The following is a 288,358-nucleotide window of genomic DNA, read 5'->3' on the forward strand; positions in this document are numbered from 1 at the left end:
CAATGCAACTTCAAGGTCACATGTTCTCCCAGGGAGCTGCGGGGAGGATAGTGGGAAGTGACAGCTCAAACCTGCTTCAAAACCTAGACTACCGAAGTCTTACAGGGAAATTCACATTTTCTTTACTTCCAGGAAGTTACCACACACTTAAGAAACTGTGACTTCCACACTGATTCCCAACCTAGTCAATTATTTGTAGACTTATCAGAAAACTTGTACTAGGTAGTTGTTTTGTCTATGGTTTCTTAAAATATAATTTAGTTAAATGGTTTAAAAATGAGAGTGACATTTGTATACATAGTCACAGTTTAGGAGAAAGGTAGGTGACTTGAATTTCTGAATTTGGAATGAAGAAAGGTGTTAAATGGCTTTGTTTAAAAAACAAAAAAAGGCACAAAGGTATAAATGATACCCTTGTTAACAACAAGCATGAAAGTGATATAGAGATACCAGTGTTTTAAGACCAATGCCAATAGATTGATTTTTTAACAAAATCATCTTAGTTCATTAAATTATATTTCACAGCCGCTATGATGTGTCTAGCACTGATCCCAAACACATCCAGCAATTCACTAGGTTTTCCACTTTGAGGCATTCCAGACACTGCCAGCTGATGTACGTGGATGTCCGGCTCCCCAGAGACGGCTGCACACACAGCTTCTCCAAGACCACCTTCCTGGTAGTGATCCTCCACTGTGATTATCCGGCCACCTGTGGCTTTTGCGCTGGAGATAATGGTGGCAGTGTCCAGGGGTTTAATGGTAAACGGGTCAATGATTCGGACAGAAATACCTTGTTGGAAAAGGGCATCTGCAGCTGCTAAGGCTTCATGCAGGGTAATGCCAGCTCCAATCACTGTGACTTTGTCATTAACACTGCTTCGGATAACCTTGGCCTGTCCAATCTCGAAATTTTCTTGTGGGGTGTAAATAACTGCAGTTTCTGGTCCTCCGGTGCGAATGAAGCACATTCCTTTGGAACTGGCAGCCAGGTAAACAGCATGCTCCGTGGAGACAGCATCGCATGGATAGAAAACCGTGCAATTGGGAACGCTTCGGAACATAGCTAGATCTTCCAGGGCCAGCTTGGGGGGTCCAAATTCACCCACTGATACCCCACAGTGGGAACCAATAAGATTGATATTGGTTTGAGATATGGCTCCCATCCGGATCTGATCAAAGGCTCTTGTGAGAAAGGCAGCTAAGGTACTAACAAAAGCAATAGTTCGACCCCGGGCAGCACAGCCCAGTGCCACACTGACCATGTTCTGTTCTGCAGTAAAACACTCAATGAAACGCTCAGGGTGTTCCTTCTTGAATATCTCAGAAAAGGTGGAGTTCTTTGGATCACCATCCAGGACAACAACTCTTTCGTTTGCACGGCCCAGTTTAATTAGAGCCAAACCATAAGCTTGCTGAGTAGCTATCTTGTTGCCAACTTTATAACCAGGCGGACAGGTGATTTTTATATTCGTGATGATGCTGATCTGAGTGGAGCCTCCAGCAGGTGGGTTGGGTATCGGATTCTTGTTAGTCTGTATCTGACTCTCAATTAGTCTGATGACCTCATCTGCTCTTTCTTTAGGCATTGGCTTTCCATGCCAATTTTCTGCATCCTCAACGTCTGGAATCCCCCGGCCCTTGAACGTCTTCGCAATTATGGCAGTGGGCTTTGTCTTCACTTGAGCTGCCTGGCAAAACGCGAGGCACAAGGCCTCCACATCGTGGCCGTCCACTAGGTAAGTATTCCACCCAAAGGCTTCACAGCGACTCTGATAGGTATCCATGCAGTGCGCAAGGGGCGCCACACCACTCTGCCCCAAGCGGTTCACGTCAAAGACTGCCACCAGATTGCCCAAATTGTAATGGGATGCAAAGGCCAGAGCTTCTCAGACAGAGCCTTCTGAGGACTCGCCATCGCCCAAGAGGCAGAACACCCGGTAGCTGGCCCTGTCCAAGTACTTGCCAGTAAAAGCCATTCCGCACGCGGCCCCCAGTCCTTGGCCCAGCGACCCGGTTGCCACATCCACGAATGACAGTCTGGGGGTGGGATGTCCCTCTAAGTCGCAGTTAATGGTCCGCAGATTCAGCAGGTCGGGCTCACTAATGCCTCCCGCCTCTACCCAGGCGGCATAGAGGAGTGGGGCCGCATGGCCCTTGGAGAGGATGAACCTGTCGTTGTCCGGGTGTCTTGGCTCCATCTGCCTGTACTTCATGGTGTGAAAAAATAGCACCGACATGATCTCAGCAGCACTGCAGCACGAAGTGGGGTGGCCAGAGCCAGAGGCACATGTGGCTCTGATGGAATGGATGCGCAGGCGGTTGGCCACGTCCTGCAGCACCTGTGCAGTGGCTGTGTCCAGCACGGCATCAGAGGCCATGGCAGAGCCCCCTCAGTTCCCTGCTGAGCCAACAACTCCAGCCCCTGCAGTTTTGTCACGTGACAGTGACGCCCTGGCCCCGCCTCCACTGGAAACAACTCTGAGGTTCCCTCACAGAATAGTGCACACTGGCCCCGCCTCCCAGGAAGCGAGCTGGGTGGTGCTGTTGCCGCCTGGCCAACCTCCCCAAAAACAGTGCTGCAGCTTCATCACTGTGGAAGAACACCCTGGCCCTGCCTCCCTAAGGTAGCTTCTGACTTTGGTATTTGCCCTGCTCCACGGTCTCCTTCTGATTAATGGGTTTTTAATACTTATCTTGTCACCCACATGTTCAACATTATTGAAAATAATTAAATGTCTCTATACCTTTGCTCACGCTGTAAGCATTCTTCTTTCCATGTATTATGGGAAATTTAGTTGAGGCCATGCTTCTTTTTCATGCCTTGACCCAATCTCCAAGACATCTTCACTGTTCTATAGCAGTGCTTTCATGCAAATGATCCAAAGTCTCTTTTGGTCCAAACTGTATGGCAACTCTATGTCAACAAGACTTTCCAGAGCAATTGAAGATTTTGACTCTGATTTCAGATAGAAATACAATGACTAATTTGACCAAAAGTTATGGGGAAGATCAAATCTACACATGTGGAATGGGGCATCTGGAACCACAATTTCTTGAATATACCATCAAATACTGTTACTGCTAATAATTTTTAGATAAAATTAACTTGTTTTAGTTACAAAACTAAACCTGTGCCGTTAAACACTTCTAGCAAGCAGGGGTTATAGCTTATTATAAAAAGAAAACTGGGGAGTTCCCGATGTGGTGCAGCAGAAACGAATCCGACTAGGAACCATGAGGTTGCAAGGTTGATGCCTGGCCTTGCGCAGTGGGTTAAAGATCCAGCGTTGCCTTGAGCTGTAGTGTAGGTTGCAGACTCAGCTCAGATCTGGTGTTGCTGTGGCTCTAGTGTAGGCTGGCAGCAACAGGTCGGATTAGACCCCTAGCCTGGGAACCTCCATATGCCACAAGTGCACCCTAAAAAGGACAAAAAAAGACAAAAGAGAGAAAGAAAGAAACCTGGGAGTTCTCATTGTGGCTTAGGGGAAACAAACCCAACTAAGATCCATGAGGATGTGGTTTCGATCCCTGGCCTTACTCAGTGGGTTAAGGATCTGAAGTTGCCCTGAGCTGTGGTGTAGGTTGCAAACACAGCTCAGATCCCGCATTGCTGTGGCTGTGCTGTAGGTCCGCAGTTGCATCTAGGATTTGACCCCTAGCCTGGGAACTTCCATATGCCTTGGGTGTGGCCCTAAAAAAAAAGCCAAAAATAAAAAAAACCTAAAACAGGAGTTGCCATTGTGGTTCAGTGGTTAATGAATCGGACTAGGAACCATGAGGTTTTGGGTTTGATCCCTGGCCTTGCTCAGTCGTTAAGGATCTGGCATTGCCATGAGCTGTGGTGTAGGTTGCAGACGTGGCTTGGACCCCCGAGTTGCTGTGGCTCTGGCGTAGGCTGGCAGCTACAGCTCTGATTGGACCCCTAGCCTGGGAATCTCCATATGCCAAGGGAGCGGCCCTAGAAAAGACAAAAAGACCAAAAAAAAAAAAAAAAAAAAAAGCCCTAAAACACAATGACAATGCTATGTCCTCTCCCATGCTGCTGTGTTAAAGAACTTGATTCTTGAGCAGTGATGCTTAGCATCATTGACTTCACACTGGATCAACTTACAATCATCACACTGGAAATAAAAAAACAAGCAAAAATGCCTAAGCTTCACCCCAAACAAACTGAATTTTAATCTATGACTAGACTCTGGGAGGCTATAGCTTTAATGCAACCTTTGATTCTGTAGAATGAAAATCAAATGGATTTGGCATTGCTAAGAGAGCTCTAAAATGGAGGCCCCAGGCCACTGAGGAAGTGATTTCAGATGGAATCTGAACTTTTGCCCATTTACTGTCTTAACTCAGGCATCCAGAATATCTGCCCAATGTTCCAGAAACTCATCTTCTTGGACTCTTACCCTAAATAACTCTTCTAGCCTATCCTTAAGGACAAATATCCTTTCCTTGAAGGAGGGCCAGTCATGATTCATTCCAGACAACTTTAACAACCTTGTGGCTTTTGCCTTTTTGAGCCCCAACTCTTTCTTCCCCCTGAGTATTCTTTTAGTTTTACCCCAACCTCTAACTCCAGAATTGCAGTTCCTAAGACCCCCCAAATAAAGCTCTTTGTTCTCAGCAGCCTTGATACAGATTATTACTTGATGATTCTAATGTTTAATCAAAATTAAGAACCAATAATCTGCAGATAGACCCAGATCAGTGGTTCTCAACCTTGGTTGTAGTTTAGAATCATCAGAGGAGTTAAAAAAATAAAACTCATGTCCAGGCAGTCCAAAACAGTTAAATCAGAATTTCTGGGTAATGGATCTAGGTGTCAGTAATTTTTAAAACTCTCCAGATGATTTCAATGTTCAATAGGGTTGTAAACAACTAACTCATGGGGTCTTGCTCTCTTCATATATCTCTTACATTGTATCTCAGGAAAAAAAATTTTTTTTTAACTTATTTACTACTTAAATTAATTCTACCATTTTTATTTTTAAGACTATGTATTGGAAAAAAACCATAATGGTATGACGCTGACAAGACTTTAAGACTTGCCAAAGGAATGCTGGATTTGCAAAAATCCTTAGAAGCTCATCTTGTATTACTCTGCATTCCCTTTGCAAATTAATGCTTGCTTATCTTTTAAGACAAATATAGGAAGAGAAAATAGAAATATACTAGACTAGGACTGGGAGTAAAGATGGAAATTAGAGAAAAAAAAATATTCCCAGCATCATAATATCTAACTACTAGGGGCTGAAAGTAAAGCAGTTAATATAAATGTGGCTAACTCACTGTTATTTTGGCTGACAAGAGCTCTGATAAACATAGTAGTATAAAATGGTCTATGAGGCTGTGTTTACCAAAAATGGGGGGAGAAGGGAGAAATAAGGACTACTCAACATTTCTTTTAGAGTTCCCAAATTCTTCCATTCATTTAAAGTATTGCACAACTATCTCCCAAGTGTTAAAGTTCTTAACATTAGTAAAGGTCAAGTTGTTAAAAAAAAAAAATGTCAAGTCTTGGAAATTTAACACCCTCGATACTGAATGTGGATTTCCCTCTGTTGTTCTGTGAGACCGTGTGGACTTTTTTGACTACATAGAAAAGAATGTTTTGTAAATTATCTGTAAAATATTATAAATTGTTCTGAGTTTTTTTAAAGGGAGAAATGGAAATTCATGTATAAATTATTAATATTTCTCGTAGACATTGTAGTCTTTTTGTTTGTTTGTTTTGGTCTTTTTAGGGCCGAACCCGCGGCATTTGGAGGTTCCCAGGTTAAGGGACAAATGAGAGCTTTGGCTGCTGGCCTACACCACAGCCACAGCAATGCTGGATCCTTTATCCACTGAGCGAGGCCAGGGATCGAACTCTCGTCCTCATGGATGCTAGTCAGGTTTGTTTCCGCCGAGCCACAACAGGAACTCCTGGTCTTTTAAATATAATTTTTAAGTAAGCAATTGAAAATAACCAAATAAGTATAAAGTATGCATAGATTGATAATGCAAATCACACAGTGTGGCTGTGAAACTTCATCAAATAAATCAAAGGCATGATACCATATTCTATTTTTCCCATTTAGAAGAGGCTATTGTTGACAAAAGGCCAGCCAGCCGCAAATTTTTAGCCAACATGCCGAAAATTTAGCTGTCTTAGAGAAATGTCCATTACTCCTTTTAGAAGTTATTTTAGAAGGCAGTCAAAAGATTTCTGTAAACAGGAAGAAATTTTTCATTCATTAATTTTTGCTTATCCACCTAAAGCACAGATTGGTGAACTCAAGCACCTACTGTATTAGGGAGTTAACGTGGGTAAATTAATGTAGGCTTTAATGTGAGAGGATTGCAAGGGATTGTGACAAACTGGAAACCTAAAGGTATTCAAAACCGAAAGATATTCAAAATTGAAAAAACTGGGAGTTCCCATGTCTCTCAGTGGCTTCAGGATCTGATGTTATCATTGCTGTGACTTGGGTCACTGCTGCGGCTTGGGTTCCACCCCTGGCCCCAAATTCCTCATGCCTTGGGTGCTGGGGGAGGGAGGGTTTGAAAATTTTGTTGGGGGAAAAACTATATCTCAGCTGCCAATCTTTACCCCAATTTAAAATCAGTTATAAATAAATATTTTGTTTTATGTTAAATTTTTCACTATAATTGTTTTTTATACTATGAGAAATTATTTACTGTAATGTGTACTTGAAATGAAAATAAAACCTACTAATATGACTAATATAAATAGCTTTGGAGGGAAACATAAATAGTAGCAATTTCTGAAGAAACAAAGCACACCACCTTACTCAGGAGGTCTGTACCAATTTATGGAAATACACATTTCTACTATGCGAGGGTGAGTTATATTTAGATTGGGTGCCCAGAAGTTTCACTTATCTCTTACATGACTTGTTGAGTTTTGTTAAATGGAATGTTATAAAATAAAGACACAAATTATGAATTCATCCTTTTTCTTCCTTGTTTGAATTTGGTTAGTCCAGAGGGCTGAGTGTGGAACAAGCAAGGATAACATTCTTGTGTAGGGAAGCATGTTCCTAGCAGGAGGAAATGTGCTGTGTGTTCTACTTTACTGCTTTGAAATTTATGGCTGATGCTATTACTGATGGTCCTATTTTTTCCATAGTTTATGGAGTCCTTAGTGTTCTGTGGAGGAGAAGGGTAGACAGTAACATAACATATTAAGGAAGGAAGGCCTACCTCTTAATGTGCTTCTCAGATGAATAAGTCCTGGGAATGTAAGGCACAGCATGGTAACTACAGTTCAATACTCAGTATCATATGTTTGAAAGTTGCTAAGAGGTTTCAAAAGTTCTTACCACACACAAACAAACTGTAACTATGTGAGGTGATGAATATGTTAACTAACTTACTGTGGTAATCATTTTGCAATATATATGTGTATCAAATCATGACATTTTTAAACCTCAAACTTATACACTAGTATATTCATTATATCTCAGTAAACCTCGTGGGAGGAAATAAAGTGCTTCCCTGCTAAGTCCATTATTTCTTTTAAAAAAATATTTTTATTAAAGTATAGTTGATTTATAATGCTGAGCCAACTTTTGCTATACAGCAAAGTGACCCAGTTATATATATATGTATATGTATATAGATATGTGTATATAGATATATACACATATCTATATACATATATATATACACATATAGACACACACACACACACATTCTTTTTCTCTTATTATCTTCCATCATATTGTATCCTGAGAGTCTAGATATAGTTCCCTGTGCTGTATAGGGCCTCATTTCTTATCCACTCTAAATGTCATAGTTTGCATCTACCAATCCCAAACTCCCCATTCATCTCACTCCCTCCCCCCTCCCCAGCAATCACATATCTGTTCTCTGTGTCTGCAAGTCTGTTTCTGTTTTGTAGATAGGTTCATTTGTGCCATATTTTCAATTCCACATATAAGTGATATCATATGGTATTTGTCTTTCTCTTTCTGACTTACTTCACTTGAAATGAGACTCTCTAGTTGCATCGATGTTATGGTAAATGCCATTATATCATTTCTTTTTTTATGGCTGAGTAGTATTCCATTGTGTATATGTACTGCATCTTCATAATCTTTCATCTGTCAATGGACATTTAGGTTTTTTCCACTATGTCTTGGCTATTGTGAATAGTACTGCTGTGAACATAGGGGTGCACATAGCTTTTTGAATTGCAGTTTTGTCTGAATATATTCCCAGGAGTGGGATTGCTGGATCATATGGTAGTTCTATATTTAGTTTTCTTAGGAACCTCCATGCTCTTTTCCATAGTGGCTGCACCAATTTACATTCCCACCAACAGTGAAGAAGGGTTCCCTTTTCTCCACACCCTCTCCAGCATTTGTTATTTGTAGACTTATTAATGATGGCCATTTTGACTCATGTGTGGTTCTTCATTGTAGTTTTGATTTGCATACCTCTAATAATTAGTGATGTTGAGCATTTTTTCATGTGCCCACTGGCCATCTGTATGTCTTCTTTGGAAAAATGTCTATTTGGATCTACTGCCCATTTTTCATTTGGGTTTTTGTTATTGTTGTTGTTGAGTTGTATGAGTTGTTTTTATTTTTGGAGATTAAGCTCATTATCAATTGCATCATTTGCAAAAATTTTCTCCCATTGTGTATGTTCTTTTCTTTTGTTTAATGGTTTCCTTTGCAGTGAAGTCTGCTTCCACTGACTGATTTCTCTCCTGACAATAGTTACATTGTTCTGCTTTTTGAAATAGCTGGTCTTTTTTTGTTTGTTTGTTTTAATTAAATGATGGACATCATTTGGGAGTGCTCTGTTTTTTATTTTGTTAAATTAAATTTGCTCTATTTTATTTTGTTAAAAGCCCAATAAGAGCATTGGCCTTCATTGCAGCCGACAGCTTGATGCTTTAAAATTTTTTAAGTTTGTTAAGGTGGGATAGAAAGTATGCTTCATTCCGGCATTAATACAAAAACATAATCTCTTCAGGGTCTCCATGGTAGGTCCTGGGTGTCCAACAAGTACCCTCCACACTGGCCGGTGAAGATTCAATCCTGTCAGTCAGCTCTAGGAGCTCTGGGGACTGTTTCATTTACTATCTCCAAGTTGTCCTCTGCCTGGCCTAGCAGAGGCCTCCAGGAGACTACCCTGCTCAATGTGAGACAACCCTTCCTGCAATACTCTCTGCAAAGCACCTCCAGGAAGGACATCAAGAAGATGGCATGGCACGCCTTATTTTTCTTCTTTAGGGAATCCCAGTCTTGTGCTGACTGTTTTCCAGTGCATGACCACTGTTGCTTGCTTGGTGTAGTGCATCTAGTTTTGTAGTTGTTTATGGCTAGAGGGTAAGTCCCATTCTAGTTACTCTGTTATGGCCTCAAAACATTTTGAAATGTTTTGTTACCTTAACACTTCACAGGGGGCATATTCCCTCTGAGCTACATCCCATACCATTCTCAACTGTTGTTCACACACTTCCATTACCACTCTGAGCCCAGAAGACGTTGGAGTTTGGGATTCTTTACTACATCAGTTACAGCTAACCTTTTTGGTGTCATTTAAAAATAAGTCCCCCAAAGTACAGTATAATGAAATCTTAATTGCTAAGAACTATTTAAAAAAACCCTCATTTTTATAGTTAGTTGAATTTTCTAGAGAGATTTAGTACTGCTCTGTGAAGCACAAAAATTGTGCATTTGAATGATCTTAAATTAGCTTCTCTAAGACACATCAAATACCCGCCTTTCTTCTTCTAAAGGGCATGTGAAACTTTAATCTTTTCTTTGGTAACTAATGGTCATCATTATAAACACTGGCTATTCTCTATTGAAATTCAATCAAATCAATCAAAATAGCTATTGAGAATGATGCCTGAGGCAGGTTATTCCAGCATCTTCAGAATAATGTTCAGGATAAATGTTCAATTTTTATTACTGTACTATAGCATAATTTTCAGGTTATAGGGCTGTGATAACAAAATGACCCTCCCTCCCCAAAGGGAAAAATGGAAGTGGTTCAAGCAAGGTTTAAGTTCATTTCTTCTTAATGTGAATGGTCAGAAGATAATGAAAGGTCCAGACTTGCCAGGAAGTTCTGCTCAACAGGGTCTTTCTGTCTTGTTGCCCTCTGGTTCCTCAAGTGTGGCCTCATCTGCAAAGTTGAAGCTGGAATCTATCCTATCCTTTTTTTTTTTTTTTTTTTTTGGCTTGTTAGGGCCACACCTACTGCAAATATAAGTTCCCAGGCTAGGGATCAAATTGGAGCTGTAGCTGCTGGCCTACACCACAGTCACAGCAACGCCAGATCCTTCACCCAGAGTGAGGTCAGAGATCAAATCCACATCCTCATGGACACTTCTTGGGTTTGTTACTGAAACCATGTACCAGACCCTAAATCTTTGTGTTCTGAAGGAAAAGGCCTTTCCTTTAGCCTCCCATGCCTCCCTCAGTCTCAAAAGGCTGACTCAAGAATTCATGACTAGGAAATGTTGTTACAGCTAAAAACTAGTTACAACAGTCTCCATCATGTTATGCCCCGACTTGGTCCACTAATTACTAGTTTTTACTTTCTAGTTAGAGTTACATCTTACCTAGTGTCTGGCTTTCCACAAATGAGCTCTTCCTTGCTTAATTGCTTTCTTTTACTAATGGCTAATTTCCAGTTGGAGTTCTACTGCACCTAGTGTTTTCTTTGGTAATTGAAACACTCCCTACCACCCCTTCCCTGTAAGCAATCTTCATTCCAGAGTGAAGGTCAAGGAACAATAACCCTGAAGATAACCAGAAACCATCACCAGACTGACTGAGGCCGGATTTGCCTACTCTGAAATGATCTATGGATGAAGAATAATGCAGACACCTTAATCAATAGCCCTGTCTTCCAAGCTAAACCTATAAAACCCCTTGCTCTCCCCTCTCAAGTCAGGACATAGTTTTTTGTCTTTTGTTTTTTTTTTCGTCTTTTTGCCATTTGTTGGGCCGCTGCCACGGCATATGGACGTTCACAGGCTAGGGGTCAAATCGGAGCTGTAGCCACCCGCACATGCCACAGCCACAGCAACACGGGATCTGAGCCGCGTCTGCAACCCACACCACAGCTCACGGCAACGTGGGATCCTTAACCCACTGAGCAAGGCCAGGGTTCAAACCTACAACCTCATGGTTCCCAGTCAGATTCGCCAACCACTGAGCCACAACAGAAATTCCAGGACATAGTTTTGAGGCACCAGCCTGCTGTGTCCTCCCATGCCTGGCAAAGCAATAAAGCTGTTCTCTCCCTCAAAAATCTGTCTCCGAGACTTAATTGGCGCCAGTGTACAGGGAGTACATTTTCAGCTACATTACCACTGAACCACAATGGGAAATCCTATCCTGTCTTCTAGAAGGAATAAAAATGACGGAAGGGACATCATCCACTTATTGTTCAGGAGGTGACCCAGAAATCGTAAATTTCACATCTCATATTCCACTGGTGAGGCTTACTTGTCTGGTCACACCCAACATTACGGGAGACTGGGAAATGTAGCAGCATGCCCATTGCTCTGTTAAAATTTAGGGTCAGGGCTCATAAAATTAAGACAAAAGGAAGAACTAATACTGGTAGTTCATAATTTCCACTGCATAGGATTTTAATATTACCTTCTGGTTCTGTATATCATCTTGCAACACTCTTACTTACAGTGTTTTCAAGTTCAAAATAGTTCATCTTCAGAACAATTTTTCATATGCTTAAAAATCAGAGCAAATTTTTTATTAAATAGTGATAATTTATTCATTTCTTTATTGCATACTTGATGGACTCAAGGCTTACATAATGCTCTACAAATGCAATAAAGATGGTTCTTGCCATCCAGATACTGAGCTTTAACAGGGAGAGCACTGGTGATTACAGAAAATGCCCCTTAATGCTAAGCATGACAGCAGGGCAGTGAGGCAAACACCACTCTCAGCCAGTAACCAGGGAGGGTATCACTGAAGAGGTCATCTTGGACCTAGGTTTTGTAGGATGGCCATGATTTTGATTAGTGTCAGTATTATGAGAAGTCAAAGCAAAGCTATGAAAGCAGAAAAAGATAATTTCTAATCTAACAGGAAGGGAAGATTCAGGCTGAGGGCAATGAGGGGAAGGCAGGAAGCCAGATCTTGCAAAGGCCTTGAAACAGAGCCTGGTATGATATTTCTGAGTTTTGTTTTGATCTCTTGCTTTTGGGCTGAGGGTGAAGTGAAATGGAAAGGTCTTTATCCTCTGAAGGTCTTGATCATGGCAGTATTTGGGAAAATTCTTTGGATAGTGTTAGGACAAATAAAATGGAGGTGGGGAAGGCAAAGCTTTGCAGAACTTGGATAATAAAAACCAGGTGGATGGACCCAGTGAGATTCTCATACTAAGGGAAGTAAGTCAGGCAGAGAAAAACAAATACTATATGAGATCACTTATGTGTGGAATATAAAACATGACACAAATCAACATATCAATGAAACATAAACAGACTCACAGACATAAAGAACAGACTTGTGGTTGACATGGGGGAGGGATAGATTGGGAGTTTAGGATTAATATATACACACTACTATATATAAAATATATAGTCAACAAGGTCCTACTGTATAGTACATGGAACAATATTCAATATCCTATGATAAACCATAATGGAAAAGAAAACGAAAAAGAATATATATATATATATGTGTAACCGAATCAATCACTTTACTATACAGTAGAAATTAACATATTATAAATGAACTTTAATTCCACCAAATTTTTTTCTAAAAGACTTACCTAGGGATTTCTGTGTCTTGTTAACTCCATAAAAAATATAATTCTGAACATCAATGTGAGCAAGTAGAATTTTGACAAGATTGAGAACAAGAAGTGGAGAGAGAAGTAGATCTGCTGTAACAAAGGACCACTCACTGGGGGTGTGGATGGGGGCTAACACAACAGTAATATGTTGTCTCACAGCCCTGAAGGCTGGAGATGCAAGATCATGGTGTCCACCAGATCGTCCTTCTGAGGCCATGAGGATGGGTGTCCACCCCAGCCCCTGTCCTGGATTTGCAGGTGGCTGTCTTCTCCATGGTCCCCTCCCTCCATAGGTGTCTGAGTCCAAATCTCCCCTTTGCATAATGACACAAGTTTTGCTGCCTTAGGGCCCATCTTAATGACCTACTTTAATCTGATTACTTCTGAAAGGCTATCTTCAAACGATGCCACACTCTGAGGTAGGGGTTAGGACTCCAGGACATATTTGGGGGAAACAGTTAAAACCATAACATGTCTTATGGTCGTTAATATTTACATGGTGTCTCCTTCATGCATGGAATGTCCAGATTTCTCCCTTCTTTCTTCCCCCCTCTCTCCATCATTTCTTTCTTTCCTTTGTTATTTTTTTATTTTTAATTTTTTTTTCTTTTTGGGGAAGCACCTGTGGCACGTGGAGGTTCCCAGGCTAGGGGGTTGAATTGGAGCTACAGCTGCCGGCCTATGCCACAGCCACAGCAATGCCAGACTGCTGATCCGAGCTACCTCTTCGACCTACACTCACAGCAATGCCGGATCCTTAACCCACTGAGCAGGGCCAGGGATGAAATCTGCATCCTCATGGATACTAGTCAGGTTTGTTATCCCTGAGCCATGACAGGAACTCTATTCTTTTTTTAAAAAAAAATTTATTAAAGTATAGTTGATTTACAATATTGTGCCAATTTCTGCTGTACAGCATAGTGACCCAGTCATATATATATATGTACATTCTTTGTCTCATACTATCTTCCATCGTGTTCTATCCTGAGACAGTGGATAGAGTTCCCTGTGCTGTACAGTAGGACCTCATTGCTTATCCATTCTAAATGTAACGGTTTGCATCTACCAACCCAAATTTCCCATCCATCCCTTTGCTCCCTTGGCAACCATAAGTCTGTTCTCTGTGTGAGTCTGTTTCTATTTTGTAGATAGGTTCATTTGTGCCATATTTCATTTTATTTTGTTTTTGTGTGTGTTTTTAGGGCCACACCTGTAGCACATGGAGGTTCCCGGCTAGGGGTTGAATCAGAGCTGTAGCCGCCGGCCTACGCCACAGCCACAGCAACTCAGGATCCGAGCCATGTCTGCGACTTACACCACAGCTCACGGCAACGCCAGATCCTTAACCCACTGAGCAAGGCAGGGGATTGAACCTGCAACCTCATGGTTACTACTCGGGTTCGTTAACCACTGAGCCACGATGGGAACTCCTGTGCCATATTTTAGATTCCACATATATGTGATATCACATGGTATTTGTCTCTCTCCGACTTACTTCAGTTAGTGTGAGAATTTCTAGATGCGTCCATGTTACTGGCAAATGCCATTATTTCGTTCTTTTCATATTTCTTCTTTTCATCAGGGCACTAGTACTCCTGGATTAGGGGCCTAACCTTTCCCAGTAATGACCTCATCTAAACTAGTTACATCTGCAAGGATCCTGTTTCCCAATTAAGTCACATTCTGAGTTGTGACAGTCTAGGACTTGCACACTTACACCTTGAGCTTGGTCACCAGCCTTTATGCTTTTGCTTGCACTAACACATCTCTAGTGACACCACAGTCTTTGACCACTTTAATCATCAAATTCAGCTTAAAAACAGGGTGAAAGTTATTTCCCTCCTGCTCCCCACCTCAATGCTGTTAAATTAACCATTTATCCTTCCTGCTGTTTTCCATGCTGTCTTCTTTCCTCCTTTTGTTCTAAGTGGGACTTACTATGCAAACTGTCTTAACACTCCCTTTTTTTACCTAACATGTCTACATTTCTACACACGGATTTGAATCAGTTTTTAAAATAGCAGCAGGAGCTCCCTGGTGGCTCAGTTGATTAAGGATCTGGCATTGTCATTGCTGTGACAAGGGTTTGATGCCTTGCCTGGAAACTTCTGCACAACCTGGCCAAAAAAAATGAAAACGGCAGCAAAATAACGGCCTTTGTACCGAACTAGTGGATGTGGCCACCAGGTGGCATTAGCGCACAAGCAGTGTCATTGGGAGGGCCCACACAGACGTGCAGGGGTGGAAAGGCAGCCCTGACACCTCCACCTTCCAAAGGCAGGGAGAGAGAGAGTCTGGGGGGGAGACCCCGGGGGCAGAGAATGGTGAAGAGCTGCGGTGGCTTAGGGGCTTTTACAGTGCAGGGTCGGTCTTCCCCGTGGCTAGCAGGTTTTGGGTGAGGTTTCCCTGGGCAGGAAAGCAGGGGGACTCAGCTGGCTAAACATCTGATCTTTGGAGCTGAATTTCAAACAACTGGATTTGGGAGCCAATCAGGTTTTTGAGTTATTGGGTCCTGCCTGCTGTGAGGAAGAAAAGAAGATGCAATTTTGTAGGGGCCACCTTTAGTTCATCTGTGTAACAACTAGCTCCCTATTGAAACACATTTTATTAGTTTCTCCCCAGCAAAAAATTGTCACAGACAGGTCAGAAGAAAAATGACTAACCAATTTACATCCTATATGACAAAAGGCTACTTTTATTAATGTAATCAGGATTCTTGGCAAGTAGGATAAAATGGTAAAGTAGCTCAAGGTCATCCAATCAACCCTGAGAAGTGACAGACACTGGAAGGAACTGGCTGTTATAAGTGAGATGACAACTGTGCCCTGGGGGGAAAGATGGGAGCTGGTGAGGGACATGGGAGGCCGTGGCCTGGGAGGGTCTGGAGAAGCTGTAACTTAGCTCTTGCCTCCCTTACCTCACTTAGGAATGGGGAGACCCCTGGCCTCCCAGGGGTGTGAGGCACTGGCAAAGGAGACAGAAGCCAGCTAAGTAAGGAAACGATGAAGACAGGTGCAGGGTGACAGGTGCCTCCTGATCCCCTGTCAGCACAGGTCCTCTGGGCCCTGACGCCTCTCCTTGAGGTTTGACCCTCCTTGTTCTCCAACTGTCCAAAGAGGACACAGTTGAGGATGTGACTTTCAGAACTTCCTCAATACACAGTGCAGGGCAAGAGAACTGACTCCCCAGTGAAATGTGATCCTGAGGTTCCAGGAAAATACTCCTCAAAGAGAAAGTTAAAATGAATTAAAGCAGGAGTGTGGTGCAGTGGACTAATGACCTGGCGTTGCCACAGCTGTGGCTCACATTCAATCCTTGGCCTGAGAACTGCCATATGCCACTGATGCAACTGAAAAAGATAAAATAAAATAGAATAAAATAAAATAAATAAATGTGAACAGCACATGCCACCGTAAGTAGATTTATTGAAATGGATGAGCCAATATATTTTAAATGAGCATAACATGTATTCAAAAGAGTTGAAGAAAAAGGTAACAAAATGACAAGAAATTATTTTAGAAAACAAGTGATACATGATATGCTAAAAGGTTGGGAGAATAGAATTATCAAAATCCAGATAAGAGAAATCCCCATGGGGAACTGAGGGGCCATAGGGTACCAGGACACTTAAGAAAATACTAATACCTAGACACACTACAGTAAAACTGCAGAAAAGCAAAGAAAAACTATGAAAAGATTCCACACAAAAAAGTAAACCATCCCAAAGGAACAAAAATTAGACCAACATGAGACTCCTCAACAGTATTAACTGGATTCAAGAACAATGGTGTAATAAATTTGTGCTTAAATTTTTTTTTTGCATACTTCTTGCTAAGAAGTATAGCCTACAAGCACAAAGGTGGATAAATCACAATGTCACGCACTAAGAAAAATTACAGAATTTTTAAAGAAATTACAGAAATTAAGTAACCACCAGCCAGGTTAAGAATACTGCTGGCCCGGAAGAATCATGCGTGTCTGACACAGTTCCTACTGACAGAAAAGGCTTCCCCGCCCCTCCGGCGGGTTTTCCAGACTTTGGTGCAGCTAGAAACCCACTTTCGACTGAGCGCTCAGGCCTCGCCACATCCTAGCTGCGGCCGAGCGACCCAGGGGCTGCGGCCTCACCCGGTCTCCGCGGCCTCGCCCCGGCGCACAGCGGGCAGCCTCTCAGTGAACACCCCGTCCAGGGATCCCTTCCCGGTACCGTTATTCATGGTAAAAGCCACACGGCCTGAGCCGGACACTGAAGGGCTGGGCGGGGAGGAGCCCTGGAGTGCTGAGCGACTTCTGCGGGTCAAAAAGAGGGGCCAGAGCGCGTCAGCCCCGCTAGCCCACCACGTGCACCTCCGGCCCACAAAGCCCCGGCCTCGTTTCCAGGGACGCTTTAGGGGAGCGTGCTCATCCTCCCACTTCCGGTCGGCCAGGCGGCTTCTTCCGCCCCACGAGTGTTCTGCTCGAGTCGCCAGATAAGCGACCGCCGCTCGGGGAGGGAAGGTGCTGGCGCGCGGAGTCCGAGGCCAGCCCGCGAGGACGTCGCCATGGTGGGTACCGCCGGTCCCCGGAGGCTGCGGTGGGCGACAGGCAGCTGCTTGCGGGGAGGGAATAAGAGTGCTGCCCCGCGGGCTGGGTGCAGGGCCGGGCCCCATCGCCCCGGTGGGACGGCGGCAGGGTAGGAATGCGGCGGGGTCCTGGGCGGCGTTGACACAGGGGGCGGCGGGTCTGGGTGCCCCTCCTTGCCCCCGTACGGACACTTGGTTACTGTTACATCAGGAGGAGTGGGTGCAAGAGCGCTTCTGCCGCACGTATACGTGTAAAGGTCAGGTGCGCCGGGAGGTACCTTATCCATTATTCTTGCTAAGACAAAACCTCCCAGGAGCTCCCTGGGACGCAGCGGGTTAAGGATGCAGTGTTGTGACTGCTGTGGCTCGGGTTCGATCCCTGGCCAGGGAACCTCCACTTGCTTCTGGCGCCTTCAGAAACCAGAACAAAACGAAACCTAGCTGCTTCGGAAACCCTCTGTGTGGTGCTTGTACCTGTACCCTCTGGGAGCCCCTTAGAGGTGTACAATATACAAAATCTGCCTGTTGGTCTTCATCCTCCCCTCCTGGGTTGGATGTAACTCACTTATTCCAAAACTGCTATTTCTTGCTCTTTTCATTTGTGTTTAAAAACAATTCTGGATTAGGAACATGAATTGTAATTTCTCAGTTTTAAATTAGTTGCACATAAAATAAAAAGTTTATAATCTGGTAAAAAGTTATGATCTCAGTGTTTTTCTCTCTCTCTCTCTCTTTTTTTTCCTCCTTTTCATCGTATTTTTATTTTTTTTTATTATTTTTTTTTTGTCTTTTGTCTTTTTGTTGTTGTTGTTGCTATTTCTTGGGCCGCTCCCGCGGCATACGGAGGTTCCCAGGCTAGGGGTCGAATCGGAGCTGTAGCCACCGGCCTACGCCAGAGCCACAGCAACGCGGGATCCGAGCCGCGTCTGCAACCTACACCACAGCTCACGGCAACGCTGGATCGTGAACCCACTGAGCAAGGGCAGGGACCGAACCCTCAACCTCATGGTTCCTAGTCGGATTCGTTAACCACTGCACCACGACAGGAACTCCTTCATCGTATTTTTATCTTCATGTCTGCCTGAAGCTGTTTTTTCTTTGGAGTATACACGCTTGTGTAAGTTCAGGCTCTGTACTTATTAGTGTGTGCAATTGCCAGCTCTTTGTAGTTTTCTTTCCTTTTCAGAGTGGAACATTTAATAATGCAGTTATGTGTGAGTGATTGGGAAGTTGACTGGCATTTGATTGTAGTTGTCCTTGACCATCAGAACTTTACCTCTATCAAGCTGTGTAGTAGGAATATATTGCCTTGTCATAAGTCTAGAAAGCAGTATGAATCTGTTCTCATTGGCATATTTCCTGTCTTGTCATTTTTCTGGTATATCAACAGTGGCTCTGCAGCATCCTTTCTTGAAATTTTTTTTTTTTTTTGTCTTTTAGGGCTGGCATATGGAGGTTCCCAGGTCAAACTGGAGCTACTGCTGGCCTATGCTACAGCCATAGCAACGTAGGATCTGAGCTGCCTCTGCAATCCACACCACAGCTCACGGCAACACCAGATCCTTAACCCACTGAGCAAGGCCAGGGATCAAATTTGTGTCCTCATGGATGCCAGTCAGATTCATTTCCCCTGAGCCATGATGGGCACTACTGATCCTCTCTTGAATTTAATCTCAGCTTGGCACTGGAGGTTTTCCATTTAGACTTTTGTATCAGTTATTATGAACTTTCCTACAGCTCAGAATGTGGGCAGTGAGTCTTTGCCATATTATGGTCTTGGTGAAGTTACCTAACCCCTGAAAGATTCAGTTATTCTTGTTGAGGTACATAGTGCTCATCTCAGAGAACTGTGAAAATTAAATGTAACCCAGTTAGCCTAGTGTCAGATACTTTAGTGAATGTTAGTTGTTGTAATTAACTTTAGTAACAGTGTCGCTGAAAATACCGCCTCTGTACACCTGGCACCAGTTAAGTCTCCAAGACAGAGTTTTGAGGAAGAGAAAGAACAGCTTTATTGCTTTGCCAGGCAAGGAAGGACACAGCAGGCTGGTGCCTCAAAACTATGTCCTGACTTGAGAGGGGAGAGCAAGGGGTTTTATAGGTTTAGCTTGGAAGACAGGGCTATTGATTAAGGTGTCTGCATTATTCTTCATCCATAGATCATTTCAGAGTAGGCAAATCCGGCCTCAGTCAGTCTGGTGATGGTTTCTGGTTATCTTCAGGGTTATTGTTCCTTGACCTTCACTCTGGAATGAAGATTGCTTACAGGGAAGGGGTGGTAGGGAGTGTTTCAATTACCAAAGAAAACACTAGGTGCAGTAGAACTCCAACTGGAAATTAGCCATTAGTAAAAGAAAGCAATTAAGCAAGGAAGAGCTCATTTGTGGAAAGCCAGACACTAGGTAAGATGTAACTCTAACTAGAAAGTAAAAACTAGTAATTAGTGGACCAAGTCGGGGCATAACATGATGGAGACTGTTGTAACTAGTTTTTAGCTGTAACAACATTTCCTAGTCATGAATTCTTGAGTCAGCCTTTTGAGACCGAGGGAGGCATGGGAGGCTAAAGGAAAGGCCTTTTCCTTCAGAACACAAAGATTTAGGGTTTGGTACATGGTTTCAGTAGGACCCTTGGTCATTTGTGTTTCTTTTTTGGAAAAAATGTCTTAATGTCTCTTCAGGTCCTTTGCCCAGTTTTTAATCAGATTGTTTTTTGTTGTTACTGAGTTGTGTGAATTCCTTGTATGTTTTGGATACTAACTCCTTATCAGATACGTGATTTTGCGGTTATTTCCCCCAACTGCTGTAGGTCTCTTTTCATTTTTGTTTATTATTTCTTTTTCTTGTATAGAAGCTTTTTCCATTGATGTAGTCCCATTTGTTTATTTTTGCTTTTTTGCTTGTGCTTTTGGTGTCAGATCCAAGCAATCATTGCCAAGGTCAATGTGAGGGATCTTCCCCTGTGTTTTCTTCTAGAGTTTTTCAGTTTAGGCTTTACATTTAGTCTTTAATTTATTTTGAGTTAATTTTTGCAAGTCCTGTAAATTAGGGGACCTATTTCATTCTTTTGCTTGTGAATATCCAGTGTCCCAGCCCCATTTATTGAAAAGTCTTTTCCCCCTTGAGTACTCTTGGCTCCCTTGTCAAATATTTGTCGTATATACCTGGGTTTATTTCTGGATTCTTGGTTCTGTTCCGTTTGTCTGTGTTTCTGCTTTTATGCCTAGGAGTGTAATGAATATTAAAGAGATTACCTTCTAGTGAAAATCTGTTCCTGAAAGTTAATAAAACTAAAGAAAAACATTAATGAAAATCTACCTAATATAGCAAACTGTTTTGAGATAACGTTACATGACATGGTTAAAAATAAACAGTAAAATATGATTGTCCATGAAAAGTGTATTACTTTCCTATTACTGCTGTGAAAAGCTAATACACATTTATGGCTTAACACAACACAGATTCATTCTCTTTCATTTCTGGAGATCAGAAGTCCAGAAGTGAGTCTTAACTGAGCTAAAATTAAGGTGTTGGCGGGGCAGTCTTCCTTCAGGAGGTGCTGGTGGAGGTCCTTTCTCCAGCTGCCAGAGGCCATCTGCCTTCCTTGGCTCTGGCCCCTTCTTCACCTTCCAAACCAGCAGGGCAATATCTCAGATCTGCCTTAGGAGAAGCCACGCCTCTTTCTCCTGACAGTGGTCCTCTGCCTCCCTCCTAAAGAGACCCTTGTGTTATGTTGAACGCATGTGGATAATCTAAGATAACCTCCCCATCTCTAGGTCTTCAATGACATCTGTGAAGTGCCTTTTGCCATGTGTGGTGACACATTCCCAGGTGTGGGGATGGGTGGGAGGGCAGTATTTTCCCTACAACCAAAGTAAGTCTTCCTGCACCTCTTTCCTGACTCCCTGATTCAGCTGAGAAACAACCACTGTTAGAACAGTTTCTTAGATAACCATTCAGACACTTTATATGAATGTACCGGTGTATGGATGTCTTCAAACCCACCTTTTTATAGAGAGAGCTTGCTACATCCACCCCATGCCCTCTGCTGCTTTTTCCTGCCTGATCTTAGCAGTCTGTGTGAGTACATGCAGATTTAACAACTCTCTTGCTTGCGTGGACTGTAATTTAATTACCAGCTCTTTGATGGACACTTAGGCTCCTTTCATTATTTTGCTACTAGGAATACTTTTGCATTGATTATTCTTATTTATCGTGTGTGTATATTTGTAAACTAAATTAATGAAAGTAGGATTCCTTAATCAAAAGATACATAGTTTTTATTGGCATTCCGTTGGGCTCGGTGGTAATGAACCTGACTAGTATAAGGAGCAGGTTCAATCCCTGCTCTCAGTGTTCACATGAGCTGCTCTGTAGGTTGCAGACACAGCTCAGATCTGGGGTTCCTGTGGCTGTGATGTAGCCTGGCAGCTACAGCTCTGATTTGGCCCCTAGCCTGGAAACATCCATATGCCACAGGTACAGCCCTAAAAAGAAGAAAAATTCAGGGGGGGAAGATATGCAGTTTTTATCTTGATAAGAACTATCAAATTGCCTTACAGAAGATTATACCAACTTACATCCCCCTTATTAATGGGACTGCTAGCTCACCTACACCCTCCCTACTGCATTGTCAATAAATAATTTTTAAAAATCTTTTTTATGCATTAAAATTGTAGTTTATCAAAGTTTTTTTTTCTAGGGCCGCAGCCATGGCATGTGGAGGTGCTAGGCTAGGGGTAGAATCGGAGCTGTAGCCACTGGCCTACGCCAGAGCCAATAGCAACTCGGGAGCCATGTCTGCAACCTACACCACAGCTCACGGCAACGCTGGATCTTTAGGATCCTTAACCCACTGAACGAGGCCAGGGATCGAACCCGCAACCTCATGGTTCCTAGTCAGATTTGTTAACCATTGGAGCCATGATGGGAGCTCCTCAAAGTTTTAACATTTCTTTTAAGGTAGAGCACACATCTTTTCAAAACTTTAAAAACATTTTTATATACTTGTTCTGTGACTTGTTGTGTTCTTTTTCCTGTTTTAGTTTCAGGTTACTAATCTCTCATTGATTTCATAATGGTGCCTGTTACACTGTAGGTGCTTTTTAAATATCTGTTCCTCTGAGCTTAGCCCCAGGCCATTTTCTTATTCTGCTGAAGGAACTCTTAGCTTCTGTGTGGCTCTAAAGCACTCCCTTTAACTCCAGGTTATCCCAAGTTTGTACCTTCAGCCTAGACCTTTTTCCTAAATGCCAGACTCATAAATTTACTTACTTTACACCTCTACCCAGCTCTCTTAAACTGCTGTCTACAAGTGAGTTCTTGATGCCCGTCCATGAGGGCATTTCTGTCTTAGTAAATGGGAGATCTAACCATGTGGTTGCTTTGTTACAAACCTGAGGGTTCTACCTGATTCTTTCCTTTCTCTCACCATCTGTATTCAGTCCTATCATTGTCTTCAAGGTACATTTCAAACCTTGTCATTTCTCTCCATCCTTGCTGTCACCACCCTTATGCCACTCAACTGTCATCTTTTCTTAGGGACCTGAGCACTTCAGTAGTCTTGCTTCTTCTGACTCTGCCTCCTTCCAGACTGTTCTTTATACAGCAGCTCACATTATCCTTGAAAAAATGGCTGGATCTCAGGTCACTTCCTCAGGGATCTTTTCCTTATTTCCCTAAGCTGGCTGTACCTATTATGTGGTGGCCATCTTCGGGCCAGCACTTACTAAGGTATATAGCCATTCATGAGAGAGCTAGATGGTACGTTACATAGTTACTCATGAGATAACTAGCTTGACTGTAAGGAAGTCCACAAGTGGTTTTGATTCTAGAACCTCACTGCCTCTCCAGTACATGGCAATTAGATGTGCTCATTAAGTTTGTGGGTTTTTTTTGTTTTGTTTTGTTTTTTGGTCAGGGAACATTAGTACTAGGTAGAGGTGTAAAGAGTGGTAGCAGAGAATGGGAGAAGATACTGATGGGTATGTCAGTAATAACAAAATTAAGCTTGATGTTAGGCTTTTGTGTGAAAGATTAAGTCTGCATAAGAGAATTTTTACGATATTTTCTTAATGTTAAGGAGAGTATTATTTATGAGCCTCTTAAAATTATTTTTATATATTTCACACTGTTTTAAATAACTTTAAATTTTTTATTCATAGTAGTTCAGTGTGCAGTTTACACTGGGTGCTTAATAAAATATTCATTTAGAAGAGTTTCCAACTTTCTTTTATTTCTTTCACACCATTTTTTCCAACCCAGTACGAGTTTGTAGTCTCCAGGGAGCTGCACTGGAGGAGATGAGCACAAGTGTGACATGTGAAGTGCTAAGTGAGAAGTGCTACTGGGAGAAGGTTACTAACATCTGAACTGATTACGTATTGTGGGCAGCTTCAAGGGGGAGGTGAACATGAAGGGGAGGTGGTCCTTGAAAATCAAATGGGGTTCAGCAGGGCTTATGTGGGGAACTGTTAGTTTCCTTTCTGGGTACTTTGAGTAGGTGTTTGTCATTGCACTTGTCCTTGCATCATATTTATCTATAAAGGGAAATGTCCTTAAAAATGGGGCAGATTCTCTTAATTAATTCATTACATTCCCATCATGTATTTGATGTTAAATGACTTAGTGTATAAGATTCCAGAATTTATTTTGGTGTTTAAGGGTATTGGAGTTTAAGGTATTATATACTGTAAGCTTTCTAATTCATATACCTTTGTGTACCTTGAGTGTGTTTGGTGAAATTATCATTCTTATAGGTTTCCAGTTATATTGGGCGGTCTAAATGATGTGTCTGTTTCTAGTGGAGCCTACATTCTCTGATGACTTCGATTAGTCTTTTAGGAAAAGTTCCTTTTTATTATTTATAATTTTAAAAGAAATATTTGAAGCATATTGCTTCTGAAGTACTTCTGTTGCTGTTTTGTTTGAATAAACTACTTGTGTGCTTTTTTGTGGTTCTCAAGTATGAATCCAAAGAGTAGTTTATAATGAATTTTCCGAAGTAATCACTACAGATGGTATGTCAGAGAGAGATTTATTTATTTGCTTACTTATTTTCATGGCCATGCCTGTGGCATGTGGAAGTTCCTGGGCCAGGGATGAATCCGAGCCGCAGCTACAGCAATGTGCAATCCTTAACCTACTATACCACAGCAGGAACTCCCAGAGAGATTTTTAATATTAATTAGTTTTCTTAACTGGAATATTTCTGTGGTGCCAGAAACTTTTCAAAAGTTTCTATTGTTCAGAATAGTCTACTAGTTATGCATATGAAATGTATTTTTGCTATCTCTTTGAAAGTTAAACTTGGTGAATTTTGAAACATAAAATATTTTTCATTGAAAATATACATTCAGTCTCCCCCTGTTTTGTTACATGTTTACATTCTGTACTCTTTTATGAATTACCAGATGTTTCACAAAATAAATATGGAAATCCCTGAATGTTGGAGATTGTTTTTTAATTAAGAAGCATTTTGTTCATTTTTTAAAAAGTTAACATAGTGAAACATATAAAATTGTTTTGCAGTTTAATATCTTCTGGTACCTATTTTTGTGCCTTATTGTATGTTCATAACTTGCCTTGAGGCAACCTTTTCATGAATAAATTATTACAAAGAATCATAGTCATCACTCATGACTTCTTCATGAGTCAGAAGTTCAGTTTCCTTGTATTTCTTTGTACTAAGTCTTAGAGTTTCTTTAACTGAGATCTTCTAAAGCTGTCCACTTTTATGCTCCAAGAGTATCAAACTACTTCTTGTTCTAAAGAAAGCTCTTAAATCTTTAAAGGAAAATTTTTATAGACTTGGACATACTGGTAAAACAATGTTACACAGCTCTGTAACTTAAGTTTTACAGCTTCAGAGACCTGTTTTTTTCCCCCCCTTGAGATTTTTGTGACCTTTGTTTCACTTTTTTTTAAAAAGCATCATATGGCCTCTATGGAATAAAGATATCTTTTCAAGGATAGCTTTGCTTTAATTTTTGGTCTTGCATTAGTTACCTCTTTAACAAGCTCTCTCACAGTTTATCGATCTAAAGTGGCAGAGTTTATTGTCTCATAGTTTTTGTGGTCATGGGTTGCACATACCTATCCTGATCCTCCACTTAAAGCTCTCCCACCCAGCTGCAGTCCAGGTGAGGTTGTGGTTTCATCTCAGGGCATGACTGGGGAGGGTCTACTTGCTAGCTCCTGGTCCTTGGTAGGAGTCAGCTCCTCAGGGACTGCTACTTCCCCCATAGGGCAACTCGCTACAAGCACCTGGTGTCCATATCAGAGTCAGCCAGACGAGGGCAGTAGAGCAGGCAGGACAGAGCCAGAGTCCTGCCATAGTCCAGTCTAGGGATTGACACTATGCTGCTTTTGCTAAGTACTAGTTTATCAGGTGAGCTGCTAGGTCAGCCCATGCCCTAAGTGAGAGGTTATACGTGGATGTGAATATTAGGTGGGGAGGAGGCTCACTGGGGGCCATTGTCAAGACAGCCTTCCTCAAGTTCTGAGAGCTTGTCCTTGGTTTATGTTTGCTCGGTGACTTTCATGCAGAGAGCTCCCTCATCACACCCTTCTCCTTCCTTACCTCCACGTGCAGAGACTCACAAATAATGCACATACTCTTTTGTGGTGGTTTCACTCTTTATTTTCCTATACCCGATACCAGCTTCCAGAGCGTCCCAGACTTGGGGTTCTCTGGCCAGGTTTATCAAGAAGTGAGCAGTAAAAGCTTATTGATTATTGAGTCAACATTTGTTAGGGAAATGAATACATGTGTGAGTTAGGTGGTCATTTTAATTTATTCTGCTGGGAGACTTTTACAAAGGAAGTGACTTTGAGCCGTGTCTTATCAAAGAACAAGTAAGGAAAGGGATTTTGCAGGAAGAGGTAACAAGTGCAGTTTCCAGAAGTGATAAAAAAGAAAGGTGTGTTCTGGAAATGGTGATTAAAAAGATTGCCTGCCATGTCAGTAAGCAGGGGGTGTCGCAGCCATCAAGCCACCATGTTACAGTCACCCAGATTGTGAGCCTGGAGGGGACTCAGGATGTGAAAGCACAGGACACTGGCCCCAGATAGCTGAGATGCATATAAAAGGAATGATTTCAGTGAGCCCAGATCTTGCACCTTCCCATACATAGAAAAATGCTAAATTCCATACCTTGAAAGGTCTGGGTTTCTTTAATTATCAGTAATCTTTTGATGTTCCTGGTCTTTGTTGCGAAACCTCCTATATATATCCTGCTCTCCCTCCCCTGGGCCCCTGCCCTTTCTGAATAATTTTTCAGCATTATCTGAGATGCTGTGTCCCAGGCTTGAAGTCCTCAGAATGTCTGCGGAGTGAAACATAACTCTCAGCTTTTAGGTTGTGGTCGACAGAAGAATGGGATGAAGGGACTTGTGAAGAATGGGAAATAATACTGGAGGAGTAGGTTAGGGTGTGTTTACCATGTTAAGGATTTAGGACCTAAATGAGCCAGTGGAGCTCTGAGTGAGGAGAAGAGCTTTATTAATTAGTGTACTATAGGGAGGAGCTCTATGACCTCCAGTAAAGAGGGACTAGCAGTGAGAATCTAAAGGCCATCCTAGTCATGAAAGATCCTCAGGCTGAGTGAAGATAGTAACAGTAGTTTTGCAGAGAATATTTTAGAAGCACTTGACTCTTTTGAAGATTAGGTGTGTTAGAGTCCCAGATTCCTGTAATAATCTCTTTCTTTTCATGTATTTTATCTGAGAATAAAGATTATATACTTACTAATCTCTTATATGTAATGTAGAAGGAAAAGGTTGTGCCTTCTGATTTTCTTTTTCTTTTTTTTTCTTTTTTTCTTTTTTATTTTTTTTTTTGCACCCACAGCATATGGAAGTTTCTAGGCTAGGGGTCGAATCAGAGCTGTAGCTGCCAGCCTGTACCACAGCCACAACAACTTGGGATCTAAACCACGTCAGCGACCTACACCACAGCTCACAGCAATGCCGAATCCTTAACCCACTAAGCAGGGCCCGCGATCTAACTTGCATCATCCTAGATACTAGTCGGGTTCATTACTGCTGAGCCACAGTGGGAACTCCTGCCTTCTGCCTTCTGATTTTTCTTTCTCCTTCTCACTGGTTGGAGTGCAGACCTGCTGTTAAGCCATTTAAAGCTATGTGGGTAAATATGAGGTTACAGCCTAAAGATAGTGGATAACAAATGACAGGGGCTCTGTATGGAACGGAGCCCCGACGTCTCCTTTTTATATGATCTGGGTTAAGCCATTATTATTTTGGCTTTCTGTTACAGGGAGACAAACAAAATTCTTAAATAATATAGATCAGATATAAGATACAGAATTAGGTAGGAATAAAAAATATCCGATATGCCAGACAACTAGTTTAGAGGACCTAGTTAACTAGCATAAGGCTCAAATGGGACAATCACTTGTTTCTTTTTGAGGTGGCTTCTGTTACCTCCTCTGTTCTTGACTTCCTGTGAGCCCAGCTTTGGTTTTCTTTATTCACTGCCCACTCCACTCCCTATGACGCTTCCAGAGTCAAGTGCCCTGTAACACCCTGTGTGCCTTCTGCCCTACCTCAGCTTTGGTAGCTGTGCCACGAATTTTCAGCTGTGAGTCTCCTTACCATCTGTGTCCTCTGTATCTGCTCTGTAAATGGAACACTTGAGCTGGGTTTATGGACCCTCTCTGTGCCTTTATTTTCTTACATCATTGGAGAATAGTTCTGAATATAGTTGACCCTTGAATAATGTAGAGGTTAGGGGCTCTGACCAGCCGCAAGGTCTTTATAAAGTCTGCATGTAATTTATAGTCAGCCCTCCATGTATGCACTTCCTTTGTAAACGTGGATCCTATAGGACTGTAGTATTTCCTAAGAATAAACATCTGCATTTAAGTGGACCCTTACATTTCAAACCTGTATTGTTCAAGGATCAGCTCTGTGTCGTTTCTGTTAGGACCATGGAAACAAAGACTTTGAATTAATATGTCTGGCCTACCTGCTGGTTCCTGGTGTAGTATTTCTGGTTCAGTATTTCTGTTACAGTACTATTTTAAATTTTTGTTTCTAAAGAAAACTTTTTGACAGAAGTTATTTATGTATCTGACTATGTGTATCCTATGTTTTCTACATTTTAGCCTAAAGCACCAAAGGGAAAGAATGTGGGACAGGAAAAAAAAGTCATCCATCCATATAGTAGAAAAGCAGCTCAGATTACGAGAGAGGCCCACAGGCAAGACAAAAAGGAAAAGTAAGTATCTTTTCATTGTTTGTATTATTTGTTGGTGAAAAGCCCTTTGATATGTTTACCCTTAATCAGTATTCCAGTTCCCTTCCTCTGATAAATACTTACTTATGTTTTGTGCAGTAAGATAAAACAGTGAACAGGGATTCAGCTCTTAGAGTGTCCCTAAAGCTGACCCTTAAATATAAAGGGTTGTGATAAGTGCAGTGAAGAAAAAGTAAAAAGGATTGTGGATGGAGAGTAAGGATGAGGTTCAGCTTTTTATGCGGGAAGTCTTGGAAGCTTCTGTAAAGACGTTCTGACTGAGCAGAGCTAAATGGGCTGAGGGAGTACACAGTGCAGCCCTCTGCAGGCACTCAGGCTTCAGTGCCAACTGGATGGAGAAGACAGGTGCAGCATAGGCAGCCTCACGTGCTGGGTCTGGTGTCAGGACATGTTAGGGATGTGGATACAAATTTGGGAGCATCAGCATCTGGCTGGGACTAGAGGTCATGAGACTGGATTCATCGCCTAACAAGTAAATGAAAGTAGGAGAAAAGTGCTGAGGATTGAGTGCAGAGGTCTCCACCTCATAGAGGCTGGAGAAAGAGAGCCTCCAGCAGATGAGACTGAGGAGGGAAAACAGAGACTAGTGATCAGGGCCCAGAGCTGATTTAGTCATGTGGAGATCATTTAGTAAAGTAGAGATCACTATTTTTTTTTCTTGAATTGTTTTCTTAGTTGTTGCTCTGAGAATTGCAGCTAACATCTGAGAACCTGCAACAATCTAGTTCAGATTAAAGTCAATTTCAGTAGTATACAAAGAATTCGCTCCACCATAGCTTCATTCTGACCCCCTTTTTTGTACCATTGTCAGACAAATTAGATCTTTATACCTTGTAAGCTTGTAAACACAGTTTCATAATTATTGTTTTTATGCAGTTGTCTTAAATTAGAAGAGAAGTGTCTCAAAAATATGTTTATATTTTCTTTTATGTTAACCTGTGTAATTATCTTTTTTTTTTTTTTTTTTAATTAAACTGGTACTCCTGTTGTTTCATGTGGATTCAAATTGCTATCTACAGTCCTTTCATTTCAGCTAGGACGACTCCGTTTAGTATTTCTCGTAGGGCAGGTCTGAAAGCAGCAGATTCCTCTTATTTCTGTTTATCGGAGAATGTCTTTAAATTTTCCTTCATTTCAGCAGGACCGCTTTGTTTTGAAGTTTCCATGTGTATAGAATTTTTGGTTCACAGTCTTCCTATTCAGCCCTTGGGCTGTGTCGTCCCCTGGCCTTTGGCCTCCATGGTTCTGAAACGTCAGGTGAAGTCTTGCTGAGACCCTTGTATGTGATGAGCCACTTTTCTCCGGATGCTTTCAAGGTGTCCACCCTGCCTTTTGATAGTTTGACAATGATATGCCTAGGCTTGGATCTCTGAGTTCGCCCTACAGGAAGCTTGTTAAGCTTGGGTGTGTACGTTAATGTTTTTTCATCAGATTGGGAAGTTTTGGGCCAATATTTTTTCAAATATCTTTTCTGTCCTTTCTCTTCTCTCCTGTGACTCCTGTTATTTGTATGTTGATATGTTTGATGGTATCCCTACAGGTCTCTGAGAATTCCAGTTTTCCTTCTTTGTTTTTACTTTCTCTTGCTCAGATTGGATGCTTTCAACTGACATGTTCTTCTTTCGTTGTCTTTGTCCAGTAGGTCCACCCCTCTGCACTTTCTCAGGAACAGTTTGTATTTTATGCATATTTTTAGCCCCTGAGTATGGCACATACTTTCCTGTTTCATTGTTTGTCTCCTAATTTTTTGTTCAGAACTGGACATTTAAAATAATCCTTGTGACAACCCTGTCAATCAGACATTCCTTTCCCCTACTGTTGTTTTGTTGTTGCTGTCTGCTTTGTGACTTTGTCTAAATTTGTAAAGTTTGTTGTGTGTGGACTTTGAAATTTCTGCTAAGTGGTCAGCTAATGTTTGGACAGGGATTTCTTTAAATCCTTTAACTAGCCAGTCAGCCTATTGAGGGGCTCTGTTAATCTGTTGGATGTGCTTTCAGGGCTCCAGGAGGCAGTTTACAGACTTCATCCTCGTTTACACAGAGCCTCAGGGTTATCCAGCAGTGGAAAAGTAGGACCTGCTCAGATCTGCCTTTGGCATGAACCCAGTCCTGAGTGTAAACATGGCATTCTAGATTTCCCAGAAGTGTGCCGAAGCTGGCTTTTCTTTTTTTCCTTCTTTTTTTTTTTAAGGGCTGTACCCACAGCATGTGGTGGTTCCCAGGCTTAGGGTCGAATTGGAGCTAAAGCTGCTGGCCTTTACCACAGTCACAACAACGTAGAATCCAAGCCGCATCTGTGACCTACAACACAGCTCATAGCAATGCTGAATCCTTAACCCAATGGATGAAGCCAGGGATCGAACCTGCATCCTCATGGATGCTAGTTGGATTCATTTCCGCTGCGTCATGACGGGAACTCCTGGAATTGGCTTTTCAAAGCCCTCTGTCAACCTTCTGTTCTTTAGTTTTCCTTGTAAAATATTTGGCCAGATTTCTGATCACCCCCAGCTGGTAATATCACTCAGGCAGCTGCTGGTTAGACAGTTTCTGCTGATTGTTTTCAAGAAACAACCTGGGAAGCGGGCTGCTTCCACATAGAGAGCTCAGAGCCAGATTAAATAAAGACAAAGTAACTCTGAGAATAGAGCTTTTCAGTGTGCTGCTGGTGGTGTTGAATGGTGACAGTTCTCAGGATGGAGCTTCAGGGGAAATCCATACCTACTCTGTTCTGTGGCTGCTAGGTGGATCAGGCCTTTACAGCCACCTTAAGTGGCTAGTTCGTTGGTTACGAACAAGTGTCCAGTAATGTTGATGCTGTTGCTGCTGTTTCAGGCCCTGATCTATAGTGTTCTTTAATTTATGTTGTCTTTTTCCCTTGAATATTACTGTTTTTAAAGGAGAAATTTTTGCTCTCTATTAAAACCACATAGATACTGTTCCCTGAGTGGTTTGAACTTGAGGCATGCTTACTTATTGTTGGTGGAAAGATTTGGCAAAGTTGGAAGGCTTAACAATATAAACTAATATTAAACTAGGACTTCTCCTCTGGAAAGGATCCAGAGGAAATGAGGGGAAAAATAACTTGCTTACCATTTGATTAAAGATTATTTAATTCTGTGTATATGAACTACCTAAAAATTACCTTACATAGTATCAGTGGGTATGCATGCTGTATTTTAGGAAATAATGCTTTATTAATTTTTTCAACTTGTTTTTTTTTTTGTTTGTTTGTTTGTTTGTTTGTTTTTTAGGGCTGCACCTGCAGCATATGGAGGTTCCCAGGTTTGGGATCAAATTGGAGCTGTAGCTGCTGACCTACACCTCAGCCATAGCAACATAGGACCCTAGCCGCGTCTGCGACCCTCACCACTGCTCATGGCAACGCCTGATCCTTAACCCACTGAGCAAGGCCAGGAATCGAACTTGCATCCTCATGGATACTAGTATGTCAGATCCATGTTAACCACTGAGCCACAACGGAAATTCCAGGAAATAATGCTTTAGAATATGATTAAGTACTTTGGCTCACTGTACATACTTGTGATGTGTGTATGTTTTCAAGGATAAATCAAACATTGATTTAATGTTGATTTCCAGTCAACATTATAGAAGAATTATGGAAGGACAAAATAGAACAAAATGCTAAATCCCATGTATAAAACTTGTCCTAAAGAAGTTCTACTGTTGACTGAGGCTCTATTTTAATAGTACAGAGTTGAATGATATCTTATTTTTTTTCCTGCTTGGGTGAAATTCTAAAGAGATTGAACTCTATCTTTTGTCTTATTTATTTTAAAGAAGTAACCACCATAACAGTCATGGCCCCAGGAGCAAGCAAATGTGTAGTTTTAGTAGTAGTGTCTAATATTTTATGAAGTGGCTTATGCCTGTCATAAATACCAGTTTTTTGAGTAGCAGAATTAGTGACCATGACTCCTGCATAACTAAATGGGAGCATGGTCACAAATAGCATCTTGAAATGCTGACCATCTCCCTGTCCTAGGGCAGTGCTTGTGGCAAGACAGGATGGTGACACATATTTTCAGAGATGTTTGGTGAGGATACTCAGATTGTTGGGGCAGCTCTAGGCAAGATGATGGAGAAGGTGCCAACAGGACATAGTGTGAATGTCAGTTGCCTGGGCTTCTTCAAAATAAACCGCAGTTCTCAGCCACTGCTTTACTTCCCCACGGCTATACAAAAGGTTATACCACAGCTCAGCAGCATGAGACAAACGGCCTCTGGGCCAGGACTCTCAGTGCCACTTACCTAGTGCTTCTGGCTCTGGGTCTCAGAGGCTCCAGGTAGGGTGTTGGCTGGGTCAGCGAGGGAGCCTGGTAGGGAGGGTGCTGGCTTCCACACTACCCACATGACCAACAGACCTCAGTCGTGGCCAAGGGTTGGCTGGAGAGTGTGGTTCATAGCCTGGGAGCATCTCCGCTGGCTGTTTACCACATGGTGGCAGGGCCCCCCCCTCCACCCCCCCACCTTGCCCCCAACCTCCCAGCAGAGGTGGAGACAGTGAGAGCGGCGACCAGGATGGGAGACATCATATATAATGTCATTTCCCAACAATACCATCGTTTTGCACTTTTTTATTTGTTAGAAGTGGTTCATTAGGTCCACCTCCACTCAGGGAGGACTGGGATGTGACCATCAGACCAGCAGGAGTCAGCAGTGGGGACCATCTTAGATGTTACTGTCTTTGGGTAGAGCTGCCTGCCAAAGGTGCTTGCCTTTCTGGAAAAGTGGTGGGGGGGGTGGGGGCGGTCAGGCAGCCTGCAGTGCTTGGTCTCTATTGACACAGAACTCTGGATTCTTGGTACCACTTTGACCACAGGTAGAGGGAACCAGCCTGTCCTGCTCTCAGAGATGGGCTCTGGTTACCCGGGGCACTGCAGAGGTAGACAGCAGCGTGGAGTAAGAAACGGGCTTCACCTTCACCTTTGAGTGCCCCAATTCTGGACTGTGTGAGGTACCACTTCTTTTCCTACCCAGAGAGGCTAGTGTGGCTTAAAAACCAGTGCTTTCCAGTGACACAGATTATAGGCAACAACGAGTTACTCTGTATCATGACCTTAACTTATTTTGTGACATCTCCGCATAGCAACATCTCCTGTACTGCCCTACCTTTTCCCACTGGGTATGGAGCCAAGAACTCTAGATACCAGATGAAAATGATTTAACTTGGAAGATTAACAGAGATTCTGAGCATTATGGGTAAGAACCTAGGAAACAACTGTTTGAGAATTAATCTCAAATCTCTCCTTTTCTTCACCTCAGCTTAGCTCAGGCCCCAGTGAGTTCAGTCAGAACTGCAGCAAACTTGCCTTCTAACTAGACTTCCCCTGCAGGGTGATTCCAGAGGAGTGAATTCTTTTCAGAGCCATTCCCTACCTTTCTATGAACTGGTCTTTATTTTTTTAAATCAACATTGAGGTAGAACTAACATACAGCAAAACAGACATATTTTGTGTGCAGCATTTGGGTTTTGACAGTTCACCGTGTGACCACCTGAGATCAGCATCAAGTGGTTTCCATCCTCCCGTCAGTTCTTAGCCCCCCATCCCGAGCTTTGAGCACCAGTAGATTTGGTCTTTATTTTTAAAATGAGATTTGTCTTTCGTAATGGTTTGTGTAAATGGAGTCATATCGTGTGTAAATTTTTTCTTTCTTTCTTTCTTTTTTTTGTGAGGGGGTGCTGTCCTCACGGTATTTGGAAGTTCCCAGGCCAGGGGTCAGATCAGAGCTGCAGCTGCCAGCCTACACCACAGCCACAGCAACACCAGATCAAAGCTGCATCTGCCAACTACACTGCAGCTTTTGGCAACACCGGATGCTTAACCTGCTGAGCAAGGCCAAGGATCAAACCCACATCCTCATGGATACTAGTTGGGTTCTTAACCCATTGAGCCACAATAGGAACTCCTATATGTAAATTTTTGTGCCAGCTTTTTCCAATTAGCATAATATTTGTGAAGTTTACCCACATTATTGCATATTTTAGTTGTCTTTCCCTTTTATTTTGTGTAGATATGTGTTAGTGTTTATCCATGTACCTGCTGATGGTCATTTGGATTGTTGATGGTTTGGGGCTCTTTCCCGGGTCTTCAAACTAATGGCCATCCACTCATTTTTCTAAGAACAATTTGTTTTATTGGAAAGCAGCCATGCCCATTCCTTCCTTCTTATTTGCAGCTGCTTTGAGAGTGCCATGGCAAAGGAGTAGTTAGGACAGGGACCAGCAGTGTGGCCCCCGAGCCCAGCATTTTCCTCTCTGTCCATTTAAGCACAAATTACCAATCCCTGCTACTAACATTAAGTAAAGCTACCATGAACATTCATGTACAGGTGTTTTTATAGGTATAGCTTTCCATTTTTCTTTCAGTTCTTAAAACTGGAATTGGGTATATGAAGAAATTGAGTTTTTAAGAAATGAGATCATATGGTACATAGGATATGAAATTGCCTTATCTTGTGATAGTTCCATTTTATTTTTTCACCTCTAATGTGTAAAAAAGTTGCATTCACTCCATTTCTTCTCAAGCATGTTGTATTATCAGTTTTAAAATATTTAGCCCATCTAGTGATATCTCACTGTGGTTTTAATCTGCATTTCTCAATGACTGATGATGTTAGATATATTTTTATGTGCTTATTGGTCACATTTTTATTTTTGATTTGATGAAAAATCTGTTAGTCTTTTCCCTTTTGGTTTTGAATTGTTATTAAGTAGTAAGAACTGTTTGTATATTCATAATGTGAGTCTTTTGTTAGTCATTTGTGTTGTGGATATTTTCTCCCATTGCTCCATTCTCATTCTCCAGTTTTCTAGTTGTTCAGAGTGGGTGGGGTGGATCTGGTCTGCTTTGCTCCTGGCTGTTTTCTTTGTTGCTTTGTTCCTCATTGCCTAATGCCTTGCAGAAGCTCACTATCCAGAGTCCTTCCCTGAAGGAATTAGAATGTGGACCGGCAAGGATGAGGGTGTGTATCACCTTGACCTTATTTGAGAATAAATGAGGTCTTTATTATAATTCTTACCCAATTTATGAAAAGTAAGCATTCTTTTCTGCCCTTGTTGGTGTTTCAAAGAAGACAGTGATACATGTTGGTCTTGGTGGCCCTGTGTTCTAGAAGGTCTCTACTCCTGTCACAAGTTTCTGCGTTGCAAAGTCCAGCCACAATGCCATGGGTATTTTCAATCCAATTGGTTCTATAGGTATCCTTTAGTCACAGAGAAGAAAAAAGTTTCTGATAACATTTTGTTCCAGCGATTTAAAAGGGAAGCACAAGGAGCTGTGCCTCAGCAGGTTGAAAACCTGGCTGGTGTCCCTGAGGATATGGGTTCAATCCCTGGCCTTGCTTAGTGGGTTAAGGATCTGGTGTTGCTACAAGCTGCTGTGTAAGTTCCAGATGTGGCTGGGATCCTGTGTTGCTGGGGCTGTGGCAGAGGCCTCAGCTGCAGCTCTGGCTGGACCCCGGCCTGGGAACTTCCATATGCTCAGGTGTGGCCATAAAAATAAAGAAGGGGGGGGCGGGGGAGCACAGTGTTTAGTGTTTTGTCATTAACAAAATTAATTTCCTGTGCATAAAAGAATGATCTTTGGGAGTTCCTGTCGTGGCGCAGTGGTTAACGAATCTGACTAGGAACCATGAGGTTGTGGGTTCAGTCCCTGCCCTTGCTCAGTGGGTTAAGGATCCGGCGTTGCCGTGAGCTGTGGTGTAGGTTGCAGACGCGGCTCGGATCCTGCGTTGCTGTGGCTCTGGCGTAGGCCGGTGGCTACAGCTCCGATTCGACCCCTAGCCTGGGAACCTCCGTATGCCGCGGGAGCAGCCCAAGAAATAGCAAAAAGACAAAAAAAAAAAAAGAATGATCTTTGAATTAAGGTTCTTTGGGTAGTTTTTTTTCTTGTTGTTTTTGACAGAACTTTAAAACTAGCTGCAAGATTTCTAACACATATACACTTTTTCTCCCAAGATTGAAAAATGAAAAGGCACTGCGTCTCAACCTTATTGGTAAGTGGATTTTCTTTGACATTCTGTCCAGAGTATAGTGACTTCTTCTATTTTCTCTTGATCCTCTCAGTGAAGAGTTTCTATTTTTATCTAAGTGAATTTTCTTTACCAGACTTGATTAAAGCAAAGTAAAATAAATCATTAAACTCTTAGAATAAAAAGTGTTAATAATATCTGGCTCAGTTTTCTAGACACTGTTTAGTATCTACCTACTTAACTGTCTTCATCCATTCCTCTCTCTCAAGTTTAATTTCTAGCATGAGAATTATGATGGATTTTGGAAACTGATTTATATTTAATGTCATGAATATATACACCCTCAGTCTGTATTTCAGTGTCATAATTTTTGTATTTGTGTTTGTGTTTGGTCAAATTCATTATTGTTAAGTTTGTACTGACAAGTCAAGATTTCAAGATTTCGAAAGTGGATATTCAGCTTTATTATTAAAATGAAAGGTATTCATTCTTAACTCTAATGCTTTATCAGGAGATAGGTTATCAGTAAATCTCGGTAGGGCCATTTCTTGATGTGTAACATTGATAAATCTCATCCAAGGTGACATCCCAATGGTCAGGTTCACTTGTAAGGAGGTAGCCTGTTACTCTTTGATAACAAGTGCTGGTCCCGCTGCACCTTAGCTGGCAGATTTCATATGTGTATGGTATTTACTGACTGTGAGGCCCTGAACAAGTCACTTAACCTTTCTTATCAGTCAGTGGGCGTAATCATGGCACTAATCTTCAGGATTGTAGAGGTCTTGGCATCATACCTGCTGCTTATTACCTATCCAGCAAATATCACCCTCTTATTAATCTAATCAAACTCATTCTGTTACTTTGGGCAAGTTCTATCCTTTGCTTTATAAATACTTAGAAGTTCATGTTCTGTTAAGGTATTCTTTCTAAAACTATTTTTTGTATCTTTATTAGATAAGAAATATATGCAGAAAAGTAACCCTCCTACCTGTTTCTTGTCTCCAAATTAAAATGTGACAATTTAACTTCTGACAGACTGGTTTAGTTAGCTCTGAGCCCACACAGAACTTCATATTTAACTTTGAAATGAATTTTGGCCCTGTTTTAAACACATTGATGTTGAAAATTCTAATGAACACCTCTGCTTAAATGATGACTCGTAGTGGTAAACTATCTTGGTACTTGTTGCAGGTGAAAAACTGCAGTGGTTTCAAAATCATCTCGATCCCCAAAAAGTACGATATTCAAAGAGAGCCGCTTGCAACTTAATTGAAAGGTAAATGCCGGGCATATTATGAGCAGAGGGTCAGTAAGAGGGATTCCTTCTTACTGACTGTGGTTCTTCAAGAGGCAGCGTTTTTATTCTGAATTTACAGATGGCAAATGGTCTTCGTTACCAGAAGAGACCTTGGATTCCTGTACTAGCTTAGCCATTTTAGTAGGTTTGTTCCAGGCTGGGCCTCAGAGTGTGTTTTGTTTCTTTCTTTTTTTTTTTTTTCTTTTTCTTTTTCTTTTTAGGGATGCACCTGCAGCATATGGAAATTCCCAGGCTGGGGATCAAATGAGAGGTGCAGCTGCCAGCAACGCCACAGCCACAGCAACCCAGGATCCAGGCTTCGTCTGCGACCTATACCACACCTCATGACAACACCAGATCCTTAACCCACTGAGCAAGGCCAGGGCTTGAACCCACATCCTCACGGATACTAGTTGGGTTCATAACCTGCTGAGACACAGCAGGAACTCCCTCTCAGAGCGGTCGGTATTAAGCCAGTTTCTTGGCTTCCTGGAGAAACGTCCTCTAAATTGACATCTGGAGACAGGGTTAGCAGGTTGAAGTGAAGTAGTGTGTACAGCCTCTAGGCAGAGGGAGCAAACTCTGAAAGACCCAGGGGGAGAGCAGTGTATTTGTGATGCCACACATTTAATAGGACTGAAGTCATAGGCTCAAGGAAGGGACTGTGGTCACCGGATAAGTAGCCAGCTCCTGAAAGATCTCAGAGGGCAGTGTGCAAGTGTGGGCTGTATTGAGGACAATGGGAGGTGTGGGAGACTGACAGCACGCCCTGGGGTGGTCACACTTAGACTTCAGAAAGACCGCTGCAATGAGAATGAGAGAAGGATGAAGGGCAGGCCAAGGTGGGCACTGTCCTGTGAAGGATGTAGACTAACTGACCCCGATGTCCTGTTTTCCAGGTATCTGAGTCGGTTCAACGACGAGCTGGAGCAGATAGAGCTGCATAATGACGTCAGGGCCAGGCAGGGGAGGCGGCATTGCGCGCGAGAGGCGGCCATCAGGCAGACGGTGCAGCGCGAGCGACAGCAATTCCAGGGCTATGGCTTCGGTGTGTCTCCTGGTCCCCTCTAGTCACAGTTGGGGCCCTTTCAGGGTTTAGCATTACTCACTGTTTGCTTGACTTTGATTTTCTTCCTTTTGAGTATTTGGAATAATTTTTGAATTCTCTTTTTTTTTTCCCCTGGGTGCCCCAAACCCTCACTTCTGACAGTGACATCACCTTCTGTGACTGACGTTCCCATTGGCATACACTGCATTTGTTTTGTTTTGGTGTCACTACTTGCCCACCTCCAGCTATGTGGTGTTTCTGTAGCATATGTGCTGCGTCCTTCTGGTCCTGTAATTCTGCAGTAACAAGCCATTCCTGAGATACAGTAGAAGTCAGGCTTGCTCTCCACCTTATACCATTTCCTAAAGACCACTGTGTCCCAACACTGAAGGTCCACGCCTGGTGGGAGAGTGAGGGCCTGCACAGTGTGCAGACAGGAGACCGCCCAGCGGCTACATGTGGCCTAAGGGTGGTGTTGGCTGGGCTATTAGTTGTCAGTATGAAAACATCCGCTGATCTCATGGGGAGCTGTAGATTTCTGGCTTCTCTTAAAGTGTCATGTCTGGCACTGTCACATGTCACCTGCTAGAGCAGCATGGCAGCTGTCCCTGCAGTCCTGAGTGCACTGCCTCAAGCTTACTGCTTCCTTTACATTCCCTGCCTGGCCTCTGTAGGCCATAGTGTTCTGTGGATTTGCTTGGAAAGTAAGTACATGAAATGTCTCATAGCAGAAGTAGATTTTTAAACTTTAATAGTATCAGCAGTAAAGTATAGGACCTTTAAGGACCTACCGTGGGGTTATAGTTGTGCAGGTCCAGCCTATCCTTGGTGATGTTGTGGGCCGGGAAGAGGGACGCCCCCACAGGCGTTTTCCCCTGCAGCCAGTGTCGTGTTGGTCCCATCCTGGCAGTTCTCACTGTGCTTGCAGGGTGTGCAACAGCCACCAGGAGAAAAATGGGATTTGGCACTTACAGGTTCTGGCTGGCAGAATGGGCCCTGGGGCCCTGCCTCAGCTACAGTCCCCGGTGGGTACCTAGGATTTCACACTTCACTCTTTATAAGGCACCAGGAGGGTGGATGGGGTCACTCTGGTGGTCAGTTAATAGGTCACCCCAGCTTTATGCTGGGTGGACCCCCTGGGAGGGGCAGTTGTTTTCTCAACATCTGGTTGTTTAGCTCGAGCCATGTCAGAGGCTGGCAGCAGGCTCAGAGATGGACATCTTCCCAGTGGATGTCCTGGCGGTTCTCACCCACTGGTGATACTAGGAACCTGAGTGGATGGTGGTTCCTCTTGGTCAGTCCTGAGAAGTGATTTCTTAACTGAAAAAGCAGCAGAAGATCTGGAGAACTGGCTGGATCTGCCTTAAGTCCTTATGGCTTTTACTGTGTGACAGGGCAGACTCTTTCCTGCTCACTCCTGGCCTTGGGTCTTTGGTTTAAAAATAGAGGTAACTTACTTATCTACCTCCTTCCCAGGTTATTTCAAGTCAGGTGAGGTTTAGTGTCTCAGGTGCCTAATGTTGGACCTTGTATATGAAGTTAAGGAGGAGTCAGCCTGAGTTTGTCTGTGCTTGGCGTCTCCATCTCCTTTTCCATTTTATTTGGAGCCCCTTAAATAGGCTCTTGTAGCCACCACTGGACACCAGACCTTGTCACTGACTGCCTGTAAGCTGCTAAGACAGAGGGTGACTGCGGCCAGCTTTCCTGCAGCATTGGGTACAGACGCCCTGAGCCTTCCCTGTTCCTGGTTTCTCCCAGCTCACTGCCCTGACTCCATTTCCCATCTCCTCATAAACCATCAGTTCAGGGCCCTGTCCTTGGGCCTTCTCTCTTTTCTTTCTCTCTCTCTCTTTTTTTTTTTTTTTTTTTAACTATCTTAGGGCTGCGCTCGTGGAATATGGAGGTTCCTAGGCTAGGGGTCGAATCAGAACTGTAGCTGCCAGCCTAGGCCACAGCCACAGCAATGCCAGATCCAAGCTGCATCTGCGACCTACACCACAGATCATGGCAATGCCGGATCCTTAACCCACTGAGGAAGGCCAGGGATGGAACCGGCATCCTCATGGATCCTAGTTGTGTTTGTTACCACTGAGCCACGAAGGGAACCTCACCCTCCTCTCTTTTCTATTTATACCCATTCCCAAATTGATATCATTCAGTCCTGTGACTTTAAATACCATCTAAGTGCTCATAACTTCCAAACATATTGTCCACTCTGACTCATGACTGTTACTCCAGACTTGCACCATCAAACCTGAGTTTCTCAGAAACTCTGCTCCAATGACTCCCGGGCATTGCCACCTCCACGTGTCCCAAAGCAAAGCCCAGTTTCCCATGAGAATCATGTCTGAGTCAGTGATGTTATCGTGAGCTGTCGCTCATGCCAGACCCTGCAGACATTCTCATCCCACATCCAGCTCCTCAGTGAGGTGTGCTCAGTGTCTGAGCCTTCGCAGGCCATCTCAGTCCCAGCGTGCCATCCTGTCAGCCTCCCGGTGGCCTCTGCTCAGCCTGTTCATCCTTTAGCTGCCCGGTTAATTCAAGTGATTGACAGAGCACCTCCTAGGCAGCTTCTGCTGATGGGGCCACTCTTGAGCTCGCACCTCCTGTTCTTCCAGTCGCCCCCAGGACTTGCACCAGACTTGGAGGTTGTCTGGTGAAGAAAGCTTTGTGAACTCCAGCAAGCTTACAGCGCCTAGGAACACTTAGGCAACTTATCCCAAGTGCAGTTTTGATGAGGGGATAAAAGGGTCAAAGAGGACCAGACTCTAATATCCCATACCCCATGGAGGTATAACTGGTTCTGACTCACTTGATTAGGATATAAAACTTTTTTGTGCTTAATTTATACCTTTTAAACATCTGGCTTCTCATACTCTTATTTTCCAAAGCTGTTGTAAAAGTCAGCGTACAGTTGTGTCAAACATTTTTGTTTTATCTTTTTCATTAATTGATACTGGATTTTAATTAATACTTTATCACAGTAGCCAATATTTCACAGCATTGTTCCATTTTTTGCTCTACCTGCCTCTTTTGTTCCATCAGGAAGGATGGTCATGAGTATCTTTGTTTTTGGGTTTTTTTTTTTTTTTGTCTTTTTAGGGCCGTACCCACGGCACATGTTGGTTCCCAGGCTAGGGGTCTAATCAGAGCTGTTGCTGCCGGCCTATGCCAGAGCCACAGCAATGCCAGATCTAAGCCGTGTCTGCAACCTACACTATAGCTAATGGCAACACCAGATCCTTAACTCACTGAGCAAGGCCAGGGATTGAACCCACAACCTCATGGTTCCTGGTCGGATTCATTTCCTCTGCGCCACAATGGGAACTCCTATGATAAACTTTCTAATCTTGGTAAGGCACTATTGTATATCTGGTTTTTATTAAAAATGGCTTCAAACTTTATTGGACTTTAGTAAGCATATATTGGTTATAGTTTATTTTTAAAATTTTTTAACATTTTTAATAATATTTCTTAATGTTAAATAATCCGTGCATTCCTCAGATAAAACTCTACTTTGCCAAAGTGAATTATATGCTCAAAAAAATTATACTTTTCACCGAGAAAATATGTAAAAAAACTAGCATGGTTTTTAGGGGATTGATAGTTAGAATTTGCCAGGTACCTTTGTGGTTTAAAAGGATAAACCATTATTTTGTGGATAGGTTTATTTTATCTCACAGATTCTGTGCTGGAATATATCATTTAATAGTGTTCTTTTTTAATAATCTTAAACGAAGTTCTTTATACTTGCAAAATTTACTTTTCATTAGCATTATAATCGTGCTTTGAAATTTTGTATTGCTTTGGATGTTCTCGCTGACTGTCAGTTATTTGTTGTTTCTTTCTTTTTTTTTTTCTTTTTTAGAGCTGCACCCAAAGCATGTGGAGGTTCCCAGGCTAGGGGTCAAATTGGAGCTGTTGCTGCTGGCCACAGCCACAGCAACGTCAGATCTGAGCTGAGTCTGTGACCTGCACCACAGCTCATGGCAACACTGGATCCTTAAGACACTGAGAAAGGCCAGGGATCAAACCTGTGTCCTCATGGATTCTGGTCAGATTAGTTTCCGCTGAGCCACAATGGGAATGCCAGTCTCTTGAGATAATAAATAGGGAAACTATAAATATAATAGAAAACATTTCATAATAGATATAAATTATTTTCTTTCCCAGAGATTCCAGACATCTTAAATGCAAGTAATCTGAAGATTTTCAGGTGAGTGTCCCTTTTATTGTTCTTTCAAACTGTGTGTAAAGTACATGAGACCCAGTCTCTTCCTCCAGCTGCCGACTTGATGGCCCAGAGTCCCACCCATGCTGTTAGCAGCTCCTGCTTCTGGAGAAGATGGTTAGTGGGAAATGGTACCAAGAGAGGCACTGGATCTGAAGAGTGGGTTGGCCCAGTGGTCTCCCTAGTGGTACCTGTGACCAGAGAGAGCAGTCAGTAGATTTCAGGTTCTTTGTCTTTAGAAAATAATTTTTATTAATCACTTTGGTCTTAGCTAGATTGTGTTGATCAGTCTGAAATTTTCTTGAAATTAGATGGATCTTTTAGCTAGATTGTGTTGATCAGTCTGAAATTTTCTTGAAATTAGATGGATTTTAGTCCATATTATTTGAAACCGTTAAGCTTATTTTATATATTTATATATCTGAATTTATAGAAAATATTTAATAGATTAGCTCTAATAGAATTTGTTGATCATATTAAGAAATAGTTCACTTTTTAGCCCATGTACTTGTATTTATCATGTAAATGCATGGAACTTAAGAGTCTTTTTATACTTTAAATTTTTTTTGCTTGTATTAATCAGAGACACAAATGTTCTCTTTGTTCCTAAAACAGTGTATATACTACCTCTCCAAAGAAAGCCAGAACTGAGAAGTTGTTAGCGTAGACTGTTGTTATTGCTGGTTATAGTTCACGTCTCAAAATGGGCTTCACATTGTTCCTTAAGTAACTGAACTCAAGATTGTCACAGAAGTGTGACATTGAAAAAGTAAAAGTTTTCTGTTACAACCATAAACACTTTGATAACTGGGGCTTAGCTGTGCTTCCATTGTGTGTGTAAAAGACTGTCCAGGATGGCAGAGTTCCTGCCTCTGAGCCCCGGGGTACCCTGTGTCCTGGTGAAGGGAGTGTGTGGTGAGGGAGAAGGAACAGAGCAGGCCTCCTTGTAGCCTCTGCCGGGTGTTTCCTGTATCGTGCTGGAGATGTCGAGTCAGTGGAGGTCTGTGCAGTAGCTTGGTGAGGAAATGCAGTCAGTGTTGGCAAGGCAAACCTTGGCCGTGTGGACATGTCTCCTCCTCATGCATTGGGGTCTGCTGTAAACTCAGAAAATTTTCATCTCTGAGGTTTGAATACTGCCTTTATTGCTTCCCTCCTTCCCCCACACCACCCCTCACGCTCTCTTTTGTCTAGGGAATGGGATTTTGATCTGAAGAAGTTGCCAAATATTAAAATGAGGAAGATTTGTGCTAATGATGCAGTGCCTAAGAAGTGCAAGCGGAGAACGGATCCAGCCATAGACAGAGACTTGGGGGAGCTGGAACTGAAAGATGAGTCCAGTGACAGTGACACGGACCAGGAGATGACCGCAGTGGAGTGATTGTCCTTCCTTAAGCTGCAGATGATTGGAGAACCTCATGTTACACTTGAATCGATTATGGAAAATAGTTGTCTAGATACAAGAATTCCTTATTAGCTCATTCTCTTAAATGACAAGAATCCGTTTGCAGTTTCAAAAACAGTATTATGATTTTTACTTAAAAATGAGCATTGCTTTTCTTATACATTAGGATGTTGGACTAGGTAGGAGTGATCTCTCTGAATCTCTGAGCTGGATGAACAGTATGAATGACAAACGTGTTGTACTTTTCCCCTCACATTTGCTTGGAATAACCTAATCTCACACTTAGGGCCTGGCAGCAGCTACTGAAGGTTACTGTGGATACCTCTTGAGCAGTGGTGATGGCAGAATTGCCTTTTAGTAGTGAGGTTTCATTATTCTTCCTCTTACATTAATCTGTTTTCTTTCCTTGTGAAGGGGAATATGTGATATAGAATTTATATACACATATGGGTTGTACATTGCTTTTATTTATTGCCTTTGAGCCAGAGTTAGTTAAATGGTTAAAAACAAAATAAAACAGGAGTCCTTGTTATGTAGAGCTCCTGTGCTTAAACTGTTATCTTGATAAAGGGGATAAATGGTTTCAGGTTAGCTCTTTTGATTTCTATATTATTTTTTCTTTCTCATTGTGAAAAATGATAGGTTGTTTTTTGTGGAAACAGCAAGATTATAGAAAAGTAGTTATTTCAGTTGTGTTATTTTTTTCTTCTAAAAGATAAATTAAATTGACATATAGCTCAGTATTTCCAGTATCATGAAAAAACATGAATGTGCAGAATGTTCCTCACAGAACTTGAGAAATGCAAGTATCTTTTAGTCTTTTTATAAAGAATGCAATGGAAGTGTATTTGAGTATTTTCAAGGAAAAAAAAGTTTTATGAGGTAACTGAGTATCACTAAGCCTTACTAACAGTTTTTTACTTCAGAAAATTAAAAATAAAACATTTCTATAATTTCACTTTGTTAAGTTGTCTAATTATTTAGTTTTCAGTAATTTACTGATTGATTGATTTGGCTACAGTAAGCCATGAAAAAGTATGGTTTTATGGTTACGTAGTTAGTTCCTGTCTCTTCAATCATCGGAAAAGTCCTTTTTGGGGGAAAGGATTCATTTTTATTTTCAAAACGGCTATAAAAACTGAGACATAAATTATGGTAAAGAGAATAAGAACTGGTCTGATATTTAAAAAAGCATTGCTGTTAGATGATTAACTTGTGAAAATGGCAGATCATTCTCCCTCTCAGACATTTGTTTCTAGCTTTCCCTGTGCTATCAAAGCAAAAAATGGAGCAAGCTATACTGCTTGGAACTAGAACAGGTAAATATTTGTTGAATGAATGAATTTAGGGCCATAATTGTCATGTTACTCCTGGCTTGACCAAAGTAGCCTAAGAGATGATTTGTCTTGAGAGTAAAGCTCTTAAATGACCCCTAGTCATCTGTAGAATGTGTTCTTTTGCAGTGATGCTTATCAGGCCCCTTTTCTGTCGGTAGTGCACCATGCTTTGTTCAGTCCATGGCCATGGAGCAGAGTGAAAGTGACCTTTTGTTGACACTTGTGTGTACATTAGTGGCCGGCAAATAGTAAAAGGGCAAATAGTAGATGCTTTAGACATTTCAGGCCAAGTGCAGTCCTGTTGCATTTGTGTGTGTGTGTGTAAAAGAGACCACCCTTTAAAAATACAAAAGCCGTCTTGGCCTTCCCCACTAGACTACAAGCTAGATTTGGCCTGCTGGGCCTGGTTTGCCAACCCTGGTCTGCACCTAGGGACTAGGGGTACCTTTCTGAGCTCAGCTGTGTAACTCCTGTTTCTGTGGTCACTGTCCCTAATGTCTGGTCACCTCCTTGCCTTGCTGACATAGATCTCCCTGTAGGTCTCTTCACCTCAAGGAGATGTTTCTACTCCTAGGGTCCTCATGCTTCAGGGGCAGGAGGTTGAATGGGTGTCGCCTTGGCTCAGTGCCACTTCCAGATCATATCTCCATAATCCTTTGAAGCTATTGTTGTCCCCATTTCCTTACTTCCTATTGCAAATACTACAGTCCATTTACTTCTGTTTCAGCCATTTTCGTGATTCCTGCAGTCTTGTGGATGATAGATCTCACTCTGTGACCTTGAGACCTCCCAGCCGTTCTCTAACCCATCAGTGCTCACACCAGGATCTCCTGTGACTTGGGCATTCCTTGTCCCTTGTCCCCCCCCACCCCCTCAACCCTGCTGAAGCTCTGCATTGGCTCCTGTCTTCAGCTTGGATTCAGAGCTCCTAGCTGCCACCTTGTGTGTGCTTTCAGTTCACCTTTCAAAACTAAACCAGCCAAGGTTGAGTGTTGCAACAGGTTAATGATCTGGCTTGTCGCTGTGGAGGCTCAGGTTCCAGTGCAGTGGATTAAGGATGCAGTATTGCTGCAGCTGCTGCATAAGTTGGATTCTATTCCTGGCTTGGGGACATACATATGCCTTGGATGTGGCCAAAAAAGTGGAAAAAAAAAATAAACGAAGCAAGCTCATTTACTGTCTGTCTCCTTCGAACCTGCTGGCTCAGCCCAGCTGGGGAATAACAGATAGTCTGTTTCCCCACTCCGTCTGCAGGTCTCCAGGGGATTCTCAGAATTGCTGAGGATGTCCACTGTCCCTAAAAAACTCACTTTCCAACTTTGAGATAATTATTTTACAACTTTCCAGTGGACTTTAGTACTTGTCTCCTCAGCACTAGGTTGTTGACTTTTTATACATCACTGAGAAAATGGAAACTATTGATAGATGTGGAAGCTTTTGTCCTTCAAAGGCAAATACTCATATTCTGAATCCCACTCCGTGTTAGCTTCTCAGACACCTTGATTCTCCCCAAGTTCTTCACCTGATTTCTGAAGCCAGAGGAGCCTGTGCCTCATCCTTGATTCTTCCCCTGCTCTTTTCCACCCTAGCCCCCCCCTCCCACCCCCATCTCATTCAGTTAGTATTTTTGCTTCAGTTTTTGAGATGGAGACTGGGCAGCCCCTGCCAGGCCCTCTCCACTGCTCACTGGCACCTAAGCCCAAATCAGGCTTGTACTACATGCAGTCACTTCTGACTGACCTCCTGCCACCGTTCTTGTCCTTTAAATCCACTCTTGAGAGTTGCTTGTGAAATTTTTAGGTTTTTTTTAAGTTTTATTGAAGTTGGTTGTGTTTATATAATTGGTTTACAAGGTTGTGATCATTTCTTTTGTACAACAGCAATTCAATTATACATGTACACACATCCTGAATTTTTAAAAATGTACACTAAAATGTGCTACTTCTTTGTCCAATATTTTTGTAATATGTCATCACATTTTTTAATGGTTTATTTGATGGGGCGTAGTTTTACTTCTGACCACTTTTTTTTTTTAAGGTTTTATTTTTTTTAAAAGAAGTTGTAGATTCACATCCAAGTGGAGCAGAGATGGAGCTCTCCTGACACCCCACAGCACAGCCTCCCCCGTTACTGACATGCCCCCCACAAGCAGCACATTTGCTGCTGTTGGTAAACCTGCACTGTTATCCCATGGGCGTGGAATGAAATCATGGTGGCACCAAGGCCAGAGAAGCCTGGGAGGATCTGATTCCTGACTGCTCCTTCAACCTCAGTGTGCCTCCACGGGCCCTTGGCTGGCTTCCTTTCAGACACACTGGCCTTCCATCCCTTCCAGAGTGGCCAGGTGTCCCATCTGAGCTGGCACCCCAATCACCTGTATGTCCACTGACCCAGGCTCGGGAGCAGCTGACCTGAGCTTCAGCAGAGTGCTATGCAGTCCTTGTGCAGAACCACACGGGCCGTTATCCTCTGGGAGGACCGGCGAGATGGTCCCTGTCCTCCAGTTTTAGATGAGGTGGGAGACCTTCCACCTCTGCCTGGAGAGCTGCTCAGTTGGCATCTTGGGGTCGACTCCCGGCCCCAGGCACCCACCCTTGGTTGTGGTGCTGTCTCGTGGCTCCTTTCCATTTTCCCTCAGACAAGACACTCTGGGAGTTGGGCCTCCATTGCTCTTTCTTCTGCCATCTCTCAATAAGTGATGGACTGTCTTCCTTACTACTGATTCTTGCTGGGCATTTCTTGTCTAGCACTTTGCTGCCCTCCTTGCCATCTCCCTGAGTTAAGAGTCTGCCCCACCCCTTATCACCTTGGTCTCTGTGCAGCTTCCACTTTGAGGTCATTAGTGAGTGCAGAGGCTGCTTCCTGTTGTAGGCGTTTCGTAATTCAGGAGGTGGGACAAGACCACAGATCTGGGCAGAATGAGCTTACGCAGAGTCAGGAAAGGCCTGTAGGCACCCTGACTTCACGCTTAGGAGCTGGGGCTCTGGAGTGGGGGTGTTTTCTTTACTAATCACTAGACCTCTTAGATTAGAAACAAATTTCCAAAGTCTGTCTTGTGGAGTTCCCATTGTGGTGCAGTGGAAACGAATCTGACTAGTACTCATGAGAATTCGGGTTTGATCCCTGGCTTTGCTCAGTGGGTTAAGGATCCGGCATTGCGGTGAGCTGTGGGATAGGTCACAGACAGGCTCGGATCTGGCCAGCAACTGTAGCTCTGATCTGACCCTAGCCTGGGAACTTCCATATGCAGTGGGTATGGCCCTAAAAAGAAAAAAAAAAAAAAAAAAAAAAAACAAAAAAAACCCAAAAAACCTAGAAAGACAAAGAGCCGCAAAGTCTTAGTATTTTATTATCTCTGGATAGAAAAATGCTGTTATAGTCTTTCATCTAGCCAAGCCTTATTTATGAGAAAAATCCTCTAGATTACATTATGATTTTTCGTAAAGTTTTTTTTGTTTGTTTGTTTGTTTTAAACTGGGGTTTGGAACTGTATAGATTACTTGCATTGGTTTTCCCTTGTTTACTGCACTTATTTACTCCTTTCTAAAATGTCACGAGTTAATAATCAGCCCGTGTTGGCCTTTAAATAATTATATGTTAGACCTTACTTAAAAACCCAGACCATTGTAAACAATCTTAGGAACCCAAGGCCGTTTGTTGCAGATATAAATCTGCAGAATCCAGGTAAGTTAGGCAAAAAGTATAGAAACCACAACAACGGTTTGGGTCACCTGTTTAATATACAAAGTCTTTTCACAGAGAATTATTTTCTTTTCCTTAACTTGTTTTAGTACACATTATTCACAAAACAGGAAATTGTTAATGCCAGAGAATTAGGTAAAACCAAAAAAAGTACAAATGTTCAATCCCCAAAATTGTACACAGTTAAAATAATGCTTCCTTGTTTGCTTTAATGCATTTCAGTTGGGCTTTCTTCAGATGTGGAGGAAACACTGCAGCCCAAAATAACAGTACTTCCTTTCAACTGTATTGATATGTAAAATAGCACCTTTGGGCTGACTTAAGGAAAGATAATTGGTTTTCATTTTTCTTAACCAGAGTGTCAGTCCTACACAGTTATCCTAGAGCAACTACAGTGATGATTGTGATAAATTTTAAGAGTTCCACTTTGTTCTAGAATGTACACTGGCCTGGCGAGGAAAGGTAGCTGTGTCAGGCAGATGGGACAGCCCCCCACCTCACTCTGTGACAGTTAGAATACTTAGTGATGTCATTGCTCTAATGAGCCACTTTTGCAGCCAAAAGATAGATCTTTTAGGGCTACCAAGGACCTCTGCAAAAAGGGTAGGTGGAACTCTGGCCTTCTCTCTGGGGCTGTAATCACGTGTAACAGCACTCACAGTAAGGTCTAACCCCAGGAATTCTGGAAGACTCCTTTGTTTTCCCCATTGCTATATATCCCTGGTCAATGGGAACATTTTTGTTTTGATTTTGACATTTTTGTTTTGTTCATGTTTGTATTAAAAGCTTAATTGCCTTTTGTGTATCACTTAAAGTACTGAATTTCATTTCTTTACAGTTTGATCTTATACAATAAAAGTAAAGGTTCTTTGAAAAGTTAACAGCATACATGTCTTGATAATTTCATGATTATAAAAGCCAAGGTTTTAGTAGAATTGGAATTTTATTCTTCAGTTTAAGTCCTTTGTTTCAGTTCCATTTTATTTCATACATAAACAGGTAAACATGCTTCAAAAAATTGCCACTCTGGAAAGTGATTTTTCTTTTTGATGGGCATATCCAGTCCACAAAAGTGTTGCCACAAAGCCAAACCGATCCATTGAAGGGGCAAATGTGCCATTGCTACTCAGTATAAAAGAGGATAATCAACATTAAGTTTTCAGTGCACACAGCTATTTCAGATTGTTTGAACCATAAACAGGGAAAACTTGAAAGATTTCAATTCAGGAGTTCAGGGTTTTTAAAAAGTCAGAATAGCAGAAAAATGTTGACTTTTAAACCGGGTAGGGAGCTATATTATCATCTCATTTTAAGAGAGTCAAAGCCTATTCAAGTTAATTTTGAGAATTTAGATAAGGTTTTAAAACACTATGCCATCTTTCATCATTAACACATTAATGCTTATCTTTACTTTTCATTCTAGAATTTCTTAGTGTTTGTTTTACCCCTTAATAAATGAGGCCTGTTTTAGCCAGTCGCTGTAAAATGAGCTTGCTAAAAGGTTTATATAAAATTTAAATTTTTTTTTTTTGGTGTAATTCAGGTAAATAATCCTTTTCCTTCCAGAGCAAACAAAAGAGAAATCAACAATTTCTTTGTTTGCTGGTGAATAGATTTGTTCCCTCAGGAGTATTTGTAAATCACTGTTGCCATCACTAAACCTCAGGGAAAATGGATTACTAAAATGCTTGGGAAAATTATCAGAGAAAATGAATCACGGTTAGTCCTCTGGCTGAGGTGCCATAAGGCTTTGCTGTCCGTGAGTGTATTAAACTTTGAAAGTGGAAATTTAAGAAGTTAATACAAAGTTCAGTTTGTTTAAGGTCCGTTATGTTATTTTTATCACATGCCACGTCCTTATTTGTGCAAAAGTTTTGGTCCAGTTTAGTTGCCTCAGCTTTGCTTTTCCTGCACCTTCATTCCATACTCCCACAGTTAGTTGTGAGAAAGATGGGCTTTAAACCTTTTGTTTCCTGCCTGCCTGAACACCTTGGCGTCCGGCATGTACACTCAGGAACACACACACACCCAAAGTTGGCGCTGTTGACCTCTTTATTTCTGGAAACAGGGACAGTTTGGACTCAGTGCCAGCCACTAGTGACATAACATCTTTCTCCTCCATAAAGGTGACTTTCTCCTTCCTTTTTCCTGGAATAACCTGCGAGGACACGCACGCGCCGACCATTACAAAGTGCATCACTGTGGTTTGTACACTGAGGGGCTCATACTGTGTTCCTGTGTCTTCCTGTTTGCCTTTCCACAGTAATAAACAGGATAGGTAGCAAAAACATCACCTCGCTTACGTAAGACATCTCTGACAGGCCACTCTATTTATAACTGTTAATCTAGCTCACTGCAGTATCTTTCATGATTTGGCTTTACATGAATATGCAAAGAATACGGTAATCGGCTGAACTGTCAAACCTGAGCAACTCAATGTATTACTTGTCACGGAACCCGTTGAATATTTTTGCTTCCCAGCTGAGTAAAGGAAATACTGCCAGCTTTTTAAGATACTGTCTAAATGCTTGGTCATAACTACTCATGTACATGTCAAGTTGAAACCTCATATGGGTTTAAAAGAAGAAAAAAGTACATTTGACTTAAATAACAAAAAATATTTAATTCTTATTTTCCCCTATCATAAGTGTTTCGTAGTAGCAAACAAATTCATTTCAGAACTTTGCCACAGTCAGGCTGCTTGTGTCAGCCTTTCTGTTTTTTTCCCCTTTAGAAAAATGGTAATTTCATCTAACTCTTCAACCACGATATTTAATTTGATTGAGTGCTTTGTAAAATAACATCTATGATACTTTGAATAAAAGAATGAATTAAGCTGCTGTTTTGAAATACTCAACTTTTAAATGAAGCAGAGGCTCTGTCCCTGATTTGGGGGCTGTGCTATCCAACACGGTTAATTCCAACTGAGATACACTGTAGGGATAAAACATACTGGGTTTTGGAAAGCTGGTTCATATAAAAGATAGAAGATATCTCAATAATTTGTTATATTGATGACATTGAAATTATAACTTGGGTATATAGTGTTAAATAAATATGGTATCAAAATTCATTTGACCTCTTTTTCTAACGGGCTACTAAGAAATTTTTAATTGCATACGTGGCCCACATTTGTGACTTACATTTTATTTCTGTAGGACAACGCTGTTTGAGGGTGACCAGGTAGAGCACAGGATTTCCATGGGTATTTAACAGAGCTAATTAAACTCAAAAATCTCTGAAAATCTACCCTTTATGATTTAAACAGAATTCCAAGTCTTAATATCTTCAAATGTGCATTGCATCTATTTTAAAAAACATGCATCTCTCAAAACAACTGGACTCCACTATAGCCATAAAAACCTGTTGGCTGACAAATATAAATATCAAAATAGGCATTTGCCAGCTTTGCTTCTGATGTGCCTTGGGGAGAATGCAGACAATTTCAAGCATAAAACCAAGTATGAATTTCCAGATGAGCTAGTTAACATTATGAGGCCCTAGAAGAAATACACGTTGCAATGGGAGTCTGTGTTCTTGAATTTTCCCTGCTACTGTGAAGACACGGATCTGTCCATCTGTCCTCATTGCCTGAAAGTGTCCCTTCTCCACAGGTTCTCAATTGTCTCAGATCATTCTCCAGCAAACCTTCCCCATTTCCTCTTCACACTGAGACTCTGCTTCCTGGGATCCCTGGTCCTGCGGTATTTCTCCTCCTTTCCTTTTTGAGCAAAGTTAAGACAGACTAGTCAAAGAGGCAAGAAGATGAGGAGGGCACTAACATTGCTTCTGGCAGATATAGTGTCTGGGGGCCAGGCTGCACTCCACTGACCAGGCTCCAGGCTGGCCCATCACACGGGGATGACCTCAGGGGGCCCACCCTCTGCAGGGGGCAGTGCACCAGTGGCCGTCTGGGCTGCAGGCACTGCCCCTGCGGCCTTGGCGTCCGAGCTCGCCTGGCACGGGCAGCTCCTGTCCGGCCTCTTGGCGGTGTCTGGGCAGTTCTGCACAAAAATCACACGATTGTAGGCCTTGAGCCTGCGCCAGAGCTGGACGTAGACTTTGCACTGAACATACATGAAGACCAGGCCCCCTGTGAAGCCAATGGCCACCACCACCAGCTTGGTCCAAAACGGCCACTCAAGGACACCTTGGAAACAGAAGAGAGACCATTATCCTAAGTTGTCATCCATGAATCAGGTCATTTCTTCCTATGGTTCCTTCAAAAGACCACACCTGCCTGCTGGCTTCATAGGTAAGGAATCTCTCATAATAGCTGGTAAGATTTATAACCTGAGTTGCTTATTTGCCTTAAAATTCTCGAGGTATTGTTAAAATAGCACACAGGGAAAAGTTCTCTGACCTGCCTCTGCTGGGACATTCCCCTTTGTACTTACCATGACTGCCAGGTGCTACATCAACACTTTGATACTTACTTCCACATTTATTCCTTACAGCTGAATCTTTAAGGAAGGCTAATGCACATACTGAGGGAAAGAAGCAGACTTAAAAAAATACTTTTGGGAACTCCCTGGTGGCCTGGTGTTTAAGGATCCACTGTTGTCACTGCTGTGGCACAGATTTGATTCCTGGCCAGGGAACCTCCATGTGCCATGGGAGCAGCCAAAAAATAAAATGATGAAACTAAAATAAAACAATATAAAATAAAACAAAACTCTTTTAGGAAGGTAAAGTAATAGTGTACCCATATATGGGGTTGTAACACTACAAGGCCTCCTGCCTACCTTCATTACCTTTAAAATTTAAGGAAAAAAAAAAAAAAAAAAAAAGAAGCTGGGACATCTCACCAGAGAAAGGATTCCTGATTCTAGACCCACATAAGACCTAGGATCTTAGTCGTCACCCATTTTATTCATCTTATATTTTGTTACTGAGAACCATCCCTTTTTAGGGCTGCACCTTCAGCCAGGGGAAGTTCCCAGGCTAGGGGTCCAATCTCAGCTGCAGCTGCCGGCCTACACCATAGCTCATGGCAACGCTTAATGGATCCTTAATCCACTGAGGCCAGGGATCAAACCCACATCCTCATGGATATTAGTCAGGTTCTTAACATGATAAGCCACAACAGAAACTCCACCATCCCTTTCTTAGACATCAATATTTTCTCTTAATCTCTGCCACCATAACTAGAAATGGGCTTTCTTTCACAGCTTTTATTCATTTAAATTTTTATTATTTTTTCCTTTTTATGGCCACACCTGCAGCATATGGAAGTTCCCAGGCTAGGAGTCAAATCAGAGCTGCTGCTGCCAGCCTACAGCACAGCCATAGCAGTGCTAGATCCAAGCTGCATCTGTGACCTACATCACAGCTTATAGCAATGCCGAATCCTTGAGACCAGGGATTAAACCTGTATCCTCACAGAGACTGTTGAATACTTAACCTGCTGAGCCACAACAGGAACTCTCCACAAACAGCTTTTAAAAGCATCACAGGAGAGCTGCTTTGTAAGCACGCAGCATTTAGGCAGTCATAATCATGAACGTTCAACATGAGGTCCGGGGCCCACCTCTCCGGACATCAGGGTGGAGAGCGGAGCCTGGGGGTGGTCTGCGTTCATGTGAGAGGCTCTCAAGGAAGGAAACAGCTGTGAAGAGACTGCTGTGCAGGGGAAATTGTGCTTTTGCTTTGCTTGTATTCACTTCTGAGGGAATAGTGGTAAGAGATGTCCTGCTTACGTTTTGTGAGAGTGATCTTCACTTTATGTTTCTGGAAGCAAAATAAACCCTATGCTCTGTCTGCTTCCTATTGAAGGACTTGCCAGCTCCTGTCCTGTCTGTTCTGAGTGGGGGTTCTCTTCTGGGCATGGCTGTGTCCCCATCACTGGGAAAAGTCAGATGCTGGCTGTCATGCCCAATGTTGGGTGGGGGCTGTGATGCTGCTTGGCCAATGTCCTACAGCATGAGGGACGGGCTTCTGGCTAGGAGTCACCCAGTCCCCAAGTGGTCTGAGTGCCAGGATTAAGAAGTCTGTGGCCAGTCACTTCAGCTCCTTCATTGGGTCATTTGCAGAAAAGGTTCAGTAGACAAATTCGACACCTGAGAGTTCTCTCAGTCTAGAGGGATTTTTGCTCTCAGCAACTGAACTGAGCAGTAGTTTCTCCTTGTTTGGAGAGGTCTCATCCACAGGCAGGCTGGAGATGGGTGCTTTGCCACGCATCCTTAGGGAAACCTCCATGAATCACATGAATCTCATGAATCACATGGGTCTCGTGTTGTGGTAGCTGAACTGCACCATCGACGGCTCCCTGGAGAGACTCACTTCCTGAGCCTTCGCTGGGACACCTCCTCTGTTGGCGTTTCTCATCTTTACTTTTGCATGTCCCTGTCCCACATGACCTGCCTCCAGTGCTGTCCCCTTGGAAACAAACCTCTTCACCCCTCCAGCTTCACATTATTTCCTATTCGGGTGGCATGAATCTGCTCCTTAATGAAGTCACTGCCATTCTGCAGTGCTGGGACCTTGACAGGCGCAGACTTTGAGTCTGGTTGGTTTGTTCCTTGCTCGGCAGACATCTCAAGGGTAAATGAAAGCTTTCCTAGCCTAACTCCCACACTGTGCCTCCATCTGTTCCACAGAGCCAGAATTCACAACCTCTCTTCACTTGTAAGTGAAGTGCCCCCTGCACCCAGTCCAGTTCACTGGAGAAGCTGAAGACATCCCTCTTACTCCACTTCTCCTTCCAGAAGTAGTGACCAGGACCTGTGACTCCCCTGAGGGCCTGGGCTGAGAGTAACTGGCGCCATTGCCTCCACCAGTTCTTAGAGACTTGGAGCCTGTGCTTTGTTTCACAAGGTGTCCCTGAACCCATTTCTTCTGCTTGGGTTGCTCTTCCTTTATGTACTTTTGGACTGTCCAAGCCTCCATGGTTCCCTGAAGCCAAGTTCAGAGTGCAGAGAACCCCTCCTCCACCCAAAACCAGTTGAGCACAAAGCCCCTGCCCAGACAACCACCTTCTTTCAGACACAGCCTCACCTTCCTCTTTGCCTTGGACTCAGTAGGCAGGGCTTTGTTTTCTTTAGAAATTATTATTGAGCAGTTGTCAGATTTTACATTGGAAAACTCACCAGAAGGATGTCTTGGGAGGAGATGCCAAAATGGGGCTAAATGGGTGTTTCCAGGGTCTTCTCCCTGTGAGATGCATTTGTTTCCTTTGACTAACCCAGTATGTTGTCTTCAAACTCGCATTGACCAGTTGTGCTAACCCAGTAAGGTGAGGTGACAAAGGAAGCCCAGGACATGCTCCCAGTGGGTCCTCACATGGGTATGTCTGAAGCTGGAGGCTGAACTTGGGAAGGCCAAGGGCATATGGCTGCCCCTACTTGCCACTTCAAAAGAGGAATTTGGAAAACCCAGCTTCAGGCAATTCAACCGTCTTTTCTCCGAAGCCCAAGAATCTCTCTCTGCTGCTGCCTCTGTTATTGGGATCTTCCTTCAGGAGTTCCTGGAGGATTGGGGGTAAGTTCCATGCTCCCTACCCCCTAAGCATTGATGGGAGATGCTTCCGAGGCTCGGAAACCCTGGGCCGGAATGGGAGGAACAGATGTCAACCATCATGTTCTAAGGAACTGGGACCCTCCTAACAGATACGTTGAGTTGATTCATTGATTTGCTCTCCGTGTTGTGATGCCAGTCCCTCAAGGGTGGGCAATGAAGCCTCAAGCCAACTCAGTGTAGAGTCGTTAAAACACTCCTTCCAAGCCTCCTATTTGTAACTGCATGTGTGTGATGCAGCAACCTCCTTGCCACCCGAAGCAACTGGCATGCTAGTAGGTCTTCCAAGAAAGGCTTCTTCAGGGTCTGCCGGTTTGGCCTGTGATGAGGTATTGAAGGGCTCACAAGCCAGAGTTAGATCTGAGTGAGAATGCTAGTTTCCATCTGCCTGAACGTCCTGTGCTTCCAGAAGCACAGAAATCGGGGCACAAGCCGTGAAGATATGTTCAGAGAGTGAATAAAAGCACTTTGGAAAAAGAAAAGCAGCTGGACTGTCCACTTCCTCACAGGATTTTAGGAGTCTGCATATAGGTGAGATCTTTCTAGCCAGCTGGGGAGGGAAACTAGGAAGTGCAGGTAGAAGTCACTGTGTTCATAGATAGGGCTGGGCTTCAGTGAGAAGGTAAACATGAATGAAAGTGTAAAATCTGCGATTTTAAATTACATAAAAAGTCTCCTAGGAGTTCCCATTGTGGTGCAGTGGAAATGAATCCGCTTAGTATCATGAGGACTCCGGTTCAATCCCTGGCCTTGCTCAGCGTATCGGGCATCCAGTGTTACCATGAGCTGTGGTGTAGGTTACAGACACAGCTTGGATCTGGCGTCACTGTAGCTGTGGTGTAGGCTGGCAGCTACAGCTTTGATTCAACCCCTAGCCTGGAAACTTCCATATGCCAAAGGTGCAGCCCTTAAAAAGCAAAAAAAAAAAAAAAAAAAAAAAAGTCTCCCAGACCTTCTTCATGGCAGCCTCCACCCCCTCAGGAACATGAGACTAGAATTATTCATTAACAGGACCTGCACCAACCAGCAATCACTTCCTCGGCTGTCACTCCCAGAAACCCCTCTTTCCCTAGCTCAGAAATACCCACACCCTAAATGATTCAGACCTGTATTCAATTTCTTTGCGGATCAAACCTCATTGGAATTTCCCTTAACATGGCTAACAGCTTCTCAGGGGCTATTTCTTTCAAGAAAGAAATGGTTTTGCACAGGATAATAGCCCATTTTCACATATTTGTCACCTTTTCCTTAACTAGTCTTAACAGTACTATTCAAGGTTAGCAAACACGGATGATACATGTTCAGTATTTGTATTAACACAATGTTTCCATTTAGCTGATGCAAGGTCAAGTTTATGAGATTTTCAAAAAATGAATCATGGAAACTTTGGAGGGTATTCAGCCCAAGTTATTCAACAAGTGAGAAAAGTGAGCTTCAGAGTGATTCATTATTTGATTCTAGACAACAAACCTGAGACCAAGGCATTATGGACAATGGGCCTCCTGACCACCAGCCCCAGTCGGTGCTTGCCACTTTGGGGATTGTTAACAATGAGAGCACATACAAATATGTGAAAAAGGAATGCTTAAACAACAGTGCTGAAAGGGAAAACACAAGATGCATTTCAGGGAAATGATCTTTAAAAAGTTCTCTAAGCCAGCAGGAGCTCCTCAGCCCTGGATGTGCTTAGAGGCTTGAGAAGGAATCAGACATGAGCAAAATCAGTTTGCTCTGTTAGTCCCTTGTTCACATGCATGCAGACTGTCTTGGGGCAGCCTTCACACCTGCATCTGCAGGGTCTTTAATAGACGGCATGAGTTCTTTCATTTTCTCAGTGTGTATTTTTGCGGATTTCTTGCCAGCACACAGGTATGACCCTGAAGCATTCTTCTAGAATGTGTAAAGATAAGGCAAGAGGAGAAACTGTGCCCTCCAATTAGAGTTGGCAACATGGGTAATCTCGGGTGCATGTGTTTGTTTTGTTTTTTGTCATCGTAGGAAATAGAAAGAGTGGGATCTGGAGCACGGCACACAGTTAATCTAAAAGGACTCTCTCCTTAGTGTCCTTATTGCAGCTCAGAAGATGTTGCTGTTTTATATTCAACCTCCACTCTGGTTAAAGAAGGGCAATTTGTTCCTCCTCAAATGTTTCTGATAGTTTTCAAGATGGATTTAAAATATTTTGACTTTTAACTTCTGCAGTTATTTTCCCCAAAAACTTTAAAAGTTAATTCAGGATCAGCTCTCAGTTGCAGCACCAAAGGAGGATTAAATACTGACAACCCACACAAATGCCCACACTCCCCAAAAGTGCACACTTCAGGGAGTCAGGCATTAAATACAAGTTGAACATAAGTAGAGAGCGACTTTTCCAAAAAACCTTTTACAACAGCCACCATGGTCCCATTTGAAATGACCCAAGTCAGGAGCTGTCCCATTGGCAGGTGACTTTGCAAGAAAAGCCACAACACTGCTTCCTGATAAAGATCTTACTTCTTATTCAAAAGCGCTGAAGACCAAAGATGAAAGGTTTCCCATTTTCACTTGCTTTTAAGAAACTAAAAATATTTTTTTAAAGTATAATCGTAGAAAATCAACTGTATATACTGTGTGTGTACACATACACATATAGTATGTATATTTATAGAGAGATACAGATACAGATATTAAGAAGCTGGGCTTTGATTATCATTCAAACTTTCCTGTTGGGAAATATGACTGAGGACCCTGAGGGACTATCCGTTGGAACCTAGAATCCTGCATCCACCCAGAACTGAGAAAGGAAAAAGTACTTTGAAGAAAAATTCTAAAAGAAAAGGAAAAAGTGGAAAAGCTTGTATATGAGGCATTCATCTTCACCGCGTGTTCCCCCTGTATTGACTGCCTTGCTGGGTCCCTGGATGTGCTGGTGACCGAGAGGACATGGCCAGCTGCCCTGAGCTCAGTCTAACAATTAAATGAGCAATATATATAATAAAGTGTTGAAAGTCTCCAGGGGTAGACTGAGTGTAAGGGGTAGTTAAATCTTTGGGGATAAAACCCAGGCCTTGTAGTGGTGTGGAAACTGTACAGGTAGTTCCGTGGCAATGGAAGTGGAGTGGGGGTGGGGCAGTAGGTGTGGATATGAGGGGATGGGGTGTTCGCAGCAGTTAGAGGGTATCAGCCACCCACGTGTTGCTGGGCTCCACCCTTAGAATTGTGGATTCTGAGGTCTAGGGTGGGGGGAGCCCAGGAATTGCACATCTAACACGTGCCCAGGTGGTGCTGCTGCTGTAGGCCTGGGACTACATTTTGAGCACCATTGAGATGGTAACCATTGTTCTAGATCAGGGAGCTGAACTGGGTTTCCAGGAGGGAGTGATGTTTCAGATAAAATGAGCATGCTGAGTGGGATTGGGGGTGTGTGTGATAACAAGTGAGTGTGTGAGCGAGGGTGCTGGGTGGACTGAGGAGCTGGGAGGAGATGCTTCATGGAGAGAGAGGCTGAGCAGGGTATGGAGGCAGATCTGGAGTTGAACAAATGTCCAGAATAGTTGGCTATGGCCAGGTTGTGGGATCAGCCTGGTCCTACTACAGAGTCTGGATGTATTTTAAGAGTCATGAATAAAAAGGGGAGTTCCCATTGTGTCACAGTGGTTAACGAATCCAACTAGGAACTACGAGGTTGCGGGTTCGATCCCTGGCCTTGCTCAGTGGGTTAAGGATCCGGTGTTGCCATGAGCTATGGTGTAGGTCGCAGATGCGGCTTGGATCCCGAGTTGCTGTGGCTCTGGCATAGGCTGGCAGCTACAGCTCTGATTAGACCCCTAGCCTTGGAATCTCCATATGCCATGAGTGAAGCCCTAGAAAAGACAAAACGAACAAACAAACAAATAAAAGAGTCGTGAATAAAAAGGGATAGAATTTGTTCAGGTTTGTGTTTTAGAAATTTTCTCTGATTCCATTTATGGATACTGGTTGGATGTGGGCAAGACTGGAGAAGTCCTTGTTGAGGGGCAGGTGCAGCCTCTGAGGAAAACAGATGATGGTGGCAGTGGGGAGGGAGGGAGATGAGCCAGTTCCAGAGGCGAGTCGGGTGGACTAAGTAAATAGGGACCTGGTACTTCATGTAAGGTAGAGGTGAGGGTGAGGGAGAGACCAGGAAGGAAAGCTGGGTTGGATTTGGTTACTGGGGGTTACCTATGCCTTTCCCACAGGTGTCACAATGGGAAGTAGTGATAGGTTATGGGTTTGGATGCTGAGTTTGGAAGTTCAGAAGATGGCTAGATGTATGAATGGAGTGAGGTAGGAGCTAGAGATAAATTGGGTTGGGGAGAATGTTACCAACACAAAAATGACTTCTGAAGACAGAAGGCTATCCAGGAGGACGAGAGAGGGAGATGGAAAGAGGTTCTGGAGAGACTGGTGGCTGAGGCTGACACAGTCATGTTCTCCATTTAGGAATAATACTGCTTTTCACTCACAGGTATCAGAAGTGGGATGAGCAAAAGGGTTAAGAGAGGCTCTGAGCTGTCGGCACATGAAGATATGAGATGCTTCCCCTGTTCTATGTGGGAGGGGTGCCCTCATCTCCTTTTCCTCCCCTGTGCTGCAGGAGGGCAGAGGGCCCTGCAGGCTGGGATGTCCAGCCTAGCAGGGTGGCTAGCAGGGGAGGCCAAGGCCTCTCTGGAACATTAAACCGGACAGGGAGATGGAGTTTGGCTTCAGGTCTGTTCTGGGCTGTGGGGAAATACTGGGTCTAAGGTTGTAGGCTGGGGTGGTAAGGTGGGCAAGGTGGTGGAACCACTCTTTGTTCCTGCAGACACACGCAATTTCGATATTTGGGGCACACTTTCTAACAGCCTGGGTTAGTACCTGTAACTACAGGGACATGGGCTTAAAAAAATTAAAAATGTTTCTACCCTGAAGGAACTTAGTATGAATGTGGATAGACACTTTAAAATCTAGCACCATGGGAATCCCTATTGTAGCTTAGTGGCAATGAATCTGACTGGCATCCATGAGGATGTAGGTTCGATCCCTGGCCTCGATCAGTGGGTTAAGGATCTGGTGTTGCCATTGCTGTGAGCTGTGATATAGTTCACAGATGCAGCTCAGATCTGGCGTTGGTGTGGCTGTGGTGTGGGCCAGCAACTATAGCTCTGATTTGACCCCTAATCTGGGAACCTCCATATGCTGTGGGTGGGGCCCTAAAAAGATTAATAAAATAAAATCCAGCATCTTGGGAACAATGCATAATGTAGTTATAAACAATGTAGTTTGGTATAAACTGCATATAGATGAGTTAATATGGATGCAAAAAAATACCCACTACTCCACCCCCTATTTTTCTGTCCATGGTACTTTCATTCCTTTTCAGAAGAGGACAGAGGGGGCTACACACCCCAGCTACACAAGCTACATGCCCTGGAGGTGAGTGGGGGGAGACGTCTGGAGTCTTGGTCCATTAGAGCCCAGCCCCATTATGCTGAGAACCACCACCCATGGCAGGAGAGGGGGGAGCCCTCTCCCCCGAGTTTTATGAATCTGGACAAAGAAACAGAAGAAAACAGCATCTCCTTTAAAATTCTTTTCCTGCTTCCTTCTTTCCCTTGCTGCCTTCTCATCTTTTCCTTTCTTTCATTTTCTTTTTTTAATGGAAGCACAAGCTTACAGTGTTATTATCTGAACAATGTTTCTCTCCAAATTCACCACTAGTTTCATGTATAATATTTATCTTTTCCCCAGGGGGCACTAGGGGAGACTCCCCACTGTTTTCCTCGCTATGACTTAGGCTCAAGCTGAAGCTGGTAGAACTTGATGAGAAACAGGGCTGGGTACTCTTGGAAGTGAAGATAAACAAGTTAGTTTCGCCTCTGGTTTGAATCCATCTAAAATGTCAGAATATGCCACAATGGTTTGAAAACAACTTTCTTTGCAGCCTTGACACTGCACTTCGCTTAGCATGTTGGAAAGGTCAGACAGTAGTGTTGACCCACTCTGTGAAATTACAGTGTGCTGGGAGTTCCTGTTGTGGCACAGTGGTAACGAACCTGACTATGTCCATGAGGTTCAATCCCTAGCCTGGATCAGTGGGTTAAGGATCCTGCATTGCCATGAGCTATGATATAGGTTGAAGATGTGTTTTTGGATCCTGAGTTGCTGTGGCTGTGGTACAGGCAAGCAGCTGCTGCTCTGATTGAACCCTTAGCCTGGGAACTTCCATATGCCTTGGGTGCAGCTCTTAAAAAAAAAAAAAAAAGACAAAAAAAGAAATTACAGAGAGCTAAGTGAATAAACTATAACAAGTCCCTGCTAACTGCTATCTTATTCATGTTTTAAAAGAAACTGGGACTAGGATGAATTGCATCCAATGAGAATTTTTATAGCTGTTTTTTTCACCTCAATCAGCTCCTGAAAACCAGAAATGTGTTCTATCTGTATATTTCACCCCACTACATTCTACTTGATAAATCTTGTCTCCAAGCTTGGGTCCCCATATGCTCCATGCTTTACAACCAGAGTGTTAATCAATGACATAATTGGAGGGTTCAGATAGTGGCCAGGGCTGGGTTTTGCTTGTGCATCCTACCTGCACTGGGAAATAGCTTGTCTGCCCATCTTTGGGTATCATCCTAGGACCCACGAGAAGAGGGAGGGGACACACTCTTACCGTTATCATTGCCTTGCTTGATTTCCTCCGCTGTCCTGTCTATCAACACGTACAAAGACCAAACCACACAGGTGATGGCGATGACGTGGAAGGTGACAGAGCAGAATATTTTCCTTCTTTCGCTGGTGGTCATCTGCAGTTTTTCCCACTGCAATCACAAGTGAATCACACAAAACTGAAATTCCAAATAGGAAATTCTGCTCCCCATTCATATCTCAGACATAGGTGATGGCTGGCAGGAAAACGTGAAATATTTGCAATTTTAGATGACACTATAATATTTAAATAAGTCTCCCTGTTTGGAAAGATCTGAAATCAAACTGTGGAGTCATACACAACTGAGATATATATTACAACAAAAACAAAAATATTCCCCCATTCTCCAAATGAATTAAATTGGTCCTTTCTGGTTTGCTAGCATATAAATTCCTGGTCTGTAACAGGAAGGGGACAGTTTTAACACTGTGCAGCTTTTGGAAAATGCTTCTGCTCAGGTTTCTGCAGTCACTTCTCTGTGGACCCAGGTTAGAAGTGGTGACAGGTAATCTCTTCCAGGAGTCTGACATAACCCAGAACCCCCAAATGGTGTTGCATTCTTGAGTGTGCAAGTTATAACAAGCATTTAGGTGACTGAATGATGTCTGTGGGAGAAAGTCAACATTTGTTCACATATCTCCTAGAGGACAGGTCCTCTGGGTGATGGGAGAAAACCAGCTGAAGCCCCAAAGAGCAGTTGTACTTTTCTGCTGCCACCACTATTAACAACCTCTGTCCCTGAGTTATGTTCCTCAGGAAGTTGAAGTCTGTTCTCTCAGTCTGTGGGATGGGGGGGGCACAGTTTTTATAGTGGGAACTCTAGGATTACATGGGGAGATGTGTCCGTTATTTACTTGGAAGAAACAGACTCTCAAACACAATTTGAATGCCTTGACAGCTAGAGTATCACTTCCTTCTGGTATTAGGATTTGGTCTTTTTTTTTTTTTGCATATTTTTATATGAAAATCAAATCGCTACAGTCTTATTAGATCATGGATTATTTCAGTAGTCTGTGATTCTTTACATTCTTTTTAAAAATTCTTGAAATAGAGTTGATTTACATTGTTGTGTTAGTTTGGGGTGTACAGTGAAGTGATACAGTTACACACACACACACACACACACACACACACACTTTTTTGGATTCTTTTCCACTATAGATTATTACAACATATCGAATATAATTCTCTGTGCTATACAGTAGGTCTCTGTTGTTTATTTTATATAGTAGTGTGTATCTGTTAATCACAAACTCCTAATTTATCCCTTCCCTTTCTCTTTTTGTAAGCTTAAGTTTGTCTTCTATGTCTGTGAGTCTATTTGCTCTTGCTAAAGCAAACTCCTTAGAGCCTCAGAAGAACCCTGTCCTTCCCCATCCCACACCACGTGTATGATTCCATGTATAACTAACTGGACAGAAGAGAGCACATGTCATGCTCCATAAAGTCCTGGCTCTGCCACTCATGTGCCGGGGAAATAGAGCCCTGTCCGTCTGAGCCATCACTTCCTGGGACTCTGCTCCTCGCAATTCCTGACGGAATCAAATAGAAACATCCTAAGTTCCCTTCCTGTTTGGCCATGAAGGTCCTGTAATTTCCTTTGTAAGAGAGCACGATATTTAATGTCTGATCATGACTCTCCAGAAAGTGTCTTAAACATTTTAGAGAGATAAACACCATTCGTTCCTCTCCTTTTACCGGCCCATCAGTCATCACAGAGTTTTCCTTATAGGGTCTGTTAGAGTCAATTAACCATTCATACCTCATCTTATACTTTCTTTTTCATCAAAATGTGTCTTATATATTATTCTAGGTAAATAACAGAGAGATCTTAGTAATGTGGCTGGGGGCGGGGACCAGATGTGTCAATCTGGAATCCATTATAATTAATCAGTACTGAATGGAGATTTCAGGATGTGGATCTGGGCTTCTACCAAAGCTTCATGGAGTTTTCTTCTCAGCACAGTAAGGATCTGGCCTTGTCACTGCTGTGGCTCAGGTGATTTCTGTGATGAGGGTTTGCTCCCTGGCCTGGGAACTTCCGCATGCTGCAGGCACAGCCAAAAACCAGAGCAAACCAAAACAAAACATCCCTTCACCTCATTTGTGTGAGGGATTGATTTTTAAAATTTCATTGTTATTGATTGTAATGTTAACCTGAATAATCTATGTGATTATGGAATAGAATATTATCACTCGTCAACAGCATTTTGTCATTTAGTACCTTTTCCTCAATCACCTCAATATATAATATAATCAGATAAAAAGTGCAGGATGGTGGAGAAGAGGCTTTTTATGTATCAAGTAACAAAATGTTCATACCAACTCAACCCTCGGTTGTAAGGCTGGCTTTAGGGGGGGAAAAAACCCTTAAACAGTGGATCTTCTTCAATCTAAATAGTGTTTCGATGAAGTGGCTGAAACATTCTTCAAAATATGAGCTTCAAATAGAAAAGTATCAGTGGGTCTGACAGGGATAAAGCAAATCATTTGTAAGGACTCCTTTAGTTGCAGACAATAGAAGCTCTCAAGTTGCCACTTCCTAATCTCAGCAGCATCTTAAGGAGTCTAAAGGCCCCATCAAACCTCGCTTCTTTCCCGCCTACATCCTCACAGGGACTCCTCAGGACTTCACCAGGCTGCGCGCAGCCAGCGCGAGGCCACAGCGCCCCCTCCCGGACTATTTCATCACTGCGCCTGGGGCAGCCACAGAAATCTAGACATTTTACAAAATGTACATCCACATCTTTGCATCTTCAGGTTTATATACAAAGTTTGAATACATGTGGAAAGCCCCCGCAGTTAGAAGCAGATAGCTAAGACAAAGATTAGAACTGTTATTTTAACAAAGATGTCAGGAAAGGGCAAATGCACATTTGTTACTTGGGATGCTGATGCTGAAGTCCAATACCAGTTCACGAAGGATTTTGTGATCGAAAAGCGCTAGGCTGCACCGATGCCCACAGCCTCGGGGTCCCCTGCCAATAGGCAATTTCCTTGCTTCCTTCTGCACAACCTCCAGGTCTTTCCCCAGCTCCTGGGGCGGAACTTCTAACCACTTCCGGTTTAGCACCTACTGCCCCATTCAAAGGCAGCTTTAAACTCTTTAAAACTTAAATATGCCCCAGTTTAGCTTTTCATATTAGAAATGAAATATTTGGGCCACTCATCATACTTACTGAACCAGCGACTCTTTGGAGGAGGGGACGGGGGACCTGTGCACCCTGATTGGTGTCTCACCTGGTCCCCAGGTGATGCTGATGCAGGCTTAGTCCTGAGAATCGCCTGCCTGATGAGTGTTGCTGAGCAGAGCCGCGAGGCAACCGGCTCAGAAACAGCACTTGTCATTCCCTATCTTAAACTAGTCAGTAGTCCAGGGAAGGACATCCACCAGTTTGGTTACCTGGCTGTGATGGAAATATTTCTGATTGAGGGAAAAATAATGTTAATGAATTTTTTTGAAATAAAATCACTTGGATCTTGAAATAAAGTCTTTTGTACTTAGCTTTTTTTTTCTTTTTTCTTTTTAGTGCCGGCACCTGCAGCATATGAAGGTTTCCAGGCTAGGGGTCTAATCGGAACCACAGCCGTGCCAGATATGAGCCGAGTCTGCAACCTACACCACACGGCAATGCTGGATCCTTAACCCACTGAGAGAGGCCAGGGATTGAATCCACAACCTCATGATTCCTAGTTGGATTCGTTTCCACTGCACAAGGACAGGAACTCCTGTACTTAGCTTCCTAATCACTAAAATAAACTGTATCTTTTTTTATTTCACTTTTCCAATTAGCGTTTAGATACCTGAAAGCATATTAAAATCATACCTCATTAGTCACAATTTCAAATATTTTGTGAGAGGACCAAACTAGAGACTCAAAATTTATGAGGAGTAACTCTTGAGGCCTTAAGGAGTCCCTGAGTTCACAGATACGCGGATGGGACTCATTTCCTCCTAGAAATGTATTAAAAAAACACTGGAGGAAAAACGTAACCTCATCAAGCTTTTAGTGATATTTACTACTTCTAATGATAGGTAGGGAGCAAAGAAGCAAAGGTTGGGATGTGGATGGTGGCCAATTGTTAAGTTCACAGACAAGATAAGAGGCTCACCTCAGACATGGGTCAGAAAGCACATACAACGCAAGCTGGTCCCTCAACAGCATTACAAATAGCCTTGTACAAGGATCACCTGGCTTTCTCATCAAGGGACAAAACCTCAAATGTTACATCCATAAATGCTTTGTGAGGCTATTGCAAACTCCTGGAAAAACTCTTTTTTCCCCCCATAGTTCTCTCTCCCATTTTTTGTCATCAATAATAATGACAAGGCATCTTTTGTGCATGGTGCCATGTGAAGGGATATCACACATTTCTGGTTGAATGCAGCTCCTCTGCTTCTCTTGCTCACAGCATGAGGAAAAAGCCTCACACTGCAGCAGAGGCTGGGAGCCACATCCTGGAAACTTGAATGTACCAACAGTGAGGGTGTCTCCCGCTGACAGATAAGGGTGAGATTGTCAGTGCCCATCATGGAATGGTGGGAGCACATGCTGATTCAGAGGTGAGGCAGCAATCACGGACACCCAGGTTAGGAAAGACAACACTGAAAGCAAGTGCCAGTCTTTTTCCACCAAGAAGAGGGATGCATGGGATTAATGACTTCATTTTCTATTAGTGAAGCAAATGGCATCCTTTGGCATCCAGAACTGCTGAGCGATGGGCACTACCTGCTCATGGAGGAGAATAACAGTATAGATTATTCAGCTCTGAGAGTCCTTCTAAGTAGTTTTCAGCCTTGGCTATGGAACAGGATCGTCTGGGGAGCTAGTTCCTAGCACACACACCGGGCCTGGCTGACTCTATCACCAAGAGTGCACTGTCTGTGGTCCAAGCATACCTGCTAGACATGAGGGTCTGCCACTAGGAGCTGCATGGCCTGGGCTGGGCTAGTTTAATTCCTTCTACTTCCTTATCTGTAAAACAAGGATAAGAACAGTACCTACAGCAGCCATAATAGAGAACAGTATGGAGGTCCCTCGACTACTATATGCCCCAACAATCCTACTCCTGGGCAAACTTCCAGAGAAAAAGCATAATTTTAAAAGATACAGGCACCCCAAGTTCATTGCAGCACTTCACAAAAGCCAAGACTTGGAAACAATCTTAATGTTCATCAATAGAAGATTGGATAAAGAAGATGTGGTATATGCAAACAATGGAATATTACTCAGCCATAAAAAAGGAATGAAATAATGCCATTTGCAGCAACATGGATGGACCTAGAAATTATCATAATAAGTGAAATTAGTTGGACAGTGAAAGACAAATATCATAAGAGATCACTAATATGTGGAATCTAAAAAAAAATGATGCAAATGAACACACAAAACAGAACAGAGTCACAGACATAGAAAACATAGAAACCAAAGGAGAAGTGGGGAGAGAGATAAACTAGGAGTTTTGGATTAACATACACACACTAATGTATATGAAATAGATAAACAACAAGGACCTACTGTATAGCACAGGGAATAATACTCAATTATCTTCCAATAAACTCTAATGGAAAAGAAACTGAAAAGAGTTTATATATAAGCATAATTGAATTACTTTTCTGTACACCTGATAATAACACAACATTGTCAATCAACCATACTTCAATAACAAAAAAGAACAGTACCTACATTACAGGGTCTAGTTTAAGTGAGTTAATGCACATAAGTATCAGGCACTTAGAAGAATTCAGTAGATGAGTATTACAACTTGGACCTGGCAGCACCATAGCCCATTAGATTCGGGTTGGTCTTATCATGTGATACCAGCACTGAAGGAGGAGGCTGAGTTGGGATATGGTCATTTTGCAGAATTAAGGCGGCTGAAGCCCACCCCATCTATTTTCCAAGTACAAATAGATTTTTTAAAATATTGACTCTAATAGCAGAGAAATGTGATCTGTTTTTATTAACTCTTTATACCAAGAAAGGCAAGTAGATGAAACACTGCATCTCCTGGGAAGACCCTCTTACTGTCCAAAGTAGCTTCTTCATTGTGCTGCTGAGAATACAGTGCAGGATGCAATAGATGTCCTGGAAATTTTCATTCTTTTCGTCTGCAAATTCAATCAAAAATTCTGTTAAAGCCACCCAAAGAAATATCATTCTGGGTGACGGTTTTCACAGATTAAAGGGACTCCGACATTCCAAACAAACTGCAGCATGGAGGTGAGTGTGTGGTTATAAACTGCATCTTTCCTGAGTAATGTGATGCATGAGAGGGGGCCTGGTAGAAAGGTGCCTGGGCTGTTCTTCTATCTTAGTGACTGCCAACCCTGAGCAGCTGCTTGGGAATAGGGTAACCCGAAGAAATGGCCCTTCTTCCTCAAAGGTAATCCCCCTGGATGTCTATACACAAGGACTCTTAATGTTTGCTTTTTTTAAAAAAAATGCATTTTGAGGCCAATGGATCCAATAGGCCTTCACCCAGAGATCTCACATCATTCTCCCATATTTACAAGAGTACATGGAACAGTCCTGTTGAGTTGAAAGGTAGAGGTATTATAATGGGACCAATCACACTTCTACCAGAAATCCAGGCATTACTGAAATATCATTGCAAAGCTTGAGGAAAAGGTGCATCTATTTAAAGCAACAGTAGTAAACATAGATTGGGAGTTCCCATTGTGGCTCAGTGGTTTAAGAGCCCAGCATAATCTCTGTGAGGATACGGGTTTGATCTGTGGCCTCCAGTGGGTTAAGTCATTGCCATAGCTGCAGCATAGGTAGCAGATGTGGCTTGGATCCTGCATTGCTGTGGCTGTGGTATGGGACGGTAGCTGCAGCTCCAATTCAACCCCTCGCCTGTGAACTTCCATATGCCATAGGTGTGGCCATAAAAAGGAAAAAAAAAAAAAGGTAGACATAGCTTGTACTGTTGTGCAGGTCACATTCCTTTCCATTGGGAGGGATAAGTTAATGAGAATTGTAACCAGCTCACTGCTGGGCAGAGGTGCCAGCTACTGGATGAGAAGCTCTTCAAATGCCAGTAGACTCAGAAGCCAAGGGAGCATAAGATGTTGTGAAGAGTGGGGGCGGCGGGAGAGAGAAGGGAGTCTGGTGTTGGGTGACAATCAGGTGGCACAGTCTGGAAGCCTCCTGCTCAGAAAGGCCCTGGGGCTAAGTGACAGGATCCAGACTCTGGGGTCAGGCATCTGCATAGAGTCCAGTCGGGGACCCTCACGGTCTACCTTGGGGTGAGGACCCTACCTCCTCAGCCTTGGTTTCCAGGTAGGTATGACTGGAATTCTGAATCTCTCCTTGTATAGGGTTGTCATTAGAATTAATGAGATAATAATATTCATACACAGTTAGTAAGCCCTCAAGTAAACTGGGGTCCCTTGCTGGTTTATGAAATGAAGTTTCATCTGGTTCACATGTGTTTGATTAGGTTCATAGTAGGCTTTCTTGAATGATACTTATTTTTTTAATTCCTTGAAATGCAACACACTGCTTGCCTTGGTCCCAACCCTGACTTTGGTTTACCCCCTGCCCACTCTGCTCATCTGTGTCACCTCCTTGGTGCCCTTGGACAACTGACTGTGTGGCTCTTGAAGTGCTGGCATCGGTAGGCCAAGTTTTTCAGAGAGATGGAAGCCAAGATGTGCTAAGCACATCCAGAGTTTTAAGATCTTGAAAAGAGCTGTTGATCTTAGCAGCCAACATCAGAGGTGGCAGAAGGTCCAGCAGATATGAAAAAGATGCCCAGAAGGAAGCAGTATTGATTTGCTGGAAGTCACTGTATTGATTTTCTGGAAGGAGTTTATTAGGAAGCTGCTGTGTGAGAATATTAATCTTACAGGTATAAAGAGTCTGAAAATATTGTGGACAGTAAATCCAAGGTTTCTAAAATATTTGTATGAAACAGCCAATTTGATCAGGATTTGAAGTGTCTCTCTATAAAATGTACATATAATACATATTAAATGTACATCTAAATACATATGAATCTGATGTTATTTGAAATGACATTCCTCTCTCCCTCCCTTCCTTCCTTCCTTCTTCCTTCCTTCCTCCTGGCTGCACCTGCTGCATGTGGAAGTTCAGGGCCAGGGATTGAACCTGCACACCAATGACCAGAGCCACAGCAGTGAAAATGCCAGATCTTTAAACTGCTGCACCACAAAGGATTTTTCCTGAAGTGATTTTTTCTAACAAACCTTTTCCTGATTTCTTGGTATTTCCTTTCAAGGAGTTCACAAGTGATGGGATTTCCTGAATGTTTTTTTTTTTTTTTTTTTGAGCAGGGCATTCATAATGCAGAAAATTTGCTGAGTGAAATCATCCACTAGAGGGTGTGATAATATCACACATGCAGCGGATTTAAGTGGAAACTAAAGAAATGGACAAATGTTTATTTTAATGATCTCTCTTGAGGTTCTCAGGTAGAGTGACTGGATTTGCTGCTGCAACATTTAAAAGGCGAATTCTTAGACTTTGTCCAGATCCATATCTGGGGAGGATATGCATTCCTTAGAGGCACTCCAAGTGATTCTTTTATCTGCTGAAGTCTGAGAATAACTTTCCTGAGGGGTGGAAATTCCGAGAAATACTTTAGAGAGGAGCTGTAATTTCTAATACTTTTTCACAAGAGTGAAAATATTCCCACCCACCCCCAAAATCTGGGTTGATTAACATGTTGCTGTGTAAGAACACAAATTACTTAAAGAATTAATAGATGCATTTAAACAAAGTTACTTTAAAACATTTAAGCAATACTTGATATTTTCACCTGAAGGCTATGGTGAAACATATAGCACATCCTGGAAGCCGTTTCAGTGTTACTGCTTCCGCCACTGCGAACCTGTGGGGAAATCTATGGCACTGTGTCCAGGGGATGCTTAACTAGGGGCTGAAACTCCACAAAGAAAATAGGGAGAAAGGCTAGACTATGTCTCATGAGACAAACTCCACCTCCTTCCCACAGAGTCAAGCCCTGGCCTGGGGCTCTGGGACTCGCCCTGCCATCCACTGTGTTCCCTCCAGACCCATTTCTTTTGGGGGAGTACCAGCAATGCCCTTGGGGTCGGCACAGCCTATGTGACAACTTTGTGCCTAAGTCATCACAGCCTTGCATAGTACCTGTGAACCAAGTGGAGTCAGGAACTGGGATATTGGATACTTACAAAGACCCAGTTTTGAAGTTGGGGTTAACAGATACACACAACTGTAGATAAAACAAATAAACAACAAGGACCTACTGCAGAGCACAGCACAGGGGAACTCTACTCAGTATCTTGTCATAACCTACAATGGAAAAGAGTCTGAAAAAGAATTTATATATATATATATATATATATATATATATATATATATAAACTGAATCACTGCTGTATACCTGAAACATTGTAAATCAACCATATTTCAATAAAAATATGTATTATTTATGGTATAAGTAGATATAAACATGTATATATATGTTTACATATTTATATGTATTTGCATGTATAAATATATACATGTATTTATATGTATGTGTATATATAATATAAATATATATTATATCTGACCCAATTTTACCTCCCTCATATTCTAGCTGAAGAAACTGAGGCCCAGAGAGGCCTCAGTAATTTGTGTTCTTACACAGCTGAATTGATTTGCCCCGGGTAATTCAGTGAGTTATTAGTAGATTCTTTTTCTAGCTTTTCTGGGAAATAGATTTTTTTCTTTCAGAATCTAATTATTGAAGCATCACAAATTATTAGAATTTATTCTAGGTGCCAGGGAAAAAGGTAGCCAAGACTCCCATTTTTATGAAGTTTACATTAGTGTCACAGCTGTGGAAGGTTTTGTGTTTGTTGGTACAGGGGACTATATAACTGCTCATTGATCAGCTATCACAGGCTTTAGCTTTATATGTGCTCCTATCCTTTCCCCAGCTGTCTTTTAGTATGTGTGAGTGTGTGTGTGTGTGTGTGTGTGTGTGTGTGTGTGTGTGTGTGTGTGTACTTATTTTTCTAAAATATTCCTTTAGGTGGCAGCAAAGAAAAAGAAAACTTTTTCCATGGAATTGCTACTGTACAGTAGCACAAGCTCAATTCTACTGACAGCCACTGTCAATACTTATTTTCATGAGTCAAAAAAAAAAAAAAAAATCCCGCATTCAATTTCCAACCTGCTTTAACAGAAGTGCCACATCTGAACATTGCATATAATGTGACCTGGCTGAGGTTTTTTTGTTGTTGTTTCTGTCACTGTTGTTTTAACTCTCAGAGTATTTTAGCTATGTATTTATTTGAAATACATCAGGGAAATAAATATATAGTCTATGCCAGCTCCCATGGCAGCCAATGAAGCTTCAGATCTCAATGTTGATTCAGATTTTGGATATAATAATACAAATAGACTACAAATAACACAAATAGTATTTGAGTTAATATATTTTAAAAGCAGTTTTATCAGTAGTTGGACCTCAAGCATAATTAAGTGCCTCAATATACCACCTTTGAAATAGTATTTGGCATTTTTGAGACTTAACTTTTGCTGAGAATTTTGTCCTAAAACTGGAGGCTTCCTAATTAAAGAGAAGAGTTCGCCAGGTTTTCCAGGGTATGGTCACAGCTTGGAGATGTGGGTTCAGCTCCAGACCAACACAACAAAGTGAACATAGAAATACAGCGAGTCAGGCAAGTTTTCTTGTTCCCCAGTGCATGTAATACTATGTTTCTACTATACTGTAGTCTGTTAGGTGTGCAATAACATTATGTCTAAAAACAATGTATATACCTTAATTTAAAACACTGTATTACTAAAACTAAACAATGCTAACCTCATCTGAGCCTTCAGTGAGTTTTTATCTTTTTGCAAGGGTAACATCAAAGGTCACTGATCACAGATCTCCACAGAAATGTAATAGTAATGGAAAAGTGTGAAATATTATGAAAATTTCCAAAATGTGACACAGATAAAGGAAGCAAGCAAATGCTGTTTGAAAAATGATGCCCTTAGATTGGCTTGATGCAGGGTTGTCACAGTTCCTCAGTTTGTAAATAAAGAATGCAATATCTGTGAAGCACAATAAAACAATTTGCCTATATATAAGTTCCCTAATTGTATGTAAAATGTTGTGTTTCCTATTTCTGGGGATAATTCTGTCATTTGCATTGGATTCTCAAAGAGGTCTGAGCCACTTTCCAGATTAAAATCCCTTGCTTTTTTTTTGTCTTTTGTATTTTTAGGGCTGCACCCACGGCATATAGAGGTTCCCAAGCTAGTCTAATCAGAGTAGCTGCTAGCCTACACCAGATCCTTAACCCCCTAAGTGAGGCCAGGAATTGAACCTGCAACCTCATAGTTCCCAGTTGGATTCTTTTCCACTGCGCCACAATGAGAACTCCAAAAGCCATTGCTTTAACCTGCTTTCTCTTGAACTGGTTATAGTCCTAAGTATATCCACTGACAAAATAAGGAAGCCCTGGACCAGGCAAAGCAGGACTACATAGATTCCCTTCAATCTGGAAATGAAACTTGTAATTGGGGGACTAGACAGGTTTGGAAAACAAAGACCAGCTCTGCAACCGCAACTGGCCAGATCTCATTTGCAGAACCTAGAATGGGCTCCAACCCCAAATGCTGCTTACCAACCTCCTGGGTGGCAGGAAAGAACATGCGATGGATGCTTTTGTCGTCATGGAAATGCTAGTGTTCCATATTTTGCTGTATAAGAAAGGAAACTGCATTCCATCCTACCCCAAATCTAGTTTTCCTCCTTTTATGAAGATGTTGCTTTGGACCAGGGAAAGCATATGATTGGCTAAGTTCACCCAAACCCATTTCAGTTCTGAGAGCACCAGAATGGTTTGTTCAGATCTTTGCCAAGGCATCTGTTTCATGAAATGATCCCTTAGGTCTGACTCCTGTCTGTGTGGAATTTCTTGAGACACATGTGAAAATTTCTCACATCCCAGAACAGACTCTGTTTTTCCTCCTGAAGCTTAAGAGTGAGAAGTGTATACGAAAAGAGCTCTTACTCCAAAATTCTTATTTAATAGTCTGTCATTTTTTTCCCCTGTATTTTTGAAAGTCTAATAAAAATGAGTTGGCCTTGCTTCATTCTCTATGTTCTTCATTCCCAGTTATTAAAATTCTGAAAAGAAACGCCTTTCTCCACAGCAGGCTGATTGTCAGTTTCTCTAGTACCATTCCATCCTTACAAAGGGATATAAATTAAATGGTAAGACAATCTAATTCTGATAATTTGTTCTTATAAAACCAATGAGGTGAAGTTCAGTTACCCACGTTGACAATGGAACAGGAAGGTTTAATATTCCCTTTTAAATGTCCCCTTTCTACTGAAGATTATAAAAGCCTCTTGGTACCTGACCTGACTGTGATAAAAGGGGAAAGAGTTACAGGGTGAGCTTGGGGCTGGGTGACAATTTAGAGGGGCCTGGGATGCATTTGTCTGAGGAAACTGCAAGACTCAGTGTGAGCTGAGGTGGAGGGGTGTGTGTGGGGCAATGGTGATGTAGGGAGATGGCGGGAGCAGGTGAAAAGGAGCCCTGAGAACTAGCCCAAAGCCTAAGGATATGGAGCAAGGGATTGACATGGATAGTTAACATGTGAGGATAAGTAGGAAATGTTCAAAAGACATTTCTTCATGAACTAGTTGTAGTGAAAAGCAAGACCACGGGGACGTGAGCCTGGACAGACCTCTTTGGCCCTGGGAGGGTATGGGGAATGGGGGAATGGAGAGATTCGGGGAGTGGTGGGGAAAAGGTGGATGGAGCCTCTGGCCTCAGGATGGGTTCCTCTCCTGCTACTGGATGCATCAAGCCTTGCATGTATTTGGGGACAAAAGCCTATGAAGGGGCTGATTCTGGAGATCAGACTTAGATAATCAGAAGTGGGACAGGTTGAAAAGGCGGAGTATACAGATGCAGAGAAAGTAGGCTTGCAGGGACTTGCAGAGAGCAGGAGGGAGCTGAGTTGTCCCTGACCACAGATTGGAAGTTTGGGCTAAATATCAGCAAAGTTCCAAGGGAGGGGTTAGAAAGGACTTCAGGGTTTAGGGGGCGGAGTTAGCAGGGCTATCTGGTAGCTGGGCTGAGGATGAAACGGAGAGGGTGAGGACTTGAGAGCCCCGGTGAAGGGGGTGGACCCATGTGCTGTCATTTGGGTTCTGCGCACTATGATTTCTCCTTTGGAGACACTCTGATACTCCAGAGGGTGAACTGCCTTAACTCCTTGTCTTCAGACTAAGCACATGTTTATAACTGCATCGAACCCTTCTCACTTTCTGTCCTCTTACTGAAGAGAACAAAGTGTCCTTCCATCAAGTTAATCACTCCTCCTGACCCTTTACCCTTTGATTGTATCTCTTCATTTAATTAACTAACTTTTATTTATTTTGGCTGCACCTGTGGCATGTGGAAGTTCCCTGGCCAGGGACTGAACCCTTGCCACAGCAGTTGACCTAAGCCACAGAAGTAACAATGCTGAATCCTTTAACCACTAGAGCACTGGGGAACTCCCATCTTTTCATTTCTTTTTAACTTCTCTCTCTCTCTCTCTGCATACCCTTTCCCTTCAATATGGAAACCAGATTTTATTTTATAGAACTTATTTATTTATTTATTTATTTACCTTTTGTCTTTTTAGGGCCACACCTGAGGCATATGGAGGTTCCCAGGCTAGGGGTCTAATCATAGCTGTAGCTGCCAGCCTATGCCAGAGCCACAGCAACATGGGATCCGAGCTATGTCTGTGACCTACACCACAGCTCACGGCAATGCAGGATCCTTAATCCACTGAGCAAGGCCAGGGATAGAACCTGAAACCTCGTGGTTCCTAGTTGGATTCATTAACCACTGAGCCACGATGGGAACTCTGACTTCATTTTTTATTTATTTTTCTTTTTTTGGCTGAACCCATGGCATATGGAAGTTCGTAGGCTAGGGATTGCATTTGAGCTGCAGCTTGGACATATGGCTCAGCTGTGGCAACACCGTATCCTTTAGTCCACTGTGCTAAGCCGTGATCAAAATCAAGTGGAGCCTTCAGTTCTGGAAGCAAATGGCTCTTCTCATCTCACTGGCATGGACCACGGTACGATTCTTCCTTATGTTTGCTTTATGATTTTACTTGCTTTCTTTTACTGCAACCTCCTTAACCACTCACCTGAGGTTGTGCAGTGTGTTTGGGTAAGGACCATGAGCAGGCTCAGGTCTTTGTGCAAGGTGGTGAAGTGCTAATAATTCCTGAGGCTGTAACAGGAGATGGCTGAGCTGAGCAACTGGAAAACCTCTGCAGACCAAATGACCCATGAATGCCTGATCTGTCAAATCACAGTAACAGAAAGAAAATAGGGCCAGTGCTCCCATAGTGGGTATGATCATTTGTACTATTTTATATGGATAAAACTCTAACTTATTGGAATAAGAGTGGCAGCTGAAAGGAGCTGATGTGTGACTTATCAAATAAACATGCAATGTGAAATGCTCTGAGCCAATATGACCCATGCAGAAACTTCATTTGCAGCCATATTTGTGTCTCAAAAGATTTGTGAATTGTGAAAGGCAACGTGGCTACCTTTTTTTTTTGCTTTTTTTAGGGCCGCACCTGAAGCACATGGAAGTTCCCAGACTCAGGGTCGAATTGGAGCTGCAGCTGCCAGCAACGCCACAGCCACAGCAACACAGGATCTGAGCCCTGTCTGCCACCTATACCACAGCTCATGACAATGCCAGTTCCTTAACCTACTGAGTGAGGCCAGGGATTGAACCGCATCGTCATGGCTACTAGTTGGGTTTGTTACTGCTGAGCCAAAATGGGAACTCCCATAGTTATCTTTGATGTGGTCAGCTTTTGAGCAAAAATGTAAGGAGTGGGAAGTCTTTTAAATATTTAAAAAATGAACTGGAAACCCAGACCAATAGTACTGGATGGTGACTAAGAATTAATTCTAAATATCTAACATAAATAACCTGTGAGTTGTATTGCCAAGGTTAGGTTCAAACATAAAGTCTTCAAATTGTTAAACCTTGGTAAGAATCTTAACCTAACTCAACTTTTCTTACTAATCATGAGCAAGAAGAGTAAAACAGTCCCTACCATCCTTTCCTGAGATTTTCCTTTAAACCACCCACTGGGGAGCCCAGATGTCTGGGGGCCTTTCTCCCATGCTGTAGTGGCTTCTCAGGGAATTGTGCAGTTATGCCAATTACATGGAAGGAACTCTCAAAACTGGGCCTTGCCTTTTTTTTTTCTTTTCAGGGCAGCATATGGAAGTTCTCAGGCTAGGGGTCAAATCCTATGCCACATCTTCAGCAATGCCAGATCCCAGCTACATCTGGCACTTATGCCACAGCTTGCAACAACACTGGAATCAAACCCTCATCCTCACGGAAACAATATCAGGTTCTTAACCTGCTGAGCCACAGTGGAAACTCTGTGGGCACTGCCTCTTAAAAAGGGGGAAATATACAACAGGTGGGTGATACTAAAGCCAGAAAATACTTTGTTTTTTACATGATTTAATTTCACAAACCATGAAAAAGACGTTGATTGCAATCAATTTGCATAGAAATTAGTTAAAATCTGCCGACATTGTTACTACAGCTCCAGAAATGTAACTGCCTGTAGTAAACAACCTCATGTCTCCTGGAAATTCAGAAATAGTACACAAATGCTAGGGGATTATTTTAACTTAATGCCTTAAGATACACATTATCTCTCAAGTCATATTCCTTCACTGTAATGACATGATATCTTATAAAAAAGTAATAGCTTTGTGCATGCAAGGGAGTATTTGACCCTGTGTTTTACGAGAAATGATTGTGATTTAGGGTTTGCAATGTTGGAAATGGTTTTCTAGAAGGGAGAATGCAGTGAAGTGGGTTGCCTTGACAACATGGGCTAGTTGCATCAAGAAATCCATGGCGACGCAGGACCTGCTGGTATGTCAAGATTGCAAACTATCCACCAAATTAGGTTAAGAGAAAACTAATCCCACTGCAAGATAGTGTTACCTGACCTATGAAATATTAGTTCTCAGTTCTTATCATGAGCCTTGTTGAAACAGATGAAAAATCTATGTGGACAAGACAGCTGGTAGAAGTGGGAGGAAAACAGAAAGAACAGGGTTCTTCTGAAAGTGTCTCCTGCTCTCCCCCACACATCAGCACTTCAACGTGGCTCCAGAAGCCCCTGCGTGGTCTCTGAAAGTGGGTTCTGCTAAGGAAGTGGGTCCTGCCTTGATTCTGTTCATTTCCCCGGCAGTTTCTCTCCCACAGAGATTCTCTGCAGGGAACATCCCTTGTTCATAACACACGTTCTTACATAGGTGCAATCAGGAGTGTGGCGACAGAGCTGGTTATCAGCGGAAGAAGAAACAAAGCCTGTTACCATGTGTGCCCTTCAGTCCAGTGGTCTTGGGGCTGAGGAGAGATGTGTCTACAAAGCATTAAGCCTCAAGGATAAAGCCTGTTCTGAAAACAAGCCTGTTTCCTTCCCACAGCAAGTGCGCCTTTGTGGCTCTGCTCTAAGGTCACTTTGTGGCTCTGCTTCTAAAATTGCCATAGAGCAGTTTAGAATGAGGAGCTTGGGGTTTCCTTTCATAAAGGTTATTTTTTTTTCCTCTCTCTTCTTTTTCTTTTTAGGGCTGCACATATGGCATATGGAAGTTCCCAAGCTAGAAGTTGAATCCAAGCTGCGGCTGCCAGCCTACACCACAGTCACAGCAACGTGGGGATCTGAGCCACATCTGTGACCTACATCACAGCTCACAGCAGCGCTGGATCCTTAACCCACTGAGCAAGGCCAGGGATCGAACATGCCTCCTCATGGTCATTATGTCATGTTCTTAACCTGCTGAGACACAACAGGAAATCCTCAACAAAGTTTATTTTAAAGGTAAGCAGAGCTATACTTTTCTCCGGCCAAACTGCAGTGTGCATTCGCTGCTATTATTGGAGATGGGCCATGCGTGAAGAGGTTGTACCAAGTGGCTGGTTGCCCTTCCTGTGTGTATCTCCTGGCTTTAGGACCAGGGGGACACATCTTGGGAGAGGAAAGATAGCCTCTGTGGTAACAAGGTTGACTCTCTAGACCAAACTTCTATGAGTTCAGAGGGTACCAATGGGCAGACATGGGCAGTGCCCACCAGTGGGGCCAAGGTCACCTCTCAGGGTGCCACAGAACATGAAGGCTAAGAACAAAGGCAATTTGTTCCAAGTGGCATCTCTTCCTTCCCACCCCAGCATAACAGGCAGGACACCTAACAGGTGGACCCACCACCTACATTAAAGGACAATGTTATTAAGGAGGCTTTATGTCTCTTGGTGGCAAACCTATGCGTCATCTACTCAGTGCCAAAGGATGAATGCAAACACTGGTTTTTAGATGCATCTTTAGAAGTGACATGTGAATGGGACTAGCATCAGCAATGACTCACTGGCCAGATCCCTCGTGGAAAAATAGGCATGCTGTTTGGCAGGATGCCAAGTGAGTAGAGTAGTCCTGGTCAGCATCTCTCTCTCTTTTTTTTTTTAATTGTTTTATTTTGTATTTTTGTATATATTTTGCTTATTACAAAGTATTTCCTATTTTTTAAATTTTTTTAAGTAATCAAATTTTTTTATAAGGGTTTAGTTGATTTACAGTGTTGTGTCAATTTCTGCTGTATGGCACAGCGACCTAATCATACCTATATACACATTCTTTTTCTCATATTATCTTCCATCATGTTCTGTCCCAAGAGACTGGATATAGTCCCCCCTGCTGCATAGTAGGACCTCATTGCTTATCCACAAATGGTCAGTGCTACTGCCCTGCACTTCCCAACCATATCCTAGACAGCATCAGACTCAGTCCTAAATATCAGGACTTCTCAATCAAGAATACAGAGAATACGAATAGTAGGTGGTAATTTGTGTTCTTAGCCAAGTCTTTTAACCTAACCAACCAGCACACTATCCAGCACGGCTTTGATACAAACACTCATAGGACCACAGGGAACAGGAATTTCCCCCAGGAGGATAACATTCATCTTTCTTCTGGTAGGTAGGCCACCTGTCCTTTGGTCTCCTTACTCTTACCCACCTGGGTCCAAATCAGAGGCAACTATTTGGGGGAAATATGTTTATCTCTGTGGTCACTTTGAAGAAAGCCCCTCATTTTATTTTATTTTATTATTTTTTTTTTCTTTTCAGGGCTGCACCTGTGGCCTATGGAAGTTCATGGGCTAGGGGTAGAATTGCACCTGCACCTGCATGCCTACAACACAGCCACAGCAACACCAGATCTGTGCCGCATCTGCCACCTATGCCACAGACTGTGGCAATGCAAGATCATTAACCCACTGAGTGAGGCCAGGGATTGAATCCACATCGTCAGAGACAACATCAGGTCCTTAACTACTGAGCCACAATGAGAACTCCATAATATTCCCATCCTTATTGCACCATCTCTTCAACATGTACTGTGGAGAAAGTCACCATAATTCTCCTGACAATGGAATTCATCAGCAGCCCATTGAAAGCCTCCAGAATTTAGTTTTTGTTTTTATTTATTCTTGGTCTTCTAAGTTCCTACAGTAGCAAACATTTATCTAAGTCTTTATTCCTTTGTGCTGGATAATTGTCCCTTTCATTTTTCAGAAGCACTCTCGCATTATTTCTTTGATAAGCTCCTTTGCACTTTTGTCTATTCTCAGTATCTACACATTTCCTTAATCTAATTCTAGGCTCCTTTTACTATGACTTGTTTTACTTCTTTGTTCCTTTTATTTTAGTTTCTGGAATATTTGTTCAAATTTCAAGTCTTTCATTGAATGTTTTTTATTAGTTACTTGATTTCTAAAGGTTTTCTTTTTACTTTTTGTTAAGTGATGGGTGCCTAAAAACATAAATATACAACTTAACCAATTAATCTTCCTTTGTCAAGATCTGATCGCAGGGTTATGGCAGCTTCTTGAAAAATACCGGAAAAGTCATTCTTTCCTTTCCCACTGGACTTGTTCGAATTACACTGGCATTGTATAAATTATAAGGGCTGACACCCTCCAGTTTCCACAAACATCACAATGCTTCATGAATGAGATAAATGATGGCCACAAGGGGAAGGAATTCTTAAGTTGTCATGACTTTGGCTTGACTGTTTCTTTTTATTTTTTTATTAAAGTGTAGTTGATTGATTGATTGATTGATTGATTTGTCTTTCGTCTTTTTTAGGGCTGCGCTCATGGCATATGGAGGGTCCCAGGCTAGGGGTCTAATCGGAGCTACAGCCGCTGGCTTATACCACAGCCACAGCAAAGCCAGATCTGAGCCACGTCTGAGATCTACACCACAGCAAATGGCAATGCCGGATCTCTTAACCCACTGAGCAAGGCTAGGGACTGAACCCGTATCCTCATGGTTCCTAGTCAGATTCGTTTCCACTGAGCCACAATGGGAATTCCAAAGTGTAGTTGATGTGGAATGTTGCATTAGTTTCAGGTGTATAGCAAAGCAGTTCAGATATATATATATATCTTTTCAAATTATGGTTTTCTCTGGATATATGCCCGGGGTGGGATTGTTGGATCAAGAGTAGCTCTATTTTTAGTTTTTTAAGTCTCCATACTGTCCAGCTGGATTGTCTCTTTGAGCTAAACTCAAGAGAGTTTAAGTTGAGAGCTTAATTTTTGCCATTTTCTCCAAGTCAACTGCTAACTCCCTGTGATTCAGAAATTGGAACAAGGAGATGCCCCCAAAGGGAAGATGGGAAATATGGGCTATGAGAAAAGGTGGGGGGTTATTTTTCTTACAGAAACAGATTAATCCCTGAGCTGGGTCTCTCTCTTTCTTTTTTTTTTAGGGCCCCACCTGCAGCATATGGAAGTTCCCAGGCTAGAGGTCAAATTGGAGCTACAGCTGCTGGCCTCCACCACAGCCACAACAATGTGAGATCCTAGCCATGTCTATGACCTACATTACAGCTCACAGCAACACTGAATCTCCAACCCACTGAGCAAAGCCAGGGATTGAACCCACATCCTCATGGATACCAGTCAGATTCATTTCTGCTGAGCCACAACGGGAGCTCTAGCTCGGGCTCTTTTGCCTCAAGTCCACCCATTAAAGGTGTCTGCAATGCTGTAACACGAGGCCTTGAACACAGATCTCCCTTAAAACCTATGTGTCTGAGTCAGAAGAGCAGTGCCAGCCATTCCCTCTCTGGCCAGAGCAGCTGGAGGAAGAGACTATCAGGCTGTTGGGAGCCTCTTCTAGGTAAAGTACCCAGTTGCACAACCTGGTCACAAGGAACAATGGTCCAAGGAAGACAAGAGACTTCCAGCCACCTTTCTTGAGCATCATGAGGTCTGCTGCTCATGGCTGCTTAGTGCCACAAGACTCAGAGAAGAAGCCTCTGAATTCCAAGCCCCCTAGGACAAGTGTCTGCAGCAGGGGTGGTCTGGCTTGAAGCTCTCAGTGACGTCTGTCACTGAGTTTTTCCATTGCTGTTTCTTCTATTTGGCACCATGATTCTTGAACCAAACCACTGGTACTAGCTCATTGGCCTGAGGGTCAAAGTCTACATCCACCTTCCAACACCCTGAGCTATGTGGCTCCAGCCTTGGCTCTGCTGACCCTGGGGGCGGCCACCGTCTGATCAGGGGGCAGTCCTGAGTCACCCTGCAGTGTCTCTGTTTACCCCATGTCCTCTTACCTCTTTGATATTTTTGAATTCTAAGTAAAATGACATAAAAAATGAAGGCGTGTCTTCCCACTGTACAGCACAGGGAACTGTGCGTGACTGGGTCACTTTGCTGTACAACAGAACTTGATGAAACATTGTAAATCAACTATACTTTAATAAAAAAAAAATCTTGAATAGAAAAGAAAAAAAATTACCTTGGAAACTGGTTACAACTTCAAAATACATTCCAACCTAGAAAGTTTAAGTCCATAAAAAAATACTGAGAAGTTAAATTTCAGTCATTCAAAACTGACATATACTAATCGTTAATACTTATGCTCATCATGTTCCAGATCTGGTGCTAAGGGCTTTATGTGTATTATCTGATTCAGGCCCCCCACCAGCCATAGAAGGGGGTACACTTTTATTATCTCCATTTCACACACCAGGAGATACAGGCATGGAAAAATTCAGTAACTTGCCCAAAGCGCCAAAGCTGCAGTGACTCTTTTCAAGGTGCAAACGCTGGCAGGCTGATTCCAGAGCTCAAATTTAATCATTACCCAGTCAGATTCACATTCACAGGCAGAGAAAATAAAAACAACCTCACCATCAGATCACAGTATATAAGAAGGCTTTAAAAGAAATATTTCAATGCATCTATAAAAATGATTAATAACCATGTCAGGTGTTCGTCTGCAAATAACTGCCCAGACACTTACTGCCACCTTTTAGAAAGGAAATATCAAATAAACTTTGATTAGATATGCCAGGCAACAGAAATTATTTTATTTAACATTTTTTTATGAACTCCTGAAAAGTATGCAGCTTTTCTCTCTTAACCTTGCTCCCATTATTAACTTCTCAGCGAATTCTATTTTTTTTTTAACATTTTTAGAGCTGCACTCACAGCATATGGAAGTTCCCAGGCCAGGGGTGGAATCGGAGCTGCAGCTGCTGGCCTACACCACAGCCACAGCAACACCAGATCCAAGCCATGTCTGTGATGTACACCATAGCTCACAGCAACACCTGATCCCCATCCCAACCCACTGATCGAACCTGCATCCTCACAGGTACTAGTCAGATTTGTTTATGCTGCAGCAGAACAGGAACTCCCTCAGCAAATTCTTGATCTATAAAGTAAGTTGCGAACTGGAACTAACATAACTCTTCATGAAAGATGATACACCCTAGATCACTGAATTGCAAGTTAATTGGTGTGTGTGTCTGTGCCCATGGAACCATCCAGTACTTAGAAGTAGTTTTGAGAATCGGCCTTAGTGGATCCAATGCCACATACTGATTTAGTAAGAGCGGAAAATGGAAATGATGCAGAGCTGGGGAAAATAACACCACACTTTGTGTAACTTTGTTGCTGACAAAGCATTGCTACTGGCATCATTTTACTCCTTGATACAGCTTGAAAAACTGGCAAAGTATATATGACTACCACCCTTCTACCTTGCTCCTTTTCCCCTAGGTCCCGTCTCAGGCCACAGGGCTCACCTAAAGCCACAGAGAGGCTATGCTGGGGGCTGATGACTGCTGTTCCACGCACACAGCTGATGTTCCTTTCATTGCATAGCACTCTGGTCCATTGGCACGTAGTTGCAAAAAGAGATGGTTGTTTCTACGCAGCAGAGGTCAAAGTCTCTTGGTCTGTGTGCTGAATCTATCCTTTCAGATTCGGATCTATTTTGCTTTGCCTGAATAGCTTTTGAGTTTAGTTAGTGACTATTTTTTTCTATTTTATTTTATTTTTTATTAGAGTAGAGTTGATTTACAGTGTTGTGTCAATTTATGCTGTACAGCATAGTGACCCAGTCATAAATACACATATGTATGCGTGTATGTATGTGTGTGTATGTATGTGTGCTATATATATATATATATATATATATATATATATACACACACACACACACACATTCTTTTACTCATACTATCTTCCCTCATGCTCTTTCTCAAGAGATTGGACTTCAATGCTATCCATTATAAATGTAATAGTTTGCATCTACTAACTCCAAACTTCCCATCCATCCCACTCCCTTCCCTCTACCCTCTGGCAACCACAAGTCTCTCCCTAGAAACAGATTATAGACAGGCAGGGTGACTATTATTTTAAAAAATCAGAAGAGGTTAAACTAAATCTAGAACTTTGGCTTCATTTTAAGAAGCAGTGAATTTGCTACAACTAGAGCTGAGTAGCCACCACTGCGTGGAAAGGAGGTATATCTACCCTAGAACGCCGCAGTCTCCGCCACTCCTTATCACATCCTTGGACCATGCTGTCAGCCATTTACCCTCATAAAACCAGGCTGCTTCACTTTTTTATCTTACCTGCCTGCTCCTGACAGAAAGTGAATTCTCTGTAGGGCTGAGCAGCCCTCCACAGACATGGGGTACTTATTCTCAGCTGCCTTGGACAGTGTTATCTTTGTGTACTTTCCCACCTTGGTTCCTCACTCCCCCCAACAATCTTTTCACCTTCAATTTTCTTTTTTGTTTGTTTTTTAAAGTTTTATCAACGCATAGTTGATTGACAATGATGTGATAATTTCTTCTGTACAAAAAAGTGATTCAGTCACACATATACACACATCCATTCTTTTTCAAATTCTTTTCCCATATCGTTTATCACAGAATATTGTGTAGATTTACCTGTGCTATAAAGCAGGTGTTCATTGGGCAGTCATTCCATATACCTCAGTGTGCATATGCCAATCCCAAACCTCCAGTCCATTACTCCCCTACTTGTCCCCTTAGGTAACTATAAGTTTGTTTTCGAAGTCTGTGAATTTGTTTATCACTGTCTCTTTATTAAATTGTTCTGCTAATGGAACAGAGAAGTGGCTATGGAACTGAGGAAATTTTTACCTAAAAAGTTTCATGTGCTGCCTTTCAATTGTATTTTAATGGTTGGAATTATATTAACCCTGCCCAAAGTTACTAAAATTATCTCCCATTCTGTTTTTAAGTCTATTTCGAAATATTTCAACTAATTCATTTACAAATTTCCCAGGGCCATCCCTCCCAGACAAGCATGAACATTCTATGACATCAGAGGACTTTGCTTGTTCAACCCTATAATCTCAGCACCAGGGACAGTGACTGGCACAGAGTAGATGCTCAGTAAATATCTGATGACCTAATGAATGAAAGTGGGAATAGTGAATCAGAACTGGATGTCCCTGGGCCAGCTCAGTGTGGTCCTTCAGACTGGGCTAGCTTTTATCTATGATTTGTCTGATATATGTAGAGTCCAGTAGGAGGCTTCCATTCTCTTAAGAGATAAGGCATGTCCTAGAGGCAGAAAAGATCTAGCTCGAAAATTTGTTGGTTTGTTTTTTTCATAGAAATACTTCATGAGAATAGCAACTTTTGCATTAAACTAGCTCCCCACCTACAGAAACACTAGCCTTAAAGAAAACAGAATATCTTCCTTAGACTCAACTAAGTTGCTCTGCTTAGCCCTTCAGTCTACACTGGTTTTCTTGGCTGTGCCATGGAGAAGATGGCTTTCAGTCCAGCCTCTTTTTTTAGGGTCAGAAGTCTTACATATGTCCCTGGGCTGCAGAGCAGCTCACTGTCAAGAACCACTTGAACTCCATCAAAAAATGGGCAGAAGATCTAAACAGACAGTTCTCCAATGAAGACATACAGATGGCCAAAAAACACATGAGAAGACGTTCAACATCAGTCAATATTAGAGAAATGCAAATCAAAATGACTATGAGGTATCACCTTGCACCAGCCAGAATGGCCGTCATCAAAGAGTCTACAAACAATAAATGTTGGAGAAGGTGTGGAGAAAAGGAACCCTCTTACACTGTTGATGGAAATGTAAATTGGTGCAACCATTATGGAAAACGTTATGGAGATTCCTCAAAATACTAACAGTAGGATTACCATTTGATCCAGCAATCCCACTCCTGAGCATCTATTCAGAGAATATCATGACTCTAAAAGATATATGTATTCCAATGTTCATTGCAACACTATATGCAATAGCCAAGACATGTAAGCAGCCTAAATGCCCACCAACAAAGGAGTGGATAAAGAAGATGTGGTTTGTATATACAATGGAATATTACTCAATCATAAAAAGGAATGAAATAATGGCATTTTCAGCAACATGGATGAACCTAGAAATAATCATGCTAGATGAAGTTAGACAGTGAGACACATCTTATGCTATCATTTATATGTGGAATCTAAAAAAAAGGGTACAGTGAACTTTGCAGAACAGATACTGACTCACAGACTTTGAAAAAACTTATGATTACCAAAGAAGACAGGTTGGGGGTGGGTGGGTTTGGGGTTGGGGATGGATGTACTGTAAAATTGGGTTATGATGATGATTATTATTGTACATCTAAAAATATAATAAAGTTTGTTGAATTTTTTTTAAAGAACCACTAGAATTTGCTTGACTTTTTAAATTTTTTTATTTTTATTTTTTAAGCTTTTAATGACCTGCTTAACAATTTATAAGAGAAAATAGTGGCCTGGACAGTACAGCTTCTGATCAGCTCCCAGGATGCCTTGGACACTCAGCCACTCTCACACTTCCCTTTCCTCTCTTTGCTTCTTTCCTCCGCATCTTCCTCCTCCCTTCCTTCTCTCCTTTCCTCTTCCCTGCCTTCCTTTATTGGTGCTTCTCTGCGGCTTTCTTTTTTGAATGGGAAGAGACAGTGTCCTGTTTTTCCCATCATGGTTTTCTTTAAGGGTTATAAGATTGAGAAAGCACACACATCACTCTTCAGGACTTGACCTTGGACTCTGTTCCTCAGTGCCCTGTCCTGTACAACCTAAGTACTGCCCTTGTGAGGGATTCTCTACATGTGTTTTCCTTTTTCTTCTGAACATTTAAAATTCATTTGAATGTGAGCCCCTTCCCTCCCTTCTTTCTTCCTCTCTCCCTCTTTCTTTCCCTTTCTTTCCTTCCTCCCTCCCTCCTTCCTTCTTTCTTCTCTTTCTTCCTTCCTCTCGTGCTCTCCTTCTCCCTTCCTTCCTCCCTCCCTCTTTCCCTCTATCTCTTCCTCCCTCCCTTCTTTCCTTTCTTCCCTCCTTCCTTTCTTCCTCCCTCCCTTCCTTCCTCCCTTTCTTCTTTTCTCTCCCTCTCTCCTTCTCCCTTGCTGCCATGCTTCCTCACTCTTTCCCTCTCTCTCTTCCTCCCTCCCTCCTTCTCTTCCTCCCTTCCTTCCTCCCATCCTTTCTTCCTCCTTCTCTCCCTTCCATCTTTCCTCCCCCTCTCTCCTTCTCCCTTCTTTTCTTCCTTCCATCCCTCTCTTTCTCCTTCCTTCCTTCCATCCTTCCTGTGGATTCCTCAGTTTCCTTTTGGTGAAATCACATAATTTTAAATTGGAAGAAATTTAAAAGGTAATCCCATCCAGACTTCTCATTTCATAGCTGAAGAAACTGTGGCAAAGCTCAGAGGGATTAAGTTTCAGATCTAGACTTAAAATCTGATGTTCTGACTCAAAGTTCTTTCCTTTACTATTTGAATTGATTATTTGTCCTTTTTAATTCATGACTCTCCTTATATTTCCCTTAAAAGAGGATGCAGAAGGATGAATCACTCCTGGGCTGTGGGTGTCTCTGTGTTTAGGGAGTGTCCTGAGATCCTGGAGGGAGGGTCTCATGAGGAAGCCCCACCGTCCTCCCTCTGAGAACCTCTTCTCAGCTTCCTGTTTCTTCTTTCTCTTCCTAGGGGAGAATAGACTGCACATCTCTGCCCATCACTCACTCCCCACCAGAGAGAATGGTGTGGAAAATAAGGGATTGGCTGCCCGACCTTTTTGCTCCTTTCCCCACATTTTATACTGTCTCATGCTCTGCACCTTGCAAGGGCAGTTCTGCCTGGCCGGCCTGTCAAAATCCATCAGCCCAAGGCTGGAAGATATCACCCCAGAAGAGAATTAACTCCTCACCAGTCCCCTCCTTCCAGTTTCCTATTCTTCTCTAACCAGTACCACCAGGCGTTGATCAGCCCAGGTTATGTGAGGCATGGAGAACAAGAGAAAAGACAGTCATTTTGCTATGTGTTTATAGCTATTGTGAAAACAGTCTTTTGCTGTGATGTCTCATAAGTAAAGACCAAATGTGGTGGCCTGCTCCCTCTGAGCTACCTTTCCTGTTCCAGAAAGTTCTCCATCCCCATATGACCACCACCGATCATGCCTTTCAAATTAATTACAGAATACTGTAAATTATTCATGCCTCCCTATTCTCCTTGCTGGGGACTCTATGCTGAGAGCAGGGTTTTCTGTCTTGGCACAACTGAACAGAACTGGCGCAATGTGGGCACTCCTGCGATCTGAGTAAATATGTGACCTGGGCACCATTGGTGCCTGCTCAGAACATGTTCCAGAACACAGGGCTGCTGGTGCAGGTCCAGTCTGCCTGGAGGGAAAGCTGTGTGTGCATGTATGTGTGTGTGCTTGTGTGCTTCATAAAAGATCTCCTGCCCAGAGAAGATTATTTTAATCAATTCTCTAATACTGACCTCAGGTGACGACACAGCTGTTTTTTTTTTTTTTTTCCTTTGGTCTTTTTAGGGTTGCGCGCATACCATATGGAGGTGCCCAGGCTAGGGCTGCGTTTACGCCACAGCAACTTGGGATCAGAGTCGTGTCTGTGACCTACACCACAGCTCAAGGCAATTCTGGATCCTTAATCCACTGAGTAAGGCTAGGGATTGAACCTGTCTCCTCATGGATACTAGTCAGATTAATTTCCACTGAGCCATGATGGGAATTCCTGTTTTTTGTTTGTTTGTTTGTTTTTTAAATTAAAATTTCTCTTTTTTGTTTTTAGGGCTGCACCTGCAGCATATGGAAGTTCCCAGGCTAGGGGTTGAATTGGAGCTGCTGCTACAGTGCTACACTACAGCCACAGCAATGCCAGATGGGAGCCGAATGTGCAACATAATTGCAGTGTGGTGGCGCAATGCTGGCTCCTTAACCCACTGAGCGAGGTCAGGGATAGAACCTGCATCCTCATAGTGACTAGACCCCCTGAGCCACAATGGGAACTCCCTGTTTTTGAAATTTTAAAGATCAGTCAACTTCCTAGTGTTTCCTCAAAAGACAAAAGGATGGGGTCATATGATAACTCCCGGTCACCCATTAGAAAATACGTGAGATGCCTGTATTTTCTTTTCTTTTCTTTTTTTTTTTTTGCCTTTTCGGGGCACATTCGCGGCATATGGAAGTTCCCAGGCTAGGGGTCTAATTGGGGCTGTAGCTGCCAGCCTACACCATAGCCATAGCAATGCAGGATCCTAGCCCACATCTTCAACCTACACCACAGCTCACACCAACGCCGGATACTTAACCCACCAAGTGAGGCCAGGGATCGAACCGGCAACCTCATGGTTCCTAGTCAGATTTGTTTCTGCTGTGCCATGACAGGAACTCCAGAATCCTGTATTTTCCATGTCATGCTTATCTAACGTGGACATGTTAGTATTGTCATCTACTCACTCTGGAATATCATTTTAGTATCAATTGCAGTTCAGGTGACAGCATGGATATAAGGCAATAAAACAAATAGAACGACAACAACAACAAATAAGAAACATGTTTCCGTGGGAAAGACAGGGCTCCAATTGAATTGAAATACTTTAATTTTAGTGATCTTTTTGTTATTTTGCAGTTTATTCACTCTCTCTCTTCCCACAGCCATCAGCTAGGAGACCAGCAGGTGTCCCCTTCTCACTGAAGGTCAGGGAAGTGCTGGAATACCACCACAGGGCAGTGAGAAATCCTTGCGTACCCGACTGTTTGGAGAATGTGAGTTTGAAAACAAAACCACTTCCTAAGAGTATTCTAAATCACTGAGGGTTCATGTAGTAATGGAATAGAAATTCAGCAAGAAGATGAGAGAACAAGTGTGCACTGTAGATCATGAGTATGGATGTTTTGCAAGAAGTACAAAGCAAGCTTTGTTTGGCCTCATACTAAGGCAAGGATTTTCATTGCTTCAAGGCTTACATATTTGGGGAAAAATGAACAGCAAACCTTCTCCCCAGAACTGGGCTCTGATGATAGGGGAATAGCCTGGAGACATTAAAGCTTGCTGGAGGCTTTCTTATCATCTAATCCCAAGTGATTTTCATAAAACTGAGAATTAAAAAGGATGCTGTGGAGAACTCCAAGAATTCTAGAATGATGCCAGCTTGACCATGCCCACTAAAACTCTCACCAATGATCAAAAAGGATCTTGCAGAAATTCATCTAGAACTGACTCCAGCCTTTCATGGACCCAAGTCTATAACTTTGGAGTTCGTTGCTGTTTAAAGCAGAAATGCAGTCGCTGTGTAACATGTTGGATTGAGCCACTGAGGAGCAGAGGAGAGAAGGAGCTGCTCTGAAAAGAGGGAAGAAAGAGAAAAAAACAAAGAGCAGCTAAAAGGGCTTTCGAAACACAGTCGCTGGTGGGCGAAGTGGAGGTAAACACCCTTAGATGTGTTTCAGGCTATCGTGCCTGTTCATTTTCATCGTTATATAAAAATCAATTCAGTTTTAGGAGAGTATACTGGGTAAAAAAAAAAAAATCCATGTTTTAAAAAGGAAGATTAAAACATTTAATTTAGAAAGACTTCTTTCTAAGTGGAAATATTTCCACTGGATAGTTTAAATAAAAACTGAAATTTTAATGCCTAAAGGACGAGCTTCCAAGGGCTTCCCAGGGAGTGAGGTATGGTGAGCACAGACTGGAGAGTCAGGGAGCTTGGGTGTGAGACAGAAGTGTCTCCTTTTCCTCATCTGTCAAATGGGTTGCATGTGCCTACGTACAATGGGGCTGTAATGAGCATTAAATTAAGTGATAGATACTAAATACCTGGTACAGAGTTGAAACTGTAGCATATGGTGGTTGCATTAGTGAAATTGTAAATCACCGTTAAAGGGAAGTAAATGATGCAGTTCGTATTTCTTTTATGCATGATGATGTGTGAGTATTCAAAGGGTGCTGGAAACTGCTAGCTATGAATCTGACTGCACTCCTGCCCCGTCCAATTTTAAGGCTACAAACTGCAGGAGCCCCAGGTCAGCAGAAGCTCAATACTCCCTTGGCAGAGCTGATTTGCTATGGTAACTTGCATTGGCTCTCAGCTCTTCTGAAAGATGCATGTCTGAGCAACTTAAGAAAAGGAAGGCATTAACATAGCAGTTGCTAAATACAGTTTTTCAGAGGGAACCCTCCTACACTGTTGGTGAGAACCTAGGCTGGTGAAGCCACTCTGGAGAACAGTTTGGAGATTCCTTAAAAAACTAAATATAGAAGTACCATATGGTCCAGCAATCCCACTCCTGGGCATCTATTTGGAGAAAAGCATAACTCAAAATGATATAGGCACCCCAGTGTTCACTGCAGCACTATTTACAATAGGCAAGACATGGAAGCAACCTAAATGGCCATCAACAGAGGAATGGATAAAGAAGTTGGGGTGCATATATACAATTGAATATTGCTCAGCCATAAAAAAAAATCATGAAACAATGCTGTTTGTAGCAACATGGATGGACCTAGAGATTATCACACTAAATCAGAGAGAGAAAGACAAATACCATATGAAATCACTAATATGTGGAATCTAATTAAAAAAATGATATAACAGAACTTATAAAACAGAAACAGACTGAAAAATTTCAAAACCAAATTTATGTTTACCAAAGGGGAAACATTGTATGTGAGGGATAAATTAGGGGTTGAGATTGATATTTAAACACTACCATGTAGTAGATGGTTAACAATGACCTACTGCACAGCACAGGGAAAATAGATGGGTAACAATGACCTACTGTATAGCACAGGGAAACCTATGCAAAACTGTATAATAACCTATATGGGAAGAGAATCTGAAAAGGAATGGATATGTGTATATGTATAACTGATTTACTGTTCTGCATGCTTGAAATTAACACAACTTTGTCAGTCAACTATATCCCAATAAAATAAAAAAATACAGTTTTTCATTTTTTAAAAACAGGCATTTCAACTAAAGCATTGTAATGCACTATGGTGGAAATGCAGAAACATCAAAATGATTGTTCCTTTTTATTAGGCATAATAAGTTCATGTAGAACTTAATATATTTAATGAATTTTCCAATATTTAACTGTTTCGGGTTTTTGTTTGTTTTGACATGCCTGTGTCTTTAGGAAGTTCCCAGGTCAGGGATTGAACCTGAGCCACAGCAGTGACAACACTGGATCCTTAATCTGCTGAACAACCAGGGAACTCCAGTATTCAACTGTATTTTTTTTTCTGATTTTTAGGGCAGCACCTGCAGCATATGGAGGTTCCCAGGCCAGAGGTCGAATTGGAGGTGCAGGTGCCGGCCAACACCACAGCCACAGCAACATGGGATCCGAGCTGAGTCTGTGATCTACACCACAGCTCACGGCGACACTGGATCCTTAACCCACTGAGTGAGGCCAGGAATCAAACCCAAATCCCCATGGGTCCTAGTTGGGTTTTTTAACCACTGAGCCACGAAGGGAACTCCTCAACTGTTTTTGATGTACAAAAATGACAAGAAATATGGTTCATTCTAATTGTTACTAAAGCAAAAGTAACTGAATTGAGTGTCTGCCTCACTTCATTTGTAAAAACACAAGGAATAAAAGGTTGCAGAGAGGGGCATAGTTTCTATGCTGTATTTGTGCAATGGATTGTCAATGGAAAACCACATAGAGAGTCCTGTCCTGCACAGAAGGACACCCAGTGTCAGGGGCATTTGGTGGCCTCATCACTAGCTTCTTGTGCAAGAGGTTTTCCCCCTCCAGGAAGGACTGCAATCTGAGCCCCGGGTAATTCTGCAGCTTCAGAAAAGATTTGTTTATGGGTCAGAACGAAGATGGTATGTGGTTCCAGACAGAATGGGATCCTGGCTGGGCTTTCTATATATTTTTTTTCTTTTATGCCCTCCCTATTTCTTGTGGCATATGGAGTTCCCTGACCAGGAATTAGGTCTGAGCTGCACTGTGACCTATGCTACAGCTGCAGCAATGCAAGACCCTTAACCTACTGTGTTGGTTGGGGATGGAACCTGTGTCCTGGAGCTGCTGAGACGCTGCTGAGCCCATTGGGTTACAGTGGGAACTCCGTGTACTTCCTTTATTTCCAACTTTTTGACTTTTCTGGGCCCTAAGAACTCTATCTGATTCTTGGAAACTCAGTAAATTAATGAGACTTTTATTGAATGTTATAAAAGGAGCTGAGCTACCCACTTAAAGATGATAAAAACTGCTTTTTCTCAAAGAAGCCCTTGATTTTATTTAGACTTTAAAGATTTTCTTCTGGAAACGTTAGGATTCCTTGATGAATTCACTAACAGGAGATTCTGGTGTCATAATAGTAGCAATGAACAAAGTAAGGTTTTAATGATATCTTCAGCGGCTATTAAGCCTCTTGGTTCATCAGACAATGAAGATTTGCACCTTTCTACTTTAAGAAACCATTTCATCTCAACAGAATCTCCTATCTCCACTGACTAAGTATAGAATTCAGGATCATTAGATAAATTAATTGTTTCATGGGGTTAGGCTTTAGAATGTTATAAACTATAATAGAATTACTGAGTTGAGAACAATTAATTGGATGTACTTTGAATATATCCTATCTAAGTGTTGTACCTGTCATTCTTAATGACCATTTAAAAATGACCAAAAGAAAACTGTTGATGAATCTTAGTGCTGTGAAAATAAACCATCTAGAACCATTTAAAAATGCCTGGTGTCTGTATAGTGCATACCATCTCAGAATCTGAAAAGTCATTTTGGATGCTGACATTTAAATATTGTCCCATTGGTTTATTTTTGCTTTTATTTCTGTTGCTTTGGGAGATTGACCTGAGAAAATATTCATAAGGTTGATGTCAGAGAATGTTTTGCCTATGTTCTCTTCCAGGAGTTGGATAGTGTCTTGTCTTTTATTTAAGTCTTTCAGCCATTTTGAGTTTATTTTTGTGCATGGTGTGAGGGTGTGTTCTAATTTCATTGATTTGCATGCAGCTGTCCAGGTTTCCCAGCAATACTTGCTGAAAAGACTGTCTTTTTCCCATTTTATGTTCTTGCCTCCTTTGTCAAAGATTAATTGACCATAGGTGTCTGGGTTTATTCCTGGGTTCTCTCTTCTGTTCCATTGATCTGTCTGTTTTGGTACCAGTACCACACTGTCTTGATGACTGTAGCTTTGTAATAGTGCCTGAAGTCTGGAAGAGTTATGTCTCCTGCTTGGTTTTTTGTTCCTCAGAATTGCTTTGGCAATCCGGGTCTTTTGTGGTTCGATATAAATTTTTGGATTGTTTGTTCTAGTTCTGTGAAAATGTCCTGGGTAATTTGATAGGGATTGCACTGAATCTATAGATTGCTTTGGGTAGTATGGCCATTTTTACAATATTAATTTTTCCAACCCAGGAGCATGGAATATCTTTCCATTTCTTTACATCTTCTTTAATTTTCTTGATGAATGTTTTATAGTTTTGGCATACAAGTCCTTTGCCTCCTTGGTCAGGTATATCCCCAGGTATTTGATTTTTTGTGGTGCAATTTTAAAAGGTATTGTATTTTGGTATTCCTTTTCTAATATTTCTCTGTTAGTATACAGGAATGCAACTGATTTCTGAATGTTAATCTTACATCCTGCTACTTTGCTGAATTTGTTGATCAGTTCAAGCAGTTTTGGGGTTGAGTTCTTAGGGTTTGCTATATATAGTATCATGTCATCTGCGTACAGTGACAGTTTTACCTCTTCTTTTCCAATTCGGATGCCTTTAATTTCTTTTGTTTGTCTGATTGCTATGGCTAGGACTTCCAATACTATGTTGAATAACAGTGGTGAGAGTGGGCCTCCTTGTCTTGTCCCAGATTTTAGTGGGAAGGCTTTCAGCTTTTCTCCATGGAATATTATATTTACTGTGGGTTTGTCATAAATGGCTTTTATTATGTTAAGTTATGTTTCCTCTATACCCACTTTGGTAAGAGTTTTTATCATAAATGGACGTTGGACTTTGTCAAACGCTTTTTCTGCATTTATGGATATAACCATGTGGTTTTTGACTTTTCTTTTGTTAATGTGGTATATGATGCTGATTGATTTGCGTATGTTGAACCATCCCCGTGAACCTGGGATGAATCCCACCTGGTTGTGGTGTACGATCTTTTTGTTTTTGCACAGCAAAGGAAACCAGAAAGAAACCAAAAAGACAACTTACAGAATGGGAGAAAATAGTTTCAAATGATGCAATTGACAAGGGCTTAATCTCTAGAATATACAAACAACTTATACAACTCAACAGCTAAAAAGCCAACAACCCAATGGAAAAATGGGCAAAAGATCTGAATAGACATTTTTCCAAGGAAGATGTACAGATAGCCAACAAGCACATGAAAAAATGTTCAGCATCACTGATTAAAGTGAGATACCACCTCACATCAGTCAGAATGGCCATCATTAATAAGTCCACAAATAACAAATGCTGGAGAGGGTGTGGAGAAAAGGGAACCCTCCTGCACTGTTGGTGGGAGTGTAAGCTGGTACAACCACTATGGAGGTACCTTAGAAATCTATACATAGAACTACCATATGACCCAGCAATCCCACTCTTGGGCATATATCCAGACAAAACTTTCCTTAAAAAAGACACATGCACCCACATGTTAATTGCAGCACTATTCACAGTAGCCAAGACATGGAAACAACCCAAATGTCCATTGACAGACAATTGGATTAGGAAGATGTGGTATATATACACAATGGAATACTACTCAGCCATCAAAAAGAACAAAATAATGCCATTTGCAGCAACATGGATGGAACTAGAGACTCTCATACTGAGTGAAGTAAGTCAGAAAGAGAAAGACAAATACCATATGATATCACTTATATCTTGAATCTAATATACAGCACAAATGAGACTTTCCACAGAAAAGAAAATCAAGGACTTGGAGAATAGACTTGTGGTTGCCAAGGGGGAGGCGGAGGGAGTGGGATGGATTGGGAGCTTGGGGTTAATAGATGCAAACCATTGCCTTTGGAATGGATAAGCAATGAGATTCTTCTGTGTAGCACTGGGAACTCTGTCTAGTCACTTATGATGGAGCATTATAATGTGAGAAAATAAAATGTGTACATGCATGTGTAACTGGGTCACTTGTATGTGTAACTGGGTCACCATGCTGTACAGTAGAAAAAAAATCGTATAGGGGAAATAATTAAAAAAATAAATTAAAATAATAAATATTATTTCAGAGCTCTGTAATTTGAAAGGAGAAAGTGTTGAATCCTTTTTCTATGTTTTTTAAGCCCATAAGTCATAGAATAAGGAGGAGCATGCATGTTTCTCATGTTTGGCTGTGTTAGACTAGGAGCTGAAAAGTCAGATTGTCACCAGAGCACAGCTGACTCAGATGAGCAGAGGTCCCTCAGTATCAGGAAGAGGGCAGGCTGAGAAACGGGGAGCCCTTGGGGGAAAATAGTTTTTCAAAGGGATCACGTTAGCTACCCTGCTTGTGGTCCTATGGGAATGTGGTTCCAGTAAACCAGAGACTGTGGTTTTATTAAACAATACAGATGTGTGGAATGTTACATGAAATAATCACACATTTAAAGGAAGGTACATAATTCAAATTCTCAGCCATGTGGGTTGAGGAAAACATATCTCTGCTGTCAGAAAACAGCTTCTAGGTTAGATTCTTAGATCTTCTGTAGGTATATACACACTATTAAAAATGAAGGGTGCTGGAGTTCCCATCATGGCTCAGTAGTAACAAACCCGACTAGTATCCATGAGAACTTGGGTTTGAACCCTGGTCTCACTCAGTGGGTTAAGGATCTGGCATTGCTATGAGCTGTAGTGTAGGTCACAACATGGCTCAGATCCCAAGTTGGTGTGGCTGTTGTGTAGGTTGCAACTGCAACTCTGATTCAGCCTCTAGCCCTGAACTTCCATATGCTGCAGGTGTAGCCCTAAAAAGCAAAAGCAAAAAAATAAAAAGAAAAGAAAGAAAAAAGAAGGATGTTGATATGTTGTCATGTTGACCTTCTAATTAATGTTTATGATCAACCAAAGGAAACATTTTTAAAAAGAAACGAGTGTTTCCTTAATCAGCAGATAGGAGTGACCACCAGGTGGCTGCAACATATTTATTATAAAGAAGATTAAAAAGATAGATGCATTTGCTGCCTTTCTTTAGTTTATAAACAGTTTGGTTGAGGGGAAAAAAAAGATCTCTTGAGATAGGACTGTGACTTATCAGGGGCTAGAATACTGAGAAAGGATCAACGTTTTCTATCAGGGTGATTCTGGAAAAGCTGTAAGTAGAAGAAAACTTTCCAAGATCCATGTGCTGTTTCTGATACAAAAATGGGGGAGGGGTAGGTAATGTGAAGAAGAGAACATTTGATATTTTATTATCCTAGCCGGTTGTTCTCAAATTGAAATATTATGTTTGACAAAGTTGAAATGAAAATTTTATAGAGATGTAGGTTGAAAACAAATGGAGAAATGTAAAGATATTATGAAATACTTGGTGCTTCCCTGAGGGGTTAGCAGAGAAATTTACAGAATCATAGAGCAGGCTGGTTCATTCAGCTGCTCCAGACAGCACACAACACCCTTCAGTGGATAAAGCAAGTGGCAAGGAGTGAGGGTCCACTTCTATTTCTGGCTTCTTTTGCTTTGGAACCTGGAAGCACAGAGAGTCACCTTTTCGCACTCAGTTCACCCGGCAGGTTAACAATCCAGAACTCAAAGGCATTTTGTGCACCGGTTTTGACATCTATAAACCACTGGCAGATTTTTAAAATCAAGGCTACCACCAAGCAGGGACATCAATTCTCCCTGTCTGTAATTTATAGAATTCATGAAGAATTGCAATGGCCAACCACCATCCGGGTGCCTACTGGCATAGTCTTGTTTGTTTTATATCTCTGCTTATCCTGGAATCCATCATGTTTACTTCTAAGCCCTGTTCTTTGTATGCACTTTAGCATTGTATGAAATTTAAATGAAAAAGCAGCTCTAGGCAGATTCATCGTTTAAGTTGTGGCCTCCACACCCTCCTTTGCAAATTGAGGCCTCAGTATATGTAAGGCTGCCCTTAGGCAAAGAGATGAGTAAACTACATGCTAAAATCCAGGGTCCTACCTATTGTTAGTGAATTCTACAAAGCTCATTGTCTTCATATGTAGCCTTACAAACTATCCTTTGCCATCCCTGAGCTAGATGCTCACATTATACCTTTGCTCTTTAGAAAAATATAGCATAAATGAGGCATTTGAGGATTAAGTTTATACATATTTACCTCTTTCACAGCTTGATGCCCAATATGGAAAATCATGCTTTTTCTTTCTGTCTACTCTAATTATACATAGGCCATCAAAGCAAATCCCCCAGTAAAGGCAAACACAACAAGAGTCCATGCCTTACATAAGGGAGCATTCTCTTCCTTTACCTTGGCTTTTAAGAAATGAGGCAAGTTCAAGCGGTTTAATCTACCTGATCTATTACCCAACCTCTTCAGGAATTGACTTCAGTAAGTGCAACATTCTCAGAGTTCCCATCAATTCAATTACATTGACCCACAAGTTTATTTATATATATATATATATATTTATGACTGCACCTGCATATGGAAGTTGCTGGAGGGGACTGAATCAGAGCAGCCTCTGCCACCTACGCTGCAGCCTTACAGAGATCCTTTTAACACACCGTGTCAGGCCTGAACAAACCTGTGCTTCTGCATTAACCAGAGCTGTTGTAGTCAGATTCTTAACCCGCTGGCCAGCAGCAGGAACTCCGCATTGACACTCAAGTACATTTTGCACACACACATGCACAAGCTTTTTTTGACTTTGAAGAGATACAAAAATCGGGAGGATTATCTGGGATCATGGGCCTGCATGTTACATGTGCAGAGGGCACCACACATGCACTCTCCTTGGCTGGCTGCATGTCACTTGTGCCCAAACAGGATAGCAGGGAAGTGTGACCAGGAGAGAAATAGCTTTTGAGGGCAGGACCCTGGCCCCACCCCATGACCCCCTACCTTGCGTAAGGGCTTGAGCTTGGTCTCCATGACAAAGTCGTACTTGCAGAGTTCGCAGCAGCGTGTGTCTGAGCTCTTGATCCACTGGTGCAGGCAGGCCTGGTGCACGAAGCGCAGGGTGCCAGTGCAGCGGCAGGGTGTGATGAGGGGGCTGTCCTCATCCCCTTCGCAGTGGCAGATCCTGGGGGGACATAGTAGCCAGGTGAGACCCCCAGGGAGCGCTGGCCTTCTCCTCCCCTCTCAGCCATGCGACCTGACTTTGAATCATGGACGTTTCACCTGCACTCAGTGCCAGACTTGCTTGGTGCCTGGGGTTAATTTTCTTCCATTCTCCTGGTCATCACTGGACTCTTAAATCACGTTATTAGGCATTTTAGAGTCCACTGAACCAAGAATGCGCGACCACTTCATTCCTACTGGAAGCCAGTTTTAACAGCACAGCACTTGACTCTGTCCCCACCTTCATCTGTTAAGGGCGAGTGTCCATGGACATAACTTGCTTTCCTGTATTAGTCACCACTTAGGAATCTAAGGACTGCTGTTTTCGGATAACTTAAAACAAAACATTGTTTTACTTTGATGACATTTTACAGGGTGTATACTTTAGGAAATACGGTATCCTACCAATGTGGAAGAATCCTAAGAAATGTTCATGGGTTAGCGTGGAATAAAGTGAATATAGAGAGTCTCAGCTGGGAAATATTACAGAGATTTTCATAGGGAGATGCACACATGTTTGGTCATAACAAATGGCCTAAACTGTCAATATTCATCACTGTCACAAAAATGACAGGTTATAAAGTTCAAGTACAGTAAATCCTACTGTTTTAAAATGTTAATTACTCTATTGTCCATGGAATTCCCAGCGCAACTAGTTTACTGAATTACTATGATTTCTAGTGTCATAGATTTAGTCTATGAAAACTTAATTATTCTCATCTTCACTAAAAAAAAAAAAAAATGCTTTGTTTTCCTCATTGAATGAGACAAACATTTCCTACCCCCAGGTCATGAATTCAAATCTTAACACTTCAGTAATCCTTGTTATTTAACCAGTTGTTAGAAGTTGTTATTAAATTTGATTAGAAACATTGCTTGTAAACTGTCAGAAATATGAATAGAAGTTAAAAAAAAACCTGTATAAATGCTTTTTAAAATTTATTTATTTATTTTTGCTTTTTTTAGGGCTGCACTCATGGCACATGGAAGTTCCCAGGCTAGGGCTCAAATTGGAGGTACAGCTGCCAGCCTATGCTACAGCCACAGCAACCAAAGCAGGATCCAGTCTGCATATGAAACCTACACCACAGCTCACAGCAACACCGGATCCCTGACCCACTGAGCAAGGCCAGGGATTGAACTTGTGTCCTCATGGGTACTAGTCAGGTTTGTTTCTGCTGTGCCCCAAAGGGAATTCCTATAATTACTATTTTGAGCTGAGACACAGTGGAAGTTTGGAAGACTGTTTGAAGTGCTGATACTGCTCTTTTCTTTCAGATCCAAATGCCCTATTCTCTGGAATCATAGGGTTTAAGGAGTGGATTTTAAAGTCTGTTTGTCTGTCTCAGCCCTTCCCCAGGGGAAATGAAATGGTTGGTCAGATTGTTACTGCAGTAAGATAGAGGAATTGAAACCCAACCCTCCCCTAACCTCAAAATAAAGGAGTATGACACAGTGCACTTGGGGGCTCTTTTTCTTCAGTAAAGATAAAGGAAGCAAAGAGGAACACTGACTTCCTAAGTCCGTTGGGTGGGAGTGGGTGGGGTGAGAACACAGGAAAGTTCAACACCAGTGTCTGCCTTCCCAGCACTGATTCAGGGGGCAGCTGTGTTGGGTGTAGCAGCATGTGTGAAAGGCTGGCATGGTGGGGAAAAGCTAAAAGTTATCTCAGAGCCTTTTCTTTAATACAAAAGGTCAAGCTGTGTCTTCCCTCCAAACATGTAGGTCCCAAGATCAGAGCTTTGTACATTTTATACACACCTGTTGCCAATAGAATGGTGGTCAGTGGATGTTTGGTGACTAAATAACTGTTTGTTCAACAAACTAAGACTTACTGTCAAAGTGACCAGTGAAAGGAAATCTGGGTTTCTATAGCACATTGTTTTGCAGCAACATTTACTTTTGGAGCCCTTGGAACTTAACGGATTTTACATCATCAGTGACTAATTTCTGAAGGCTTCTGAACCTCTCCTCTCCCTGACTCCACTCAAAGGTACTCCCTTAATCAGGGCCCCATTCTTCATGTTGCCCATTTGGTAAATCAAGTGTTATTGGAACACACCCACACACATTTGTTTATGTCCTATTTAGAGCATGTTTGTGCTATAATTGTAGACTTGAGAGTTACTGCAGAGGCCCTGTGGCTGCAAAGACCATCATATTCACTATCTGGACCTTCAGAAAACATATGCTTAAGCCTGCCTGAACAAGGTAATTCTGAGTTAAAAGGCCATTCATGTCTGACTATGATCAATGGTAAAGAAAACCAGGTTTACAAAATAAACAACCCTAACTTCTGCAAATAACTAAAGTTGAAGTAAAGGTTCCAGAGAGAAGCACACAATAAAAATGAAAGCCTGTCCTGGCCTTCCATTGATACCCACTGGTCCACAACAGTCTCTAGGGACTGGGGACAGAGGTTCTCATTTGAAAAAGAAAAATGGGCAGTTAATGCCTTCTGATAATTCCTCACCAAAAATGGGGGTCAAAGGCTGCACAGCTTCTAAGATGATTCTGAGGTTCTGATTTTTTTTACTGATGTGAAAAATAACTCATGACAAGCAGATTTAAATGAGAACCTCAATTATTACTGAGTTCAAACTGACTGAAACAGTTCCTCAATTCTAGTCAACTTCCCAGGTCTTTGAGATTCTTTTAAAAAAATTTCTCTTGAAACCGTTACCTGAAGCATCAAGCAATATCATTTTTTCTTCATAAAATTAGATTATTTCCCATAGGGAAAATCAAAAGCTTGGCTCATTTTCATTCCCATTTCACAAGATTTCTTTTTACATGATTTTAGTGTTTTGAACTTTTTCTAAATTATCTAACTCAGGTGGGATCCCAAGAGTCTTTGCAAATCATGTTGAGATTGTTGTAAATGGATTTAAGAACTAAATATCAACTTCAGATCTCTACTAGAAATAAAAAATAAAGTAACAGTGTCATTACAGAAAGAAATAATTCTTATATTGACATATTTCACACAAATTGCAATTGCTAAATTAGAAATGAAAACAGTAATACAAATATAAACATGCTTTTCCCAACAGAATAATGTTCCTAATAATAAAATAAAAATGCACTTTAAAATAAGCATAATTTCAATGCATTTTTACCTTATGGGAAATCAAGACTTGAGAATTAAGTGATTTTTAAAAAATCACGGATAATTTACATTGGTATCTGTCACCGAGTGGCACGACAGGCTGATTCACAGATTTATTGACATTTTGGTATTTTAACTGGCTTACAGTGCATCCAGCATGTGCTAGGTTTTCACCATTCATGACCTGAATAAATTTCTTCTTCCATATAATTTCTAGCATTCTGTAAAGAGGGGAGCACAGAAAGCTATTTTACAAATCAAATTTTTGAAACTGTAAGAGTGTGTGTGGCTTCAAGTAACACCCCCCCTTAATGTTTGAGTTTTAAGAAAAGTAGGCTTTTTTTTTTTGCCTTATATATCTTTTATTTATTTATTTATTTATTTTTGTCTTTTTTTTGGTCTTTTTTGTTGTTGTTGTTGTTGCTATTTCTTGGGCCGCTCCCACGGCATATGGAGGTTCCCAGGCTAGGGGTTGAATCGGAGCTGTAGCCACCGGCCTACGCCAGAGCCACAGCAACGCGGGATCCGAGCCGCGTCTGCAACCTACACCACAGCTCACGGCAACGCCGGATCCTTAACCCACTGAGCAAGGGCAGGGACCGAACCCTCAACCTCATGGTTCCTAGTCGGATTCGTTAACCACTGCGCCATGACGGGAACTCCCCTTATATATCCTAAAATGACCTCTACTACACCCCACCTGGTCTCTTGCCAGGGCTTCTTGGCTCTGGTAGGATAATTTTTTTCTGCCTAAGCATTTTTTTAAAAAATAATTTATCACAAAAAAATCTTTGAGAGGGCCACAGTATTAATGTAACTTTGTAATTCTTTTCACTCATTCATTGTTTCACTCATTCCCCTTTTCTTAGCCCTTGCATTTGCAAAGAAATGCTGACACTAGCAACAGCAGGAAGGGTGAGTTGAGAGGGAGAGGAAAGAACCTGGAGGCAGGGACCCTTTGAGGCAAGGATTACAATCTCCTTGGTGTTAAGAATCTGGAACAGAGGGTTCGGGGGATCTCCAAGACCCCATGTGTTTCCATGGCTACTAGCCTTGGTCCCAAGCACATCTACAACACGTGACTCTTCCAGAGAGTCGTCTCTGTGGTTCTAGAAAAGCATCTCAACTCTCTTCCCACCTTCCTCACCATTTTCCTTTTCTCTGTCTCCGCACTTCCCTACCTACATTTTCTCCATGCCCCTCTACAACTAAATAAGCTTTAAGCACAGTAGTTACATACTGCTGTGTTCTTAATGATTTAATTTGGATGTTAATCTTTACTCAAAACTAATCATCATGCTTCAGAGTCTGGCACCTATTCTTAGAATTCACTTTATTAAGATAAAAAAATGACCAGAATACACGTTAGGCAAAAGCCATTTTGAAAGTCAGTAAGCAGTGGATGAGAAATTGATGCTCAAGTAAAGTGAAGAGATATAATCTCTCTTTTTGAGAAATATAGCAGAGCAGTGAAAAGGTCACACACGAGAACATTTTAGTTTTAATTTTCATTTCCTTTGGTCTTTAATAGGGTAAAGCTGAATGGGTTCATAAGAAGAATGCTGGTGTCCCTCAGGGAGGGAGACATTTAAAGAAACAGGCCAGAGAATGACCCAGTGTTAAGTGAAGGTTCTGGAAGGGTCAGGAAAGTCTGGGTAGAGAAAGGATGGTGGAGCAGTGTCTTTGGACAAGGGCAAGAAAGCGCAGGTGGGAAATAGGTACCATATCCCCACAAGCAGAGCTAAAGGGAGACTGCAAGTGGGGATGAGGGGGCTGGGTTCTGGGCAGGTGCAGCAGCTGGGCCTGGTATTGAACGGTCCTCTCAGATATTCAGGAGACTACAGGTACCTAAAGGAGAGATGGGAAGGCATGGGGTTACCTCTCACAGAGGCTGTAAATAACTAGGGAAAGCCACTGGGATACTGTGATGGGGAACCAACCACGCGTGAATGTCAGAGCTGTAGAGCAGCCGTGCAGCCCCCATGAGAGGAGGCAGCAGGGATTTACAGGGGACACTGCTGACATGGTCCTGGGACACGCACCTCCCCAACCACCCCAGAGCACCACTCTGTGTCAGGATGTGCACAGCCCCATGCGCCCCAGAAGATGTTGTACACATGGCCTCACAGCAGCTGGACTAACTGAGTAGGGAGGCAAACCACCTCGGGGTTCATATATCAGGAGAAAAGGATGGTCTGAGGGACTGGAAGACACAACTGATGCTGAAGAACTGATGTTGAAATTGGGAGGAATGGGACAGTGTCACTTCTAGGCAGAGCATGCAATCTCCCTTATAGATGAGTTCATATCCCTTTTGTGGTATTTCTTTTCCACTGTCACAGAAAAGTTAAAAATAAAAAATACAGCATTGTTGGAGGTTCACAAGCAGATCTGATCCTGACTCACATCCTTGTTCTTTGCTGCAGTAAATGGGAGAAGTCCTCCATCTACTCCTACGTAAAATAACTCAGGGTGTCACAAGATTAGATAATAGACATCTGGCATATAGCACGCAATCAAATGTTTATTGATTTTATTATGGGATCATGGGATTAATTCTACAACTACTACTACTGTGGATTTGGTTTATCTGTGTTACTGCTTCTAGTGCATTAGGACTAACAGCTTTCAGCAGCTGGTTTGTTAAGTGGGTTAAAGCAAGTACTTTAAGGCCAAAGTTGTGAATTCTGCCTCCATCCAGGTGAGTTAGTCACAATTTGGATCTACAGGTCAGTCAAGTTGCAGATTATGTCTCAAAGAAAGCTTGGCAGGGAATGTGTTTAAATCTGTGGGAGAAGGAGGGTAAAACTGGGCCTGGATTTAGCTTCACTCTTCTATACTTTGGGTGGCCTCAGACAAGTTTTCAGACAATTGGTTTTCATCTGTAAAATTTTACAATCACAAGGCTCAAATAAGATAAAGTATATGAGAAAATCCTGCATAGTATAAATATTGTTGCAAAGTAAGGCATTATTGCCAATAGATAAATGGTCAATAAAAGCAACAAAAATTGCCATTAGGTAGTAAACGCAATGAACTGCATACTTTACATAAATAACTCATTTTTTAATGTCTTTATTTTACTTTACAGGACTCTGTCATTTTTCACCTTATAGGACTGTGATCCTAATGAAGAAAGCTATTTCCTTCATCTACCTTACTAACAAGATACTTTCCTGCTAAACTACCACCCCCTCCTCATAAGTCCAAGGACATTCCCCAGCGGACCTTCCCCAAGGACCTTTCTCTTCATTGTTCTTGATGTCCTTGTGCATTAGGGTCTAACCTCTCCTAGAAACTTCTCATTTTTGGTTTAGGTGACACTGCTCTTATATCATTACCCTTAAAGCTGGGAAAACTGGCATCAGAAGTGCATGTAAGATGATTGTAGGATTTGAATAGTGACTATTTATGGAGGACAGACTCCAAATGTCAGGATTCTGCAGCCTGGGAAGGTGAGGAATTGTAGGGGACATATGATCAGTGAGCAACCCTATCATGTGACGTGACTGGTGAGATGCTATGTGGGGAATAATATGCAAGTCAACACACCTAAATTCATGGCTAAGACTCACCTACCATAATATAACACTGAAGGTCAAAAGGACCACCTTTTAAAGTAGGAATGTAGTCATTTAGAGACAAATAAAGAGAAATACTAAATCCTACATTTAACGTCTTGGAGGGGGAAAGAAGGCAGGGAAGGGGACGTTGATGGCAACTGTCTTTAGACATGTGACAGGCTGTTGTGTGAAAGGGCAGCTGGTCTTATTCTGCTCCACAATCGGACGTAGGATGCAGTGAGTATTGAAGTTAAAGGACCTATATATCTATCATCCATCTATCTATCAACTATCTATCTATCATATACGTATTGTCTATCATCTATTATCTATCTCTCTGTCATCTGTCACTCTATCCATTTATCATCTAATTTACTATCTACCTGTTATCTATCTAATCACCTACTATCTTTCTAATCACCTATGTATTATCTAATCTATCATTTATTATATATCTGTGATCTATTGCTCAATCTAACTATCCATCTATCATCTATGTATCTAATGTATCATCTGTCTAAATAGCATCCATCTATTATCTATCAATCATCTATGTCATCTGTCTCTAACAATCCATCATCTATCTACCTAATCTATCACTCTATCTAATTTATCATCTATTATCTATCTACCTATCACCTATCTATCTGTCATTCATCAGTATAACTATCCATCTGTCTATAGAGATGTTCAATGAATTGAGCTGACCCAGAGTGTGTGGATGTCCCATTGTGGAAGTCACTGAAGTTAAGTAGGGTGATTACAAGGCAGGCTCTGTGGAAATGAACTCAAGCCAGGGTAATTAAGCTACATAACCTCAAGTTTCTGGTGTTGCGAGTCTGCCTTCCTTCCTTCCCCACAGACTGATCTCCCTGCCCCATCTCCCCTAAAGTTTCTTTGTCAGCATTTCCTCTCTGCTTATCCTGGGAGTTTTGTACTTGAACCTTTGATATTTTTCCTATCCACTCTGACTACCCCAGGGAGGCAATCCATTTCCACAAGTTCAAGCATTGCTCCAAGACTTGTGATTCTAAAATGTTCAAGTTAAACTTGTGATTCTAAATTCATAACTGCCTTGCCAATAGCAAGAAAGCTCAGCCATTCTGACCACTTCCTTCATCTCTGCCTCTACCAAACAGCTCCTCTTTCCAGAGACACCATGCCGTGAACATCCCATTCTTTTGGTTTGACTCTGTTTTTGAGTCTTCTGTATTTTCGAGTCTCTATTCAAATTGTTATCCATACACTAATAAATTTTTCTCCCTCAGTGTTTTTTTTTTCCTTTTTTTTTTCTTTTTAGGGCTGCAGCTGTGGCATATGAAAGTTCCCAGGCTAGAGGTCATATGGGAGATGTAGCTGCCAGCCTACGCCACAGCCACAGAAATGCCAGATCCAAGAAACTTCTGCAGACTACACCACAGCTCAAGGCAATGCCAAATCCTTAACCCACTGCATGAGGCAAGAGCGAATCTGTATCCTCATGGATACTAGTCAGGTTTGTTTTTGCTGAGCCACAATGGAAACTCCTCCCTCAGTGTTTTTAATAATCATTTTCATCCTTCTCGTCCTCACTGCTATCACTCTAGTATTTTGAATTGTCAATAGATATACAATGGTCTTTAAGTCTTGCTCCTTCCACATTGTTCTTTGAGTGTGCAGTTTTTCAGATCCTTTTAGAATACTGGCACTCCTCAAGAACCCCATTGTCAGTCAAAGAAAATCCAGACCACTTCACCTGGTGTTCATCTGATCTTCCATATATATATATATATTTTTTTTTAATTAATTAATTTTTTTTTTTTAGGGCCACACTCACGGCTTATGGAGTTCCCAGGCTAGGGGTCTAATCGGAGCTGCAGCTGCAGGACTACGCTACAGCCATAACAATGTGGGATCTGAACTGTGTCTGTGACCTATACCACAGCTCACGGCAACGCCAGATCCTTAACCCACTGAGCAAGGCCAGGGATCGAACCTGGGTCCTCATGGATCTAGTCAGATTCATTTCTGCTGAGCCATGACGGGAACTCCTGACCTTCCATAATTTAGATTTACCTCAACTGTCCTATGAATTTCTCTCTAACCCCTTGCAGCAGCAAGGTACAGACTTTCTCAGCTGATAAGTTATGGGTATATATGGGTGTTTCCACAAAGAAGTTACAGTTCTGCTAAGATCTTGATTCCTGTCAGTTTAGAGGGCAGTTTATGGGTCCTGGGTGTGTTGTCCATTAATCCCACTTAACTCACAAATATCACCATGTTCTGTGGGTGTCATAATGTGGAAATTATTGAGAAGCATTTCTGTGGTTTTTACAAGTACAGTCAGCATTGGAATGCTAATTCTGCCAATCCATGTCTATTAAATCACTTCATCTCTGGTATTTTCAAGTTCCTTGTCAATAACATAGGAAAATAGCAGTGTCTACTTCATAGGATTGTTTATAAGAATTAAGTTAAGGGTCGATATGGATTAGATAGTTTTTTTTTTTTTTTCAGTCAACACTCAGATGTTTATTTCCTCAACCTTTTGAATTCTGGGACTGACTGCTTCTTGGAATTTTCTCAAATATGATCTCAAACCTGTAACATCCATTCTTTCTCCTGATCACAGCTCAATGAAACTTAAGCTGCCCTAAGATTCACAGGCTTCATGATTCGGACTCTAGACCTTCTTTTCCTACAATGTTTGAGGTTTCATTGTTATTTAATTTTAGACCAAACAGATTTGGTCTTTGTTGTTTGTTGTCTCATCTATGCAAGTTCTGCTATTATGAGCTGAATAAATTCTTGCTTATTGGAGTTCCCCTTGTGGCACAGTGGGTTAAGAATCCAACATAGTGTCTCTGAGGATGAGGATGGGGGTTCAATCCCTGACCTCGCTCAGTGGGTTAAGGATCTGGTGTGGCTGTGGTTGTGGTATAGGCCTGCTGCTGCAGCTCCAATTCAAGCTCTGGCCTGGGAACTTCCATATGCCACAAATTCAGCTGTAAATAAAGAAAAAAATCTTATTTATTAATTTTAAGGGGCAGGATCTTCCTTTGCATGGAAAGCAGACCAGGATATTAAGAGTGATTTAAGTGATGAAAATGTTAAAAACTCAAGGTAAAGATGGCTAATTCCTAGACTGCAAATGGACCAGGAATGTTATACTTTAAGTTGGTGGTTCAACACGTATGGAGCAAAGACTAAAAGAGGGAGCCTAGCTCATTAATATGATTTAGCAGTTCTCAGAAGATGTTACCCACTACCGATGTTTTTCTTGTTTCGGGAAAATTCTCTTATAATGAAAGTGAGAAAAGTATGACCCTTACATATATTCCACCATCTTAATTTGCATTTGAGGAACTAAGCTGAGGTATACCAGTTTTATACCCTATCTGAGCATCAGAGGAAGTCAAGCAATGGATCTGTTGAAGAAAGGAGAAGTAACTCTTATTTAACAAGCAAAGATGGATGGTATTTAATATTATTCTTACTAACATATTTAATGTTATTTTTACTAACAGTTCTTTCCAGCAACTCTTACTGATGTGGAACCATGATACGTTTTTGGAATTAAAAGAAAAAGGCCCTGCAAATCAGATTTCTAAGATTACATTACAGAGATGAAGGTACATATGAAGAGCTCCCCTTCAGTCCGAGATTGAAACTATTTTGAAAACTCCAATTGAAAATACAATTATGATGTAAGAACAAAAATATTTTTCAGGGAGCAGATACAATTTCTGTAATCATAAGATGGGTCATTCTGACTCGATGTTCAGTCTTTTTTAACATCTGCAGATGAGTGACAGCTCTTCACATACAAGGGACTTTTAAAAGTGTTTTGTTTTCTCAAAGGAATGTGTTCAACTCGAAAAACCTGGTACCTACCATAACTTCCTGAGTTTCATTTCATGCCCTAATTTGTCACCACTGACTCAGTCAAAGTTTCAGACCATCTGCCCAGAGCTTCAGGGAAGAGTCCACCTGAAAGGCAGTGGCATGGGCAAGTTTCTGGCTCCTGGAGGGATCCAAAGTCATGGCAAATCACCTGCATCTTCTTCCCATTGGAGGTCACACAATGGAAGCCAGTGGAGAAGAAGATATGCCAATGATGGACGAGGGGCCCAGGTTTATTTGAACCCAAGGAAACCTGGGTGGTGTGAGCCACAATGGGTTGGGCAGATTCCATTTGAATTGCTCCTCCTGCAGCCCTCTCTCCTCCAGGGAGGGTTAGGACCTGTGGATCCCAGGGGTTTAAGCCCTGATCAGGACTCCCCTCTTGTGGGCTAGCCTAGTGGCTGGTCTCATGGTGGGCTGGGTACTCTCTGAGGGCTTTCTGAGAGGTCTCCAAGGTGGGTGAGTACATTAGACCCCTCTGTGTGTGGGCCACTGTAGCCCCAGGAGTTCCAGCCCCAAGTGTACCCAACAACAGGGTAGACCCTCCTCATCAGTCTTAGTGTTGGCTCACACTGTTCAAATCCTCCAAGTCAGGGGGGCTCTAGTGGTGGATGGTGCCTTTGGGGTAACCCCTTTCCTGTTGACCGTCCCTTTTCTGCCCTATGCACACTCCACTGGTGGGTTCAGAGCACGGCCCACTTCTGAGTAAAGGAATGATTTCCTCAATGCTGTTTACCTCTCCAGATCCTACCTTATAGTTTTGGTGACATCTCAATGAGTTAATAGATAATAACATTGAAGTTATACCATGATGTAATGATTTTCTCTACACTCTCACACATGTCACAAACATTCCTTTTATGCCAGCTTTGACATCTTTGTGTATATGCATTTAAGATGGACAAAATCAAACTAGAGCTATCTCTAAGCAGATATTCTTCTAGTTATTAGGCTCAATTTTTATTAGCTCCACACATTAAAGTGAAAAGCAAAAGGACAGATAACATACTCATATGCTTTCTGTGTTGATATAACCGAAGGAATATTGAGTCAGAGGCAGAATAGAGGGGTTTTTTTTGTTTTGTTTTTTGCCTTTTCTAGGGCCATTTCCCGAGGCACATGGAGGTTCCCAGGCTAGGGGTCTAATAGGAGCTTAGCCACCGGCCTACACCAGAGCCACAGCAACGCTGGATCCGAGCCATGTCTGCAACCTACACCACAGCTCATGGCAACACTGGATCCTTAACCCACTGAGCAAGGCCAGAGATTGAACCTGAAACCTCATGGTTCCTAGTCGGATTCACTAACCATTGAGCCATGACGGGAACTCCAGAATAGAGCTTTTATATGTAGATAATAACAGAGCTATCTGTAAACTTGTCATTATGACATTTTAGTCATTTTCTTTTCTGGATGTAGAAGAGATTTTAATTCATATTGATTTTGTGAAAGTGGTTTTTGTGTGTGTGTGTGTGTGTGTGTGTGTGTGTGTGTGTGTGTGATCCTGAGTGTTTGTATCCTCTCAGCCTCATCCTCAACCATGACTTCTGTTTCTGTCCATTTATTAATCTTATCTGGCTGAGCATTACTTTAAAGGAAGTCTCAAGTTGCCATGGATAACTGACAAAGCAGGTAACTTATTTACAATAACAAAGAATTCACTGAATATATTAGAAATATGCCCTTGCATATAAATTCTCCTATGCAGGCAATCAAATGTCTTGGAAAAATGTTGATGTTTTACAGCAGCTCCAGGCACCTGGAGTGAACACTGGTCCCTCTTATTCATTTATTCGCTGTTCTGTCCTTTGTTCATTTATGTACTTTCTTTTTTTTTTTTGTCTTTTTGCCTTTTCTAGGGTAACTCCCATGGCATATGGAGGTTCCCAGGCTAGAGGTCTAATCCAAGTTGTACCTGCCAGCCTATGCCACAGCCACAGCAACGTGGGATCAGAGCCGCATCTGCGACCCATACCATAGCTCACAGCAATGCCGGATCCTTAACCCACTGAGCAAGGCCAGGGATTGAATCCACAACCTTATGGTTCCTAGTTGGATTCATTAACTGCTGAGCCCCGATGGGAACTCCTGTTCATTTATGTATTTAATCATTCTCTCACCAAATAATCTGTTGCTTGCGCACTATGGGCGAGGTAACACAAAGTGCTGTGGTAAATGCAGAGATGAGTAAGTCTTGGTCTTTGCCCTTCAGGAGCTTGTACCTTGGCGCTTTACACATGGGGCAACTGCAGAGCTAGCTGGAGTGTAGGTTCCCATGTGGTATGTGTCATATTAAGTGCTGTGCAAGGTGGGGAGGACAGTGTACTGGTTGGGGAAGGGGAGGGTGGTTAGAGCGTGATGGAAACTGTTAACAGGAACTGGAGTCAGAACCTGGGTAGAATTCTGGCAGATGGAGACAGACATTGGTGGACACAGAGGATCCTTTAAGTGAATGCTTAGAAGTAGGTATCACCAGGCAGTAGGGTCAAGCATGTGGCCAAGTTAAGTGGGAGTTTGCGTAGGATTGTACTGGGATGTCATGCTGAAGAATTAAGATTGTGGAGAGCCTAAAATATATTTCCTTCATCTAGCGCCACTATGTACACACATACATACAGGCACACAGGTAAAAAGTTTCATCTATATTCATCTGGAGTGGGAACTCAATGAAGAATCTGAGTAATGAAATAAATTATTAGAGAGAATAATGTGGCTGTCTTACCTCAGAGAATAGCAAGAAAGAGAAGAGAATATGACGGTCATCAAAGTCAACAATAGCAAAACAAGCACTAGTAAGAGTTGTGAGAATGAAAAAAGAAAATGAGAGATACTGTTAAAGGAAAGTCTGTGGAATGTAGGTGTGAATTCGGGAATGAGAGATGGGGATAAGCTGGGGGAACAAGAGGAAATGACTGACCACACTGACATCAGGGTTTTAGTTAAAACTAGTGTATATAAAATAGATGAACAACAAGGTCCTACTGTACAGCACAGGGAACTAAATTCAATTTCTGGAGATAGACCATCATGGAAAAGTTTATGAAAAAGAATGTATGTATGTATATTTGTATGTATGTATGTATGTATCTAAGTCACTCTGCTGTACACCTGCAACTAACACAACATTGTAAATCAACTCTATTACAATAAAAAAAAAAAAAGGGATCTCGGGACAAAGGCTTAAGATTAACCTGTTTACACAGCCCCCAAGCATCTGTTTATCACCACAGGTACCACTTGGAAACTATAATGCTCATAATATAATTTTTAACTTATTTACACTGTAGGGGGAAGCTTATTTTGAAAAGAAGAAGGAAGTAGTTCTACACTTTGTCATAGATACTATTTTCTTGGATTTGAGATATTTCAATGAATAATCATATTTTTGGAAGCTATTTTTCCAAATAGCAGAATTGCCTATAGCAATTGTTGCCAATAACAATTATATTTGAAACATATTTTTCCAATTAGCAGTGGAATTAAAGATACATAGTTAAAAAGGTGGTTCCTTATTTTATTTCCTTTTTTTTTTTGTCTTTTTAGGGCTGCACTGGTGGCATGTGGAGGTTCCCAGGGTAGGGGTCTAATCGGAACTACAGTTGCTGGCCTATGCCACAGCCACAGCAACACCAGATCTGAGCTGTGTCTGCAATCTACACCACAGCTCACAGTAACACAGATCCTTAAACCACTGAGCAAGGCCAGGGATCAAACCTGCGTCCTCATGGATGCTAGTCAGATTGTTTTCCGCTGAGCCACCACAGGAACTCCTTATTTCTTCTTTCTAATTCACATTTTCCTAGTATGTGGTATATCCAGAAAGAGTCTTATAGCATTTGATTATCCCAATCATTCGTTTCTCAGTCATAGAACAGAAAGTGCAATTTTGTGGAACCAAATTGAGATGCTTTATAAAAATCAAATCTCGAAACTTCTATTTTATTCAGAATTCCGATAGAACAAAATTTCCATTTAGACAAAAATGCTAAGATTTTTTTCTGACTGGTGGGTTTCATTCTTCAAAAGCTGTGTGTATGAACTTTATATGTTGTCATTAAGAGATATAACTGGAAAACTTATATAGTCCTATTAAAATTACATTCATAAAAAAGATTAGAAAGAAATATTAAAAAAGTCTAAATAGTGGTTATCTATCTGAGTAATTAAGTTTAAACTAAAATAGTAGTTTTCTTTATTTTTAATTTCCTTTACAATAACCATAACTACTGTAAAAATCACTAAAGAAAATATTAAAATAAACTAAAAAATGCAAACATTTAAGAATATTTTCCAATGCACTCCCCCTCCTTTTCTCTTATTCTCTAGTAAGTTAAAATAAATAGTGACTATTACACTGTTTACATATTTGGACACATTGGAGAAGTTCTGTGTCTTATTATCAGTAAATTTAAGTTGCTTCCTGTTCAGCTTTTGGGCAAGCTGAGAGTCTTCTAGAAGGACAGGGAAGTATAAAGAGTAATTTGACCACCATCTTCACTGCACACACCCACACCAGTGCCAGGGGTATTTTGTTTTCTCTGAATCCTAAGCCTATTTCATGCCAGCTATGGCGTACACCTACGATCTATGCAAGAATGTGTGTTCAGGCGTTCGTTTAGGTAATTCTGCTTCCATTTCTTGGAATATAAAAACCAACTTGGCCTGCGGTTTGAGAGCAGAAAGACGTCTCTCTTTAACTGTGTCATTAGCATTTCCCACCCCTGGATTTGTTGGTGTTTGAACCTTCTCAACACTCATCACTGTAGTGAATCTTTTTTTTCCCCCTTGGCTGCTCCGCAGCATACGAAGTTTCCCAGGCCAGGCATTGAATCTGAGCCTCTGATGTGACCTATACTGCAGCTGCAGCAACACCAGATCCTTAACCCACTGCTGCAGGGCCAGGGATAGAACCTGGATACGGAGACAATGTCAGATCCTTAACCCATTGCAACACAGCAGGAACTCCCTGTCCTTTGAGTCTTTTTCAGTGCCTTCTTCATTCTGTATTCCTGTACGAACCTCCCCTTGATTTTTTTTTTTTTTGTCTTTTATCTTTTTAGGACCACACCTGTGGCACATGGAGGTTCCCAGGCTAGGAGTCTAATAGGAGCTGTAGCTGCCAGTCTACGCCACAGCCACATCAATGAGGGATCCGAGCCGAGTCTGCGACCTACACCATAGCTCACGGCAATGCCAGATCCCTAACCTACTGAGCCAGGCCAGGGGTAGCACCCGCATCCTCATGGATGCTAGTTGAGTTCATTAACCACTGAGCCACGATGGGAACTCCTTTCCCTTGATTTTTGATCTTTCTCCTTTGACAACAAAAATTTTTATTATGGTATAATATAAATGATAAATTAATATTATTTTTCTTGCAACCCAACGTGAATTTCATCAATTATCTATGCCAGATGCAATAATTTTGCACTTCTCGTTCCTGTTATCTTTGCCTTTTTGTTATGTTTCTGAAAGAGCTGTTTATGTTTTTAAAATTTTTATTGGAATGTAGTTGATTTACACTTTTTTGTGTTAGTTTCAGGTGTATAGCAATGTGATTCAATTTTACACACATATGTTTGTGTATATATACAATACGTATATTTTTAGGTTTAAAAGATATTGAGTATAGCTCCCTGTGCTGTAAGTAGGTCCTTGTTGTTTGTCTACTTTATATTTAGAAATGTGTACATTTTAATCTCAAATTGCTAATGTATCCCTTCCCCCCTTCCCCTTGGTAATCTTAAATTTGTTTTCTATGTCTGTGAGTCTCTTTCTGTTTTGTAAATAAATTCATTTGTATCATTTTTTTTTTTAGATTCCACATAAAAGCTATGCTATTTGTCTTTGTCTTTAGGTGAAGACAGACACAAAACTTTTTGAAGGTATAACTTCAAGATGGGGTTTAATGAAAGATAAAGTAGAACATTTCTTTTTCATGCACAAACTACAGAGGTGAAAAATGCAAGTGCAAAAGTGAAATGTTAGGTATGGCGTTGCAGTAAACATGATGAAAAATGTATAAAGAGTAGATAATTGTCATGATGAATTCACAGTTTATTTTGGTTTCTGATGATTTATAGCTGATATATAACAATAACAACAGTAATATTCCTCCACCTTCTTGATGCTGAGGGAGACAGTGTCCTTTTCTTTAATGGACAGAAAAGAGAGAAGGTAAAATTCAGGGCTTGATATTTAGAAACCTCTTGACTGTTACTATAATGAAAGCTTTTTATTTTCAAATTATACCTTCATTTTCAATCAGCATCTTAATGTGGATGTTCTTTAAGGAAGTACATGGCGAATAGAAGCTGCTAATCCCTTCAGTCTGTTTCATGCAAGTAGCATTTTGCTTGAGTCCAATTAGAACAGCTTTAACTATTACCAAAGATTACATGTCCTATTGTGTATAAACATATACATATGTAATGAACATTTATGTGTAGATTTCTTTCCATAAAGAATATTCTCATGATACTAATAAACCACTGATGCAGGGCTTCCTGATTTCCACAATGGGTCCCTTAATGGCATTTGACAAAAAGTAGGGGAATTGAGCAAATGGGACAAAAGAGGTCTACTGCTACAGTACATCATTGTGATAACTACATTGAAATTTAATCTGCTAACCCACCACTGGAAAAGGTGGGAAGAGGCTACAAATTCTAGCCTTGCTTGTGAGCCTTATTTCTGCACAGAGGAGGATTTGGGCTATGATATCTCCCAGGGAGGTTGAAGGACATGGTTGGGGCATCAAGTGGGAAACTGGTACGAATGCTGTTTTTTCAAAAAATTTTTTTATTATAGCTGAGTTACAATGTTCTGTCAATTTCTGATGTACAGTAAAGTGACCCAGTTATACATATATATAGACATTCTTCTCCTCACATTATCCTCCATCATGTTCCATCAAAAGTGATTAGATATAGTTCCCTGGACTATACAGCAGGATCTCATTGTTTATCCACTCCAAATGCTATAATTTTCATCTACTAACCCCAAACTCCCAGTGCATCCCACCCCTTCCTCCTCCCCCTTGGCAACCACGTCTATTCTCCATGTCATGAGTCTGTTTCTTTTCTGTAGATAGGTTCATTTGTGCCATATATTAGATTCCAGATATTAGTGATATCATATGGTATTTGTCTTTCTCTTTCTGACTTACTTCACTTAGTATGAGAGTCTCTAGTTCCATCCATGTAGCTGCAAATGGCATTATTTTGTTCTTTTGATGGCTGAGTAGTATTCCACTGTGTATATGAACCATATCTTCTTAATCCACTTATCTTTCAATGGATATTTAGGTTGTTTCCATGTCTTGGCTATTGTGAATAGTGCTGCCAACGCAGTTTTAATTTGGTGGCTCACCCTATGGTTGTGCATGGCATACTGGCTCAGGGTTGGGAAGGTGGGTAGGGTGGTGAGGAAGGAGAAGCATGTTCTCTTTTCTTCCTATTGTTTGAAGTCTCTTCCTAAGCAAATCTAAGATGATTTTACTCCAACCTTTTCTCTTTATCACAAATGACATGTTGTGTATAGTTGATTATGCAAAATGATCAAAAATATATAGGCCATGGGAATTCCCATCACGGTGCAGCACAAATGAATCCAACTAGGAACCATGAGGTTGTGGGTTTGATCCCTGGCCTCGCTCAGTAGGTTAAGGATCTGGCATTGCCATGAGCTCTGGTGTGGGTCACAGACTTGGCTTGGATCTGGCATTGCTGTGGCTGTGGCATAGGCCAGCAGCTGTAGCTCTGACTTGACTCCTACCCTGGGAACATCCATATGCCATGTGTGTGGCCCTAAAAAAAAAGCCAAAAAAAAATTTCTAGGCCATAACTTTTAGGATAAAGTACTTCCTTATACTTATAAAATCAATAGCCTCTTACAATGGCATATTTTAATTAAGATGAAAATAAAAATAAAAAAATAAGCATGATATTATTTTAAAGATCATCCAAAAGACCATTGACAGATGATTGAATTAGGATGATGCAGCATATATACACAACAGAATACTACTAAGCCATCAAAAATGACAAAATAATGCCATTTGCAGCAACATGGATGGAACTAGAGACTCTCATACTGAGTGAAGTAAGTCAGAAAGAAATAGACAAATACCATATGATATCACTTATATCTTGAATTTAATATACAGCACAAATGAACCTTTCCACAGAAAAGAAAATCATGGACTTGGAGAATAGACCTGTGGTTGCCAAGGGGGAGGGGGAGGGAGTGGAATGGATTGGGAGCTTGGGGTTAATAGATGCAAACTATTGCCTTTGGAATGGATAAGCAATGAGATTCTTCTGTGTAGCACTGGGAACTCTGTCTAGTCACTTATGATGGAGCATTATAATGTGAGAAAAAAGAATGTATACATGTACATGTAACTGGGTTACCATGCTGTACAGTAGAAAAAAATTGTATTGGGGAAATAACAATTTAAAAAATGAAAAAAAGTAAAATTTCTTTTACTAAAAATAAAAAAAGATAAAAAATTCATCCTTTCAAGAATGTGCAAATTATTATATATCATCATGGGAAATTAAGTGGTTACAGAAGAGAGCATTGATCTTGTGCATGGCATACTGGCTTAGGGTTGGGAAGGTGGGGTGGTGAGGAAGAAGCATGTTCAGTGGTTACAGAAGAGAGCATTGATCTTGAGCTATTTACCAAGACAGGGAAGCAGATGAATGGATTATGAAGATGTGGTACATATATATAATGGAATATTACTCAGCCATAAAAAGAACAAAATAATGCCATTTGCAGCAACATTGATGGACTTAGAAATTCCCATACTAAGCGAAGCAAGTCAGAAAGAGAAGGACAAATACTGTATGATATCACTTATATGTGGAATCTAAAATATGGCACATATGAACCTATCTACAAAACAGAAACAGACTCATAGATATAGAGAACAGATTTGTGGTTGCCAAAGGGGAAAGGTGGGGGTATGGAATGGAAGTTTGAAATTAACAGATACACACTACTATATATAAAATAGATAACTGACAAGGGCTGCTGTATAGTACAGAGAATGCTACTCAATATTCTCTAATAACCTATATGGGAAAATAATCTGAAAAGGAATGGATACATGCATATGCATAACTGAATCACTTTGCTGTACACCTGAAACTAAGACAACATTGTAAGTCAACTATACTCCAATATAAAATCAATAAATTTTTAAAAATGTAGGCTGCCAGTGGACCCAGATGTTTTGACTTTGACCTTCCTTTTCCCACAAATACTGGGTGTCTAGGGAGATTTGAAGTTAGAGACACCTCCTTTGAAGCAATTATCCAGCTTCTCGATAGGACCTTAACCCTGTCCTCTGCCAAGCCTTGACAGTCAAAAATATGGCACCGGTTTCTTACACACAGATGGCCAAAGATGCTATCCATTATACTGAAATGTTCTCATTACAAGGAAAGAAATTTTGCTTAGTCATTCCTCCTAACTAGCAAAGCTGTGTTTCATTCCAACGCTAGATTTGCTTTTCTGTGAATCTTGTTTCCTTCTTTGCTTTGGTCACAGTGCTTATGGAAATTAAACTTGTGGTAAATATCCATATATGAATTTTTATGGATTTCACAGTTTTCTACCCTTATTTTTATGTTTCCTAATTTTCTGAATTTCCTATTTTATTGTTTTGGAGTGTGCGTGTATGTGTGCATGTGTATATAAAAATGTATATGAAATAAATTATATATAAATTTATATCATACAGTTATACATAATTATATATATATAATTATAATATAGTAACTTCAATGATAAAATTATGTATAAAATATAAACACGCAGGCGCACACATACACATGTATACATCCATACGCAAATGTATATATTTGAAAATAGCAGCCCGACAGTTTTAAAAGGATGTAGAAAATTATCAAACACAAACACGAATGGACATATGGTCTCCTTTGCTTGTTTTGTGCTTTGCTGTCTCTCATGCACAGACTTGCCTGGGGCTCCTCTCCTTCACTCTCTAGCATCACATGCTCATGACCTGGAGGCTGCACACATTCCCCCATAACCCCTTCTCATCCACAGCTGCTGCCTCAGAGGTTTCCAGACACAGGCATCATGTGGAGGGTCAGAGTGCCTCACTCACTAGTCCCAGCTTGGGACCCAGCAGTTTGCATATCTAACAAGTTCCCACAGGATTCTGACGCTACTGGCGCAGGGACTATCCATGGGAACCAGATTTCCTCAGGTTTTACTTCCCATGGAGTCATTTGAAAGTGAATTGCAACTAGAGACATCAGAGGTTTCCTCCAGGATGAAAACCATTAATGCATCGGTATCTTATTTCCTCCAATAGAATTGTCATGTTCAGAGAACCCCTGTCCCAAATGGTTTCAGGAGCTGAGAGGAAATGACTTGTACAGGTCACTCACCCAGACTCTGTTCTACTGTGTCCCAATCGTGTGAGGCCAAGTGGGCCTCCCCCACCTGTTGGGGTCAGAGATTCTCAGTGCTGGCTGCGTGTTGAACCCACCTGCGTGTTGAACCCACCCTTCTGCAGATGTAGGGTGCTGAGACCTTACTCCTGAGCGGGTCTGGGTGAAACCTCATCCTCAATGCTTCTTGCCAAACCTCCTGGCGAGTCTACAGTGAGTCCAGAGTGAGAACCAGGGTGAGGTGAGGCCCTGGGTCTGCCCAGCTCTACCTGGTGGAATTTTAAGGCTTCAAACGAGGACTTGAATCCAGACTCCTCTGATCATGGGCCCTCTTGACAGTGTGTACAACTTCTATTTCATTCCAGGTATTACTTTTTCTTTCTTTATTCCTTTCAAATTTTCTCCCTCGTTACTGTCTGATACTGTGGCAGAACACTTTAGTTTACACCTTTGGAGAGTTGTGAGCAAGCCTAACCCCCAAATCTCTAACATAAAGTCATTGGAATTGTTAAGGTGGGGCTCAGAGGGCCAAACAAGTTTGAAGTCTCTTGAGATAGACCATAATGGAAGATAACATGAAAAAAAGAAAATACATAGATATGTTCTTTTTCTCATGTCTGTCTATCTATCTATCTATCTATCTATCTATCTATCTATCTATCTATCTATCTATCTATCTATCTACCTATGTCACTTTGCTGTACAGCAGAAACTGACTCCACACTCTAAATCAACTAGACCCTAAAAATTTTTTTGATTAAAAAAAAAGAAAGAAAAATTATTTATGGTTAAAATTGATAAAGTTTGGGATTTGCTTCAAAATAACTCAGAAGGGGAAAAGTAGATGAAGAAGTTAGACATATTGTCAGTAACTGATCAGGGAGGTTCATTACACTGTTCTCTTTGATTCTGTGTATTGCTTGAAATTTTCTATTATAGTTTCTTCTAAAATGGATATTAAATAACTGTTCAAGTTTCGCAATAAAAAATTATTGACTTAAAAAAAAAAGAGCAAAGTGGTGCAAGGTAGGCAGGAAATAGGGAGGTTTTGATGATTCCTTGCTAGCTGATCATGAAGGCAGGAAGAAAGTTTCAGTCTAATGTCTCAAGTAAAATCTGCCTCTGAGAAGCTTCCCAAACCCAGGAACTCCTGGATTAGGGCATCTTAAGCTCTGCCTAAGCCTGGAAGCGAGTGAAGGGGAAGCAGTAGTCTCCTGGAGCCCTCCCATCATCCCACAGAGGCAAGAGGGGGGCCATGGCACTGAGCCTGAGGCAGTGGATCCTCTTAGAAGAGGGCAGCTCACCTGGGCTGCTCCAGGGGCAGTAGCTTCTGAGCCACATTAGAGACCATCTTTCTATGCACCTATGTCTGAGGCCCCTGCATATTTGAAACGAAGGTTTAACTATTCTGCAACCATTACAAGGAAATGAGAATTCAAACATGGTAATTAGGAATGGAGGAAATGCTCAAGCTATAAATACACTCTCAGACACAAATCATGATGTGGTAGCAACAAGCACTCTGCCCAATATTCATGCTTATATGCACAGTGTTCATTTTCTATTTGCATACATATATAAGCATATAGGTTCAAAAATGAATTTGTGTAACTGTGAGGAGAGAGAAGGAGTCATCCTTTTTCTTCTTCTTCTTTTTTTTTTTTTTTGCATATGGCCAGATATAAGTTTGTTAAAGAAAGGATATAGTTCAAAATAAGTGTAATCCTGAACACATATTGTTCTCATATTAGGAAGTAGATAAACTCTATCTAATTGATATGCCTTCTTATTCAGGATTTTGCACTTTGGTATAATTGGGTATTTAACAAACTTAGAAAGAAAAGATAAATGTAGCACAGCTTTATAGTGTGTGGATACTGATTTTACTTGTAAAAGAACATAATACTTCTATCTATGTTTACCTGAAGTTTCCTGAAGTTGAAAATTCTTGCTTAATTCAAATCAAGAAGGTTGTACAGGCAGAAAGATTTCTATATTTTTTCTACTTTACAAAAACACCACTCATTAAGTAATTGGCCTACAAAATACATGCTCTATCCAAAAATCAGAGTGACTTGTTTAGCCAAATTAGAAGGTAATTAATCAACCCACTTTGTTTTGGTCAGGTAAGAGAATTTACCAAGACAATCAGTATTATTGATGACACTGTCATTTTACTCCTGCAAAGATTATCTCCCAAGTTCAGAATACTTAGAAAAAAGCCTGCTAAGAACAAAGCATGTCTTTGAAAAATAAGGGAAAAAAAAGGTACAAAGTGCCATTTCTACTACCCTTTCAAATTTTTTTCTTATAAGTTTCTTGTGCGTGTGTGTACTTATATTTATATATCAGTGTCTTCATTCATTGTTTTTGCTCACTCAGAATACAGAGTACTGAGATAAATGCTGAAATTCTGTGTGAAACCACACCAAACATTTATAACATTAAAAATGCAGTGTCATAAATGTTTTTCTTTTTGGAAAACCTTTACCCTGGAAAATGAAGTAGCATCATGTATAACTGAATTATTGCCAAGTTCTGCAGTGAGTTCAATTACTTGCTTCAAGGAGAGAAATTAGTTCTAAAACATTGTGTTAGACTAGCAATGTTAGACTAGCAATGTATCCATTTGCAACACACATCCATTTTTCTCACTTTTGATCACATCAGTGAAGAGAGGGTCACTTCACCTTTTGCAGTCAGCCCACTTGAGGGAGAGAGAAAGCAAGAATTGAAAGTGAGACCTTGTGACACGTTGTGGAGTCACCTGAGTAGCACATCTCTGGCGGGTCACCAACAATATCCATGCCTTTACTTCCTACTACCTCAGCTGCCATTAAAATGAACATGAGAACAGTAGTTATTAATTCTTACAAGACTCAGTAAAGCAAAGGCAGAGACATAAGGAAGACAATATATTCATGAACTTTCTTAAGAGTCTGTTACCTCTTGGAAAGGAATGCTTCTCTTGGTGTCACCTTGGATAAACTTCCTCGCCTGAATATTGAAGATTCCAAAAGCTGATCTTTCACTCATGAACTAGACTTTAACAGTGGAATGTCAGTATCATTTTTGTGCACAAAAAAGTAATAGAAATAAGTAACAGAATACGCAATCAAAGTTAAAAAAAAAGGTCTATTATTGAGTGAATGTAAATCTAGGACTAATAGATAGCAAATAGTACTCGGGATATTAAATATTAGAAAAAACACTTTCACAAGTAGAGGCTGGAAGGAAAGAGGTCCCCAAGAAATAATGTGTCCAAGGAAGAGATAGCGTAACCCAGCAGGACTCTGTGGGGTCTTCCCTAGACAGACACCTTCTTGTGTCCTCTGCTGTATCACCTCCCTGAAGTACGCAGATTAACAGTGTCTGATGCACATTCCTGAGTTCTCTTACAGATGCTAAACCCCTCAAAATGGAAGATGTTAACTACTTGATGGCCAAGAATATGTACCATAGCCCCTGACCTATTGGTGTCTAAGTACTAAAGATGTTTATCCCTGTGATCCTGCCCTGTGACTTCCCCATCAGCCAGTCAGAGAACTGTGCATGGGCTGGTCACAACCCCTGCAGCCTCCTCCCTCACACTGCTTTTAATACCTCTTCCCTAAAAACCTTTGTGGAGTTGTGGTCTTTTAAGCACTAGCTGCCTGGACACCTTGCTTGGCACCTGCAATAAGGCTGCGCTTTCCTCCACCACTACCCAGTGTCAGTGGATTGGCTTTACTCCACAGGCAAGTGGACTTGAGTTTGGCCAGTAACAATAGGTGATAACTGTCAGCAATAACTGATACTCAAGACTGGAAAGTGACCTGGCTGGTCTATGAATCTATGAATCCAGTCTTCCCAAAGACCATCATAACTGCCTGAAAGGCAAAAGTAAAAGAAGTATGTATTTTTCTCTAAATAAATAGCGAGAGAAAAACTACTCAGTGAAACATTATTTTGCTTGAAAAAAATTACTTGTAAAGCATGTTTTTCTGAGTTTTTAAATTTCAAGTTTACCTGGAGACTCATGGGTATAAAATACATGAAACTGTGCCAAGTGTGAAACCTGGCTGTTCTACCACGTCCTCAGGTCTGTGTGCAATTTCCTCCTGGTCATATCTGCAGTTAAAGGATGAGCTGCAAAGGGAAAGTGCACTTCCTGCAGCTTCAGCCACGTAAACTCAGTTATGAACCTCACCAGCACTTTCAACATGTTTTTCTCTCTTGCTAGTCTTAGCATTACCAGACTTAGAAAAAATAAACAGCATGCCCATTGAAATTTGAATTTCAGGTAAACAATGAATACTTTTTACAGTATGACTGTGTCCCAATGCAGAACTCCTGGGTGTTTATCTGAAATTCAAATTTCCTTGGATGTTTGACCCTATAACCAACTTCTTTGTTCTAAAGGAAACATTTATAGTCTGCATATCTACATTTGCTCACATTACCCATTTCCTCTTTGATATCTATTGAAAAGAAAGACATACCTATTTTCCTTTCCACAGAAATCCTTCTCTTTTGGGCTTTGGGCCGCATTCTTTCCTACCTTCCCTGTGAGACCTCAATAAATGACAGTCCTCCTGGTTTCCTGCATCTTTGATGTCTTTCTCTTTCTGAGCTCAAGGGTTATCTAAGTTAAAACCACAAACAGGTCCTGACTTTCCCTCTCCCCTACTTTGTCCACTCTCTCTTTCCTTCACACACAGCTGGTTGCCACCTGCTCCTCCTTGGTGGTTCCTTTTCTCTCCCAGGGCCACTAAATATGCTGTCCACAGGGTTCTCCCTCATCTTCTCAGGTTAAGAGTTTTCTATGGGAGACTTTGACAACCACCACACCAGATCTCCCAATTTTCATTGAAAGTCCAAGTGCCTCTTTTGACCTCTAGACTAGCTAGAGATGTCTCTTTGGATGTCTGTCTAGTGCCTTAAGCTCTCATGTCTCAAACGGGACTCCTCTCCTTCTTTTATATCTGCCTCTTAAACAGTGTGTTCTCACAAGAGTAAATGCTACTAGAATCTACTCCATTTTCTAAATTGGAAACTTAAGATCAATTCCATAGCTGCTATGCCATCAAGTTTTGTCTGGTTTACTTTTGAAATGCTGTAACAACTCATCTACTTCTCCTTATTCTCATAGCCCCTATCACTTCCTCCCTGAGACACAGTGCTGTCTTTATTTTCTCTCTTTCGTTTTTTTTTTTCTTCTTCTTTTTTTTAAGGCTGCATCTGTGGCATATGGGAGTTCCCAGGCTAGGGGCAGAATCAGAGCTGTAGCTGTTGGCCTACACCATAACCAGAGTGACATGGAATCCTTTACTCACTGAGAGAGGCCAGGGACATAACCCACATCCTTAGATTCTTATCCCACTGAGCCATGATGGGAACTTCCAGCACTGGCTTTCTAATGGGCTTCCTTTGGCTTCAGACTTGCCCTTCCTGTCTGTTTTCCAAAGGTAGCTTGAGTGTGCTTCCAAAACACAAAAATTACGTGTTATTCTTTCACTTAAAATTTGACAGAAATTTCCCCTTGTCCTTAGAATACCATCCAAACTCCTAACTGTGGCTGATAGAGGTCCCTATGAATGGTTCCCACTCTCTCTTCCTGCCCCCAGGGGCCACATGGAAATGATTTCTTCCCAGTGTCACTCATCTCTTGTGCCATCTCCTCTTCCTAAAACAGGCAACCTCTTCTCCTTCCTTCTCCTTCATTGTTAGCTTCTCAGGGAATCTTGCTTTCCTTGACTAGATGTAGTGTGTTCTTTTTGCTTTTTCTGTTCATGGATTTTCTTCACATTTGCCTGTTAGCTTATCTGAATATTATTATGTGAATATTATATTTGACTGACTATAAGTTCATGAATAAGACCACTACTGCATTTTTTCACTGAACTTCCAACTTCTAGAGCCTTGCACTGATACAGAGTAAATTCCCAAGAAATAGTTGCTCAAGGTGTGAATGAATAAGTAGGTACACAGAAATGATGAAAGGGGATAAAAAAAGGTCCATTTGAAGCACAGTTTTCTTAGGAACCCATGATTCAAGAACTACCTAAATCATAGGCAAAACATTCTCTGACATCAACCTTACAAATGTTTTCTCGTGTCAGTCTCCCAAGGCAACAGAAATAAAAGCAAAAATAAACCGGTGGGACCTAATCAAACTGACAAGCTTTTGCACAGCAAAGGAAACCATACAAAAACAAAGCAAAACAAAAAGACAACTTACAGAATGGGAGAAAATAGTTTCAGATGATGCAACTGATAAGGGCTTAATCTCTCAAATGTAAAAACAACTTATACAACTCAACAGCAAAAAAGCCAACTGAAATGAAAAATGGGCAAAAGACCTAAATAGATATTTCTCCAAAGAAGATATACAGATGGCCAACAAGCACATGAAAAAATGCTCAACATCATTTTCTCTTTGATTATTAGAGAAATGCAAATCAAAACTACTACTACCAATCAAAACCACCTCACACTACTGTGATAGAATGGCCATCACTAATAAATCCACAAGTAACAAATGTTGGAGAGGGTGTAGAGAAAAGGGAACCCTCCTACACTGTTGGCAGGATTGTAAATTGGTATAACCACTATGGAAAACAATATGGAGGTACCTTAGAAAACTAAATATAGCACTACCATATGATCCAACAATGGCACTCTTGGGCATATATCCAGACAAAACTTTCCTTGAAAGAGACACCTGCTTCTGTATGTTCATTGCAGCACTATTCACAATAGCCAAGATATGGAAACAATCTAAATGTCCATTGACAGATGATTGGATTAAGAAGGTGTGGTATATATACATAACGGATTACTACTCAGCCATCAAAAGAACAAAACAATGAATGCCATTTGCAGTAACATGGATGGAACTAAAGGCTCTCATACTAAGCAAAGTAAGTCAGAAAGATAAGACAAATACTGTATGATATCACTTAGATCTGGAATATAATATATAGCACAAATGAACCTTTCCTCGGAAAATAAAATCATGAACTTGGAGAATAGACTTGTGGTTGCAAGGGGGAAGGGGAAGGAGTGAGATGGACTGGGAATTTGGGGTTAATTGATGCAAACTACTGCCTTTAGAATGGATAAGCAATGAAATCCTGGTGTATAGCACTGGGAACTATATCTAGTCACATAATGGAGCATGATAATGTGAGAAAAAGAATGTATATATGTTTGTGTGACTGGGTCACCTTGCTGTACAGTAGAAAATTGACAGAACACTATAAACCAGCTATGATGGAAAAAATAAAAATCATTTAAAGTATAAAAAAAAGAATTACCTAAATCAATCTTATAAAAGCTAGGGCTGTGTCTAAAAGTATGATCCTGTTGCTTTTGAAAAGCAGTCCTCTGCTATGAACATTTGGAGTTTTAGAAATTTTCTCTCTCTGCTTTCCCATACACAGATTAAAGTTTTTTGTTTGTTTGTTTGCTTGTTTTGCTTTTTAGGGCTGCAAGTGCAGCACATGGAGGTTCCCAGGCTAGGGGTTGAATGGGAGCTGCAGCTGCCAGCCTATACCACAGTCACAGCAACAAGGGATCTGAGCCACATCTGTGACCTACACTACAGCTCACGGCAACGCCTGGTCCTTAAACCACTGAGTGAGGCCAGGGATTGAACCGTCATGGATACTAGTTGGGTTTGTTACCGCTGAGCCACAATAGGAACTCCCAAATTAAAGTTACTGCAGGAATTAAATCAATGTGGAGGCTATTTTTCAACCATTTTCTCATCAAATTGTTTTCTTAATGAAAAACTGAGAATACATGTATAGTGAAGGCTATAGTGAAATAATATAAAGTATATTTTTAAAATTGCCATCCAACCCAATCTAGGACTAGAGCACTACCAGGAGTTATTATTTGCTTTTGAGCTCTTCTTTTCAGAAATAAATAATTGATAAAATTCAATATTCCTTATCTGTTTTACCCTCCACCATCCAATTCCCATTATTGTCCCCATGGTTTTTGCAAATCTCCTCTCTTAGGATCCATGGAATACAAAGCTGTTCTAAAAGTTTTGTCTGAGCAATGGCTAAATGCCAGAATTATTCCGAGTGCTGCATAGGGCACACATAATAGATGTGAGACACACTGCCTCCCTGCAAGGAGTTTTTTGTGTGGAGAGAAGAGCTGGACATGAAGCCCAGAGAATCACCAGGCACTAAACACGTGATGCTGACCTTAGAGCCTGTGGGGACTCTGTGAAGAAGAGTCGCTGTGAACCAGAGTAATTTGGGAAAGTTTCATGGAAGAGGATAGAAATGAGGAAGCACATCTAAGCACAGGCATTTGGGGAAGAAGAGATGTTTTGGAAGGGAAGAACTGCATTTGATGGGAGTTGAGCACTACTGCTTGTTGTTTGCTTTTTCCTGCTTGCAATTCTGTTCCCACATCGGGTAAAAGTGCTATACTTTCTGGTGTTGGGATGTCCTTTCCCCAGTTCTGCCGGTGCTGAAGGAGTTGCCAATAGCCACATTTCTTTTTCTTTTTAAGGCTGCACCTGCGGCCTATGGAAGTTCCTGGGCCAGGGGTCCACTTGGAGCTGCAGCTGCAACCTGCACTGCAGCCTGTGGGAACGCCTTATACTTAACCCACTGAGCAAGGCCAGGGATGGAAGCCACACCCTCACAGAGACAACACTGGGTCCTTAACTCACTGAGCCACAGTGGAAACTGCACCAATAGCCACATTTTAAATCCAGGATTCCCACCAAGGACTTGGTCCAAGAGCAATGTCCCTGGTGACAGCGAGCAGCCCATGGAGGTGACCCAAAGCAGGCCAACTCTATTCCTTCTTTGGCATTTCATGTGTCATTGCTTGAAGGGGATATTTCCCTTTTCTATTGAGACACTGCCTCTGTCTACAACATCTTTCCCTATACAGAGTAAGCTTGTCTGCAGTTGGAGAAAATACGAGCCACACAGGGGAGGTGAGAGAGGGTGAGAGAACATGATTACTGGGTCTCTGGAGGCCCTGAGGCTGGCTGTGTACATGGATTTTCTTTTCTTTTCTTCTTCTTTTCTTTAGGGCCACACTCCCAGGCATATGGAAGTTCCCAGGCTAGGGGTCTAATTGGAGCTGAAACTGCCCACCTACACCACAGTCTCAGCAACACAGGATCCAAGCCGGATCCCCAACCCACTGAGCAAGGCCAGGGATTGGACCCGTATCCTCATGGATACTAGTTGGAGTCCTTTCCACTGAGCCACAACAGGAACTCCCAGCATTTTCTGTTTCTGTGGCTAACATGCCCCTTTCTTGCTGAAGCTCATTTAAGCTGGTTTCAATGCATTTAAACCCGGTAGCCAGGTGCTGAACACAGGGTGGGTAGGGGGTACATGGGGGATGAGGAGAGAACACAGAGGGCAGAGAAGAACCCAGAGAGGATGCTAGTGATGAGGAAGAAGGCCCAGCCTAAGCAGTGCCTGAAGGAAGAAGTGCCAAGCATGGTGGTGATCAGCTATGCCCAAGGACAAGGAATTCTGGGGACTGCTGATCTCACTGACAGAAGTGGGTGGCTAGGATGAGGAAGTGCATTTAAAGGGAAACAGCAGTCAAAACATGAGGGCTGAGTTTCTGGTAAAGTTGGGAGCTTGTCAGTCCACAGTTTGGGGGCTCTGGGAGAGAGGACCAGCCCTGTGCTGGTGGCACGGCATGAAATACTGGAAAGTGACCTGATTGTGAGTTGTGTTAGTGCTGCGAGGGAAAGGCAGAGGCTTATAATCATGCTGCCTCACCTCAGTCTTTCTCACCGAAAGCCCAGGGAGAGTGTGTGGCTAGAACAGGGATTCTCAAATTGGGGTCCCTGGATCAGCAATGTTGGCATCACCTGGGACCACTGCAGAACTGCACATTCACGTGTCCCACCCCAGAGGAAGGGAATTAGAAACTCGGTGGGGGCAGTGGCCTGGGCTCCAACAGTCCCAGGGGTGATGCTGATTGGGAGCTGCTGGCTTCTAGGATTCTTTACCTGTGGCTCCACAGCAGGTGAGCTAATCCACCACTGAGAGCGGTGCTTTCACACAGGAAGAAGGATTCACATCAAAATTCATGTTCCCTAAATCTATCCATTCAAACCATAGGTTGAGGATGTGCCATCTGCCCGGCACCATTCCAGACTCTTTGGACACTTCAGGGAATGAATCTGATACTGTCAATCACAAAAATACCTAGATGTTAGTAATGAAAAATTATGTCATGGAAGGGAGGAGACCGGAGTGTTCGTTAGGGAATCATGAAGGTTTCCCTAAAGAAGTGACATTTACATCAAGAAAGAATGGCCAAGACTTAGTCTGGTGAAGGGCAGAGGGACTGCTGTGAAGGCATTCCAGGTCTTGAGAACTTTCTGGCATGTTAAGACAGAACAGCACCAGTTGGTCATTATTAATGGTACTTTTGAAGCTGGGGAGGCAGGTCTGATAGATCATGCAGGGCCCTGGAAGTCATATTAAAAATTTTGAACTTGCCACTGATGGCAACTCAGAAACTACTGAAATGTCTCAAGCATGAGCTAATATGATCCTGATTTTTTTTTCTTTTTCCTTTCTTTTTTTTTTTTTTTTGTCTTTTTAGGGCCACACCCATGGCATATATAAGTTCCTGGGCTAGAGGTCAAATCGGAGCTGTAGCTGCCAGCTTACACCAAAGCCAAAGCAACACCAGATCCTAGCCTCATCTGTGACCAATGTGGGATCCTTAACCCACTGAGTGGGGCCAGGGATTGAACCTGCATCCTCATGGATACTAGTTGGATTTGTTACCACTGATACACAACAGGAACTCCACTGATTTTTTTTTTTTTTTGTCTTTTTGCTATTTCTTGGGCCGCTCCCGCGGCATATGGAGGTTCCCAGGCTAGGGGTCGAATCGGAGCTGTAGCTGCCGGCCTACGCCAGAGCCACAGCAATGCGGGATCCAAGCCGCATCTGCAACCTACACCACAGCTCATGGCAACGCTGGATCGTTAACCCACTGAGCAAGGGCAGGGACCGAACCCTCAACCTCATGGTTCCTAGTCGGATTCGTTAACCGCTGAGCCACCACGGGAACTCCTGATTTTTTTTTTAATGTAAATTTTCTATTTAAAAAAAAAAAAAAAAAAAGCAAAGGCTTTCTGGCTCCATGAGAGCAGGTATGATAGCATGATGGTTTAAATTCCCTCTGAGTTATAAAATGCTCATGGAGGAACATTCTCCACACAAGGCTTTGATGAGAGTGGGAAAGAGAGTAGAATGTCCCTGTGGGACTAAATGCCAGGAACAGAGAGGGAAGAAGGGCTTAGGAGCTGCTTCTGCTTTGTGGTTATGGCTGAGACTGGTCAGCCTGTGTATGTCTGAAGCCACAGGACTGCAAGTTCATCTTCACCAGGGGACACTGGTGCCTCGGCTGAGGCATCTGGAGGCTTTTTTTTCCCCCACATGATATCATAGAGATTTCATTCACATTCCAGGCATCACAGTCTCTTCCCTGAGAATGATCCCCAGATCTGCAGGCCCTCCCTGAATTTGGGAAGATGCTCACCTTTGGTATCTTGGTATGACTCCCCATGTGCTCATACACCATGGTAATGAACATTGCAAATATGCAGCTATTTAGCATTGGTCTTGTGTACAGTTCACTAATGCTTGGCAAATAATGCAGACCAGCCTTGACTTCCCTCTTGCATTTCACTGATGTGATTCATGTTGTCTGCTGGACAGATGACCCTGGGACCTCAAGGTCACTACAAATAGTCTGTCTGTAATTGAAATCATTGTGTCTTTCTCAACCAGCTGGCCCCTGACCTCTTCTTCCTCTGTTAGTAGCATCAGCTCTTACTGCCTCCCAAATTCCAAGATTTGGAGTTTTCTTGACTCCTTTGTCTTCTGCCCTCAAATTCCAAGCACTAAAATTCCTCCTGATAACCTGGGGGGGGGGGCTTCCTGCTCATCTGAGAGATCTGCTCATCTGGTGGTCCTGTTCATCTGGGGGTCCAGCTTACCTGTAGGTTCTGATCACCTGGGGTACTTGCTTATTTGGGGTCCTGCTTACTTGGGGTCTTTTTCACCCAGGGTTCTGTTCATCTGTCGGTTCTGCTCACCTGGGTGTTCTTCACCTGGGGGAAGGCCCATGTGCCATTTGTTCTCCCTTTCATTACCTCTTAGCATCCTCATCCTACTTACCTTGAAGTAGGCTGCTTCCAACACAACCCACACCTTCCCCTAAGTCTATAACCCTTTCCCAGTACACCTGGAGGCACTGTGACTACTCTGTATGTTATTATTCATCAAGACTATTTGATTTAAGTTGTTCTATATGATTTTTTGCAGCTGGATCTTCTTTTTTCCCTTACAGGGATGCTGTAGAATCCCAACCCTCTTGTTGAAGATGGGCTAATGGGAGCACAGTAGCTTGATCTGTTCCCAGCTTTTAAGGCAGCCTCTTTGGGACCCAGAGGCTCAGCAGTTTGAAAGTAGGGAGGCACAGAGTAGAGCTAAGCTTCTTGGAAGGATATGCATGTTTTCTTCACAATGTCTTTTTTTTTTTTTTTTTTGAATTCTCATTGTTATCAGTTTAGCAAACCCACCTGGTCCCACACAGAATTCTCCAGGGCAGAGTGCCAGTCCCTTGTCCCTGTCCAGGCCTTGCCTTGGGCCCTGGATGCCTGCAGTGCATGGCAGCTAGCCTTGATTCTCCTTCTCCCCATCCAACCCACCCTCTCAAGGGGCTCCTCGATGGTGCCAGCTCTCAGCAACTATGCTTTCTTCAAATTTCTGCAGCATTCCTCTCTCTAAACTTACTCTGTACTATCTTTCCATCTTACTGTCATCTTTTCTAGTGTATATTCAACTTCTCCCACTAGATAAGGCCACTTAAGAGAAGAATCAAAATTTTTTTACCACTTTCCTCAGTGCCTAGTGTAACTGCCCAGAGCATTTGCTCAGTGGGTACAATTTGATGATCACCCACAGGGAGGAATGGTAACTCTAGGCCCATCCACCTCACATGCATTAATAGAAGTCTATTTATGTTGAATATTCTGTCTTTAGAAATGTTCCTTCAGAGCGGTGCTTTTTGGAACCAATCATTTTTACTTTAATTATGAGCATTACTTTTTTCTCCAATTACCATTAAGCCTACAACTAGCTTCTTCCACTGTCTTTCATTAAATTAGCTTGAAGTAGATTTGGGGCATGACAACAGATGTTTGCAAGTAGGGAGGTCTTAGTCTAGACTGGAAATAGTGTTTCATCCCTTCCCCCAACATTTTAGTGAAGTTGCATTTAAATTGTATTCAAAAGATTATGAGACACTTACTTGCATTAGTACAGAAGTCAAATGGTGTCACTTCTCTTTTAAACCCCTTAGCAGGTTTCACACGGCCCACTCCACCACCTGCCCCACCCTCTTCACGCCCTGGCTGAAGCAGGGGCTCTTAGTTCCCTGGAACTTACTGGCATCCTTCCTGGACAGCCTTCTCTGTCTCTTTCTCTCTCTTTTTTTCTTCTTTTCTTTCTTTCTTCCCTCCCTCCTTTCCTTCCTTTCTCCCTCCCTCTCTCCCTCTCTCTAACTCTTATTCTTTTTTTTTTTCTTTTTAGAGCCATAACTGTAGCATATGGAGGTTCCCAGGCTAGGGGTCCAACTGGAGCTACAGCTGCAGGCCTACGCCACAGCCACAGCCACAGCAACTTGGGATCCGAGAAGCATCTGTGACCTACACTGCAGCTCTTGGCAACACCGGATCCTTAATCCACTGAGTGAGGCCAGGGGGAGAACCTACATCCTCATGGATACTTATCAGATTAATTACTCCTGAGCCACAGTGGGAACTGCCTACATGTTTTGTTTTGTTTTTGCTTTTCAGGGCTGCACCTGTGGCATATGGAGGTTTGCAGGCTAGGGGCCAAATTGGAGCTGCAGCTGCTGGTCTATGCCATAGCCTCATCTGTGACCTACACCACAGCTCATGGCACTGCTGGATCCTTAATCCACTGAGTGAGGCTAGGGATCCAACCCGAGTCCTCATGGATACTAGCTGGGTTCATTACTGCTCAGGCACAATGGGAACTCCTCTGTCTTTTTCTTGATCAATTCCTGCCATCCTTGGGCTCAGTCAGTTTGTGACTCTATGAGAGTCCTCTGATCCCAGTGTAGGTGCACCCTCCCTGCTTTATGCTCGTATATTCCTTCTCACAATTGTAACTGTGTACACAATTGTCATTGTGTGCTGACTGTGAAATAGCTTTTGTGTCCCTGTCAGAAGGTAAGCTCTCAGATGTCAGAGACCATAGGAATCATATGCACTGTAATATTTTCAGGGCCTAGGACCCAGCCTGATGTGTAAGAGAAGATTGAATGAATGAATAAATGTGCACTTTATGAATGACTTTCTCATAAAAACTTCAGAGAAACAAACCGTTCTTATTTACATCAGAGCTTAATTCTCCCTCTCGTCCTAGCCTAAATGAACACAGGAAGCTTGCTCTGGGTCACATGATTCACACAAAACACACATGCATGTTGTATAAAGTAATGTCAGCTTCCAATAAAAACAAGCCCTGGAAATCCAAGCATTCTGCACCCAAAACTTCACTTACTGCCAAACAGAATCAAGCAACTTAAATGATTGGGTATATAAGGAACATCTGAAATAGTACTTCTGTTTAAAATTGTCTCATTTGTGCCTATGAGCCTGTCACATGACTCTTTTAAACTTTATTTTGAAAATGTCTACAGTTGGGTAAAGAGTGTGGTGCGAGCCAGCAGCGTCCCAGGCATGTTAAACTTTTAGTACATTTAATACACAGCCATTTAGTACAGGGACTTTTCACCAAAGCTAATGTCCCCTCTCCTGAAGGCTCTGGCAACCCTGCAGATGCGTCCCTGACGCTATTCTGCACCCTTTCATTCTCGAATTAACCTGCTGAGTCAGACAACTGGAGAACAGATTAGCACCAATGGCAGAAGTGATTTTCTTGATACAAAAATCTAACCTCAACACTCCCAAGGTTTGACTAGCCTCAGTCAGGGTGCTGACAGGTCAACAGACATACATTGGAGAGTCTATGGTTTCACACTCACTCCATAATTCTTACAGAGAGTGGGGACAGGCTCACCTGTCAGTCCCTTGCCCAGGATACGTCATTGTCCAACTAAGAGAAGGGGGAGGGAAACCTAGTTCTCATCTGGAACAGCTGCCAGATCCATGGAAACCCTTGCATGGTTCTTCTCACACCCTTTGCTCATTTTATCACCTTATAGCCAACCAGACAAATAACGGAGAGAATAAATGTCCTGGTTTGAGGGTGGGTGACACACACGGAACTCACAGAAGGAGGTGACATAAAATCTTCCTGGAGTGACTGACCTGCACGTTGCTAAGTCATCAGACCCTTCATGGGGGCTGGTGGGAGGCTTCTGGAACCCCACGTTGTCTGCAGACTGGGCACCTTCTCCGGCTGTCTGCATGTCAGCATGGGCCTCTGTCTCTGAACAGCTTTTCTTGACTGTCTCACTCTGCCCAAACCTGTGCCACAATTGTGGGTCCCTGGGCAGGTACCTGTCTCTACTCTCCCCGAACGTGCTGGAGGGTCTCTCAGCCTCTGAGGCCTCCCTGGGCAGAGAAGGACCACATCCATGGGAAGCTGTGCCTTTTCCTCTGCAAAGGTGGAAAGAGCAGCACTTGCACGCTGGCAGCTCCAGTTGTTCTTCCCCTTTGGACCCCAAATCCACCGGATCGAGGGCGTTTAGTGCAGAAGACACATCCAGGTTTCCACCAGTCTTCTCATGCGTCCTCCTTCTCCTCCGAGACAGGCGGAACTTCACCTGGGCTCTTCTCTTTGCCTGAATCCAGTGACTCTCATCTGGGGAAGAGGAGTCTGAGGCCCCTGGGTCAGGGTCACTCCATTGGGGGCTGGAAGTTGGGAGGTGAGACGCCTTCCTGCCCTCTTTCACCTCTTTTCCTGTGTGCTCGTACCTCTGGGCTGCCCTCCTCCTCCTCCTAGGCCTCTGTCTTACTGATTTCTTACCAGTCTCCCTCCTAGCAGGGCTCAGCACCGTGACAGGGGTGCTTGGCTCAAATGCCGCATCTGACACATCATGTGAGGATCTAGACAAAGTAGCAGATGAAGGATGGGAGATGGGGATGGAGAGGAAAGCCATGGGGAAACAGAGAGAGAGAGAGAGAGAGAGAGAGAGTGATGAAGATGACAGCATGGACCCAAAGATGGAAAATAAAGATCAAACGAAGGGACTGCACTAAAGGGAAAAAACTAGGCTGGTACCAAACATCCACAGACAACGAAGGCAGAAGCGAGAGCCACACAGTCTCAGATTATGTGACAAGAATACAAAACACTGGTCCACGGAACACCGTCAGGGCCGTGGGCTGAGCTCTTACCTGCAGATGTCCTGAGTGGATGGACAGACAGACAAGCGTGACTGGCTCCTGGGGGCTGTCCCTGTGGTTGGGCTGCTTGCCTGGAGAAACAAGTTAGATAATTTGGCATCTTGGTTAAGGTAATACATGGTCGATATCTTGCTTTTTTTCCACATATTTAAAAAGTTGCAACAAACGTGGCTGCCGGTCATGTTGCTCACAAGGCAGCTCACAGAATATAGGAAGTCGGGGGCCTCGTACTGCAAAAGTAAAACTTATTTGAGGAACTTGGAACAGCTGAGACGCTGTACCACTTTGCTGTTGCTTCATTTGTGAGAGAGGAAGATGATTCCACAAGTTTCTATTCTATTTACTGTAAACTTTTGATGGGAATGGCTCCATAGGCCTTTGAAACAAATGGGTAACATCTGAGTATCCTATGAGAGAAAAGACATAATGGCTATTGCATGACAAGGATGATGATAATCTGGGAAGCCTAAACAGTCAAATAGCCATTTGATCGTTAGATGCTGCCTGGAATTAACATTAAGTCACTTTAAGGCTCTGTGAGATGATATATTTTAAAACACTTTGTAATATTTAAAAGACTGCAGTTGTTATTATTACTATTTCTTCACTGAAACTAATCAAATCTGTCCACTGCCACATTACTGAACTTTCAAATCTTTTAACCTTGTGACCATACTGAGCCTGGGAATAAGAGAGCCTGAAATTATGCAGATTGTGGGCACAAATTTGAGTCCGTTTCATGAAATTCCTACTGGAACTGAAACACTGCATTTTCTCACCATTTTGACTTTCTTCGCTGCTGTATTTAGTGCAGATGATGATGATAAATCAAAAGCAGGACAGTGTTAGAGTTCCCATCATGGATCAGTGGTGACAAACCAGACTAGTATCCATGAGGACTCGAGTTCAATCCCTGGCCTGTTAAGGATCTGGCATTGCTGTGAGCTGTAGCGTAGGTTGCAGACACAGCTCAGATCCTGTGTTATTGTGGCTGTGGTGTAGGCTGGCAGCTGCAGCTCTGATTTGACCCATAGCCTGAAAACTTCCATATGCTGCAGGTGTGGCCCTGAAAAGCAAAAAAAAGCAAGACAATATTGAGAATTTACTGCCTGCCTGGCACAGTGCTGTGGTTTATCTATTGCCTCTTTAATCCTTCCCATATCTCACAATAGTAAGTCATAATACTGAGCATTTTGAGCGAATATTATGTGCCAATCACTGTCGTAAGTAATTTTCACATGTTCATTCGTTGATAGTGACAAGATCACAGGTGGCAAATATTGATATTATTTCCTTGTTACAGATAAGGAAATTGAGAAATCAGTGCTGCTGACGAGTAGGGGGTAGAGCAGAGCTTTAGGTGAGAACCTGCTCCCTCATCTGTTCTCATTCCCACCAAGCAAGGCACCTCTTCTTCACACAGAGGAACTGAGGGAGGTCCAGGTCCAGATTTAGGCCAATCTGACTGCACAGATGAAACTGCCACCAAGAAAGTAACAGCACAGGTAGAAAGCTTAACCCTACATTTCAAAGTTGTTCTAAAAATCCCAATATTAAAAATATATACATAGAAGCCATCTACAAGAAAAAAAACTGCAAGAAATATAAACATGTGGAGTAAACAATGTATTACAAAACAACCTCTGGATCACAGGATAAACCAAAGAAGAAATAAAAAATATCTAAAGACAAATGAAAATGAAAATACAATGAAACACCAGAAATAAACCCACGGACCTATGGTCAATTAATCTACGATAAAGGAAGCAAGAATATACAATGGAGAAAAGACAGCCTCTTCCATAGTGGTGATGGGAAAACTGGACAGCTACGTGTAAAAGAATGAAATTAGACCATACGCAAAAACAAACTCAAAATGGGTTAAAGACCTAAATGTAAGACAGGAACCATAAAATTCCTAGAGGAATACATAGGCAGAACACACTGATATAAATCATTATAATGTTTTTTTTAAATCTATCTCCTAAAGCAAAGGAAATAAGGAAATAAAAACAACAATAAACAAATGGGATCTAATTAAACTTAAACGCTTTTGCACAGCAAAGGAAACCATGGACAAAATGAAAAGATAATCTACTGAATGGGAGAAGATATTTGCAAATGACGTGGCTAATAACGGGTTTTTATTCAATATATATAAACAACTCATACAACTCAACATCACTAATCATCAGAGAAATGCAAATCAAAACCACAGTGAAGTTTTATCTTACACCTGTCAGAATGACTTTCATAAAAAATACCACAAATAACAAATATCAGCAAGGATGTGGAGAAAACGGAACCCTCCTACACTGTTGGAATGTAAATTGGTATGGCCCTATGGAAAACACAATGAACTTTTCAAACTAAAAATAAAACTATGAGCAATTCCACTCCTGGGCATATATCTGAAAGAAACAAAAACACTAATTTGAAAAAATATATGCACCCCAACATTCATAGCAACATTATTTAATAGTTGTCAAGGTAGAGAACCAATTTGTGTTCATCAACAGATGAGTGGATTAAGAAGATGTATATATATCTTGATGTATATATACATATATACACATACACACATGTACACACACAGAAAATGTATATACACAGTGTATACACACACACACACACACATGCACACGCACAATGGAATACTACTCAGTCATAAAGAAATAATGAAACGTTGCCATTTACAGCAAAATGGATGATCTTGGAGGATATTATGCTAAGTGAAATAAATCAGACAGAGAAAGTATGCTATCACTTATATATTGAATATGAAAAACAAAACCAACTAGTGAATATAACAAAAAAGAAACAGGCTCGCGTATATAGAAAACAAACTAGTGGTTACCAGTGGGGAGAGGGAAGGAGGGAGGGACAAGATTGGAATAGCAGATTAAGAGGTACAAACTACTGTGTATAAGATAAATAAGCCACTAGGATGCAATGTACATGAGAGGGACTATCACCAACTTTTTATAATAGATGGAAATGAAGGATAACCTTTAAAAACTCTGAATCACTATGTTGCAACACCTGCAAATTATGTAATATTGTACATCAAATATATTTCAATTTTTTTTGTTTTGACTAACTTTATTGTCATCATTATTGTTATTACCAAATCTGGAGATAATGTTCCTTTGCTAAGATTCTTCCCCACCCCCACCTTTTAAAAAGTTTTATTGAAGTATAGTTGATTTACAAGTTTGTGATAATTTCTGCTGTACACCAAAGTGATTCAGTTATACATGCACACATATCTTTTCTCTTTCAGATTCTTTCCCTCATATAGTTTATCACATAATATTGGGAAGAGTTCTGTGCGCTACACAGCAGGTCTCTGTTGGGTCAGTCATTCCACATACCTCAGTGTGCATATATTTCAATTTAAAAAATGCTATGCAAAAAGAGAAAAAGACAGGCGATTGTGGGATCCAGACCAAAAGAAACGAATTCTAGCTCAAGGGGTTGGAAAAACTTCAAGGCGAGGTGTGGAAGGCTGAATAACCCTGTCCTCATCCCCAGCCAAGATATCAACATCCTATCTTCGGAATTTGTGAATATGGTCCTTTACAGTATAAAAGGCACTTTGCAGCTGTGATTAACTTAAGGGCCCTGAGATGGGGAGATGGTTCTGCATTATTCAGGTGGGACCAGTGTAATCATAAGATCCTTCTAAGCAGTAGAGTTAGGATCAGAGAGAGAAGATCAAGGATGGGAGCAGTGGTCAGAGAGGAGGGGGATGCTATACTTCTGCTCTTGAAGATGGAGCAAGGGAGCCCTGAGCCCAGGAATGCAGGCAGCCTCTAGAAGCTGCAAAATGCTAGACAATGAGCTCTTCCCAGAGCCCCAGTCCTGCCCACATGCTGACTGTAACCCAGGGACACCCACGTTTGAACGTCTGACCTCTAGAACTATTAGATGATATATTTGTGTTGTTTTAAGGTTTGTGATAAATTGTCATAGCAGCCCAGGAAACTAATATAGGAGGCAATGCTTTAGGTAAGCTTGAAAGGAAAGGAGGAGTTATCACAGAAAAGATTAAAACTATTCTAGGCAGTGGAAGCAGGGTCCTGCCAGGGAGTGTCAGTGTCTTCAACGAGCTCCAACAGACTGACCCACTTCTGCAGCCTCCTGACCTTCAGTTTTCTGAGTCTTTTCTACCAACCTGTGAACACTGTGCTTTTTCAAAGTCTGAATATCATCTCTGGGCACCAGTCCATGTTCAATGATCTCCTTCAATATTTGTATCAGAACTCTCTTATTTCAAGTTTCCTAATTTAGATCAACTTTATGTATGTAACACAGCATGCATGGCTAGGTTTTTTGTTTGTTTGTTTGTTTGTTTTTTAATTTCATGGCTACACCCGCAGTATATGGAAGTTCTCTGGGGCAGAGATTGAATTGAGCCAGAGCTGTGACCTATGCCACAGCTGTAGCAATGCCAGATCCTTTAACCCACTGCTCGGGACCAGGGATTGAACCTGTTTCCTCCGCAGCAACCTGAGCAGCTGCAGTTGGATTCCTAACCCACTAGACCAAAGTAGGAACTCTCAGCATAGCCAGTTTTTGTAAAATATAAGCATTTACTCTAAGCAGTAAGTTTTGTTAGGCTGTGTACTGTCTATTCATGAACATCCACTGAGGTTAGTGGGAAGTTCTGCATAGAGCAGCCACTGAGGAAAGGCCACATGTGTGAAGACTGAATCTCATTCTCTTTTAAAAAACTAATGCAGCCCCAACATGACTTCCAGTCACTGATAATGTGACTGAAAATGTGGCCACAAGAGCAGGAGCATCAGAATGGGTCTCCATGGTGTGTTAACTCCAGTTCTATGAAGCTGTACAGGCAGAGATGCTGAAACAGACATCATCCTAAGAAAATGGGCATGGGCAAATGCATGCTCTGCAGCGGGAAAGTGATTTACCAATGAATAGTAACACAGAACATTATCAAAGATGCAGCTTTCCTTTGGAGAGATTTTTGGTCCACCATGAGGCTGAATCAATTAGTGTTTTTCTCTGTAACCCTGCCATAATTAGAAAGGAACTGAACTCCTTCCTCATTGCCCCTCAAAGGTCTTTAAATAGCTCGATCTGACCTGAGGTTACACAGGCCTCCCTGTGCCCTCGCCCCATGTGGGCTGCTCCCTTTGTGAGCACTTGAGCCTCTCCCTCCCAGTCTTTCCTGGTACCCCAGGCACTTGCTGGGACCATGAGGGAGGTTAACGCCTAGGGACAGCTTTTGGGCTGGAGTCAGGGGATACATGCTCTGGCTTTTCCATTCTACCCAGAATTTCTTTCTTTCTTTCTTCTTCTTCTTCTTTTTTAAATGGCTGCACCTGCACCATATGGAATTTCCCAGGCTAGGGGTTGAGTCAGAGCTGCAGCTGAGGCCTATCCCACAGCCAGAGCAATGCGGGATCTGAGCTGGGTCTGCCACTGACATGACAGCTCATGGCAATGCTGAATCTTTAACCCACTGAACAAGGCCAGGGATTGAACCCTTGTCCTCACGGATTCTAGTCAGGTTTGTTACTGCTGAGCCACAACGGGAACTCCAGCTTCTCGTCTTTTTGTCACACTCCCCTTCTCCCTCATTCCTGCTGCCTAGGGAACACTTCCCCCAAAGAGTAACCCCTACAAGTCCTTGTCCTGGGTCCTGCTTTTATAAGAAAGACTCAGGCCCTGGAGGCCTGGGGGGCTGCACAACAGTAAAGGTTGGCTGTTGCCTTGGCCCCCGCGGGACTGGACCAACTCCCACACTGTGTTGTGTGTATTCCTCACCGCCCAGACTTCCAGGTTCAGGTCTGCTGCCCCAGCTGAGTGTCTGTGCAAGACTACATGCCAGATCCTGGCCCTCCTCTTAACTTGATCTGCTCAACTGTCCAAGATGGGAAATTATTCTTCTTATAGTTCCCACTGTCTCCCATTTTTCTCTGTTTTGATCTGTGTTCCACAAGCTTTGAGATATTTCTTCTTAAGGGAGGTAATATCTCTTATCAAAAGGCTTCCCTGGTGTACAAAGAGACCAGCCCAAAGAATATATATATGCATGACATGTTCACTTTGCTGTACAGCAAAAATTGACACAACATTGTAAATTAATTATATTCTAATAAAAATTTTTTTAGAAAAGAGACCAGTTTGGGGGATGTGCAGGCCTTTGGGTTCTGCATCATAATCTCCTTTTCTAATATTAATATTTAATTCCCAGGTTCCAGCAGAACCTACCTCACTCATTGTAATCAAATATGGCCCCCACTTTTAGTCCCATGCCTTTCTCTACGAGAAGAGCAAAAGCAAAGGTTTGGAACTTTCCTTAAGGTCCAGTTGATTTTACCAGCTCTATGCCAGCCACTTACTTTGAATTCCAAGAGCCCCTTTGAACTTCTCTCATGGTATCCACTTACTCTAGCATCTGTCGTCTGTCTTCCTGTCCAGCCATTTCCAAACTGCCCCAATGTTCTTCAGTTAATCATCTTTCTTGCTTCCGTACCAGTTTGAGAAAAGAAGCTACGTTTCACTTGTGTGGGGGATCTCATGGTGTTCTGCATGCAGCAGGTGCATAATAAAGAGTCTAATAAAGTTGCCTAATAAAGATTCATGGGTTTGAACTGAAATTTGTGAACTTGGTAACAGTAGCATTCAGGTGAACTGAGCTTGGTAAGAGTTGGACCAAGCTGAACTGACTTTAGTAAATCCTGTCCTGATTGCAGTGGGGACACAGGTGACTGTCACATCACAATGAGCAAGAAGGAAGTCCCCCCCTCCACTCAACTCTGTGGCAAAATAAATAGGAGAGGCCTAAGTTTTATGTAGTTCTTGAGGCCCCTTCCATGGACTTTGGAGTTAAAAAACATGTCAAGTGCAAAATTCATGTTCTATTTTCTTTTATTAAAGACAGAATTATACTTAGGAGATGACAGAACTATTTTGTGTTATGAAGAGTATGTCTCAACAATTTTTAAGCTGGCAGGGTCTGTTTAAAAAGAAAACATGGTACCTGAGGCTAAACATGATTTAAAACTTACAAATCCATGTCCTATTTGGTATCAATGAGTTGTTTTAATTCCCTAGTTGGTACATTCTGAGAGCTTGGTAATTTGTTCACCCCCTTAATAGCTGCAAGATAAAAATGCAATTGGGGAGGGAAAAATAACAATTGGCTGGATGAGCAGAATACTCTGTCCTTTGAAATGAGGCATTCTTTGTAATGGATGTTTATTTCAGATGATTACATCTACAGTGCCTTCAAATGGAAAAAACAAGCAGGAGGCCAGCTGCACTAATTTTATCTAAGTTATTTATATCAGCAGTATAATTAAAGGCAGTGATTTCAAATTAGGTTTTCTGAGAATCCATTTATAGGCAACACTAGACAACTCATCTCTATGGCTTCAAGGCCACGGTGGTGCTCTGGGGGTGATGTCAACTATTGCCAATTGGCCTCGGCATTTTGAAAATTAATCACTGTTTCAAAAGATGCTTGAAACTGTCGCCTCTTGCTGCCCCGACTGATGGAGACACAAGGCATGAGGGCAGCCTGAGAGATAATTGATGGTGTGACAAAGGATGGTTAGGCTGAGCTTTAGGCCAAGAGAAAGGGCTTCTCTTGTTTAGTAATATAGTCTTAATACCCGGTGAAGAATGACTCTAGAGTTTCCAATGGGATGTGCTGTTGCAGAAACCGCTAAAAAAGCCTCCTTAATTTCAGCAGTAGTTCATGAGTAACATGTTCAGGAATTAAGCCTTAAGTGAAATACTGAACTGGCTCTTGGGAGCACAGGCCAAAAACTGCCTGAAAGACTCTTTTTGGTTGTGAAATACTATTTAATGACTAATATATATTACATTAATATATTGATTATATTAATTAGTTAAATTAATTATATTAATTAATATTGCTATTACATTAATATTAGTAACTAATATATAAATACATATATATTTAGAGAGGGTTTTTCTACAATCTCAGCATGGGGGTGGGGAGGAAGCTCTGTAAAAGTGACCTGACTTAACCCCCACATGACCCCATTCTTCCCTTTATAATATTCTCGGCAGGTGACCCCCCACCCCTGCTGGGCCTGTAAGAGAATCTAGCATTTCCTGGGGACATTCCTTGCACCTCTCTGACTACATCATCTGAGGGCATCATGCTAGTGTGACACTGAGGTTGTTTCTCTGTGGCTTTGGCAGGGATTCTAGTCTTACCCTCCAGGGACACATAAGATTTGCTTCACCTCTGAGTCTCTCTTCTACATCAGGGCCTTTTGCTATTACTAACCCTAACATGTACTATGTTCTTGCACCCATCCTTGGTCCTCTTGCGCAATTTTTGATTGCATATATGCAGTTTTATACGTAGGTTTGGCAGATACATTTGGAGCAGTAAGTAATTTTATAGGAAACATAAGTTGCTGGTGATGCATCTTGTAAAGGAAGGTTTTGGACAGTGAAGGGCTTTCAATGTCAGGCTAACTCATGTTCTATCTTATTTGATCTGTAATCAGTGGATGTTCTGATGAGGAGATGACGATGAAAACCTCTTATAAAATTTAGCTTATTGAAAAATGAACTGTAAAATATTCCATTTACAATAGCACCAAAACCATAAAATACATATGAATTGATCAATGGGACAGAATAGAGAGTCCAAAAGTAGATTCACAAATATGATCCACTGGTTTGTGGCAAAGGTGCCAAGGCAATTCCATGAAGAAGGGAAGACCCTTCAAACAAATGGCGTTGGGCCACGTGGGTCCACATATGGAAGAGAAGGATTTAATTCCTTACCTTACAGCATGTTAGGAACTCAAAGTAATTCGTTGAAAACAAAAGCTAAAACTATGCCACTGTGAGATGAAAATACAGGAGAAAATCTTCATGACCCTAGGCAGAGATTTTGTAGATGAGACACAAAAAGTAGAAATTATAAAATAAATTTTGGTAAATGAGACTTTATATAAATTAAAACTTTTGTTCTTAGAAACACATTATAAAGAAAGAGAAAATGGAAGGAGCATATTGAATATATATATAAAGAATTCTTAGGAGTTGCCATCGTAACTCAATAGGGTAAGAACACGACATAGTATCCATGAGGATATAGGTTCTATCCCTGTCCTGGCTCAGTGGGTTAAGGATCTGGCATTGCCGTGGCTATGGCATAGCCCTCAGGTGCAGCTTTGATTCAATTCCTAGCCTGGGAACTTTCCTATGGCACAGGTGTGGCTATAAAAAAAAAAGAAAATAATTCTTAGACTCTCATAACTCAAAAATAAAACACCGAAGAAAGATGGGCTAAATTTGTAAGCAGTCACTTATAAAAAAAAAGATATACGAATTTCCAATAGACATCTGAAAATATGTTTCCAAATCTTAATTTTTGCAAATTAAAGCCACAGTGACAGAGCACTACATACCCTTTAGAAGAGCTACAATTAAAAACACTGACCATATCAAATACCGGCAAAAATGCAAAAAGCGGGAAATTTTGTATGTTGCTGGGGGGAGTGTAAAGGGAAAACTACTTGGCAGTTTCACTTAAAGTTAAATACACCTGCCATACAACCCTGCCATCCCACTTCTATGTATTTACCCCAGAGAAACAAAATTCCACATCCACTCACAACGAAATTTACATATGACTTATATATGAAGTTTTATCAATAACAGGCCTAAACTGTAAACAATCCTAATCTCTATCAATAGGTGCGTGGATAAACAAAATGCAGTACATTCATGCCTTAGAATACTACTCAGCAATGAAAAGGAGTGGAAGACTGATACTTAAAATAACACTGATGCATCTTCAAATAATTCTGCTGAATGTAAGGTTCCGGTCACAAGAGGGCATACAACACAGTTTAATTTATAACATGGGATGTAAAGCAGACTAGTGGTTGCTGAGGGCAGGCCTGGGAGCAGGGATGGGCCCCAGAGGAGCCTGAAAACTATTGGGAGGGGGTTTATAGACATATTCTGTATTTTGCCAGTTCTAATGTCAAAACTCAGTGAATTAAGCAATTTAAAGAGGTGAGGTCTGTGGTTCTATTTGTCTGAGTGAGAATGATCTGAATCTAACTTTAAGTCGACAATATAGTTAAAAATGGCTTGTGATGGTAAAGGCAGACTAGAGTCTATAGAAGCAAAGAATATTTCTAGGTTCAAGGTAAGAAATAATTAATGTTGCCTCTAGAATATGGTAAGGGAGATGCAGTTAAAACAACAGAGAGAAAGAAGAGAAAAATAAAGAGAAAGTTAAAAATAAGGAAGAAGGTTAAGTTGGGAATAAAGACATCAGAAAGAAAAAAAAAACTGAGGTCAGAAAAGGAGCACAGAAAAAGGAAAAAAAAGAATTAAAATAAGATAAAAGAGAAATCAAAGAAAAAACAAAAAGATATTCATATTCATATGTACCACATGTTGGGGAGAGGAGTCTGAGTGTCTATGGTTTTGAAAACTTTATTTACTCCAGCCATTATTCCAAAGTTTGGTAGAAAATCAAGTTCTAAACTGAGTCTTCTGAGACATGAAGCTTTTTAGGCATATCAAACAGAATAAACAGATACACATGATACATAATATAAAATTAATTGCAGGACTTTCTTAAATAAGCCACAGGGCTGCTAATTAGTTTGGAGTGGGTTTAAGGAATGAGGTTAAATAAAAAATAGATAATTAAAAACAATGGCATAACTTTTCATATACTTCTTGCTCAAGAATGAAGTTAAGGAGTTATTGTCATGGCTCAGCAGAAATTAGTCTGACTAGTATCCATGAGGATGCAGGTTCGATCCCTGGCCTCACTCAGTGGGCTAAGGATCCAGGGTTGCCATGAGCTGTGGTGTAGGTCACAGAGGCAGCTCAGATCTGGCATTGCTGTGGCTGTGGTGTAGGCCAGCAGCTACAGCTCCAATTCAACCCCTAGCCTGGGAACGTCCATATGCTGTGGGTATGGCCCTAAAAAGACAAAAGACAAAAAGAAAAAAAAAGAATGAATATAAGACAAAACTATAGTTCAAAAAGATACATGCACCCATATGTTCATAGCAGCACTATTCACAGAGCCAAGGCATGGAAACAACCTAAACGTCCATCAATAGAGGAATGGATTAAGAAGATGTGGTACATATGTACAATGGAATATTACTCAGCCATAAAAATAATGAAATAACAGCATTTGCAGCAACATGGATGAAACCTGAGATTCTCATACTAAGTGGAGTAAGTCAGAAAGAGAAAGACAAGTATCATATGATATCACACATCTGGAATCTAATATACACACAAATGAACTTATCTACAGAAAAGAAACAAACTCACAGACATGGAGAACAGACTTGTGGTTGTCAGGCGAGAGAGGGAGAGAGTGGGATGGACTGGGAATTTGGGGTTAGTAAATGCAAACTATTGCTTTTGGAGTGGATAAGCAATGAGATCCTGCTGTAGAGCACAGGGAAATTTATCTAGTTACTTGTCTAGAACATGATGAAGGATAATATGAGAAAAAGAATGTATATATATGTACAACTGGGTCACTATGCCGTATAGCAGAAATTGACACAGCACTATGAATCAACTATAATTGAAAAAAAAAGAAAATGGGATAAAGGGGAAACGGGAGCAGGAAAGATGAGATACCTAATTTAGGGTGCACTGGCCAGAGCAGTAACCCTGATGTGGTCCTGATTCTAGTCTTTGTTGATACAAAGAATCACACGGTTTGTACTTGGCATAAGACAAAACCAAATTAAATCATTAGAAGCAGCACAATTGCTGGTGCTGAGTCAAAAAAGGACTTTTATCGCTCGGTGATCATTTATAGAAACGGTGATGAACATTTATGTTAAACATGATTTTTGTAATGAATATAGCAATGAATTTCCAGCACAGTTCTACCATTATTTTCTAATGGCACAGTGTCAAAGTACAATGCAGTGACAGGAAAAGTTTTACTTTAACACTCTGTTACTGGAAAATAATTACGGCCATGGGTTTGAAATTCATTACTGTGCTCATTAAAAAATATGCTATAAAATATCTTAGTTCCCTCCCCAACCCTCCCTTTTAAAATCTTCACTGTTGGTCTTTTTTTAAATTGAAGTATAGTTGATTTACAATGTGACATTTGTTTCAGGTGTATGACACAGTGACTTAGATAGATAGATAGATAGATAGATAGATCTTCTTTTTTTGAGATTCTTTCCCCTTTCCCATATAGGTTATTACAAAATATTGAGTCTAATTCCTTGTGCTATAGAGTAGGCCTTTTTTGTTTATCTATTTTATATATAGAAGTATATATATGTTAATCCCAAGTTTCTTTTTTATCCACCCCCACCACTACTTTGGTAACAATAAGTTTGTTTTCTTTATCTATGAGTCTGTTTCTGTTTTGTAAATATGTTCACTTGTATCATTTTAAAATTAGATCACACATATAGTTGGTATCATATGATGTTCATCTCTGTCTGATGACTTCACTTAGTATGTTAATCTCTAAGTCCATTCATGTTGCTGCAAATGACATTATTTCATTTTTTATGCGTAATATTCCATTGTGTATGTACTGCATCTCCATGGCTTCTCTTTATAATGATGTTTGGATTGCCAGATAGTTCTACTTAAGGGAGCAGGGATGGTGGGGTAGATTTTTCTATAAAGGAAACCTTTGAAAAGGAAATAAGTAAGATCTGATAACAAGACAGAGTGAGAATAGAGAAGGAGCTGAGAACAGCCTTGAGGGTTTTGTGGACAAAGATGAACAGTTGTTTTAATGGACGGGAACTTGGGTGATGGAGATAAGGAAAGGAGCTTTAGGAAAGCTTATTTTGTGCACTTTGTCCTTATTCCAACATTTTTTTTTCTTTTGGCTTTTTTTTAGGGCCTCACTTGTGGCATATGGAGGTTCCCAGGCTAGGTGTCTAATTGAAGCTAAAGCTGCTGGCCTACACCACAACCACAGCAATGCCAGATCTGAGCCGCATCTGCAACTGACAGCACAGCTTATGGCAATGCTGGATCCTTAACCCACTGAGGGAGGCCAGGGATCAAACCCTCAACCTCATGGTTGCTAGTCGGATTCATTTCCGCTGTGCCATGATGGGAACTCCATCCCAATTCCAACTTTATAGCCCTCTCTGCCACCAGTCCATAGACCATTCCATGGAAACCTTCAAGAAAGAGTTCACCAGCGTTTTCAGAATTGGATTTGTGTTTATTTTGAATGACATTTTGGGTTGACACAAGATTAAGCTGGGAGCAAGAAGGCCTGGGTTTCTTTAGTTTATATCAATGAAAATCAGCCCCATAGGCAAGCAAAACATGAGATCTAAAGTCCCCTTAAAGTATGTGGCTTAACTCAGGAATCTGCTTTAGAATAAAGGAGGAAAAGTGGTAGATCAGATAGTACTTTTTAAATATTGTGTTTCTCAATGGGCTTGTTGGTTAAGAGCAGAAACATGAAGCTTCCATGAAGCCATTCTGTGTGGCTAGTTAAGTGTGGAGTCAGATGAGGTCAGGCAAATGTAGGCATCTTATGTACATTGAAGGTACTAAAAAATGTGTGTCAATCAAAAGCTGGCAAACAATCACAAACCAAGAGTCAAAGGTTTACACAGAGACAAGGTCAAGAGCTTTCAAAAGAACGTTCTTAAGTGCACATAAAAGGACAATTGAGATCTCAAATTCCAACAAGATGGACCACAGATACAGATAATTTTATCCTGGAAACATTTTTAAGTGTGTCAAATCCCACTTTACTACGTTCATACAAAAATTTCAGAAAACCACGTCTGGTATGCGTAACAGCCTGAGCTATCACCTTCTGTTATATCTGCCAAGTTATAGACACCTGGCCACTTTTGTGGCTGAGTCCCTGCACAAGTTTTATTTTTATGCAGGATTCTGGAATTGCACATAAGCAGAGCACATTTGATTTTGAATAGTTGATGTGGAGCTCTTTAGGTAATTATCTAGTATTTGGCCTCATTGTCTGCTAAAGCCATGCTTTTTCATTCAAACCTTGTATCAAAGACAGTGTTTACTTTCCTATCTCAAAATACCATATGATGTCACTTATATATGGAATCTAATATACAGCACAAATGAACCTTTCCACGCAAAAGAAAATCATGGACTTGGAGAATAGACTTGTGGTTGCCGAGGGGGAAGGAGAGGAAATGGTATGGATTGGGAGCTTGGGGTTAATAGATGCAGACTACTGTCTTTGGAATGGATTAGCAATGAGATCCTGCTGTGTAGCACTGGGAACTATGTCTAGTCACTTATGATGGAGCATGATAATGTGAGAAAAAAGAATGTATACATGTATGTGTAACTGGGTCACCATGCTGTACAGTAGAATATTGACAGAACACTGTAAACCATCTATAATGGAAAAAAATAAACATCATTATATTAAAAACAAAAAATTCCAAAGTTGGACACAGGGGCAATAAGGCAAGTAAATGCAGAAAGACTTTACAGGATTCATACTTCATTTATAATTTGTGTTTTTATGATTTTAACACAAAATCTCATTATCGTGTCAACCTATAAATGCAGTCGCTCTGTGGTCCCTAGAGTTTTTAGTCATTTTTAGCTTCTGGCAAATACAGTACATTTGCTTAGTATTATGTCATTCTTGCATTTTCTATGTGTTAATTGCTATGTAGTGTCTGCTCTAAGAAGCTGAAGGATATTCCTTCACATCTAAGTTGTTTCTTCATCAAATCTGTCAGTCTTAAAGAGTAAAATGATAGTTTGAAAGAGCATAGGGAAATCAAGTAATTTTGCAATGCTTGGGTCAAAAGAAAGAGAAGATCCAAGGTTATTACAATTCTTGTAATTTAGTTGTTATGACTAATAATTGTATAAGAAAACCATGGCTGTTTGAAAGAAAAGAGGAGGTTTTGAAAGGAAACAAACTCATGTGATATAAACCTAGATTTTACTGAAGGTGATGAGATGTATTTCTTCAAGGATCTACTCAATGTGACTATCACATATTAGACCAGGGGTAGGAAACTCTGGAGAGGATACTAATTCCTGACCTTTTGCAGGAGTTAAGAAGTATCTTTAAGCTTACTTCAATGGAAAGCAGATATTTACATGCTAGTGAGGGTGTCCTGCACATGCTCCAAATCTGCTCCTTTTGCATGTGGATTATTTTGAGCTAAAGGCATTTGAGAAACAGCAGGTGCAAGAAAGGAACTCTGACCTCCTTTCTTCCTGAAAACAAAGAGATGACATTCTCATGGGACAGATGCCATCCCTGGACCAGGAAGAAAGAAACATTCTTACCACCAGAGACAGGGTTGAGGCCCAATATAATACCTCAGCAAACAGACTTTGATATGATAATTTTTTTTTTTGCTTTTTTGCTTTTTAGGGCTGCACCTGTGGCATATGGAGGGTCCCAGAAAAGGGGTCGAATCAGAGCTACAGCTGCTGGCCTACACCACAGCAACAGCAACGCAGGATCCCGAGCCGAGTCTGCGACCTACACCACAGCTCACAGCAACGCCGGATCCTTTACTCACTGAGTGGAGGCCAGGGATTGAACCCGCAACCTCCTGGTTCCTAGTAGGATTCATTTCCACTGTACCACGACAGGAAATCCTGCTATGGTAATTCTTATCTTCCTTGAGTCTCCCTAGATATTTTAGTAACTTTTCCACATTACATCTCTTTGTTCATCCTGGTACATGAGCCTTGAGGCCTAGCCACATCTTTGCGACTTCATTTTCCTCTGAGGACTCCTATGTCCAACTAAAGTTTTATTCAAATTTAATTCAATTTTGTAGTCAAATAAAAGTTGTGCCTGAGTTCCCACTGTGGCACAAAAGGATCAGTGGCGTCTTTGCGCATGTAGGATGCAGGTTCTATCCCCGGCCCCACACAGTGGGTTAAGGGTCTAGTGTTGCTGCAGCTGATAAAGGTTAAGGGTCTAGTGTTGCTGCAGCTGATAAAGGTTGCGACTGTGGCTAGGATCTGATCCTTGGCCTGGGAACTCCATACACCACAGGGAGGTCAAAAAAAAAAAAGTTGTAGAATTTCTTCATTAATTTGCCTTATGTCAGTCCTGGCTGGAAACCCCAAGAGGTGGAAGAGAAGTCTTATCACCCCCACCCCCCACCATACACACACACATACACACACACTAGGGTCCTCTTGGGCCCAGAGGAGTGGGGCTTGTGCTGGGAAACATCAATGCTACAGATACATAGTAACCCAAAGAATCCCCAAAGGCAACTCTCTGGCGTGGTCCCTCCCTCTCTCTTTGATTTCCATAAATTTTCTTCTTTTTTCTTATTGCTCCCTTATTCCTCTCCAGACTAATGCTAGAGATTTGTGGGACCAAGAACAAAGTCATTTTCTCTGTGTGGAAATTCAGTATTATGCAACTTTCCTGATTTCTTTGGCAGGATTGGCACTGTGTGCAACTGTTCAGAAACTGTTGAATGAAGGTCACCAAAGGGACATTGTGTTCCTATTCTTATGTTTCCCCCTCCCTGCCGCCCCCCCCAAAAGGCTAACTGCCTGTTTTTCAGAAGAACTGTGGATGTGATCACAGATCAGATCACGGAGAGTGAGGAGTTTGAAGAGTGTGCCACCTGCAAGCTGAAGACCCAGGAAAGCAGGAGGTGTGGTTCTAGCCCAAGTCTGAAGGGCTGGCAAGGGAAGGCAGGCAACTCACATGGAAAGGGGGAGTAAGTGTCTGGGAAAAAACATTTGCTGGGCCTGCAGAAACACTGGGACACAGTGGTCTCTGTCTAAAGGTCCTGCCCCTCCCCCACCACCTCTCTGCCACGTTCTCTGCAGATATGCCTAGTGATGGTGTGACCTCTGGACCAGGCCCTCTAGCAAAGTCTTTAGGCAGCCATGGGACAATAAAAAGAATGGTTTTCTCAATCTTCTGTTTCTTCAAAATATTTAGCAGAAAATAATCCACACGCCAAAGAAAGACATTTTGGGATGGCAAATGTGCTCCCCTATACAAGTATGAGTGCAAAAATGTCCCCTACCCATTCAGAAAACCAAGGATGCTATAGCCATCAAGCCATCACATCACAGCCCCAAAGATGAGCCCCAAAGAACGCATCACAGAAACAAGATGCTGCCATGGAGCCACCAGCTGCACCTGCCTCCCTATGGTGCACCTGGTGGACTTAAGGATGGGAAAGCACAGAGCACTGGCTGGGATAGCTGAGGTGCATATCAAAGGGATGATTTCAGTGATCCCAGACCTCTCACCTTCCCCTACTCAGAAAAGCACTAAATTCCTTAACTTAAAAAGTCTAGTTTTCTTTAATTAACAGTAATCTTTTGATGTTCTGACTACCTGGTCTTTGTTGCAAAAGCTCCTTTATATCCTGGTTCCTCCCTTACTTCCTCAGAGCTACCTGAGGGTCTGTGGCCTGGTTCAAGTCCCACTGAATAAAACACAATTTGCAACTTTTAGGTTGTACATTATTTTTCAGTGGACATAAGCAGATACAATTGCTTATGTATTAAAACAATCTTTCCAGCCTTGGCTGTTATAGTGTTAAGTATTGCTACAGTTAACATTTTATGGGAAAAGAAAAAAAAACCTGCAGCTTTTTTCCCCTCCAATGCGACAATCTTTTTGACTTTTATCAAATCATCCTGGTTCTACAAGACAAACAGTGCTATTTAAGTTGAACACATAGTCTAAATTCCAAGCCAGATGTGATTCATACATTGAACTTCACTTTTTCTGGGAAATCATGTACCTGCTTAAGCAAATTCCTGAGAGTGAGTTTTTCTCAGTGCACGATGTGCTCTGTTAGGCTGGATGTTCCGTAGGATGTGTGGGTTCTTTGCCCTGAAACTGTCACACTGCACAAAAGGAACACTTCCTTGGAGCATTTTTGGAATTTACTAAAAGCTTAATTTCTTTCAACCCTCAGGAATGCCTCATGCTACAAATGAAGACAAATTTATAGGCAGAGAGTTGTAAATCAAAACATATTTCCCCAAGGAAAAGGATGTCAGGAGAAATACCTGGTGATAATCAGTGGGGTTTGCTTGTTTGTTTCCAAATCTCTTAGTCAGAGAGATTTATTTGGGAAAAATTTGAGTAGATGTTTTAGGACTTAAACAGCATCTGAAACATAAAAACTGGGTCTTGCTGGTCCCCAGTGGCTGGGGCTGCAACGCATGGGGCTGAGAAGAACTCATCACCTCTTAGCCTGATTAGTTTTAATGTGTATGGCATTAAAAAATAAAACAAAAGAGAATGGGATTAAGATGGCAGAGTAGAAGGACTGGAGCTCATCTTCTCTCATAAAAGCAACAAAATTACAACCAAATGCTGAACAACCTTCAACAAAATAGACTGGAAACTATCAAAAAAGGTATCCTCCTTCAGAAGGCAAAGAGAAGGCCACATTAAGATGGTGGGAGGGGCAATTATGTGATATAAGCAACCACATAACTGCCGGGTGGGCGGCCCACAGACTGGAAAGTAACTATATTGCAGAGACTCACCTACAGGGGTGAGAGTTCTGAGCCCTATGTCAGTTCCCCACACCTGGGGATCTGGTATTGGGAGAAGGAGCTCCTAGAGTATTTGGCATTGAGGGCCAGCAGGGTGTGTGCATAGGAGCTCCACAGGACTGGGAAATGGAGACGCCACTCTTGAAAGGTCCACACAGGGTTTTATGTGCACTGGGTCCCAGGGCAAAGCAGAGACTCCACAGGAATTTGGGTCAGACTTGTCTGCTGTTCTTGGAGGATCCCATGGAAAAACAGGGGGTGAGTGGCTCTTTGTGGGGGAAGGACATTGGTGGCAAAGGTCTCAGGAATCATCATCAGCATGTGCTCCTCTAGAGGTGGCCATTTTGGAAAAATCTGGCCCCACCCATCAGGGCTGAGAAGCCCCAAGCCAAATAATAATTCGAGTGGGATCACAGCCTCACCCATCAGCAAATAGGCTGCCTAAAGATCCCTCCCACACCAAAGCACACAGTGACCCCTAATCTCACCCAGAGACAAAGGCCCACCCACTAGAGGGATAAGAATCAGCTCTACCTCTCAGAAGGCAGGCACTAGTCCCTTCCATCAGGAAGCTGATGGCAGGCGCCCCATGGCAGGCCCCCACAAGGGGCACAGACAGCAGAAACAAGAGAGGCTATAACCCTACCATCTGCAAAAAGGAGGCCACACCAAAAATCTATACAAAATGAAAAGGCAGAGAATTATGACTCAGATAAGGCAACAAGAAAAAAACCCAAGGAAAAGAGGTAAGTGATTTGGAGATTACCAACTTCCATGAAAAAGATTTTAGACTAATGATAGTAATAATGACTTAAGATCTTGGAAATAAACTGGAGGCAAAGATTGATAAATTACAAATAACACTGAGCAAAGAAATACAAGAATTAAGGATTAAGCAAGCAGAGATACAAAAAACAATAACAAATAAAAAATTCACTAGAAGGAACCAGCAGCAGAATACAGGAGGCAGAAGAATGAATAATGAATAGGCAAGGTGGAAACAGACTGATGGAGACAGACTGACACAGAACAGAAAAGAGAAAAAAGATTGAAAAAAAATGAAGACAGTCGAAGAGATCTTTGGGACAATGTTAAATGCAATAATGTCCATATTATAGGGGTGCCAGAAGAAGAGAAAGAGAAAGAGCCATAGAAAATATTTGAAGAGATAAAAGCCAAAAACTTCCCTAACATGGAAAAGGAATCACTCACTCAAATCTAGGAAGCACAATGAGTACCATATAAAATAAACCCAAGAAGGAATACCCCCAAGACAAATGTTAATCAAACTGACTAAAATCAAAGACAGAGAAAATATTGAAAGCAGCTAGGGAAAAGAAACAACATATAAGGGAACCACAATAAGGTTATTAGCTGATTTCTCGGCAAAAACTCTGCAGTCCAGAAGGGAGTGGCACAATATGCTTGTGATGAAAGTGACAAAAGGAAAAAATCTCCAACTAAGATTACTCTACCCAACTAAGCTCTCATTCAGATTTGAAGGAGAAATGAAAAGCTTTACAAATAAGCAAAAGCTAAGAGAACTCAGCACCACTAAACCAGGTTTACAAAAATTACTAAATGAACTTCTCTAGGTGGAGAAAATTGAAATCATATCAAGCATCTTTTCTGACCACAACACTAAATGGCTCAAAATCAACAAGAAAAAAAATCTGCAAAAAACACCAACATATGGAGACTAAACAACATGCTACTAAACAACCAATGGATCACTGAAGAAATCAGAGGAAATTAAAAAATACCTAGAAGCAAATGACAACGAAGAGACAACACTCCAAAACCTATGAGATGCAGCAAAAGCAGTTTAAGAAGGAAATTTATAGCGATACAAGCCTACTTCAGGAAATAAGAAAAATCTCAAACAACCTAATTTTACACATAAAGCAACTAGAGAAAGAATAAACAAAACAAAAACTTAGCAGAAGGAAAGAAATTATAAAAATCAGAGCAGAAATAAATAAAATAGAAATGAAGAAAACCATATAAAAATCAATGAAACTAAAAGCTAGTTCTTTGAAAAGAATTCATAAACCCATAAATTGATAAATTCATAAATCCATAAACTCATCAAGAAAAAAAGAGAGAGGACTCAAATCAGTAAAATTAGAAATGAAAAAGAAGTTACAACTGACATCATAGAAATACAAAGGATCATGCCAGCTGTTGTTGCCCTCATTCCCCTGGGAGCACACCCATCCTGCTGCTGCCACTGCCAAATGATCTGGGAAGTTCCCAGAGGCTTGATAACTGTCCCTTCCCAGGAACCTACAACTAGGAAGAGCCTTAGCAGCACCTCCTGTGGCTGAGGCAAACCATTGCAGTTATCTCTGACTCCAGAGGTGGGTGTGGCCTGGCACCACTAGGGGTCCCTGAACAGGCACCACTTGCAGCCCCAATCACCACAGAGGGCACCACAGAGAAGGGCACTGCAATTGAACACCACGTGTTGTTGCTCTCACTCTTCTGGGAGCATACTGACTATTCTGTTGCCACTGCCATATGCTCCAGGCAGTGCCCACACAGTTAATCACTGTCACTTCCCAGAAAGCTACAACTAAGAGAAGCCTGTGCAGCACCTCCTGTGTAGGCTAAGCAGGACTGGGTGCTTCTTGCATGATCTAGAGGTAGCGGGGACAAATCACCACAGTTATCACTGAATCCAGAGGTGGGCATGGCATGCTACCACTAGGGGTCCCTGAACAGGCATACACCACATTACCCGATGAAAAGTCAAAAACTACATGATCATCTCCATAGATGCAGGAAAAGCATTTGGCAAAGTCCAATATCCATTCATGATACAAACTTTTACTAAAGTGGGTATAGAGGAAACATAACTTAACATAATAAAAGCCATTTATGACAAACCCACAGCAAATATAATACTCAATGGAGAAAAGCTGAAAGCCTTCCCACTAAAATCTGGGACAAGACAAGGAGGCCCACTCTCACCACTGTTATTCAACATAGTATTGGAAGTCCTAGCCATAGCAATTAGACAAACAAAAGAAATTAAAGGCATCCGAATTGGAAAAGAAGAGGTAAAACTGTCACTGTGTGCAGATGGCATGATACTATATATAACAAACCCTAAGAACTCAACCCCAAAACTGCTTGAACTGATCAACAAATTCAGCAAAGTAGCAGGATGTAAGATTAACACTCAGAAATCAGTTGCATTCCTGTATACTAACAAAGAAATATTAGAAAAGGAATACAAAAATACAATACCTTTTAAAATTGCACCACAAAAAATCAAATACCTGGGGATACACCTGACCAAGGAGGCAAAGGACTTGTATGCCAAAACTATAAAACATTCATCAAGAAAATTAAAGAAGATGTAAAGAAATGGAAAGATAGTCCATGCTCCTGGGTTGGAAAAATTAATATTGTAAAAATGGCCATACTACCCAAAGCAATCTATAGATTCAATGCAATCCCTATCAAATTACCCAGGACATTTTCACAGAACTAGAACAAACAATCCAAAAATTTATATCAAACCACAAAAGACCCGGATTGCCAAAGCAATTCTGAGGAACAAAAAACCAAGCAGGAGACATAACTCTTCCAGACTTCAGGCACTATTACAAAGCTACAGTCATCAAGACAGTGTGGTACTGGTACCAAAACAGACAGATCAATGGAACAGAAGAGAGAACCCAGGAATAAACCCAGACACCTATGGTCAATTAATCTTTGACAAAGGAGGCAAGAACATAAAATGGGAAAAAGACAGTCTTTTCAGCAAGTATTGCTGGGAAACCTGGACAGCTGCATGCAAATCAATGAAATTAGAACACACCCTCACACCATGCACAAAAATAAACTCAAAATGGCTGAAAGACTTAAATAAAAGACAAGACACTATCCAACTCCTGGAAGAGAACATAGGCAAAACATTCTCTGACATCAACCTTATGAATATTTTCTCAGGTCAATCTCCCAAAGCAACAGAAATAAAAGCAAAAATAAACCAATGGGACCTAATCAAACTTGCAAGCTTTTGCACAGCAATGAAAACCAAGAAGAAACAAAAAGACAATTTACAGAATGCGAGAAAATAGTTTCAATTGATGCAACTGACAACGGCTTAATCTCTAAAATATACAAATAACTTATACAACTCAACACCAAAAAAGCCAACAACCCAATGGAAAATGGGCAAAAGACCTCAATAGACATTTCTTCAAAGAAGATATACAGATGGCCAACAGACACATTAAAAAATGCTCCACATCCCTGATTATTAGAGGAATGCAAATCAAAACTACAATGAGATTACCACCTCATACCAGTAAGAATGGCCATCATTAATAAGTCCATAAATAACAAATCCTGGAGAGGGTGTGAGAAAAGGGAACCCTCCCACACTGTTGGTGCGAATGTAAATTGATACAACCACTATGGAAAACTTTATGGAGGTACCTCAGAAAACTATACATAGAACTACCATATGATCCAGCAACCCCACTCTTGGGCATAGATCCAGACAAAACATTCCTTGAAAAAGACACCTGCTCCTGTATGATCATTGTAGCAGTATTCACAATAGCCAAGAATGGAAACAACCTAAATGTCCAAAGACAGATGAATAGATTAGGAAGATGTGGTATATATACACAATGGAATACCACTCACCCATAAAAAGGAACAAAATAATGCCATTTGCAGCAACATGGATGGAACTAGAGACTCTCATACTAAGTGAAGTAAGTCAGAAAGAGAAAGACAAATACCATATGATATCACTTATATCTGGAATCTAACATACAGCACAAACGAAAAGAAAAGAAAATCAAGGACTTGGAGAACAGACTTGTGATTGCCAAGGGGGAGGGGTAGGAAGAGGGATTGACTAGGAATTTGGGGTTAATAGATGAAAACTATTGCCTTTGTAATGGATTAGTAATGAGATCATGTTGTGTAGCACTGGGAACTATGTCTATTCACTTATGATGAAGCATGATAATGTGAGAAAAAGGAATGTATACATGTATGTGACTGGGTCACCTTGCTGTACAGCAGAAAATTGACAGAAACTGTAAACTAGTTATAAAGGAAAAAATAAAAATCATTAAAAATAATAAAAACAAAAACTTTGATATTTTCCATAATAAAAAAATTTTTGAGGTTTAATATCAAATTCTTATGTGGGATCCAAACTCAAGTTTTACTTTGCTTCTCTCAGCCATTTTGTTGATATTTCTTACATCTTGAGAGTTAAAATTTCTTATTAAATGAAAGTCAATCACCTCCCCTCCAAATAAAGAGAAATAAAAAGGATCATAAGAGACTACTACAAGCAACTATATGCCAATAAAACAGAAAAACTAGAAGAAATAGACAAATTCTTAGAAAAGTGCAATCTTCTAAGACTAAACCAAGACAAAGTAGAAAGATGAACAGACCAATCACAAGTACTATAATTGAAATTGTGATTAAAAAGCTTTGAGCAAATGAAGTCCAGTACTAGATGGTTTCACAGGCAAATTCTATCAAAAATTTAGAGAAGAGTTGATATCTATCTTTTTGAAACTCTTCCAACAAAAACTGCAGGGGTAGGAACACTCCCAAACTCACTGTATGAGGCCACCATCATCCTAATACCTAAACCAAAGATACCACAAAAAGCAAATTATAGGCTGTTATCACTGATGAACATAGATTCAAAAATCCTCAATAAAATACTAGCGAAACAAATCTTGGAATAAATCAAAAGAATCATACACTACGATCAAGTATGATTTATCCCAGGGATGCAAGGATCTTTCAATATCTGCAAATCAATCATTGTGATATACCACATTAACAACCTGAAGAATAAAACCATATGACCCTCTTAATAGATGTGGAAAAAGTGTTTGAAAAAACCCAACACTCAGTTCTGATAAAAACCCTGCAAAAAGTGGGCATATAGGAAACCTATCTCAACATAAAAAAGACCATATATGATAAACCCACAGCTAACATCATTCTCAGTGGTGAAAAGCGGAAAGGATTCCTGATAAGATCAGGAACAAGACAAGGAGGTCTGGTCTTGCTACTGCTATTCAACATAGTTTTAAAAGCCCTAGCCACCACAATCAGAGAAGAAAAATTAATAAAAGGAATCCTAACTGGAAAAGAGGAAGTAAAACTATCATGTTTGTAGATGACATGATACTACACCAGAAAATCCAAGAGATGCTACCAGAAAACTTTTAGAGCTCTGTAAAGTTGCAGGATACAAAATTAATACACCAAAATTGACTGAATTTCTATATACTAAAAATGAATGATAAGAAAGAGAAATTAGGGAAACAATCCCATTTACTGTCACATCAAAAAGAATAAAATACCTAGGAATAAACCTACCTAAAGAGACAAACCCCTGTACTCTGAAAACTAGAAGATGCTGATGAAAGAAATCAAAATGAACACAAATAGATGGAAAGACATACCATGCTCTTGGATTGGAAGAATCAATATTGTCAAAATGACTATACTACCAAAGGTAACCTATAGATTCAATGCAATCCCTATCAAATTACTAAAAGCATTCTCACAGAACTAGAACAAAATATATTAAAATTTGTTTGGAAGCACAAAAGACCCAGATTAGCCAAAGCAATGCTGAGAAAGAAAAATAGAGCTGAAGGAATCAGACTCTCTGAGTTCAGACTATACTACAAAGCTACAGTTATCAAAACAGTATGGTCCTGGCACAAAAACAGAAATATAGATCAGTGGAACAGGATAGAAAGCCAAGAACTAAACCCACACACCAGGATCAATTAATCTATGACAAAGGAGGCAGAATATACAATGTAGAAAAGACAGTCCCTTCAATAAATGATGCTTGGAAAACTGGACAGCTACATGTAAAGGAATGAAATTAGAACACTTCGTAACACTACACACAAAAAGAAACTCAAAATGGATTAAAACCTAAATATAAAACCAGATACTATAAAGCTCTTAGAGGAAAACATAGGCCAAATACTCTCTGACATAAACCACAGCAATATCTTCTCAGATCCACCTCCTAGAATAATGACAATAAAAAAATAAACAAATAGGACCTAATTCAATTTAAAAGCTTTTGTGTAGCAAAGGAACCCCTAAAAAAATTAAAAGACACTCCCACAGAATAGGAGAAAATATTTGCAAATAAAGCAACTGACAAGGGATTAATCTCCAAAATTTATAAACACTTCCTGCAGCTTAATATAAAAAAAAATCAAACACCATTAAAAAATGGACAGAAATCTCAACAGACAATTCTCCAAAGAAGATATGCAGATGGCCAAAAAACACATGAAAAGATGTCCAACATGACTAATTATTAGATAAATGCAAATCAAAATGAATATGAGGTACAACCTTACACCAGCCAGAATGGTCATCATAAAAAAGTCTGCACACAACAAATGCTGGAGATGGTGTGGAGAAATGGGAACCCTGTTACACAGTTGGTGGGAATGTAAACTGATGCAACCACTGTGGAAAGCAGTACGGAGATTCCTCAAAAAACTAACAATAGGATTACCATTTGATCCAGCAATCCCTCTCCTGGGCATCTATCCAGAGAAAACCGTGACTTGAAAAGCTACATATACTCCAGTGTTCATTGCAGCACAACATACAATAGCCACGACATGGAAGCAAGCTAAATGTCCATTGACAGAGGAGTAGATAGGGAAGATGTGGTACATATACATAATGGAGTATTACCCAGTCACAAAGGAATGAAATAATGGCATTTGCAGCAACATGGATAGACCTAGAAATTATCATGCTAAGTGAAGTTAATCAAACAATAAGAGAGAAACATCCTATGCCATCACTTGTATGTGGAATCTAAAGAAAGGATACAATGTACTTCTTTGTAGAACAGAAACTAACTCACAGGCTTTGAAAAACTTATGGTTATCAAAAGGTGACAGTTTGTGGGGGAGGGTTGGGCTGGGGTTTGGGACAGAAATGTAAAACTAGGTTGTGATGTCATTGTACAACTGTATGTTATAAAATTCATTGAGTTAAAAAGAACAACAACAACAAAACCCCGCAATATAGCATTTTTCCTCAAACACAGATAACTGGAACTCCCCTTGTGGTCACTGTGGAGCCTCTCCTTTAGCCCTGATCCTGTAACTGCGTCTGTGATATAACCACTCACTCGCTGTTCTCACCACCTCAGGAAAAGGAAGAACATCTCTGTAAGAACAAAGTCAAAATGAGAAGCTGAGCAAGTACAAGTCACTATGACGGTTAGAATAAAAAACAAGCTCCCTTTTCCTCCCCCAGAAGGTTTTGCACAGTGAGTCAGCAGCCAGGAGGCCTTTAATAAAGAGAAAGAAACAGTTCTGAGTAGATCTTTGGGTGGAAAGATGTAATTAGTGGCAAGGCATGGGTAGGGATTAAAATTCACATGTTAGAAGGAAAAGAACAAGTAAGCATACAAGATATAAAAGGCTGTGGCATAGGATTTTTACAAACACATTGGATATTAATTTTTTTTTGGCTGTGCCCGAGGCATGCATAAGTTCCCAGGCCAGGGATTGAACCCATGACACAGCAGTGACAAAACCATATCCTTAACCTGATGAGCCACCAGAGAACTCCTGGGTATCATTTTTTGAAGGCACTGAGAAGAATGAAGTTGGGATGTAAAAAGCTGAAATCTCTGAGATATCTAAACAGCATTGAGGATTTAACTATTATAAGAGGAGCTGTTAAACTCATAGAAGTCATTGAAAAGATAAAAAGGGAAAACAAAGCCATGTTCTAAGTTTAACAGTAGAAAAAAATATTTTTACAACAGAAAATATTAAATTATCCAGAAATTATGAGATTCTATCTTCAGCTCTGAATCAACAAACTTGGGTTTGAACTCCTACTTTCCAACTCACTAATCCTAAACCTCTCCAGCCCCATAAAAGTGTCTAAATGTCACCAAGTCTTGCTTCTTTGTCTATAAAGTAGGGATCATATCCTTGCATTATATGTGCCATGCAGCTTACATCAAATCAGGTGTGAAGTGACCAGGATACCTGTGATGTTCATTCCCATCTTCCTCAAATGCTGATGGAAATTAAATTCCACAGAGTAATAACTCAATGACAGTTAAAATCTTTTCATCCCCTCACCCATTTATTTATTCTGCAAATGGATATCAAGTAAGCAACTTCACAGTGTATAACCACTTTCATCACAGCATTTCTGTCTCTGAGATTTCATGTATTTATTAGTCTTCCAGATTAGATTGTCTCTGACACTGTTTTTTCTCAACTATAATCCCAGAGTCAGAAAGACTTACTTACTTATGCTGTGCTTACTTACTTATGCTGTGCTTACTTACTTATGCTGTGCTTATTACATGCTAGGCACTTAAAAATATGAATTTGGTAACAACCACATGAAGTGGATACTACTGTGGCCCTATTTTACAAAAGGGACACCGAAGCAAAGAGGTGGCATAGTCCATCCAAGGCACCCAGAGCTGAGATCTGCACCCAGAAGTGTGGTTCCAGAGCTAATAAGCAAATCATTACCTTTGATGGCACCAATACCTGTTTGTTGGATAAATGGATAAATGAAGAATGGCTTGTTTGGAACCAGCTGGGACTGGGTCCCTGGAATTAAGTGTTATGGTGTGAATTTGTTTGTTAGTCCATGCACTTGTAAAATTTCCTCCATGTACTCTATACACTTGTTGAATTTTCTCAGTACATTCAAATGTAATAAGATCCAAAGGGTTAGGTGCTTCTGAAGCAGTCTTTCAACCAGTCCTAGAACTTTCACCTTACCTTCATACCCAACTTCAGAGCCTAGCCTTTGGGAGCAGCCTGCTGGCAGTGGAGTGGTTTCTTAGCTTTCCCCACTGCAAATGTGTCAGCTTTCCTAACTCTGCCTCTTCAATTCCCTCAGCTCTACTGCTTCAAATTCCACAAGTTTTTAATGTTCTTTCCTATTTTTCAATGGTTCTGTGCTTGTAGGAGATTCCTGTAGTTTTACTGTAGCAGCAGCCTAAAGGATAGTGGAGGCAAGCAGTTGGGGTATGCAGAGCCCCTTCAACGGAGAACTCAGGTCTCACCTTTACTTCTTTCTCTCGATATGATCTTCCATATTCATATCATCACCAAGCCCTACCATTTTCCTCCTTCGTGTTTTAGTCCGTCCACATTTCTCCTTTCCCATTTTGTAAAAACTTATTTCAAGGCATTACTTCCTGATCAAATGACATCAGCAATCTTCCAATTGGATCGGCTTGCAATGACGTCCACTCCCTTAAAGAAAGTCATGGCTTTTTTTGTGGCTAACTGGGCTATATGACATGACTGCAGGTTATCTTCACAGCCTCTTCCTTCCCCACTTCCCTCCCTTCCTATGCTTTACTCTTTCTGAACTGTTGGTGAGCTCGTGATTATTCTCCAGGAAGCTTTCTCTTATTCTCTTAGACTCTTTCAGATGCCTCTCAAGTTGCTCCCATAATCGTCCATACCTACTCCTACCATAGTACTTATTCACACCAAACTGACATCGCCTCCCTAGTTAAAACAGTCTGCAGCTTCCTCTTGTATTAGAATAACACTCTTCACAGTGGCTGAAAAAGTCTTGGTGACATCACCTCCCACAATGTCCCCTCACCCACAGCCATACTTCTTCCCTTCTGTTCTTTCAATCCAGAGTTCTTCCTGGAAGAGGGTGCATTTCCTCTTCTCTGACCGTTATGACTTTCCTTCAACTCTTGGCAGAACAAGTTCTGCCTGTCACTCCGTTTCCTATCCAGGCCCTCCTTAAAGCCTGATCTAGACTGGTCCTCTTTGTTATCTTCTGACATGGAATTTAGATTATCTCTTCTAGAGCACTTACCACAAATTTCAGCCATGAGAACAGGAATCTGGCCTGGGTCTTTTGACATTTTTTTTAACTTCTTCTAAATGTTAGAGGGATCTAGAAATGTCTTACTTTCCAATTAACGGAAAGGAACTAATAACTTGACATTTGTATACAGATTTCCAGGTGACATTTTCTTATTGAATTTTTTTTTCTTTTTATGACCATATCTACACATATGGAAATTCCTGGGTTGGGGATCAAATTGGAGCTGCAGCTTCAGGCCTACACCAGAGCCACAGCAACACTAGATCTGAGCTGCATCTGCAACCTGCTTATGGTGACGCTGGAACCTTAACCCACTGAATGAGGCCAGGGGTTGAACCCACATCCTCATGGATACTATGCTGTGTCCCTAACCCACTGAGCCACAAAGGGAACTCCCATTATCCAACTTTTAATGTGCATCAGTAGCCTAGGTAACATCCAAATTTATTAATTCAGCAAACGGTAAACAAGTATTTATTGGTCTCTGATTATGTTCTTTGTTCTGTGCTAGGTATTTGGGGTATAATGATAGGTAAAACAAAGACCTCTCACTTATGGATTTCATATATTTTGTGGGTGGAGGAAGGCTGGAGATAGAACATTAAAAAATAAAAATCAAGAAAATCCATTGTATGATCATCAGGTAAGATAAGAACTACTAAGGTAACTTAGGACAACTGGATGGAGTCACTGATGAGGGGGTCACAATGAGTGATTAGGAGAGGCCCCTCTGAAGAGGAGGCTGAAGGGGTAGAGTGGTTCACATGACAAGAAAGGACAGTCCAGACAGAGGGAATGGCAAGTGTTGTTGCAAAAGGACATGGACCAGTTAAGAGGCTGACAGGATGAAGCAGAGCAGGGGAAAGCAGAGTGAGGAGGACAAAAGGTCAGAGAAACAGTAGTTGTCTAATTATAAAGGTCTGGTGGGTAGTTGCAAAAACTAGGGATTTTTTTCTGAGTTTCACTGGAACCCATGGGATAGTTTTAAGCATCGTGGCATCTTAATCAGATCTCTACTTGAAGGTGGAACACTGTGTGCTGTGTGGGGGACAGAGCTTAGTAGATAGAAGTGGAAGTGGGGAGGCTAGTTATGAGATCTTGTAAAAGGTGCAAGGGGTGTAGCAACAGTGTCTGGACAGTAGTTAGAGAAGCAAAGGGAGGCAGGGGATAAGGTGCATGTGGAAAGTGAGTTTTTTACACAACCACTGACAAGTTGATGATGGAGTAGTTTGTTGGGTAGGAGAGAAGGAGAGGAGAGAAGGTGGGCCTCAAGGTTTTGACTTTGAGGATTGGAATGGAGGCAGTACATTTGTTTCAAAGGTGAGGAACCTTCTGAGATATTCCTCAGGGTTTTCTTTGACAGGAGTTGTGGATTTTAGAGTTTGGAAATACTAAGTTTGAGGTGCCAGGTAAAAACATTAAGTTTGATATCCAAGTAAAAATGATTAGCAAGTAGTTTGGATATCAAATACTGGAATCATAAATCTTGGAGGCATGCTGTATAAGTGGTATTTAAACCATAGAATTGAGTAACATTAGCAAGATGGTGGAATAGATCTTCTGCTTCTACCTGCCTTTAGAAACACCAATTTGGCAGCCTCCACAGCAATGTCCTTGTGTGAGCCTTGAGGTCTAGAAAGGAGACTTTGAAACCCTGATGGAGTGTGGTAATTTAGATGTTGAGTATGGAGATGAGAGGTAAGGGTACAACTCTAGGGCACCCTGACAGTAAGTTCAGGAAGATGAAGGGGAACCACGAAATGATGCTCAACATCTCTCATTATTAGAGAAAGTCAAATTAAAACTACAAGGAGGTATCACCTCACACTAGTCAGAATGGCCATCACCAAAAAGTCTACAAACAATAAATGCTGGAGAGGATTTGGAGAAAATGGAACTCTCCTACACCACTGAGAATGCAAATTGGTGCAACCACTACAGATAACAGTATGGCGGTGCTTCAAAAAACTAAATGTAGAACTACCATATGATCCACCAATCTCAGTCTAAGACATCTTTCCAGAGAAAACCATAATTTAAAAATATATGTGCACCACAATATTCATTGCAACACTATTTACAATTGTCAAGGCATGAAAGAACTTAAATGCCAATTGATAGGGGACTGAATAAAGATGTGGTACATATACACAATGGAATATTATCCAGCCATAAAAAAGAATGAAATATTGCCATTTGTGGTGACATGGATGGACCTGGAGATTATCATACTAAGTGAAGTTAGACAGAGAAAGACAAATATCATATGGGATCACTAATACATGGAATCTAATAAAAACTGATAAAAAAGAATTTACAAAGCAGAAACAGATTCAAAGATTTTGAAATCAAACTTATGGTTATCGGAGGGGAAACATGGAGGGGGAAGGATATATTAGGAGGTTGGGGTTAACATATAAGCACTACTGTATATAAAATAGATAACCAATTAAGGATCTACTGTATAGCAGAGGGAACTCTACTCGATATTCTGTGATAACCTATATGAGAAAAGAAACTGAAAAAGAATGGATATATATATATAATTGAATCACTTTTATGCACACCTGAAACTAACACAAACTTGCAAGTCAACTATATTTTAATAAAATTTAAAAATAAAGTTTTATATATAAAAAGAAAAGTTGCAAATATAATAAATAAAAAATGTGGAGGAAAAGGTTTCTAGTCACTGGTTTGTAAGCCTGTTTATCAGTTTTCTTATACTATTAATTTTAAGTAAATATATATTTTATGTATATTAAGTGTAATATATATATTTTAATTAAGTAAAAATATATTTTAAATATATATACACACACACATATGTGTGTGTATATATATATAGAGCAACCGTGTGGGTGGGAGGAAAGCCTGCAAAGAGAGGACCTTGAAAGCTGCCAAGAGAGGGCCATCTGAGAAGGACAAGGAGGACAGCTGTACTAGATATCCAAGAAACCTGTCTACTGGCCACATGGAGTCTCTGTTGCCCTTGACAAGAGCAAGGCTATGGTGGAAGTCCTGTCTAGAACATGTTCAACAAAGAGTTGGTACAGAGGGATGAAATCAGTACCTATACAGAACTCTTATAACAGGAAACCAGGGAGTTCCCATCATGACTCAGTGGTTAACGAACCCGACTAAGCATCCATGGGGATGTGGGTTTGATCCCTGGCCTCACTCAGTGGGTTAGGGATCTGGCGTTGCCTGAGGTATGCTGTAGGTCGAAGATTTGGCTCAGATCCCGTGTTGCTGTGGCTCTGGTGTAGGTCGGTAGCTACAGCTCCGATTCAGCCCCTAGCCTGGGAACCTCCATGTGCCGCAGATATGGCCCTAAAAAGACAAAAAGAAAGAAAGAAAGAAAGAGAGAGAGAAAGAGAGAGAGAGAAAGAGAAAGAAAGAAAGAAAGAAAGAAAGAAGAAAGAAAGAAAGAAAGAAAGAAAGAAAGAAAGAAAGAAAGAAAGAAAGAAAGAAAGAAAGAAAGAAAGAAAGAAAGAAAGAAAGAAAGAAAAAGAAAGAAAGAAAAGCAAGGGAAAAGAAACATTAGAGGCAGGTGAAGTATGTGTGAACTGTGGGATTTCTGCCTTTAGAAGCAGATCGCAGATCATAAAAGCTACTCCAGAATGCTCTAGAGTCTCTCAATTTTTAATTATAAAATGTTTTAGGTCTACAAAATCATACAAAGGCCCACAATAATTGATTGCCTGTGTACCCTACATCTTTTTTTTTTTTTTTGTCTGATCTTAATTTGGTGCATCCCAGCCTTTTTTTTGTTGTTGTTAATTTACATATAAAATAGCAATACTTGTAGAAAGCAAGTGTCCCTGGCTCAGGACTGCAGCAACCTAATGAGCTTCCTGACTGAGGGATCTCTGTGTTTGGACAGTGCCTCTACCATCTTCTTGGAGAAAGGGTACCTAGGTAAGGTTGTTGATTGCGTTGCTTGCATCTTCTTCACATTTTAAATTTTCATTTGCTTGACTTAGCAATTCCTAAGAGGGATGTGCTAAACTTTTAAATGTATATTTCTCTTTCAATTTATTGTACTTTTACCTTAACATATTTAAGACAATGCCACATTGGAGTTTAGAATCAACATCACTTTCAGGGTGAGTTGTTCCTTTTCTTATATGCTCCTCTTCATCTTTGACAATTGTTCTCATAAAGCCAATTTTGCCTGACATGAATATATCAGCACCAGCTTTATTTTGCCATTTATTTTCCTGTTATCCATTTTTTTCTATCCAATCATTCTGTGTCTTTGATTTTAGCCATGTTTCTTCTAAGCCCCAAGCAGCTGAATTTTGTTGTTTTGAGTCTATTTTATAATCTTTGTCATTAAGCATGGAGTTTAATCCATATACATTAATTGTTTGGTTAGTTACATAGTGAATTCCTATTTATTTCTATTATCTTTTTATGTACTTAATATTTACCATGCACGTTTTTTTCTTTGCCATTTCCCCCTTTTTGCTTTAAATTATTTTAATTGTTTTCTCTATTCACATGTTCCTTTGTCACCTCTCTCCACCCCCATCTGCACGAGTTTGCAAGTTATGCATTCTATTTTTATTTTTTAAGTTTACTCAAATTTTTAACATGCATTCTCCAATCTCTTGCTAAATGTTTATCATCCCCTTTTATCTTACCAATTATGGTATGATAATTACCATTTTGCCATTCCATCTTGTTGTTAAAAGCCCCTAAGTTGATTAATATTATTGCTATATTTCTTTAGCTCTATGCATACATTTGTAAATTTATTCAGTTACCTACCATTTTGTACCTAATTTTCTTCTTTTCTACAGGGCTGCATATTCTTTGTTTAATTTTTAAAAAGTAGAAGTGTAGTTGATTTACAATGTTGAGTTAGTTTCAAGTGTACAGCAAAGGGATTCAGTTATACATATATGCAGCCATTCTTTTTGAGATTCTTTTCCCTTATAGGTTATTACAAAATATTGAGTAGATTTTGCTGTGCTATATAGCAGGTCCTTTTGTTGGTTATCTTTTTTATTTCAATTTTTTAAATTTAACAATTTTTGGTTTTTTATTGGAGAATAGTTGACTTAACAATGTTGTGTAGTTGCATGTGTACAGCAAAGGGATTTAGTTACACATTTATATATACCCATTCTTTTTTGGACTCTTTTCACATATAAGTTATTACAGAGTACTGAGTTGAATTCCCTGTGTTGTACAGTAGGTCTTTGTTGATTATCTATTTTATATAAAGTGGTTTGTATCTGCTAATCCCAAACTCTTAATTTATCCCTCCCCCTTTCCCTTTTGGTAACTGTAAGTTTGTTTTCTACTTCAGTAGGTCTACTTCTGTTTTTTATGTAAATATATCTGTATCTATTTTTTTTAAGATTCCACATATAAGTGATATCACAAAAAGCATATTTTGAAAAAGTAAATTTTCTCACTTTTTTGTGTGATGCTCTGTAGTAAATTCTATCAGGACTTATTATATCTTTTCTCTTGAAAAGTAGTTTAGCTGAGTATATAATTCTAGATTTATAAAATTTTTTTAGCCTTTACATGAGAGTATTTAATCTTCTTCTGGATGTTAATATTTTTGTTGAAAAAATATGGTATCAGTTTGTCTGGAAATAACCTTTCCTCTATCTTTCTCTTCCTTAATGTCTTTAGTTTCCTGAATTCATGACCTTCTGCAGTCCGGATTTTTCCTTGAGAGACAATGATCTTCTTAAATCTAAAGATTTGTGATTTTTATGAATTTGGTAAAATTAGTCTTTCCCACTTTCCCTTAGCTATTATTATGGAATTCCAAGTGTACCTGTTGTAATTTTTCACTCGGATTCTTCCTATGCAGATAAACTGCTTTTAGCTTATTGAGGTGTTTCTTTTGGAATTTACCTTTGTATTGCTAAACATATATTATTATTCACTTTATTATTATTTCAAAAATTTGGGTGTTATTTATCATGGAGATTAATAAATTTAACTTGCTTACAATTCTTCCAAAATGCACTCCCTCCACCCATCTATCCTTTCCTTCTATTCTCCTAATATAACTGAATGATAATCTTGGCTTTGTAAACATCAAGTCACACACTATTCTTTCTGCTACCATTGGACATGATGGCTCTCAGGTCTCTTCCATTTTGTAATCATTTTCATGGATCCAAAATCTTCATTTTTCTAGATGTTTTCCTTTGTTTGTAAGGAATACACCAGAAAATGGGTTGTACATTTTGAGACTTTCACTTCTGAAAATATTTTTATTCTACCTTTCCATTCAGGATATAAAATTCTAGATTGCAAATATTTTATTTCAATATTTTGAGGTAATTACTCCTCTTTCTCCCCTAGAATCTCATGGAACAATTCAGAAATTAGAGACCATTATGTTTCTTGAGTCTTTAAACAAAATCACTTATTTTGGGGATGGGGATTGTCTTTGTCTCTAGTGCTCTAAATTTTTAAAATCCAGTTTATTCCATACTCGATTGTTCCACTTAATCTGGAACCATCTGCTTTTCAGATTGGGGATAGTTCCTTGAATTATTTCCTCAGTAATTTCTCCTGACTTGTTTTCTTTGTACTCTCACATAAGAATCCTTATTATTCGGATGTTGAAACTCCCTAACTATCTTTTCTATTTTCTTTGTCTTTTTGTTGTGCTTTCTGGAAGTTTTCTTCAAGATCTTCTAAACTTCTTAATTAGTTTTTATTTCTCCTCTCATATTTGTATCTACTTACTGAATTTTCCTTTATAAAATGTCCCTGTTGTGGTCCATCCATGTTGCCACAAATGGCATTATTTCTTTCTTTTTCATGGCTGAGTAATATTCCATTGTTTATATGTACCCCATCTTCTTTATCCATTCCTCTGCTGATGGACATTTAAACTGCATCTATGGCTTGGTTGTTGTAAATAGTGCTGTGGCAAAAACTGAGGTGCATGTATTTTTTGAATTAAGGTTTTCTCCTGATATATGCCCAGAGTTGGGATTGCTGGATTATATGGTAGTTCTATATTTAGTTTTCTGAGGAACCTACATAATGCCTGTACCTACATACATTCCCACCCTCTCCACACTCTTTCCAGCATTTATTTTTTGTAGACTTTTTGATGGTGGAATCATTCTGACTGGTGTGAGGTGATAGCTCATTGTAGTTTTGATTTGCCTTTCTCTAATAATTAGTGGTGTTGAGCATCTTTTAATATACTTTTTGGCCATCCAAGAGATAGCATTACTTGGTGGGCTCAAACCACCAAACTTTTGGTTAATAGCCAAAGTGAACTAAGAGGAGAAACACAAATCTAACATATGGAATCTAATAAAAATGATACGAAAAACTTACAAAACAGAAACAGACTCAAAGATTTTGAAACCAAGTTTATGGTTTTTAAAGGGAAAATATGGGGTAGGGGAGGGATAAATTGGGGGTTGAGATTGAAATATACACACTACTATGTATAAAATGGATAGGTTTCAAAGATCTACTTACTGTATAGCACAGGGTAATTTATTTAGTACTGTGTAATAACCTGTATGGGAAAATAATCTGAAAAAGGAATATATATATCAAATTGATTTACTCTGCTGTACACCTAAAACTAACACAACTTTGTAAGTCAATTATACTTCAATAATTTATATAAAAAAGAGTTCCCTGTCTTTCTTGTTTCAAAGACACAATTTCTTTCCTTTCTATGGTCCATTAGATTGAAAAATTCCCTTCTTTGGCTTTCATTGGCTCTTTTCTTTGATCCTGGGATATTGGTTCATATTTAAGAATAAGTCACTGAAAAGCAGATTAGAAATTCTTCATATACGTTTGGGCTTTCCCATATGGTGCTCAGGCTGGATTATTTTGGGGTTGAAATTCAACTCACTATCTTCTGATCTACTCTCTTTACTCTCTCAATCCTGCCAACTCTTGCCTTAGACCATAAAGCTGATGCCAGAATTCTGGGATCAAGCATGGAAAAAGGTGTCATCACCACTCAGTATGCAGACTTAGACTTTTTTACGACAGTCATCCCACCCTTAGCTGAGCCTGATTCCTAAATCTAGCAACTGTATGAATCACTCTGCATTCTGCTGAGGCTGGGAGGGAACAGTCACATGGACATCTGGTGGCCTGGGGAAGCCTGTAGGACTTTCTGTCTCTTATATACACTTTCAATCCAGTTTCTTTTTATTCAGCCTGATTTGAGCCCCGTTTTCAAGTTGCCAGCTACACCTAGTTCCTGCAGCTCCACAGCATGGAACGGCTTTTTTCTGTTTTCTTGGCATTTATCTTAGTTTTTGCTTTCTCTGTTACACTCTGCAAGGTACCACTTTCCACCCCCGAGTTACTCTTTACTTTTCCAGCTCCCAATATTTTGTTGTTATTGTCTCCTTTCTCCCTTATTTGTCTCTTTGAGTTTACACTTTTTTGGCTGTGGCATGCAGCAACTTGATGTGCGATCTCAGCTCCCAGGCCAGGGATTGAACCAAGGCCAGAGCAGTGAAAGCCCCCAATCTTAACAGCTATACAACCAGGGAACTCCCTAAGTAAAATATTTTGATTATAATTTTAGTGAAGTTTCAAAAAGAATACATGTAGACCTATGTAAACAATATTCCTGGTTTAATCAGAATTCCAGTTCTCTCCTGAGCCATCTATGATCTTGTGTTTAATCACTTACAGAGTTTTTAAGAACACATTTACCCATATAAGTCAGTTTAGCATTTCTAATACATTTTTTCCAAACCCATTTTATCATGGTTTCCTGATATTTTTTATCTGGTGATCCTCCTTTTATGTCTTTAATCATTTTAAACATACTCATTTGAAAATTTCTATTTGATTTGTTCAAGTACTGAAGTTCTTGGGGTTTTCATTCTGTCACTTATTGGAGCTGCTGACTCTTCCTCATGTGGCTACTCCCTTGTGCCTTTTTAAGGTCTTCTTGTGAGCACATCTTCTCCAAGTTGTTGGCTGAGTATCCTTCAAAGAGGTCCCCTCTTCAGAGGGATTGCGTTTATTTGCCTGGGCTTAACCTTCGTCAGGAGCAAAAATGCTTCTAAATTTGGGAAATCCTAGTTCATGCAGGTAAGACAAATTGGAGCCCCCAACTGGAATGTAGTACAGATCTGTGATGAAATTTCTCAGAGAACTTTTCTTTTTCTTGGGTACACAGAATTCAGGTCAAAAAAAGAAAGGACAAACTACCTTTTTAATCTGTGTGTGTGTGTGTGTGTGTGTGTCTGGATTTTTTCTTTTCCTAGTAGATACTTTCCTGGAGACAGTTGTATTTTAAAGAGCCCCTCCCCCCCTCCTATAAAGGTATGGGTGGGAGTGTTCCACACAAAGGCCCGTTACCCCGTCTCCCTTCCTGGGTGGGGGTGGACACCCACTAGGTGACCCCAGTGACCAGCTCTGAGAGCAACCACCTGTCAGCTCTCAGGCCAGGTTCCCTGGCTTATGCTGCACTCTTTCTTCCTTCCTTCCTTCCTTCCTTCCTTCCTCCCTCCCTCCCTCCCTTCCTCCCTTCCTTCCCTTATTTCTTTCCTCTCTCCCTCATTTCTTTCTTTCCTTGGTCACACCTGTACCATATGGAAATTCTCAGGTTAGGGGTCAAGTTGGAGCTGCAGCTGAGGCCTATGCCACAGCCACAGCAACTCAGGACCCTTAACCCACTGAGTGAGGCCAGGGCTCAAACCCACATCCTCATGGACACTAGTTGTGTCCTTAACCCAATGAGCCACAACAGGAACTCTAGCCCTCTTGTTTTTTGACACCTGGAAATTTATCTTACCCTCTTATTTACACAGCTCAACACAGATAATGCTATTTGCTATTATTAATCTAGTATTTCTAAGTCCTAATACCAGGAGTGATCTCAGACCATCATGTCGGCAACAGTGCTGGTCTGTACTTATTACCATATTTGCCAATAATGAGTGTTACAAGCGAGGAAGTGGAAGATTCTGGAAGGTCCGTGACTAACCCAGGAGCAAGGAGGAAGTGGCAGAGTCAGGGCTAATTGCTCTTGGTCAGGGTTCCCTTCAACACACCATGTCCCCCATCTCTTCTAAAGTCTTCTGAATTTAATACACATTAATACAGGGAGTTCTTGTTGTGGCTCAGCAGTAATGAGTCTGACTAGGATCCATGAGGACTCAGGTTCCATCCCTGGCCATGACCTGTGGTGTAGGTCACAGACGTAGCTCTGGTCTGTCATTGCTGTGGCTGTGGTGTAGGCTTGCAGCTGCAGATCTGATTAGACCCCTAGCCTGGGAACTTCCATATGCCACAGGTGCAGGTGTGGCCCTAAAAAAAAGAAAAAAAATCCACAAAACAAAACACACTAATACATACAATTTGTGTGGGGGTGAAAGGGGCAATTCTCTGACATGCCTGGTGTCCTATAATTCAACACAGTTCTGACACAGATATAAAGCATCAGAGACCCCAGGTAAGGAATTAGTCCCCCAGGACTGTTCTCACTTCCTATGTCAATCCAAGTCCAGATTGTTACCTGTGCTTGGACCAACAGGCTATGGATCAGGGAGGGGTTCCTGCTCCTCCTCTCTGTGTCTGATGAATTTGCTACAGTGGCTTGCAGAACTCAGGAAACCTTTTTACTCACCAGATCCCCAATTCATTACGAAAGATGTTGAAGAGCACAAATCAAGAACCTGATGGAGACATGCACCAGGTGAGGTCTGAGGCCTGGCAGGTGGGTACATAACAAGCTCTCTGGCTCACCAGACTGGAAACTCCTCAAACCCCCTCCTTTGGAGTTTTTCTGTAAGGCTTCATTACAGGCACTATATTATTTCTTTATTTATTTTAGCGCCATACCTGCAGCATATGGAAGTTCCCAGGCTAGGGGTCAAATTGGAGTTGTAGCTGCTGCCATAGACATGCAAGATCCTAGCCACGTCTTTGATTTATACCACAGCTCATGGCAACATCAGATCCTTAACCCACTGAGAGAGGCCAGGGATCAAACCTACATCCTCATGGATCCTATTCAGGTTTTTTACTGCTGAGCCACAACGGGAACTCCTATAGGCAGTATTGATTACATCCCTGGCCATTGGTCATTGATTCAAACTCCAGCCCCTCTTGGTCCTCAGAGGTTGGAGGGTGGGACTGAAGGTCCCAACCCTCTATAGTTGGTCAGCTCCCCTGTCGACCAGCCCCACCTGGAGGTGTTTTCCAAAAGCCCCTCATTAACAAAAACTCAAGTGTGGTGGAAAGGAGTTTGTTATGAGTATTAAGATACCTTTCTAGACTTATCACTTAGGTCAACCCAAGGGTCTTGGAAGCTCTTAGAACCAGGGATAAAAACCCAAATGTGTATTTATCATAAACTATAATATCACACTAGCTCATATTGATATCCATTATCTAACACTCAGAAATAAGTATCAAGTGCATAAAAATCAGTAGAAGCTAAAAATCCCTAAGCTTTCCAATTTATCACCCCATCTCCCACTCTGCATCTTTTATCTCTTCTGATAATCTCTTGCCACTAGATTGTTCATTAGAACTTTGAGCTAATAACACCGTGAAGTCAAGGCTTCAAGGTACTTGCAAAACAGGGTAATTAAAAAAAACACAACTGACAAAAACACCAAACAGCTGACAAATGCAATCAGCTGTGATACACAGATTTGCATTGTTTAACTGGGCATCGAACAGTGAAAAATAAAGCAACAGAGTGTTACATGTTCTTAGTTTTCACAGATAATAAAATTCAGAGGCACATACAATGCTGACAAAAATGTTTTGTTGAATCAATAAAAGAGTAGGGAATTTAAAGAATGTGAGTTTGTGTATCACCCTCTCCATTCGTCTCTTCCTGGTAAGAGAGTAATATAATCCTGTACTTAGTACTCACAGGTTCCTGCAGTTTGTATTGAGCACAAGATGCTCAGCAGATTCCAAGAAGTTTACAAAAGATCAAGTTAAACAAAAGATACTTTAAATATAGCAATGGACTTCTATTGTTCACATATAGATGCTGTATCAATGATGTAAAAAAATTTTTTTAAGCAGTAATGCTCCTTTTTCCAAATTGAATATTACCAAAGATCTCTAAGTATAAACCAGATTAACATAAAATGTTCTCTTTGAAGAAGGGGACAGAATCTGGTGCCTCTTGCCTGGTCTGTGCAGCACCTCCAGACAATAGCTATGAATGAACCAAATCCCACATGGAGGTGAATTGAATATAAACACCCATTTCAAATTCTTAATCTGAAGGGAGAAAGGCATATTCCATCTGCAGGGTCAGTTTGTCCAGCACATACAGCAGGTATGGGGCTTGAGGCCTTTGAATTTTTAAAGGTACATGGAAATATTTTGATTTTATTTTCTTTAAAAGTAAATAATAAATGTAAATGCATAACATGAATCAAGATTCAATTATATTTGTTCTTATACTAAAAAAGTCATAAAGAATAATTTTATTTATTTAAATTTTTTTGTGTGTGTGTTAAGGGACCTATCAAGGGCAAAGTGCTTTGGGCCCTGGGAGTGCATCTGTCCCATTAGTCACCAGACATGGTGCTATGGTCCTGATTCCAACTACTTCAGAGCATTCTGCAGAGATAAAGAGAACTGATTCTGCTATAAATTTTAGGATACAGGACAACCCTCTGTACTTCCTGGTGTCATAAAATTTTGTTATACAAACTAAATAACTATATGAGATGTAATATTACAATGTGTTCAAGTTACTTAAAAGGCCCTGTAAAGAATATACTGCAGTACAGCACAGGGAACTCTACATTCTATGATAATCTATACAGGAAAAGAATCTGAAAGAAAATGGATGTGTGTACGTGTATAACAGTATAACTTTGTTGGACAGCAGAAATCATTACAACTTTGTAAATCAACTATTTTTCAATAAAAACTTAAAAAGTATAACTGAAGAAAAAATAACTGACATAAAAGAGAGAAAAAAAGAAAATAATAACTGAGGGGAGATGCTGCAAATGCTGCCTGGAATGGAAATCTGTGCTGGGAGAGGGCTTGGTGGGTTTCAGCCTCTTCCTGAAAGGTCCAGAGGCCCAGGGGACAGGGACTTAAAGGAACCATCGGTCCCTCCACCTCAAAAAAATCCTCTTGGAAGTGCATTTCCTGCAGAAGAGATGACTAGGGATGTTCTTCCACTCACACTGTAATTTTGTTCCCTTACAAAATTTTTTATCTGATGACAGAAGAACTCAGTGTCTCCTCGAAGTGTGGCTGGAGCACATATAACATTGAGGGAAAACTCTGTTAGAGGGGCCCACTTTGTACCTCAAGATTGTTAAGGTGAAGAGTGAATTCCTTCCCTTTATCTATTCTTTCCCCCTTTGTTGTGGCTTTTCTCCCCTCCATGAAAAACAACTGGCATGAGTTAGGCTACAAAACCCTAACCATTGGTGCCCCTGCCTGAGACAGAATAAATCTGTGTTCAGAGGAAACTCTCCAAGATACTTTGCCTTTCATTAGAAATCTTTCTAAAAACATCTCCAACTACTTTTCTTTTTTAAAAAAATTAGAGTATAGTTGATTTACAATGTTTTGCCAATTTCTGCAGTAGAGCAAAGTGACCTAGTTATACATATATATACATTCTTTTCCTCATACTATCTTCCATCATGGTCTATCCTGAGAGACTGGATATAGTTCCCTGTGTTGTACAGTAGGGACTCATGGCTTATCCATTCTAAATGGAATAGTTTGCATCTACTAACCTCAAACTCCTCATCCATTTGTCCATTCCACTCCTTCCCGCCTCCCCCTTAGCAAACACAAGTCTGTTCTCCATGTCTGTGAGTCTGTCCAACTGCTTTTCTTTTTCTTTTTTTTTTTTGTCTTTTGTCTTTTTAGGGCCGCACCTGTGGCATATGGAGGTTCCCAGGCTAGGGGTCAAATCAGAGCTATAGCCGCCAGCCTACGCCACAGCCATAGCAATGCAGGATCCAAGCCGCATCTGTGACCTATACCACAGCTCATGGCAATGCTGGATCCTCAACCCACTGGGCGAGGCCAAGGATTGAACCCACAACCTCATGGTTCCTAGCTGGATCCATTTCCACTGCGCCACGATGGGAACTCCCCAACTGCTTTTCAATACTAAAAGTTACCATCTTTACTACTCCATAAGGCACACTGGATCAATCTCTTGGAGGAGGATCTTTGATGATTGTGGGTGGGGTCTGGTACCTGGCAGGCTCAGGTGGGCGACACCCCCCCAGGCCCCTTCAGCCAAACATTCATGTTTATGCTGCATGCAAACACCACTCACTAAAATCTCACACAGGGTTAAAATGTCTCGTTCTACTTAGTTGATTCCTGAGTACTATATTCCTATTGTCATTCTAAATATTGAGACTAAATACCAATAAATAGTCCAACTTACTGTCTTCTTGTCTGTCCAGTTCTAAAGAATGAGGTTCACCAGAGCATCTGGAGCATTTGCCCACATGTCTTTTGAAAGCCATAAAATACGTCATGTGGCAGTGTTACTTTGATAAAGTATAGGCTACCATAACACACAGCTTTACAATATTTTTTTTCTCTTTTGTGAGCTTCATCGTGTAGGTGGTTCTGAAACTGACAATTGATATATTTGTACATTAAAAAAAGTGTTTTTCACTTTATTTCTCCAAACCAATGCTTCCTCTTTTCAGTTGCACGCATGTGGGCACACACACACACACACACACAAACACCCCAATTAAAACCCTCTCAGGATTTGCACCAGTGCTGTGTAATTGCTACAGGAAGAGCAGTTATTTAATAAAGTTATCATTTTGTCAAAGAAGTGCACATTCAGATTCATACCACCTGCATCTCCATAAATACAAGACACTCCCTTTAAATATCGACAGTGTGGTCTTCCTGGGTTGACCACTGTGTTTGATCTAAATGAACGGGTCAAGCATCTTTCCAAGGGTCTCCACGATCATGTTTATTTTCATGGGGTGGAGCAATCAGACTACTGATGCCATGTCACAAGATAGAATTCACAGAATTTTCTTTTTTGGACTATTTTCAGAGACTTCAAGGTTCTGCTTTATACTTCCTGTTTCTAACCACTGTTATATGTTCCCATTTTAAACTATAATTTATAAACAGCTTAAAATTCTACTTTTAAATTGCTAAATAGAAATGATGCTCAAACCACAAAACCCTAAATTTTTGGAATCCTCCTGTTAGACTAAGAATTCCAATTTTTTTGAGTGAAGGGGCTATTTTTGTTTTGCATCCATACACTGCCTTTTCATTTTTAGTATCTGCTGACTGAAATAACATGGGGTAAGTCAATGTGTTTGACACCATTTTTTCCAAGCCAGTTCGTTTGGTGCAAAATACTTTTTAGAAAAGCAGTGTGACTACTTGAGAATGTTCTGACCAAAAACTGAAGAGGGTGAAATACAGCTGGGGTTCAGGACACTGCCACAGCCCCACCAGCAAGAGGAAAGGATACTTTTCAGTCATTTACTTTACGTCATTTTGTTCCCTACACTGCAGGCTTGAAGAACAGCAACAATGCCTCATAAATTAGAAGATGTTGAAAAGTAGCCTCCTGATTGGGTCATAAAATCACTACTGCCATCAAAGTATACACACTAACTCTCTTTAATATTCAAGTAAGATTGGAACTATGTAAGGAGCCCCTAGAATATGCATCTTTTCTGACTTATCTCTCAATATTATATTTGAGATTAACATTTTTTTGCATGTAGAAGCAGTTAATTCATTTTCAATGCTGCACAACATTCCATTTTATAAACATGCCATCATTTCTCTACCTATTTTGTTTTATTTAGGAATTTGGATTATGTTTGGACTAATCAGATTAACAGTGCCATAAAGATTATTGTGTGTGGAGTTCCCGTTGTGGCGAGGCGCAAATGAATCTGACTAGGACCGTGAGGTTGCGGGTTTGATCCCTGGCCTTGCCCAGTGGGTTAAGGATATGGCATTGTACTGAGCTGTGGTGTGGGTCACAGAGGTGGATTGGATCCTGAGTTGCTGTGGCTGTGGCTGGCAGCTGTAGCTCCAATTAGACCCCTAGCCTGGGATTCTCCATATGCCATGGGTGTGGCCCTAAAAAGAAACAAACAAACAAACAAACAAAGGATTGTGTGTATCCTGGTCCACATGTGCACACATTTCGATTAAACATAGAAATGATTGGAGGAGTTCCTATCATGGCTTAGTGGTTAATGAACCCGACTAGTATCCTTGAGGATGCAAGTTTGATCCTTGGCCTTACTCGGTGGGTTAAGGACCCGGTTGCCATGAGCTGTGGTGTAGGTCACAGACGTGGCTCAGATACCGAGTTGCTGTGGCATAGGCCAGCAGCTGTAGCTCTGATTATACCCCTAGCCTGGGAACCTCCATATGCCATGGGTGGGTCCCTAAAAATACAAAAATCAAAAAAGAAAAACAGAGAAGTGAGTGGAAATGCTGGGTTTTAAAGAATCTCGATTTTCAATTATAGGAGGCCAAAAGCGGTTGTTTCAGTTAACCTCCCCACCCAACCCTGCTGGTCCATACCCTCTCCAAGATAGCATTTTCAGTCTTTTAAATTGTAGCCATTATAATATTTATTTACTGTATCTCTGTATGCTTTACTATTATTATTATTATTTCTTTTTATGGCTACACCTGTGGCATTTGGAAGTTCCCATGCTAAGAGTCAAATGGAGCTGCAGCTGAGGACTAGGTCACAGCCATGGTGTTGCTGGAGCCTTAACCCACTGATCGAGGCCAGGGATTTAACCTGCTTCTTCACAGACAAAATGTAGGCTTCTTAATCCATTGAGCCACAACGGGAACTCTTCTCTTTATGCTTTAAATGTGCATTCCTTTGATTACTCCTTCATTTGAATATTTTGAATAGTCTATTAACTATTTAGATATCTTCTTTTGTAACATGCCTTTAATTGCCATTTTTGTATTGTGCTGTTAGGTTAATTTCTACCCCCCCCCCATTGAATCATAGTTCTATAAATCTTTATCTGTTATGTGTGTTTAAAATACCTTTTTTTGTACACTGTGGCTTGCCTTTTTACCCTATTAATGATGGCTTTTGATAAGCAGAGTTTCTTTATGTTACCGCAGTCTGATTAATTATCTTTTTTTTTTCATGGCCAGTACTCTCTGCAATCTCGTGTAAAGGTCTTTCACTGAATTCATGAAGAAAATCTTTCATGTTTCTATATAACTTCTAGAAACCAAGAAAATCAGCCTAAGGACATAGATCTCAAGACCCTTTCCCCTGTGTACTCCTTGCTGAGAGCCCCTGGGACGTGATTTGGAAGGTGGAAGAGGAAAGAGGCATAATTCCACAGAGGCTTTTGCAGCTGATGCATGGGCTAGCCTGAGAGGTGACTTTCTGCTGAGGCCTTGAGAGCCACCCATTTCACTCCTGCAGCATGTGGTATTTGTGGGAGCATCTGAGCATTTCCTGATAGTTGTAGCAGCTTTGGAGAAGCTTTTGAGAAGTCCTACTTTGGTGCTTCCAGCTGAGTGCAGTAATTTTCCCTGGTGGCTTCCCGGATCTTCAGCCCTCTAGCCTCCCAGAGCCTCTAGCAGCCTCCAGTGGTGGTGTTTAATGCTCTGAACCTGGAACACATATTAGGAGCTGGTCTCTTTCTGACTGGCCTCCTACTTGGCTCTGCTATGTTGTCTTGTCTCTTTATAAGCCTGGTTATCTTGATTGTCAGACACTGTATTCCTAAGAGTGCTTTTTACTTAATTTTTTTTTTTCTTTTTAGGGCTGAACCTGCAGCATACAGAAATTCCCAGGCTAGGGGTCCAATCAGAGCTACAGTTGCTGGCCTATACCACAGCCACAGCAATGCCAGATCCGAGCTGTGTCTGTAACCTATACCACAGCTCAAGGCAATGCCAGATCCTTAACCCACTGATCAAGGCCAGGGATCGAACTTGCATTTTCATGTATACTAACTATACATTGGATTGGATTCATTACCTCAGAGCCTCAATGGGAATTTCTACAGGTGCTATTGATTACATCCCTGGCCATCGGTGATTGATTAAACGCAGATCCCTGACCCATTGAGAGAGGCCCAGGATTGAATCCTCATCCTCATGGATACCAGTGGGGTTCATTTCCACTGCACTATGATGGGAACTCAAGACTGCTTTTTAGAAATAATTTGAGCCCAGGTAGGATTCAAGACAATCTGGAATCTCATTCTCTTTGTTCGAGGCACTGAAATGGTTTGAAACAAGCTGCAGGCACTATGAGGTGTTGTCCACTTCCTGCTCATACTTCATCCTTGAGTCTAGCCTTGAAGGGCCACCAAACTGGGAACATTCACCAGGTCCCTTACTGGACGGGCCCCACTTTGGCCTCTCAGGCTCCCAGCTGCTTGGCCTTTTCTGATACTTCCACAGGTATTTCCCTCTTGAGGGAACATTAGCCTCAAATGCCAAATTCACCTCTCTAGATTCTTACCCCCTTAGGATCTTTGTCTGCCATCTTATCCCTGTCATGTTAATTCTCCAAATTTTCTCATCATGCATGATAATGAACTACAGCTGAGTTAAAAATATTCCTGCTGTGGCTCAGTGGTAATGAAACTGACTAGTATCCATGAGGATGCTGGTTCAATCCCTGGCCTTGCTCAGTGGGTTAAGGATCTGGCATTTCTGTGAGTTGTAGTGAAGTTCACAGATGTGACTCGGATCTTGTTGCTGTGGCATAGGCCGGCAGCTGTAGCTCCGATTTGATCCCTAGCCTGGGAACTTCCATATGCCTCAGGTTTGGCCCTACAAAGAAAAAACAAAAAACAAAACAAAACAAAACAAAACCTACAAGAGAAATGCAAAAAAAAATTAAAATTACAGTCTTAATGCTAAGGGCCTTTCTAAGTCAGACATAAAATCTAGAAACCAGAAAGAACAAAATGATAGAGAGAGATTCTATTATATGAAATTTAAGTATTTCTGTACATTAAATATAGCAAAGGTTATTTTGACGGATCATGAGTATATGGGAAATCTCTGTATTTTACTTTCAGTTGTGTTGTGAATCTAAAACTCCTCTAAAAAATAATCTTTAAAAAAGTGAAAAAAACACCAGAGTTAAAGGACAAGTTACAGGCTGAGAATAATTGTCTGATTCATATATAGCAGAGCCATTTTTATATCCACCATCTACTGCTCTCTCTCAATTGTACTTTTATTTTCTTTAAATTTTCTTACCTGGTATGTTGTCCCTTCTTCTTTTTTTTTTTTTTTTTTTTTTCCCAAGCATTTTCTCTCTATACCTTTACATTCAACCTTTATTTGCTATTAAAATTTTTTTTGTTTGATGGTTTTTGTGGCTGTGCCTGCGGGACATAGAAGTTCCCAGGATAGGGGTCAAATCAGCCTACACCACAGCCACAGCAATGCTGAATCTGGGTCACATCCTTAACCCACTGAACAAAGCCAGGGATCAAATCTGCATCCTCACAGAGACCATTTCAGGTTCTTAACGTTACTGATTTGAAGACTTCTTGTTATCCACTGAGAATGCAGAATACTTTTTGAAAGGACTTATTCATTGATTCAGTTAATATTTACTGAATGCTCGCCATCACTCATACAAATGTTTCAGGAGGTGGGATTTATAATTGTTAACAAGAAAGACAAATGTTCTTATTCTGGTTGTCAATCACTGTACGAGTTCTGTTTTTCATATGAGCCTTCAGGCGTTTCCTTTATCTTGTCTTATAGCACCTGGCAATTATAAGTGTGTTTTTCTTTCTGTTTATTAATCTTTGAACAATAGGAGAGCCCAGCAGAGACAGTGTGCCAGCAGGAAGACTATGAGGGGATCTTGACTTCATCCCCAACTGGGTTCACTTTTTGCTCCTTAAATACTTCACCTTGTATTTCATTGGACATTTTATGGAGAATTTAGCCCATGGCTATTTCTCTCTGTAGTTCCCTATTTTAGCTGCTGGATACACAAGAGACCTTCTCCTAGACCTACTCGCTAGTCTTATAAATGGATGACACCAATGAAAAAGCAAAATCGTGACTACTTAGTGTATGAAGGCTCTTGTGCATTATCCCTCCCATGGTTATGGCCATTCTCTGTTACTCTTCCTGTTTTCTGGGAAATGCTATTATCAACAAAATGTTGAGAGCAACTGAAGGTGTTTGAATCAGCACTGGCTCCTTCAGAAAGCAGAGCACTCAGCAGAGGGATAGCTGCCAAGATTTGCCTTAGTAGTGACTTTCTATGCTGAATAAGGGGTCGGATAGGAGCAGGGTCTGATAGTCATCTTTAGCAAGAAGTAAACATAGTGATTATCATATTAAGTGAAGTAAGCTAGACAGAGAAAGGCAAATGTCTTATAGTATCACCTATATGGAGTCTAAAATATAACATACATGAACTTATTTACCAAACAGAAACAGACTCACAGACAAAAAACAAACTGATGGTTACCAAAGGTGAAGGGAGGGAGGGAGGGATAAATTAGGAGTTTGGGTTAACAGATACACAGTACTGTATATAAAGTAGATAAACAACAAGGACCAACTGTATAGGGCAGGGAACTCTACTCAATATCTTGTCATAACCTATAATGGGAAAGAATATGAAAAGAACTCATATATATTTACATAACATATAACTGAATCACCGTGCTATACACCTGAAACTAACACAACATGGTAGACCAACTATACTTCTATAATTTTTTTTTAAAAGAACACAATGTAAACCTTTTACTAATCACATTTTTGGCATGATTCTAGTCTGGTGGTTTTTTTATGTCTTTATAGGTACTTTCCTTGTAGGTGTCATGGGGTGGTTCCTATTAGAGGCTAATCAGGTCCCATTCCCTCCAGGGTTAATTGTTTAGTTCAATTCCTAATGCCCCATTTTCTCATATGTATCTTTATTGGTATTTATAAGTAAATGTGCTCGTATTTGGATATGCATAGATTAGATTTGCAAAACTCTGAATTCCTTGCAATCAAGTAGGTCATGACATAGTTTCATTCTCTAGACAAATACATATAAAAAATCCTCATCGCAATTTATTTTGAAATGAGACAGATGTTAATTTTTCTAAAAATAAAAATGAGAATAGACATAATTTTTTCAAAGACCCTCTCAACAATTTTTAAAACTTTTATTTTCCATTCTTTTTCAAATTTATTTTTTCTGCATTTCAAAAGTAATTAAAGTGTATTGTACGTATAAAGAAAAGAAGAACATAAAATGAGCATATCTCCCATCACCTGGCATTACCATCTTGTATAAGTTTGTTTTATTTACTGTGGAGGGTTATTTAGGCAAACTAAGAATGCAGGCTCTGGTATCATGTCCTAGTCTTAAATCTATCACCTACTAACTGTGAGCTCCTACTAACTCAGAGGTTTAATTACCTCATCTGTAAAATGGGGTTAGTACATCCCCTCATAGGAGCAGTAATTGCGATAATACACATGGAACTCTTTAAAGTTTCCTGGTGCAGATAAAAGCACTTAAACTGTAGCTATTTTTCTTTGTAATTTCCTTGTTAAAAATGAGTTATTTAACACTGTTATAAGACTTTTTTAAACTTAATAACATAATGGCAACACATAATAAAATATTGAACTACAATATAATTTCAATGACTGCATAATACATATTTTGGGGATGTGTTATTAATTAATGCTTTGTAGTTGATTTGTTTTTAACTTCTGCCTATTATGTACTTTATTAGTTTCCTGTCATTGCTTTAACAAATTACCACAAATTTAGTGGCTTAAATTAACCACATGTATTATCATATGGTTCTACACGTCAGAGCCTAAGTCAAGACATCAGCAAGGCTGCCTTCTGTTGGAGGCTCAGTGAAGAGTCTTTTTCTCTGCCGTTTCCAGTTTCTGGAAGCACATGCCCTAATGGGCTGACAGCTTCTTCCCTCTTAAAAGGATATCACTTCCATCTCTGGTTCTGTTGTCCATGTCCTTTCCCTGACTTCACCTTCGTGCTTCCCTTCATGGGTCTCCGTGACAATACCAGGCCCACTCAGATAGCTCAGGGTCATCTTCCCATGGAAATATCCTTAAATAAATCACATCTACAAAGTCCCTGTTGCTGTGGAAGCCAACATATTCACAAGTGCCAGGGTTCAGAGCATGGACGTCTTTGGAGAAATTAATCTGTGCATACTTCCTCATTGTTTCCTAGAATACATATTTAGACACAAGTTACTGGTCAAACAACTTGTCCATTTAAAACTTTTGCTCAGTATTGCCCTCTTTAAGATTTTGCAAAAGCCTAATTTTTAGATCCAAGAATGTTGTATTAATCTACACTCTGGCCAGGATTTCATGACAGTTGCAGTTTATCTTAAGGTTTGACATTTTGAAATTTCCAAACTTGCTAATCATCTTAACACTATGCTTTTAGTTGTTCTTTTTCTTACTTGTTTACTCAGTTTCCTATAACAAAAACAGAGGCATTTTCTTAGTTTTCGATGTTGAAAAAAAGACATCCTCTTAAATAAGATTTGCTGTCCTATCAATTGTAAACAGCTATTCCATGAAATGTAGGTGACAAAAATCTGTGAGATACTGCAATATCTGAAAAAAGGAAGAAATAAAGTTGTGATTTCCTAGAGAAATCCATAAACATAATATCATAAAAGGCAAAAGCTGTTGTTGTTTTTTTAAAGTGCCTGCCATATGCCTCAGACTTTGATATATTATGTATTACTTTTGGAATCTGTCATGAATATAATTCATGAATTGAAGCTGGAAAATAAAGGTAGTATGGATTCACATCAAAGAAATGAGAGAGAAAAACCAAATAAATGTTCTACTCTGTTATGATGATACTCTAGCCTGGGTCCTACCCACTCCTCCAAAATCACACTTGGAAAAACTAAAGATGAGGGATGAAACATGAACTACAAGAGTGGCCCACATAACAAACAGTCCCAACCTGATCCACCCCCAGGAGACCCCCGTGGCCTGGGGCTGGGGTGTGTGTGGGCAGGGGTGACAGTGTTTGGAGAGCTTGCAGGCTCCTCTTTGGCTTCTCCCCTCATGGCATTCAGACAATCATTCCTTTCCCTCTCATCATCAAACTCATCACCAATACCTAGAAGACAGCGATTCAGGATATAATCAGGGCTGAAAACATAACAGAGCCAAATGTGAGTAACAAGGAGACAAAAGTGCTAGAATGTAGGGGGCCGAGCAAGGGCTGGAGGCCCTCTAGCCACCCCTGGTTCACCCCCACCTCTCCCAAGGGCAGCAGTTGGCTGCAAGGAAGATTTCTCCCTGTGCTCCTCAGGTCACCTCAGAGGAGTTTACAAAAGAGTGACAGAGGTGGGAGCAGTCTGTAGAGGTCTGGTGTTGGGACCCTGCTGTCCCTCATCCATCACCCTGGCTGTCAGCCCTCCCCAGGACCCCTACCAGAGTCATGGACCTCTCCAGGGCAGCAGGAGCTCATGTGTCAAACATGGGCACCTGGCAATACCACCTTCATAAAGGAAGGTTGAAGTGGAACAACAGACACCATCTGAAGCATCATCACTGGAATCCTAGTTTAACATAAGTATGAGCAGAAAAAGGTAAGACATTGGCAAGAAGAAACAAGAAAAATAAATCATAAAATTGGAAACTTTATACATTAAAATAGAATGGTTTAAATAAAAAACATTAAGAGAAGGGATAAATACCAGGCTGGATATAGCTGAAGAATAAATTAGTGATTTGGAAGATAGTACACAGGAATTCTTCCAGAAGACAGCACTAAAGAATAAAGTTATAGAAAAATACACAAGAAGTATAATAATAAATATAAATTTCACAAGATTAAAGAAAGAAGACTTCAGGGTTAAAGGCTTTAGAGCTCAATAAGCAAAGGAGGCAAAACCATTACATAACAAATTCAGTGAAATTTAAGAATGTCAAAGGCAACGAATGAGTGTTCCAAAAACCTTCAGAGACAAAAGCAAATCTCCCATGTGGGACAAGAATCAGGTTGCCAAATATCTTGACTCACTTGATACAAGAAAAATGGAGTAATAACAAGAAAAATGGAGTAACATTTAATGGAAATGTAGTTGATTTACAATGATATGTTAGTTTCAGGTTACAGCAAATATGATTCAGTCATACATATACATCTGTATATATTCTTTTTAAGGTTCTTTTCCCATGTAGGTTACTACAAAATGCTGAGTAGACTCCCCTGTGCAATATCGTAGGTCCTTGTTGGTTATCTATTTTACATATATTAGCGTGTATACCTTAATTCCAAATTCCTAATTTATCCCTCCTTGCCTTTCCCCTTTGGTGAACATAAGCCTGTTCTCTGTGTGTGTGAGTCTGTCTTTATTTTGTAAATGAGTTCATTTGTATCACTTTTAAGATTCCATATATAAGTGGTGTCATATGATATTAGTCTTTCTGTCTGCTTCCTTCACTTATTATAATAATCTCTAGTTGTATTCATGTTGCTGCAAATAGCAGAATAGCCATAATCAAAAAGTCTACAAATAAAAAATGCTGGAGAGGTTGTGGAGAGATGGGAACCCTCCTACACTGGAAGGGAACCTCTGTCCATCAGAATGTAAATTGGTGCAACCACTATGGAGAACAGTATATTTCCTTAAAAAACTAAAAATAGAACTACTATATGATCCATCAATTCCACTCTTGGGCATATATCTGGACAAAACTATAATTCAAAAAGATACAGATATCCCAACTTCATTGCCACACTATTCACAATAGCCAAGACATGGAAACAACCTAAATGTTCATCAACAGAGGAATAGATAAAGATGTGGTACATGTATACAATGCAATATTAGTCAGCCATCAAAAATAATGAAATAATGGAGTGATATTTCTAAAATATTAAAGAATATCCAGTTGACTAATTCTTCAAATATGAGGACGTATATATATTCTTAGGCATCTAAGATTTCAGAACTTTTGATAATGACATACGATGAAATCATACTTGAAGTAGGTACTCAAGTAAGTAAAGAAAAACAAACAAAAAAAAAGAATGCCAGAGATGTTATAACAGAATAAAGGGTGGTCGAGTTATTCAGTAACATTTAGCATGTGTGTTTAGAGAGAGAGAGAAGGAGAGAAAGAAGGAGAGAAAAAGGGGGGAGGGGAGGGAGAATGAGAGAGAAGGGGAGAGAGAGAATAAACTAGATAAACTAGTTAAACTAGAAAGTTTATCCATAGCAATTGAAAATTTAGTTCTAGAATATTTTAATAAAATGAGGCGTGGGAATAACTAGAATTAATAATGTTTTCTGCAGTTGACACTCTTAAAACAAAAAGACAAAATATTTTAAAAGGGAATGTATGAATAATCACCTAAAAGCTGGTGTAGTAATTTTAAAACTTAACAAAAAATATTCCGGACAAAAAAAAATCACATGAATAGACAAGGCCATTATAGACTGGAGAAGAACAGAAAACAGGAAAAGAAGGCATGATCTGATAAACACATGTGCACCTATAAAATAGATGTGAAACGTATAAATCTAAATTTTTCAGGGAGGATCAGGTACACTAATGGCTGTCATTTGAGAGTTTACATATCCTCTCAAGAACTGCAATCAAGTAGACAAAAAATAAGCTAGCTATCCTTCACACAGAAACTAGAATAACATTTTAAAGATGTTAAATTAGATTGTCATTTTCTTGCCATAATTCTTTTGTGGCTTCCTGTTATTCTTAGAATAAAATCCAGAAGATGCTACATGCCTCTCATGGCTTATGATTTGTTCCCTCTCATTTCACTCTTTTCTCTCCCTTGTTGATGACATCTGTACTAGACTAGCTTCTCGCTTGTCCTTACTTGGGAGATGCCAACCTCCTTCTTGCTCAGAATTCTGGTGTTTACTATTGGTGCTACAATCGTCTTTCAAACACCTTTCCATTCTCAAGGCCTTGTCTACTCACACCGAACAAAATAATGCCATTTGCAGCAACATGGATGGAACTAGAGATTCTCATACTAAGTGAAGTAAGTCAGAAAGAGAAAGGCAAATACCATGCGAAATCTAAACTATGTGGAATCTAAACTATGGCACAAATGAACCTACCTACAGAACAGAAACAGACTCACAGCCATCGAGAACAGACTTGTGGTTGCCAAGGGGGAGTGGGGAGGAAGTGGGATGGACCGGGAGTTTGGGGTTAGTAGATGCAAACTTTTCCATTTAGAATGGATAAGCACTGAGGTTCTACTGTATAGCACAGGGAACTATATCCAATTTATTGGGATAGATAGTGATGGAAGATAGTATGAGAAAAAGAATGTGTATATATATATATATATATATATATATATATATATATATGTATGTATGGCTGGGGCACATTGCTGTACAGCAGAAATTGATACAACACTGTAAATCAACTATACTTTAAGAAAAAGAAAAAGAAAAAAACATAAATTTTGTGTGTGTGTGTGTCGTGTGTGTATATGTCATGTATGAGTGTGTGTCTGTTTAAGCACAAATCTAGATTGTAAGGATGAACTCACTTATGGGTTAGTTCATGTAATAAATGCCTAGAGCGGTGTCCAGCTTTTTTTTTTTAAGTTATATTGAAGTATAGTTAATTTACGAGGCTGTGATAATTTCTGCTGTACAACAAATCGACCCAGTCATACATATACATATATCCATACTCCCTCAGATTCTTTTCCCACATAGAATATCAGAGTATTGGGTAGAGTTCTCTGTGTTATCCCTGGTGGCCAATAGTTCCATGCACCACAGTGTGGTGTCCAGCTTTTAACAGGTGAATTGTGACCGGGTTTTCGACCCTCCTTCCTTGGCTCAATTGTCCTGGATACAGGAATACTAGCACAAGGACAAGCAAAAACTGCCCCTGAAAAGTTCTTGGGTTCTCTACCCTCCCTTATTTCTCAGAGTAAAACATGAATGTTACAGCCAGGTCAGAAAACCCCTAGAACCTCATTTTGACTATTATGGTCATCTTATCAGGCCCACCCAATTACAGGCATGGCCATCTCTGTCTTGTTTCCATACTCAAGCAAAGTGAATGGTGAGACTCATGATTAAGTAGCACAGAGTCTGCTCCTCTCACGTAGAATTAATTTTAGTGTAGGTAGCTTCCATTTCATTAGAGAAACACTTTAAAACAGGTCAAGTGTAACCAAGACTAAATTGAAAATTCATTATTCTCTTTTGGTAAGTCCTCCAAACTGATACATATTTAATGTAATTTTATAAGGAAGTTCAAATGTCAGGCAGCCTCCTTTAAGGAAACAAATGTCTGAAGCCTCACACTAGGTAATTTCAGAATAAACACTCAGTACATCTCTTCTACTCTCCCAGAACATTTTCTGGACAGAAAATAAGCAATTCCTATGAGTTATGTGGAATGTTGCTGACAGCTCTGCAGTGAATAGTTGTTCTCTTTATTGTCTCTGACTTTTTGGGACTCACTTTAGGTGCTCAGTAATACCTGGACTTTTTCTGTTTTCTTTCTTGGTATTGGATTTTGGGGATGACAGAAATTTAATGAAACCCAGGTCTGTGCCTTGCCATTCATCCACGTAGTAGCATAATATAATGAGGTCTTACCATGTTGTTCAGTCAGCTGAACAACCACAGTCACTTTGAACTTTGCACTCAGTATAAAAGCAGCTCCCTGGAGATGGAGCCACTTTGTGCAGCTGTCAACACAAGGTAAAAAATGGACGTTTTATTTCCAGGATTGTCCTAATTTTTCAAAAGGAGTCACTGGACTGATGAGTGGTGAGCACTGAGCAGCCACACTGGGTGTGTGGTGTGGAGTCCTAGGTAATGAAGTTGAAGCAGACTTGGGGGTTGTGGCCATAAGTCACTAAGCGTAGCATTTGGCTCTCAAACACTCAAATGAATTGAAAGAGGAGGGGGTGGAATTCCTTCCCTTCCTGCCAGGATGTTTTGGGAGAAGATGAAATGAGAATCGCTGGGCATATTAATGTTTCAATGTGTGTCATGGGTTTCCAAAATCACTCAATTTTCCAGGCATATCTTTTTCCAGATTTAAGGACACTGGAAACTGATCTGATCAATTTTTAGAAGAAAATCTGAATGTAGATGCCAATATGACTGTTTTCTCCTGCAGCCCAGAGCCAGCTGCTTCCCTTTAGCAAAGCCCAGGCCCTCATCCCTGTCTCGTTCTCCTGTGTCCTGGCAGTCAAAATGTAGTCTCTATCTTCCAGGTTGATCCTGGGGATATAGGCAGAAAACTGCAACACATCCTGGTCCCTCCCTCAATGAGCCCCAGATCCGTGGTTTTCACTCCTAACTCTGGCCTTTAGAGGGTAGCCTGTGGAGTCCCACGTCTGATACCCACACTTCCCTGGGGCAGCTGCCCTTGCCTTGTAATAGACCCTTTGCTTTTTTTTTTTAAGCTTGCTGTTATCATTATTTTAATTTAAGTCATTGTGGGTCAAAGCAAGAGCTATTTGAAGAATGCTTGGAAGAAATCTTTCTTTTTTCTGTTGTTTTTAAATTTTCATTTAAAAATTTTATTAAAATCTATTGATTTTATAATGTTGCAACTATGACATTTAGAATGGATGAGCAATGAGGTCCTACTGTACAACACGGGGAACTATATCTTGTCTCTCAGAATAGAACATGATGGAAGATAGTATGAGAAAGGGAATGTATATATATGTATGTATGACTGGGTCATTTTGCCATATAGCAGAATTGATCCCTTGCTTTGGGTTTTTTTTTTTTTTTTAACTGATCATCCTTCCTACTCTAGTGCTCTTACTAATGCTTACATCTTTTTATGTTATTTCCTGTTTTACATCTTCCAGTGCTCCCCACAATCTTTGTGTCAAGCTTCAAGCCTCTGAATTGCTCAAGGATCTTACAGGATGGAGTCCCACTTCCTTCTCAGTCCCACTCTGAAATCCTGTTATTTATTTATTTATTTTTTGGTAAGATTTTTATTTTTTCTATTGTAGTTGAGTACAATGTTCTATAAATTTCTGCTGTATAGCAAAGTGACCCAGTATACATACATTCTTTTTCTCACATTATCCTCTATCATGTTCCATTATAAGATGACTAGATGTAGTTCCCTGTGCTATGCAGTAGGATCCCATTGCTTATTTACTCCAAATGCAATAGTTGGCATCTACTAGCCCCAAACTCGCAGTCCATCCATTCCCTCCCTCTTGGCAACCTCAAGTATGTTCTCCAAGTCCATGAGTTTGTTTCTTTTCTGTAGATAAGTTCATTTGTGCTGTTCATTAGATTCCAGATATAAGTGATATCATATGGTGTTTGTTTTTCTCTTTCAACACCAGTTGTCCCAAATTGCTAGCAGCTCTGCTGTCTCTCCTTGGCTTCAAACACCTTTTATCTCAAGATCACTTCACCTCCTCAAACTCAGCTCAAGCTCAGCCTACCCCACCAGCCTCCTTGGAGGTCAAGGCCTAATTGGATTCCTCTTCCCTGTGAAGCTATGTTGTCCTCATGTCCATGTCATGAAACTAGGGCCCTCTTCTAAGCTCTGGGTGAAGGAGGCTTGCTATTTGCAGCACCTAGTGATCCTCCCTAGGATCTCTGAGGAGGTGGCTCCCTGGAACAGCAGCTCTTCTGGAATATAAGTGGAAACGGTCTCCTCACTCAGTGTTCTAATTCTCAGACCTGGGTTGCTCCTGTCTTCTGGCCACTTCTGTTCTGCTAGGGCCCCTCCATGGAATGAGAGGTGGGAACTACAACTCCTCTTTCTACCCATTTTCTCACTGTGACTATCATTTCCCCTATACAGACCCACCATTTCTGTGGGCTAAACCCTGAAACTCTAGTCTCCATCCAGGCCTGTGCTCCAAGATATGCCACTAGGATGGGAAATTCCTTCAGAACATGCATCAAATTTACCACCATATGTTTACATATCTGTATAGTCTTACAATTGCTTGAATAACACATTATGCCATAAATTTCATGACTCATCACACAGTGCCTGAGATATACACATAAATATATATACACATATGTGCACAAGATCACATATATGTGTATATATACATGTAAACACACATACACATATATACATAAAATCACATACACTAAATATAAATATATATACACATATACATAAATACATATATATACATAAAATCACATATATGTATATACATATACACAATATATACACACATACACAAGATCACATATATGTATATACATATACACATACATATAAGCACATATAAAATTACATATATTTATGTGTACACATATACATATATATATATATATAAATATGTACACACACACACACACACATATATATAAAATCAACAAATACTGGCTGAATAGAGAATAATAGCCATATGTTGCCAGGGCTATTTTCCTTCCTGAACTGCTCCTTAGAAGAGTAAACAGTATCCCCATATTTTAAAGGGCTGTGCTGTTGCATCCATGTAGGACATACTAAGAGGTGGCCCCTCAAACTAGTTCTATGACATTTCTAGATCATTGATCACTCTCAGGCTGTGTAGGGAAGGCATGGTCGATGGGAGAGAAGTGCTGTCCAGTGTGGCTGAGGGAACGCTTCCATCCATCTCAAGACAAGTAAAGACAGACTTGGGCAGCCTTGTAGAAGAGTTTTAAGACTGGCATGTACAGTTATGTAGGTTATGCATTGCACTCCCAGAGTTCCATCACCTCAGGGGCATTAGAGTTTAGTAGAGCAAAATGATTTTCAGTCTGGTGGGAGTGAAATATGTTGTCCCAATAAAATCAGTACATAGTATAATAATTTTATGATGGAAGCAGGCCCTTTTCTACTTTGCACAAAGGGAACGCAGGCCCTGGTGATAGGCCTGAGTTTGACATTTACTGTTTAGATTTTGGAAACTACAGAGACTTTGTCTGTCATTTAGAAAAAATTGAAGGAGAAAGGCTCTGTGAATCAGGTGCTACTGCAGAGTGAGGAGAGAGGAAGAGTGGGAATAAAACAAGGTGTGAGGCTCACATCTTCTGTGGTCCTAAGTTGTCCTGGAAGAGGTCAGGTCTTGCTGAAGGACAATGTGACCTTAATGGGAAGTGTCTATGTGACTGTGTCCTACTTAGGATGGCTGAGTGATCCATTATCCCAATATGCAGCGGTTCAAGATGATGAAGTTGACATTCATCACAAGTCTGCACTCTGGACAGGGCTAGGGGTGCAGGGGACAATGCCCTCTGCTCCACAAGGTATCAGCTGGGGAAGAGGAGAGGCAGGAGGCCACTTACTCCTGTGGCTGCCCAGGATGGGGCAAGGCCAGCAAGGGGCAGTCTGCCTCTGCATGATCTCTCCACCTGGTCTTTCCATCATGTGTCTCCGGGCCAGGACTCTTCCCCTGTCATCTCTGGCTCTCAAGGATGCATCGGGGAGAGAGTAAGTAGGCACTTCTGCTACGGCCAACTGGTTGAAGAAATCACGAAGGTCCACCTGCTTTTGAGGAGAGGGAACCTGGTGCCCTCCTCCTGATACAGACGGAGGGGTGTGAATGTCACATTGTAGGTAGAGTGTGCAGCGTGGCGTACATATGGTGTGGCCAGTAACCAAAGCTCAGGGAGGGTCAGGAGAGGTCAGGTGCAAAGTCTGCAGCCAGGGTCAAGGAGAATTCCAGTCTGGGCAGTCTCCAAAATCACCTGCTGCCAAGAGCCCTGAGGTATGACTTGGGCACTGGTCACCCCAGCCCCTCCACGTCAGATGGAAGAGTGCCACTATTTGCTCTTTTTCCCAGGCTAGACCTCTCGGTGAGATTCATCCCTGATTTCTAATTTTTACAAAGTAACTCATTTCTTTCTGCAAATCAAAACTACAATGAGGTTCTATGTTCATACTGTTCAGAATGGCCATCATTAAAAAGTAAAAAAATAAAATAAAATAACAAATGCTGGAGGGGGTGTGGAGAAGAGGGAATGCTCTTACACTGCTGGTGGGAATGTAAACTGGTACAACAACTATGGAGAACAGTATGGAGGTTCCTCAACAAACTAAAAATAGAACTACCATATGATCCAGCAATCCTATTCCTGGGCGTCTATCCGGAGAAAACCATAATTTGAAAAGATACCTGCACCCAAATACTCACTGCAGTGCCATTTACAATAGACAAGACATGAAAGCAACCTAAACATCCACTGAAAGAGAAATAAAGAAAATGAGGCACATACATACAATGGAATACTACTCAGTTATAAAACAAGAACAAAATAATGTCATTTGCAGCAAGATGGATAGATCTGGAGGTGATTATTATACTAAGTAAAGTAAGTCAGACAGAAAAAGACAAATATCATGTATCACTTATATGTGGAATCTAAAAAGTGATACAAATAACTTATTTACAAAACAAAAATAGGCTCACAGACACAGGAAACAAATGTATGGTTACCAAAGAGGAAGTAGGGGAGGATAACTTAGAAGTTTGGAATTAACAGATACACACTACCATACATAAAATTGATAACAAAAAGGACCTACTGTATAGCACAGAAAACTATACTCTCTCTACATAGAAAGTAACATATAATATATATATGTGTGTATGTATATGGTTTCTTTACATTCTCTTCCTTTATAGGTTATTACAAGATATTGAGTGTGTTATCCTGACCACCCCAGCAGCAGGAATACCTGGTAAGCCACAAATATCTATCTTTCTTCTTCTGATGCCATCCTTAAATGATAACATTCTTTCCCAAGACTGTAAGGGGTCGTAATGACCTACCACTCACCTTGTATGTGCAGATATCTTTGGTAAACTTTAGGTACAAATCCAGTATATCACTTCCCATAAAGATGGCGATTGATGCAGAACAGACTGGTCACATGACCTGGGGAGATACTGGGCCACATCTAGTGGAAGCTCTTCCCTTAAATACTTACCTATGACCTTATTAGTGTTACCAGATATATTCCTTGTATTCTGCCCATTTTATAAGGTTATTATTTCTTGAATTGCCAAATGTGTGACTGAGCCCCTGATAAAATTTGATGACTTGAAACAACTGACCAAAGGCTTAGTTCTATAAGATCAGTGATTGTAATAATGTAACTCCAGATGTGAAGAAGCCACAAGAAGGAACTGTTTCCTAGACCATAACAGACTAGTAGGCATCCCAGAGGCTTTGGGCTGCTGTTAACAGGGCCTGACCCGGTAATAGCACATTGTGTGGCCTATCAACAAAATCCCCACCAGACCTGGGAATGAGCATTTCTGGGCTTTGGGACAAACTGGCCACTAAATGACTCCCAAACATTCACTGAAATCAAGAATGAAAGGGAAGGGGTAATAAAATAAAGAATGTTGCCCCCCATCCAGCTCTGTAGGAATCAAGTCATCAACCATGGCAGTGGCTGACCTACAGTCCAGCCTGGAGGGAATTCAGGACAAAGATCAGGAGGAAACCCTGTGCTCTGGGGAAATTGCCCAGAAGTGATCTGCAGATAGTTAGATATTTTCAGGAGAAAATTTTATGAACCCAATTTCTTGCATCTTCCTATACTTAGAAAAACACTAAAATCATTCCATCCATTCCTTACAAATAGCAGTAAACTTCTACCAAGATGGTAGCATGTCCCTTCTCTGAAATCACATGTGGGATCTAAAAGCACACCCCCTTTATCTCTTCAAAACATTCTCAGAGCTCTCGGAGACACTCTCATTCTAGTTATAATCTAGTTATAATGAGGTTGGCTCCAGTAAAATTTCCCATTTCTTTCTTTTTTTCTTTTTTGTCTTTTTAGGGCCACACCCACAGCATATGAAAGTTCCCACTCTAGGAATCAAATCAAAGCTACAGCTGGTGGCCTACACCACAACCACAGCAATGCCAGATTCAAGCCACTACACAACACCTCATGGCAATGCCAGATTGCAACCTACACCACAGCTCATGGCAATGCCGTGTCCTTAACCCACTGAGCAAGGCCAGAGATGGAACCTGTGTCCTCATGGATACTAGTCAGGTTTGTTACCCACTGAGCCACAGCAGGAACTCCTCCCATTTCTTTCTTAGACTATTGATTAATTTTTTCATTGACAGAGGTCTTTTTTTTTTTTTTTGTCTTTTTACTATTTCTTTGGGCCGCTCCCACAGCATATGGAGGTTCCCAGGCTAGGGGTTGAATCGGAGCTGTAGCACCGGCCTACCAGAGCCACAGCAACGCGGGATCCGAGCCGCGTCTGCAACCTACACCACAGCTCACGGCAACGCCGGATCGTTAACCCACTGAGCAAGGCCAGGGACCGAACCCTCAACCTCATGGTTCCTAGTCGGATTCGTTACCAACTGCGCCGCGACGGGAACTCCCATTGACAGAGGTCTTTCTAAACCCCGTAAAATTTACTTGGATTAGAGGCCTGCAAATTTGTAACTAGCTTTTCAGCATATGTGTTCTATTTTTTTTTTTTTTTTTTTTTTTTTGTGGCTATGCCTGTGTTATGTGGAAGTTCCCAGGCCAGGGATCACACCTGCGCTGCAGTTGCAAGCTGTGCCCCAGTCTGCAGCAACACTGGATCCTTAACCCACTATGCCACAAGGAACTTCCCTGTCTAATATTTTTAGATAGGCAAGCACAAAATGTAATTTAGTATTTCTTCCTACTTTGAACAAAATCATCTTGAAACAGTGGCAATGCCAAGTTGCTGAATCAAGAAAGCACTGAAAAGCACTGAATATGGAACCGTGATCACTGAGTTACCCATTTAACAGCCTCTCATGTTCACTGTATGTTGCAAGAAGTAAGAGGCTGTATTCTTTTCCCTGAGTACTGAACAAGTACAGAAATAAAATAAAATGCTAGCTTATTGCAGTTTGATCAGAGACATTTTCTTTCTGAAGACTAAAGGCCTGGGATGAGCCAAAAGGTAAGTAGGAATAAATTATTCTATTTTCTATCTATAGAGGTAAAAATACTGAGGGACTGAGCTGTAGAATGGCAGTGTGTTGTGAGGGAAGTGGGTGCATGAGCTGTGGTCTTAGTGAGCTGAGTCCTTCGTTCAATAGGAAAGATGTATCTTGCGACTTTCTCCTTTCCTCACGTCAGCAGGAAGATGAGACAGAAAATGGGCAAGGGGTTGTTGAATTTCTTCTTGAATTGGTGCTATTTACTTGCCACCATTCCTTCCTAAAGCTTACATTGTAAAGGCCAATGAAAAGAGAGTCAAATGAGGGAACCACGGGGGCAGGGGTGGTGGTGGGGGTGTGTCTCTGTAGTAATTAGTGAGACAGAGAGACAACAATTACCCAGTTAATCTGATCCACAAAGCCAGAGTGGGTAGTTTACACCTCAAAGTGGATGTATTTATTCTAGTCAACCCAGATTGACTCCGCATATTAATTACATTAACCATACAGCCGCTGCCAATGTTTGTTCTCCTCCCTGGGGGCTTCAGGGCAGGAGCTCAGAGAAAGGGGAATGAAGGACGGTGGAAGGAAAGAAATATTAGGTGATAGCAAGTGATCCAATCAATGACGCTGAGAGAAGCAAAAAGACAAGATTCGTTTGTAACCTGCAGCGAATGGATCAAACACTGGAAGAAGACAACATCCACCTACTAAGCCTTGGAGAAGATAAAATGTTACTGAATCTGACTTCTTAGCAGGTGTCCTGTGCAGGGCCTTAATCACTGACAATGCTTAAATGTGGATTTAAAAGTAGACCTTAGAAGCTGGGAACTCAACAAGTCTTGTTCTATTTATTTATTTAAAAAAAATTTAAGATTTTAATTTTTTCTATTATAGTTTATTTACAATGTTCTGTCAATTTCTGCTATACAGCAAAGACCTGTCATACACATACATTCTTTTTCTCACATTATCCTTCATCATGTTCCATCACAAGTGACTAGATGTAGTTCCCTGTGCTATACAGAAGGATCTCATTGCTTATCCACTCCAAATGCAATTTGGAGTAGTTTGCATCTACTAACCCCAAACTCCCAGTCCATCCCACTCCCTCCCCCTCCCTCCCCCTCCCCTTTGGCAACCACAAATCTGTTCTCCAAGTCCAAGAGTTTTTTTCTTTTCTGTAGATAGGTTCATTTGTGCCATATACTAGATTCCAGATAGAAGTGATATGTGGTATCATATCATATGATATCTGACTTACTTCACTCGGTATGAGTCTCTAGTTCCATCCACATCGCTGCAAATGGCATTATTTTGTTCTCTTTTATGGCTGAGTAGTATTAAATTGTGTATATACACTACATCTTCTTAATCCATTCATCTGTCAATGGACATTTAGGTTGTTTCCATGTCCTGAATATTGTGGATAGTACTGAACATAGGGGTGAACATAGGGGTGTATGTATTTATTTGAATGAAAGTTTTGTCCAGATATATGGAGTGGGAAAGTCAAAAACCACATGCAGAAAAAGCATTTGACAAAACCCAACATCCATTCATGATGCAAACTCTTACCAAAGTGGGTATAGAGGGAACATACCATAACGCAATTAAAGCCATTTATGACAAACCCACAGCCAGTATAATACTCAGTGGAGAAAAGCTGAAAGCCTTCCCACTAAAATCTGTAACAAGACAAGGATGCTTACTCTCACCACTTTTATTCAACATAAGTCCTAGCCACAGAAATCATACAAACAAAAGAAATAAAAGGTATCCAAATTGAAAGATAAAAGGTAAAACTAGCACTTTAGCAGATGACATGATACTATATATAGAAAACCCCAAGGACTCCACACAAAAACTACTGGAACTGATCAATGAATTCAGCAAGGTAGCAGGATACAAGATAAACATTCAGAAATTGATTGCATTTCTGTATACTAACAATGAAATATTAGAAAAGGAATATAAAAATCCAACAAGTCTTGTTTTAGAGATGAATCCATTTCTCCACCAAGGTCAAATATCAAATGTTGGTCATGTTCATGTACAGTAAAAAAGCATCTCCAAGGAGCCAAGCTGCACAAAGAGACTGTGGGTTGGTGGCAGGGATCAGGATGTCAGTGCCGTGTTTCCCCTCTCAGATGCCAGCCAGCTCCGGCATGACTGCAGGTGTGACTGAGACCGCCTGATGTCACCAAAACACAGAAACCAGGTCTTGGAAGGCCTGGAAGTCCCCCCCACCCCACCCTGCGCCCAGGCTGCTCCTGGCACTAGTGAGCTGTCACTCACAGCCCAGGATCTCTGGGCTGGAATTTTCCTTCCAGCCTGAGAAGGTTTTCCAAAGGATGCAAGTCATCAGTACTTTTTCTGTACAAAGATGGGGAAGCGCCTGAAAGTACGGGTTGTTTTGCAGACAGAGAGGAGGCTCTAGATAGAAACCTGGTCCACACCTAAGCCAGCCTCCCTGTCACTTCTGCCACTTCACCCTGCCATCTCACCCAGAGATCACAGCCTCGGGGGAGCCCCATACCCTGTTGGGAGCTTAGTAGGTCCACGCAAACCTGCCCTGCAGCCCGGCCCAGAAGCCCAGGAAGTTGTCCAGATGGCACCGGCCACTGGTAAAACACCTCTCTGAATTTTGCTCTTGTTTTGTGCCTCAGTGAAGCATCAATCCTCACCCCTGGACCTACAGATTCTGCCTACCTGGCCTCTACCTTCGGACTGGCTCTGCTCCAGCTGCTGCACTATTGCCATCGCAGTGGATGGCACTTTGCTTGGGGTAGGGGCTGACTGTCCCCTGTACCCTAGGTGTCCCGCAGCATTCTTGCCTCTCCAACTGGATATCAGGAGCAACCCGCGCCCCTGCACTGTGACCACCCCAAATGTATCCAGATGCTGCTGAATGTCCGAGGGGCTTTCCTTCAGGCTGCACATTGAAATCACCTGGGAAGCTTTTGAAAAACAACACTGCTGGGTTTCCACTCTACTAAATTACCTGTTAGGTAAATCAGAAAGTAAAGAAACCAAGAACTACCTCTAACTCTTCCTGTTATCACAAGGCTGGACAAATTGAACATGATACAAATGTTGAAATAAACCACTATTAAACAAAGATTACATAGTTTAAGGATGATATTACCAGAGAGAAAAAGACAAAATGTATTTCAAGCCTCCTGGTCCCTATCTTTTGCCAGGATACACGGGAGGCCAAAGATGTAGTTAATTGGATAACAAAACCCAGCGAGTATTACGGTATCCAAAGCATGACCCTTTGTCACCTGGGACAGACGTCATGAGGTCATTTCAACCAATGGCCAGGTCAACATCTTTTCCCAGGCTGGCTCCCTACACTAGGCCCCAAGATCGTCAAAATGCTCTAGCTGAAGGCAGGGTTGACCTGTTACTACAACCCAAGTCTTCCCCAAACATCAGCTTTTCCTAGCTCTTGAGATCCAGGGGAGCTACCAAGGCCTGTCCTAGAGGGAATTCTGAAAAAAATTAACCAAAAAGTAAAAACCAAAATGAAACCCTTAGCTAAATATAGCAAACCAGAGACAATGTCCATAATCCCAAAATATATATTTCATAATGGCCGTGATTCCAGTAGCTCCAGCAGCTTCTCATGTTTGACATCTGCAGCAGTTTGTGGTATAAAATGAATGGACCTTCTATAACCATTCAACATCCAAGTGGAGAGAAATCTTAAATGCTGTTCTATTCTGTTTTACAAAAATAAGGCAGATTAAGCCAGTTTTAGCACACACACAAACAAAGCTCATGGTTATCCAAAAGACTGGTCTTTTATGGGTATTTCCCCAAAGATCCATGGGGACAAATTTTCATCTTTGCAAATTTTTCAGCTGATTAAAACTATGTAGTCTCTCCCAAAAGGCATGAATATAAACACAAATTAATTTAAAATAATTTTATGCTTTTTTTTTTCTCCTGGACTTTCTAAAGCATTTCAGACAATTTAGAAATAAGGATCTTCTAAAACCTTATTGGATGCCCAGGGCAGAATCTCCGTGGTGAAGAACCACTTCCCCTCAGCCCTTCTCTCTTCCTCTCTTCCTTTTCTTTCTTTTTTTCTATCTAATCATTTATAGACTAATACTCTTGAAAAGACAGCTAAACACTGCCATGTGATTTCACGCTGGAAGAATATAAAATTGCTTTAAGTTTCTGAGCTTCGTGGATCAGATTCCCTAGAAGCAGAGCCTGAGACAAAAATTCTTCTCCAAGTAATTTACTGGAGTGGCCTCTTTGGAAGAGGGAAAAGGGGAGAAGTTATAGAAAATTCTGGAGCCACAGAGCTGGGCAGAATCCTGTCTTACTTCAACTGCAGCTCCAGCTGACCCCATAGGGCTGCTCTGCATACAAACCGTACCAGGTACCAATCCCACCTTGAGGCCAGAGGTCAGGGCCCCCTTCATTCAAGCAGCCCTTGACCTGCTGGTTGGGAGCATATAGACCTGTGGGCAAGCAGGTTGCGGTGTGGCCAGCAGCAGGTCTGGCGAGGGAGCAGCTGTGAGCGATGTTACTTTGAGCGGTCACAGTTGTGAGACATAGGGGGCTTGGGGGGAGGATGGACAACACCTGCTCTAGAGGAATCGGACCACTGGGATCTATTTTCGATCCCCATCAAGTTCACCCCACCTTGACATAGCTTCCCCAGGGTTCCCTCTGGTCCCCGTTCAGGAAAATCTCATAAGAGGAGGTTAAGAACAAGGACATATGGCTTCCTGGCTGCACTGGGTCCAGAGACTGATCTTAACTGATATGTCCTCTTATTGACCACACACCCGTTCTGGATTCCTCTCACCTTTGTCACCCTCCTGTTGATCCTGGTGGCACACCTGAGGGACTGAGACCCTGGTTACAACACCCTTATCAGGCTGTGGTTGTCCATTTACAGCCACAGTGTAGGACAAGGAAATGCCACTGGATATCACCTGAGTGGCAGACAAGTTTCTCCCTGTCCCCCTCATGTGTAGAGATTAGGGGAAAGGGTTAACTACTCCTGCTGGAATGAAAACTGATTTTCTTTCCTTGCTGGGATACAACCAGAGGAGCTCCAGGTGATCAGACAGCAATCACCACTCCAAGTCCAGTGGGACACTTCCTGCATCCTCTGGTGAGGGCATCATCTCTCTGATCCAGCACTTGGAAACCTACAGAGCCTGAAGTGAGGGCGTAGGAGGCATATGCCCCCCTGTGGATCTCTGGGAGTAGGGGAGCCAGCTGACTCCTACTTTTCCCCTTGTTCCTGGGCCCTCAAGGAGCTAAGCACCATCTGTAGGGGTAGGTTTAAAAGACCTGCTGTACCCTGGGGAGTGGTACCCTATCTTCCCAGCGAGTCTATGTTTCCAAGCCAGGGAAAACTTCTGCAATTAAGAAGGATCTATCGTGCCTGTGAGCAAAGTTCCATCTCCTTGTGGTCCCTGTTTTCTAGCTCCCACACCTTGTCCTGGATGCCTTTAATCATACTTTCTTGGCATCTCATAAAGTCACAGCCATTCTTCAAGTCCCTATTTACAATCAGGTCTTCTCGGTACCAGCCTGTCGCCAGGTGGAAGTGATCACTCTCTGAGCCCCCACTGTACCCCCTTCCACCATCTGTGCTCTCCTGGCTGGTGCCTCAGGGTCTCATGACTATGCTCTGGGTCAGTGATGCTCCAGGGCCACTCACAGGACAGAACTCAGCTGTCATAGTCACACTTATGGTTTGTTATAGTGAAAAGATGCATTGCAAGATCAGCAATGGAAAAAGCCATGTGGGACAAAGTCCAGAGGAAGTGGGGGTAGAGTTCCCAGCAGCCACAAGTTTACCACCATTCCCTCTCCCAGGGGGATTAAAAAACAGACTTACAGACATAGAGAAAAGACTTGTGGTTGCCAAGGTTGGGGGAGGGAGTGGAATAGACGGGGGAGTTTGGGGTAAGGAGACACAAACTATTACATTTAGAAAGGATAAACCGTGAGGTCCTACTGTATAGCATTAGCAACTGTGTCTAGCCTCATGGGACAAAACATGATGAAAGAGATGGAAGACAGTATGAGAAAAAAAGAAAAAAATATATATATATGATCAGGCCACTTTGCTGTACAGCAGAAATTGGCACAACAGTGTAAATCAACTTTAGTTAAAAATCAGCATTAAAAATAAATAAAATTTTAAAGGTCAAAAAATACATATACACTTTTTAATGAAACAAGAATGTAGAGTACTTTTTTCAATAAAATTATGTTGGATCACATTTTACTTAGTCCTAAATCTAACATAATTTTGTGCAATTTGTTATTTTTCTTATCTTGTCCAAAAAACAATACATATACTATAACCCACGTCACAAATTCACTTGCTCACAAAAAGTTTACTGAACACTGTGCTGCCACTGAGATATCAGTGTAAAGAGCCCATAATAAGAGTAGCTAGTCTCCTATGGTGCTGATCACTGTGCTAAGTATCCCTCCCAGAGACCTATGAGGTGAGATGTTCGCCTTTGACCAACAAAGTCACCAAGGAAGGCAAATAGCACTCCCAAGCACTTACTCTGAATCCAGGCTCTTCACTACTCTGCTCTACTGACTATCACACCTGTGAGAAACTCATGGTCTTATTGACTGATTGATTGATCGATTGATTGATTTTTAAAATTGCATTTATGTAGTGTATGTTTTCCCAATATGATTTTTTTCCTACTGTACAGCATGGTGACCCAGTTACACATACAGGTATACATTCTATTTTCTTACAGACACAAAAATTATTTTGACAGAATTAGAGAAAAAATATCCTTGTTCCATTTTCACATTTTCTTCACCACTTTGAAAGTCGAAGAACCCAAATATTGCTAGAATCTGCCATTTCATTCTCAGTAAGTTATGCGGTTATGATGAAGAGCTTATCACTTAATAATTCATTAAAAAGTAGTAACAATTCAACAATGAACTTTGCACTTTTGGCTGTCATTCTGAACATAAATAAAAGTAGCATTATGTTGGCCAAAGTAAAATGAATTTCAGCACACTGAAATCTTCACATCCCTGTGGGCATGTGATGGTTTCAGTTTTTGTGCAATTAGAGTGACTGCATAAGAACAGAGCTTTTCTTTTCTCTCTGAATATAACACCATTTATCATGAATTGTCTCCAACACAAGGCTGCAATTAATACCTATCAGAGCCTAGAGGAACACATAGAAGAGAAACTACACTTCTGACTTTTTCATTTCTTAAAGAATCAATCCAAAGCTAAGAGCTATGTGCAAGCTGCATTATGTCAAAGTCAAACAGCAATTTGGAAATGCGGATATAATCTCACCCCTGGATGATGAAGTAGTTGGCCTGACAAAATTCAGCCAGTACCACTTACAGATTTCTAGGTCAACCCTTCTATTCACGCTCAGGAAGATGACAGAGTCCTCTCGTGGCAGGCAAGGCTCTCCATGAAGTGATAGAGATGATGGACTTTGAAAAGTATGGTTTTGATTTAGAACCACTAAATGTCCATGTCCAGTGGAGGCAAATGTGTCCCATGGGGGTTGAGTGTCTCATGTCACACAAGCAAAAAGTGGCAGTGCTGACCCACAGTGCCATCTCTCCACAGGCTTGTGCTCTAAGCCCTGAACCACATGGGTTTGCAAAGGTCAGCAAGGTCCCCAGGTGGGAATATCCCTAGAAATGTGTGGTTCCAACCACTGAGATGCAATTCTCTGTGGGTCTTCTGAGTCTCTGCATGTCTTGTAAGCAGACACCTTGGCTGCTTTTGCTCTGGACCATCTTACTGAACATGTCTGCACAGAAGTGAGCACTGCAATATGGGGTCTCCTTCTGGAGTGGGCAGGCACACTTGCCATCTACTAAAAGACTACTGTTTCCCAAGGCCAGGGTTCCACTCATATAACCAATTCAGTGTACTGACAGGTGTCACCTGACCATCTTAGCATCATCCTGTAGGAACTGGCCTCAGGAAACCAGCTTAAGAAAATGCCGATTCTCTGGCTGCTGCTATTTTTCAATGAGTAATAAAGCCCTTTGCTTCTAAAAGCAAAGCAAAACTAAATAACTAAAATGTCCCTAAATTGGAAGTGAGTCTATATTCTGTAGTGCCAATAGGTTATTACTATTTGGGGGGCTCTCCCAAAGGAAAGTAATACAAAAATTACATACACAGCAAGATTGAGTTCACAGCAGTGAAGTCTGCTGGCAGGTGAGGGGCCCGGCCGTGGAAGTTCTCTTCACGGTAAAGTCATCTTTATCAAAATTATATTTGGGGAAGTCATAATTTTCCAATTTCACACATGGCTCTATGTGACTTTTCACTCCTCAAGCACCAAGGCTATAAACTGCATAAGACCTCATCTTATAGACTAGATCATAATTTTTGTTTTCTAGGCAAAATAAAAACCTAGACTATCTCTCCCATGCCATAATCTTTTCAACACTCCAGGGTCTTGCTTGGCTTTCCAGATGGTCTAGGGAGTATTTTGGTTTTTTTCTATCTATTAACGATATAAAGAAAATATGACCAAAGGAATGTCTTCAGTTAAATTGCTTTCCAAAACCTGTCCTGGTGAAATTCCAGAATAGTTGAGACCAAACTCCTGGGAAAATTGGATTCTTGGGAATTGTACAGCGACGTTGATATGACAGTTTCAACCTGGGTGTGTGGCAGCCCTCTGGGGCCTGATGTGAGGGAAGAAACCTACTTTGAGTGACACCTTGAAAGTAGCAAGATCTGTGTTTACAGCACCAAAGAGGCAAAAACCTGTTTTGTTGTGTGAAATCATGAACTCCTATGGCAGTAAAATCTTAGAAGAGTTAAAAACATTCATAAGTCATACTTGGGTACTGCTCACAGATAACAATTACAGGTTAAACATGATACCGTATTACTTGAACTCTTAAGATACGTAAACTGGTAAACAATTAAGAAAATGAATAGAGTTCACCTACTTTTGAAATATTACTTGATCGACTTGCAGATCGCCCTGGGGATTTGTCATTCTGAAAAATAAAATTAGAGAGCTTGATTACAAATATAGCCATGATCCCTACTGCTGAGCAAGGAAAACACAATACAGGCCAACATGTTCTGATGGACATAAAAATGGCTTACGTAAGACAGTATTTTTCTCAGCAACTTTTATTTCTCTTGTACTTATCAGTGACTTTTTGAAAATGTTTCCATTAATATTAGGGTATATATTAGTCTAGGAGTATTTATTTCCAGGAAACAATTATTTCTCTAGAAAAAAAAATATATGAAATTCCTTTGAAATGAAATTAGAAGTGAAAACACAGTCCATCATTTCCTCTTTTGCTTTTTTTATCAGGAAATTCTGAGTAAATTCTGTGGTCAGCGTCAGTAAATACTGCAAATCAGGTGCATGATATATAACATCTAACTCATGTTCTTCTATAATACATTCTATTGGCCTTTTCTGTTATTTTATTTTCAAAATTTAAAAAAATACACATAAAATTTAAAGCATATAATAGTTTAAGTTTTAAAAGATTTTTAAATTATTTTAATATTTAAAACCTAAACATAAGTTTAAAATAATTATACTTCAATTCTTGCCTCTTAGGGCACTCCCAATTTAGGAGAAAAGAAGCATGAAAAAAGCTTTTGAATAGATACTTTCTGGAAAGGTCATGCAATTTTATTTACTTTATTATTATTCTTTTCTTTTCTTTCTTTCTTCTTTTTTTTTTTTTTTTAAGGACAGCACCTACAGTATATGGAAGTTTCCAGGCTGGGGTCTGATCAGAGCTGCAGCTTCTGGCCTATGCTACAGCCATGGCAACACCATATCCAAGCCACCTCTGTGACCTACAGCACAGCTTGTGGCAACCCTAGACCCTTAGCCCACTGACTGAGGCCAGGGATCGTACCAGCATCCCCATGGACACTATGTCAGCTTCTTAACCCACTGAACCACAACAGGAACTTCCACATTCATGATATTTTAAAGCAGAAATTTTCCTTGAAGAGGGGCACCCCCTTGTTGCAAGCCCAGAAACAACCATGGAGCTCTAACACAGCCACACCTGCCCAGGGCCTCCGGGATCCCCCCTCTCTGCCAAACAGCTGCTGGGAGGTAACTGACCAACAAGTCAGAATATGTGGTAGGAGGCATTATTCAGGTACCAAGAGATTATAGCACACTTTCCTTCTGCGGAGAAAATGCCGTTGGAAGAACCTGTTCTGGATACCAGAAGTTTGTGAAGGCTCTGAGTGAACAATTTAGGATTCTTTTTAAAGCCCTTCTGAGCATCTGGACCCAACACCACAGTGGGCCTGGGTAGACTACGACAGGGCATCTGGACAGACGTTGTTTTCAGAACTAAGTTTCTATAACCACCTATGGGTCTGAACTTGCTGCATGATGACTGCAGACAGTTTGAGAAACATTGTGATGGCAGCACACGGCCAGTGTGTTCCTGAGGAAATGCAGGCACCACCTTCACTGCAAACCATTACCACCTTGGGCACAGCTGGCAGACATCCCAGCTGAACAGTGCTTTTCCCTTAATGTGCAACATCAGTCTTAAACACACACGGATGTCACTGTGGAGCACATCATGACAGAACCAGCTGAGTCACAGCCACCTCCCAATAGCCTGTGATCCCTGAGAGATTAACACCTGTACTACCCAAGACATCCTCCCTCAACAAGCCTCCTCGGGTGATGGAGAGAGGTACTTTTCCACAAACATTTCAACTCCTCTTCTAGAGGCCAAAAAACAAAGCCAATCCATCTTTCCTTCTCAGCGAAATTCAGGATTTTGACACACTACTGTATAGAACAGAGGTCAACAATATAACAGGATTTGAGAGGGATTTTGTTGTTCTAGCTGCTTTTTTGTTTGTTTGTTTGTCTTTTTTGCCTTGCCCCAGGGGGAAGTTTCTGGGCTAAGAGTCTAACCAGTGCCACAGCAATGACTCAGGCAGCAGCAGTGACAACACTAGATTTTTAACCTGCTGAGCCACTCAGGAATTCCTGTAACGTTTTCTGTATTTATGCGATATTTGAGACCAGGATCAAGGAACTAGAATTGAAAGGTGCTTCAGTAAGAACCAAGAAGCACTATATAAATTTAATTTGGCATCAATTTACTTAGGTTTTCAAACCAAATGAGACTTTGTGGTGTTTTCAGATAAAAACAAGGAGGGCCAGATGTTTCCACCATTGTGAATGAGTTCAGGGGATCAAAAGAAAGCTGGAGTAGCAATACTCATATCAGACAAAATAGACTTTAAAATGAGGAATATTTTAAGGGACAACGAAGATCATTACATAATGATCAAAGGCTCATTCCAAGAAGAAGATATGACAATTTAAAATATTTACACACCCAACATAGGTTCACCACAATATATAAGGCAACTGTTAACAACCTTAAAAGCAGAAATCAACAATAACACAATCATAATCAGGGACTTTAACACCCCACTTACAGCAATGGACAGATCAACCAGACAGAAAATCAATAAGGAAACACAGGCCATGAATGATGCATTAAACCACATTGACTTAATAGATATTTATGGGACATTCCATCCAAAAGCAACAGAATACACATTCTTCTCAAGTTCACATGGAACATTCTCTAAGAGTGCTCACATCCTGGGCTACAAATCCAACCTCGGTAACTTTAAGAATATTGAAATCATATCAAGCATCTTTTCCGACCACAACGCTATATGACTAGAAATCAACAACAAGAAAAAAAAAACTGAAAAAAATGGAAGCATGTGGAGACTAAACAACATGCTACTAAACAACCAATGGGTCAATGAAGAAATCAAAGAGGAAATTACAAAATACCTAGCAGCAAATGACAAGGAAGATACAACACTCCAAAACCTATGGGATGCAGCAAAAGCCATTCTAAGAGGAAAGTTTATAGTAATACAAGTCCACCTCAGGAAACAAGAAAAAGCTCAAATAAACAGCTAACTTTACATCTAAAGCAGCTTGAGAGAGAAGAGACAAGACCTAAAATTAGTAGAAGGAAAGAAATCATAAAGATCAGAGCAGAAATCACTGAAATAGAAACGAAGAAAACCAAAGAAAAGATCGATGAAACAAAAAGCTGGTTCATTGAAAAGATCAACAAAATTGATAAACCCTTAGACAGACTAATCAAGCAAAAAAGAGAGAGGACTCATATCAATAGAATTAGAAAGGAAAAAGGAGAAGTAACAACGGACATCACAGAAATACAAAAGGTCATAAGAGACTACTATATGCCAATAAAATGGCAAACCTAGAAGAAATGGACAAATTCTTAGAAAAGTACAATCTTCCAAGACTAAACCAAGAGGAAATAGAAAAGATGAATGGACCCATCACAAGAACTGAAATTGAAACTGTGATTAAAAAACTTCCAACAAACAAAAGTCCAGGACCAGATGGCTTCACAGGCAAATTCTATCACACATTTAGAGAAGAGCTAACACCTCTCCTTCTGAAACTATTTCAAAAAATTGCAGAGGAAGGGATATTCCCAAACTCATTCTATGTGGCCACCATCACCCTGATACCAAAACCAGACAAAGATTCCACAAAAAAAGAAAACTACAGGCCAGTTTCACTGATGAACATCAATGAAAAATCCTCAACAAAATACGAGCAAACCACATCAAACAGTACATTAAAAGGATTGTACAACATGATCAAGTGGGATTTATCCCAGGGATGCAAGGATTCTTCAATATCCACAAATCTATCAGTGTGATATACCACATTAACAAACTGAAGAATTAAAACCATATGATCCTCTCAATAGACGTGAAAAAGCCTTTGACAAAATCCAACACCCATTTCTGATAAAAACTCTTCAGAAAGTGGGCATAACGGGAACCTACCTCAACATGATAAAGGCCATATATGACAAACCCACAGCGGACATCATTCTCAATGGTGATAAGATGAAAGAATTCCCACAAATCAGGAACAAGACAAGGATGTCCGCTCTTGCCACTACTCTTCAACATAGTTCTGGAAGTCCTAGCCACAGCAATCAGAGAAGTAAAAGAAGTAAAAGGAATCCAAATTGGAAAGGAAGAAGTGAAACTATCACTATTTGCAGATGACATGATACTATACCTAGAGAACCCTAAAGACTCTACCAGAAAACTGTTAGAGCTCATCCACGAATTTGGCAAAGTCCCAGAATACAAAATTAATACACAGAAATCAATGGCATTTCTATACACTAAAAATGAAAGAGCAGAAAAAGAAAATAGGGAAGCAATCCCATTTACCATCACATACAAAAGAATAAAATACCTAGGAGTAAGCCTACCTAAAGAGACAAAAGCCCTGTACTCTGAAAACTATAAGCCACTGATGAAAGAAATCAAAGATGACACAAATAGATGGAAAGATATACCATGCTCGTGGATTGGAAGAGTTAATATTATCAAAATGACTATACTACCTAAGGCAATCTACAGATTCAACGCAATCCCTATCAAATTACCAAGGACATTTTTCACAGAACACAAACAAAATATTTTAAAGTTTGTTTGGAAGCACAAAAGACCCAGAATAGCCAAAGACACCCTTAAAAAGAAAAATGGAGCTGGAGGTATCAGGCTCCTGGACCTCAAACTATACTACAAAGCAACAATCATCAAAACCACATGGTACTGGCACAAAGACAGATGTGCAGATGAGTGGAACAGGATAGAAAGCCCAGAATTAAACCCACATGCCTTCAGCCAACTTATCTATGACAAAGATGGCAAGAATATATAACAGAGAAGAGATAGTCCTTTCAATAAATGGTGCTGGGGAAACTGGACAGCCACATGGAAAAGAATGAAATTAGAACACTCCCTAACACCACACGCAAAAATAAACTCCAAATGGATTAGAGACCTGAATATAAGACCAGACACTATCAAACTCTTAGAGGAAAACATAGGCCAAATACTCTCTGACATAAATGACAGCAACATCTTCTTAGATCACCTCTCAGAGTACTGACAACCAAAACAAAAATAAACAGATGGGACCTACTCAAACTTCGAAGTTTCTGCACAGCAAAGGAAACCCTAAACAAAATGAAAATACAACCCACAGAATGGGAGAAAATCTTTGCAAGTGAATTGACTGACAAGGGCTTCATCTCCAAAATTTATAAACTCCTTCTGCAGCTTCATACCAAAAAAACAAACCACCCCATCCAAAAGTGGGCAGAAGATCTAAAGAGACAGTTCTCCAAAGAAGACATACAATTAGCCAAAAAAACACATGAAAAGATGTTCAACATCAGTCATTATTAGAGAAATGCAAATCAAAACCATGATGAGGTACCACCTTAAACCAGCCAGAATGACCAGCATCTAAAAGTCTACAAACAAGAAGTGCTGGAGGGGGTGTGGATAAAAAGGAACCCTATGACACTGTTGGTGGGATTGTAAAGTGGTGCAACCACTGTGGAAAGCAGTATGGAGATTCCTCCGAAAACTAAACATAGAACTACCATTTGACCCAGCAATCCCACTCCTGGGCATCTATCCAGAGAAAACCATGACTCACAAAGACACATGTACCCCGATGTTCATTGCAGCACTCTTTTCAATAGCCAAGACATGGAAACAACCTAAACGCCCATCAACAGAGGAGCGGATCAAGAAGATGTGGTACATATACACAATGGAATATTACTCAGCCATTAAAAAGAACAAAATACCAGCATTTTTAGCAACATGGATGGACCTAGAAACTATCATGCTAAGTGAAGTCAGCCATACAATGACACACCAACATCAAATGCTTTCACTGACATGTGGAATCTGAAAATAGGACAGACCAAACTTCTTTGCAGAGCAGATGCTGACTCACAGACATTGAAAAACTTATGGTCTCTGGAGGAGACAGTTTGGGGGTGGGGGGATGTGCTTGGGCTATGGGATGGAAATCCTGTGAAATCAGATGTTGTGATCATTATACAACTACAGATGTGATAATTCATGTGAGTAATTAAAAAAAAAGATGTGGTACATATATACAACAGAATATTAGCCATAAAAAAGAATGAAATAATGCCATTTGCAGCAATATGGATGGGCCTAAAGATTATAATACTAAGTGAAGTAAGTCAGAAAGAAAAAGACAAATGCCATATGATATCACTTATACAAGGAATCTAAAATAGGACACGTGAACCTATCTACAAAACAGAAACAGACTAGCTGACATAGAGAAGAGAAGTATGGTTGCCAAATGGAGCTGGGGAAGATTGGGAATTGGGATTAGCAAATGCAAATGATTACATATGGAATGGATAAACAACAAGGTCCTACTGTATAGCACAGGGAACTATATTCAGTATCCTGTGGTAAACCATAGTGGAAAAAAAAAAAAAAAGAGAGATCTTTTACCTGACAATCTATTGCTTGTTTTCTCCTAATACAATGTTAGGCATTGAAAGGAATAAATGAGTTTAGGCAAAGGCTAACTTTTTACCATGGCTGAGGTAATGATAGAAACAGCGCAGGACTTTAATTTGATCTAGTCCTCTGCTAGCATACTGGTCCTGGAAAAAGTGTGCTTGAGACCCAAGAACTCCACATTTCTTGGTGTGAAAGGGGCAGGTAACACCTTGGGAATTGTTGTAAGGGTCAAAACATTAATCAAGGAAATTAAAGAAGATTCAAAGAAATGGAAACATATTCCATGCTCATGGGTAGGAAAAATTAATATGGTAAAAATGGCCATATTATTCAAAGCAATCTACAGTTTCAATGCAATCCCTACCAAATTACCTACGACATTTTTCACAGAACTATAAAAAACAATCCCCAAATTTATATGGAACCATAAAAGACCCAGAATTGCCAAGGCAATCATGAGGAACAAGAACCAAGCAGGAGGCATAACTCCCCCAGACTTCAGGAAATAATACAAAGCTACCATGATCAAGAAAGTATGGTACTGGTATCAAAACAGACATATGGACAAATGGTACAGAATAGAGATCCCATAAATAAATAAACCCAGATACCTATGGTTAATTAGTCTTTGACAAAGGAGGCAAAAATATAAAATGGGAAGAAGACAGTCTTTTCAGCAAGTGGTGCTGGGAAAACTGGACAGCTGCATGTAAATCAGTGAAACTGGAACACACCCTCACACCATGCACAAAAGTAAACTCAAAATGGCTTAAAGACTTAAATGTAAGACAAAGCACCATTAAACTCCTGGAAGAGAACATAGGCAAAACATTCTCTGACATCAACCTTACAAATGTTTTCTTAGGTCAGTTTCCCAGGGCAACAGAAGTAAAAAGCGAAAATAAACGAATGGCACCTAATCAAACTGATGAGATTTTATGCAGCAAAGGAAAGTATAAAAAAACCCAAAAAGACAACTTACAGAATGGGAGAAAATAGTTACAAATGATGCAACTGACAAGGGCTTAATCTCTAAAATATACAAACAACTTATACAACTCAACAGCAAAAAAGCCAACAATCCAATGGCAAAATGGGCAGAAGACCTCAATAGACATTTCTCCAGACAAGATATACAGACAGCCAACAGCACATGAATAAATGCTCAACATCCCTGATCATTAGTGAAATGCAAATCAAAACTACTATGAGATACCACCTCACACCTGTCAGAATGGCCATCATTAATAAGTCTACAAATAACAAATGCTGGAGAGGGTATGGAGAAAAAGGAACCCTCCTGCACTGTTGGTGCAAATGTAAATTTGTACAACCACTATGGAAAACATTATGGAGTTACCTCAGAAAACTATACATAGAAATACCATATGACCCAGCAATCCCACTCTTGGGCATATATTCAGACAAAACTTTAAAAAAGACACATGCACCTGCATGTTCATTGCAGCTCTATTCACAATACCCAAGACATGGAAACAACCTAAATGTCCACTGACATATGAATGGATAAAGAAGATGTGATATATATACCCAGTGGAATACTACAAAATAATGCCATTTTCAGCAACATGTATGAAACTAGAGATTCTCAGACTAAGCAAACTAAGTCAGAAAGACAAATACCATATAATATCACTTGTATCTGGAATCTAATGTATGGCACAAATGAATCTTTCCACAGAAAAAAACTTAATGGACTTGGAGAACAGACTTGTGGTTGCCATAGGGAAGGAGGAGGGAGTGGGATGGATTGGGAGTCTAGAGTTAATAAATGCAAACTTTTGCATTTGGAGTGGGTAAACAATGAAATCCTGCTGTATAGCACAGGGATCTATATCAAGTCACTTATGATGGAACATGATGGTGGATAATGTGAAGAAAAAGAATGAATATATATGTGTCACTGGGTCACTTTGCTGTACAGTAGAAAATTGACAGAACACTGTAAACCAACTATAATGGAAAAAATAAAAACCATTGAAAAAAAATTCAGGAGTTCCCATCATGGTGCAGTGGTTAACGAATCCAACTAGGAACCATGAGGTTGTGGGTTCAATCCCTGGCCTTGCTCAGTGGGTTAAGGATCTGGTGTTGCCATGAGCTGTGGTGTAGGTTGCGGGCCTGGCTCGGATCCTGTGTTGCTGTGGCTCTGGCGTAGGCCGGCGGCTACAGCTCCGATTGGACCCCTAGTCTGGGAACTTCCATATGCCGCAGGAAGCGGCCCTAGAAAAAGCAAAAAAAAAAAATTTCAAAAAAGGAGATCTTGTTATGCTGGGCATCGCCCATAATAAGTCACTCTGATTAATTCAATATGGTATTGGCTTAAGTATTAACCAAAGTTGGCAAAATCCAGAATAGGAAATCCAGAGATAGGTATAAGAATTCACATTTAACACAACTAGTATTCAAGTCAATATTGAAAGGATAGATGATAAAATAAATGTTTATGGAAAATTGGCTATCCATGTAGAAGAAAAAGTCATGCTCCTATCAAATGATATATACAGTCAGACTCCATATAGAACAAAGTCTAAAAGGTAAAAGAAAAAAAGGATTTGAAATAAGCCTGTATTATCAATGCTCTCTTGGGGAGAGGGAAATCTTATAACCAACACAGAAGCAGAAGTCATATCTGGTCATGTCATGTTGGAAAAATACAAAACTGAAAGTGAATAAACAATAGTGTTAGACATACAACACAGAAAAGTGATAAATTCAATAATAGTCAAAGAAGCTTTGTCTATTCACAAAACAATGGTAATAAAAACAATCCCAACAGAAAAAAAAATAATCGAAAGACAGAATAAAAATGCACAAAAAAGAAAGTACATGTTGTTAATATGCATTTGACAACATACCTAAAAATCACAAGCAGTCGGGAAATGCAAATCAAAGAAACAAGACATTGGGAGTTCCCACTGTGGCTCAGTGGGTTATAAACCTGACTAGTATCCATGAGGATGCAGGTTTGATCCCTAGCCTCGCTCAGCAGGTTAAGGATCACCAGTTGCTGTGGCATAGATTGCAGATGCAGCTCAGATCCAGTGTTGCTGTGGCTGTGGCTAGGCTGGCAGCTACAGCTCCAATTAGACCCCTAGCCCAGGAATTTCCATATGCCACAGGTATGGCCCTAAAACAAACATACCAAAAAACAAAACACCAACAAGAACACATTGCTTTATATACCTTATGCTGGAAAGATTAAAAAGAGTGGTAGCCTCTATTGCTGGTGAAAATAAGAAGAAAGCATTCTCTCAAAAATTGCCAGCAGGAGTGTGAATCTTTGCACTATCATTTGAAAAAAACAAACAAACAAACAAACAAACATCTGGAGACATCTGTTAAAATTGAAAATACCACTTTATGCAGTAATCTCACTCCTGGGAATCTATCCCAGGGAAATAAAGCACCGGTGCATAAGGATATGTAAATAAGGACAGTTAAAAAGCTCTGTTCTTAATTGACAAAAAGGTCTTGGCAATAAAGACATGCCAGTTGTTAAGTCAGTTTCTGGAGCCTTCAAGCCCATCCTCCTAAATGCTGCTCTGGAGCTGGGGCTCTGCAAAGTCACCAGGCTCCCTTTGAGGCTCCGCTAAGGAGGGACATGGGAAGCCTAGGAAGGCAAAAAAGTGATTTGCTCCGTTCGATTTGCTGTGTTGGCTTTGTATTTGTTTCTGAGGGAGCATCTCCTTCCTGAAGCAGCCGCTCAACTTGTGAGCTCTTCAAACCCAGAAACGCACCTACTGTCCAGACACAAGCACCAGCCAGCTGGCCCCTTCTCAGAAGCCTGCATTCCAATTCCATGGGGCCCCTCTTCCAAGCTTTAAATAATTCCAGTTTCTTCTCTTTGTTAACCCAGACCTGGAGGGGATGACTGCTCCCTGTAATTCCAATTTGTAATATCTTGTTGTTCTAGTTTTATTTTTTGCCTTTTCTGTTACCTATTGATCTTCTACAGTTAAGCAATACATCCTTATAATAAATTCTCTGTGAGAAAACAAAGAGTCTGATTTCTCTCTCCTGAGAGAACTGGACAGGGTAGAGAATGCTAGTTAGCAGAAAAGTGATAAATAAGTAACAGGGGGAAGCCACATCTTGGAATATTATGCAATTATGAAAAAGGAATTGGCTCTTCATGATCTGACCAAAAGAGATTTCAACCAGAGAAGATTCAGTGTGAAAGGTAAAATGGTAAGCAGAAAACATGACTATTTGTAAAACATATAAGGGGCGACCCTCTGTGTCTACATGTGCATGTACTCATGTGCATACATGCATCAATCCTTGGCTGTGCAAGGATGGAAAAAGCCACAAAAAGATATGCATACATTTCTGGGGGTGCAGGTGGGAGGAGAACAAGGAAAACAGTCCTTAAAAATCAAAAGAGCAAAAGATGGTGTCAGAAAACTCTTTATGTAACATTATACATGGATGGGATGTATACACAGAACTCACAATGCATGTATGAAGCCAAGTCTTTATTGGCAAGTGGTAATATACATGATGTGCTATTAAGGCCAAAGAGAGTTCAGGAACACTGTGTATATGGTTATTCCATTTCTTTAAAACAAATTTACAGAATACTTCTCAGTTTCTCTTTTTTTGTTGTTTAAATATTTTTAAAGTATAGTTGATTTACAATGTCGCGCCAATTTCTGCTGTACATCAAAATGACCCGGTCATATGTATATACACATTCCCTTTATCATACTATCTTCTATCATGGTCTAGCCCAAGAGACTGGATATAGTTCCCTGTGCTGTACAGTAGGACCTCATTGCTTATCCATTCTAAATGGAATAGTTTGCATCTACTAACCCCAAACTCCCAGTCCATCCCACTCCCTCCCCTTCTGGGCAACCTCATGTCTGCTCTCTGTGTCTGTGTGTCTGTTACAGAAACCTTCTTTAAAGAAGCAGTGTGCTCACTCCTGAAAGGAATTCTGTCCTGATGTAGGACGTGGGGTTCCAGACAAGTTAGTGCTGGTGATTCCTAGCATGGGCACAAAGGGAATGAATTGTCTTCAAGTTTGCACAATCCAGTACTGAAAATGTCTTAAACCCAATCTTATTTTGATGGAAAGAAAAACAACATGGAAAAGTGGTCACTGGCTGACTGACCAGAACACCAGGGAAGAGACTATAAGGGTTTAATTCACACATCCTTACAGTTATGAAAAGACAAGGGCTGTTGTGAAAAGTGGTTACTGCTATGGGGTTTTTGTAATTACTTCTTTTTAAAGTTGAGGTATAGGAGTTCCTGCTGTGGTGTGGCAGAAATGAGTAGACTAGTATCCGTGAGGATTCAGGTTTTATCCTTGGCCTTGCTCAGTGGGTTAAGGATCTGGTGTTGTCATAACTGTGGTGTAGGCAGTGGACATGACTCAGATTCTGCATTAATGTGGCTGTGGTGTAGGATGGCAGCTGCAGCTCTGATTCAACCCCTAGCCTGGGAACCTCCATACACTGTGGGTGCAGCCCTAAAAAGCAAAAAACAAAAAAACAAAAAAATAAAGTTGAAGTATAGTTGGTTACAATATTACATGTTACAGGAGTACAACAGCAATTCACAATTTTTAAAGGTTATACTTCATTTATAGTTATTATAAAATATTGGCTATATTCCTTGTGTTATAATGTACCCTTTTAGCTTATTTTATACCTAATTGTTTGTTCTTTTCAATCCTGCTACACCTGTCTTGCCCCTCTGCCTTCCATCTTCCCACTGGTTATCACTAGTTTGTTCTCTAGATCCGTGAGTCTGCTTCTTTATTTTATTTATTTATGTATTTATTCATTTATTTTTGTATTCTCTTTTTACAGCCTCACCTGCAGCATATAGAAGTTACCAGGCTAGGGATTGAATTGGAGCTGCAGCTGCAGGCCTATGCCACACCATGGCAACACTGGATCCAAGCTGTATCTGTGACCTAAGCTGCAGCTTATACCAATGCCAGATCCTTAACCCACTGAGCAGGGCCAAGGATAGAACCTGCATCCTCAGAGAGACAGTGTCGGGTTCTTAACCTACTGAGTCAAAAAAGGAACTCTTTATTTTTTAGATTCTACCTGTAAGTAATGTCATACAGTATTTTTACATTATTATATAGCGTCAGGTCAGCATAAGCTTTAAGTGCACAGAAGTCGAACTCAGAAGTGTGAAATATAATCAATTTTCTTCATTCCCACAATTCTGTCCTTAATGACTTTGTTTACATTGAAAACAGGAAGCTCAGCAGCCTGAGGTATTCTAAGAATATACACGTAATTTACAAAACTTCTTGAATTTTTTATTGGCCCATGCATAAAATTCCTTTCAGCCATACACTTTCTCTCACAATAATATTCTTACTCTATATTGAAAAGGAAAATCTGCCGTCAATCTCCTTGAATTTTTTGTAAATGAAAATATAAAGATTCATTCATTATTAATTGATTGTTTTGCCTATAAAAACATAACACGTCACTGATTCTTAGGCTTGCTTTCTGCCTTGAAATCTCAGACTTGCAGTAATAATGACCTCATATGTACATTTGAGCTGCAAACGTACCTGCAGGTGTGCTAGACATCTTCTCTGTGTCCCCTGGTGTCCATGCTGCACTCCCCACATGGCCTGTGCCCATGGGCACCCCACGTGGATCTCTCACAGCCTCCTTTGCCCTCTAACTTGCAGTTTCATCACCAGTGCAGAGCCCAGTATGAGAGCAGGAATGGAAGGTCATGACATCAGGACCAACAACCCTGCCCTGAGACATACCGAGGCTGGCTGTGTCCCTAGCTGGAGTCAGGAGGGCCTGTCCACAAAGCCCTCTCTCTCTGGTCCTGACAAATGCTCCTTCTCCTTGCCTTTCAAGCCTGTGGGTGGTAAGCACCCACTAATGCTTGTAGACAGGGTACTGAACCATCCTTTGCGTTTTTTTATCCTTTGCTCACACTTATCATAGTTTCAATTCTCCCCAAATTATGCAATTACTTGATGAAGTGTTTCATCTTGCAAATGGCATTATTTTGTTCTTTTTATGGCTGAGCAGTATTTCATTGTGTATATATACCACATCTTCTTAATCCATTCATTTCTCAATGGACATTTAGGTTGTTTCCATGTCTTGGCTATTGTGAATAGTGCTGTGATGAAGATACAGGTGCATGTATATTTTTCATGGAAAGTTTTGTTCAGCTATATACCCAAGAGCAGGATTGCCAGATCATATGTTAGTTCTATATTTAGTTTTCTGTGGTACCTCCATACTGTTTTCCATAGTGGTTGTACCAATTTACATTCCCACCAACAGTATAGGAGTGTACTCTTTTCTCCACACTTCCAATATAATGGAATATTTCCATTGTGTGTGTGTGTGTGTATAAATATATATATATATATGGAAGTTCCTGGGCCAGAGATCAAATCCTAGCCACAGCTGCAACCTACATCACACCTGCAGCAACACCAGATCCTTAACCTACTGGGTCACAGCAGGAACTCCTGCAGTATATTTTTATTCTTTTTAAATATAATCCATTACTTGCCTGGAGCATCATAGATGTTTAATAAATGACACATAACTACTAATGATGGTCAGTGTTTCAGAGAGATATTAGTGTATCTATTCTTGAGAGTACTAGACAGCAAGTACATAATGGTAATTCACAAGATTTTCATTCATAAATAATGAAATATACCTTTATTTTTCTGAATTTATAATGGAAAAATTAAAATCAATAGCTTTTCTATTTTTTTAATTGTATTTTCTTGGCCTCGCCCAAGGCAGGTGGAAATTCCCAGGCCAGGGATGGAACCACAGCAGCGACCAGAGCCACAGCAGTGACAATGCTGAACCCTTAACCAACTGTGCCTCAAGGGAACTCTGAAACCTATTTTTAAAGTATAGCTAAATTATAAAGTCACAAATAGAAAGTAATAGTGGATTGATTTTGATCAAAGCACATTATATTTTGTATATAAAATGCAATATATGATGCAATATTACCAACTCCTTCATGTGGTGACGCTACTTATGAAAGTTTTGTAGCAGTCCTGGATTAACAGAAGCAATCATACCAAGTACGATGAGGTGAAATTTTTCAGAGGTAAAAGAACAGTGGCCTGATTCTGGCTAGAATTCTGGTATTATAAAGCATACTGCATTTGCTTTTGCTGACCCTCCCCCAACAAAGATATTCATTTTTATATATTTGAGCTTTTCTAGGTTATAAAGTCTTTACAGGATTTCAGCCACCCAGCTGTGGAAATCTGAACTTTCATATCTGTGGAAATTGCTGAGTTCTAAGATGTACACATATGCGCAAGAAGGGAACACAAATTAATGACTATTTATTAAAGATGTTTGAATTTCTCATAATAGAAATAATCCCTAGGGATAAAATATAATAAAGTAGGGAGGGCATATCTGCTGAAAATTCTCCACTTCGATATCAGAAGTTCAAAAGGCATTAAAACCTTTGACCATGAGCAGATTCAAAAAAATTAATGAATTTTCAACCTCACTCTATGGGATCAGTAAAAATCAACACTTCCTGGTCGCCACTTAAAATAAGATGGTCTGGAGAGCAATTCAGTTTCTGAAATTTTTGAAAACCATAAAAAATGTAAAGTACAGAAATTTTTACCAGGAATACAATAAGATTGATACAGGCTGTCATAAAAATACTGCTGGTTTCAAACAAAATAATATTAGTAAATTCTCATTTATCACCAAGAGGATTTATTTGCTTATGTAACTAGTTTTCTGAAAGTCTTTATGGAAGAACACAGCTGCACTTTTATGAAGGCTTTTCATTGGGCTGCAGGTTCTAGGAGGTCTATCAAAGCTAGTAAATGTGATTTAATTAAGGAAAAAAAAAACAAACTAAGCATTCAATAGGTACAAAGATTTCTCTTTAGTCCTAATTTTAAAATTTGTTCCAGAGTATAAGACGCACAATTCTATAATGTTTATCTGTACAGAGAAATTTACAAATTGCCTATAGGTGAAGAGTCAATTCATAGCCTTCTGGATAATATTGATTGTTCTAAAAAGTTGATGCTAGACAGAGTTAAAGTTGATTTAAAATAAGGCAATCTGTAAAACTATACAAACACATAATCCTCTGTGTATGTAAGCAGAAGCTTAGAAAAGTACTTTAGAGTTGATCATATTAAAGTACTTTAGAGTTGATGTACAGCAGAAATTGACAGAACAGTATAAATCAATTATAATAAAAAATAAAAATCTTAGGGAAAAAAAAAATGACTCCGGACATGCCCCCTCTGCACACGGAGCTGCACACAAGCTCTGTTCCTTCTGTTTCTGCAGTGGTGTTGACTCCCTTTTCCGGGCACCTCCATGTCCCTGGTCAGTCCCTGAGCACCGGTGGGTAAATTACTGTGGGCAGTGGCAGTGTGTGCAAAAGGCAAAACCTGAAAACCAAAGGGGGCACTGAAGTACCAAAGTGTGAGTTGGTTGCAAGAATCTAGCTCCAGAAACTATTAGAAATCTAGAAAGATTCTCTCCACAGTTTTTCTAAATGGGCAAGTTAGCAAATCTCATAGAGGTTAATGGCTACATAAAAATAAATCCCTTCCCTTTCTATGGCCACACCTGCAGCATATGGAAGTTCCTGGGCCTGGGATTGAATTCAAGCCACAGCTGTAGCAATGCTGGAGTCTTTAACCCACTGAGCTGGGCCAGGGATTGAACCCACACCTCTGCAGCAACCCAAACAATTGTAGTTGGATTCTTAACCCACTACACCACAGCAGGAACTCCCAAGAATAATTTTTTTGAGTTAATAATATGTTAATTTATAATATCTCTATAAGAAAGTAAATGTCCTGAGTGGTAGAACATTATTGTTATCAATTAGTTTGTTTTAGTGAGACATTTATATGTCAAGTACTAAAAAAACTGGTGATAAAAATTGTGGCACAAAAGAAGAAAACATAAAGTATGATAAAGGAAATTTTACAAATGGGAATTTAAGTGGTAAGAGTGATGCATTTTTCCATTTAACGAGGTATAGAAAATTAATTTGAAATAAATCCTCTAAGTTTTCATATTCTGTGGTTGAGGGAGTACAGAACAGAGCATAAGGGTACAGAATCTCAAGTGAGAAATTCCAAAGCTGGAGTCCTGGCTCTACCATATGCTGATTAGCTATGCAACCTTGGTGTATTCACTTAACTCCTCTGTGCCTGTTTCTATAACTGTAAAAAAAATATGGTACTTATTAAGTACCATTATTATAAGAATTAAATGAGATACTTTACAAAAATACTGCCTATATACAGTTAATATCCATTTTTCTTTTTTATTAAACTATTATGGTTAGAATGACATTATTTTTTTAATCTTTCATGGCTTGTAATATTCTTCTACTAAGGCGAAATTTTTTTTTTTTTTTTTTTTTTTTTTTTTAGCTATTTCTTGGGCCGCTCCCGCGGCACTTGTCTTTTGTTGTTGTTGTTGTTGTTGTTGCTATTTCTTGGGCCGCTCCCACGGCATATGGAGGTTCCCAGGCTAGGGGCTGAATCAGAGCTGTAGCCACCGGCCTACCAGAGCCACAGCAACGCGGGATCCGAGCCGCGTCTGCAACTTACACCACAGCTCACGGCAACGCTGGATCGTTAACCCACTGAGCAAGGCCAGGGACCGAACCCGCAACCTCATGGTTCCTAGTCGGATTCGTTAACCACTGCACCACGACGGGAACTCCAAATGCAAAATTTTTTAATGATGAAAAACTTAATCACTTGTCTTTAACTTCTAAGATACCACTACATTTTATTGATGACTTACACATTTTATCAAATCAATATTCTAAAAGTAATTCTATACGCAGATATATGCTAGCATGAGTCTCAGGAGCATTTCCAAATGCTAGATATAAGCAGTACCTTTTGAACTTTCTATTTTTATGGATGAAATAGATATGGATGAGTCAAGTAATTTACTGGAGGTTCGAAGTTCACTCGTGCACCTGAGCTTCTGCCACAACCCAGCGTTCATTCAGCTGAACTTATTCAGTATTCAATATTCATGATTTCCTTCATTTTCCTTCACTCAGGCAACAAACACTTACTGACACTCATAATGTCGGTGTCAGAACCCAGCTGTACTCCTCTGATGCTGATTGACAATACAGTGAGTAAACTGCAAATGTAAAGGACATAAAATAACTACAATTTATAGTATACATATATAAATTTTATTGTGTTAAAGGATGTTTAATAAGTGATCCATGGGGTTATCAACCTGAACCTCACAGAAACAAGAAATGATGAGAAGGGTTTTAAAGACAATATGGACTATGTGCCATGTAACCTTCTCATAGAAAAGAGAGGAACAGGTAAAATAACAGCCATGTTTCAAATAGGTGTAATCAGCTTACTACCCATCACAGCAATAGTGAAGGCTCCAATTTTGGGCCTTAGCACATGACTTTTCTTTATAGTAACCTTCATCGGGTGAGCCATGGGTAATCCACTATGGTCATTACCTCCCGTCTTACAGACCTCTTGCTTACATGAAGTCACACGGCAAAACTATATACATTTATAGGATTATTTCCCAGGTACATGGCTTCTCATTTCAAGGATGGACTTTAAGAACACTGATTGCTAGAATTCCCATTGTGGCTCAGCAGGTTAAGAACCTGACTAGTATCCATGAGGATGAAGGTTTGATCCCCGGCCTTGATTAGTGGGTTAAAGATCCAGCATTGCCACAAGCTGTGGCCTAGGTCCCAGATGGGGCTTAGATCCAGTGTTGCTCTGGCCGTGGTATAGGCTGGCAGCTGCAGCTTTAATTTGACCCCTAGTCTGGGACCTTCCGTATGCTACGGTTGCAGCCATAAAGTGTGTATGTTGGGGGGACACTGACTGTTATTAGGAGATTTGCACACACACCAGCCTAAGGAAGCTGAAACCAGCCCTGTCACATCTTCCATTACAGACAGTGTGCCTTTTAAATAATTTCTTCAGTTCTTTTTTTTTTTCTTTTTCTTTTTACAGCTGCACCTGCAGTGTATGGAAGTTCACAGGCTAGGGGTCAAATTGGAGCTGCAGCTGCCGGCCTGCTTCATAGGCTTGGCAACATTGGATGCAAGCAGCAGCCTTTGGCAATGCCAGATTATTAACCCACCTAGCAAGACCAGGGATCAAACCCGCATCCTCACAGAGACTACATTGTGTTCTTAACCCACTGAGCCACAATGGAACTCTGATACTTTCTTTACTTGTTTAACTGCTCTGTTTCTTTCTTCTATACACAGAGCCTGACCTGCACTTGTCAATAGTGATCCAACGAGTTCTTAGTGTCACAGCCACTCCAACAAAAGTCAATTATTTCTTATTGCTTCTCCCTCTCCCAGCACCACCTCTACCTCCATCAACCACTGTAACAGTCTTTTGCTGAATTATACTCCCTTTTCAAAATTCTAAAAGTTGGAGTGCCCCAGGGATTACCTCTTGAATTTCTTTTCTTCTCTATGATACTTTTGTTGGACCAGCTCTTCCAGGTCTATGGGTTCAAGGACAATCAATAGGATGAAGGCTCTGAATTCACAGCTCCTTGTCCGAACTCTCCTCTGTATTTCAGAGTCACCTGCCCAACTTCATCATCTCCAACTACCTACTCAGCATCTCTACATAGATTATAAGAAGCAACTCAAGTTCACTTGTCTGAATGCAGTCATCCTTCCAAAGGTGCAGGGCAAGAACAACTCAAATAAGGAGACACCACTGTCCACACTTTTGTAGAGCCCTCAGCATTAAGCAAAAGAATGAATTTTAAAATTGAATTTTAATTGTTAGAAAAATTATGATAAAGCTCCCTATCCTATGACCCAACACACCCCTCCACACACGCAATCCATTCTCCTCACAGCAATTACAAATATTCCTCCAAAAAACAAACAAAAAAAACAAAAAAACAAAAAAACAGGCCACTCAGGAATAGGAATCCTATGATCATTACTCACTGCAAGTCCTTGATTCAAGACTCAGTAAAAAGAGAAAAATTAACTCTAAAAATATGCAAAGCTTTGAACAGACTCTTCACCCAAGAAGACCTACAGATGGCAAGTAAGCACATGAAAGATGCCTAACATCATGAGTCCATCATTAGGGAAATAAAAATTAAAACCATAGAGAGATACACCGACAAACTAATTAGCATGGTTAAAATTAAAAAAAAAAAAAAAAAACACAAACAACCGACCACTCTAATTGTTGCCTGGACATGAAGAAGTGGGAACACTTGTCCCCTGTTTGTGGGGACGTGTAATGGCGCAGCTACTTGTGGAAATAATGTGGCAGTTTCTTAACAAGTTCAGTGTCCAACTACCACATGACTCAGTCATTCTACTCTAGATATTTTTTTTTGTCTTTTTGCCATTTCTTGGGCCGCTCCCACGGCATATGGAGGTTCCCAGGCTAGGGGTCGAATCAGAGCTGTAGCCACCGGCAACGCGGGATCCGAGCCGCGTCTGCAACCTACACCACAGCTCACGGCAACGCTGGATCGTTAACCCACTGAGCAAGGCCAGGGACCGAACCCTCAACCTCATGGTTCCTAGTCGGATTCGTTAACCACTGCGCCACAACGGGAACTCCCACTCTAGATATTTTAGAGAGAAATTAAAACATATGTCCATAGAAACACTGGACATATTCATAGAAGATGAATAAACATCAATATTCATAGAAGCCTTATTTGCAAAAGCAAAGAAAAAAAGAAACAAACCTGGAAACAATCTAAATTTCCTTTAAGAGAAAAAGAAATCAACAAAGTGTAAAATATTTATGCAGTAGAATATTAGTCATCAAGAAAAGGATGGAACTACTGATGGGATAACGTGAGTGGGCTGAATACAGAAGCCAGGGCACACTTTCTGCAATATTCCATCTGGAACGGGACAGCCAAGTTCCAGAACATTCAAACTACTCTAGAGAGGAAGGACAGGTGGGTGGCCTCCTGGGGATGAGGGTGGTGGGGACCAGCAGGATGGCAGGGGGTATCCAAGGATACAGGGCATCCTTTGGGAGAGGTCATGTTCATTACACTGTTGGAGTAATGGCTTCAAAAGATCTATACATATGTCAGAATGTATCTGATTGAGTACTTTAAATGTTTGCAATTTATAGTATGTCAGTTACACCTGGATAAAAATTGTAGTATACATTGTCAGATCTTCCCACTCTTTTGTTCTAAGTCCACTTTTGCCTTCCCATTGTTTTTAGAACAAAATGGAAAGTTCCTACGTTGAGCTGAAAGGTTCTACATCATCTGGCCACTGTAACTCTATTGTACCTCCATCTGGTCTCCTTACTGGTCTTGAATCTGTCAGACATTCCCCTGATCATGGGCACTTGCTATTCCCTCAACTGCACATATCTTCTGGGAAAGTCCTCACCAAGACTTCTTTGTTTTCTTTAGTCCTCTAATCAAATCCTATATCTTCAGAGAAGACTTCCCTGACCACACCATTCACCTAACAACGCATCACATTCCAGTCTTGACCCCCTTACCCTAACCCATGTATCTCCCTGGCTATTATAACCACCTGGTATTATATTAAATAGTTTATTTATTTTCCCCATTGGAATGGACAGCTATGGCAATGGAGAACCTGTATGTTCTGTTCTCTGTGTTACAACTCCATCAACCTGGAACAGTAGCTGACATATTATGCACTTAATAAGGATATATTGATGCAATTACCTAGACAAAGTTGAACCATTTTCTATGCTATCACAGTGGAATAGCCCTGATCACTTGAAAATTTTCATTCTGTTTTTTGATCATTCTTGCAATATGCTTCAGTACTATATGTGCTAGGACTAGAATCTCAAAAAAAAAAATTGTAGAGTGCAAAGAATAATGCTGAAATCAGTAAAATACCTAGAATGTAAGGAAGCCTAAGAAATATAGGGCAAAAACCATGGGATAGTTTAAAGAAACTAAAAGCTGTTAAAAAATAAATAGTAAATGACAATAAGTTATATCACATCTAAAAATACAATAAAAAATGCCAAAGTACTCAACTAGAATGCCTTTATTCTGTTATGGTCAAGAAATAGTTTTCATGCATTGTATGAGCAAGAAATTGTTTTTCATTATGAATAAAGCCTAGCATAAAATATAGTTTACTCGGCTCCTACCTTTTATACATATTTCACCCCACATCTTTCCTGAGTTTTCTCCCTTAGCACACAAAAGAGGAAGGCATGCATTTCTGATGGGCCTAACATCTTCAGTTGCAGCTGACATAAACACAAACCACTCCTCAAGCATATGGAAGGAGAGAGTCAAGTGTAGTAGGTCTGTGTCTAAACTGCTTTCAACCTGGCGCCCACAGGTAGAGGGCAAAGGCCACATATCTGTGGTCCTGGGGAGCACATGGTAGCATCATTGGTTTGACAGGCCCTCCCATCTAAGTGTCCGTCAACTGGATGACAGCTGGCCATGACCAGGCCCCCTCCAGGCACCCCCAGAATTCTTGGGCTGCCTCCTCTGGAAGCAGTTTAGGTTTCCTGGTGGCTGGGTGAGCATGCATTATGGGAGACAAAGGTTGTTTATCTCTGTGCCTCTCTGAACTCTGCAGGCTGGTCTGCCCTGCAGACCTTGTTTACCAAAGTGGTTCTGTTTCGCCTCTCATTGCTTTAGCAAACCCTGCAGGAGGCCTGGGTCTGTTTTCAAATTGGCCTTAATGAGTAGAGTCAACAGAAAAATGCCAGAGACATATTTTATCCAATTTAGGGTCCTCGAAGCAAACATGAGCCTTTCTCAGTGGATGGGAGAATTTTCTGCGGAGAACCAAAGCCTACTTTGGGGATATTTAAATGACTTGACAGAACAGAGCCGTGTGCATATGGGCCTGGAGTTCTGTTTCACTCAGGCCTTATCGGGTCCCAAAGAATATTTAGCATCAGGGAGCTTTTGCATATTTCTTAAGATTATTTTCATCATCTATTGATACACCTGAGAGTACACATTTTATACAACGAAAGCTTCTTCAAATTGAGAAGTAATGTACTATGAGCCACTTGGTACATTCATATTAGATCGCCAAACATGCCCCTCATGTCTTTATGTCCCTGATAAAGGGCTGTTTTTCTTATTCAAAATGGTATTTTTAAAGAGTGCTTCATGCCAGGTGATTAACATCTCCCAAACTGAAGTTCACAGAAATGCAAAGCAGAACAGAATTTTGTTCTTCTGTTCAGGATTTAGCCTGAGAAAAATATTTCACTGCCATAAACACAAAAACCACAGCTGGATAAATGGCAAAAAAAGCACTCAGGAAACTTTAAAACCTGAAGCATATTTTTATTTATTCATTTATTTATTTTGCTTTTTAGGGCTGCACCTGTGGTATATGGAGCTTCCCAAGCTAGGGGTTGAATTGGAGGCGCAGCCACAGCAATGCGGAATCCAAGCTGCCCCTGTGACCTGCACCACAGCTCAGGGCAATGCCAGACCCCCGAACCACTGAGAGCCGCAACCTCATAGCTACCAGTTGGATTTGTTTCTGCTGTGCTACAACAGGAACTCCCTGAAGCATATTTTAAATTACAAATTGCTTCAAACATCATAAATATTTCTAATTCTCAGGCACAATAACCAACCTCTATCTCCTTCTTGACTAATTTCTAGTTGAAGTTGCTGCTGAGAATCCATGGATGAAAAAAGGAAAAAGAAATCCACAAGTCTATGGCTGTAATTTTCAAAACCTTTTTTTTTTTTTTTTCTTTTTAGGGTTGCACCTGCAGCATATGGAAGTTCCCGGGCTAGGGGTCCAGTTAGAGCACAGCAATGCCACAGCTTATGGCAATGCTGGATCCTTAACCCACCGAGTGAGGCCAGGGATGGAACCCAAATCATATGATGGATTCTTAATCCCCTCAGACACAACGAGAACTCCCTTATTTTCTTTTTGGCAAGTTATTTTCAGGTTAAATATTTTCCTTAAGGAAGAAAATATTAGTCTATCATAAAAATCAAACAAATATTCCACAAAATAGGATTTGATAGCATTTTGGTTTTCATTCCTTTTCACTAAAAAAAGTGTACATGTGGAATAAATATTTTTTCATATCTCAACTATATTACCCCCTTTTAAATTGGTTTTACACTTTTCCACCACATGATAGACTCAAAGACCAACCCCCCCACCCCCCGCCACCGCCTCCACCAGCCACTGAATCAGACTTCACCCCCTGAAATGCAAAGACGACTAGACAAATCAGAAAAGGGCAGAGTAGACTAGCTCACTAAACAAGTGATTATTCACAAATTACATGGAGGCTGATTGTTATAGGTGAGAAAATTCTATATGATGAAAAGGACATGTCTGCTCTTGACATTTATGGCAGAGCATGAATGACAAAACTGTATGTGCGGTTAAGACTGACAGAGCAGTGATTTCAAAGTACACCATGTCTTCGGTTAAAGAACACTCAATTCAAATGTCATGAACTCAAACCAGCCCCCGACACACATTTAAATGCCTCTAAGAACACTATTTAATATTTAACAACTAAAATACTGTGAGATAATCACATAAAGTCATTGGCGTGACATTCAGAATAAATTCTCAAGAGGAAAGTTTTCAGTCATTTAAACTTCTTTTATGAGTTAATTTTCAAAGATAATTTCTACTTCACACTTTCATGTTAAAATTAAAGGGAGTTTTCTTTAAAATACGGTAACAGTAATCACTTAGGACTTCATAAAAATCTTGTCCTGTGGTAAATTAAACACTGTATTTTTCTCATTACACATCTTCCAGTGGAGTACAATTCCCTTGGATAGGGCATTCCATCTTAAGAGATCAGAAGAATGGTGGTAAAAACAAACAAACAAACAAATTGTGAGGTGTGTCCATTGTGGCTCAGTGGTAAGGGACCTGACGAGTATCCATGAGGATACAGGTTTAATCCCTGGCCTTGCTCAGAGGGTTAAGGATCTGTGTTGCTGTGAGCTGTGATGTAGGTCACAGATGCGGCTTGGATCTGGTGTTGCTGTGTCTGTGGTGTAGGCTGGCAAATACAGCTACAATTTGACCCCTAAACCTGGGAACTTCCATATGCCACAATGTCTCCAAACATGGCCTAAAAAGCAAGAAAAAGAGGAAGAAATAAATTGTGAGTTACTTTTTCCTTGTGGCCACCACTTTTTGACCTTTCCTTCCCAACATGGAAATTATTTGATTATTACTGGTAGCCTACATGATTGACTTAACCTTGACTTACAGCCATTTGAAATGAGTGACTTGATGGTTACACACCAGATCTTCATCCTTGTTAAAGACCTATGGCTTTGTGACAATGACCTAAAGCATCCCCTTCCCCCCAGGTCACCATGCCTTCACCCACCACCTGCCATGCAGGACACAGGTTGGCACTGCCCACCATTCCATGATTGGGTCCATGGTTCACTGATGCAGGCAGAAGATGGAAGAGTTGAGGGACAGAAACAAGGACCATGAATTACCTGCTGGTTGTGGATGGCCAGCTCACCCCGAGCAAAGGGGAGAGAGCAATGCAACATCTATACAAGCAAGATGTGTAACAGGAAAGGGACCCTGGAAGGAGCCTGAATCAACTGTAATTGCCAGAGAGCATGCCTTCTGTGGGCTGTGGAAGACATACCCTCCCTCTTCCAAGGCCATTGCCATGACATCCTTGGAAAGCAGGATGAATGTTGACAGTGCCCCTCCTGTAGCAAGACAAGCAGAAATGCAAGAGACTCATAGAGATGCCTATGCCCATGTTAATTCCACTTAGCGTGATGCATTTCTGTTGTCCTCACTGAATAGGTAAAGAATGGAATGAAGAAACTCTAAAGCATATAGTTCACAAAGGCTATGCATCTTGTACCCAAGAGCTATCAGAAGACATGATGGCTGTCAGAGAAAAGGAGATGCCATGTCACTGCTGTGAGGAAAAGCCCCTGCCACTTCTAATGGAGATGCTTGTCAGTAGGACCTCTCCCCTTCCACACAGACCCTGGTCCTTCTATCTTCTCTACTGTTTGTCTTGTCTATGTTACTCTTACCCACCCCTCTTCATAGGGCAGAGGGTGTGTTGCAGGACACACTGTCAGGGCATCAGAAGACTGGCTTCTAAACTCAATTCTTCTATGTACTAGTTATGTGACCTTGCTGGGTTATTCATGGCCAGTGCTTTTATGTTACCCCATTTATTCCTTTACTTGTGGTTTCATGCTCTGGATGGTTATTGAGATATGTGTGTGTGTGTGCACACGCACGTGTCTGCACGCATGCACACACGGTGCTTGAGGGAGTAGAGAATACAAGAGGTGGGAGATAAAGAGGCAGGGGAGAGAGAGGCAGAGAGGAGAGAGAGAGGGAGAGAGGAAGAAGGAGGCAGAGGGAGAGAGAGAGACAGAGAGAGGGAGAGTGAGGAGAGGAGATTATAATTTGCCATTAATATCACCCTTAATTTGCTCCTTAAAGAAAACCCAAATCTTTATTTGCTTATTGACTACTTACTATGCAGTGAATCGTGAAGAAACTGCCTGATAGAACAAGTTTTCAAAAAGGATCTATTCTGGCTAGTAACTCTGCGCACTGCTTTGCCTTGATCATTTTGATTAATCTTTAGGAAAACCCTAGCAGGTGGGTCTACCTCCTGCCACCTCCAGGTAGTGGAATAAGGATCTGCCCCTAGGCAGGGACAGGGGTTCAGACCCCGAATCTTCATGCTTAAAAAGGTGTCCTTAGATGTTACTTAACTTTTTAAAACCTTTGTTTTCTCATTAAAACATGTGGATAATAATATGAAGCCATTCTGAAGAGTATGTTCTTTTGGAAATACAGTTGATGTCCCATATTATGTTAGTTTCAGGTGTACTACATGTGGTTTTACATTTGCATACAGGAAAAAATGATCTCTATGAGGCATTGGGTAACTATCTGTCCCCCCGGATTTATGAAATATTTAATGTAAATTACCCAAGGATGTATTTGATGTCAATAAATGTAAGAATTTTTCATCATCCACTTAAGAATTAGGAAATCTAACATCAGGGTGTTCATGTGACTTGCCCAAGATCAGACAGCTGGTTTCCCCATGACGTTATAGATGCTTCCTGGAGGAGGTGAGGACCAGCAATGAGGATGCTCACTCTGGCTTTAAGCTTCTCTCTTCACTCCCGCCAGCTGCCCCAGGGCACACCAGGTGAGCCAGGGATGTTAGAGTATTATTTCTACTTATGTTATAGTGTCAATTTTGCTATGATTAAAAATACAAGACTTAAAACATAAACTTTACCATTCTAACCATTTTAAGTATACAATGCGGTGTCATTAAGCACCTTTAAAAGTTGTATGATTTTATTTTTATCTCATCCCTTTTCCATTTTTACATATGCTTATCCTCTATATAGTAAGTCCATACAGGAAGTATATTAATTTTTGAATTAAAAAAAAAGGCAAAATGAGGGTGTGCATACAGTTTTTGGTGGATTCATGAGCCCAGATCACGGAGTTAATGTCTTAAGGAAATTCCCTTTCTGTCCTTCTGCCAGCCCCACCAGTTGAACTGTGCTCTCCTTCTTCATCCTTCTTCCTCAGCCTCACTGGGGACACTCAGTGGGGTCAGACCAACATACTAGTCAACTCACCAGTCCTGCAAGCTCAGGAACTGTCGCCTCCCTAGGAAAGGTGTGACAGGGCAACCAGTTCCTGCCTCTCACGTAAAGATTTATTTATTTATTTATTTATTTATTTATTTATTTATTTATTTATTTGACTTAGAGCTGCACCTGCTGCATTTGTAAGTTCCCCACGCTAGGGGTAAAATGAGAGCTGCACATGCAGGCCTATGCCACAGCCACAGGAACTCCGGCCTGAGCCACATCTGCAACCTATCCTGCCGCTGGCAGCGCATTCAGATTTTAACCCACTGAGCGAGGCTAGAGATTGAAACTGCGTCCTCACAGAGACAAGGTTGGGTCCTTAAACCTCTGAACCAAAATGGGAACTCCCCCACGTAAAGATTTTATTCTTTCGGAGGAAGCAAGAAGAGAAAGAGGAATGAGCTATGGAAGGGAGAATCCGGATGCTAATTATGATCCCTTCCTCTCATATGAAGCTGAACAGCTTTCTAAGCAGTTCTCTTACATCATCCCAGTCATCCTCAGAAGTTTCTGTTTTAAAAATGACCACCGTAAAGTCAAGGAAGGTAGATAATTTGCTGCTGTCTATATGATTAATGAGCCAGGGGAGGGGCTAGAATTCAGTGCTGCATCATTTTCCTGCCTGGGTCCTAGTCCTCTCTCCTTTACAAACAAGCTGCTTCCAGGGAGGAATGCCTGCAAAAGGCCTGGGACCAAAGTGGTTGGTTGGAACCTCACCTGCCCCAGGTGGTGATTCTTTTCTTTTTCTTTTTTTTTGTTTTTTTTTTTTTGTTTTTGTCTTTTTAGAGCATCACCTATGGCATATGTAAGTTCCAAGGCTAGGGGTTAAATAGGAGCTTCAGCTGCCAGCCTACACCACAGCTCAAGGCAACACTGGATCCTTAACCTACTGAGCTAGGCCAGAGATCGAACCTGCATCCTTACGGATGCTAGTCAGATTCATTTCCACTGAATCACAATGGGAACGCCCTGTGATTCCTAAAATTCACTCAGTGTCAGAATCATCTAGAGACACCCATTAAAAATACAAATGCCCTTTACTGTAATGTGTAAAATTCTAGATCTGTATATCTAAAGCACTACTTGGAAGTTTGTACTTTAAAACATTTTCAGAGTTCTTGTTGTGGCTGAATGGGTTATGAAGCTGAGTAGTATCCGTGAATATGTAGGTTCAATCCCTGGCCTTGCTTGGTGGGTTAAGGATCCGGTGTTGCTGTGAGCTGTGGTGTAGGTCACAGATGGAGCTCATATATGGCATTTTTGTGGCTGTAGTGTAGGCCAGCAGCTGCAGTTCCAATGTGACCCCTAGCCAGGGAACTTCCATATGCCACAAGAGCAGCCACAAAAAGCAAAACATAAACAAAAACAAATGTAAAAACAAAAAACGAGCAAACAAAAATAAAACGAAAAAACCATTTCCCAAGTTATTTTGCTGGGCGTTAGCTATGAACTGGCTTTTATATCAAAAATACACTGATGGGGTTAAGTGCCATTTTAAAGCTAAGAACTGTATCTAGGTATTGGCTGGAATTAGATTCTGCAAATGACTGAGACTAGAAAATTCAAAATATTTTCTGAATTTTAACATGGTGCTTGATGAACTTTTAGAGTGACGTTAATAAAAGAAAATAAGGAGTTCCCGTCGTGGCGCAATGGTTAATGAATCCGACTAGGAACCATGAGGTTGCGGGTTCGATCCCTGCCCTTGCTCAGTGGGTCAAGGTTCCGGTGTTGCCGTGAACTGTGGTGTAGGTCGCAGACGCGGCTCGGATCCTGTGTTGCTGTGGCTCTGGCGTAGGCTGGCAGCTACAGCTCCGATTCGACCCCTAGCCCGGGAACCTCCATATGCCACAGGAGCGGCCCAAGAAATGGCAAAAAGACTAAATAAATAAATAAATAAATATCTGTATGGATATAGTATACATGTTAATTTGTGAAGTAAGAGAAATTCACATCTTTTCTACTTTTGGTATATATTGATTACTAATAGAAATTAAATTAGTGGCTCAAAAAATAAGTCCTCAAATAATCAGAAATATAAATAGTATAAATGGAGATTCAGGCTGACCCCCAGGGCCCAGTAGATAGAGTAATTTTTGCTTTAAGGCAGGTATTATTGATTTGATTGACAATACTTCTGGGCTTTAGAGGACATCAGACCACTCTGTACATGTAGGATTTAGGGCTGGGATGCTGGGTGGGAGTGGCGTCTCTCTGAGGGAAACAGGTGCTCTCTCCATCTGTCATGCTGGAGCAGGAAGGATGGGTCTCTGTCTGGGGGTTGAGAAGAACCCTCTGCACATGTGGTGTTAAGAAGAGAGTTGGGTCCTAATCTCCAGGGACCATGCCCCACTGCCTCACTCATTACTACCCTGATATTTATAGTAATATCTCTGGGACTGAAATGTGACTTTAGCTTCTTGGCAATCCCTTGTGAGAAATTCTCATTTTCTCTGTGATTCCTTGGAGAGCAATTGTACTGTTCAAACATAAACAGATGAGAATAGTTTGGTTTGGGTAGCACAGTAAGTCAAAATTCAGGACTAATAAAGTCAAGGTCAGGAGATTACCCTCTATGGCAACCAGGGAACAATAAATTAGAAAGAAAACTCATCTTCTGATGGCAGTCATAAAGCTGCACGTTGGCCACTGACCATGGTCCTAATGAGGTCCAAGTGAAAGGAGGAGGATGCTCTGTGAGTAAGCAGCTTCATAAGTCCAAATGATGCACTGATGTCTGTGGATGCCTGATTAGCAGGGGAAGAAGGAGTGAAGGAAAAGCAGTGAAAGGAGGAGAAATATCAGAAGAGGATTAAAGGACCACACATGCGTTAGTAGGAAGGCAAAACTATAAGCTACAAGAGGCGCACAAGGTGAGCACCTGAAGGGAGAGTACTTTGGAATTATGGTTTGCTATGATGACATGTTTCTACTCAGAATGGAGCAGAGAAACCACTCCAAGGTCATATCCAGGTGAAGCTATGTGAGTAGGGATCTGTCACTCACCTACCAGCATTGTCATAGGCCCAGCTCCAGTTAAAAAGGGATGTCTGGCACTATTCATGATATCCAAGATATGAAAACAACCACAGTGTCCATTGACAGATTAATGGATTAAGAAGATGTGGTATATATACACAATGGAATATTATTCAGCCATAAAAAGAGTAAAATAATGTCATTTGCAGCAACATGGATGCAACTAGAGATTCTCATATTACGTGAAGCAAGTCAGAAAAAAAAGACAAATATCATATGTTATTACTTCTATGTGGTATCTAAAACATGGCACAAGTGAACCTTTCTAAAAAACAGAAACAGATGCATAGACACAGAGAAAAGACTTGGGGTTGCCAAGGTGGAGGTGGGAGGAAGTGGGAGTTTGGGGTGAGTAGATGGAAACCATTCAATTTAGAATGGATAAGCCTACTGTACAGTACAGGGAACTATATCCAGTCTCTTGGGATAGACCATAATGGAAAATAGTATGAGAAAAATAATGTATGTATATGTATGACTGGGTCAATATGCCATACAGCAGAAATTGACACAACACTGTAAATCAACTATAATTTAATAAAAAAATAAATAGAAAAAGCATAAAAGTGTTTCTTTTCGTGTGTGTATATGTCATGTATGAGTGTGTATCTGTTTAAGTATGAATCTAGATTGTAAGGATGAACTCACTTATGGGTTAGTTCATGTAAAAAATGCCTGGGATTGTGTCCAGCTTTTTTTTTAAGTTTTATTGAAGTATAGTTAATTTACAAGGCTGTGATAATTTATGCTATACAACAAAGTGACCCAGTCATCCATAGGCACATATCCATTCTCTCTCAGATGCTTTTCCCACATAGATTATCACAGAATACTGAATAGAGTTCTCTGTGCTGTACAGCAGGTCCCTGTTGGCCAGTGGTTCCATATACCTCAGTGTGGTGTCCAGCTTTCAAGAGATGAATTCGTGACACAACACTGTAAATAAACTATACTCTAATTTTAAAAAAAGGGATTTGTGAAGGATATGGACTCTTAGCAGTATTCGAAAAGAGAAGTTGAATAAGTGGGCCACAGATAAAATTTTGAGTGTGAGCATGATTACATATAGGTTGTAATAAAGAAGGAAAGTGAACAACACATCCAGCATTTAGGTTATAAATGTTCAGAGTCAGAGCACTGAGTTGATCCTTGACCTACATAGGACAGCATGAGCTATTCCTGGAGGAGGAATCAGGAAGGTGAGACCCTCTCTGCTCTTAAACATTTCCTATTTACATCTTCATTTATTCTTAGTAACACTTCTCTTAATAAGAATTCAGTGTAAAGACCAGATCCATGGTGTTATAGTGATAAACAGCACTTGTTTTGTCCTGTAGCTCTTTTTCTTACTCATAGCCATTTGCACTCAGGATATAGGCATACCTGGTCACTTAAACAGTCATGCTTTACACAGACATTACATCAAAGTTACCATGATCCTTTAACCCCAAGAAGAAACTAACATAAGAAAGAACCATCTTCTTGTTATTCTAAGTGTAGTTTTAAAGCACGTTTATGTAGTCCTTGTCTGCTTTTAATTGCGGACAATAAAGCACTTAAACCCTGACTCCCAACTTAGAAGGACTATAGTGAGAAGGGAACAGAGGTGGAGGTTGGTCTTGAATCTGGAAGGAAGCATCAATAGGAATGGACTCTGGGATGCTACCTAAGACTATGCATTAAGTAGAAGTTCAAAGCATAGACTATAAAATTATACAAAATGGCACCAAAGTAGCCAGAATTGTCCACTGGTCTTACTCACACCCCTGGCTTTCTCATGCACTGGCCACAGAGGAGCAGAGGAGGAGGTATATTCAGTAGAATTTCCAAGCTGAACTGGATCAACTCAGAGCTCTGACTCTGAACATTTAAAAGGTAAGTGCTGGATGTGTTCATTTTCCTTCTTTATTACAACCTAGATATAATCACGCACACACACAAAATTTTATCTGTGGTCCACTTATTCAAAGGTTGTTTTCAGATTAAGCCAACTGAATAGGGACAGGAAAAAAGATGGTCTATGAAAGAGATGCAATATCAAATCTCTTATCTCTACGGCTGGTAATGGACACTAATTTCACATCTAATTTGCTTCCCCATTCAAATATGTTCAATTATAAAACAAACAATGCAACGAAGATATAGCATCTTTAAAAGAGAAGTGCTAAACAATTTGCTGAAATTCATAATCTTTCTTAGACCTAACACAATTCTAGCTAATAAAGACCCTGAATTTGGTGCTGAAATATGCATTCTGATTCACAACCCAGACTGTAAATTGTGTTACAATATACTGTGACTGTAGCTGCAGCTTGGGTTGAGTGTGTGTCATTAATCTCCTTAGCTCTAGTGAGAAACACTTCAGATAGTATTAATTGAAATTAAAAACTGACCCCTATTTTCAAATCAGTTTCTATTTCATAAGCTAGAGCACTTTTTAAAGTGACTATCCTTAACTCCTTAACTCACTCTCAGGGAGAAGAGAGTGATTTATTACTATGTGAATATTTCATAGATGTAAGAAGACTCTAGGGAGTTCCTGCTGTGGTTCAGTAGTAACCAACCTGACTAGTATCCATGAGGACATGGGTTCAATCCCTGGCCCAGCTCAGTGGGTTAAGGATCTGGCATTGCTGTGAGCTGTGGTGAAGGTTAAAAGCAAAAACCAAAACCAAAACCAAAAAAAAAAAAAAAAACTCCAAAGGCCTACTGGGTGACTTTTCTCAGAATTTTATTTGTTATATCGAGGCAGAGTCTTTTGTGCTTACAGGACAATAGGAAATAGATATTTTTGCTCTTATCTCAATCTGTTTAGGGTGTGGGGTAATGTTTTGCATATTTCAGAGTTGTAATACAAAGAATGAAATGGGAAAATAGCATGTTATTCATCTGAGTTCAATGGACTGTCTATATAAAAAGCATCTTCTCAGGTCCTGTTGAGATAAAGATCAGCACCATCACCATGTATTGAAATGCACTTGCATTATAGAGTTGGTGATCATCCGTTGTCTTATCTGTAAAATGGAAAGAAAAATAGCTAATTTGTTGGCAAATATTGTGGAAAAGATCAGGGACATAGAGAACAGACTTGTGGTTGCGAGAAGGGAGGGAGGAAGTGGGGTGGATGGGCAGTTTGGGGTTGGTGGACACAAGCTCTTACTCTTGGAATGAATGGGTAATGGGCTTCTACAGTACAGCTCAGGGAACTGTGTGTGATTGAGTCACTTTGCTATACAATAGAAATTTAAGAAACATTGTAAATAAACTATACTTTGATATAAAATATTTTGTGAGGGTCAAATTTGTAAGACACAAATGTACCTAGAATAATAACCGGCAAATAGGAACGTTATAGAGAATTTCCACTTGATTATGTGTTGTTTACATTACAGTTGAAAGAAGAGATCCAAGCTTATAGTAAGATATAGTTATCCTTTTATGTATATTTATATATAATACTGCCCCATTTCACAAAGGATAGAGACAACTTACATAAATATAAAAAGATGATAGCATTGAAAATAAAATTGAACCAGAAAATATATTGATAGATGAAAAGTATAAAACTGGAGAGAAAGAACATATACAAATTATCAAAAATAGACATTCAGTTCCTACATTTTTCCCACTAAATAAGGCTGAAAATTTGGCTCTGAGTTCTCAAGTGAACAAAGCAAAAATAAAAACAAAACCAATTTCGAACTTTGATTACTATTTAAAAAACATACCAGTCTCACCCCAGAAATGAAAAATTCATAATACTTAGTTTCAAAAAGTGTGTGTGGCATATTTATCAAGAGCCATAGTAATGCAGTGGGTAATATACTCCATCACATACTCAAAAACATAGGGGGTGACATCCTGGGAAGATGGCAAAGTAGGAAACTCCAGTAATCTGTCTCCTATACAACAATTACATTGGCAGCATCTGTCCGATGCTATTTTAGAACTCCAGAGTCTATTGAAGGCTTACAATTTCCAGGGAGAGGCCTGGGTGGCAAATTATGGTTAATGTTGGTCAATTTCAGCTCTTAGCACAGTAGTAGATATACCCCCTACTCCAACACACACACACACACACACGCACACGCACACACACACACACATACACTGCCTAGCCCTGTGGTAGGCAGCTGTGTTCCAGGGAGGAGCCAGGGTGGGCAAAAAGGATCTTGTCCTCAAAATATTGGGGATCTGTGCTCTGATTGTTGATTCCTGCTTATGATCTCAGACATACAGCCGCAGAGGCAGGTGGCCATTGTTGTTGCATGTCTCCCACCCCAATGGTTACAAGCACCTCCTCCCCAGCTGAAGCAACTCTTGGGGGATTTATATGGATGGAAGTCTTCTCCATTAATTTTTTTCCTTTTTTTCTCTCATGAGAGCCAGAGTAGAGACTAGGACATTCAAAAGCAACTGAATAAATAGGAGAAATTAGAAACTTACTGTATAGGCCTAGGTAAGTATCAGGCTCAAAGAAGATCTTAGATGACCTTCAGTTCACACTAAAATTTTTGGACATACAATGTATAAAGATATGATTTTGTGACATCAACAACTGAAAGGTGGGTTTGGAGGCAGGTGTAAAGGAGCAGATTCTTTGTATTCTATTGATGTTAAGCTGGTATAAATTCAGCTTGGTTTGTTATAACTTTAGGACATTAAACGTAATTCCATAAAAATTATTACAACTAAAAAATGAATAAGCAAAATATTAGGGTACAAAGTCAACACACAAAATTCATTGCATTTCTATGTACCAACAGTGACTAATTCAAAAGGAAATTAAGAAAACAACTTTATTTACAATAGAATCAAAAAGTGTACAGTAAATTAAATTAACCAGGGAGGTGAAAGATTTATGCAATGAAAACTGTGAAATGCTACTGAAAGAAATTAAAGAAGACATACAAAATGAAAACACATCCCATGCTCATGAACTGGAAGGCAATATTGTTAAGACATCAACAACTTAATACTTATTGCTAAGATGTCAGTACAAAACGATCTTTGAATTCAAAGCAATATCTACCAAAATCCTAATTTTTTTGCAGAAATATAAAATCCCATCCTAAAATTAATATGGAACTTCATGGGAGTTCAAACAGACAAAACTGTCTTAAAAAATAAGAACAAAACTGGGAGATTCACGTTTCCTATATTCAAAACTCACTACTAGCTATAGTAATCAAAACAGTGTGTTTCTGGTATAAAGACAGATTTATTAACCAATGGAATAAACTAAGAATCATAAGTAAACTCTTACACATACGGTCAAATGATTTTTGAGAAAAGTGTCAAGATAATTCAGTAGAGAAAGGGAAGTCTTTTCAATAAGTAGTGCCAGGAAATTTGGTTATCGCGTGCAAAAGAATCACTTGAAACTTACCTAACACCATACACAAAAAGTAACTCAAAATGGATCAAAGACTTAAGTGTAAGAGCTAAAAGCATACAATCCTTAGAAGAAAACATAATGTAAAAGCTTCACAACATTGGATTTGGCAATGATCTTTTGGAGACGACACCAAAGACAGAGACCACTGAAGAAAGAATAGGCAGTTGGACTTGATAAATTTAAATGTACATTAAAAGCAACCATCAACAGAGTAAAAGTCAATCCACAGAATGGGAGAAAGTTTTTGTGAATCACACATCTGATAATAGATTAATATCTAGAATACATAAAGAAGTCCTAAAACTTAACAACAAACCCAACTCAAAAATGGCAAAGCCTTGAATAGAAATTATCGCAAAAAAGATATAGTGGTGATCAACAAGCACATGAAAAGATGTTCAACATAACTAATCATTGGGTAAATGCAAATAAAAACTACAGTGGAATACCAAATAACACCATTATGGTAAAAAAAGAAAATATCAAGTGTTGGCAAGGATGTAGAGAAATTCAAGTCCTAGTGAAACTGACAGTAATAATGGCCTGAACCTAGCCAGAACCCAGAGTGGGACTTGAACCCAAGGTTTTATTTAATTAATTAATTAATTTTGTCTTTTCTACGGCCGCACCTGGGGCATATGGAGGTTCCCAGGCTAGGGGTCTAATCAGAACTATAACCACCGGCCTACACCAGGGCCACAGCAACACGGTCTACCCCATAGCTCATGGCAACACCAGATTCTTAACCCACTGAGCGAAGTCAGGGATAGAAACCACAACCTCATGGTTCCTAGTTGGATTCGTTAACCACTGAGCCACAACGAGAACTCCATGAACCCAAGGTTTTAAGGGGTAGTCACCCTGTGTCTGGACTCACTGAGGTTCAGGTTCTTCATGTCTCTGCACAGAAGGAATTCAGCGAGAGACAAAGTGGTAGGTAAGAAATAGATTTATTAGGATAGGACGCTTGTGAGAGATGCAAGCAGTCAGGCACAGCAGCTCTGCCCAGAGGATCCGGTGGGCTACAGTTTTATCCTCCAAGGGGAGTGGAGGTTGGAAAAGCCTACCTCTTCCTTTCTGGGAGTATTAGCTCGTCCTTAATATCTGGTAAGGTGTATTCCAATCCACAGACGGGTGGTCCTCAAATTCTTGCCCTTGGTCTGAATGTGAATGCAGGCCTAATCCCATCCCCCATCCAATAACCTGAGACAATTCTCAAGGCTCCACTAATGAAGCAAGCCTGCCTTCTTCTGATGGCTTTTTTGAGCAATTTATTTACTTACAGCGATCTCCCAATGTCCCCTAAGTTTCCCTCTTTAAATATGGTCCTCTACAGGACTTCTACAGCTACCTGTGTCTACTCCATCCCTATCACTAGTGTATTGTTGGTGGAAATGTAATTTTTTTTTACAGCCCCTGTGGAAAACAGTACGGCAGTTACTCAAAAATTAAAAATATAATTACTATATAATCCAGCACTTTTATTTCTGGTTATAGACCCCAAAGTATTGAAAACAAGGTCTTGCAAATATATTTGTACACTTATATCCACCACAGCATCATTCATAATAGTTAAAATGTAGAAGCACTCCATGTACTCATTGATGGATGAAGGGCTAGGCAAAACATGGTATTACCACAGGGGATACTATTTAGCCTGAAAACGGAAGGTAATTCTGGCGTATGATATAACATGCATGAACACGAGGACATTAAGTGAAAGAGGGCAGACACAAAATCCAAATACTGTGTGATTCCACTTAGATGAGATACTTAGAGTTATCAAAATCCTAGAGTCAGAAAGGAGGAGAAGGGTTGTTTCTAGGAGCCGGAGGACTTGGAGACAGGGCTGTTATCATTCGTTTAATTGATATAGAGTTTTCGTTTTACCAGATGAAATGTATTCTGGATATGGATGGTGGTGATGGCGGCACAGTATTATGGATCTATTTATTACCACTGAACTGCACACTTAAGAATAGCTAAGGTGGTAAGTCTTACGTAAATGGGTTTGACCACAATTTAAAAATTGGGTAGTAGATGCAAACTATGACATTTAGAATGGATAAGCAATAAGGTCCTACTGTACAGCACAGGGAACCACATCCAGTCTCCTGGAGTAGACCATAATGGAAGATATAAGAAAGGGAATGTGTGTGTGTGAGTGTATATGTGTGCGTGTGTGTGTGCGCGCATATACATATACACACATATATGTATTTATACACACATAACATGTAACTGGGTCACTTTTCTTGTAAATTAACTCTATTTTAATTTTATAATATATGTATATATGTATACATACATTATATTTTAAGTACATATATACCTACACATATATACATGTAAGTGGGTCACTTTTCTTGTAAATCAACTATATTTGAATTTTAAAAATTGGGTAAAAAATTGCAGGGAAGATGCCCTGGTGAGACCGTAATGATGCTGGGCTAAACCGTGAACGCCCTCTGCTGGTAGGTGGGCAAGTCTCACAAAGCTTTGTACTGACCCTTCTCTCTTCACACCTTCAGCTCAAATGGTACAGCATCTGATCAACACTGACATCCTCCAACTGCTCATCACAGCCACAAGCCATGGGAAAACTCCCAGGAGCTGGTAACAGGAAAGCACAGAACATCCCGCAGGCACATGGCTGGCTCTTCTCCTCTGAGGGAGTCAGGAATTCCCTGTCACCTGAGAGAAGCTGGGTTGTTGAGAACCTGGGGAAGTTCACTCACTTTTTGAAGAAATTTTAGGTCCACAAAAAAACTGAGTAGTAAGGACAGAGATTGCCATACTCTCCTTGATCCCATACATGCACACCCCCTCCACTATTAATACCCTGCGTGGCAGTGGTACAGCTCATGGCTGTTACAACCTAGGAACCTACAGGGACAATTCATCATCACCTGAAGTCCCCAGATTACATTACAGTTCACTCTTGGTGCTACACCTTCTACACATCTGGGCAAATCTGAAGTGACATGTGTTTACTGTGACAGTCTCATAGATAAATACTCTTATTTTTAACTGCCCTCAAAACCCTCAGTACTTTGCCTTATCCATCCATCTTCCCTAACCCCTAGTAACCACTGACTTTTTGACTGTCTCCATAGTTTTATCTTTTCCAGGATGTCATATAGTTGGAACCACACAGTCTGTAGCTTTTTCAGACTGGCTTCTTTCACTTAGTAAATGCATTTGTTTCTTCCTCTTTTCATGGTTTGGTAGCTTATTTCTTTTTAGCTCAGAATGATATGCTATTGTCTGGATAGACCATGGTTTATCCATTCACCTACTGAAGGACATCTTAGTTGCTTTATTCATCTCACCAATAATGAATAAAGCTGCTGTAACTACCTTGAGTTGAGTTCAGGTGAACGTAAATTTTCAACTCATTTGAGTAAATACCAAGGGATGCCATTGCTGAACCACATGGTAAGAGGGTAGTCAGTTTTGTTAGAAACTGTTAAACTGCCTTCCAAAGTGGCTGTACCATTTTTCTTATTTCCTTCAGCAAAGAATGAGAATTCCTGTTGCTCACACCCTCTTTTTTTTTTTTTTAATCTCTCCCCTCCCATGCCTCCACTTCCTCTTTTTTTTTTTTTTTTAGGGCTGCACCTGAGGCACATGGAAGTTCCCAGACTAGTGGTCGAATCAGAGCTGCAGCTGTCAGCCTACACCACATACACTACAGCCACAGCAATGCAGGATCCAAGCCACATCTCCAATCCACACCACAGCTCACGGCAATGCTGGCTCTTTAACCCACTGATTGAGGCCAGGGATTGGACTCACATCCTTGTGGTTCCTAATAGGGTTCATTACTGTTGAGCCATGGTGGGAACTTGCAGTTAGGTTTTTGTTTTTTGTTTGTTTGTTTGTTTTGTTTTATCTTTTTTCTTTTTACAGCTACACCTGTGGCACATGGAAGTTCCTGGGGCTAGAGGTCCTATTGTAGCTGCAGCCACAGCCGCAGTTCTATGCCACAGCATGCCACATAGAGCCCCATCTGTAACCTACTGCAGTTTGCAGCAATGCCAGATCCTTAACCCACTGAGAGAGGCCAGGAATCGAACCCACATTGCCATGGATACTTTGTTGTGTTCTTAACCTGCTGAACCACAACTGAAACGCCAGTTAGTTTAGTTTAGTTTAGTTTTGTTTTTTTGAAACACACTCTCTGATAATGTTTAGCATTTACTATTTTGAATCAGGCTCTGTTTCCTCAAAAACATAGGCTCAGGCAACTGGCACTTATATTGAGCTAATTGAAGCTAGTAAGTTACTTCACCTCAAGATCCTGTGTCCTCTTCATGGTACATCAGCAGTGAGGAGTTTTGTAGACTCAGGCTTTTTATTCAGGGGCCCATGACTAAACAGGAGCACAGCACCAGAGAACTAGGTAGACCATCGAGAATGGTCTTTGACCTTGAGCACATATTCAAAGATGGATGAACCTGATCAACACTTTCTAATATCACACCTCCTCAAGGTACAGGAAGCAAAGTTCAGAGCCTGCCAGTGGTGCTGACTAAGAGGAGAGATACATACAATTTGCAGCATTAAAGGATTACATTGTCAAGGGCATGAGGGAATAGAAAAATTTTCATCTCTTTTCAGGGGGCTATAAAGAAAATTGTCTTTCATGAAGCATAGCACTTAAAAGAGGGGAAAAATACTTCCCCCTGAGAATCTGTAACTATAGAGAGCTGAATTCACATTATCTGGCTAGACTAAAATACCTCAAGCTGAGAATTTATTTTAAAGTGATCTCAAGCTGGTAGTGCCCTGAGGTACTGGCAGAAGCAAATATAAATCTTCTCTGATGGAACTTAAGTTTTGGATCTCAAAAAAATTCCCACAGGTAATGTTCCCAGACATATGAGCTCACAGTCAAAACTCAAAATACACAAGAAAACACGGTCTTATACATGACAGCCAGAAAATTAACTGACAGCTGATTTTGACATGTAAAGGCTTTGAATTCTGGAAGTATGAAATAAACAATATATGAAAAATGTTTGATTAGATAAGTGAAGGAATTAAATATATGAGTCAAGAAGAAACTTTTATTAAAAATTATCCAGCAGATGCCAAGAGAGACAAAGGTGAACTTCTAGAACTAAATTCTTAATTTAAATAATAATTTAAATCAAAAACTCCAGGAATAGGTTTAACAATAAATTAGATTTGCTGATAAGAGAAAGAATTAATACAGAATATAACAAAGAAAGGAAAAGACAACAGAAAAGTGTAGAGCTGAATAACTAAGTGAGAAGTTTTATAATTCATCTAATCAGAAAAGTCAGAGTGAGACAGGCTAGGTCCCTTACATTTCCACACATATTTTAGGATCCTTTTATTAATTTCTTAATAAAAAGCTTGCTAAGATTATTAGTGGTATTGCATTGAAACTATATGTTATATTGATAATAACAGTATTTTTGTGATTTTTTTATCTTTAACCTATGAGTGTAGTGTATCTATTCATATTTACCTCAATCTTTTTCCCTGCAGTTGTTCACAGTTTTGGATGTACAGGTCTGGTGAATTATTTTATTGACTTTATTCCTGAGTATTTTATGTTTTAAATGTTATTGTAAATAGTATTGATTTTCTATTTTGTGAACAAATATAAATTGGTTTTTGTGAATAAATAGAAATACAATAGGGTTTTTGTATTTGGATCTTATAATGTCGTTTTAAAGCTCATTTATTCATTCCCATAGTTTTTTTTGTGTGTGGATTTTCTCCACAATTAGCTCATCTGTGAATAAAATGATTTTCTTCTTGCTTTCTGATTTTTATCACTTTTATTTCTTTTTCTTGCCCTCTTACCCGGGCAGAAAGTGCTGGTGAAATGTTGAATAGACGTGACGAGGGTATTCAACCTTGCTTTTCCATCTCTTAGGCGGTTCTGTCCTCACCACCGTGAATAATGGCAGCTGGAAGTATTTGCAGATGGTCTTTATTACATTAGGGGGATCTCTTCTCTATTTCTAGTTTGTGGAGGGTTTTCATCATGAACAGTTATTAAATTTTGTCAGCTGTACCTGCTGAATCTCCTGAGTCAATGATGTGAGGTGGTCATATGACTTCTCAGAGCTGGCTTTGTGAAACCATCCAAGCAGAAAGCACTGCACAGTGCCTGACTCATGACTGCATCCAAATAATGCCTTCTGTCCTCCTCTATTTCATTCCCTTTTCCCTCTTTCCTAATTCCTGTGAAGGAACTGTTTAAGATTATTCTGCTTACTAAGGATCTCAGGCCCCAAAACCTTATACCCATTAAAGTCAACAGCGAAAAATATTCTACACCGAGAATACTCAACCCAGGTGTCTTTACTGATGAGTTCCCCCAAATTTTCATGGAGAACATAGTTTCAAGCAACATAGACCCTTCTGAAAAAATTACAGAGGGGGTTGCCTCTGTCTCATTTTATGAAGTTAGCATAAACTTGATTCCCAAAACTAATGTTTTTTCACTAACATTAAGTGAAAAAAAAATTAAAGGACAGTCTAGTTTATAAACATTGATGCAAAATCCTAAACAAAATGCTAGCAAACTAAATCCATGGATATAGAACAAGATAATAAAATTAACAACTTGTCATTTCTCTCTGGTATGTAAGAGTTGATTAAGTTTAGAAAGACAATTTTTTTCATTTCACCACATTAACAAATTTAAAAAGTAAAGTGTTTAAAAGATATAGAAAAAATGATAAACTTCACATCAATTCATGATAAATATTCTTTGTAAAATAAGAGTGTAATTGAATTTTCTGTAACTAATATAAGAACCTTTACAAAAAAACCTAGGGGGTATTTATATTTTCCTGTATATACAAAACACTAAAAACATTCTTTTCCAGATTAAAGCCAAGACAAGGGTGTAAGCTGCCATCACTCCTGAGAATCAGTGTCTTGGAATGCAAGCTATACAAAAAGGCACAGCAAAAGGGAAAACAGCAGAAGAGAGGAGAGGAAGAACGTCAAATAGCCATTTTTTCCCCCAGGGTACAGAAAAATTCAAAAGTAGCTACAAATAAATAATCATAGATAAGGTAAAAAAAAACATTTTTTAAAAGGTCTGGATATAAAACTAATACATGATGGTAAAATGCCAATTTTTGCACGAACAAAAAATGATATATGAATGTATCTAACATCAGGTGAGCAAGAACTTTATGAGGATATTATAAAATTTTATTGATATACAGTAAAATAGACTTAAATAGAGATACTTAATATTCATGAAAGAGAGATAACATTGAAGAATGTCACTTCCAAAGTTGAAGTGTAGATTTAATGGAACTTTGTGTTCAGTTGCTTCACCTTTAAATATTTGGGGACTGTCCAAAAAGGAAAATTGTTGAAAAGGAAAATTACAAACATGACTACAATGTTTGCAGAACATATAACTAAGCTAGGATTGATATACAGGATATACTTAGAATACCTAAAAATAATCAAATGCAAAAATCCTGTCAGGAAAAATTGACAAAAACTCATCTAAATAGGTATGTCAGGGGGAAAAAGTCACAGATGTTCAATGAGGATGTGAAAAAGCCATTCAATTTCATCTTGTAACCATAAAATGTAAGCAAATCCATAAGAGAGTATTTTATTCCCTTTAAATTGGCAAAAACTAAATATCTTAACTCTATGAAATCTTGGCAACAATGTATTGCTATGGATAGTAGCCTGCAAGTGGAAATTTAAATTGCCACAACTGCCTTGCAAAATCATTTTTCATTACCAATAAAGTTGAAAGTATATACACTTCATGCTGGGTTCTTCAACAGAAGAATATGTATGAGGATTTTTCCCTGTGTTCTTTTAAATGGAGACACATATATTTAATGGACATTCTGTTGTACTAACTCATTTAATAAAAAACAAAATAAGATAAAATGGCTCCTTTGACCTACGTCGATCACTCAGATTTCTTCTTGTGCAAGGGTACTACGGTTTTTTAAATTTTTAATTTAACATTTCAGTTATTTAATGTTCAGGGAAATGTTTTCTACTGAGCCTGCCAGTGTTGTTTTGTTCTCTGCATTTCTGTTTTCCAGAGAGGTTGTTGACTGTAGGAGAGAAGCTGCTGTTAGAAGAATCCCAGAGATCTAAGTATAGAGATAAGGAAACCCTGGATGGGCTACAACCCTTGGACTCTGAGAGTCACTAGCTCAGGTCTGCATCATGTGGCCGGGAGGGCTGTAGAAAGGAGGTGCCAATGTGTTTCTTAGGGTCTCTGTGAGGCAGAACTAACAGTTTTCACACTGAGAAGGCAGAGTGTGACAAGGACCAAGAGTGAGTAGGATGGTTTCCTCCATCTGCCTGTAAAGGTACAGGCAGAGAAGGCACTGCCATTAGGACTGATGTTGACTGGTTGGGGGATTTTGAGCAATATCATGCTTTGAGGGACATTGCAGTTGTTGTGTCACAGCTAAGACTAACCACAATAGCATCAGAACAGCAGATGTCATTCAGGAGACCAGGAGCAGAGGAAACAAGACACAATTCCAAGGCCCATCAGGAGTAAGTGGAGGTCTCAGTTAAGACTCTGGGTTGCAAGCAACAAAAAGCCCACCTCAACTTGAGTGCAATGTTGCTGCTTTGAGGAGGTGAAATCCATGCTGACTTGATTGCAATGTTGCTGACTTCAGGAGGTCACACTCAAACTGACTTGATTATGTTGTTGCTGCTTTCAGAAGGTCCAACTTGCCACCATGAGCAGACTGCTCCCTTTTCTGCCAAGCTGTTTTCCCTCCACATCTGGTTTCCTCTTGGGATTCAGCAGAGGTGTAATTGTTTCTTTTTTTTTTTTTTAATTAAAAAAAATTTTTTTTGGCTGCTCCTGCAGCATGTAAAAGTTCCCCGGCCAGGGATCAAACCTATGCCATGGCTGTAACCTGAGCCACAGCAGTGACAATGCTAGATCTTTAACCCACTGAGCCACCATGAAACTCCTGTAATCATTTCTGACAGCTCCAGCCTATGCTCTTCCCTGTTCAAGTCCAGCAGAAAAAGAAGCTTTGCTCTATCTCCACAAACCCTTTCAGATCACCAGGTCACCAGGAGTGGAAAAGGGGTTTACATAAAAAGAAAATCTATTGCTATTGCCAGAAAAAAGAGAGCAGAAAGTGAGGAGGGAAAACAACAAATACCTACTCTATAGGATGATGTTTGTAAGACTGGACATCCTGGATTCTTCAGATCAGATCATGTTCCAGAGAACAAATTGATTATTGCCAATCATGTGATATCACTACTAATAAAAAGCTGATATAGAGGATGTCAGGGAGCAAAATGTGCTACCCAAAATGTGTCCCTTTGGCATGGTGGTTATTTCAAGCTGAAGACAATCAGAGTCCAAAAGACTCAGGAAGAATCTCTGACCCTCCGCCCCTCCCCCAACTGCTTAAAAGACATGAGAGAGAGGACCTGGTCCAGGAAAGGAGCTGTCACCATAGTAACTACAGAATGAACTAGGTGTATGGGCAGAGAGGAACCTAGCAAAGTCTGTTCTTTAGAATTCCTCTCTGTGTCCCTTCCCTCTGTCATCTGCTTCTGCATGTCCATGTGAATTGCCTTCCTCTCCTTTGAAGTCCCAAACCCCTACCCCCAAAGTCCTCCTTTGTCTTTAGATGAAGATGGCATGTAGGTCGAGGGTTCTGGACATTTCGGTGAGTGACTCAGGTTCCCAGGGTCTCTCCCATGTACACATGTTATTAATTTTGGTTTGAGTTTCTCCCATTAATTGATCTCATGTCAATTTGATTCTTATGCCAGCCAGAAGAACCTGGAAACATCAAGGAAAATTCTTCCTTCTGGTCAGTGACAAGGTCTGGATGCTGCAACCTGGGGATGATCCTTGGGGAGAATTAAGTGCATAATTTCTGTATGATCCATTTCTACCACCAGCACCTTGCAAAAATTCAACACCTAAAACTCAGTGCTTAGAATCTTCTTGCTTTGATTTAAACCTCTTAAAGACTTTGTTTCTAGAGAGAATGTAAAAGATCATCTCACACTTACACAGCGATAAGAATTTATTTTCAGAAGAATTGCAATTACAGGGAAAAGGAAAGCTGGGAGCAGGAAGGGAAAGCAAAGATCCCAAGTACTAACTCTGCAATTTGGCCTCCAGCCTTACCCTATCCTTTGTTTTTAGTTTGGTGGTTTTCACCTGGGTTGATTTTCCCCCAGGCAGATTTGTCCATGTTTGGAGAAATTTTTGGTTTTCCCAACTGAGTAGGGCTGCAATGGTTTTGCTCCTAGGCATCTTGCAGATGGGAGCCAGAGATACTAAATGTCCTGTGATGCAAATAATAGCCCCCCAAAACTAACACTGTTCCACCCACCCGGCACCCAGTGGCCAGGAGCACTCAGGTTGTGGACTTACAGCCAAACTACTGGATCAACAAATCGCACCAACACTGCTGCCCTCTGCTGGCTGGCAGACAGCAGAGAGTCATAATTACAGCTCAGCAAGCTTCCATCTCTCCTTCCAAGGTGCTGCATCACAGGCTACCATTCCCTGACTCAGGTTTCCAACAGCAGGCAAACTACCCCCCGCCCGACCCCCACCAGCTCACCTAAGCCTTAAGGCTGTGAAGTACCTACTTAACCAGAGCCCCTGGCAATACAGGGACTCTTGTTCTTCTCTGTCAATTTGATTTCCAAACTTGACACCAGCAGTGAATACAACTGTCTTGCTATGTCTCACCCTATCATTTTGGCCAGATCATACAGAAAGAAAAAGTTAACCACAGAGCAAATATCTATTTTTTTTCTTTTTGTCTTTTTAGGGCTGCACCTGTAGCATATGGAGGTTCCCAGGCTAGGGGTTGAATCGGAGCTGTAGCTGCCAGCCTAAACCACAGCCATAGCAACACTGGATCAGAGCCTTGTCTGCAACCTACACCACAGCTCATGGCAATGCCAGATCCTTAACCCACTGAGAAAGGCCAGGGATCAAACCTGCATCCTCATGGATATTAGTTAGATTTGTTTCCACTAAGCCGTGATGGGAACTCCCCAAAGATCCATTTTTTCTCCTGATAGAAAAGGTTTCAAGAGGTGGAACAATTTGTTTTGCCGGTTTAGGCACCTTGGACTATTGAGCATCCGAAAAGGAAAATAAAATCATCAAAGTAATTGGCCAAGAAATGCTGTATTTTTATTATAACAAGGGAGTGTGTAAAGGATATAAACTATTGACAAGGTTTTGACTGCATGAGCAAGCTCAATACAGTGGTGATGATGAGATACTTACTGGGGGACATAGAGAACCATGTAACGGTGCACATGAGCTCTGTCTTCCCAGGTAAGTAAGAGGTATTACAGTCATGTCCAAATTACTGGGATTTACCTGCTATCAGACATATACTGGTGGCCTTCCAGTGAGTAAAGAGAGCCTTCATTCTATCATGGGATCTGACCTGGCCTATGGACGCAGCATTGCCTAAGTGATCCAGGTGTTCTTCACCTTAACACTACTTGTGACTCTTCAAAGCAGCTCAAATACTGCCTAACACACATAGCGACATGTAGCTTAGAACACTTTCACATGCAGTTTATGTTTAGACCGTCACAATAGCCCATGGATAAGAATGAACACCAAGACAGAGAGGAAAAAGGATGTTTCACGCAAAGTCAGAGAGCTAGTAAAGCTGGAGCCAGAATCCAATCCTATTTGTCTAGTTCCTTTTCAGGGACTTTTTCTACTGCATCAATATAGCTCTACTACTGAGAGATCAGTGGCATAAAAAGAACTTCAATTAAAAAATTAACAAGATGGAGTTCCCGTCATGGTGCAGCAGAAGCGAATCCGACTAGGAACCATGAGGTTGCAGGTTTGATCCCTGGCCTCATTCAGTGGGTTAAGGATCTGGCATTGCCAGGAGCTGTGGTGTAGGTCACAGATGTGGCTCAGATCTGGCATTGCTGTGGCTCTGGCTAGGCCAGCAGCATCAGCTCTGATTAGACCCCTAGCCTGGGAAACTCCACATGCTGTGGGTGCGGCCCTAAAAAAGACAAAAAGACAAAAAAAAAATTAAGTAAAAATTTGGGTTTTAATACCAACTTTCAAGTGTTCTAAGAATGATAAAGTGATATTTGAGTAAAATATTTTATATCCAGGTATAAAATAAACATACTATTTATGTTCATAAATGGTGCAAGCAGAAGAAAGCCAGTATGAGATCCCATTGTGACTCAGCAGTAACGAACCTGACTAGTATCCATGAGGATGTAGGTTCGATTCCTGGCCTCACTCAGTGGGTTAGGCATCCATCATTGCTATGAGCTGCGGTGTAGGTAGAAGACATGGCTTGGATCTGGTGTTGCTGTGGCTGTGAAGTAGGCTGGCAGCTGGAGCTCAGATTTGACCCCCTGGGAACTTCCATATGCAGCAGGTGTGGCCCTTAAAAAAAAAAAAAAAAGAAAGCCAGTATATAGAAAGAAAAACAATGGAGTTGATTTTTCCATAGTCTTTCAGTATTTTGCATTAGAGACTTGCAAGTCTAAGAGGCCAGAGGAGAGTCTGCCCATCTCAGTCATAGGGAAGCCGTACAAGGTCTTAGAAATAATGTGTAAGATGAAAATGGAAATTAAAGTCAACTCTTCCTTTAATCGAAATCTTGACTAAACCAGTAATGTTTGAAAATCAAGTCTTTGGAGGGAAAATCATTGTGTAAAGTGGCAAACACATAAGCTCATTATCAGGAAACTTTCTGAGGGAGAGCACACAGGTGCAATCATCAGTCTCCACTGTGCTTCTCCCAGGGACTGAGAGGGTGGTGGTGTCTCTTCTGGATAGAGACCTTATGCCTCCAAGTGAAGAGACCAAAACACCTGGAACTCAGGTACAACAGGTACTAACCAACTACTACATCGCATTAATTTATAGTTACTACCAGAGAATTTAGGAATAAACTACAGAGAAAATGTGGCCATCACAATGTAGACTAGGCTTACATGCAGCTTGTAGCTTTGAACTCCTGCTCATTCCTATCTCTAGCCCATCACAATGATGTTGCTTTCTGCATCCTAGGAATGTCAGTCTAGGGAATCCTAAAGAGAATACTACCTAAGAAGACAAGTGCTTTCCTATCTGCTGTTAAGCTCATGAGCAGCAAAATATTAAAAAGAAAAAGTAAGGGAGTTCCCCTGGTGGCTTAGCGGTAATGAACCCAACTAATATCCATGAGGATGTGGGTTTGTTCTCTGGCCTTGCTCGGTGGGTTAAGGATCTGGTGTTGGCCATGAGCTGTGGTATAGGTCCCAGATGCGGCTTGGATCCCACGTTCCTGTGGTTGTGGCGTAGGCTGGCAGCTGTAGCTCTGATTTGACTCCCTAACTTGTGAACTTCCATATACTGTAGGTGCGACCCCCCAAAAAAAAATACAAAAAAAAGAAAAAGTGAGAGTTCTTCAAAAAGAATACACCAGAGAAACATAACTTAGTTTAATCTTGCCTTAACACTTGAGAAACAAATATTTTAAATGACTTAAAGATTCTGTTGTACAATATGACTGTAGACTTTTTAGAATGTATTTTATATTTGTTTGACTAAGTGGCATTTATTCAAATGGCCATTATGGCCTAATGACAAAATGAGCAGTTACGAAACCAAGAACGAATATTGATATGCCTTCTTATACTCACAAAGCAGTCGTTGTTTACAATAAGAGTTTTGAGTCCAGCTTATTAAAGTGGTTAATTGATATTTCAGAGCAACTGCCCCTGCACTGAAATGTATTTTTTCTTCTTTTTAGGGCCACACCTGCAGCATGGAAGTTCCCAGTACAGGAGTCAAATTGGAGGTGTAGCTGATGGCCTACACCACAGCCAAAGCAACCCTGGATCCGAGCTGCTTCTGTGACCTATACTGCAGCTCATGGCCATGTCAGATCCTTAACCCACTGAGTGAGGCCAGGGATCAAAATCTCATCCTCATGGATACTAGTCAAGTTCTTAATCTGCTGAGCCACAACGAGAATCCCAGAGTTGAGATTTCTAATTAATATATGTCTCAAGCTATCAAAAATCTGCACTGGACTGGTCCAAAAACAGGACTGCTAACCTCAAAACCACCTTAAAGTGATGATCGAACAGAAGATCAATGACACCCATATGGGGACAAGAAAGTGACATCAGAAGTAGACAGCTGTCCTAAAATGCCAGACCTAATCCATATGCTCATTTATAGTGTTTTCTTAGACTCTTGCATATGAATCAATGGTTTTCTGTCATGTGCATGATCCCATGCAAATTTTGGAAATCATTGCAGTTGTTGGGTTTGTAGTCAATTGCCTATGTAAAGTACTTCTGGTTACCTTGGTGGATCTTTCCTCTTCAATTCTCTGATTGGATGGCCCTCAGAAAATTCATTTTATTTATTTTTATTTTTTAATGATTTTTATTTTTTCTATTATAGTTGGTTTACTGTATTCTATCAATTTTCTACTGTACAGGAAAGTAGTCCAGTCATACACACCCCCCCCACACACATATATACATTCTTTTTCTCACATTGTCCTCCATCATGCTCCATCACAAGTGACTAGATATCGTTTCCAGTGCTACACAGCAGGATTTCATTGCTTATCCACTCCAAAGGCAATAGTTTGCATCTACTAACCCTAAACTCCCAGTCCATCCCACTCCCTCCCACTCCCCCTTGGCAACCACAAGTCTGTTCTCCAAGTCCAGGAGTTTCTTTTCTGTGGAAAGGTTCATTTGTCCTGCAAACTAAGGGCTGTCACTCAGTCACCTTTCAGCTCTATAGGGATTGGATCAATAGTCACTGTGGTCACTGGCCTACAACACACTCTGAAGCATTCTGAACTCTGGGGAAATGGGTGAAAGAGGCCCTCAGACATTCAGAAATGTTTCAGGAGAAATTTTTATGAACCTGGATTCTTGCAACTTCCCATACTTAGAAAAGCTCTAAGACCATTGACTGAGATGTCTTTCCCTTGTGACTAGCAGTGACCTTCTATAGAGATGTATGCGTGACTGCCTGCCCCCTTCACTGAATCACATAAACCCTGGCCTCCCCTTACTGTTCAGGGCAGTTCTCCAGTGCTTTCTGGGTCTGTTGTCTCAGGGATAAGGTCCTGAGCATGTCCCCAGTAAAACTGAAATCCACAGACCTCACGTTGCACGTTTTTATTTTGGTCAACACCTGTAACAAAAGAAATGTCTTGCTTTCACCTAGGAATGTTGTCTTACTTTCACCTACAAATTTTGGAATGAGCAAATAAAAGGTTTTAAATATTAGGCAAGTCTTCTTATTACCACTGTTTTTAATTACTAGAGTCTTAGTTACTAGAGTTACTAGTTAAGAGCTTGAAAAGAACTGAAGTAAATATTAAATCACAAAATAAGTTGTATCTGTATAAGCTGTTTCATCTTTCCTATACAATTTTAAATTATCTCTTATAGTTCATTTATATTTACTTAATTTTTGCTTCTATTTAAGGAAAAATTATTCATGCTGGTGATCTTTGTCATAGAATAAAGGTTTGGAAGGTAGAGGCTTTATTTACTATTCTTAAAGCATCAAATATGAGTTGGAATTACATGATGGTGATGGAGAACAAAAGGTAGTAAGTTCTTTTTCCCATGGTGTGTGCTTTCATTAATGTATGGAAGTTTAATTTCAGAAACCACGTGACTTTCTGGGGAAATAATAATATAATATACATATATGGATCATCATTTTTCATCATGCAAATATTTCCTTTAACTTAATCTCCCCAAAGGTACATAATAACGGTGCTTTAGAAATATTCAATAAAAGGTTTATAAGCTTTTTCTTCATTTGGTCAATACATGATTAAAAGCATTTTAAGGTTAATGACCTCATGATGTGATCAATCATTATAAGCTACAATCTTCCACCAGGGCTTTTCATTTTGCAAATGATTTCTTGATAATGATCACAAGAAGCACATCTGTATGCTGGTTGAGAAGTTAATTAAAATGTGATTCCATCTGGTAGTCCAGTTGGGAATGTCAGTATCTGATTTAATCTACATTGGGCTGAAATGAACTCTGCATAATCAAAGGCTAGACTGCAGCAGAGGGCTCAGAGATGTAAGTTAGTCAGTCTTGCACATGTTAATTTCAATTTTTTTCCTTTTCTTTTAATTCTTTTTTCTTTTGTAAACATTAGAAACCTGTGAAGATAACCTTTCCTTATGGTTTTCTCATTAGAGGTACATTTCTCTTTATGTGAATTTTGTCTAACTGAACATTTACTCCTATATTCCCCATTTGTTTTTAGGAGGGTTGAGAGAGCTGATGAGAGCACATCTTTCTCTCAAAGGAGCCAACTTCAATCACTCATGTTGTTCTGACCCCAAGGGGTATTAGGGTCTTATTGCTGTTGTAAAAATTACCACTCACTTGGTGTCTTAAAATAACACAAATTTATTATTCTATGGTCATGGAGATTAGAACTGTGCAATGGATCTTGTGGTTGAAATCAAGGACAAGTATGACAGTGATCCTTCCAGAGGCTTTTGGAGGGAACATGCTTCTTCCTACTCCAACCCCTCAAGGTGCCTACATTTCTTGCCCTAGGCACCTCCCATCGCTAAAGCCAGCACCAAATGACCAGGTCTTTCTCGTGATGCTGTATCTGTTTCTGACTCTTCTGCTTCCCTCTTTCTTGTTAAGGTCCCTGTGATTCACTGAGCTCATCCATATTATGCAATGTGATCTCCTCGCCTAAAACCAGTGGATTAGTGACTGCAATTCCATCTGCAACTCTAATTCCCTCTTGCTGGGTAACACAACATAGTCACAAGTTTGGGGGTTAGGGAGTGGTCATTTTGTGGAGGTCATTCTTCTATCCCCCATACCTTGTAACCAGTTTATTCGAATCCTTTGCCTTGGGGAGAAAAGAGTGAGGCTTTTTTTTTTTTTTTTTTTTGGCATGCCTGAGGAATGTGAACGTTCCTGAGCCAGGGATCAAACCAGAGCCACAGAAGTGACAACACCAAGTCCTTAATGGCTAGACCACCAGGGAACTCCAGCATTAATATTTCTATATTCCAGAATTTCTTAGGAGCAGTTACATCACTTAACATCACTTCTTTGACTTATAAACATACATTATAAATATTTAAAATTATTCAGAGAGCACATTTTAATTAATAATTTAAAATTCTTTTAAAATGTTTCTAATATGTACTTGTTGAGTATGTGAAACCCTGGTGCAACATTCTACTATATATTTTTCACTTAGAGGGTTAACACATGGTCATGTATCTTACTTGGACATTATGTGTTGACTAATTGGAGTTAAGTTTCCCACCAGACATTCCCTGATTTTCATTATGAATGTGATAAAGATCAGAGCCACAATAAAAATGTAAAAGTCCCCTTGATAAGCTTACTGTAATCTTCTTCATTATAAAATAAGCATGTATCTCCTGACTGCATGTACAAGGCTCTAAGTATACTCGGATAATCACAGGACAACACAAATCTCAGAGGCAAAATGCAGTGCTCTTTTGGGGCATAAAGTGTGCTTCCAGTACTGTGAACACACTTTTCACATTTCTTTTTTATACATGTAGTAAAAGAGGAGGCTCAGATAAGAAGACATTATGGTTTCTGTTTCTCTCTACATCAGTCAGGATGCAGCTCTTCTCTGCACTGTACACTGTCACAGTTCATTCTTACCCATAATAAAGTCCAAGGACAGACAAAAGAGAGGCCCCAGGTGGGCCTCTGTGAGGAGATGAGTTCAAGACCCATACCTGTCTTGTTTACATACCTGCTCTCCTGTTATTGTTCACCAAAAGGAAGGCTCTGACATTAAGGCCTCATAACTCTGCTTTCTAATAGTGAGTATAACTGGGTCACTTTGCTGAACAGCAGAAATTGGCAGAACATTATAAATCAACTATGATAAAAATAAATAATGAAATTTGTTTTTAAAGGTTTTCTGATGATACAGCTGTAAAAATAGAGTTATATAACACTGATTACCCCATCTTTTTTAAAATCGGTCATTTTAAAAGTTTCATGAGGAAATAAACACCTTTGTGAGTCTACACCTGTGCAAGCAACTAAGGTTAAATATACAAGCCTCACCCTACCCCACCCCCACCCCCACCCCCACCACAAGAAAGAGACCCATTCACTTCCTTCTTTATTTTGGTCTGTGTGTGAGTAAAGCCTTGAACCAGAAGTTCTTTGAAAGAGTTACTTAGGGACTCCTTGGTCTTGTTATTGCTCCAGCACTTCTGACTGTAACAAATGGTAATGCCCTTTAGGAAGAAGAAAAGCTAGGTGTGGCAATTTATAAGCTGTGAAAATGTGGGAAAAAAGGACCTAGAATTACATGCAGGTTTCTTGCTTAGATAGCTGGTGGATGGGAGTGAAATTTAGTAAGATAAGTAATATAGGAGGAATATGTTAGAGGGTAGAAAGCACAGGCAGAGTCTCTTAAAACATTTTCAGTGGCTAAAATGCTTGTTTGATCGCACTAAGAACTGAGGTTAAAGCACAGAGGAAAAAAATCAAAAAGCTTTCTCTGTTTACTCATTCTTTGGAAAACAGTGGCATCTATGTCATGGTGAACCATGGAAGGGGTTCATAGTGAGCATCCCCAAATTGTTCCCCTTCAACAGTTTTTTTTTGTTTGTTTGTTTGTTTTTTTAACTTTTTATGGCCGCCGCACCTGTGGCACATGGAAGTTCCTGGGCTAGGGGTTGAATAGGAGTTGCAGCTGCCAGCCTATGCAACAGTCACAGAAACACAGGATTTCTAGGCACATCTGCATCCTATGCTGCAGCTTGCAGCAATGCCAGATCCTTAACCAGGGATCATACTCACATCTTCATGGAGACTATATTTGGGTCCTTAACTTGTTCAGCCACAAAGGGAACTCCAAGAGGATTATTTTAAACTGAAGATCAACCAGGCCTAAAAGAGTCAGGAAGTGTTTTTTTCTTGCCCTTAATGACCTAAAAGAATATAGATAAGAGATCTGGCTCAGAAAGAGAGCCATGGCCAGAGGTAACTTTAATCTGAATGACTACCTGTGCGGAGGGCAAACAACTAATTACAAACCTCTGCTCCTTTTCTCTTCCTGGGAACTGACCCCTTTGAAGTCCCAGGGCTCTTACTCATCCCTTAGCTTAGGGAGATGGTCCCTCAATGCCCAACTTGCCCTTGGGTCTCATATCTTTCAACTGACTTTAGTTTTTCTCCTGGACATCTGTTTTATATCAATCTGATTTATAGACCAGCCAAAAGAACCTAGAAAGGCAGAGGAAAATATCTCCCATCACCATTTTTCATTTTGAGAAAATTTACCTTTGTTGTGAAAATTATTCACACACTAAGACTAGAGAAATTCCCAAGCTACACCCTTCTCTGAATACTCTGTGGTCTCAAGTTCTTTGTGACAGGCACAGGGACCATGCAAATGTATCGATGGAAAACCCAAGAAGGGTTATAAGCTTATATCTCTGATGGAGATTATACACAGTGGCAAGCCAGTGAGTGAGTTTATTATTTTGAACCATTTCCCACTTTGTGACAGGCTGTCATTGTGGCACTGTAACCGAGACCAATAGCATGGTGGAACAGGTTTGTACTGGATCATGAGAACCAAATGTATGTATATGTATAACTGATTCACTTTGTTGTACACCTGAAACCATGCAACTTTGTAAGTCAACAATACTCCAATATAATTTATTAAAAAAAAAGCATCAGGAATACTGTGGCCAGTTGTTAATCACAGATGTTATTGAGAAGTTAAATTATATAAAGTCACAATTCAATAAGTTATAATAAGGCAAAAATAATGAACACTCAGCCTCATTATTTCTTCATTTTTTAGTATGTCTTACTATCGCTTGGCTCTTGAGGTTACTAATGTCTATTACACCCACATGGTGGAAATACCACAGAAGAGTGTTTGTCACACTGCCTCCCATTCCAGCTCTGTGCTTAATGAGGTCATGTTGGCAGCTAGATCTCAGTCACTGTGAGGGTAACCACTGAAATCAGCAAATGCTACAAAATCAAGGTGTATCGTTTCTTTGATTGTTAGATTTAAGATTGCAGAGAAAATGTTAATGATGGCGATTACATTTAAAAGTATGTCTTGTCTGGAGCCATTTTAGTTTAAGTAACATAAAAAACGAAGGCTCTATTCTTCTAGTATTTGAAGACTATTATCTAATTTACCAAAGAAAAGATTCATCACTGATCAGTGATAAGGGCATGACATTCCAGCATACAATTTTGATGTTTCACTTTCATCTTACTGTCAAATAAAACAAAAGCATCAACCAGCATTTTTGTTGGAACAACACTCATCTATCAATTGCAGCCATGGTTGGCTGTAGATGCAACACATCACAAAAATTTATTATAGCATTCTATGATGATCAATCAACTATATGGAATTTACAATAAAATAGTGCATATTCTATTATTACTTATAAATTGTATGCTGCAGAATGTCCATATCAGTAAAGTTTGTAGTAAATGTATACATGAATATGTATGCAGGTTTTTTTTTGGTGAGTCCCTGTTAAAGACCACTATCTCAGATGTGGAACCAAAGACTACTTTCATGGCATACAATAACAACATTTGGAGCTAGCCACCTATTCTGAAATAACTTAATATATTAATATTCATGGAATATTCCACAGCTCTGCAGTCATAATTTTAAGCTGGTATATTAGGAGCAATTGAGATGGGTAATTAAAACTAGGAAAATAATATTATTCATAGGACATCCTATTGATTTTATTTATTGCATAATATAAAGTCTTCTCCAGTCTAATTTACTTCTCAGATAAGGGGTTAGAAGAGATACTATTTATTTATACTCAACTTCATGGTTTCGTACATTTTTATATATCATCTCATTGATCCCCATAAAATTTAGGAGTAGATAGGAAAGCATTTTTATATTAAGAGACACAGCAGAGGAGACTGCAGTGTATAGGGAAGACTTTGCTCAATTGCACAGCTATTTCTTGATAGAACTGAGGACAGAATTTAGGACTTTCAGTCGCTATTAAAGACAGCGCTGCCTTGCTGCTCTTGTGCCCTACTGCTGACTGTGTGCCCGGAGCCTCATTTCCTGTTGCAGGTAAGAGACGTACAGTGGACCCAGGTGGTGACAGTGATGGTCATGGAGAAGGGAGATCTGCAATAGATTTCCCAGAAGGATTTTCCCTCCCTATGTTCTGCATCCTGAATGACAGGTTTAAGACTGCTTTTTGCTTTAATTTAGGTGGTGAGTTTCTTTTGATGATTATCACTGAGTTCTCACATGAGTACGCAATCATTAATGAGTCAAGCTCCAGCAATTTCTTGACAAGTTATAAAAAAATAAAATACTCCTAAATGGTATATAAAGGAAGACGAGATTTTTTTTTTGTCTTTTGTCTTTTCAGGGCCTCACCTGCAGCATATGGAAGTTCCCAGGCTAGGGGTCGAATTGGAGCTGTAGCTGCCAGCCTACACCACAGCCATGGCCATGGCCACACCAGATCCAAGCCGTGTCTGTGACCCACATCACAGTTAATGGCATGCCGGATCCTTAACCCACTGAGCAAGGCCAGGGATTGAATCCTCATCCTCATGGATACTAGTTGGATTTGTTACTACTGAGCCACAACAGGAACTCCCAGAAGACGAGATTTTTAAACTAGAGATGTGGCGACACCTAGAAATCATCTAGGCATTCCTCGTACAGTTTCTTTCTCACTTGGAGAAACTAAAGGAAAAACAGGTACAGAGGATGTCATCCAGGAAAAACTAAGATAACTTTGGGGGAAAATGAGACTCAGAAGCCTGGTGATGTTTATGTGAATGGAAGGAGAGGATCTCATCTGTCTTCGTCCTTCTCACCCCACATGTATGCTTTCTCTACACTTCTAAAGTTTTAAGCATTTAGCAAAAATATTAAAATAGAATATAAATGGCTGGTCATGGTTTCTCCAGAAATATCTTTATTTGAATGTCCAATCCAATCTGATTACGGGTCTAACATGTTCTAAAATGAACCTCTGAGGTAAAGGAAAAGATCTGAAGTTTAGAAATGCAAGCTCATCAGGTAAGTCAGGCTTAAGGGGGATAAAGAGGTAGCGTGGAGCCCTGGGCCCTGAACCTTTTCTTCTGAGCAGCTGGCCTTCCCTACTGGTTCATTTTCAAAGCTTAGCTGCCAGAACAGGCTATCATGGGTATGTTCCCATCACGATCCCACTGGCACCATCACTCCCAGAGGGACATGCTCCCCTTTGTTAAAAAATAACAACAACCCAAACCCCAAATAAGAATTGAAAAGCACAACGGACAAAATTGTGCCTGATGATCTTTTGCTTGGTTCCTTCTTAGCAGAGATGAGAAAAAAGGGGATTTTCAAAACCACTTTGAAATAAAATTAACCACAACTATATTGATTTCCAAGCACAGATTTTTGACTTCCAACCACAAACCTTACATCTAAGAGGCAGGTTCAAATGCACCAGGCCAGGGTTGCATCTGACTTCCTTACCTCCCTCTATGCTGCCATTCCAAAGGAACTGGTTTATCTGTGCTCACATCACAGGCCCTTGAAGAAGCTGCCTTCCCAGGCTTGTTAGCCTATTCCCCTCTCACTGCCCACTGCTGCCCACTGGCAGACCACCCACCACACCTGGGTCCTGGCTGCCTGTGGAACCACCTGTCCCCCAAATAAGGGAGAAAGCTCTGTCCCTGCACATGACTGCATGGCAACCCTTCACCCAGTCACAGAAACACAGCATAGATTACATACCTAATAACAGAAAATGCTCTCAACAGACAAACATTTGCTTTATTTTTTGAGCTGGATGGATTACTTATCTTTTGATAACAAAAAAAAATCCTTTGGTATTGTGTAATCTTTTTTCCAAGCTATGGTTTTATGAAATATCAGTTTTCTTTATCTTTTTGCATCTGCTATAAAAACATTGCAGATTTTATTTATACGTAAAAAAAAAAAAAAAGACTTTTTCTTAGAGTTCCCAATGTGGCACAATGGGATTGGCGGTACCCTGTGGGTTTGATCCCTGGGCTGGCACAGTGGGTTAAGGATCTGGCATTGCCACAGCTGTGGCACAGGTTGCAACCATGGCTCAGATCTGGATCTGATCCCTGGCACAGGAACTCCATGTGCCACAGGATGGACAAAAAAGAAAAAAACAAAACAAAACAACCTTCTTCTCAGTGATTTTTCTAACCTGTAACTCCAGTCAATGCATAGATTGTTATTACTGGTGGTAAACATAACAATTACTACAGGCCAAGCATGATGATGTACAATTTTTATTATCTCATTTAACTCCCCTGAAACTCCTTCAGGGTACATGCTGATGTGTGTTTTCAGATCAGGAAGCTGAGATGTGGAAGTTAAATCTCTCACCTCAGCGTCGGGAGGGGGAACCACCTGTCAGTGCTGGAGTCTGCCTAGTTCTATGTGTCCTTCTTAGAAATTCCACTCATTTCTACTGGGAAGGAAAGGCAACCTGGACAGAGGAAAGTTCATGTCTATAACCAATGCAAATCTAATTGATTTTGGTTCTACCTAGTTATCAGCAGAGAAAACAGTGCAGGGTGTTCAGCCCAACCTTGCTATCTTTGACCCAAAGTTCTTACTTTGCTACCTGTCTGCCCAAACAAACCAAAGAAACAAGACTCGATTTGTTTTTGTAGAATTTTCAGAGACTCCCTACAAAGTGACACCAAAGGTTACACTAGCCTTTTTTCCTGCTCCCATGTTCCAGTATGTCCTCATCTACAGATTAAGTGATGTTATCTGTTCCCTCAAGTTAGTATTACAAAATTTGTTTCTTATGCACCTCTATGTTCATTGCAGCACTATTCAAAATAGCCAAGACATAGGAGTTCCCATCGTGGCACAGTGGAAAAAAATCAGACTCAGCCAGGACATGGAAACAACCTAAATGTCCATTGACAGATGAATGGATTAAGAAGATGTGGTACATATAGACATAGAATACTATTCAGCCGTAAAATAACAAAATAATGCCATTTGCAGCAACATGGATGCAACTAGAGACTCTCATACTAAGTGAAGTAAGTCAGAAAGAGAAAGAAAAATACCATATGATATCACATCGATGTGGGATCTAAAATATGGCACAAATGAAACTATCTACAGAAAAGAAACAAACTCATAGACAGAAGGCGATGGATGTGTTAATTAACCTGATGGGGGAACCCTTCCACAGAGTCTATTAAAGCCTCACGATACACACTGTAAATACCTTGCAATGTTGTGTCATTTATACCTCAAACTGAAATTTTACAAAGATGTGGGAAAAACTTGAAAAAAGCCTTAATGCTCACTCGAAAGTGTTTCTACCTTTCCTGTGGAAAAGAATACTTAGGAACGAAAATTTACTGAGTTACTTAAGAGACACCTTGAACCGGCTGCATCACACAAATACGAGCATATCACAAATACAGTTCAAACTAGTTAGAAATATAGGTAGTTCTCCAAGTTGGAGGGAAAAACAAAATCGGAAAAGTGCTGCAAGCAAGGAAGGTCAGTCACTTGCCTTGAATCTAAAATGTCAGGGGAAAAATTTTTGAAATATGTTATTAGTACAATGCTACAGTACTTTCCAACTCTTTCCTTCGGTAACACATTGGTAATTATTGCTTTGTAGGTGCTTGAATGAATGTCAAAGATGGAGTGAGTCATCTTCAGCACAAGGCTGATTACAGAGAGTTATTCAGCATAACCTTTTGCACTTTGTAGGGAGTCTCTGAAAATTCTACAAAAACAAATCGAGTCTTGTTTCTTCAGTTTGAGTTTGGGCAGACAGGTAGCAAAGTAAGAACTTAAAAAGTCAATAATTACTCTGCCTGTAGCAATAGTAGGAAAATTTCCTATACTTTTTCACTAGGCTATTAGTTCTTCAATTGACATTAAATTTCTGCATCTTAAATATCTGGACATCTTGGTGCCTACAATAATGCAGAAAACATTTAGTGTGAATATGTATCTTAAACGGCATGCTACATGAAAAGTCCAGCTAATAAGGCTTCTTTTTCCTCAGTTAGCAAAAGGCCATTATAGAGACAGTTCTTCCATTATGCTTTTTAGAAAGCAGGCCAGAATATTTTAACAAGTGACATATATAAATTTATAGATTGGGCATATCTATGTGTGTGTATATATATATATAAAACATGTGTATTAAATATACCTATATTTAAGAATTAATATGAACAAATTTGTGATGTAGTCATGCCTACATAATCTACCCCTATGATTAAGGAAAACAAATAGCCAGATAAGCAATAGATCAGGAGAAGAAAGACACTATAATTAATTATATAAATTGAATACTTTCCATGGACCTAGTCCTATAATGATTTTAATTTTTTTTCATTACTGCTGGTTTAGAGTGTTCTGTCAATTTTCTACTGTACAGCATGGTGACCCAGTTACACATACATGTATACATTCTTTTTTCTCATATTATCATGCTCTATTGTAAGTGACTAGATAAGCAATAAGATCCTATCCTAATCATTTAACACAGTTTACTGTATTTTATCTTCTCAAGAAACCTATAAGGCTAGCTCATCCCCTTTTTCAAACAAGGAAACTACGATGTAGAGAATTGAAGTTATTTGGCAAAGTGGTGCCACACAGTTAGAGCCAAACCCATGTCTATTCATTCTGAAGACCACATCTAACTCTACTCCTCCACCCTGTTCTTCCAAATAAATGCTAAGTACAGACGTGAGCACAAATGAGCAGGCCAACTTTAACAGAATGACTAAAACCTGCTCAGTAAACCACTTCTTCCAGAACGGCCTCTGGATTTGAGAAATTAGCAGTAGCTAGAATAGACTTAAGTTTTTTCTGCTTTTCTTTTTGAGGTATAGTTGATGTACAATTTTATTTAAGCTTCAGGTGTACAACATAGTGATTCATAATTTTTAAAGGTTATATTCCATGTATAGTTATTATAAAATGCTGGCTCTATTCTCTGTGCTGTATAATACATTCCTGCGGTTATTTTATGCATAGTAGTTTGTATCTCTCACTCCCCTACCCCTATACTGCCCCCCCAACACACACTAGTTTGTTGTCTTTACCTGTGAGTCTGCTTCATTTTGTTATATTTACTACTTTGTTGTATTTTTTAGATTTTTTTTTTGTATTTTTTTGTCTTTTCTAGGGCTGCACCTGGGGCATATGGAGGTTCCCAGGTTAGGGGTGTAATCAGAGCTGTAGCTGCCAGCCTATGCCAGAGCCAGAGCAATGCCAGATCTGAGCCATGTCTGCAAACTACACCACAGCTCACAGCAATGCCGGATCCTTAACCCACTGAACGAGGCCAGGGATGGAACCCACAGCCTCATGGTTTCTAGTCGGATTCGTTAACCACTGGGCCACGATGGGAATTCCCATATTTTTTAGATTTTGCATATAAGTGATGTCATACAATATTTGTCTTTTTCTGCCTGACTTACTTCGCTTAGCATAAGCCCTCCAAGTTTATCCACATTGCTGCAAGTGGCAAAATTTATTCTATTTCATGGCTGAGTGATATAACATTGTGTGTGTACATATATATAAATGCCACATCTTCTTTATCAGAACTTCTAATAGGTACACACGAAAGAAAAAAGGAATCATTAAATCATAAGAGAAAAGCACAAAAGAAGAAAGGAACAAAAATACCTATGAAAACAATGAAAAAAATGACAATAAGAACCTACATATCAATAATGGCCATAAATGTAAATGGACTAAATGTTCAATCAAGGGAGAGACTTGATTTTAAATGAGTAACTGCACTTACCTCTCACACTGGGTCACCATTTACTACAGATCAGTGGTCAGGGAGTCATTGTGTACACACTTAAAATCACAATGTAGATGATTTTAAGCTTAAAATTATGTCTAAAATGCTCAGGTGGAAAGGAAGAGGTTGAGTCTTGTAAGGATGACACAATCACTAGCTGAAGTTACCCCGACAGACACTTGGTTTAGTTGCTAGGTTGCCTTAAGAATAAACTTCAACCTAAACTATAAATTCAATGGAGGCATTAATAATGGGTAATACAGAAGCATGGTAATCAGAATAAATGTTTCCTCATGAAAACACACACATAGTCATGTAATAGATGGGGATTTACACAGATCCTAGAAAGCTTCACAATCAGATTTTTTTATTGATGTGTTTCATTTGTGGAGAGTCAAGGGTGCCATGTTCTTCAGCAGAGATATTGACAGAAGAAAAGAACCACTAAACTGGTTGGAAAAAAATGGAAAGGGCTTGAAGAAAGTATTTTACTATTAATGAGAAATTTTGAGGGCAAGTTTTTTTTTTAAACATATTTCTATAGCTTTTATCAGACAGTTACTGTTTTGAAAAGTAGAACTGCAGACTTATGAAGGCATAAATATTAACCAGAACCACACAAATTAAAAAGGCAATTATTGCAAAGTTAAAGCTGAATTAGGCAGTGGTTGAAAAAAGTTATACTAAGAAATAAAATGATTAGGGAGTTTCTGTTGTGGCTCAGCAGTTTACAAACCTGACTAGTATACATGAGGATATGGGTTCAACCCCTGGCCTTGTTCAGTGGGTTAAGTGTTGTGAGACATGGTTTTATAATATTTTCTTAGCCTCTTTGCTGAAAACTCCATCTTGTCCTTCCTTCCTTTGTCCTGTCTTCCTGCTTGAGAAACAGTCTCAGTGATGGTAAATGACTTAAGCTTGAGAACAAAGACCTAAGGGCATGGGTTATTCGCGGGGGTCAGCTGAATGTGGATATAATACAATGGTCTAGGCGCACAGACCTGTGCAGAATGCCACACCATTTGCACAAGCATGATATGTCCTCTAAAGAATAAGAGAAAGAGGAACCTCATGACCAAGTGGTTTATGAGTGGTCATTAACAGAATATGCATTAGAAAAGAGAACCAAGGTGCAAACCTAGGCACCCAGGATTGCCACAAGTAAGCATGCCTTTTGCAGAAGCACAGTGAGGATTCTTTGAAATGCTATGCATAGATAGCTAACTCAAATGCTAATGATTCTTAAATGCCTAAAGTTTAGAGTAAAAAGTTTAACCATTTACCAGCTAAGCGACTTTTAAAATAATAAAAAAAAACCCTATACCCTGCACCTACAACCCCCTTTTTGCTTGACATAATCCTGGAGAGCACAATAAAAGCTGTGTGGTTTCTTGAGGCGGGGGCTCTAGGTCCCTGAGACCTTGAGTCCCCCGGTTCTCACCTTTACTTAAGATAAATGTCTCTGTGTCTTGTTTTATGTTAACTTTTTTTCCTTAAGTTCCATAGCACCCATTCTTCAGCCCCATCCTGCTGAGCTGGATCTGGCCTTGCTGTGAGCTATGGTGTAGGCTGCAGGTGCAGCTTGGATCTGGAGTTGCTGTGGCTGTGGTGTAGGCCAGAAGCTGTAGCTCTGATTTGACTCCAAGCCTGGGAACTTCCATATGCCGAGGGTGCAGCCCTAAAAAAAGCAAATAAATAAATAATAAAATGATTTGTGTCCATCTAGATACTTTTAACCAAACACATTAAATCAAGCTATAACTTTTATCACATATTTTTTATGGATATACATTTCTTCTATTTTTATAGAAAAAAAGGTGACTGAATCTTGTGCTAAACATGCTTTCAGTTATGTCTTTTCTGGACAAAGCCTAAATCAACACTCTTTGAACCTTGGCACAATGGGGGATTTTGCTTCCCAAGGGGAATTCCACAATTTTTGCTATTATGACCTGGGAGGTGGGTGTTATTGCCATCTACTGTGTAGAGACCTGAATCATTATTAAACATTCAATGGGGCTAAGGACAGCCTCTTACGAAGAAAGAATTAATCCATCCAAAGTCAGCAGTGCTGGGGTTGAGAAACCCTGCTTTCGGGTAAGATAAGTCTCATCTGAAGAGCTTATTAAAAACATATGTTCTTCTTCCATCTCCCCAAAGATTTCACCTATAGTAACCAAAAGACTGTTTTGAAATCTGTGAGTTTATTTCTGTTTTTTTAAAATAAATTCTTTTGTATCATTTTTTTATTAGACCTGGGAGGATGGGAATAATACATATACACGCTACTGTAGAAAATAGGTGGTTAACAAGATACCTACTGTAGCACAGGAAAATCTACTCAATAGTTTGTAATAATCTATATGAGAAAAAGGGATGGATATATGTATATGTATGACTGATTCACTCTGCTATACACCTGAAACTAATACAACATTGTAAGTCAACTATATTCCAATTAAATTAAATTTTAAAAATACATGTTCTTGGGCTCTGCCTCTAAAGGTTCTGATCTCAGAGTAGAGATGAAATTCAGGAATCAAAGGACCAGGTTATTTTCCTCAGGTTGCATTCCATCCCCCTTTTCCATCCCCAGGTGACATTTCTTCCCTTAGGTTACATTTTGAGAAACACCAGGCTGAGTATGTAAATATTCAAATTCAAGGCAATACCACTTGATGATCATTATCTAATTTATAAGAATGGGGCCAAAGAGGAATTATCCATTTCAATAGGGATAGTCATGCAACCATACATGCTAGTTGAATTTCCTGAATTAGATCCACAAATACAGCTTTGAGGCAACCCCTGGGAACGGGTTAGAACACAAGCACCAACCCAGACACACAGACCTGCCATGTGCATTTTCACAAGATCCTTGGGTTTTACAAAACTTTAACTAAAATAATCTACTTGAGGTATTTAAATACAGTGTCTGGCATATTCATTCACTCTTAGAAAGGTAGTGTTGGTGGTGATGATGATAATAATGACAGTATAAATAAGCCAGCAAGGAGAGTATGAAGAAAGGGAACAAATTGATAAAAAAATTCCTAAAAAGAGATAAAAACAAATTTAGAGTGTATTTGTTTCCTTTTACTTTTTACATATTTTATTGGACTAGATTGCTTTACAAAGTTGTGTTAGTGCCAGGTGTACTGCAGAGTGAACCAGTTACACATATACATGTATTCACTCTTTTTCAGATTCTTTTCCCATATAGGTTACTGCAAAATACTGATTAGAGTTCCCCGTGCTATACAGTATGTCCTTGTTGGTATTTTACATATAGTAGTGTGTATATATTAATCACAAACAAACTTATCCCTCCCCTATGGTAACCATAAGTTTGTTTCTAAAATCTGTGATTCTATCTCTGTTTTGTAAATAAGTTCATTTGTATCATTTAAAAAATTAGATTCCATATATAAGTGACATATCACATTTATTTTTGTCTGACTTACTTAGTATTGATAATCTCTAGGTCCATCCATGTTGCTGCAAATGGCATTATTTCATTTTTCTGGCTGAGTAGTATTCCACTTTATATATGTACCAAATCTTCTTTATCCATTCATCCACCGATGAGCATTTAGGTAGCTACCATGTCTTAGCCATTGTAAATTAGGTTTCGATTAATATTGGGGATGCATGTATCTTTTCAAATTATGTTTTCCTCCAGATAGAGGCCTAGAAGTGGGATTGCTGGATCATATGGAATTTCTGTATTTAGTTTTTAAAGGAACCTTTTTCATAGTTGTTGCACCAGCTTACATTCCCACCAACAGTGTAAGAAGATTCCCTTTTCTCCACACCCTCTCCAGCATTTATTGTTTGTAGAATTTCTGATAAAGGCCATTCTGACTGGTGTGAGTTGGTACCTCATTGTAGTTTTGATTTGTATTTCTTTAATAATTAGTGATATTGAGCATCTTTTCATGTGCCTGTTGGCCATCTGTCTGTCTTCTTTGGAGATATGCCTATTTAGATCTGCCCATTTTTTTAAGTTGTTTTATTTTTGACATAGAGCTGCATAAACTGTTTATATATTTTGGAGATTAATTATAGTGTATTTGTCTTCTATTTCTGTTTGACAAATGGCCACGCACTTAGTAGCTCAAAATACCCATTACTATTTCTCAGCTCTGCCAATTGACTGGGTTTTCTAAGGTACCACAATGTTGTAACCAGGTGCTAGCCTGGCTGGTCTGGAGGCTCCAGAGGAAAGTCCACTCTGAGCTTCATGCTTTTTGTCAACAAAGTTTAGTCCTGGTGGTTGTGGGACTGAGGTTCATGTTCTTTGAAGACTGTCAGTGGGGCTGCTCTCAGCTGCTAACAGCTCACGTCCCTCACCAAGGGGCTGTCTTCTAGTTGACAATGCTCACTGCAACCTTCTCAGGATTTCAATCTCTAACTGTGCCTTCTGCCACCACCCAGGGAAAAAATCTCAGCTTTTTTTCATGTGATTAGGTTAGGTATCCAGACAAACTCTCCTTCCTAAAGTCAACCATCCCATGAAAAAACCTTATTATGCAAGTAAAAAAAAAATCCATATATCCACATTCAGGGGATGCTGGGGGACATGGGGGAACTCAGTGATGAGCCCACCAGGAAGGGCAACCTGGGTGGCATCAGGGACAGGGCAGAGGCAGAAAGGTGTGCAGGTAAAACATCAATTGGGCTGTGCTGTGCAGGATCTCTGCAGACTTCTAATCTATTTGTCAAGTAAGCTTTTAATTTGCTAGTAAGAAATGGGAAGGTTTCAGGTTCAAAGATTTAAGGAGACTTAAAGTTTTAAGGTAGATGCTCCAGGCAAGGGGGAGAAGTTTAACAGTTAAAAAATTGGAGCGATGTTGCTGGAGCAGAGCGGGCAGAGATCTAGCAGGAGGGGTGTGCTTCCTAGGAGCAGGGGTGTCTTACACCAGGGCAGAGCCACCGTGAGCTAGACATTAACTAAGCTAACAGGAGAGGAGGAAGGTGCAGCCTCTGCATCATAGGACCAACCTGAATCCATTTTCCTCGGTGGGAGCTGGGTCACCGCCCCCAGGCGATCCGGGAGGAGAAACCCACCCTCTTACTGCTTCCTATTTATTGTAGGATGAGTATGAAGTAGAGGACATGCATTCCTGGGAGCTTCAGGATTTTAAATGAGGGATGACAGCACTGAATTGATTTTTCAGATCTTTATAAGCCGCAGGATGACGTGGTTTCATCCTGCTTCCCCGGTCTCCTGGACACAGCTGGGGTTGCCTAGCTAAGAGAAAACGTTCTCTGGAGAGACTCATGGGGATGATGTCCTGGCAACAAAGAATGGGGGGAAATGATTTTACCTGCCGTCTCGATTCATTATAGACGGGAGTGGTCAGGTATGAGGCTGACACAGCGATGGGCGCCACCCCATCTGTCTTATGCCTCAGAGGCTCATGCCTTGGGGCTGCTCCTGCTCCCCCCAGTGCCTTGCTCCTTGGGCTCTGGCATCACCACCAAGTGGGAGGGAAAGGTTTCCCTTTACACCCCTCACCATCTGTCCTCTCATGTTAGGTTTAGATTGATGTTCTGTTTTTGTTTACTGAAAAATAATTTTAGAAAATGTCAACCAGGTTTCCATTATATGAAGGTCATCTTACAATGTGATTTTAAAAAACTACTGAAACTTTGAGTTTCAATTTAAAAAATAATAATAAGGTAGAGTTCCCGTCATGGGTCAGTGGAAACAAATCTGACTAGTATCCATGAGGATGTGGGTTCGATCCCTGGCTTCACTCAGTGGATTGGGGATCTGGGTTGCCTGAGCTGTGGTGTAGGTCACAGATTTGGCTCCAATCCCAAGTTGCTGTGGGTGTGGCTTAGGCTGGCAGCTATAGCTCTGATTCTACCCCTAGCCTGGGAACTTCCATATAACATGAGGTGTAGCCATAAAAAGTGAAAAAAAAAAGTGATATAAAAGAATTCAAATTATGATTTTGTACATAATAATCTCCTTTTTCCCTGGGTTCAAATTTCTGCCAAAAAACTCTTCAAAGGGTTAAGACATTTTACATAATGTCTTGAAGAAAAGTCCACTTAAGAATTAATCAGTGAGAATAAGACAAAGATTCTGCATGTCTGTTTCCCTTAAGACATGTTCATGAATTCATTTACAATAAAAAATACTTAAAGCCATGAATTGTGCCTCTAACATCTTATAAAACAAGTCAAGTCACTATTCACAAAAAGAATCATACCTGGTTTTGTAGCTTCCCCTTAAATCTAAGTATTTTGGAGTTTTGCTTAAGATGACTCAAGAGTACATGTATGCAGCATAATGTATCTTTGGCATCCATCCAAGGTGTCCATCCAAGGTGTTTAGTATGATCCCAAGAAAAGCATTATTAAGGAAAGAAGTAAAGCCGATATTGATGAACACACATGACATATGGGTTAGTACTTTCACATGTTAGGCATTCTGATACATCCCTGTTTAATTTTCTTGGGTTGACAAAGCAGTTATTACTACACCCTCTTCTTTTTCATTTTTAAAAATTTTATTGAAATAGACCTGATTTACAATGTTGTGTTAATTTCAGGTGTACAACAAAGTGAATCAGTTATACATATACATACATCCAATTGTTTTTCAGATTCTTTTCCTATATAGATTATCACAAAATATTGGGTAGAGTTCCCTCTGTTATACAGCAGGTCCCTGTTGGCCGGTCATTCCATATACGTCAGTGTGCGTATATCAATCCTAAACCCTGAGTCCATCCCTCCCCCGACCTGTCCCCTTTGGTAACCATAAGTTCCTTTACAAAGTCTGAGTCTGTTTTGTAAATAAGTTCATTTGTATCGCATTTTAGATTCCACATATAAGTGATAATATATGATAATTGTCTTTTTTATCCCCATGTTTAAAGGAAGAAAGTGAGCCTCCAAAATGTTAGGCTATCTCAGCATAGTCTGGTAAGATTTGGAATTTGTATCTCAACTCTGCTTAAATTTTTTTTCTCCCTAAAGAAAAGTCCATCTATACAATGATCATCGTAATCCAATTTTATAGGATTTCCATCCCACATCCCCCAGCACATCCCCCCACCCCCCAACCTGTCTCTTTCGGAAATCATAAGTTTTTCAAAGTCTGTGAGTCAGTATCTGTTGTGATGATCATTGTACAACTACAAATGTAAAAAATTCATTGAATAATAAAATAAATAAATAAATAAATAAACCAAATCAAATTAAAAGATATTTTTAAATGGAAAAAAAAAAAGTCCGTCTGCATCAGGTCTCTGTTCCAGGAGTCTCTAATGGATTCCCCTCTATCTATAGTATCCCAAACCATTTCTGCTTCCTACCAGATCAGTCCTGACTGTTGTTGCCACATCCCCGCCACTGACTCAGTTCCAGCCACAGTGGGGCAAGCTCCTGAGTTGTCTATGCTTTGCTGTTCTCTCTTCCCACAAATGTTCGCAGGACTCCCTTCCTTCCTATTTTCATATTTTTACTCAAGCATCACCTAACCAGTCATTCTTCCCTGACTTTGCTTTATATTTCATCATAGTACTTACATGTTCATTCACCTGTTTGTCATCTGTATCTCTTTTCTCTCTGCATGAGAACAGGGCTCTGTTTTGTTCAATGCCCCTTGTTCTTAGAACAAAGCCTGTCATGCAGTGGTCACTCCAAGATTGTTGAACAGATATATGAATTATTAACATTTGATACATCAAAGGAGAACAAACATTATGTAACTGGGCCCTGATGTCTCAATTCAGCTCAGGAAGATTTAAGAGGACTTGGTTGCTAACCCTCAGTTCTGCAAGGGCTTAGAGAGCAGATATAATTTTCAGGGACAGACTGAAAGACTTGAGTCGATGATTTTGAAATAATGACAAGAACGTCAGGCTTAAGATGGATCTTAGAAAAAGTGCTTGGTTTTGGGTGAGGCAGAATGTTTCCAAGGAGAAACAGTGAGCAAATTTATTGGAGTTTTTTATATAAAAGAAAGGAGGGGAAAAAAGGAGAGACAAGATGGTAGAGTCATTAGAGCAACCTGAAATGGATGGTCAGGAAGAGAGAGTTAGCCTGGGAACTCAAGTCCTGTTAGCACCTGCAGGTGGTCAACGTGGACACGGGATGTGGTGAGAATGGGCAAGGAAGTGCCTGGAAACAGTGTTAACAAATTCCTGGAAAGAGGGCAATTATGGGCTATATTCCAGCAGGAAGGCATAGATTTATTTTGAAAGAGCATGGGGGGTGGGGCGAGGGAGAAAAAGAAAAGGAGCAATTTGTTTAGATCTAAGTCCAGATGTGCCCATTTTCTGCACCCATTCCCCCCCCTTCTCTATCATTCAGTTTTGTTTTAGGGTTTTTTTTTTTTTTTTTGGCTTTTTAGGCCTGCACCTGTGGCATATGGAAGTGCCCAGGCTAGGGGTCGAATTGGAGCTACATCTGCTGGCCTACGCCACAGCCACAGCAATGCAGGATCCGACCCACACCTGAGACCTGTGCAACAGCTTGCTGCAACTCGGGATCCTTAACCCACTGAGTGAGGTCAGGGATCCAACCCACATCCTCACAGACACTGTGTTGGGTTCTTGACCCACTGAGCCACAGTGGGAACTTCTTCAGTTTTTGATGCCATTTATATAATTGACATTTATCAACCTAACAGATGACGAAAAAAGAAAATTCATAAAATGTGTATTAAAGACAAAAATGCTTAAATGTCCCCAGAGCTTTGAGCTTTACTTTTCTTCACATATTTACTGCATTTTTGCCTTTTGTGATACATGACTGTCCTGCCTTCCTAGTCACTAGACTATCTACCCACTGAGGCTGACACGTTTCTCACATGTCTCCAGCCAGAACTTAGCACATCATTTTAGATGTAGATGTGCACATTATTTTCTGTGAAAAATAGTTAAAATTTTATGAGGGAGACAATAGATGGAGGTATTACGGAGGTAGTTTGCTAATATCACTGCAGTAAGGAGGCTGGGCTTGACCTCAAGATTTAGAATATCTACAAAGATCTGATTGGAATGTATAGATCCTCTACTAACACAGATGGAAAAATAGTAATTTTGAGAGTATAGAAGACTTTGTGGAAATTTTTCTATCCTCTTGAAACACTGCCTCTGTGCTCCTTATGAACCCTTTCACTTTAGGCTCTCTTGCTTTTTAATTCAACCCCTTCACCAGGAAAATCTCCTGTGATTCATATTTAAAGGCAGAAGGTACAGACTTTCAATCCTTGTGATGCAGGTCAGAGTGTTTATGATGATCTGCATTGGGGTCAAGGCACTGCCTTTTCAGAAGCTTTGGTGGATGGATCAAGTGTAAGTTACAGGCTAATCTCCATGATGATAAGGCTATGTTTTCCCGGAAGATGAATGGGCCTTCACATGAGAGCTCCACAGCTGGATTTAATGAGACTATAAATGCCACAAAAAGATATTTTCTTTTGCTAACAATGGGCCACTCCCTTTTTTTTTTTTTTTTGGTGACAAAAAGGCTGTATCCTAAAATTAACAACACAGCGTGGAGTTGCATATCTATTTTTCTCTCAGGTAGCTGCATTTGCATCATTCTAAGGTTCCTTGTTTTTGTGGATGTTTTTGGTTATGCTTCAGGACTTCTCTTGAAATGTATTATATCCTTATAGTGGAAAAATTACATGGATTATTATCAACTGATTCTGTAAAAAATATTTTCCTAATGCCACAGTGATAAACATTGGAAAACCAAAGAGTTTGAAATCAGCAGAGAGACCAATTTAGTACTTTTCTGTTGATTTTTTCTTTTTTTTTTGTCTTTTTGCCTTTTCTAGGGCCACTCCCGTGGCATATGGAGGTTCCCAGGCTAGGGGTCTAATTGGAGCTGTAGCCACCAGCCTACACCAGAGCCACAGCAATGCAGGATCCAAGCCGCATCTGTGACCTATACCACAGATCACAGCAACACCAGATCATTAACCCACTAAGCAAGGCCAGGGATTGAACCCGCAACCTCATGGTTCCTAGTGGGATTCGTTAACCACTGAGCCACGACGGGAACTCCCTGTTGATTTATTTTGGCATATGTTTCATTCTCATTTTGTGAGAATTGTTCAGGAATATAAGGGTATCAGGCACAAGAGGCAAGCCCATCCAAACACGTGATGATGCTTTTATATAAGATTTTCCTCCACCAAATTTTGTTTCTCTTTTTTTTTCTTTTTATGGCCACACCTACAGCATGAGGAAGTTCCCAGGCTAGGGGTTAAATCAGAGCTGCAATTTCTGGCCTACACCACAGCCACAGCAATGCAGGGTCCAAGCTGTGTCCACGACCTACACCACAGCTCACAGCAACACCAGATCTTTAACCCACTGAGCAAGGGCAGGGATTGAACCTGCATCATCACAGACATTATGTCGGGTTCTTAATTCACTAAGCCTAAACAGGAACTCCTTGTTTCATTTTTCTGTCAGTTCTATTGAGATATAATTTACATATAATTTAACCAATTTTACATGCAAAATTTGATGAGTTTTGACAAATGTGTACAGTTGGATAATCACCACCACAATAATAATTCATAATATTTACATCACCTCTAGAAGTTCCATAGTGTCCCCTTGCAGTCAGTCCCCTCACACCCAGTTTAGGGGCCACCAGAAGCACTGAGCTGCTTTCTACCACAATGATTTTGCCTTTTTCAGAGCAAACATCAGATAGTATGTACTCTCACGAGTCTGGCTCCTTTCGCTTGTATGTTTTTGAGGTTCTTCCATGTAATTCACAGCCTTTTATTGGTAAGCTGGATCCTATTTGTATTTAATCAGGTGATAGACACTTCAGTTGTCTCTCAATTGGGGTATTATAAATAAAAACATTAGAAATATTTCAACAGAGACAACAAACTTATGATTATCAAAAGGGACACTGGGGTGGGGGGAGGATAAATTAGGAGTTTGGAAATAACATATACATACTACTGCATATAAAGTAAACAACAAGCTACTGTGTACCATAGGGAACTAACTATACTCAATATCTTGTAATAACCTATAAGGGAAAAGAATCCGGAAGAGAAGTTTTATATATATATATATATATATATATACACATCACTTTGCTGTATACCTGAAACTAACAACACAACATTGTAAATCAACTATACTTCAATAAGAATTTTTTTTAAATAAAATAAAATAGTGCCAATTTAAAGCTATTTCAACACAGGCTTTACTGGCACATATAGCTTTATTTCACTTGGGTAATTGTGAATCTGACCTCATAAGGAAGTGCTGCACTGTTGCCACAATGCTTGGCATTGTCAGTCTTCCAAATTTTCGCCATTCTGGTGGGTGTACTGGGGTCTCCTCTCTCTCTCTTTTTTTGCTTTTTAGGGATGCACCAGTTGTATATGGAAGTTCCCAGGCTAGGAGTTGAATCCGAGCTACAGCTGCAAGCCTATGCCACATCCACAGCAACACTGGATCCGAGCCACACCTTTGATCTACACCACAGCTCACAGTAATGGAGGATCCTTAATCCACTTTGTGAGGCCAGAGTTTGAACCCACATTCTCATGGATACTAGTTGGATTCATTTCCACTGAGCCACAACAGGAACTCCCCAATGCTGAGAATCCTTTAATGGGTTTGTTTACCATCTATGTATCTTCTTTAGAGAAGTGTTTATTGAAATCTTTTGCCCTTTTGTGGGGACTGTTTGTCTTCTGATATCATGTATTGTTAAAAAAAAAATATGCGGTAAAGCAAAGAAAGTAACATAAATTTGGCTTTAAAGTATTTACTCTTACCTACCATGGCCCCCTCAAGTCTGTTCCCCAAGCAACAAGTCCCTGAAATTACAAGGCCTAGGGATTAATTCTTGAGTAGAATTTGGAGAATTAGAGTCTTGAACAGACAAAATTATGGCCTTCTTTATCATCTCTCTAAATATACATCTAATTCTTTCCTTAAACTTAAAACTACCTCTAAGAAACCCCAGGAGAGTATTTTTCCCTTTAGTTTTCTTCTTTGTTCTGTGTCACATCTGGCAGTGAAGAGTGGTTTCATGCAAAATTCCATTTATTAACTTCCTGAGAATACCTTAGTGGCTAATTAAGCTATTCCTTACAGTTTTGTATAACTTTGGTGGGTTTAGCTTCTGGATGTAGTATGTTAGTAACTTCTTATGAGTAAAACTGCAAGTTATATACTGACTGCCAAGAAGCAAGCATAGAGCAAACACCATTGGGCATTTCTAAAGTATCTAGCTCAGTAAAAAGTATAACAAGGATGCTAAAAAGTTATAGTTTCTTCTGCATGGGTTGTTGTCAAAAACCTGACTCCTCATTAAAATGAAACACTGGTAATTCCATTAGCTGACATTTCAAATCAAAGCCTAGAAATATTTAAGACTATTCTAAATAGTATGTACACAGAGACATGGAACACGATTTTTTAAAAACTTTTCTTTTCTTTTTTTTTTTTTTCTTTTTAGGGCCACACCTGTGGCATATGGAAATTCACAGGCTAGGGGTCAAATCAGAGCTGCAGCTGCCGGCCACAGCCACAGCCATAGCCACAGCCATAGCAACATGGGATACAAGCCATGTATGCGACCTATACCACAGCTCACGGCTACACCACAGCTCATGGCAAAGCTGGATCTTTAACCCATTGAGCGAGGCGAGGCAGGCCAGGGATTGAACCCACATCCTCATGGATCCTAGTCAGGATCGTTAACTGCTGAGCCACGAAGGGAACTCCCTAAAAATTTTTTTACATCAATTAAGCTACAATCCAGACAGAAGTCAAACTATTGCATTTACTTCAAAACATTAAATGACCCTGGATCCATTTTACCAATGGCAACCCTTCCAAAGGTATCATTTTCCTGACGTTTTGGCTTCACAAAAGGAACTGGAACACTGCCTTCTTTCTCTGTGCCCTGAAACAGCTATTTCCTGCATCACCAATCCACCTTACCCCCACTTCAGGGCGGGGGGGGGGGTGGAAGATCCCATTAGAGGACACTGCATCAGCTCAGGGGGTGCAATGTGCAGACTGACCCCACCTAGATCACTAGGTCAGTCAGCCTTTTCTCTTCTCTGAGGACAAGCATCCACTGTCATTCATAAATAAAGTGACACATGGTTAGATCCTAAGTAACATTTTACTAAACAAACTCCTCCACATTTCAAGTACTAAAATGCACTCACAACTAAAACTTAATTCTAATAATGACGTCTGAATCCTGAAGAGATTATTTGAAAATTTTTCTAATGCCTACAATCTTTGTTCCTAGGTAAGGAATGCATACACGATGAGTATTCCAGCATTTTTTCCTGCCTTCTTAGAATGGGGTGCAGAGAGAAAATAACTGAAATATAAGGTATAAGAGGCATGAATTTTGTCCAAGCACCTAGAATCATACTTAGTAC

The 288,358-nt window shown here is 40.6% G+C and overlaps 3 protein-coding genes across 4 annotated transcripts; 1 reads left to right on the top strand and 2 right to left on the bottom strand.

Annotated features, from left to right (window-relative positions):
- Positions 1 to 499: 499 nt before the first annotated feature.
- Positions 500 to 2,666, bottom strand: TKTL2 (transketolase like 2). The gene is given in 1 exon segment (XM_047799012.1): positions 500 to 2,666. A coding segment is annotated over 1 exon segment (1,881 nt). The 5' UTR covers positions 2,381 to 2,666.
- Positions 2,667 to 17,194: 14,528 nt separating this feature from the next.
- Positions 17,195 to 45,569, top strand: TMA16 (translation machinery associated 16 homolog). The gene is made up of 7 exons (XM_047798786.1): positions 17,195 to 17,347; positions 28,491 to 28,603; positions 36,620 to 36,657; positions 37,825 to 37,909; positions 38,830 to 38,978; positions 43,152 to 43,194; positions 44,401 to 45,569. The coding sequence occupies exons 1-7, from the start codon at positions 17,345 to 17,347 to the stop codon at positions 44,585 to 44,587; spliced, it is 618 nt and encodes a 205-aa protein (XP_047654742.1). The 5' UTR covers positions 17,195 to 17,344; the 3' UTR covers positions 44,588 to 45,569.
- Positions 45,570 to 49,669: 4,100 nt separating this feature from the next.
- On the bottom strand, positions 49,670 to 139,488 carry MARCHF1 (membrane associated ring-CH-type finger 1). 2 transcript variants are annotated; one of them, XM_047798027.1, is made up of 4 exons: positions 139,197 to 139,432; positions 101,592 to 101,772; positions 63,818 to 63,965; positions 49,670 to 53,800 (listed from the first exon to the last, which is right to left on the bottom strand). In XM_047798027.1, the coding sequence occupies exons 1-4, from the start codon at positions 139,385 to 139,387 to the stop codon at positions 53,502 to 53,504; spliced, it is 819 nt and encodes a 272-aa protein (XP_047653983.1). In that variant the 5' UTR covers positions 139,388 to 139,432; the 3' UTR covers positions 49,670 to 53,501. The 2 variants fall into 2 exon arrangements, with proteins under 2 accessions (XP_047653983.1, XP_047653982.1); XM_047798026.1 differs by lacking the exons at positions 49,670 to 53,800; positions 63,818 to 63,965; positions 101,592 to 101,772 and adding an exon at positions 136,759 to 138,905 and having other exon boundaries at positions 139,197 to 139,488.
- Positions 139,489 to 288,358: the final 148,870 nt, after the last annotated feature.

The sequence above is a fragment of the Phacochoerus africanus genome, chromosome 10 (genome assembly GCF_016906955.1).
Source record: "Phacochoerus africanus isolate WHEZ1 chromosome 10, ROS_Pafr_v1, whole genome shotgun sequence".
NCBI lineage: Eukaryota > Metazoa > Chordata > Mammalia > Artiodactyla > Suidae > Phacochoerus > Phacochoerus africanus.

Bases quoted from the DNA above. Each gene is read 5' to 3' on its own strand.
- MARCHF1 (XM_047798026.1), bottom strand. From the start codon at position 139,387: ATGACCGGCAGCCACGTTTGTTGCAACTTTTTAAATATGTGGAAAAAA. The intron at 138,906-139,196 runs GTAAGAGCTCAG...TACTTTGTCTAG, and splicing joins TCCACTCAGGACATCTGCAG to ATCCTCACATGATGTGTCAG.
- TMA16 (XM_047798786.1), top strand. The intron at 28,604-36,619 runs GTAAGTATCTTT...TTTTCTCCCAAG, and splicing joins AGGCAAGACAAAAAGGAAAA to ATTGAAAAATGAAAAGGCAC. The intron at 38,979-43,151 runs GTGTGTCTCCTG...TTTCTTTCCCAG, and splicing joins ATTCCAGGGCTATGGCTTCG to AGATTCCAGACATCTTAAAT.